At 40.4% G+C, this 250,521-nt stretch overlaps 1 protein-coding gene and 1 long non-coding RNA gene across 3 annotated transcripts; one reads left to right on the top strand and one right to left on the bottom strand.

Annotated features, from left to right (window-relative positions):
* Nucleotides 1-9,249: 9,249 nt before the first annotated feature.
* On the bottom strand, nucleotides 9,250-166,521 carry CABCOCO1 (ciliary associated calcium binding coiled-coil 1). Of its 2 annotated transcripts, XM_043981546.1 has the most exons (8): nucleotides 166,445-166,521; nucleotides 136,234-136,337; nucleotides 133,803-133,972; nucleotides 103,863-104,004; nucleotides 99,774-99,846; nucleotides 17,326-17,448; nucleotides 16,164-16,301; nucleotides 9,250-9,812 (listed from the first exon to the last, which is right to left on the bottom strand). In XM_043981546.1, the coding sequence occupies exons 1-8, from the start codon at nucleotides 166,472-166,474 to the stop codon at nucleotides 9,738-9,740; spliced, it is 855 nt and encodes a 284-aa protein (XP_043837481.1). In that variant the 5' UTR covers nucleotides 166,475-166,521; the 3' UTR covers nucleotides 9,250-9,737. The 2 variants fall into 2 exon arrangements, with proteins under 2 accessions (XP_043837481.1, XP_043837482.1); XM_043981547.1 differs by lacking the exon at nucleotides 16,164-16,301.
* LOC122739842 lies at nucleotides 25,125-89,963 on the top strand. Its single transcript, XR_006354683.1, has 4 exons — nucleotides 25,125-25,187; nucleotides 59,626-59,730; nucleotides 63,099-63,305; nucleotides 89,764-89,963. It is a non-coding gene; the product is annotated as an uncharacterized LOC122739842 (long non-coding RNA).
* Nucleotides 166,522-250,521: the final 84,000 nt, after the last annotated feature.

Below are 250,521 nucleotides of genomic sequence, written 5' to 3'. Positions count from 1 at the left end.
TCTTCCTTCCTCTCAGAATTTCATTCCTGACTGGAGTTTCTCCATCATTCCTCAGCAGCCTTCTTAACTCTAGAAATTTGCTCCTCCCCTGGCCTCTTACCTTGGAACCTGACTGTCCTTATACTTTTCATCCTGGAAATCTGTCTCCTCCTTCCCTGACTTTAGCTCCTTTAATGGGTGGTCATGTCCATTTAAGCTTTTTGGGGGCAATAACTGTCATTCTTTTTACTTATATTTGTGTTCCAGTACTTTCTCACATGCTAAGTGCTTTATAAATGCTTATTGTCTTGACTTGTTTCTAAGTAATAAGATTCTATGACATTTTGATTTTCTGAGCCAGATCAGCGGTGTTCATGGACATTGACCAACAGTGATCAACACTGACCAACAGTCATATTTATTGTTGACGTCGATCATTCAGTCTCAGTACTAACAATTAAGTCTATGTAGGTGAAAGTCTCTCTCTCTCTGTGTCTCTCTCTCTCCGTCTCCCCTAGTATGTTGATTTTGCCCAGACCAATAATCTTGTAGGTATAAAGATCTCCCCATGTAGGGGCCATTTCTTTCCCCACCTTCCAAGTTCCACCTCTGAAAGTCTTTATTGAAGATAAAGACCGAATTTGAGTTAATGTTCTCAAACAGTGAACAACTATTACCAAATTCATCTTGTTTACATCTCTGATGTCAATTATAATCATCTCTTTTAATTGAGGTCTCTCTTTTAAACAATCATTACTGGCAGCAAATAAGAGAGAATGCATCTAAGCTGTATAAGGACGTGTGAATCATTCAGTCTCACATATTCTGTCAGGGGTGCAATATTTGTGAGTATTCTCAGAGAGGAGCAGTTTGGGATGACATTGAGGTTTCAGAGAAGATATGGCTGTCTTTACAATAGAGTTACAAACAGGTCTGTAATTAATGAATTTGTAAATAGTTGCTCCCTGTTTATAGTGCTGGCTGAATTTTGGAAAATCACTATATATTTTATATATTATATATACACACAGTATGTAATATATAGAGAATATTTAGATACATATGTGTATAATAGATATTATATATATTTATATCTAGCATACACTAGGTAAATATAATATATTTCACACATATGACATATAATATATTGCACATGCTATACAGTACATACAATTTATAGTATAATATTTCACATATATTACATATAATAAATATAGTCAATATAGAGACATGCATATTGACACATATAGCATATAACACATATGTATATAAACACTATGTACCATGAACATGTGTATATTTATATGCATGTTGTTTGACCTTAATTCTCAAAGAAGACCATGACATCAGGATGATGTCATGACCTGCAATGAATTGGATTTAAGTGAGGGAGGGCTATGCAAAGTCACCAGCCTCACTCTCTCTTCCAGAGTCATATGGGTCCAGGGTTAAGATATACATCAGGACTACTGGAGATGGATTGCAGTAGGAGACCCTTGACCTTTTATCTAAGGCCTTCACAGGTTTCAAGAACAAATAAATAAATAAATGAGTGGGGGGAGGAAGGAAAGAAGGAAGGAAGGAAGGAAGGAAGGAAGGAAGGAAGGAAGGAAGGAAGGAAGGAAGGAAGAAGAGAGCAAGAAAGAGAGAAAGAACAAACAAGAGAAAGAAAGAAAGAAAGAAAGAAAGAAAGAAAGAAAGAAAGAAAGAAAGAAAGAAAGAAAGAAAGAAAGAAAGAAAGAAAGAGAAAGTAAGAAGGAGGGGAAGGCCCTCATGGTTTCTGGACAAAACAGAAGCAATTGCTATTTGCACTCACTCTGAGTCATTAAGAGGCCAAGCTATGACCAATCAGGCTTGGGCTGGGACTTATTGTTGGCCAATCTATGGGAGTCAGAGTGATTTGGGGTTAAGGTGTGGTCCTTAAAAAAATCGAGGTCACAAACCCTAAGTCATAGAGTGCTGGGTTCAAGATCAGGAACACCTGAGTTCAAATCTGGCCTCTGATGCTTACTAGCTGTGTGACCCTGGGCAAGTCACTTTAACCTTATTTTTGCCTCAGTATCCCCATCTGTAAAATAAGCTAGATAAGGAAATGGCAAAGCCCTCCAAGATCTTTGCCAAGAAAACCCCAAATGGGGTCATGAAGAGTCAGACTTGACTGAAACAACTGAACAGCCACAAATCTGATCTGGGAGGCATTGCACTTAAGTATCAACCTCAGTCATGGTTATTTAGGCAGTGGCACAGCAGACAGCATATCGGAACCAGTCGCAGGAAGACCTTGGTTCAATGATCAAGGTTTGACAATGACTGGCTGTGTGATGCTGGGCAGATCCCTTAACCTTTCTCGGTCTTCCTCATCTGTAAAAATAGGTCTAATGAGGCCACTAGGGCCAACTTCATACATGGACTATGGCATCCTAGATTTTGAACTGGAGGGAAGCTTGGAAGCCATTGAGTCTAACGCCCTCATTTCTAGAGTATTTTCTTAATGTCTCTGAGTCTGGGTTTTCTCACTGTCAAACAGGTGTAGCAATGCCTGCAGCCCCTGCCCCACAGGGCTGTTACAAGGATTAAATGAAATCATGTCTATAAAGAGCTCTGAAAACTTTAGAGGTCCATATACCTGTCAACTCTTATTATCAAAACTCGGTGATTCTAATTTGGAAAATAAATCTTGCACCACTTCTGGGAAGGCAACCACTCGGAGCTGTATTTTTCAAGCAGGTCTAGATGTCACAGTCTTGGATCCAGTCGGTGAGCTAAGGACAAGTCTATTCCTTCGTTTCAAAATTCTTGGCTGTCGCTAGCTCAATCCAAGTTCTTGCTTATCCTAATCCATCAAGTTCAATAAAGATTCAAAGGGACCTGGAAAAACTTAATGAAAAATAATAGCATTAGCTATTCCACCAGATAAGATAAGGAAGGAGGCATCCTGTGCTTTCAGATGCCTGGGAAGGAGATCAAATGTAGGTAGGAGGTTGGCAGGTGAGGTGTCCATTGCTTTCAAGAGATTAAGACTTTGTCTTCTTTCCATGAAGACCATTTAAGTCTTTTCTATATTAATGATGGAAAGCCAATAGGGAAAGAACAGAGGGCTTTTTATTCATTTTGAGGTTTATTTTGAATAGAGAGATTCGTTACTTTCCTGACCATTTTAACCATTTGGGTCTTGAATGGTGTCATGGAAAGAACACTGAGTTTGGTGTCCAAGGTTTTAGCTTGAACCCTCACCTCTTAGTTTTATGAACTGTGGGACCTGCCTTTCTTTGAACCTTGGTTTCAGGTATCAACAAAAGTAGGGATTGGCTCAAGTGTCCTTGAAGGTCAATTCACAGATTTAAATCCATAACTTGGTAAAACAGAGATAGGCAGGGATGACTGGGTCTAGTCGCAAGCTGCTGTGCGATTTTTTGCATGTTTTCTCTGGATTTGAGATTCCATGGTGATGGGAGCTCCCTGGTATGGAAAATCTTTCTGCTGATGCAGATCAGCGGCTCATTGAGAGTGGAGAGGTTGTGACTTGCATAGGGTCACACATCGTTCTAATGGCAAAGGCAAGAATCAAACCCAGTCTTCACAACTCGAATCCTGCTCTTTAGCCTGTTGCTCTGACTCTTGTTGTTGTGCTGTAGGCAGGCTGTGATCAAAATATGCTTTTTTTTTTTGCTCCTGTGATTCACCGTACAAGTAACATTCATTTGAGAACACTTAGCGATTCCTAGGGGACTCACTTCATTGTCGTGGTTTGATAACCTGGTTGTTTCCTCCAAAGATTCTCTCTTTCTTAGGGTTAGTTGTTAGGCCTTGTTAAGTCACAGAATGTTAGGTCCACACAGAAATCAATTACACCTTTTTCAATTACTACTCCTTCTCCTGTGGAATAGGCAAGTTTATAGAAAGATGCAAATTCCTTGTCTGGGAGATTGATTCTGGTGAGGGACTGGGGGAATGAAGAGAGGGCCAGAGTGGATGATGGAAGGCAATTTGCTCTTTAAAATTAAATTTGTTCATCATTCCCACTTCCTACCCAAGAACACTTTCCCAAGTCTACAAAACAGCTATATTCTGTTTTCTGAGTTTCAGTTCAATATTTGTACCTCATTCAAACATAATTCAGTTCAATTCAGGGAGTGCCTACTATGCGCTAAGCACTGGTACGCAGCTTTGCTTGTGATTTTTTCCTTATAAAACACATTAAGAATAAAAAAAACTTGTGCTTATTTTTTCCTTATAAAATATAATAAATACAAACAATTGAGTATAAATAATCAGCAACAACTAATTTTGTTCAGTCATGTCTGATTCTTCATGATCCCATCTGGGGATTTCTTGGCAAAGATCCTGGAGTGGATTGCCATTTCCTTCTCCAAATCATTTTCCAGATGAGGAAACTGAGGCAAACAGAGTAAAGTGACTTGCCCAGGGTCACACAGCTAGCAAGTGTCAGAGGCCAGATTTGAACTGAGAAAGATGATTCTTTCTCACTCCAGATCCAGAACTTCACCCATTGCACCACCCAGCTGCCCCACCAACTAATTACTACTCATAAAATATTACTCATTTTGTTTTTGTTTTTGTTTTTGTTTTTTTTTGCAGGGCAATGAAGGTCAAGTGATTTGCCCAGGGTCACACAGCTAGCAAGTGTCAAGTGTCCGAGGCTGGATTTGAATTCAGGTCTTCCTGAATTCAAGGCCAGTGTTTTATCCACTGCGCCACCTAGCTGCCCCCTATTCATTTTGTTTTAATAAGATTTACTTTGGACAGATAGCAAGTGGAAGAGCGAGTATTTTCAGTCAGGGAGGGCCCTGAAATCCAATTTTGTGTTCTTGCTACTATAACCACCTCTGGTTCACCAGTCCAGCATCTGAGAGTTCGTAGATCACCTTGCGTCATCTAGTCTAACACACAGCTTTGTAAGCATCTGTTCTACAGCCTCCTGAAAAGCCCCATCCACAGCCAAATAAGGGGTGTCCTCTATAACAAAACTCTGGTGCTCCAGTGGATCATGGATGCAGGGATTCCTTCCAGCTTACATAACTGACATTTCCAACCTTTACTTGAAGACCTCTCACAAGGGGAGATCCACTTCTTGCCAAAGTGGCCCATTTCACCTTGGGAAAACTCTTATTTAGTGTTAATGTGGTTGTGTGTGGGAGAATTTATTCCAAGCCCAGGCTAGCTGATGGCTTCAGGAAGAGGCAGAAGAAGTGTTAGCTGTGAAAGCCACCAGATTCACTCTCTCCTCCAGAGCCATCTGAGTCCAGTGGCAAGATATATAGCAGGATGACTGGAGACGGTCCCAGATGTTTAAGGCAATTGGGGTTAAGTGACTTGCCCAGGGTCACACAGCTAGGAAGTTTCTGAGGTCAGATTTGAACTCAGGTCCTTTCAACTTTAGGGCCAGTGCTCTATCCACTGCATCACCTAGCCTCTCTGTTAATGTGTTAAATAAGTGTGAAGAAGTGTCTGTACCTGTTACTCTTTTCCTACCTGTGAAGTTTTCCCCTGATATAATTAGAAGCTAGATAAAGATTGGCCACACCCCTGCTAGCCTTTAAAATGCTAGCATGACACCTGCTAGCTGTGTGACCCTGGCAAGTCACTTAACCCGCTTGCCTCCCCAAAATGCTAAGCTTGTCAGATCTGGATACAGTTGTGGAAGGAAGCAGCTTTGTGGAATGTAAGCCCTGCCCCTTTGATCCAAAGGCAGCAAGAAGAGGAGGGGGTTTCTCTTCCCTTGCTTCTCCATCTACCATGATGTTTGGTGTCCTGTTGTTGTTGCTTGTTCCTCATTTCCAAGAGGATCAATGATATCTTGATTCACATGTGAATTGGATTTGAGGAAGAGTTGTACAAAGTCATCAGCCTCACTCTGTCTCCCAGAGTCCTCCAAGTCCAGTGACAAGACAGAAATCAGGATAACTGGCAATGGCCCAAGATGCCGCGGAAGTCCTTGGCATCTTCTATGTCTGACCAGGCTATGAGTGTTCCATGGTACCTGCTTCATCTGCTTTCATGGACACATTTGGAACCAAACTGTTCTCATCCACCCATTCCACTGAGGGGAATTTTCACATTCTTGGGGCAAACATCCCCCTAACTCACTGACAGATGTGAGGTCTGTCCATTACCCATCTGTTAAGGGGGCTTCACTGGAGTGTGGTTGCTATGCATGCTACAGCTTCTTGGTGCCACAGGAGAAAGTTGGGTGAATAAGGTGGACACCAAAGGTAGATGAATAGGGGGCAGCTAGGTGGTGCAGTGGATAAAGCACTGACCCTGGATTCAGGAGGACCTGAGCTCAAATCTGGCCTCAGACACTTGACACTTACTAGCTGTATGACCCTGGGGAAGTCACTTAACCCCAATTGCCCTGAAAAAAAAGGTAGATGAATAGCCCTGAAAAGGGCTCACATCAGAGGTACTCATCCTCCCTGAACACCCCATACACTATGGTGTCTTATGATCAAGTTAATCTTCCAGTAGGAAATATCACTTTCAAAGGGAGAAGATAGAGGACAGAGAGAGACAGACAGAGAGAGAGAGAGAGACAGAGAGAGAGAGAGAGAGAGAGACAGAGACAGAGACAGAGACAGAGAGAGACAGAGAGAGAGAGACAGAGAGAGAGAGACAGAGAGAGACAGAGAGAGACAGAGAGAGAGAGACAGAGACAGAGACAGAGAGACAGAGAGAGAGACAGACAGAGACAGACAGAGACAGAGAGAGAAGACAGAGAGACAGACAGAGACAGAGACAGAGAGATAACAACAGAGACAGAGAGAGATAGAGATAGAGAGAGACATCTGGGCTGTATAGGAAGCACGTAGGTATGAACTACCTTGGCCACACTTATCTCCTGTTTACATGCTTTTCCACTGGTGAATTCCATGTATGAGGCTTCTCTTCCATGTTGTGGGAGGCTGTGTTTGAGGTTTATGTGGCACTATTTTGGAGCTACTGTTGTTACTTTGCCATCTTCGTTGATGCTTTTGCTTTGAGCTAATTGTATTTACTGGCTGATTGTTAAAATCAAAGTGAGGGCTCACAAACGGAAGTTTTAGAAGTATAGACCCACAGAGTGTCTTTGTACCTAAGAGGAGTCACCCCCTTGGGAGCCCACCCTCCAAAGTTATTGCAAACTGGGGGGGTGGCGATGGGAAGCCCTGAGGGGAGCTGAAGTTTTTCCTGAAATTGAGTGCTTTGCAGCAGTTACCTATGGCTCCTTGTCTTGCTCTTGGCAGCTAAGTCATATCATCCCCATGCTATGTGACAGTCCTTCAATTGTTCCAAGACAATTGCCATGTCACCCCTAAAGTGAAGGGGTTACTATATGATCATTGATCATGGAATGTCAGAACTGGGAGAGGCCCTTGGAGTCATCCCATTCAATGCCTCCAGAAAGTGTTTCACGAAGAAACTGAGGTAGCTTGCTCTCAAGGTCATCCAGCTAGTAAATAGTCCATCATGATGGTTATGATGCTGTAGGCTTATAAGCATGACTGTGAAGACCAGTGATTGTTCAGATCCTTGAAAGATAGCTATCTGTGCCAGATGGTGGCACTGACCCTGGATTCAGGAGGACCTGATTCAAATCCAGTCTCAGACACTTGACAATTACTAGCTGTGTGACCCTGGGCAAGTCACTTAAACCCTCATTGCCCCGCCCCAAAAATACTTAAAAAAAGAAAGATAGCTATCAATTATGCCTTAAACTCATAAGGACAAGGACACACACACTTCCCCATGGGCATCTTTGGACTTACTGCTTCACTTGCTCACTTCCCATCCATCAGGATCAACATTAGGGAACACTCACATGGCTGAATGTGTGGGTGTTCTCATGCCCACTGCCCTGTGCTTTGGAAAAGGCAATCACCTGATAACTGATGCCTATTGAATCCTAACTCTGAACCATCTATACCCCTGGTGTGCTGGTTCTATTTGACACTGTTATTGTTGGTGTCACCACTGTTACTGATGAAGACTGATCAGGTGAGGTTCTTATTGTCAAATTATAAAGGTTCTCTGACAAGGCCAGGGGGACCAGTTAGCGTAAGGAGCACAATGATTCAGCTACCCGGGAGATCACAGGGTAAAGATTGCTGCCTAAGATTCTAGATGCCAGAGCTACAATTGACAGAGGGGCCAGAAGAAAGCAGACTCAATTCAGCCTAGAACCCAGCAGAGAGAACAGAACAACAACAAAAGCCAGTTCATCTGAGGATGTCCAGTGACATCCCTAAAAGACAGAAGCAGCTCAGCGTTACATTGCAAACAGCAGTGTTAAAGGTTCTTCAGCATGATGGTCTGCTTAAGAGACTGGAACGTTCTTGGCTACACGTTTCCTAGCTGGAAGTAGTCTTGAAACATGTTCCTTCTCAAACTTGTAGGGTGGTGAGTGGGAGAGTGTATTCCTATGTGAGTGGGGGGAATCTTATGAGCTATTTGGATGACTTGTTTAATTATACCTCTTTTTTTTTGTTTTGTTTTGTTTTATCAGGGCAATAAGGGTTAGGTGACTTGCCCAGGATCACACAGCCAGTTAAGTGTCAAGTATCTGAGGCTAGATTTGAACTCAGATCCTCCTGAATCCAAGGCCAGTGCTTTATCCACTGAGCCACCTAACTGCCCCTAATTATACCTCTTTGCTCTAAGCTAACATAGCCTCTGTTTGGCTGGTAAAAGAAACATATCAGTGGGGGCTTTGGAGTTAAGACCTTGAGTAGCTACTGTCCCCCAATGTGCCCCACATGGGAGGGTGTTAGGGCCTGACACTCCATTTGCAATAACATCAATGCTTTCCTTTTAAGCACTACCCAGAGGCTGGTATTATTTGGACCACAAAGTTGCTGCTGCTGAAGCCAGGGCCCCCTTCTGGCTATCTTTCCAATTCCAGAGATATCTTAAGAGAAACCAGAGACAAAGAGCCCAATTAGGAAGGAATTCTAATCTGTAAAACCAGGGCTAATCAGCTTGCCAGAGGACTCTTTTTTCCTCGAAAATTCCATTTTAATTAAACTATTTAAATTATGTTCGACATTTCAATTATTTCATGGCACTAATGGTAATTTTCACGGCTCCACAAAGCAGAATTTGTATTTAAGACTTCTCTCATCTCTATTGAGGTTGGTCTTCAATAACCACTTACGTATTGCTTTCTCTCATGTATATATAGGTCATGTATTCTCTGGAGAGGGTAACAAGATTAGAAATAACAAACACACTGCAGAAGGAATTAAACTGCTCAGAGACGCATTATATAATTTCAGGAAATGGGCTTCACACACATGTAAGGTCTAAACAAGAAAACTCAATGGTTCAGAATGGAGGAAAAGTCCAAGTAATAGTTAGTCCTAGGGGCTCTAGTCTCCCAGTTTCAATGTGTCCATTGAAGGAGAGTCAGTGGAGATAAAATTCTTTGCTTTTTTATCTTTTTGGTTTAAAAAAGTTTCTTTATGCTGCATAATGTCAAAAACATACCTTGAAATATGCCATATTTGACATAAAATTCTGAAACTCTTACATATAAAATAGGGTTGAGTTCTACTTGGTGAGATTGATTCAGCTGTTGAGTTGGGCCAGGAAAAGCGCCAAATCAGGACTGATAAAATAAAATAAAAATAAATAGTATAAAAGGGATAGGGGCAACAGTTCTCTGCTAAACAGAGAGGATGGGGTGCTAGAGAGATGGGCGTATGTTCCGGGCTTTTAATACTCTCTCTGAAGTTCAGCCTGGCTCCCGTCCCTAGGCATCCTCAGGCCTGTTTCAGTTTCTCGATCCGTACATTGAAGGTCTCTTCCTGCATCTGCAGCTTCTCGTTTATCTCAGCCTGTGAAGACAATCAGAGAAAAATGGGGTGGTGATGGAGCTATCACTGCCTGCACATTGTCTCTGTGGCCGGGACATGCTCCAGTGCCTAAAGACAGACATTAGCCCGGCACACCTTCCTGTTTTGCAGACATTACGGTGTTTCAGCCTGGAGTGATGTGATAAAGCTTTATCACCGTCTATACCCAGTCCCAATGTAGAGTGGGTCTGCTAGCAACAGGAAGTGGTATTTGGACAACCATTTTTCATATCACCTTGGGTTGGGAGATAGGATAATTTATCTGTGTTTTCAGACGGACTTTACCAATAAACACCCAATCAGGAGAACTGCTCTGGGTTTTATTAAAGCAATCCTCCACCTACCCCCACCCTACCCCAACCCTGATGGCGATGGATTATTATTATTTTTGTCTCCAAGAAAATACATTTTCATCTGGATCCCAGAAAGTCAGGGCTACCTGGGAATGAGCTATGCCAATAAGTCTATGGTCCTCCTCGTAATTCCCACAATGAAGAATATTCCTTTTCTGCTGGGACTCCGGGAATTCTGCCACTTTTCTGCATGTGATTAGTTGGGGAAAGGTAAGTGATTGCTGACAGGTTTTAGTGGATGGTTGGGTGTGTGGTTGCTTCTGGCCCTTGGTGGTGACATACCTGTGGAGAGGAGAGCATACATATCCCCCAAACACTCCTAGCTCTAGAACATCCTTTTGTTGTTGCTTGTTTGTTTGTTTTTTGGATTTTATTTTATTGGTAGGGATATACTATTGTGGTCAGACCAATCTTCGTTTGGGAGAATTGATGAGAAAATACCTTCCTCCTCTCCTTGGAGAGGTGAGGGACCACGGGTAAGGAATATTACATACATTGTCACCTGCACTCATGCTGTAGGTTGCTTTGGCTTAATTGTTATTAATTACTACAGGGGAAGATCCACTGGGCTTGTGTGGGGAATATTGGGTAGTATATCTGGAAATGTCTGTGACATAAAAACAGGAGACAAATGCATTATTTATTATAAACAATAAAAATCAATCATTTGCCGCCCATTTATTATTAATAATAAATAATGTGGTCAGGACAGGTAAATCTATGAGTGGGAGGCATGCCCAAACCAGCTTTGTGCACCAAACATGGCTCCTCATAACAGCTTGTAGATTTCCCTCTATCTTTAAACAGAAAATAAAATAAAACCATCGATGACCTGGAAAATGCTTATAAAGCTTGGAATGTTAATATCTGCTCGGTCACTTGGGTTTTCCAGAGTCACTGATGTCTTGTAAGGCTTTTATTGGGTCAATTTCAACAGAAGGAACGCTCATGTCAGACATTGGATCTGGTTTTATAAGTTTTGCAAAGTCCTTTTGGGGTTTTTCATCCCACTACATTCTAGTTTGCCTCCAAGACAAGATTTTAAGTTTTTCTAATGATTAGATGAGATATGGATAGCCTTATTTGAATCTCAGAAAACTCTGATTTTGCCTTTGAGCCATGTCTAAATTATACTCTCCTTTCTTGGCAGTGATTAACAGAGGGGAGAAGGGAGATGAGTTGGAGAACAGAGGGAGGTTCAGGGAGTGTTGTGGACTTCAGGAGAATTGAGAATTAACCTTCCAAATTAAAATAAACCTTCTGACCTTCTGTGGAACAATTTTTTCTTTCTAAGAGATTCCCAACACCTGAGGCTGTCACCAACTATCTTTGGAGATGCACAGGGTACCCCTAGAGGTATTTATATATTAGTTGACATGGGATGTAGCTTACATGTAGTTGACAAGGGATGGGGATGAACTAAAGAATGCAGAATGTTTTGCAAACTTAAAGTACTGGCTGTTTTTGTAATTATTATTATTGATTTCAAACACTAGCTGTTTTGTAATTATTATTATTGATTTCAAATCACTTTATTTGAAAGAGTAATATCTGCCACATAACCCATAAGGCAGTTACCATGAAATTGACCCAACAATTGGAAGGGAATTTCACAACTTCCGCAAATCTTGGCCATCCCTACCCCAATCCCAGATCTGTTCAATATCCTTCCTCACATTTAATTAAGTGCTTCCATTGTCACCCACAGACCCATCTCCTTTCCACTAATGAAAGTCCTACTATCCCAGCCCATTTCAATCAATTGTCTAGTGCTCTTACCTCACTGGGAGGAGACATATTTCTTTTCTTTTCTTTTCTTTCTTTTTTTTTGTAGGGCAATGAGGGTTAAGTGACTTGCCCAGGGTCACACAGCTAGTAAGTGTCAAGTGTCTGAGACTGGATTTGAACTCAGGTCCTCCTGAATCCAGGGCCAGTGCTTTATCCACGTGCCACCTAGCTGCCCTTGAGACATATTTTCTTACACAATGTTACTTTGCCGGAACACAACTATGAACAAGTACATTGTCTGACTTGGACAAGAGGCACATGGCAATGTTGTGTGTGCTCAAGAGAGTCCACAGCTATGGGACATTCCAGAGAGGTCATATTTCTAGTCTCTGGGGTGAAGGCATCATGACATTATAGATTTAGAATGGGGAAGGACTATCTAGCCCAACCCCCTCATTTAAGTAAGTGTTCTTTCTAAGTAGGTACTATATTGTTTTGATTGGACCTTTTGAGGCAGTGCAGGCTCATTAATGCCTTCTGAGAGCATGCTGCACCCTGAGACAAAGGCCCAGTTGCCCCACCCAAGTTATGGTTCTACTCCTCCTTAACTTGTCCCATACATTTCTGAATATATTTCACAAGTAGAAATAGCTACAGCAATTGAAATCAGAGGACCTGGCTTTATCACCTACTACCCTTATGATGTTGGGCAAATTGCTTCATCCCTCTGGACCTCAGTCTCTTTATCTCTAAAATGGGAGGTTGGACTATTTGACTTCTCTAGTCATTTTAATCTATGCATGGTCTCTCTATCCCAGTCTGTTCCCAAATACATTGTCATCAGTTACTTTGGACTCCATGCTCTTCCTGACAGCACAGGTGGATTTGGACCATCGCATTCTAAGAACTATCCTGTGAGCAGTGTGGCTGGGCAGCTCTCCTCTCTTCAGAAAGAAAAAGAGAAACCTCTGTTGTACACATCTGTGAAACCTGGGATGTTTCTTTCCCAGGGACTGTGGTGAATGAGCCTGGTCGTGACACTGGTTTTTATTTCTTAACCTAGAAATGAGTAGAGCTGAAAAAACCCACAGACTCCAAATTACTGGCTTCCTTTAAGCTTTTCAAGTTTGCCTGGGCCAACAGTCAAAATGAATATGAGATTAGAGAATTGTTATTCACATTGTCTCAAAAATGGAATTTCCTTTTAAATGTGAGTTTAAAAAAAAGGTTTTCTCTATTAAGTGTGGCTTTTATTATGCATCTTGGAGCCAAAAAGAATTCCTGTGGGAAGGATCATCTAAAATTAAAGTGTGAGTCAATGAGAAAATAATTTAATTTGCTTAAAAATGATTTACACTTACATTTTCAGGACTTCATCAATTGTGTAAAGTGAGGCATCCCAATAATTAATTCTAAGACCTTTGAAAAAGAGCACTTTAAAGAATATTGCCAGTGGTGATTTCTGTGCTGCCTGGGAGAATCATTCCAATATTTTTGTTGTCGTTGGGTTACTTCAGTCATGTCTGACTCTCTGTGACCCCATTTGGGTTTTTCTTGGCAAAGATGCTGGAGTGATTGGCCATTTCCTTCTTCAGCTCTTTTTATGGATGAGGAAATGAAGGCAAACAGGGTAAAAAGTGACTTGCCCAGGGTCACACAGCTAGTAAGTTTCTGAGGCAAGAGATTTCAGCAGGCAAAACATAATGACCCAAGTTGGAACTCGACTGAGATACAAGTGCAAATGTTAACAAAACTCCATGCCACAAGAGCACCCAAACCCAGCAGTTATCTGGAATTAGATTTGGGGGGCTTGCTGGGTTTGTGGGAAAAGCTCAAGACTCACATTCAGTGACAGACCCTAGGAATTCCAGGGAAGCCATTCTCTTCTTGGAGCCTTCATTGCTCCTGCCTTCAACTGGACCGAAGGCTAGTACCACCTGTTTACTGGAGGTTGGCGAGGCCAACAAGAAGATGTATGCAAAGAGGGAGATTGGGCATCATGATATCTTAGGATCACAGATTTAGGGCTAGAAGAAACCTCAGAGGCCATTTAGACCAATCTCTGATTTTATAGATGGGGAAACTGAGGCCCAGGGAAGCTGAGACTTGCCCAAAGTCACATAGTAAGTGTTTGAGGCAGGATTTGGAGTCTGGTCTTCTGGATTCCAGGCTGAGCTTCCTATCCATTTGATCCCTGCTGTCCCTAGAAGTATTATGCCAATTGTTCATTCAGTGTTATTTTTATTGTTCTCATCATATTCAATGGGGTGCTGAAAGACACACTCTTAGGACAAGCTGCTATTCTACTTCTGTGTTTAACACTTAGCATTTAGGAAAAAGTAGAAAAATGATGGCCTTTTGTTGTTGAGTCAAACAGCTCATACTGTTATTATTATTACTACAACTACCACCATGATTGTTATTATCAGCATCATTATCTGGGTCCCACCCAGTACCCAGGACTCACTTAACATAGAAATTAGCCTGCCCCCCACAAAAGATTGCCATCCTTCACCTCTGGTCCAACGTCTTTCTCAGCTTAATTACCTTTGACCTGATTGTCCCCGAGATGGCACATCCAAGGCATGATGGCTTTGGGCCAAGGAGGCGACCCCATCTAAAAGTTAAACAGCGTCCTCATTTCCCCTTGTGGACCCGTGGGACAAAGGTATCAGGCTCCTCTTTTAAAATAAGCTGCTAAGATGTATGGCTAATTCATGCAGGATAGCCTTGGTGGAGATGTGTTTCCAATTTTGGGGGCCTCACAAACAATCCCATTACTGTCTAAGAGCACCCCCGGTGATAATTCCCGAGGATTGTGCAGAGCCTCCGAGGGCCGGGGTTATACAGAAACTATATTTAGAAGAAATTTTATCCAATTCATAGAGGAGATACATTCTGAACCCTTGGCTTCATGCAAATGCCCTCTGCCCTCCAACCTATTAACCGGTTATGATATTCGTCAGATGGCTCACAATAAAGAGCTTTGTGTAAAAACATGTTCTTCCACTATTTCTGGTAAACACTAAACACCCCTTATTAAGCTGAGGACTTTGGCTCCTTCTGCTGGCACTGACTCCCTGCGCGCTCGTGTAAATAGTGCAATAACATCTGATGATTGAGTAAGTCACAAAGGGAGCTTATGCCAGGCTGATCTCCAGCTTGTCCCAAATTAGTTGTTTGAACAGGGTGCTTTGACATACCGGCTCTCATGTTCAGACCACTAACTAACCCTCCCCCAGCACCGCACTTAGGGGTTTTCTGCACGCCCCATTTAGGAGGGCCCATGGCCCTCCTCAGCTTCCATGGCAATCTTGAATTTGGTCAGATAAGCCAGTGGACTAAATCCGTTACTTCTTTGGAGAAGGATGCAGATTCCTGCTAACCACAGGTGTGGGGGGGGGGTGCTCCATGATGTGAAGTGAGGCCACTTGTCACTTTGGAAAGTGGGAGAAATGTGAAAAGGAGCTGGGTGCTGCCCATGAGTCTGCAGCAAAGGTAACATGGGCAGTTGCCTGCCTCCCTGCTGTTCTTAAACCCAAGCCTGGTCTAAGTGTTTGTGAGCTCCCAGTGATAACTGAGAAGGAAACCGACTTACTGGGAGTGAGTTTGCTGATGCCTTCGCTTCTTTGTGGATGTCTGATGACAAACACAGAATGAGGCTGGATCCAGCTTCTTTGCTGTTTGGTGGGTTTTTTTTTCAAATGGACCTGGGATTTTATTGGTGTGGGGAGCTCCCGATGAAGACACTTCTTCTACCAACACAGGTCAGCCCTTTAACTGCCTCTTAGCCAGTTTAATGGGGACACTGAGGAGTGAAAAGACTTGACCAGGATCACTCAGCTAGAATGTATTAGATGGAGGATTTGAACCCAAGCCTTCTTGTCTCCAAGGTTGGCTCTCTATCCATTATACTAGATGACCCCTCTTGGTTCTTTGGATATGCTTAAATGATATTTGCATGGTTCATGTTTGCAATGTAAAATGGGACCCGGATTTTGCTGTGTTTTCTATCTTTCGGATTCTCTACTGTAAAGAAGTCATACCACACTTGGAACAGTCAGGGAATCTACTTTTGTAGTCTGAGTATTAGGAGATTAATCAGAGTTATGTAGAGATGATCAGCCAGAATTCCATTGCCCCCCCCCCCCCCCCGCCCCTTGCTGCATTTGTGGGGAGGGTTAGTACTCATTCAGGCTGCAGTTGGTCAACTAAGAAATAGAAATGCCCATGATGCCCCAGTTCACAGTACCTGAATACTGCTTATGACTTCATCTGTGATCTGACCCAGCACTGTCTTGACCTCTTCGATGGTGAAATTGGCCAATGGATCTACCTCTGTGGCTTCACTTTCCACTGGGGACTCCTCCGAAAGAACCTGCTCTATATCCTAGAATGTGCCAAATAAATAGCGCAGAGACCATTGCTGATGGAGCTCTCCATGACTCATCTGTAGCCCCAAAATTTTATTTGGAACGTTATTTAGAAGAAACCATGCCAACCCTAAAAAAGTCTGGGGCTTTGGAGTTACCACTGACCTTTTAATCATTAGATCCCATGAAGATAAAGGCTGAAGCTAACACAACACATATGTCTTAAGGGGGTGGGATGGGGACGGAAGCAGAGTTCACTGACAAGACTGTGGGTTCTCTGCTGACTAATGGGTGCTGGTCCTAGTCCCAATGACTTCTATCCTCAGAGGATTGAGAATTGAGTGACATTTAATGATAGCTTATTCAGCCTTCTCTATCTATCTCAGTGTTTATGGAAGAGGAAATGAAATCTGTGGGATGATCCCCTCTCTTGGGACAGCCATACCTGTTCTCGGGATGTTCTTCTGTGTTTACAATGCTGAACCCTCCCCCATCTGTGTGCCTTCCATGCTGCCACCATTTTCCAGCCCCCTCTCCTAAGAGGTTTTTCTCCAAGTGAAAGGATTCCTAGCAAGGGAGCTCTGTTGGCTCATATAACCAGTCCTCTCTTTGGTCTTGCTTGCTGTTTCTTACAAGTGGATTTCACCTCCTGCCTTTGCACTTGCTCATCTACATGACTGGAATACTCTTCCTCCTCACCTCTACTTCCAAACTTCTCTATCTCCCTTCTAAACTCAATTTAAATCTCACCTTTTGCAAGAGGACTTCCCCTCCCCCATGCTCCATTAATACCTTCCAGATTACCTTCCATATGCACTGCACTTATCTTTATGTCCATGGTTACTTTCATGCTGTCTCCTCAATTAGAATTTAAGCTCCTTGAGGACAGGGAGCCTGCCTTTGCCCTTCTTTGTATGTGTCTAACAAAGTACCCAGAGTGCAATAAGGGCTTAATAAATACTTCTTGGCTGATTGATTCTCTAGTGTAAGGAAGGCAGGGGTTAAGTGAGTGTCAGATGACAAAAATGAGCAAAGTCTTACCTCTAAGTCAAGAGTTGATGTTGGGGGTGGCACTATGAATGCCGAATAAATGTCACATGGGATGCCTTCTTCAAGGGGATCTGGGAAAGGGGAATCTGCTGACTTGACAAGTTCAATCACTTTCTGTAAGGAGAAAAAGAGGCATTATGATATGGCCTTGGATAATGGACCTTGCTTGTCTTAATTCCTCTTATGAACATCTCGCAATTTCTTGTCTGTTTTCCTTTTAATCCCATTTCCTTTGGAAAGTCTTTCCTGATGACTTTCTTCTTTTTCTAGCTCCATTTATATGTACTACCCATGGCCCTCAAAGGAGTCTGGAGTGATTATCCACACAAGAGAGATCAAGTGGATGAAAAAGGTTTCATGCCCAGATTTTGACATGCAATTGGTTGGATGCCCTGTGAAGCTCGTCCATCAGTATGGGATATTAGGTTTAGACCTGAATGGGAGAAGAGTGGGATGGCTTATTTTTAGGAAATTTCAAAGTTTCTGATGGATCCTAAGCTTATCTAGAAACAAAAGTCCATCTGTTTAATATCATTATTTTACTTGTTACTGTGTCCACTTCTCTCCATGGCACACAACTTTGAACTACATTCCATACCCCCTTATTTACTAAATGTACCTTATGGGCTAGCCTCACTGTCAATTGTCAGCTCCTCTTGGACAATGGGCGAGCCCTCACCTTCACTCCAATTGTTAGCTTTTCATGGGCCATGGGCTAGCCTCACTCTCACACTGATTGTCAGTGCCTCATGGGCAGAGGTCAGGGTTCACACTCCTATGGCTCTGACAGCATTTACTTAGCACAAAGTTAGGCAGAATACAGGAGCTGGTTAACCTTATCATAAACAAAAACTCTGTGTTATGGGTTAAGTGATCCCACCCAGCTGGCACTGACCTCCCTCCTTGGAGCTCACACCAGGGCTTGGTTTTGCAACTCTCTAAGATGCTCCTCATTTAATACTGTCTATTATGGGTGTCCTGATGGGAGTTTTATCCCCCCTCTAAGCTTCTTTAGTGCCTAAGACGTTAGTATCTCCCTCAGCACCTCTCACGTTGTTCTGAATACAGTAAGCACTTACAAATATCTGTTGAAAAAAATGAATTAATGGATACTGAACTAAATTCAATTCAACCAGTCTTTATGAGCAGCCGCTCCATGACAGGCACTGGCTGGGTCCTGGGGCTACAGAAACAAAAGTCAAGCTGCCCTCTGCCTTCAGGGAGATGAATTCTACTGGGCTTCAGCGGATGCATGTATCATCATTTGAGAAATACTTTCTTTCGTGGTGTGTCTAATGGGGGACACAGCTTACACATGACACTCTCCCTTTTGTATGTTTTATACTGTGCATAAATGATATTGGAAATTTAATAATAATGGCTAGCGTGCTAGCTGGCTTTTATAGAATGCTGTAAGCTTGGCAAAGCCTTTACAAATAGTATCTCCTTTGATCCTCACAACAACCCTGGGAGATGGGTGCTGTTATTATCTCCATTTTACAGATGAGAAAATTGAGGCAAAGAAAGGATAAGTGACTTGCCCAGGGCCACACAGCTAATAAGTGTCTGAAGCCAAATTTGACAGATACCAGTGTGCCACCCAGCCACCAGAGATTACTTAAGGTTTTGTTGAGCTCTGACAGTCATGATCTCACTTTCTTACTACAACGCCTTTGTGTGGTAAGGGCTCCAAGTATCATTATTCCCATTCTACAGATAGGGGAACTGAGGCTGAGAGAAGGTAAATGATTTGATGGGGCTCACATGGCAAGCCAGGGGCTGAGCCCAGGTGTTCCTGACTTTACGTGCATTTGTTGTTTTATCAATCAACCACAAAACTAGGAGATGTCATTTTAGGTTCATTTTTATGAGTGTGTGTGTGTGTGTGTGTGTGTGTTGATTGACTTGCCCAAGATCACAAGTCCACTTTGTGGATGAGATTAGAACTCCAGGGAAATGCTCTTTCCTCAACACCACAATATACCAACACACTTTCTTGCCAATTGTTTGTTGTTGGTATTTTCACCATCATAGAGAAAGTTGAAATGACAAATAAAAGGAAAGAATTCTTCAGAACAGGGTACTGAAAAGTACCCTGAATTTGAAATCATAGGGCCTGGGTTCAAATTCTGGTCCTGCCACTTAATCCCTGTGTAGTTAGGGACACAGATAATATTTGAAACGGTCAGTTCCTCGTCTGTAAAACAAAAGTAGTTGGGCTTGATGATGTCTAAGGTCCCTTCTGGCTGTCACTAGATGATCCTAGGTCCTCAGGTTTGGAGGCCAGGATTTGAACCCTGATCTTTTGCACTACTTGTTCCTTTTAAGGGCTGTGATCCGCACTAGACAAAGAAGCTCAAACACTGATGAGATTATCCATCCATCAAAATATAATCAATTTACCATCATCCGAGAGCAGGAGACAAAGTAGCTCTTGAAAGTTTTTTCTTTTAAATAATTATCTTATTGATGGTTTTTAGTCAGTCAGCATTTATTAAGCACCTACTATGTGCTAGGCATTGAAGTAAAAAAAAACCCAACACATCATGGTCAGATGATTACCCCAAACTTTCCTTGTAATGAAGAGGTAGAGTTCAGCTAAAAAAATACACTCATGGGCACAACTGACAATGCATGTCTGATTCTGCACCTAGAGCTCACCACCTCTTATCACCCCAAAGTCAAGATGCCTCACTGCTTTAATTGGAGTTCTGAATTCTGGCCATTTCCTCCCTTCCCCCTTTACGTTACTGCAGTCAGGGTGTATCCGATTTCTTAGCTGAGAACAAAACCCAGACTGAAATAGTTTCAAAAGAAGTTTATTAGTTATTCCTGGTTCTTCTTACTGAATGTGCCATCAGTTCATAAAAGTCTTCCCAAATTTCTCTGGATTATCCAGCCTTCATTTTTGTTTTTTCTGGGGCAATGAGGGTTAAGTGACTTGCCCAGAGTCACACAGCTAGTAAGTGTCAAGTGTTTGAAGCTGGACTTGAACTCAGGTCCTCCTGAATCCAGGGCCGATGCTTTATCCACTGCACCACCTAACTGCCCCCCCCCCCCAGCCTTCATTTCTTATGGCACAACAGTATAACTACATTCATATACCAGCTTGTTTATCGATTTCCTAAACTTTGCTTCCAGTCTTTGATCTGCACTTTTCCCAACACATTGGATAACTCCTTCCTTCCCATTTACCTACGGCAACTGGAGCCCTTCTCCCCTTTCTTGAGCTGCTATAGAAAAAGAAGTGATTGGACATCTGCTCACCTGGAAGTGCCTATGAAGTGTTTTTATAGAGTAAGCAGTCTGAGGAAAGGAGGTGTGCCTCAGATGGTGCTCTTCTATGACGAAGGCAAGCGAGAAGGGAGGGGGAAGGATAAAGAAAGAAAAATATACAATCTGGGTAAAACAAAATAGCAGCTTATTGTCTTTATTGCAGATCCTGAGGAGAAGGCAAAAGGGAATGGAAAGACAGATTCTGGGGCTTGGAGTCAGGAAGAGCTGGGTTCTGACTGATCAAAGGCAACTCATTCCTCCTCTTAGAGAGACTCACTTCCCTGGTCTGAAAAATGGGCATAATAATGCCTGTGATGCATGCTTTCATTTTGTTGCAAGGCTCAAATGAAATCATGTATGTAAGCATCAGATGCTATTATTCATTGAATGAGCCTATGCTCTTGAGTAGCGTTTCCTATCGGTAGTCCATTTTTATTTCCTGCTAGCATGAAACAGAGACAGAGACAGAGACAGAGAGACAGAGAGATAGATCAAAGATTAGTAAGAGTGGGGATGACAAAGGGAGATAATCTTCTGTGGAAGATGGGATGGAACGGGATTACTTGGGCATATAGAGGTGCTTGCTTTGACAAGAAGGGTCATCTCTTCACATAAACTTTGTGGGGTGGGGAAGGAGGGAATAGGAAGTAGTGTGGGGAAAACAGCTGGGTAATGTGAGATGACAGAAGGGAGAGGGGAGAGCCCTTGGCAAATGGCCTCAGTCTTTTTGGTGACATGTGAGGCAAAATCCATAGCTGAGTGGATGGGGGGCAGGGTGGGTTGGGGAGAAGAAGCCAAGGAAAGTTTGAGAAGAGATGAAAAGGTTTGGCAATGCCACTTGTTAAGTGGGCTAGTGATTCAATTAGGGAGATGTTAAAGGATTGCCTTGCTTCAGTGAGAGTCCAGTTAAGATTATGTAACATTAATTTGGAGTGGATCCATTTAGTACAGTTTCGTGATTTACCAGTTCCATTCAGTAGCTTGAGATTAGCAAAGACAGTGGATAATGGGAATAATGCAAGATTAAGTCTTGGTAAGATAAGTCTTGCCCATCACAACTCCTTCTATGAGTGTCTAGTGTTGCTGAAATATTAGATGATAGTAGCCTTGTATGCCAGTAGGCTCAGTATCTGTGATTTTGCCTAGGTATTTCTTATAATAACCAAGCTTCCAATACCCATATGAATAAGCAGATATAATCTTCAAGAGTTGACATGGCTGAAATATTTGTTGCCCTGTGGCCTGAGAGTGAACCTCTCTGTACTTTAGGTTGGCCCTCCATTGCCAGGCCTGTGCTTGGAGGTATCCCACGTTGGTAGGACCAGCTGGTAGCATCTGTGAGAACCCAGAGCCACTGCTGATAAGTTTTCTAGGTGCATTAGTTACATTATACTGATTTGCCATGAACCATCACAGCCACCAAATTAGGATTTCAATCACAACAACAACACAATAAAGGAAAATTTTGCCTTAATTGCAAAATGGTCTTACCATGGCGTCTTTTCATTAATACTTTACATGACATGTATTTTAAAGGCCAACAAAATATCTCCTAAGTGTTATTATGAATTGTTCTTAAAAGCTGTATTTAAAAAAACACACAACAAATTCAGAGAAAATTAGAACCAATGAATTGTGGTGAGAGACCAGAGCCAGCAAATGTGTTTAAATGAAGCTGGCTGATGCAATACTTTCCTTTCAAAAATACAATTAGGGCTTTGTACTTTTTTTTTTTTTAACAAAACCTCATGTTTTATAATATCATTGGTTCTGTAATAAAACCTATTTAAAACAGAGACGGGGAGGAGGGGGGACGAGAAGGGGGAAAGGGAGGGAGGGAAGGAGAGAGAGAGAGAGAGAGAGAGAGAGAGAGAGAGAGAGAGAGAGAGAACAAGCACATTATTAAGTTTCTTTCCCTCAATGAAAGCTTTAACTTCTTCAAGTCAGAACAGTGGAAACAAATTAAATAAAATATTTCTATAACTATTTTCATGCCCTACTCTTGAATTCTCATTGTTTTAAGAGCTTTCTCTCCAAAATATAGTTTGTCGTTCAAAGGATTTGACTCTTTTATTTTGGCATAAGGAAACCACGCCCCCCCCCCCAAAACAAAGAGAGAAAGGATATAAAACATGTTGATAAAAAAATATCCCCAACGTATGCTGGCCCGTATACTTTGCACCCTGGTTCGGTTCCCCACCCCCATCCTTCTTGGCTCTGCCCCCTTCCTACCCAACCCCACCCCCTCCAATTTACGGAGGAGAAAACAGAGGGAGGGAATTTAAGTAACTTGCCTGAGGCCTAATGCAGAGATTAAAAATCAGAAGTTCCTGATTAGGTACATCCATTTGGCCAAATGATTTGCTTTTGCCTGACTTTCAAATACCCTCTAAATATGACTTTGAATGAAAAGCAATAAAATGTGTTCCTTCCCTTCCCCCTTTTGAATTTTTGACTTGTGCATGCATGCACACAAATGGATATAATAAAAACAATCATGCTGTTTCCTGGTACTCCTAGTCCTCCCCACCACTTCTTTTTGGGTGGTGGGGCAGGGGGACTGATAATGAACAGACTGTTTTTGACCAAGGTGAATTCTTAAAAAACAAAAACAAAAAACCTCTCATAAAGAAAAGAATAGATTTATAAACAGAATAATGGACTGCTAAGTGGGCATATAATAAACAACAGCTACAGATGTGGTCAACGGAAAATTAGCTTTGCATAATATGCCCATGTAACCTCCCATTCCACCCCCCCCAGATGTTATCTGTTACTTGAAAACAAACTCTCCCCCATTAAGTTACATCAAAATCATCTGTTATGGGCACAGCTCCCTCCTGTTTTTAAGGAACGTTTGCAACCTGAGTGCTGGTTGAATTATACTATAGCATTTTAAAAAAATAGCAGTCTATCTAGCTAAAAGTTTCAGGTGTCAAATAAATGCCTCTTTGGCATATCTTAATATTCATAGTATCAAATGTCACAGCTCCAAATAGGATCGAGATGAAAACGACTATTTACTTAGGCATCATCTTAAGGCTGTAGGAATCTTTTTCTGCATTTATGTATGTAGTATGAAATGGACTTCTTTACTGAGGGGATAAATGTCAGGGTCTTTGAATTCAGCGAAGGCTAAGGTTAGGGTCAGTTTGGGCTGCCTAATGTGCCTGCGGACATTAGATGCTGCCTACTTCCTGACCTTTTTGTGCCTGAAAAGTGGAATGAAAGAATTTTTAGCCCTTCATCTTGTTTTGTTTTCCCATTTTGAGTGTCAGCATCTTCCTTGGGCATCTGTGGCATAGAATTGTTTGTCCCCACTAATCTTGCCTGGGATTACTGGGGAAATAAGGAGGTGCTGTTTGGGGGTAGTGAATGACCCAGTGAATTCTGTGATTAAGATGACTAAATGGTTGCATTATAATCCCATAAATGGTTCATCATTTTCTGAGGGGGGCGGGGGGGAGAAGCTTCTTTGGAATTACAACTTTCCGTATTTAGGGCCTGCTAAAAAGGTGAGTATTTTTGGAAGTGAGCTAAATCCGTTCGGCTGTCTATGTTTTGGGCCCATGAACAAAATATAACTGAGGCTTAAAAAGGAAATTGAGCTGGGCTTGGGAGTTTGAACGACTGAAAAATTCTTGCTCAGAGGAGACAGAGGGTTTATATATAAGAGCTCAGGAATGGAGGATAAAGGTGGAAAGGGGGAAAAAAGATGAGAAAAGAAGGTTGTGATAAAGTTTTTGTTGTTTAATCTATTCCCACCAGGTTTGGTTATCATTCTTTTTTTTTTTTTTTTTGAAAGAAAGAGTAGTGTCTCCTTGGAAACACAATTAAAGGAATTATTTATTTTGCTCTGAAAGATGCTTCCCTCCCTTCCCCTTTGCAACACTTAAAAATAATTTTAGTGAGTATATCTGTGGTACTGACTGCCCACAATATGTGAAACATCCAGTGGTACCAGCATCTGAATGCCACCTGCAATGAGTCTGTTAATGCCACATAGAGGCCATAAATTTAAAATGAAAAGAGAGGAAATGTAAAAGGCAAGGTTATCAGAACCACTTGCATAAGGCGGGACAACCCACATGCAGAGTAGTTTTCTTTGGGGTTTAGGCTATAAAATTTGTTGTGCTGAGTGTGTGCAATATTAAATTCACTGGAGACACCAGGTTTTTTACATTTCTCAACTTGAAAATTAATCTGAAACTGTAACACATTAAAAAAAAGATCCTATTGCTTAATAGGCAGTGTTTACATTTTCAAAGAGTTCAAAATGTTGCCAGGTTTCTGCTGTGTATGAAGAGAGAAGTAATAAACAGCCGACTTCTATTTTTATCTCAAGTACGATGGTGGAGTTTGGACATTTCTAACTTAATAGGCTTTGGAGACCATCAGATGCATGCGCGCACTTGCGCGCGCGCGCGCGCACACACACACACACACACACACACACACACACACACACACATCACCTGAACGAGGCACAATAACAGTGAAGAACAAGTTGAGGCAGGAAATGAAGGACACCCATATCCAGCTGAAACTGCAGAAGGAATTTATGTTGGCAGCCAAAGGTAAACCAATTTAGAATCTGGCAGGACACCTGGGTTAACACCTTTTACACTCACTCACTCACTCTCTCTCTCTCTCTCTCTCTCTCTCTCTCTCTCTCTCTCTCTCTCTCACACACACACACACACACACACACAGTATTTATTGGCCCAATCCTCTGAATTAGCAGTCTGACTTTTCCATTTCAAGTATAAGTTAGAAGACATTGTACTTCTTCCCTTTGGTTTTCAGGTTTCTCATTTTTAAAATGCAAACATCCAAGAGCGAGGGTGTCTCAAAAGTTTTAGGGCAGTTTTAAGCTATTAAAGTTTAAACTTACGTAAGGGACATAGACATGATTTCACAGATTTATTTTATTCCATTTCCCTTTCAAATTGTGGGTCCCTACATGGGTAGGCTTGGACAAAAGGGAGGGCAGATCTTAATGGCTTTGGATTAGGAAACTTTGTATGATGAATCATGGAGAAAGATCACATTTTCTCTTTAACAGAGAAAGTTTTACTGATTCGTTCTTATACCACCGAGATGTTTTCAGATAGGAGTCTCCCCCCCTCCCAAAGAACTCTTTGTAACAAAGAAAACCACCCAAGCAAAACCAGTCGACAAAATGAACTCCTCTCCAACATTTAATCGATCAATATGAATTTATTAAGTGCTACCTATGTGCTGAGCAGTTAGGTGGTACAGTGGATAGGACACTGAGTCTAGTCAGGAAGCCTGAATTCCAATGTGACCTCAGACACTAGCTGTATGACTCTGGGCAAGTCATTCAACCCTATTTGCCTCAGTTTCCTCATCTGTCAAATGAGCTAGAGAAGGAAATGGTAAACCACTCCAGCATCTTTGCCAAGAAAATACTAAATCAGGTCATGAAGAGTTGATCACAACCGAACAACAACAAATACTATATGCCAAGCACTGGCATATAGGGAAAGCATAGGCATATAGGGAAACCTGATTAGCAATTTCCCTCAAGAGCTTATATTCTCTGTGAAATCAACTTGTACACATATAAATAAATATGTAACAAATAACCAAAGTTGGAATTTGATATATACAGGGTGTCCCACAGTCTTGGGGCAGTTTTAAGATTTTTGGAAAAGCCTGTGTGTTTAATATACATCAAATTTATACATTCTCATACATATATGTGTCATATACAATCACTATATAGAGGGTATATATAATCAATAAATAAATGTGTAGTATATATATGCAATCTACATATAAATAATGTATAATTTCTATAGAAATAAGTAGTATGTATAGTTTCAATATAAATAGGATAGTCTATGTAGAATAAAAATAGTATTTATATTCTAAACATGCAGTATTTATATTAAGTGCATAATAATATATTATATATAGTCTATATTGAAATATATTTATATATAGTCTATATTGAAATATATAGTATTTACTTAAATTATATATACTATAAAATATATGAATATATATTTAAATAGTTTGTATTTAAATATAATATACATTTAATATATTTGTTGTTTGTCTTTTTTTCTTGAAGTGAACCATGACATCAGGGTGATGTCATAACTTGTAGTGAATTGGATTTAAGTGAGGGAAGGCTATGCAAAGTCACCAGCTTCACTCTCTCCTCCAGAGCCATCTGAGTCCAGTGGCAAGATATATATCAGGACAATTGGAGATGGCCCTGGATGTTTAAATTAATTTGGGTTAAGTGATTTGTCCAGGGTCACACAGCTAGTAAGTGTCTGAGGTGAGATTTGAATTCATGTCCTCCTGACTCTAGGGCCAGTGCTCTATCCACTGTGCCACCTAGCTGACCTCTCAATTAAGTATATTATAATATTTAATATATTAAAATATGCTTATAATCAATATTATATATTATAATATATAAATATATTTAAATATCATGTCTATTTAAATAGTGTGCATATATGTATACACTCCAACTTTGTGTTACTGTTTTATTTTATATTTATATATATTTACTATATACTTTATATATTTGCTATACACTATATACGCACCAAATATGTGTGTGTATATATGATACATATATATATACACATATACACAAAATACTTAAAATTCATATTCATATTTATTCATATGTTTCTTTCTACACACATGAAGAGGGGGATAATTTATACAGGGAAAGTGTGGGAGGCAATATGGATTTAAATATACATGAAGAGAATGTTTCTACTACCTACTACCTTTTATGACTAGGGAGATGAGAAGCTATGATTGTTTTCTTCATTGTAAGCTTCCTTTTGGGTCTCATAGAGTCCAAGGTGTGGAGTTATCAGGAGGGAGTCCTGTGGACATTGCAAATTTCTAGTTCTCCACCTCTCAACCAAAATGAGGGTAATGTTTCATCATCGGTGCTCTGGCTCCCAGACTGGTTCTTGTTGCTTTTAATCTGGGTGCCACAGCCTGTCAGGGTCAATGTCATTTGAGTTGCTGTGGTATTTGTGTATGATGTTTTCTTGGTTCTGCTGACTTCACTACATCTGTTTGTACCAGGTGTCACTTTCTTGTACTTTTTAGTTCACCATAAAATAAACACAAATGAAACTGGGCCATGATAAGGAATAATAGATAAGTGCTGACTTTAAGGGGGGAAAAATACAGTCGGGAAATATGCAGCCATTTTCTGAAGGATACAGTAATTCCTTGGAAAATGTTCTTTTTGCCTCTGCCTTTTGGAATTCCTAGTTTTCTTCAAGATAGCTCAAGCACCCCCTTCTTTGTGCATGAGGCCTGTCCAAGTTCCTTCTCATTCCTCCCGAGGTGACTATGTATCCATTTTGTATGTAGTAGCTACATGACTGTATATGTATATTCAGTCTCTCGGGTTAGAGGGGAAGCACCTTCAGGGCAGGGACAGTTTTACATAGGTCTTTGGATCCCTAGCTGCTAGCCAATGTCCTGGCCCACGGTAGGCACTCAATAAGTATTTATTGGTTGATTTTATTATAGAATCCAAATGGATTCTCTGAGGCTTTACCAACAGACTGTGAGTCAGAACGTAAGAGCCCAGGGCAATGGGCAGTAACCATGACCTTGGAGGAGGGGTGGAGCGGGAAAGCACCCTGGAGTGGGCAGGCAAAACCCCCAGGACACCATGAGGCTCCTCTTTTGGGGTGGCTTCCAAGAGAAAGGGTAATGGAGAACATCACAGAGGGTGGGATAGGAGTCAACTCTAGTCCTTCATTTGGTAGCTTCCTATTTTAACTAATTATCCATGCTAACTAAATGCTAAGCAGCATCCTTTCTCTGGTCCAGAATCCCTCCTACTACCCCCAGAGTTTGCTGCCCTTGGGCAAAGTCCCTGCTTCCCCATTCTTTTTTTTTCCTTTGGTGAGGCAATTGGGGTTAAGTGACTTGCCTAGGGTCACACAGCTAGTTAAGTGTCAAGTGTCTGAGGCCAGATTTGAACTCAGGTCCTCCCAACTCCAGGGCTGGTGCTCTATCCATTGTGCCACCTAGCTGCCCCCCTTCTTAATTATAGCTCTGTAGGCAATTTTTATTTTAGTTTTTACTCCTAAATGGTTGATTTAAAAAAACAACAACACTTAAGGCAAAGGAGGCTAAGAGGTATTGTCTTTAATACAAGCTCCTCTGATTGGATGTAAGAGCCTTGATGCCAGGGACTATTTTGTCTTTGTGCCCCTATGAGAGGCAATATGATACAGTGTATAGAGATCTGGCCTTGGAATTTGTAAGACCTGGGTTCAAGTCCTGCCAATGACACATACAAGCTGACAAATTATTTAACTTCTCAGTAGCCAGGCAACTCTGAGTAAATTACAGAGAAAATAACAACTGGCACTGGGAGAGGGAATTTCCTCACTCAAAAATAATGAGCTCACAGCCCATATCCCTACCCTATCTCCAGTGTTTAGAATAGTACTGGGCACATAGTAGGTGCTTAATTTACAATTATGTGGTAAGTACTTAATTTATAGCTGTTGGATTGAACTGGATCGAGAGTTAGAAAACACAGTTTTGTTGCTACTAGGTAAAGAATACTTGGAAGACTACTTAGAAAATATTGGCTGTCTTGGAAAGATCTAGTCCATCAAATTAGTAGCTTACACTCCCAATGGTGGACCAGAGAATGAAATGTAAAGTATTTCAAAGGGTTTTAAGCACAGAACTCTCAGTATGAAATGAAACCCAAATCTATGTAAATGAGCACTTATGAATATTTGAGCCTTGAGTAAATGTTCCATGGGGTTTATTTTTAGGGACTAGGAAGTCAATTATTGGTACATTATATTAGTTTAGTTTGACAAAGATTTTCTTGGTGACGTTTCTGATTTCAAGCATCATCAGGTTACTTCATTCCATGGCACCCACATATGTACCTGGATGTTTGTCAAGTAAAACTCTTTAAATGTTTGATTTTCTCCTTTTTCATGGAATCACAAAATCTCAGACTTGGAAGGCAGCTCAGGGACCATCGAATCCAACCCATGCCTGAAAAAGAATCCCCATTACAACATATCTAACAAATGCTCATATAACCTTTGCTTGCAGACTCCCCGCCCCCAGTGAGGGGGAAAGGAGGGTATTATCCCTTTCAAGGCAGCCTGTTCTACTTCAGGATAATTCGAGTGGCTAGGAACTTTTTTCCTAGCATCAAGCCCAGATTGGTCCTATTGAAACTTCCATTGACTGTTCCCAGTTCTACCCTCTGAGGAAAAAAAGAGTGAGCCTCATTTCTCTTTCAGGTGACAACCTTCTCAATACTTGACCACAATTCTCATACCCACTATAGAGTTTGTGGCTTGCCATATTGCATTGTTGACACATGTTGAGCTTGGATATCTTCTGGAGAGCCGAATTCTAGTGATGCTCTCCTCACTATTTTTTAATCTTAGCTGTTCATAAGTACATGGAATGGAACGACTTGCACAGGGAGGCCGTTTAACTCTTTGAAAAGGAGCCTCCAGGCAGAACTCTTGGGAAAGAAGACTGAAAAATCATGCTCATTCAGCACACGAGATTGGGATGGGAAAGACTTGGGTTTCCTTCCATCTCTACTCCTCTCCTGACTTGCTAATCCTTTTGGCAACTCAATTTTGCAGCATGTAATATGTGAAAGTAGTGAACCGCACATGTCATTAGCCTGACTTCAAAGTGTGGCCTCTGAAGTGCATTTCTCGCACTGTTTACATGGCAGAGAGGGGTTAACCTGCAAGGAGGGAAAGAAAGAATGGGGAAGGAAAAAAGATCCTGGCTCTAGCTACCCAGAAGCTGGTTCTGTTTACAAATAAAAACCTTTTAGTGATGAGCCTGGACATTTTTCATGTGCTAGGAGATCTTCAGAGAAGTCAAGGTAATATTATGTGTCCTTTTGGATCCCTGGTGCCTATTTTAAGGAAAGAAACATAAAAATTGTGCTGACAAATATAGGTTCTTTTAAAAAAAAAACAACCCAGGAAATTGTAAATCAGTCAGTAACCCTTAGAATCAAGGGACATCGTCGACCACTGAAATGTAGCCATTTACCTTGCTAAACCTCAATCTTAATTTTTAACGGGAGAGAGAGAGTTTGTAGAAGCCATGATGTTTACATATTGGCTATTTTATTCATCGTTTGTGTGTTTCCTTTTTCTGCAGTTAGCCCATAAATTATTACAAGGAAACTTGCTGTCACGCCTATAAATATTTTCCCTCGGTGCTGTGCGTTTTTAATATCCTCTAACTGCTTGTACAGTCAGCGTCCGCCTTGGAGTCTTTACTGGGTGGACAGGGTAGGGTTCTGGGGCTCCTCCATCAACTGTTGCCAGATTCCTCATCTGTACTGGGCCCAACAGCTCCCTCAGGAAGCAGCCAAGCCCTTCCTCCCCAGGGACTGTGCCAAGCACCTTCTCGGCCCACGCATTGTACCCATGTCATTGCTTTCAGGGACCTCCCAAGTTCACAGGGGCCTCCATTTGGCAAGATGGAGCCCAGCTGGCTGAAGGCAACTTAGTGAACTTTGAACCTATCCTGAACATAATGAAGTCCACTTGCTTATCATGGACTAAGTAGATATTTAGATAGTGACTAATAAATATCCAGAGTCTGTGGCCATCTCTGTGGCTGAACCCACTTTGAAAGCTTTTATAAGTAAGGCTTTCAGGGCCATTATCCAAAATCTACCATTCTCTCAGGATTGTGGAAAATCTCAAGTGAGGTGCAGACAGGTCTACAGTTCCCATTTTATTTACTTTATTTCCAGTCACATAGCCTCCTAGGCAATCAAACTCGCCTACTTGTTGCTCTACCCCTCATGTGATATTCCACTTCCTATTCCACACTTTCACATTCTCCTTTGCCTCCCAGAATCCCTAGCTCCATTCAAAGAATAGCTCAGGTGCTACCTCTTCTATAAAGTTTTGGGGCCTCCAAGCTGTCAGTTGGAGCGCTTTCTTGATGTTAGTTCATACTGCCTTTTACAAATCTTGTGTCTACTTATCTGTACACCTGTGGCAACAGGGTATCCTGGAAAGAGCTCTGGATTTCAAGTCGGAGCCAGGTTTCCCATAGTGGCTCCGATCTTGGGCAAGTAATGACTTCTTGGCCTTAAGTTTCTTCATCTGAACAATGAGTGCTAATTGGACTACCCAATGACTGAGGTCCCTTTCTTATATCTTATATCATTCCAGGAGAATGTGAACTCTTTGAAGGCAGGGACAGTTTGTGTGTTGTCTTTGCATGTCCAATACCTGGCACAGTGCCTTGCATATAGTAAGAGCTTAATTAGTTAATACAGGTTGAATTAAACTGGTATGAATCGTAAGGGGATTACAATTTCCTTTTGCCCAAAGTTCTTGTTTTTAAAAGTGAAAAATGTGAAGAAACATCTAAATAGTAAACACTATGTTTTGGAAAGGACATTTTAAAAAGTATATGGAAAGAAGGGGCAGCTAGGCGGTGCAGTGGAGAAAGCACCAGCCCTGGATTCAGGAGGACCTGAGTTCAAATCTGGCTTCAGACACTTGACACTTACTAGCTGTATGACCCTGGGCAAGTCACTTAACCCCCATTGCCCCCACCTATATATATATATACACACACATATATATATACATACATATATATGTATATATATGTGTGTGTGTATGTATGTATGTATGTATGTATGTGTGTGTATGTATGTATATATCCAGGTCTCTGTTTCCTCATTTGTCAAATGAAGAGTTTGGATGATAGGGTCTCAAGGGTCCCTTCTAGCTCTAAAATTCCTCATGAGGATTAAAGTGGATTTTCCCTCTTTACAAAATGACCTGGAATCCATAGGATTATAGATTTAGAGCCAGGAGGTACCTTAGAGGTGATTTATTCCACCCCCCCCATTTAGAAATGAGGGGACTAGGGCCTACAGAGGTGAAGGGATTCACCCAAGGTCACCAGGGGAGTAAATGGCATCTGTCAATCCTTTACTCTAAAAATTGTACCAGGGGCTGCCTCCTGGTAGTTATGGATTAGTATAGATGATGATGAAGACAATAATAGCTAAATTCAGATTATAAGCTCTTTGAGGACAGGGACTATCTTTTGCTTCTTTTTGTATCCCCGGTACTTAGCATAGTGACTGGCAGGTGCTTAATAATTGCAAAGTGATTCACATATTATCTCATTTGTTCCTCACAACGACCCTGTGAGGTAGGTACTATTATTTATCTATTTTACAGATGAGGAAACTGAGGTAGAGTGAGGCTAAGTGATTTGTTCAGAGCCACACAGCATGCTAGAGAGTATAATTGGTAAGATAAGAACTCAGGTTTTCTTGATTCCAAAGCTAGCACTTTCCCCACTGTGCCACACTGACTAGATTTTGCTCATAATGACCATTCCAATTTCTAGGTAGGCTTGAGGTTTGTAAACTTCATTCTTCATGCTAACCCTGTAAGGTCAGTAGTACAAGAATCATGGCAGTAGGGGACAGCTAGGTGGCGCAGTGGATAAAGCACTGGCCTTGGATTCAGGAGGACCTGAGTTCAAATCCAGCCTCAGACACTTGACACTTACTAGCTGTGTGACCCTGGGCAAGTCACTTAACCTTCATTGCCCTGCCAAAAAAAAAAAAAAAGAATCATGGCAGTCATTTGACAGCTGTAACCCTAGATAGAGACCTGAAGCACTTGCATAAGGTCCTCCTCATTGGCGGAGATGATGATGATGTCACTCTGTTCACCTGTTTGAGGCACACAAGTAGCCCCAGAGTTTTGGAGAGGAGAGAAATTCTTTTCCTTCCTACTTTGAGAGAGGATACAATCAACTCCAGGGAGAGAGAGAAAAGACTGGAAGCAGCAACATTTATGGGAAAGCTGGCTCCTTCACATCTCTCAGATTTATAGCTTGCCAAATTAGATTTTGGGGTGAGACTGGACAACCTTTCTCCCTGGATCTTAGCTTCCTCCCAGTTAAAGGACTCCAGTATCTTCTAATCTTTATAATTTCTCTTATTTCTGTTTGCTTGGATAAAGGATTTTTACTTATTTTTAACTACTTGTGGTGACCTTTTCTATTTTGTATTTGGTGGGGAGGGATCAAGCCTTCAGATATAAACCCGGAGTATACCTTCCTCTTTAAGAGAAAGAGGTCAGGAAAGCAGCTCGAACCTAAGGAAAGAAGAATCACTCCCAGACTAGCAATATTCAAGGGAGCCAATAGGTATAATCCTAGCCAGGTACCCCACACCAGAGGAGAACAGCGTCCAGATTCGCGGCCCCTTTTCCTGTTCCCTTCTAGGCAGGAATCAAAATCTCCCTCGGAGAAGGAAATAACTATAAAGGCTTCCTCATGAGCTTTGACATTATCTCTGGCACCCTACCCACTGGACAGAGGCTATCTTGGGTACCTCAAGACAAATCTCCACCATGCTTTGTCAACCCCCTCTAGGGACAAGTACAAACAGGCACTCTACTTGTATCATGTGACTTATTTATAGAGTAAGGAGTGGAAGCTTCCAGAACTTGGGTGATGGTTCTTGGTCACACAATCAGTAGGTGTTAGAAGTGGGATTCGAACCTAGGTCTTTCCAACTTCAGCTCCACCACTATATCCCCACTTCTGTGCTGACTCCCAGAGTCCCCATGATCCCCATCCCAGGATTAGGGATTAATCTAGTCTTTGCTTGGGATGGAGAAAAGGGTGGAATAAAGACTCATCCATAGGGCAGGTTACCCAGGATCAGGTTAACGTCACCACTAGTCCCTTTTCCCCTTGAAATGGAGCACCTTGATCCTCGGTCTCAGTAAGTTCAGAATTTATAGAATTTAGGTTTGGAATAGATGTTGGAAATCATCTGCTTCATTCCCATAAGAGGAATCTGAGGTTTGGAGAGACCACAAATGATAGAGCTGGACCAAGATAAGCCTGGCTTCTGGCCTTATTCTTCCATGTCTAAATTGGTGCTTGGGTCTCCTGCCTCTCACCCAGATTCTGGGCGACTGGAGCCCAGGCCTGAACCACAGCCCCCGAGGCTGGGTCTCCTGAGGCAGTCAGAACTGCTAGGCACCACACTCCTGCTTTCTGGCTCTGTGCCTGATGCTCACCGCCAGACTGATCTTTGGAGAGATAACATGAAAGCAGTTGTGTGCCTATAAAATATTATACATATATACACACACACATATGTATATACAGAATAGCTATTATATACTATATATTTATATGTATATACACACACACATATAAATATATATTATACACACCATGGTATATAGTACATTACATACACACATATACAAACAGGCATATAATAAATGTTATATATACACACATAAAGTATAATATACAACATATAATATACATATAAATATTTTATATAACACAGTAAATAGTATATACATATACACGTATGTATATACACATGTACAATATAAATATAGGCATACATGCTATATATTGTATGTAATATATTTGTATGTGTATGTGTGTATGTATATATACTTACACACATACACATACATACATACATACATACATACATACATAGAGAGAGAGGGAGAGAGAGAATGAGAAAGGAGATATTCTCAGAATGGACGACATTAGGGAGTAGCTAGGTGGTATAGTGGATAAAGCACCAGCCCTGGACTCAGGAGGACCTGAGTTCAAATCTGGACTCAGGCACTAGCTGTGTGACCCTGGGCAAGTCACTTAACCCTCATTGACCACCCCTCCCACCCCCCCAAAAGAAAAAAAAAATGGAAGACATTATCATTTGGAGGGAACCTAGAAAGGCCTTCTGTAGAAGGTGATATTTGAACTCAGCCTTAAAGGAAGCCTTGGAAACTAAGAAGTTTAGGTGAGAGGGCATGTATAGTACAAAGACTTGGATATGGGAGATGAAGTACCATGCTTGTTGAACTGCAGATAGTGCGGTGTCACAGGGTTGTAGAGTACATGGTGGCTAGTAAGGTGCAAGGAAGCTAGAAAAGTAGGAAGGGGTAAGTTTATAAAGAGCTTTAAATAACAAATAGAAAACTAAATATTTGACACTGGAGGTAATAGGGAGCCATTAGAGTTCATCTAGTATGTGTGTGGGGAAGGTGACATGTTCTAATCTGAACTTTAGGATCATCACTTTATTGACTGAATAGAGGATGGACTGGAGTGGGTGGGAAAACCAGTTCAAGGGCTACAAAAAAAAAGGAAATAATCATTGCATTTATTCACTCATTTATTTTTAAAATTCATTAAAAAATTTTTGAGTTCCAAATTCTTTCATCTATCAGCCCCCTCCCCAAATCATTGAAAAGGCAAGCAATATTATATCAATTTTATATGTGAAGTCATGCAAAATATATTTCCATATTAGCCATGTTTCCAAAAAAGCCAGAAAGATAAAGAACATGAAAAACATCTGCTTCAATGTGTACTCAGAGTTTGTCAGTTCTCTTTCTGAAAGTGAATAATATTTTTCATCATGAGTACTTTGGAATTGTTGCAAAATTGCTGTTACTATTTACAATTTTCTCTGGGTTTCACTCATTTCACTTTGAATCAGTTCATATACATCTTCCTAAGTTTTTCTGAAACCATCTCCTTCATCATTTCTTAGGGCACAATTATACTCTATCGCAATCATATACCACAACTTGTTCAGCCATTCTCCAATTCGCAGGCATTCCCTCAATTTCCAGTTCTTTGCTGCCACAAAAAGAGCTATAATAATATTTTTGTACATATAAGTCTTTTCTCTTTTCTTGATCTCTTTGGGTTACTGATATAGTACTGGTATTACTGGGTCAAAGGATATGTACATTTTTTAACCCTTTGGGCATAGTTCCAAATTATTCTCCAATGGTCTGAACAAAATGGCCAACTCTACCAATGGTGCATTGTTGTTTATAGTCATTTTTCAGTTGTGTCTGACTCTTTGTGACCCCATTTGTTTTTTTTTTCTTTTTGGTAAAGATACTGGGGTGGTTTGCCATTTCCTTCTCTAGCTCCTTTTACAGGTGAGAAAACTAAGACAAACAGGGTTAAGTGACTTTCCCAGGGTCACATAGCTAGTGTTTGAGGCTGGATTTGAACTCAGGAATATGAGTCTTTTTGACTCCAGGCCTGGCACTCTATACTTTACATCACTGAGCTGTCAACAGTTTATTTGTGTCCCTATTTTTCCATATCCTCTTCAGCATTTATCATTTTCCTTTTCTGACATCTTAGCCAATCTGATGAGTGTGAAGTGGTATCTGTTGATAGCTTTGGATTTCTTCTTTTGAAATTGTCTGTTAGGAAGAGAATTTGGAACACAGAGTTTTAAAAATCAACATTAAAATTGTTATTACATGTAATTTGGGAAAATAAATTCTAAATAAATGGGAAAAAAATCATCTGTTCATGTTCTTTGAGCATTTTTCACTTGGGGAATAACTCTTATTTTTATAAATTTAGTTCAGTTCCATATATATTTAAGAAATCATGCCATCAGAGAAATTTGCTGCAATTTTTTCTCCCAGTTACTGACTTTCCATCTAATTTTGCTGCATTGGTTTTGTTTATGCAAAACTTTAAAAATTTCATCCAATCAAAATTATCCTTTTTACCTCCCACGATCCTATCTCTTGTTTGGTCTCTTCACTCATTAATTCAACAAGCATTTATTAGGCACCTATTATGTTCCAGGGATTATGTTAATAACTGATGACATACACACATATATACACATATTTATGTATGTATATACACATATATTATATACATACACATACATACACACAACCTTTGGAATGCCACCTCCCCTCTCTAAGCCTAAATTTCTTCATCTGTCAAATGAGTTTGGAATAGATGACCTCTAAGGTTCCTTTCATTGCTTCAGGCACGAACTCACAATTCATGATCCAAAAATCTTGAATGCAGTGTTTCCATATTAGACCCATAACTAGCATCTTTTGTGCCTGGAGCACAAAACCCACTTAGGGTTCAGCCCTATGAAATTTGCCTTGAACGGAAGAAGAACAGTGAGGAATTGGGTTAAGAAGGAACACTCCAAGGGGTGTGGCTGCTAGAAGAAGAAGCCACCATTTAGCAACTTCCTATATTAACCTGTTATTAATTGCTAAGGAGTGTGTGTGTGTGTGTGTGTGTGTGTCTATGCACACTAAATTTAGTTGTTTCTATGCTTCTAAAGGCCAAGAAATGCTCTGAGTGCCCTTCCTAAATTTCATCATCCTGGAACAAAACTTAGAACACTCAACCTGTCCCTGTTGGGGTACAGATATCCTGATGGACCAAAGCATTCAGTTTTCTGTCTACCAGGTTCCCTGTTCCAAATTGCTCAAGGTAGGTGACCCATGATAAGCTGAGCCTCTTTGAATATGAATACTATCAAAACATCTGGTTTAGTGAAAATAAGAAAAGGGTCCTTGACTTAATGGGAGGAGAAAAAGGGCACAAAAAATGGGGCCTGGCTTAGTGCTTTGATGACCCAAATTGCCAGTATTGCCCAAGCCTGAAGATACCCTGGTTATTGCAAGCATAATAGTGGATTTTACTAGAATCATAATTTTCTTTGGAGGGCAGCATGCACAAAAACAATTAGCAACTTAGATCTTTATTAAGATGCATCAGGAGAAGGGTCTGGCTTTGTGACTAGATCTCTGGCGATCATCTTTCTACTCTGGGGCTGGACTGTGGCTTCCAAAATCCATTTCCATAATTTTAATTAACACATAGTTTAAAAAAGCCAAAGAAAACGTCACTCTGGGCCATTTAAATCACAAACGGAGGTGGGGAGAACAAATTTACTTTATCAGAAAATTGCTATAGACTATTTTGGTTGCTTTTTATTATTTTTACATTATAATCTTTGACATTAAATTATGAACATGCCTCTTTGAGACAGAAGCCCAAAGGATAATTTACTTCTGAAATTCCAGGGCAACTGTCATCTGAGAACTGTGCCTGTAGGAAGAAGATATTGGCCTTGTGGTTGGACTTTCTCATTGTCCACCCTGCTGCCATGATTTCTGATAAAGCCCATCATTTTCATAAAAGAAAAATGCAAGTGGATAAAGCACCGACTCTGGATACAGGAGGACCTGAGTTCAAATCCAGCCTCAGACACTTGACACTTACTAGCTGTGCGACCCTGGGCAAGTCACTTAACCCTCATTGCCTTGGGGGAAAAAAAAAAGCAGCCATGCAGAATTTCCTCATTGGAGGAACACATTATTGTGATCACAGAAGAACATGACTCTTCCACCCTCATGAAGTCCAGGCAAGGACCTTTGGTTCTGTTTTTTTTTTTTTTAATCTTCTGTTTTGTACCTTTGTCTCTGGAATGGGGAAAGGGAAAGTGCTGAGTTTATCCTGTTTGACACCATCCATTGCTAAAATAAGATAATATTTGTAAAGCACTTAGCACAGTGTCTGGCACATAGTAGGTGCTTAATTAATACCGGCTCCCTACTCTGAATCCCTCCCCCTATGGCCACATCAATCAATCCATCAACAAGCACTCATTTATTTATTCATTCATTCATGCATGCATTCATTAATTTATCTGTCTATTTATTCATCTATCCATTCATCTATATCTGTCTGTCCATTTATCCATCTTTATTTATTTGTTTATTTACTTATTAGATAATATTTTATTCCCCCCAATTACATGTAAAAACAATTTTTAACACTTTAAAAAATATTTGAGTTTCAAATTCTCTCCTTCCCCTCCCTGAGACAGCAAGCAATCTGATATAGGTTATACATGTACAATCATGTAAAACATATTTTCACATTAGTCATTTTGTGTAAGAAAATTCAAACCAGAAAGAAAAGAAAAGAAAAGAAAGAAAGAAAGAAAGAAAAAGAGAGAAAGAAAGAAAATATACTTCAGTCTATATTCAGATTATCAGTTTTTCTCTGGAGACATATTGCATTTTTCACCATGAGTCCTTTGGAATAGTCTTGGATCACTCAACAAGCATTTTATGAAGTATTTGCTATATATTAGGCACTGTGCTAAATGCTGGGGATACAAAAAATAAAAGTGAAAACAGTTCCTGACCTCAGGAAGCTTACAGTCTAACAGGGGGACAAGATATGAACTTAGACATATCTGGGGAATATAAGCCAAACTATGCTGTCACATTTTCCAGATGCGATGAGGCAAGGGGATGTTCCAATTGTACCTGTTATCTCCTTGGTATGGTCTAGGGACCCCTGTGTGACCCTCTGTGAAGGCACAGAGCTGAGAGTGTCCAGAGACTATATAGCTACAGAGCCCAGAGAAATAAAATTATGTAGCTTGTGTCAGGCAGCAAGTTAACTTAGGTTTCCTTAACACTGAAGTGGTAATCCTAGGATTGATAGTTAGAAGGGGATTTAGAGATAATTGAACCCAACCTCTTCATTTGAGAGATGCTAGAATCTCTGGCCTGGAATCAGGAAAATCCAAGTTCAAATTTCACCTTAAACACTGCCTAGCTATGGGACTTCAGGCAAGTCACTTGACCTCAGTTTTCTCATATGCAAAGTGAGGATGATAACAGCTATAGCTCTTATCTCACGGGACTGTAAGAATCCAGGGCAACAGTCCACATCAAGCACTTCACAAGCCCTAAGTGATGGGGAAACTGAGGCCCAGCACAGAAAGCAACTTGCCCAGAGTTACACCCACTCATCATGGGGCAGTGCTGGGATTCAAACCTGGCTGTTCTAGCTCCTGGCCTTGCTCTCCTGCCAGAGAAGCAACCACTTGTGGCCTGATGTGGTCGAATAATAGTTTGAGATCCTTTGTCAAATATTTTCTCTTTACACACTGCAGGACCAAATCTTAATTACACTCTGCCTTCCTTTGCCACTGCCGGTATCCGAGGGCTCCTTTGTACCTGAATTGCCAATTCTTTTCAGCAACAAATTCCTTATTAAAGAATACTCAGTGTGCTGGGCCTTGAGAAAGAAACACAATTCAGATAAGACGGGGTTCCTGTCTTTAAGAAGCTTGAAGGGGCTAATTCAATTCAATTCAATTGGCATATTATTAAGTGTTCAAGGTACCAAGCTACAGTGTGGTGAATCCCTACACACAATGAGAAATAGTCCCTGCCTTCAAGGAGCTTACTACTGGGGGTCATGCCAGATGAGAAGACCACTATCTACAAAAATGGCACAATGAGGTCATGAAGCCTGAAGAGAATAAAATGCTAGAAAATAAAGGGAATAAAGAGAGAGAGTTTGTTGGTGAGAAAGGGCTCACTGACCTCTTCCTCTTATTGAAAACACAGAAGCAAGAATTGTGGGCCCCATGACTGTCATAGGCATCTGCCTTAGTCCAAAGCAGTTACTTCCATTCCTTCCCCTCTAGTCCTCATGGCTCAAATGGTCAAATAGCTTTGAGTAGTCACAGCTTCCAACTTGTGCCGAGAATGTCGACCTCACGTTGGGCGGCAGATGCAGGACATCAACATCTGAGACTGAGGCAGATTGGTCCAGCGACTGTTGATGCACATTTATCGTGGAGATCTCAGGAAGGAGCAGGTATCCTACATCCTCTTGTCCGGTATCTCCTTCTACTATAGGTACAACCTATAAGTATAGGCCTAGAAAATGGGAGAATTTGGCCAAGGCTAACTTTGCCAAGAGCACTTATAGGTGCGGGCATCCCTGGGCAATATTGTGTAGCGAATATTACAATAAAGCAAATCACATGAATTTATTGGTTTCCCAGTGCATATAAAAGTTATCTTTACACTATGCTATAGTCTATTAAGCATGCAATAGGATTATGTCAAAAATTGTACGTAGCTTAATTAAAAATACTTTATGGCTAAAAAATGCTAGCCATCATCAGAGCCTTCTTTTTGCTGGTGGAGGGTCTTGCCTCAATGTTGAGGTTGATGAATGATCAGGGTGGTGGTTGCTGAAGGTTAGGGTGGCTGTGGCCATTTTTTTTGTGGGGCAATGAGGGTTAAGTGACTTGCCCAGGGTCACACAGCTGGTAAGTGTCAAGTGTCTGAGGCTGGATTTGAACTCAGGTCCTCCTGAATCTAGGGCTGGTGCTTTATCCAGTGTGCCACCTAGCTGCCCCATAAATTTCTTAAAATAAGACAACAATGAAATTTGCTGCACCCATTGACTCTTCTTTTCACTTAGAAGTCATTGGAAGGTTATTAGCCAGCCTGATTGCAATATTGTTGTGTCTCAGGGAATAGGGAGGTTTGAGGAGAGGGAGAGTGGAAATGGTGGGGTGGTGGAGCAGTCAGAACACACATTTATTGGTTTTATTCTCCGTCTTACATGGTCACAGTTCATGACACCACAAATCAATGACAATGCTGTTGATGAGTTGTTTTTTAGTCACGTCCACTTCTTCACAGACCCATTTGGTCTTTTCTTGGCAAAGATCCTGGAGTAGTTGGCCTTTTCCATTCCATTTTATAGATGAGGAACTGAGGCAAACAGGGTTAAGTGACTTGCCCAGGGTCCTACAGCTGATACGGATCTGAAGGCAGAACTGAAATCAGGAATATGAGTCTTTCTGACTCCAGGCCTAGAGCTCTATCCACTGTGTCAAAACCAATTACGATAGCAACAGAAAAGACCCCAGATCACAGATCACCGTAACAGGTATAATCATAATGAGAAAGTTTGAAATATTTTGATAAGTACCAAAATGTGATAGAGACTTTATGTGAGCACATGCTTTTGGAAAAAATGGTGCCAATAGACTTGCTCAACTTAGACTGCCACAAACCTTCAATTTGTTAAAAAAAAAAAAAAAGGAATATCTGTGAAGCACAATAAAGCAAAACCCAATAAAACAAGGCATGCCTGAATTGGAAATGGAATCTAGCCATTTGTTAGAGATGAGAAAAGCAGAAAGGGACAAATGTTTCAGTGTAGTTGGGCAACATGGACACTAGGCAAAGCTGATATAACACACATATCCCACTCACATTGGAATTCCATTGAGTCCAGTGTAGGGGTAATGTAGGCAGACTCAAACTCCTAGCTAGACTTCACTAACAGATTGGGCAGGAATGCTAAATCACTGGATCCTAGGTGTGTAGGTTTAGAAATAGAAGAGACATTAGGGGTCATCAGATCTGACCCTCTCATTTTCACAGGACATTGAGGATGACAGAGCTTAGCATCCCACAGCTGGTAAATGTCTAAGGCAGTATCTGACCTCGGGTCTTCTAGCCTTCTAGCCTGAATCTCTACCTACTGCTCTGCCTACCTTCCAAATCAAATATATAGTATTTAATTACAGTAGAATAGCAAGTAAATAACTGGGAAAAGCTTGTAATAGAGTAATTTTGCACTCGCTTACCATATACAACTAAGTACAAGTTTCCACAAGCCTTTTCTTTGAGCAACTCCCTAGAAGAACCTTCTGCTTGGAAGTGAGAGAAGAGTTTGGGCTTCAGTGTCACCTGTGGCTGTCTGATGGCTCATTGTCCATTGACTGACTTGCCTCAGTCCTGGAAATGCATGTCTTGCTTCTTTCTGCCATAGAGTATGATGGTCAATGTTCCCTACCCAAGTTGGAAGCTGGGACTCTTAGAAGCTACTTGTGAAGCTTCAAAGCCATTTGAACCATGCAGATTAGAGATGTGAAATTCGTGTAACTGCTTTGGACTAAGGCAGATGTATAACCTGAGTCTCCGGGGCTCCATCTTCTGGCAGCCAACTATGCTTTGATATCTCTTTGTTCTTAAAGCTCCCAGGTGTGGTCCAGGTTCCCCCTGCAGTGCTGCCCCTCTAGGTCTTGCATTTGGTTCTCTAAAAGCATTGAATCTCACCACCGTCTTGTTTCATTCTGTCACCATAATTATTATCTGATGAAACTCTGCCATCTGCTCATCGGTCTGTCGCTGCTGTCTCCATTTGCCAAAGTTCCACTTTGCTACTGCTTCTTAGGATTGTCACTTCTTTGAGGAAGCATAATTGTTGTTATTGTTGTTTTAATGAAGCCATCTCAAGATGCTTCAGGAGTTGTATTTCTATTTTAATCTGTTGTTAGTAAGCCTTAAAACTTCACTTGGCTCATTCACAAAAGGAATGCTTAGGTTGTTGTAAGTCTTGAAGGCTTTTCCTTTCAAACAGAAAGTGTCCATCACTTGCTTATTCCTAGCTGAAACAGGGAGATTGAATTTCACTCATCCCTTCTATGCCCCACATGGACAGCACCTTCCACTGAGTCTTTTGAGGCTGGAGAGAATCAGTCACCTCCTCCCATTGGCTTTTCCCCTCTCCATACTGGCTCCCGGTCTTGCAAATCATCTTGAAGTGTGCAATTGCCAATAAATGGGAAAAAAGGTATGAGGGATCATGGAAGGGAAGATACAAAAGATAGTGACCTCTCCCAAAATTCCTGTCATCATAGCGAAGTCTATGACTCCTTTATCCCAATTTAAGGGATGACTCATCCCAACATGGTGAAAAGAGCAATGAACTTGGAGGTAGGAGACATGTTTGAGTCTTAAACCTTCTGTTTATCAGCTCTGTGACCTTGGGTGTGCCTTCCTCCACCCCCACCTACTCTCACCCCTTTTTGACTCAGTTTCCTTATTTGTAAAATGAAGAGGTGAGAAAGGAAGATCTTTAAAGGCCCTTCCATACTTTTGGCCTAGTTTCAGAGTGCTTTAAAGTTCAACTCGACTCATCAAAGATTTGTTAAGCGCTTACTATTTGAAAGGTAATATACTTGCTTGTGGAAGGGAGAGAAAGTCAATAAAATTATAGTGCTTACTGTAACGATTGGAATGACGCCACCTGCTGGAGACTTACTGTAGAAATGAAGTGAAGGTCTATGAGGACAAGACCAGGAGTCTTTTCTTTGGCATCAGGAAGTGACGTTTGCTTGTGGGAGGAAGAAGGGGGGAGACTGGCGCTCCGTCTTGTGCTCTTTCCTGAGGACTCTGGTGGAGAGCGGAGCTAGAAATGCACTCTCCCTTTAATAGATAGGACTCTAGGCCTTTCTCTCTCTCTTTACCAAATTCTTATTCTCCTTAATAAATGCTTAAAAGCCTAACTCTTGCTGAAGCTTATAATTTATTGGTGACTACTCATTAGATATTTTAGACAGAATAGCTAGAATTTTAGGCCTTAACATTACTATGTGCTGGTACTTAAGAGATAGTAAATGCTTAATACATGTTTACTGACTGCCTAACTGCCAGGCATGGTTTGAAATGCCTGGAATATAAGGAAAGGTGAAAATATGATCCCCTGCTCTCAAAAGAGAGCACTATCAAATGCAGGAGAAAACATGGGACTATACGGGTATGTGCAAGATACATGGATACATACATACACACATACATACTACATACATATATTATATACATGCACATAATACATATATGCGTATGTATATAGTGGGTAAATAGTAGATATATAGTCATATATAGAGTATATATCTATATCTATATCTATATATAGTGTATACAATAGCCCTGATGTCAAGGAGCTTACAAGGTGGAGTAGGGAGAGAATTTTCCTCAGAACAACTATGTGTCTGTGATGAAAACTATTGAAATATTATTGCCTTCATTTTAATGATGTCACCTGAGGTCTAAGTGAGGGCTGCTGCCTAATAGTAAGTGGGTTGTGGCCTCACTTCAAGGGGTGTAAAACCAATGCACCAGAGGGCTGGAAGAAGGGTTACCTCCTGACCTCCCTGTCTTAGCCAATAGTGGGTCTTGTCTTCAAAGCAGCTCCCCTAATTGCCAATCCCCACCAAATTCTCCTACTCTCCTCCCTCCCTCTGGTAAGTAAGCTTGCAATCTTTCTTATGAGTCAAGTTGGCTCCTAAAGGCAGTTCTAACTGAATGTCAACTGAGCCCACAGCAGTGGTTGCATGGGGGTAGTTGGGTAGACGTGCCCCTCTCCCCCAGCCTCTAGTGCCCCATATCAGCTTGTGCTGGAGCAGTCCCTCTTTGGAAGGTAGGCTCTGCTTTGCCACAGTGACCGGTAAAAACCAGAATAGCCTCCCTGCCTTTGGGCTTGACTGGGGTAGAGGGATCAGCAAGCATGGATGGCTTGAGTCCTCCCTCTCAGGTCTTATTACATGATCTTTCCCCCCCACACCCATCCCTCTTCTAAACTTCCCTATTATTGCTGAAGGCATTGCAATCCTTCTAGTTACCTGGGTTTGCGATCTCCACATCAACTCTGATGCCTCGTTCTCCCTCATCCCACACATCCAATCGATGGCCAACTCTTATCATCTTTATTTCTATAACACCTCTCAATCTTTCACCATCTTTCCACTCAGACTAGCTCAGGACCCCTTCGCCTCTCATCTGGACTGTAGCCATCTTTCCCTAATTGGTATCTCTGCCTTCAATCTCTCCCAACACCATTTCATCCTATGCTCAGCTCCCCAAGTGCAGACGGGATCCCATCTTGCCTCTGCTCAGCAAACTCCAGGGGCTGACTGTGGATTCTGGGATCAAATAGTATATCACACTGATGGACTCCTTGTCAATTTTTATTTTTGTGTAGTGGGCCTAATGTACATGATCATCAGTACAGTAGCACAGATGCAATTTTTTTTTTTTTTGCAGGGCAATGAGGGTTAAGTGACTTGCCCAGGGTCAAACACCTAGTAAGTGTCAAGTGTCTGAGGCTAGATTTGAACTCAGGTCCTCCTGAATCCAGGGCCAGTTCTTTATCCACTGCACCACCTAGCTGTCCCCAGTGACTTTTTTTTAAAGTGAGGAAATTGGGGTTAAGTGACTTGCGCAGGGTCACACACCTAGTAATTGTTAAGTGTCTGAGGTCAGATTTGAACTCAGGTTCTCCTGAATCCAGGGCCGGTTCTTTATCCACTGCGCCACCTAGCTGCTCCCATATATGCAATTTATAAATGAGTAAATATGGACATTGGGGTTGTGTGCTCCAAACATAGTAATAATAATAGCTAACATTTATATTGTGCTTAGTATGTGCTGGGCATTGCACTAAACACTTTACAATTATCATCTCATTTACTCCTAACAACAATCCTGGGAAGTAGTTGCTATTATTGCCCTTATTTTGAGATGGGGAATTTTACAATTGTTTAAAATTTGAAAAAATTAAATTGTACAATTTAATTCGTAATGATAAAATTAAGGTGTTTTAAAAAAATTTTACATTTTACAATGGGGAAACTGAGGCAGACAAGGAGGTGAAGCAACTTGTCCAGAGTCACACAGCTAGTTAGAGTCTGAAGCTGGATTTGAACTCGGGTCTCCCTTACTCCAGGCCAGGATCTCTATTTACTTTTACCACCTAGCTGCTGAATGAATGTCTTTGAAGATCACCTAGGTTTTCTTTCAGAATGAAGGACAGCGAATGTGGCCTTTGATAATAACCATAGATAGTGTGTCTTTGCACATTTTGATATTCTAGTCTTTGTCTCTCTTTGTTCTTGTTTTGCTCATAACGATAGAAAATACTGTTCAATTCAACACGCATTTATTAAATGCCTCCTGGGTGCCAGATGAGACAAAGACAAAACCATCAGTTTCTGACCTCAAGGAAGTCACATTCTACTGGACGGATAGACCATTTAATTCAATGCAATTTAACAGGCATTTATGAACTATCTTCTGGGAATTCTGTTAGATCTGGGAGATGCAAGCACAAAACCACAGTAGTTCCCATTCTCCAGAGATGGAAGACAACACTAGTGGGGATGGCTGGCCAGGTTGGGAAGTCACCCTACAAGGTTGGTGGATTGATGGACCATTCTAGAAGCAATGGTAGCACTGGCTTGAAGAAGGATCCCAGAACAGGGAGGGAAGATGGGAGGGAAATAAATGGAACGTGTGTTCCCTTTTTGGGAGGCTGGCAGGCTGGGCTAGCAGGCACAACCTAGGACAGTGGAATCAGTCTCAGAGAGAAGCAGTGGCCACTAAATGGGCCATAAAGATACCTGCAGGCCCCATATTCACCTAGAAAACCACATGTATTTATGTTTCTTTTTTCATGAATACATGAACACATTAAAATAAGGCAGGAGCTCCATTTTCTTGTGGTTCCGGTGTTGTGGGCTCTGCAGAGAGCTCTTTTCGAGGTTGTGGGACTGGCTGGGCTCCCTTCTTCACCAGGTAGGACTCTACCCCAGAGCAGGAGTTCCAAGACTAATGGATGAAGCCTCCCTGGCGTGGTCTCTCGGGAGGTCTAATGAAGCAGAGTTCAGTAGCAAGCCATACATTAAGAAGATGGCTGAGAGGGGCAGCTAGGTGGCCCAGGGCATAGAGCACCTGCCCTGGAGTCAGGAGTACCTGAGTTCAAATCCAGCCTCAGACACTTGACACTTACTAGCTGTGTGACCCTGGGCAAGTCACTTAACCCCCATTGCCCTGCAAAAAAAAAGAAAAGAAAAGAAAAAAAAAGAGTTGAGGGAGATGACTGTAAGGTTGGGAATCTGGGTGACTGGAAGGCGATTGGTATCTATGATAGAAATCAGGAACACTAGGGAATCGTTAGAAGGGCAGCATTAAAAAGATAATAATAATGCTCTCCTTTGTCCCCCCCCATCCCCATCCCCCACTCCTCCAAAGGTCGATTTTTTCCTGGAGCAGTTTTTCTTCCGAATGATTGATTTAGTTTTGGGTAAAGGATGTTAGTTTTGTTGGAGACCCAGAAATGCCTTCCTGGATCCAATTCGTTCTTTTATCAGATCCCTTTATCCACTGGTGCCCTGCATGTGATTCCCTTCTTTTCCCCCTGGAATCCCTTCGCTGTGCTTGTTCTATCTGTGAACCTCTCCCCACCGCACCAGCATCTGTCAGATCTAATCACCTGCACAACCACCTTACAAAGATTACCTTATCAGAAAAAAAGTGTCATCCTGTGAGCTGAGGTGTGAGAACTGCAAAGTGAAAGCATGGCAGGCTCACAACTGCTGTGTTAATTTATTATAAATTATGGTTTTTGTTTGCAGAGATAAGGCTTGAGAAGTGTTTCTATTTAAATTCATTTCCTATTATTCAAACATAAATATCCAAGAGCTATGTAGACAGAGGGTTTAGGGAATGAGCCTTAAATAGGCCCTACTCGTGACAGTGAAATTTATTTCCCAGGCTATCGGGACTGGTCATGTCCCACTGTCCTGGGTGCGGGACTAGACAGCACAATTAAGACCAAACATGGGCGCCTTCGAACAGTAGATGGAAACTGCTGATTGTCTGCCCAGGAGCCGTGATTTATAGTCTGGGAATGGTGGGAATAATTGCAAAGTATGCTGAATTGCAACAAAGCTTTAATTCACAAGCCTGACGTTGGGAAGGCATAATCTGCAGATCTTGCCTCTGCCATGATGGATGGGGGCTACTTGGAACACAGGGACATGTCCATTTGAAGAGCATGCGCTCTTTTCATGTCCCCAGTAAAAAAAAAAAAAAAAAAAAAAAAAAAAACCCAAGATCCATGGTTTCTCCACCAGGCTAGTCCATGAAGGAACAGACAAATATTGATTCATTGTTGAATTATGGAAAATCTAGAACTGAGTAGGTGGTCAGTTTCCTCCAACATAAGATATCATAAACGGATCCCTCTAAATCACTGACTCTTTTTTTTTTTTTTTTTGCAGGGCAGTGAGGGTTAAGTGACTTGCCCAGGGTCAAACAGTAAGTGTCAAGTATCTGAGACCAGATTTGAACTCAGGTCCTTCTGAATTCAGGGCTGGTACTTCATCCACTGCGCCACCTAGAGGCCCCCGACACTCATTTTTTTTTAAACAGGAGTTTTAAAATATTAAAACCAAAGTGAGATTGAGTGTTCATATAATGAAAGACCAATATTAATTGAGTCAATGGACGTGTGGGCAAGGATGATGTGACCTCTCTCCTGATTTAACATAACCTAAAATCTTCAGGTTATGGGTTTAGAGATGGAAGGGGCCTCAGAGGTTATCTAGCGTCATTTCCTCCTTCAAAAGGAAAAGAAATAGAGACCTGGAGAGTTGAAATGAACATGGATCCTAGATCTTGGGCTGGAAGAGAGCTTAGAGGTTACTTAGTCCAAGGAAGAGAAGTTAAGTGACTTGCCCAAGGTCCCACAGGCAGTGGCAGAACCACGTTTAAAACCTCTGTCCTCTACCTCCAAATCCCGTGTGCTTTCTATAGCACAGAGCACCTCTCAAAGGTACCATTTTGGTATGGTTTGTCTGAGCCTGATGTCAGGGCACAGCAAATTTGGATAGTGTATTTTTTCCCAATGCATAAATAAGTCGAGGTATCTGGAAGGAAACCATCAAAACAAATTTAATTTGTAATGGAAACTCAGATTTGAACTCGGGTCTGTCTCCTCTAGCTTGGGAGTAACTTGATCTTTCCTTCTCATTCCCCTTGCGAGTCTTGGCATTTCAATCTATCACTAAGTAAAAGGAGTTGACTCCTGTTTTAAGTAAGAACTTAAGAAAAAAACACACCAAGATTAGTGGGCATGCTATTGTTTCCTGAGTTTTTTATTGCACATGTGAAGACAGACATGTACACTCATTTATTCTGTGGCACTTGGTACATCCAGTTGGTGAGCCGGTACAGGTGCAGAACCCACAAGGTCGTTTACATGGGCAGGTACCTGGAGGGGGTTGCTCATCCTGGTGGGCAGCCGGACACCTAGAGAGAGGCCTTCTTATAAAGGAAAGGGGCTGCCAGCCTGGCATCGTGAATGGGGCTCCATAAGAAGCTGAAAGCAAAGGTTCATTATCTCCCAGATAATGTTTATCAGAAATTATGAACAGTAGAAATACTGTTCCCGGTCAACGGTTATTTTTACTGAAAATGTTTACAGTTGGAGGGACAGAAATAGACCTTTAGTCACTGATTATGGAAAGCACCCTTGATTGCTAAATAGAAAAAGGCCAAATATTAATAACCACTGACATTTATAGGGTGCCTTTTTCCTCACGATGTTCCCAGTCGATAGCCCTGATTGTGCACATACGTCCACACAAACCCAAAGATGTATGAATGCAACATATATATATATATATACAACTCCATATGATACATATACATGTGATGCACAATGCAATGGGTACATACAATATGTAACATGCCAACAACATACATATATGCACGCAATACACACCTATGTGTTAGGCATGTATAATTTATAAGTATATAATAATATGTTATAAATAATACGTTTACATAAATATACTTGTACAAATACACATATGTAGAATATACAACACATATACATACACACATGTACACATACACACATGCACACACACTCACAGAATAAGAAGGTTCTTTCACTCCCACAAAGGACTCATCTAGTGCAACCTGAAGGGAAGGAACAACTGTCTTCTCTACCTAAGGGTGGGGTCTGTGGGTTGAAGGGGTTCTAGGCTCACAGCTCGCCTTGCTATATTCTCACACAATTCTGCTGTTGCTGGCATTTGATGCTGTGATCTGACGAGGGGTACTTGGTTCCTTCCAGTTTTCTTCAAGAGAGGCACAGATGGGTGACATGGAGGGAGAGAGAAGGGTGGGCACTATTGTGTGGGAAAGAAAGTAGGGTGCTCATTGACTGATGTGCAGAAGAACAAATGTGGGTACAGGAATATAATGGCACTCTATGGTGCTGTAAGAAGGGAGTGTGAGGAGTTCAGGGCAACCTGGGAAGCCTTGTGTTTATACATTATTGTGATGTAAAGAAAGCAGATACAGGAGAACTAGCTTCACAGGGCCAATTAGGCAGGGGAATGGTACAGAGAATAGAACATGAGTTCAAATCCTGCCTCATACACTTACTAGCTGTGTGACCTGGGCATGTCACTTAACTGCTGTCAGCCTCACTTTTCCTATCTGTAAAATGGGATTGATACTTCAGAAGTTTGTTGTAAGGATCCAATGAGATAACATGTCAACTACTTTACAAGTGAGAAAACATTATATAAATGCTAACAAGTACTTTGTAAAGTAGAGAGCATTATATAAATGCTAACTATTAAGATAATCAAAAAGAAAATAACACTGAAAGGCAGCTGATCTCAGATTAAAGGCAATGACCTTTAATCACTATCGGTTCCTGATTTCATTTGAGAAAATCTACTCCTCCCACCTTCTCTTGGGAGAGAGGTGGGGGACTATGGGTGCTTAGTGTGACAAATGTTGTTTTCCCTTGGAAAAAGGAGGCGTGTTGTTCATGGAAGTAGATATGTATCAAGAAATGTCTATAGACAGAAGGCAGTAAAAAAAAAAAAAAGTAAAACCAAGTAAAGAAAGAATGAGGGGCAGCTAGGTGGCATAGTGGATAAAGTACCGGTCCTGGATTCAGGAGGACCTGAGTTCAAATCCGGCCTCAGACACTTGACACTTACTAGCTGTGTGACCCTGGGCAAGTCACTTAACCCCCATTGCCCTGCAAAAAACAACAACAACAACAAAAAAAAAGAAAGAAAGAAAGAAAGAAAGAATGAATGAAGAAAGGGAATGGTGAGTATACTGGAGAGTCAGCCTTTGAGGGATGGGGGCAATTCCAGCTGTTCCACAACTTTTGGTACGTGAGGGTGAGGGCGCCAGGAAACCCAGGGGTATCAGCTGCCCAATGATCATCTTGGCTTTGAGACAAGCTTTTCCTTTCCGCGAGTCCTCTTAGAGTTGGACAGCTGCTGCTGGAGCCATTTCTGAAATATGAGATTGAGGTAGCTTGCCTGTGGCCTGCTTAATGACAATGATTAAAGAAATGTTCTGCTTGTTAAAATTTAAGCAATGTGTAAAGGACCTGGTCAGGATAATTTTTAAATGCCCGGAGGTCCACACTGTGCAATGTCCCTACTTGGAGAAGACGATGAGATCACTAAATACAGAATATTCTGAATCTGATTAAGGAAATCAGCAGAAATGGAAAAGGAAAAAAGAAGGTTATAAGGAGGGAGAGGACGAGGAGGACAAGGACAAGGGGGAGGTCTGGGGTTTCTGGGGGCCAGGAGACTGGAATCCAGGGCCTGGTTCCACCACCTCTAAGACCATAGGCAAGTCACTTCCCTTTTCTGAGGCTTGGCTTTCATAATGTAGTGGATAGAGTGGTGGACTTGGAGCCTGGAAGACCTAGATTCAAATCTGACCACATTCATGAAGTATGTGACCCTAGGCAAGTCCTGTCACCTCTCTGAGCCTTCGTTTCCCTGTCTGTAAAGAATAGAGTTAACAACCATAGCATCTCTCATTGGGCTGTTGAGAAGCTCACTGGAGATTATTTGTAAAATGCTCAGAAGTCAGTTTTTATTAGAAAACAAGACGATTGGATGAGGTGAACCTTAAGAACCTTTCCAGCTCTGACTTCCAATCATTCTACCTTTCATCAAAGAAGGTGTGTTGCTCTGTGAGCAACGTAGAATTGCAGTCGCTCAAATGAAATGTGAGATGAGCAAACTTAGAGACATCTCCACCCCCAAAGAGTCATATGGACTATTTGTGCCCAAGCTATGGTAGAAGCTTCCAAGCTTGTACTGGTCTGATCAGCCACAGTTGGACACACTATACCTTGACTCCAACATCGTGATGTCATTTTGCTCCTCTTTGAGAACAAAGACCAACAACCAGCTACTTTTCACCTTACCTTCTTTTCCAACTCTTTGTTCATCTTATCTTTTTCCCATACAAGCTTGCCCATTCTTCTGGGGTAGTTCAAAGCCCATCTCCATAAAGCCTTTCCCAGCTATTGGAGGATGCACGAATCTTCCCATTTTTCTAATTTCCTAATGGTCTTGCTTGAGGACAGAGCCCATGTCTTACACTAATTCAATACACCTCTTGAATTCTCACTGCATTATGTCCACTGGGGTGGAACCAATGACCATATGTTACATTATTATGCTTTGAATAATGTGAATTTGAATACATGCAACCACTTCATTTTTTACCCTAATTGGGACCTTGTTGCATTGTTGTGGTGCCTATTTTAGAGATTTGTTGTGAGCATCAAATGAGATAATGTATACAAAGCATTTTGCAAATTATAAAGTCTAGAAAAAAACTGATGGTGGTGGTGGGCGGTGGTAGTTGTGGTGGTAATGATGACTTTCATACTTTTGTGAAAGAACAAAGTTATGGCTAACTTTTAAAATCCCTACTAGAAGCAACAATGGATATATATTTTTTTAAAAACCCAAACCAAACCTTTAGCGTTTTCTTTTAATAATATCTAAATATATTCTATTACATCTGCTTTGCAAAATTTGGCATGCCACTTCTGAATCATCCTTCTTGCCCTTGTGGAGACTGACTTGATTAATGTAATTAAACTATTGCTTATTACTCAAGGCTCCATTTAAAAAATCAGAAGTGTGGCCTTATTACTTGACTTCCAACTGGTGGTTTTCCTAGTGTGATTCCTGAGCTGAAATATTCGCCGGCTTTGTTCCTGATACAGAAATTGTTTTAGCACATCCTTTTCCCCTGCTGTGCATATGATTAGAGAAGTAAAGGTTAACCAGTGCACTAAAAATTTTTGTAAATTTGGTCTATTTTTGTTAACAATACATTTTAGCTCCCACCTCTTCCTCCCCCCGCCACCCCAGTTTTGTAAGAGTATAGGGGACTATTATCTTTTCTCAGAAATGATTTGAGAATCTGATTGATTCAGAAAAAAAGAGTAGCCCCTCTATGTCTTTACATTTCTTGTCATGCTATTGTCTCATGGTGCCCTTCCCTTGGTTGGTGTCTATCCTGGTCGGGCATCCTGATTCAAATCTACCCGCACGAATGTCTTTTCTGTGCCCTTGGCTGGCTTTGTCCCATGCCAACAGATTGGAATCTTGGCCGACTGTGGCCGTGAGATAGGGAAGTTTTAACTCAGAGTTGTCAGTAGCACTGAGAGAGTGGAACTGAATTTAAATGCATTCATCTATGGAACAAGCATTTATCAAATGTCTACCAGGTGCCAGGCACTGTGCTAATACTGGAAATCACTCTCTGAAGTTGGGAGAGAAAAACAGGAAATAGTACCTGCCCTTGGGGGGCTTACATCATGGGGGAGAGAGAGAACAACATACCCATATATGTAAATACTGACAATTAATTCATTCAATAAACATTCTTTTGGAAGTATTGTCTTTGTTGTTCCAGGTACTGTGGCTAGGCACCAAAGATTCTGCTGTTGTTGAGTCGTTTCAGTCATGTTCAACTCTCTGTGACCCCATTTGGGGTTTTCTTGGCAAAGATACTGGAGTAGTTTGCTATTTCCTTCTCCAGCTCATTTTACAGATGAAGAAACTAAGGCAAACAGGGTTAAGTGACTTGCCCAGGATCATACAGTAAGTCATTGTCTGTGGCCAGATTTGGATTCGGTTCTTCCTGACTCTGGGGACAGCGCACTATCCACTGTGCAACCTACACATGCACTCTCAGAACATCAGTTTGGCAACTGATGGATTAGAAAACATAGAGACAAGAGTCAGAGAGACCAAGGAGGGAGGACGCTCACTGCTTGCACACTTATTTTGTCTTTCCATAAATTTATAATTGTCCTATGTGGTGCCTGGTGTGCAGTAGCCACTCAATAAGTACTTGCTGACTTGTTGCCGTGATGTGGGCAGTCCCTCCACTGATGTGCCTAGGCTCCCTTCTACGTCAGAGTAGATGGTTTTAGAGAGTTGTCGTGGCCAGGGCTAAGCCGGTGATGAACATCTCCTTCACATTGGGCTAGGTGGGTGCTCAATCCATATAGCCTTCCACAGGACCCACAGCTGATGCTATTACAGCTTGGCAGGAATGATCAGGGCTTGTGCTTGACTGAGTGATCACAAGATGTAGGGTCGCCCACACAGCACAACAAGGAGTCAAAGGAGGACCTTGTGTTTGCCTACATCATTCAGAAAGAGCTACAATCATCCCAGCAGATTTGTACAGAGTGCTTTCAGGTTGACAAAGTACATTTATTCACTTGAACCCTTCCCTGCAACCACCTTTGGAGATAGGTTATAGGCATTATTGTCCCCATTTTGTTGGTAAGGAAACTGAGGCTGAAGGTTAAGAGACTGCCCCCTGTCACACAGCTGCTAAGTGGGAGAGGGAGGTTTCAAATCCCTGTTTCCCTAAAACCAGCTGGCTTGTACAATCTCTCTCCCTCTCTCTCTCTCTCCCTCCCTCTCTCTCTCTCTCCCTCTCTCTCTCTCTCTCTCTCTCTCTCTCTCTCTCTCTCTCTCTCTCTCTCTCTCTCTCTCTCTCTCTCTCGTAGCTGGAGGCACATACTCAAAACTTAAAAAAATAATCTGTGGCTCCTCCACCCTTGGTCTTTTGCTCCTCGGCCTCTCTGTACCTTCCTTTCACTAATTTAGTTCCTCTCCCAGCTTTGATGATCGGCCCTGTTAAGGTGGTTCTGGGATCTGTACCTCCGGCCCTGACCTTGTTTCCTGGCTTCAGAAGAACCCCAGAATACAGCAGCTGGAAGAGATTTCTACTGGAGGTCTTGTAGGCCAATGTTCCATTCACATGTGAGCCAAAGGAGCATCAGAGAGGTCGGCTGACCTGTGGATGGTCACAGAGCTGGTTACCTGGCTGGGCCAGGTCTGGAATCTAGTCCCTTTGACAATCCAGACCGGCCACAAGTCTTCAGGGGCAATGCTATACTGGGCTGCCTCTCATGGTGCAGTATCTCAGACTGATGGGACAGCGAGACAAACAGGAAGACACATCGAATAGGTAAACTGAACACAGCTGTGACATACTGACTAGACTCAGCTTCATAGAATATAAGCCATGAGGGCAGAGACCATGTCTTACCCAAACTTTTTCTGTCCTACCTCAGAATCCTGATCCCAGTTGCTTACTGAATTTTTTTGAATACGCACTTAGCACAGTGCCCAGCACGTAGTAGGTGCCTAACAAATTTTTATTGAAATGAATCATTATTGAATGAAAGAGTGGGTGAATGAATGTATTGAATATACTCAAATTAGCCACTTTCTAAAAATTTCCTTATTTTTGTCACTGGTACTTCCTCGGGACATCTAGGTGGCACCACAGTGCACAGAGCACCAGGCCAGGGGTCAAGAAGACTCATCTTCCTGAGTTCAAATCTGTCTTCAGACATTGACTAGCAAATCACTTAACCCTGTTTGCTTTAGTTTCCTCATTTGTAAAATGGACTTGAGAAGAAAATGGCAAACCACTCAAAGATCTTTGCTAAGAAAACCCCAAAAGAGGTTACAAATAGTTGGACAGGACTGAAACAACTGACTAACAACAATGCATCTTGGTTGCCAGTGTTCAAGATTTGGGTCTCTTTCACTTGTCTCTATCCTTTCTCCTTCACATCCAACTCACCAAGATCTCTTTTCTTCTTGTTTGCCTCTCTCACCCATCTGCCCCCTTCCATATCCACAGACATCACTATAGATGTACCCCTTATCTCATCATACTTACATGGTTATAATATTAACAACAGCAGCAATAGTAATAACTGGAATTTTGATAGCACTTTGTAGTTTGCAAAGATTTATGTATGTTATCTCATTTGATCATCACAACAACCCCGGGATGTAGGGACTATTATTATCCTCATTTTACAGATGAGGAAACTGCGGAAAGACAGATGGAACAACTTTCCCAGGGTCCCACAGCTAGCAAATATCTGAGGCTGGCTTCACACCCAGGTCTTCTTGTCTCCGTATTCAGCACCCTGTGTACTGTGCAACCCAGCCGTGTGCCTAAACTGGTCTGTTATGATAGCTGGTCTCCTTGCTACCAGACATTCACAGCAGGGTAGTTCAAAGATGAGGTTCCAAAAAAATAGAAAACATCATGAAGATGCCTTTACTCAAATGAAGACTCTTCAGGTTGACTTTGGAATGCATTTCCTATAGTGTGTGTGATAGGATAGAGAGATGGTCTCCAGTGATGGGGGTAGATGTGGCCAGGGGCAGATGGATGGGAGAGACAGGGAAGAAAAATGGACAGAGCTTGATGAGGCAGATGTGGGTGAGAAAGAAAAGAGATGAGTGAAAGATGCCACCAAAGGGAAGGATGCTGGATATAGTTTCTAGGATGTGGAGTCAGCCAAACCTGGGATAAAATCCCCACTGTGGATACTGACCAGCTGTATGACCGTGGCAAAGCCACTGACCTCTCTGAGCCTTGATTTCCTCCTGTATAAAATGAGGTGACTAAGACCTGCACTGCCTACCTCACAAGGTTTGGTGAGGCTCAAACTCAATAATGTATACAAAGCATTTTGCAACCATTCGAACACAACATAAAGGTCAGTTACTGTTATTACCACAGGAGACAACAGCTTCATGGGCCCAAGAGTGACAGAAAGGCAGAAATGACAAAAACCTGCAGCTTTTATTTTTTATTGATTTTGAGGAGGTGTTGGCACTGGTAGAGTAAAAGTCATCCCTGATTGTGCACCTGAGATGAGATGTCACCCTCGCGTATATCAGACTCATCTCAGGCTTGATGATAGATGTGACTTTGGAAACAGCCATGATGTGCTGACATCAAACCAAGTGTAAATGGGAAGAAAGATTGATGTGTTCAATGGAGGTGTCTGCTGATGTCTAGGAAGATGGCCTGTACACGGGCCAAAGGGAGGCAATGACACGGACTTCTTCCCATGTTCTTCTTGGCACATTGCAAGCAATCTGATGGAACTCAACGAATCTTTGTTAAGTACTGCTTATGCACCAGACATGGGTTAAGTGTTATATACATGGGACAAACATGGAGCAGTCCCGCCCCTCGAGAAACTTATAGTCTACTGGGGGAAGAGAAGTAAATGCCAAGTCCACACACACATGCATGTACATATGTGTATGCATGTGCATATATGTAAAGATATGTACTACATGTGTGGTTTGTATTTACTTCCCCAGTATTTGCTTCTATATAGAACTATATATCATGTATTATATAGCTCTCTATATTATATAGATTTCTAAATTATTTAAATCTATATAAACCAATGTGGATCCATCCATCCACATACATACTTTGTAAACATGTGTACATATGTGTAAATACACACACACTAAATGTAATATAAAGTAATAGAGAAGGTACTAGTAGCTCTTTGAATCAAACATAGCCTCACCTAAGGACTGAAGAAAGCTAGGTATTACATGAGATTGCATGAGAGGCAGCTCAGTGGCTCAATGGATAGAGCCCTGGGCCTAGAGTAAGGAAGACCTGAGTTCAAACATGGCCTCAGGCACTTACTAGCCATGTGACCTTGGGAAAGTCGCTTAACCTCTATCTGCCTTAATTGAGGAAATGGTAAAGCACTCTAGTATCTTTTCCAAGAAAACCCCATGGTTAGTATGGTACACATGGCCATGAAGAGTTGGACACAACTGAAGGACTGAACAACACAAGGGATTACATGAGTCAGAGATTGTAAATAAACATGGCGAAACCACTAATGGGAGACAGACTGGCATATGCAGAAAATAAATAGCATTTGACACAACTAGAATGTGTGTGAATTCAAACAAAATAAACCCAGCACTTGTAAATGGGACCCAATTTGGGAGGCCCTGAAATACCACACTGAGGATTTAATATTATTTCCTAGAGACAATAGGGAGTTATTTTTTAGTAAGAGAGGAACATGGTCAGATACTTGTTTCAGGATCATAGTATTAATAATAGCTAGTATTTATATGGTGCTTTAAAGTTTGCAAAGCACTTTACAAAAGCAATATCATTTTATCCTCTAAACCATCCTGGGAGGTAGGTGTCATCATCACCCCCATTTTACAGATGAGAGAACTGAAGCAAACAGAGGTTAAGCAACTTGCACAGAATCACTTAGCTGGAAAGCAATGTCCATTCATCAGCTCAGTGGAGTGGGAGAAGACTCGAAGCAAGAAGACCAATCAGTTAGTTAGGTGAGGGCAGTTGACCATGAGTGGGGGGGGGCGGGTAGGGAGGGGTGATGGCCTAAACTTTGATTGTGGCTGTGTGAGTGGGGAGAAGTCTATGGATGTGAGAGATATTGTAGAGGTAGCATTAATAAGATTTTTTACTTGTTTTGACACAGGGGCTGAGAGAGATTGAAGAGTTGAGGATGACTCTTCTCTGAGGTTGTGAATCTGGGTAGATAGGAAAATGGCGGCACCATCAACAGAATTTGGGAAGTTGATAGGTAAGATAGTTTTTTGAGGAAATATACTGTGTTCCACACTGGATATGTTGAGTTTCAAATGCCTAGGGGACATACAGGGGGTGGTATTGAACAGTTAGCTGGCAATACAAGACTCAAGTTCAGGAAAGAGCTTAGAGCTATGTGGATTTGAGAGTTATCTGCAAAGCAATAGTAATTGAATCATTGGAGTTAATGAGATACTCAAAGGAGAATGCAGTGAGAAGAGGGCCCTTAACAATTAATGCTCTTCAGGGACATGCACAGCAAAGTGAAGCCAACTAATCCAGTGAGATGTAGACTACATTGGGGATTTCATGGAGTCAAAGTAGGTGGTGGAGGTACAGTCACAGGGAACATTACAGTGTAAGATAGTTCTGATGAGGCCAGCAGGCACTGAACTGGCCATGTGAAAAGTCACACATATTTAAGAATTCTGGGAATACCATGAATTGACCCCACTCTCCTCAACTCCTTGACTATTATTGGGGATTCAAAAATTTGTTGTTATTGCTGAGTCATTTCAGTCATATTCAACTATTCATGACCCCATTGAGGGGTTTCTTGGCAAAGACACTGGAGTGATTTGCCATTTCCTTCTCCAGCTCTTTTACAGATGAGGAAACTGAGGCAAACAGAGTTAAGTGACTTATCCAGGGTCACACAGTTAGTAAGTGTCTGAGGTTGGATTTGAGCTCAGGAAGATGAGCCTTCCTGACTATGCCCTGGCGCCACCTAGCTGTCCTTACATTGCCCTACTTGGTGTTGTTCATGATACTTTTGTCTCCTGATTCCATGCATTTGCCTTCACTATCTTCCATGCTTGAAAAGTTCTCCCTCCTCCCCTGTGACATCTAGCTTTTCAGGGTCCTTCAAGACTCAGTTTACATCTCACTTTTTGCAGGACAACTTTCCCAATCTCTTCTCTCTGAGATTACTTTACATTAATATTGTATATATCTTCTATTCTCTCTCTCTCTCTCACTCTTTTTCCCTCTCTCTCTCTTTCTTTCTCTCTCTCCATCTCTATGTCTCTGTCTTTCTTTGTGTGTCTGTCTCTGTTTTACTATCTCCCCTCCTTCCTTCCCTCCTTCCCATCTATCTACACAGTTATTTGTGAGTTGTTTTCCCCAACAGAATGTGAGGGCAGGGACTAAGTTTGGGCCTTTCTTTGTGTTCCCATTACCAAGCACAGTTCCTGGCACCTAATAAGCCCATAAGAAATGCTTGTGGACTGAAACTTGGACTTGGAAGAGTGAGAGTGATGAAAAGATGCATGGAGGGCTCAAGCTGGTTGTGGAATGCTATGGTTATGAGTTACAAGGGAGTAGTATAAGAGATGTGTTTTTAAAATTTTTTAAAAATTTATTTATTTTAATTATTTTTTCAATTACATGTTAAGATATTTGAGTTCCAGATTTTTCTCCCACCCTCCTTTCTCTCCCTCCTAAGACAACAAGCAATCTGATATGGGTTATACATTATAATCATGTTAAACATATTTCCACATTAATCATGTTGTGAGAGAAGAGTCAGAACAAAAGGAAACAAAATACAAGAAAGAATAAACGAGGGGCAGCTAGGCGGGACAGTGGATAGAGCACAGGCATTGGATTCAGGAGGCCCTGAGTTCAAATCCAACCTCAGACAGTTGACACTTACTAGCTGTGTGACTCTGGGCAAGTCACTTAACCCCAATTGCCTCACCAAAAAAAAAAAAAAAGAATAAATGAGAACAATAACAAAAAAGCAACAACACAAATGAAAATAGTATGCTTCAATCTGCATTCAGTCTCCAGAGTTCTTTTTCTGATTGTGGAGAGCATTTTCCACCATAAATCTTTTGGCATTGTCTTGGATCATTCTATTGCTGAGAAGAGTTAAGTCTGTCACAGCTGATCATCACACAATGTTGTTGATATTGTATACAGTGTTCTCTTGGTTCTGCTCATTTTACTCAGCATCAATTCATGTAAGTCTTTCCAGGTTTTTTCTGAAATCCATCTGCTTATCGTTTCTTACAGCTCAATAGTATTCTATGACATTCAATAGTATTCATGACATTCAAATTGTTTAGCCATTCCCCAGTTGATGGGCATCCCCTCAATTTCCAATTATTTGCTATCACAGAAAGAGTAGCTATATATATATATATATATATATATATATATATATATATATATATTTTGTAAACATGGTGCGCAAACTTTGGAGTGGATGCTACATAAATGTGAGCTATTATTGCCCCAAGAGAGAAATGATTTTTGAAGTCAGGAAAGATTTGGCATTTTATGATATTAAACATATGAACCATACAGATGCCAGCTGGTCATATTAATTAGAGCCATTAGAATGGAAGGCCCGTCTGAGTGAGAGAAAAGTCTAATTTGTGTGTCTATACACATGTCACACATACATGTAGTATTCTGTGTGTATATATATATATTTACAGAACATATATATATATTCCCTATATAAGGCTTTACTCTACTATATTAAAATACAGTTTTATTACTTTCAAGGACACAAACTAGCTGGAACTAATTACTAGCAAAAGGTTACCAAACAGAGGTTCTCCTCGGTCTGCTTTAATGAATTAGAAAATTAATTTGCCATCAACAATGTCCATTTGAATAAAAACCAGTGGACTAGGAGAACTAACTTGATTTAAAACAATCTCTCTGTAATCTTGTCTATGTTGTTAATTTACTCAATAGTCCCTTTCCCTTTGGATAGAAAAGGAAACAATTCGTATCACCCAAATCCTCAATAACACTAATTCTAAATTACTATATTTTAAATGATTAGCATGAAAATTAAAACTATACAATTCTGATTCTCTCTCTTCTCCCTCCCCAAAACATGTGTGTAAAAGGATATAAAATTTCTACAAAGTCAAAGCATCTTTAAGCTTAAAACTCCACTAATACTTCGGTGTATCTATACAATATATACAAGATGAAATTCTATATGTACACATGTAGTCATGTGTATATATAGATATGGATATAGGCGTGTACATTACGTATATGATATACACATAGGCAAGTGCACATGTATATATGCAGACACATATGCATGTGCATATGTGCGTGTATAAATTTTTTTTGGGAAAAGACTGAGTGCTTGATTTCAATGGTATAGGGTGAGGTGCCCCTTGCACCAGTGTTGATATTCATTCTCTCTCCAATGCATAAGCTTAGAGAGTTGGCTGGGGTCTTCAGAGATTGAGTGACTCACCCGGGGTTTGAACCTACAGATTGTTGCCTTTGCGATCAGCTTTCTCATCACTACACAAGGCTGTCTCATTTGTTATATCAAGTGGTCAGACTTCTATCTTTTAATTTTCATTTTTTTTTTTGTTTTCATAGGTCTCTCTGGATCCCTTTATTTTCACTCAAGGCAGGCCACATCTGCCCTAGACAAACCTCTTTTCCTGTCATATTCCGGGACCTTCTAGAAACATTCACATTCCATAAGTGACATTGGGATTGCCTGTTGACATAACTCTACATTGGGAACTGTACTGTCCAAACTCCAGTTATCTATCTCCATGCCTAGAGATCAATTAGTCCCACGTAAGTGAGAAGACCTCCCCTCCTTTGAAAACTGTCACTGAATTTGCCCTGTGCCATTCCCTTCTCTAATATGCTCCGGAGAGCTTGGCTGGCTGCCCTGGTGTGGCACCGTCAGTCAGCTGTGCTTGCTGCCCATGCCTTCGGCCCCATTTCTTCAAACTTCCCTTATATGACCTAACAAGTACTGCAACAAAGGGCTAGGGCTTTCATCACTCACTAGTCTGGCTGATTTGAGAAGCTGGGGGGGGGGAGAACTTCCTGTAAGTCTGGAGGAGGGAATTATAAAGTTTAAATGTTTGGATGTTGGAATGTTTCCAAATTAAAAAAAATACTGGCTTCAGATCTTCAAGCAATATAAACTTACAATGCAAAGTAATATAAAGTTATAATACTTTGCTTCTTAGGATAAAATTTTAGTCGTAAATGCAAAGTCAAACACTGATACTTGGATGTGTCTGCGATGATAAGAGCTAGCATTTGTATGGTGTTTCACATGTGCTATCTCATTTGATTCTCATTATACTCCTGGGAGGGAGGTGCTATTATTTTCCCCCATTTTACAGATGAAGAAACTGAAGTTGAGAAAGCTTAAAAACTTACTCAGGGTCACACACCTAGTCTACTCCTTTAACCCAGAAATTTTAACCCACACTGCTCAGTCTGTACCCCAAGAAAGTAAAAAACAAAGTTCCCACACATAATACTATATCAAGTAGCACATTTTGTGACAGCAAAAAGACCTGGAACCAAGTAGATGCCCATCAATTGGGGAATGGCTAAGAAGGTTGGGATTCATTAATGTAATGGAATAGTACAAAGGTGTAAGAAATGAGAAATATGGGGAACATATGAACTGATGCAAAGTGAAGTAAGCAAAACCAGGTGAAAAAACACATACAACATAAACAATGTATATGGAAAGAATAACAAGGACAAATTCATTTTCTAGAAACTGTAATGTTCAAGCTTGGCCACGAAGAAGAGATGAGAATATATGAGTAAAACACTGTATATACTGTTTAAATCTCTTACTTTTTCCCCTCTTTTGAGTTTTTTTTGGTGGGGCAATGAGGGTTAAGTGACTTGCCCAGGGTCACATAGCTAGTAAGTGTTAAGTGTCTTGAGGCTGGATTTGAACTCAGGTCCTCCTGAATCCAGGGCTGGTGCTTTATCCACTGCACCACCTAGCTGCCCCCCTCTTCCTCTTTAAGTGACCTTCTTCTCTACTCTTTGAGAACTATGGGTGGAGAAATTATAAGGATTGGAAGAAAAAATTAAAAGAAAAAAACCTACCACACTTCAAAACAGTAACCAAAAGGGAAATATTGTCTTCCAAATTTTAAAAATTTTCTGATGTCATTTTAGCTTTTTTCATAAAAAATTTCATTTGACATCTAACATAATTTACATTGAAATCATCAGTTATGCCAAAGGAAAAGTCTTGAAAAACATGAACCTTTTAAATCAGAAGGAGCACTAGTCTCTGCATTGCATTGAGATACAAAAGAAAAGTACTGAAGACACAGTCCTTGTCTTTCCTCAAGGATTTATATTCCAGGAGACCTGCCAGACATGTGCTAAAAAGAAATAAAAAGGGGGGCAAAGGATGTTCTCAATATGGCTTCCATGTCTTGTGGATAAACCAATGGTGACACTGTAGGAATTCAGAGGAAGGAAAGACCACCTCCACCTGTCTGTTATTATCAGGGAAGACTTCCTAGAGGAGGTGACCTTTGAGTTGGGCCTTGAAGAATGGCTGGGAACATATACACTATGTGTGTGTTTATTTTTATTTATTTATTTTTTTTTAATGGGGCAATGGGGTTAAGTGACTTGCCCAGGGTCACACAGCTAGTAAGTGTCAAGTGTCTGAGGCTGGATTTGAACTCAGGAACTCCTGAATCCAGGGCCAGTGCTTTATCCACTGTGCCACCTAGCTGCCCCAATATGTGTGTGTTTATACATATATATATTTATATTTTATATACACAATAGATAACATATATATACACACATATATACACATGTATGGATGTGTCTATAGGTATGCAGTGTACACACATATATGCTTATAAACATGTATAAGCACACTTTAGTTATACAGTACATGTATATATACACGTATGGGTGTATATATACATATATAAAAACTTATATGTATATAGGTATGCATATATGCTTATAAACATGTATAGGCACACGTTAATTATACAGTAATATATATTTACATGCATACACATACACACATATCTATACCCATGTATATGGGTAGATTAGATACATATGCATATATGTATGTATATATACACATATATGTATGTAGACAGCTCGGTGGTACAGTGGATAGACTGCAGGACTCAGAAAGACTGACATTAGACCCTAAGCAAGTAATTTAATCACTGCCTGCCTCAGTTTCCTCAACTGTAAAATGGAGATAGTGACAGCACTTATATCACAGAGCTGTTGTGAGGATCACGTGAGATCATATTTGGAAAATGCTTACCATGTGCTTGTCACATAGTAGGTGTTATAGAAATGTTTACCTTCACTATATACCCAAATATGTATACATACAGACACATATATATGTATATATAAAACATGTATGTATATATAAATACACACATTTATTTAATAACATAAAGTTTTCATTAGGTAAATATAACACTGCCTTGGCTGAACAATATAAGCCCCTTTTGACTTTTGACTTAGTGTATCTAGTGGATAGAGCACCGGGCCTGGAGTCAGGAAGATTCATCTTCCTGAGTTCAAATCTGACCTCAGACACTTAACTGGCTGTGTGAACCTTGGCAAGTCACTTAACCTCGTTTGCCTCAGTCTCCTCATCTGTAAAAGAGCTAGAGAAGGAAATAGCAAACCACAATAGCATCTTTACCAAAAAAACTCCAAATGGAGTCACAAAGAGTCAGATATGTTTGAACAATAACTATCTCCAGTACTTACCATATGAAATGCTTATTGCTGGATTCCCCCAGCCCCCATAGATTTGGTTGTACCTTTTGCCCTTTTTGAGTCACTTGAGTAAGTGGAGATGAATAAACATTATGTTTCATAGGAAAGGAGAGTTAAGAAGTACAGAAGGGATGATCTGACCCCTACCTTATGGGCACGGTATTGGATGGGATCAGGCTCCGGTGAAGTGTGTGAAAACTTTTCTCTTCCAGAAGTAATTTTGATTCTCATAACTAAGTGATAGAAGGCCACATGTGGACTTTCTTGATTTTGTTGGTCATGATTGAGCTGAGCTTTTAAGCAATAAATTAGTAGAAACATATAGGCCTCATGGGAAGACATATCAACCTCTCCTACTCCTGCCTGTCCAGACTCTTCTGCTGAGTTCTCTGTTCATTTTCTCCAGCATGAAAGCAAAACAAAAGAAACAAAAACAAAAGAAAACAAAAAAAACCCTAGAAAACCAAACAAAGCCAACCAACCAACCGAATGAATGAATGCATGAATGAATGGATAAACAAATGGAGGAATGAATGAATAAAAAAATACATAAGTAAATAGGCACTTTTAACCCAACCTCCACAGGAGGGCACTGTCGTGTGCCTCTGTTCTGGGCTGTAAGTGGAGCAAGGATCAGCTGGAAGTCTGAAGTGTTGGGACCTTTTCTTAGATTAGAAAATCAGTCTCCTCAACTCAGATGGGCAGATTTTGTTGGGAAAGAGTTAGGAGAGAAAATGCAGTCTCTCTCCAGGGACCCAATACAGGGTCCATGAATTGCCATTCCTTAATCAGTAAACCTCATTGAATGTTGGGTTTGCATATCACAAAATCTCCAAAAGGGGAAACTTACTAATAGTTTAGAATCAAAATGAAAAATCCCTGGAACTCTTTAGGGTTAGTGAGCCAGGGGGAAAAGATGGTACCCAGACTCTCAGAAAGACTTTTCTTCCACAGAGGGATGCACAAGTATAGTGTGGTAAATTCATGGAAGGAATCAAAGCATAGCCACACAAAGACATTTCCCAGACTGGCTAAATGAGGCTTAGGAGAAGGCTGTTCAAATTCACTCCTCCAGGGGTGAAAAAGGCAGAGATTTGGGCAAAATGAGGCCCCATGTCCTGATATTCAGTCACATTGAAATAGATTTGAATATTCCAGGGAACCAATATAGTCAGTATTTTACATGGAAGGTCAATCCTACCTTCATTTAAGTGAATTCATTTAAGCGGGTGGACATACAATTTATTTATTTATTTAGTCCATTCTATGCACTATCGTGCCCCTAGGTGCTTATAGTCTGACACATAGTAGGTGCCTAATAAATGCTTCTTGATGGTTCAGGGATGGATACTCAATATTGAAGTGCTGAAGGTGCACATTTTCCCAGTTTTCCTTAACAGTTTTTGACTATTCCCTCACTTTTTACCTCAAAGTCACCAACTTACTTGTGACCTTTCAGTCATATTTTGCCAACTAGGATCAGTCAACAACTCTAGGACTGTTAAATCATCTAATCTTTAGATGATATTTCTTTTCCATAGAGGTATTTGGTGTGGCATAAAGAGCCCTAGTTTGGGAGCTGGAGGACCTGGGTTCAAGCCCTGTCTTTGGACAAATCACTTCTCCGTAGCCCTCAGTTTCTTCGTCCTAGGAAATGAGATGTTTCTACTTGATGTCCTTTATAGTCTCTATCATCTCTAAATCTATGGTTGTATTATGACCGATGTATGACTATTGTATGTAAGCTATGAAGAGGGATGGCGTCTGCCCATCTGGGTTTCCTCAGTGTAGACATGACTGGAGGTGCCATGGATTGACAGCTCCCCAGTCTATCCAGCCCACTCCTCTCCCTACCTGGGCTCTTGCTTCTTCTCTTGCTATCTCCAAGAGCGTTGTCGATCTCAAATATATCTCTCTGCCCCCTCACCTGGTGGAGTCTAGGGCCAAGGGCTGGGTTGAAAAGGAAAGCTCCTATGGTCTTTTTTTTTTTTTTTTTTTAGTGAGGCAATTGGGGTTAAGTGACTTGCCCAGGGTCACACAGCTAGTAAGTGTTAAGTGTCTGAGACCGGATTTGAACTCAGGTCCTCCTGACTCCAGGGCCGGTGCTCTATCCACTGCGCCACCTAGCTGCCCCTCTATGGTCATTCTTAAAGAGGAAGGCAGCCTTTGCCTTCTGTTCACTCATTGGCTTAGGGGCTGGGGCTCTGGCACCGGTTCTGAGAGGCAGAGCTGGGCCCAGATCTCAGCATGGCTGGCTCCCTCAGGGAAATGGGCCATCCTGATGCCTCCTAGTCTCACTCAGTCCTGGGGATAAAACCTGAGTGAGACCAAGCAATGATTTATGGCGATTCCCTATTAGTGAGACAAGTACTTAATTGTACCTGGTGTCTTTCGTTCATTAAATCTTGCTCTGATTGCATATCCTGTACAAATACATCATTTATGTTCATATTAATGAATGTTTATGCCTACTTGTCTTAATGAAGAGTTGTACCACCATACTAAACACACACACAAAAAAGGGCTGGGGCGTGCTCAGGGGCCCTGAAGGCTCCATCTAGCTCAAATGTCTTCTTAGACGTGTGGTTTTGTGGCTTTTGAGTCAAACAACCTGGGTTCCAGTTCTGACTGACCTTGAGCAAATCACCTAATCTCTCTTGGCTTCCTTTTCCTCACTCTTTGCTCCTGAGTCCCAGTGCGTAGGACAGCACTCAGTGAATGCCTGATTGAGTGTTTGAGGGGGTTGGACTAGATGACTTGTATGAGGGTCCCTGAGCTCAGAACCTGCCTCAGATGCTTCCCAGCTCTAAAGTTGTGGGTAAATCGCTTAGCTCCACACTGACTCAGTTTACTCATTTGTCAAATGAAGGACAGTTGACTCAATGACTCCCGAGGTTTCTTCTAGCCATAAATCTGTATTCTATGAACAAGTAACTACAACCATATTTAAACTCTAGTAGTGTTTGAATCTAACTCTTAAAAAGATATCTTTAGCACTGTCAATATGCCATTTAATTCTTAAGGGGTAACTAGGTGGTACAGTGGATAGAGTGCTGGGCCTGGAGTCAGGAAGACCTGAATTCAAATTCAGCCTCAGAAACTTACTAGCTGGGCAAGTCACTTCACCTCTGTTTGCCTCAGTTTCCATAACTGTAAAATGAGGGTAATAACAGCACCTTCCACTTTTTTGAGGATCAAATGAGATAATATTTATTAAGTGCTTAGCACAGTGCCTGGCACAAGGGAAGCATTATGTAAATGTTTGCTATTGATAATCATCACCATCATTGTCAATCATCATCCTTGTCCTTGTCATCAGTGGGCTTGAAGGTCCAGCCCCCAAAGACCATGGATTCTCTTCCCATGGCCTCATAGTATCCAAACCCTGATTCCAGTGACCCACCATTTTCAAAGCTCTAAAATTAATATTTAAAACTCTTTCTGTAACAGATGCTAATGCAAATTATGCTTACAGGGATTGATAAAACACTTTTTCCTTCTTTCTACTAACATTCCCTAATTATACTGTGATTTAAGTAGTTTCTATATAGAGAAATGAATGTGGACTAGGAGAAAAGTAGCTGTACATTATCATTCAGAGGAAGTGCTTCAACCGTCTAATTTTTGCAGTCCATGTAGATATTTTAAAATATTACCTGTCAGATATCCCAAAAGACTTTGGTTTATTTTGTATTGAGTCATGGCAGTGATGAGACAGAGTAGAGACTGTCCCCAATCAACACAGATGAACATTATAGAAAATATAGACCAGAAATGGAATGCCAATTTAAAGGAAAAAAAAAACCAACCCATGTCTACTTTCTGTCCTCTCCAAATTATTCTCAATCCATGTGAAAATCATTTTTATAGAGCTGCTATTTGGAGCGAGCCATGGATGAAAACAGACTTTGCTAGCTCTTTTCTTTCCCTAGAGAGAAATGCTGTGAATCGGAGTTTGGTTGTACTTTCTTTGAACTCTGGGGCTCTTGGAGAAGCATTTCAATTAACTTAAAACAATTTTTAAATTTATTTCCTCAGTCTATGGAAAAAAACAGTGGAAATATTACTATTAGATAAATGATCTTTTTGAGAAATATGTGATGGCAATCTACAAGCCTTGTTAGGCAGGCTGTTTGATTCAATTCAACAATTCAACAAATATTTCCTGAGCGTCTGGGCTATCTGTAACTAGAGTCATTTGAAAGTTTAAGGTCTTTGTAAACTCAAAGGAACAGAGCTTTTCTCCCCTCCTCTTCCCCTTTCATATCTGTTGGCTTTTTCCTCCCACAGGAATTTTACGCCTGTAATTTGATAGTCTACGTGTTGGGTGCAAATAGCTTTGTTTTTCCAAGGGACCCAGAGGTTCAATCAAGATTCATTAATGTAATAATTATAATTCTACAGGAGAGGTGGTGTGGTATGGCATACATATTTTCCCACTGAAATTATCTAGTATTTACTTTGTGAAACCTTTGCATATATACTTATATGTTCATGTTGTTTCTCCCAATAAATTGTAAGCTCTTTGAAGACAGGTAGCATTTAAGATTTTTCCTTCGTATTTCCAATGTATCCTTGGCACATAGTAAGTATTTAGTCAAGGCTTGTTGATGACCTGATTGATAGAGAGCGAGTTTTGGAGGCAGGAAGACCTGGGTTTAAATGTGACACATATTTTATGTGACACTAAATCTTTCAAATATTTTAAATTACAGATGAACTGTTCATCTGAATTGGTGAAGAGAATTTCCACACCAGGAGTGTCTTACAGCAATGGGATAACAAGCTTGTACCCCTCACCACACACACATATATTTTATAAAGACTCACCTTCCTGTCTCACTGAACAAAATATCAGTCATCATAAATCTTGTGATTCATCTTGTGATTTGGGGCATCAATAACATACTGACAATGTTGGGTGTCTTGTTTGAGATGGTGGCCAGTCAGCTCCTAACACTTACTGTGACTATGGCATTCAGAACTAAATTAAATATTTGAATCTTTTTTTTTGGCCCATACCTATAAAGGTCATTTTTATGACCAAATGACTTTTTGTCATTTGTCATTTGGAAAGCATAGACATATGAACAAAGTAATTACTGTGAGTTTTTTCTTTCTATTTGGCAGTTTTGTTTGACTCTTTACAATGAATTGGAAATCAATTTTTGAGTCCTCGAAGATCAGGAGGCTAGAGGTAGAAATTAACATGCTTTGTGAAGAATGGAATCCCATCAGCCTAATCTAATTTATTTTTGTGACAGGTGACAAGGCTGGGAGAGATGGTGAAACAATAGATGTACTGTATCTTGACTTCGGAAAGACTTCTGATTTCAAATCATATTATATGTGCAAAACAAACCTGGAAAAGGGTTTTCATTCAAATTTTGTGTTTCTGATTCCTTCCCCTTTCCCCGATCCCCCCCAGGGGAACTGACCACTTCTTGGACTAAAATATAAAGACAGACTCTCTCTCTCCCAATTCTTAATCTGTAGACATGGGAGAAAATCCGACCTTTGCTGAAGGAACAAAGTATTGTTTCCTTATGAATATATTAGATTATATTCCCCCTTTAATGAAATGAGAATAATTTTACGCCAACTTGTAGGGGTTCAACAGCTCTCACAAATCCTGTAACTCTGTTTTTGGTCACTAGCTAGAGGAAGATACCGCATACATCACCTAATCCCCCCTGAGGCTCTTTTACTTGCTAAATCACCTAGGCTAATCTGTTTGGGCTATTTGTTAACTCTTTCTCTTAATCTTGGCAACCCTGCTCACCTGAGAAAACCCAGGGTATTTCCTACTTTCTCTTCAAAGTCTAACTTGATTCAGCAGCTTGTGATCATCTGCCTTCCTATTATCCTGAGGGTAAGTATCAGAGTGCTTAGCATTAAAGTATTTGCTAATTGTCTTATTGGTGTTATCTTTTCTCAACTATATTATAAACTCAAGATGATGGCAGTAGCATTCTACCCATCTTTTTTTTTTTTTTTTATTCCTCATGGCCCCTGGAAGAGTACTCAACAAGTACCTTCTATGGTCCACAGTACTGTACTAAGTGCTAAAGAGGAAAAGCAGGTTCTGATAAGTACTACTTGGGTGATTCATTCCTCTGTAAGACTAACCTCAGTCACGCTCAGAAAGGTAACTTTTTTTTTTAATATTCTGATTTTGAATTCTAATTGTGCATGCCTGGTATCGCTATAGCTACAGGCAGAGAGAATATTCATCCTGCCAAATTTAACCTGAACACCACAGATAACAATCTCAGAAATGAAAGGGGGTCTCCGGGACCAGGGGCCACTCAGTTTGGGCAAGGAAGTGATTTTGCGCATGGGGAGGTGGGAAGACAAGACTTGATAGGCGTCTTTAAGAATATGAAAAGCTACTGCAATAAGAGGGATCCGTCTTGTATTGCTTGACCCCACAGCACAGAATTGGGCACAATGCAGGGAGGTCACACAGGCAAGTTTAGGTCTGAAGGGGCTCTCCAAAAGGAAAGCAGTGGGAAGAAAGCTGGACTAGTGGCAAAGGATCTGGGTTCAAATCCCAATATTGTTGCTGTGTGACCTTGGAAAAATCATGGGACCTCTCTGGTTTAGTTTCAATATCCTTATGTGTTAAATGAAGTAGGTGGTCTCAGATCTAGACTCTAGATGACCTTTAAGCTCCTTTTCATCTTTAAATTTATGATCCCAAAGTAGGTTATAGAAGTAGTCAGTTTCCCCTCAGATCAAATGAGAGATTTGTAAAGTGCTTAGCACAGTGCCTGGTATACAGTGGATGCTTAATGAGTGTTTCTTCCCTCTTCCTCCTCCCTCCCTGACTGGAGTCTTTCAGGCAAAGGCTGCTTATTCTCTCCTTAGGTACCTTATGGTTTGGGTCCGGATTAAGTGACCCCTTTGAATCCATGATTCCAAGAAAGTAGAGAGCGACAAAAAGCAAAACAAAGAATTTCCTCAATTTTTTTGAAGCCATATTTCTTTCAAGAAGACACACTAGGAAGCAGCGATATGTATGAACCTCAAGATTGAAGGAAACGGGGTTTCTATAAATTTGAATAACTCATAAAATGGTATTTTGGTTTTCAGAAACAAGATGCGTGAAATAGACAGTCCTGGGTAACACACACAGAGAAGGCAGACCCTGTCTCGGAGCGAGGCCGCCCTTTCTCTAAAGTTCATTCATTTCCGGAGTTTGTAGTTAGGGTCTGGCTTCCCTCACTATAAAATCTCATTCTGTCAGAACTTGGAGAAGGCTTGGAGATTTCTAACTCCTTCACCACCTTGTAGATTATATTCCCATTTGCCTTCTGCTCCGGGTTCTCCTATTCTTCCCTCCCCTTCCTCTCCCCCAACTCTATTTTCCCATGTGTTTTTCTGTCCTGGACTCTGCATCCCAATGCAAAAGATTATTAGTGAATGACTGATGTTGTTGTTTTTACAATCCAATTAGAGTCATGCTTGTTTTCAGTCAAAGAAGCTAGAGTGTAAAAACATGTGAGGTCTCCATTAGTCTCATATGCTCCTAAGAGTATCCCACAAACATTGATAGACAGCTAGGTGATACTGCAGGCAGAAGCAGGAAGACCTGAGTTCCTATTCTGTCTTAGATATTTACTTAGCCTGGTACCTCTGTGTTTCTTTGAGGGTCCAATGAGATAAGGTCCACAAAGAGCTTTGAAAAATCGAAAATGTTACACTATGACAGTTATCATTATTACATTAACATTAAAAATAATAATAATTTTGGGGCAGCTAGGTGGCACAGTGGATAGAGCACCAGCTCTGGAGTCAGGAGGACCTGAGTTCAAATCCGGCCTCAGACACTTAACATTTACTGGCTGTGTGACCCTGGGCAAGTCACTTAACCCCAATTGCCTCACCAAAAAAAAAAAATCATAATTTTAATAACAAGAGAGTTGCCAAGGTGTAATGGGTAGAAAGCTGGTTTTAGAGTCAGGAAGATGTGAGTTCAAGTCTGACTGTGTGACTATAGGCAAGTGACTTCACCTCTCTGTGTCATGGGCAACTCCTCAGGACTGCAGAGAAGGTACCCATCTGGATTGGTAAGAGAACGTCCTGAGTGGGAGCCTTTTACAATGATAAATTCCTAGGTCTGGTCAAACAATGATTATAATAATACAAAGACCTGACTGATTTGTTTTTCCTTTTGAAAAGGGGAAAATAAATCAAAATATTACTTGAAAACATTTTCTTTTATGCTCAGCAATGGTAGGGACATATATTGGTAAATAAAATTGGATCAGCAGTCTGGTCAATAAAATGGATTGTAGTCCATCTATACTTGGAATCAAGCTCTGTAGACATAGTCTCAATATGATCAGTGACAACTCACTGCTATTGACATTGAGGTCATTTATTAGCTAAAAATTGAATAAAGTTTATAGAATTTCTGTTTATAGCAGCATCATGAGGAGCCTGGATAACCAGCATCTTGCAGTCCCATCTTAATCAAAGCTGAAGCTATCTTGTTAGACTCATTCGATCCAAAGTGGGGGTGGCGGGGATGTTTGGAACTGAATCAGTTAATGGCTAATCCAGTTCTAAGCTTTTGTTCCATATAAATTCAAACAATATGTGTGTTTGTTTGAAATGATCTCTGGGCAGAAGACCTCCAGCACTTGAAAGATGTATTCCCCTGGAAAAGATTCTGGGGATTTCTTCTGGCTGACTGTCCCAACTGTCTTCTGTAACAATTTGTAGGGATAAAGGGAATGAAAGCAACCATAAATCCACCCAATTCCAAGTTAACCGTTGCATGTTAAAACATTTGCAACATCTATCTATTCTGAATTTATGGAAACAAATTTCAAACCCTGAGCCTCATCCAAATTCCTAGAGCACACCAACCATAAAAGGTATACAAATCTTTTGCAAACCCATGTGGAGAAATCTGATAGTTAGGACTCTGAATTCTAACCTATGCATGTGGAAGTTCTGGCATTAGGAAAGGAAAGGGATGGTGTAATCAAGGATGAAAAGACTATCAGCCTGGGAAACAGAAGACCTTGGTTCTGTTGCCAGCGAAGCACATAAAAGGGATTTCATAATAAAATAGGGTTTTTCATAAAGATAATTCATTTCCTAAGATAAGGAAGTCAGAGGAGCATAACAATAGTAATATATATTTGTAAAGGACTAGAGAAACACTCCTGGAGCTCAAGTACATAAAAATTGAAATACTAATGCTGTTTGAGCCTGAGTAAAAAACATTTTGATAGTGACTATTGCTGAGTGCTATCCTTCACCTGTCTGGGTCCATCAGGAAAAGGGTTTCATTAAAATGGTAGGCCTGCTTGACAGATGAACATTTCCATTATGCGTGATTTCCCAATCACATCGAGGAATATTTTGGGGGGGGTTGGGGCATATTTTATTGGCAGCTCCCCAAATTGTAGTCATTTATAAGCAGGGGATCCAAATTGTTATGTCTTAAAGATATTTTCTCTAGGGCATGGAATCATAGGGTAGGAGAAATGGAGGGGACGAGTCCAGCTTTCTCACTTTGCAGAGGTAACCATAGTTTAGATGATTTCTTTTCTTGTTTCTAATAGGGCCCTAAGTTAACATCTCATGAAAAAAATACAATGGATTGTTATAAGGTTTTTAAGCTCATGACCTGTGTGAGAATCTTCATTTACTTTTCCAAAGAGTTGAATTCTTAGCTAGGTGAGATTATATATATGGGAAAATGTTCTAAGCAGATATAATATTATGTTAAATTATGGTTGTTTTAGCTAGAAATCCACAGAAGTGAAACAAGTAGCTTTAAAAAGTGGTATTCAATGTATGAAAATGGGACTCCATAAATATTTAAATCTTTGATGTCATAGCCCATTTTAGACCATCTATCGATCCATCCATCCATCCATCCATCATCCATCCATCCATCCATCCATCCATCCATCCATCCATCCATCCATCCATCCATCCATCCATCCATCCATCTATCCATCCAACTGTGGTAAAATATGAAAGTTTTTAACAGTCGGTTAGGATAACTGAAAGACGCCAGTTTTTCAAGGACCACCCTTTTGGGGAGGAGATGAACAGTCCGCCTGCTGCGCATGTCAGACTGCCTGCCGGGTACAGTCCGCCTGCTGCGCATGTCAGACTGCCTGCCGGGTTTTTGGACTTCCGGGGTGGAGAGAAGCGGAGTAGGCCTTTTTGCCTGCTTGGCGGGACTCCTGGCGGCGCAGCACAGACGGTCTCCCTCACTCCAAAGGTGGCCTTTTTTGGTTTGGTGAGTTTTTATAAGAAATATAGACTAAGCCTAGATTTAAGACGATTTCTACTGTATTTCTACTTTCCTATCCTTCTAATCAACAACACCTTATATACAATAAAGGCTCTATCTAGAAAACCAGAAGCTTCTTCCATTTACTAGTCTGGGAGATAAATTAAGGGAAAAGTTAAGTAGGGGAGATTTATGATCTAATATCCAATTTTAAATTTCACACAACTATCCATCCATCCATCCATCCATCCATCTATCCATCCAACTATCCATCCATCCATCCATCCATCCATCCATCCATCCATCCATCCATCCATCCATCCATCCATCCATCCATCCATCCATCCATCCATCTATCCATCCATCCATCCATCCATCCATCCATCCATCCATCCATCCATCCAACTATTCATCCATTTATCCACTCACCCATTCTTTTCTTTGAAAGGGAAGGTGAAGCTTAAGTCTCATCAGAACAATGGGTCCTGGTTTGGCTTGACTTCAGTTTGTATCTAGCCAATTTCTCATTCACCATAGCTTCAGTGTATCAATTAGCATGGCTTTCCTCAAATGCTTCCCAATACTTCGGTGGTTTCCCTGCTCCTCAGCTTTTTAAAGGAACAGAATGTTTCTCCTTCTTGCTCTGCTATGCTTGGGAAATCATTGTGTGGAATCTACTAACAAAAAGCCTGCTATTGCAGCTGCTCTTCTCAGAAGTGAAGGGTGTTACTCGTGGTGGTCACAAATCTTACCAAAGGCTTCCATTCTTTCTACCATCTTCCTAGAAATCTCCTTATCAATACCTTGCAGGCAGACACATGGGAAATGGAGTATTTATTCTCTTTAAATGAGTGCTTGAGCTCTGAGCTCAGGCATCCTGGGAAATGTAGTCTTTTTTCCCCTATCATTCATCCCTATTTTATGCTCTCCCAAGGTTAAAAAACATAGTCCTACAAATTGCACTGGATGATTATGCTTTGGGTACACACAACGCAGCCCGTATTAGCTCATGCCTAGGAGAGTCACATGATAATTAGCTTAGATGAATGGCCAGGCAGTATAATAACATGGAAAAGATGCTGGACGTTGGACCTAAGAAAAACAAGGGCTTGAATCCCACTTCTCAGGCTTACTAGAATGTCTAACCTTGGGTAAGTCCTTCTCTTTCTTGAGTTTTTATTTTGTCATTTGTGAAATGGGGAAATTATATCAATAGTTTATCCTTATAGCCTTGGTGTGAAGGTAAAGTGATGTATGTTAATTGTTTTTCAGACTTTGTATAAATGTCATCATTATTTTTATTATTGGGACACGCACATATATTTGATTGAATCTCATTCGAGAATTTATTGAATGTCTATTATTTACAAGGAATTAATATTGTACGCTTGCATATTGCACAGAGGCCATTAGTTACATAGCCTATAACAATAAAGGAGGGAAGGAGATAAACATTTATTAAGCACCTACTATATTTCAGGCACTGTGCTAAGAAATAGTTCCTACTCTCAAGGAGCTTGCTTTCTAACAAGGGAGACAACATGCTATCATATAAATATATAGAGTACTAACAAAATACCTACCCAATAATTTGAGGAAAGGCAGCTGGGTGGCACAATGGATAGAGCACTGGGCCTGGAGTAAGGAAGACTTATCTTCCTTGAGTTCAAATCTGGCCTCAGACATTTATTAGCTGTGTAACTCTGGACAAGCCATTTAACCCTATTTGCCTCAGTTTCCTCATTTGTAAAATGAGCTGGAGAAGGAAATGGCAAACCACTCCAGGATCTTTGCCAAAACAACCAAACAAACCCAACTGGGTCACAAAGAATCAGACGCGAATGAAACAAATGCATCACAACAACAAATTTGAGGAAGGAAGGAGTTAGTTTGTCCAAGCTTCCACTTTTTGTCAAAGGCATACTAGCTTTCTAATCTCCCAGGTTCATAACTTCTGTACCTTCCCTCTCTCTCAACCCACATCAGTGACTCAGCTGTCAAATCTAGTTGTTTGTACCTTCCACATCTCTTCTATCCAAGCTCTTCCCTGCACTCACAGCTCCAAACTTAGAGCAGTGGCATCTTTTGCCTAGATTATTTCAGCAGCACCTCCCCCCTTCATAGCACCACCCCCAACCTTGGAGCTTCCTCCATCAAATCTCTCCCCATCCCAGTGTATCCTATGCACTTCTGACAGTCATTTTTCTTCAGCACATATGTGATTCCTGTATCAACTTTAGTGGCTCCCCATTGCTTCTAGGACTAAAAGGCTTTTACAACCCTGTATCACTTGTCTCCAACTGATTTCTCTAGTCTCATTGGGCGTGACTTCCCCTTCTGCACTTAGTGATCCAGACAAATTGGCCTTTTTGCTCTCTGTTCCATCTCCCTGCCCAGGTACAGACAAGATCCATACAGAATTGATGAGAGATGACCCTAGAGGTGAAGTCTCTAGTTTCCCAAATATTCCACCTCTCCTTTGGCCACAAGCACAGAGCAAATGGAACTCAAGGCAAACGTAGTTGTGTTTTGTTCTTCCCTCCATGGTCGAGCTAGCAAACATTTCTAGGATTGTGTATTTAGCAGTCATGCAAATCCTTAAATAAGGAAGAGCTGGTTGTTGGTCCCTACTCCATGCTGATTAGTTTGTAAACCCTGCTCTGGGAGATTTGCCACTCCATATTCATTAAGTTCCCTTTGCCAGCACCGTGAGAATCATTAGGTCCCCAGGGCCAACAGAAGAACCGAGGGGCTCTGAAGGAAATCGAGGCCCCTCATCTCCTCCCACGTGAGTTTCCGGATCAGGCACGGAGCGAGCTGGCCACAGGTCACTTGGTTATTTTCTGCCCGTGGCGCCAATGGCGCTGATACGGCGAGTGTAATTCGCGAGGAAAGCTGCCCGTTCCTGTAGCCTGAATACCAATCAGGAGGTCTCTTTCTCAGCATGTCGGTTCTCTTTTGATTGACTCTTCATTTCCATGCTTTTCTGCACAACGCGCCGGGCTTGCAAATTCTCGGCCATCTGTCAAACACTCAACCGTCCTTAAGGCGGCTGCAACAATCAGACCTGAATGCTATGGAAACACCAGCATGTGGTTGAGCCTTGAAGAATTCTGGCCAACATCTTCACAAAGGGCTGGGGGTGGGGCGGGGGGAACAGAGAGACGAGAGCAAAGCAGCCCCCATAATCTACATGGTGCTGGCATCTGGCTTGTCTGGCCTCGGATTTCCCAAAGAACTGCTGGCTATGACTGCGTCCCCCCAAATCAGACCTGCCGGCCACGTGTCTGGATAACTCCTGTGCCCTTTCCAGTGCCAGCGATAGGGGCACGGCGATTCTTCATGGTGTTGAGCGTTAAGCCTCTATGAAGTCAATACAATTCAACAGGCTCCCATGTAGGACCTCCTATCTGCTGAACTATGTGCTGGATGCTCGAAGACCAAGACCAAAAAAATGAGGGCGTCCCTGCCCTTATATTCTGCTGAGGAGAAACTGCACGAGTCCAAGTAAGTACAAAGTGCAAGGAAAAGAAGTACGAGGTAATTGTGGGTGGGAAGAACACCAACGATTGGGGGAATCATTCAAGACCTCTTGTCTGAGCTATTATTTGAGCCAGACCTTGAAGGGAGCTAGGGGTTCCAAGAGGCCATGGAAAGGAGAGAGAGCATTTCAGGCATGGAGCAGTGCCTACACAGAAGCACGAAGGAAGGAGATGTACCGTGCAGGGAACAGCAAGCCGGCTAGCAAGGGACCAGTAAGGAGAATAACAGGAAATTTACAGAGAACAGCAGGCAGACCATCAAGATGGCAGCTTAGATTTATTGAGGGAATCATTTCCTCTTCTGATAACTTACGATATAATAAATCATGCTCTCGAGGACAGCACTGACTCAGGGATGTGCTGAAGCCAGCTCCAAGTGGATCACAAGAGCTGATTGTTAAATTTTCAATATGAACATTTAACCCCAGAAATTGGCAAAGGCTACCAGTTAGGACTTGATTTATTGTTATGTTGATTTTCTAGATGAGAAATTGATGGAGAAAACGGTAATTCTGCAGATTAAATTAAATTTTAAAGTGGTTTGTACAAGGTTGTTTTTTTTTTTTTTTTTTGAGAGCCAGGTGTTAAACATTTTACCAGCACATCCCTGGAATGCCCCCTCCAACTGCATGATATGTAACTGGGAGATCAGTCTGTCAATGACATGAAGATTAAAGCAGGACCAATGTGGAAAGCTCAAGGAAGGGTTTATAGCTGCAGAGTTGATTTTATGTTCATGAATCTGTTACTTCCCTCAACCTCCTGATTCACAGTGGGAAAAATGGAAAGGGTACTTTGACATTAGGCTTCTGTTCCCCTACATATAGAAGTGGAGGGTGCCTCTTTTCTTGGAAGCTTGGGGTGGGTCAGAAGACCTAGGGCCAATAATAAAAAAGGGACACCTCGGGGTGCCATGTGCCTTTTCAAACCCTCTCTACCCAACATCCTCCACTCGTAGTCCAGGCTCTTGTCTCTCCGTCTGGCCCCAAACCATACTAGCTTGGAAGGAGAGGTGTGGATTTAATTTGGTGTTTTCTTATCCATGTTGAACTCTGCCTTTCACTACTCAGTGCCAAGTCAAAAGTTTTCTGGGATGTTTCTCACTGGAGAAAATAACTGATTTTTTTTTTCTCATCAGCAAAAGTGTCAGACACTGTCAGCTGCATCCGCAACTCCCAGCACCACTGGTTTTGCAGTCTGTGCAAAGATAGTTTTTTGGTTGGGATTTGGTGGGGGTGGAGTGGGGGGGGGGATAACATCAGTTTGGGGGAGGGGAACTTCTCTCTCTCACTAGCCACTTCTCACCATTTACCAGCACCATCTTCTCCAGGCTATTAGATTCCTTGCTCCCAGAAGGGAGATGCTGAGCTTGCTGTGTCTTATTGGGAGCACAGGGGACATTTTTATGAGTTATGTAACTCATGAATAATATGATTCTTATCCTTGAGTAACAATTAAATCTTCATTTACAACAGAACCTTTTGTTTCAGGGGGGAAGAACATTGCCTAATCAGATAAACATGAAAGGCATCTCTCCAGAAGCAGCTCGACATTTTCATAATTCTATGCAAACTTTTAAAGTTAGGATAAGCAAGGAGAAGAAATAATGCTGAATAAGGACAGATAAGGGAATGGAGTGAAACAATGCCAGGCTGAGCTCCTACTTTTTAATGGAAGAAAGTAAAATAGTTATGTACTTGCTGAGGGATAGTTGATCCTCTCTCTCTTTCTTTCTCTCTCTGTCTCTCTGTCTCTGTCTCTGTCGCTCTGTCTCTCTCTGCCCTGCCCCCTCCCTCTCTTCCTTCTCCTCCCTCCCTCTCTCTGTTTTTCTCATCATTCTATATATTTATCTACCTATAGTACCTGGAACATATTAAACATTTAACAAAATATCTAAGTAAAAAGCCAACTTACTTCTTTCACTATTTTTTTTGCAGGGCAATGGGGGTTAAGTGACTTGCCCAAGGTCACACAGCTAGTAAGTGTCAAGTGTCTGAGGCCGGATTTGAACTCGGGTCCTCCTGAATCCAGGGCTGGTGCTTTATCCACTGCGCCACTTAGCCGCCCCCTCTTTCACTATTTTGATTTTGCAAATCTAAGATAACAAGAAAAGAAAATAATTGAGATGTGTTAGAAAGTGCTGGATTGTGTATGTGTGTATATGTGTATTTTCCTGAGTGCAAAGACACCCACAACATATAAAACCAACCAAACTTCTCTTGTCCACGTATAGAGCTCTGGACTGGGAATCAGGAGGTTTGGGTACAAAGCTTGATGTAGGAAGTCTCTAGCTGTGTGATTGGGGACAACTGATTTTTCCTCTGCATCTATTTCCTCGCCTATAAGATGGGCATAATAATGTTTCTATTACTACCTAACTTAAGCTTGTTAGGATGAATTTGGGTAGTACCTTAATGTGAAATGTACACATATGTACACAAACATATACACACATACACATAGTCACACATCCAGACTCTGTGTATATGTACATATATACATATACACACACATACATATGTGTGAGTGATTATTATAGCATAATACACTAAAGATCTCAGATTTTCCTTAATGTTTGTTTCCACTGCTGACATAGATTATGGATCATTTAAAACTTAGTAGATAAATCTTAAACAGGTTTCTGAGGTTCCGAGAGACTGTGACTTGCTCAAGGTCACATGGCTGTCAGAGATGAAATTTGAATCCAAATCTTCTGAACTCCAAGCCCATTGCTCTAGCCACTGTATTATGTCACTTCTTATGCATTAGGATGATGGTGATCATTCATTCATCCACTTAATATTTGTAACTTGTAGCCAGGCTATGCTCTCCTATGTGCAAGTTATTATTTACTTTGAGGACAGAGGTAAATAATATTCACAGATAAGAAGGTGTGGCTTGTGCATTTATTGAGTACCTACTATTTTCATACACAGTTTTATTTTTCCTGGCTTACAACAATGGAGTGGAAGCTTCCTGAAGACAAGGAATATACCATCTAATTGGAAAGGCACCTGACATATAAATGAAGCAGCTCAAGTGAAGAGAACACCAGCCCCAGAGTCAGGGGACATTGGTTCCAATCCAACCCTGACTGTCATGCTTACCTGGAGAAAGTCACTCTATTTGGGTTTGGATTGTCAATTTCTTTACCTGTAAAATGGGAAGGTTGTACCATTTTGCCTCCATTCACTCTTTCAGTTCTCAGTTGATGAATGAATGAATGTAAAAAGAATTAAGCATTTATTATTTGTATATCCTTGTGCTTAAGGATCCAAATGGAAGAGCTGAGACTTTCTGCTCTGAGAGAACATTCTAATATGGGGAGACCACACAGAGAGGAAGGATCAGCTGCAATTCAGATGGGAATGTCCTGTTGGCCTCAGGGTAGAGCTGTAAATCAGATGGTTCATTAAAGCCATTTCCAAGAATAAAACCATATCAGTTTCTGATGCTAAACTATTTCACGGTGCCAAGGACTTTGAAGGGAAGAACTTTCGCAGTACTGGTGACTACCGATGAGCTGGGAGATGCTCTACCTACAGGAGTAGTTTCTAAGTCACATCTGCAGAAGGGATGTTTCCTCAGATGATGGCAGTGGTGTCTGGGTTAGAAGCAGGACTGGTCGTCTGGGAGGTAATACTACTTCTGAGGGTCTTGGTCTTACCCAAGCCCATTGCTGAGGGTCAGGGGCCTGAGCTATCTCCATTGGGGTCTGAAGGGAAGTGGTGGTGGTCATTTGACTTGACTGACACATGTGGCCTCCTACCCCTCCCTAAGAATGCCTTTCTGCTTCAGCTCAGATTCTTTGCCTGCCCTGGATGATCCAAAGCTGACTTGGAAGCAAGTACATGAGTAGGCAGTGCAGGCTATAGAGATCCTTCACGCTGAGTAGAGAGAAACGAAGATTGTGAACGACATGGTGAGGGTTAGTGGTTAGTGCTAAGACCAATGGATGGAAAGATTCCGAGAAGCAGTGAGGCAGAGAGGAGGAAGGTCAGTGTCCTTGAAAACACTCCTGCCATTTTCTCAGCTGTTTTCTTGGGAAGAGAAGTGTTTGCCCTTCTCTGACAAGATTTATGCCTTTGGAGGACCATGATTTTTCCTCTACTTTGGGGAGGAGGACCAGACCAAGGTGTGATAAATTACTAAGCCATCTCCTCCTTTCTTTAAATGACAGATCCTGAGGTTGGTGAGTCGCAGGGGGCAGGGGGCCCAGGCAGAATTATTTTAACAGAGCAATTTTGAAGATATTTTCCCTGCTAACACCCAGAGTGAACAAGTCAAACTATCAATTCCCTCTTTGTAATTTTTCCTTCCAGCAGTTTACTAATAGGGTAATCCAACATTTATGGAGCCTTTTTGATATTTTAGAATAATAATAATAAAAAAATCATGTTGGGTAAGTTTCCGTTCTTTTGATAAGTACAAAGCTCAAGGGTAAACCGAAGGGAAGAAAGCTATCTTTCTAGTTTCACTTCAGTGCCTTGTTCTTTTCCAAAATGTGATCAGACATGCCAATGTGATATTTTTGCTTTTTCCTCAGAAGGGGGGAGTGTTGACATAAGGCTCATATTTTGCTTACTCAATGACACTGTAGCTTTACAGTTTGAAGAAGGAAAATAAGATTCATTTATCTATATGGTATTTTTTTTCTCCAAAGGAACCCAAAGAATGAATACTTTGTCATTAACCCCTAGAATGTGAAGCATTTGAAATGAGAGAGAAAAGAAAATGGCTCTCTCTTTTATTTTGCTTTTGCTTTGGGGATAAATGCTTGGAAAATGAACAATTCTATCTGGTTGAATCTTGCTGATTTGGGTACACTGGGGATTTTGTAGTTTTTGCCGGACTTGGGGATGACTGTAGCTGGTTATGACAGCTTGGCAAAATATGTTGCTAGGCAAAGTACACACTGCTTAAGCATCCATGTGTCACTGCACTTAATTTAAAATACATCGGGTGTATTATCATCGGATCCCACTGGGAGTTTGCTAGAGGAAACGTGCAGTTAGAGAGGAAAATTTCTGGATAAACGAAGTGTCCTGACTTAGAGACCCAGGTGCATCTTTCCCCACCCATCACCTCCTTGCAATGAAGGAAAGTTTCTAACCAGATTTCATCACATCAGATTGTTTTTCCATCCAAACATGAGGGTGTGTGTTTAGATGGGGCTAGGGTTGGTGTTGTGGTCACGTAAGACAGGAAATCAATGTCAACATGTTCTAATATTTGCTGGATGCCATTTTATCAAATTAAGAGGAATGGGAGAGAGAAAGAAAATGGGAGCGCTGTACGGCGGAGAAGACTGGCTTTCTTTTTGGAAATACTAGTGCCTGACCTGAAGCTGCTGTGGTGGATTCTACTCCTCTGTAAAATTCTTCCTCTAAGGGCAGCTAGGTGGCACAGTGGATAAAGCACTGGCCCTAGATTCAGGAGGACCTGAGTTCAAATCTGACCTCAGACACTTGACACTTGCTAGTTGTGTGACCCTGGGCAAGTCACTTAACCCTTATTTCCCTGCTGCCCTCCCCCCCACCAATTCTTCCTCTAGGGAAGTCTTGGACCTTCATTCTTGCTATTTCCTTCACACTGATGTACCAGAATGACAAATCATCCCTTTGGGTGCAGCTGGTAGTTCTGTTCTTGCCTCTGAGCCTACCTGACTGGTGGCTTTGTGGTAGCGCTTCCCCATTCATATGTGCAGAAATGCTCATGTGCTCAGCTTGGGTCTCGTTCCAATGACTCCCTACTGCCTGGAAGGTCAAATACAGGCCCTGCTGTTTGGCTTTTAAAGCCCTTCACAACCTGGCCCTTACCTATTTCCATTTCTTCAATTTCCTTATCCCTGTCAAGACTCTGCTTGAACAGCCCCTTCCTTGATTTCCCTATCCATTATTTCCTTACTCCACCAAGATTTACCTTGGATTTATTTAACATACATTTATTTATGCACACAATGCCTGCCTTGATATAACGGAAGTTCATTGAGAGCAAGAATTGCTTCATTTTTGTCTTTGTATGCCCAGCATAGACCCTAGAACACAGAAGGTGCTTAATAAATGCTTGTTGACTAATTGATTGCTACATTTAAGTTGCTTGATAGAACACTTGTTGGTACAGAGTAAAGCTATAATGAAGTCTCCAGGTGGGCTAGCTAGGGGAGCAGTGGGTTCCAATGAAGGCATGTTGTGCATTCTTATGCAAGGTGTCCCAAATAGCTTAGTGCAGTAAGACTTTTGGCACACCCTAGATATATTTATGTTCTCTCTCTCTTACTAGAATGTAAGCTCTTTGAAGGGAGGGAGTTTTTCATTTTTCCTTTGGTACAGCTAGGTCACAATTAGAGTGAATAAAGAATGCCAAGAAGTTTTTGCATGTATTTAAATTTGCATTATTCGAAGTTATAATTATGTAAAATGTGGTAATTGGTTCTAGTCCAGTGGAAATATGCTGTGTGAATTGGATGACATGACTGCTTCAGGGAAATTCCTCATTCACGTTACTTGGTACCCAACTATATTCCCATAACCTAGTATAGTGTGTTGGCACAAAGGACATGTCTAATAAATCTGTATGGTCGACTGATTGAGGAAACAGGGTAGAGTTTCTCCAAGCCCCCAGTGATTGCCTAAGTCCAAACAGAGTCTTTCAAATTACTTACATAGGTCTGAATGAGTAAGTTTCAAGTCTGGGGGGTGTGTGAAGGGATAGAGAATTAGGAGGAAGGGAACAAACATTTATTAAGTATGCCAGGCACTGTGCTAAGTGCTTTACAAATATTATCTCATTTGAGATGATATAAGATCATACCTTTTCCATCTCTAAACCACTACAGAGGAGCTAGAAATTGACAAGAAGGGAAATTAACAAAAGGGAAAGAAGATGGGCTTCTGGAGGGCTTCCACCCGGAAATTATCAGGTAACTGAAGAATCTACTCCACCTTTATTCTTGCCTTCTCTCTCCCCTGTGAAGGCATCACAAGATAGATGACTTTGGGTGGATAGACTAAAAGTGGACCAATAATAATAGCATTTTGGTGTAAAATACTTTAGTGCTTACAACGGTTTTACAAGGATTAACTCATTTTATCCTTACAATAATCCTGGAAGGTAGGTGTTATTATGAGCTTCATTTTACAGATGAGGAACTTGAAGCTCAGAGAAGTTATATTACTTACTAAAGTTATACAGCTAGTAAATGTCTGAGGAAGGATTTGAACTGAGGTCTTCCTAACTCAGCATCCGACACTCTATCTATTGTAATACCTAGCATTTTGGATACTGATAAGAGGAATGAGATCTTTGAGGGAAGGAGTAAAGCGAATATAAAAATATTGTGCTTTAAAAAAAATTCCCCTAGAGTCTAGAATGTGGGGGCTCTGGGACCCTTAGCAGATATCGCTAGGGCCCCTAGTTCCTGAAAGTTCACAGATCTGATTCTCATTGGCATCTTTGAAAGGCATTTTGATTTTAGGTTTGTATGAAGTCTTCCCAGCCAGGTAGTCCAAACTCAAGCAAGGAGTCTGGAAAGGTATAATTCCTTTCACTCTCATTTCTGTGTCTAATCTTGAGGAAACACTACAGGACCACAAGGCATGGAGACTATGTCACTTCCTGTTCCACATATAGCCACACTGGCTGCATTGGGGTTAGTCCTGAGTGAGCCTGAATCCTTATGAAGGAGGTACCAGTGGGTTACGGGGATGGGAAAGGTTCCCTGATCTCAAATTCTTTGGCTTAACAAAACCTCCACCCTCGCTCCCTAGAGATAATTTAATTTTAGTTATGGCTAATATCTAGGACTTGTCCCAGTGGAGATAACATGAAGGTACTCAATGGACACTCCAAGTCCAGTGTGACATAAGCAATTTAATGCTACACATAGAAGAAATGCTAAATAAAAAAGACCTCAACACACCTGAAAAAACTGGATTGAGCTAGAATAGCTTATTAAAATTAAAATTGTTAAAATCTACAAAGAAGCTGTTACTTAAATCTTGTAAGGATATGAAGTCATTTATAGCACTTCAAAACAGGCATTTTATATTTGGCCTTCCCTCTACATTATCCAAATTATTCTCAATATCCATTTGCCAATACAGTGGTCAATCCTGGGACATCCTCTTGTGGGTGGCCATCTTCTTCAATGAAGCTAACAATCAGTTTCACTCACTGGACCCAGGGTCTTCATACCTTTTGAACTTCTATGTTCTACTCCAGTCTTGGATAAGGTCCAAGGTCCAAAGTCCACCTTGAGAACCATGATCAATTGGCTACTTAGGAAAAGGAGGCACAAAGCAGAAAAGCCAACCAAAGGTATGGGAGCAAGCTTGCCTAGCTGAGTCCATGACCCCATGGGAGTAGTAGGTTAAGGTATTGCATAGGGGGAAAGCACAACTCATCTCCTTACTACCTTCCTCACCCCCCACAGCCTCCATGAATCTAGAAATGCAGCATACTTTCTACTCATGCAGGAGTTGAAGACAAAAAACTCAGTCTGGAAGCAATCTCTTCTTTTAATTGACGTAGCACCTTTCCTTCCTGTTACTGTCATGGACGAGGGGGTTTTCATTCATTCATATCATTCATTCATATCAGTTATTCATCAGGGTTTGCTACATCATTCTCAAGCACCAAGTCCTTGTAGTGCTGGGTTGCCATATACCTTAAAGCAACCAGGATGTTCATCATCCTGTAGAGACCCAGATGATGAGCTACCATATCCTCAGAGTGCCCACAGTTTCCCTGGGTTGGCCCTTAATGAACCATTCAGCCTCCACTACAAATAGATATATTCTTGTGTGACTGTTTATTATTAGGATTTGTATTTGAGCTAAAATTTCCCATGAAGAACTTTCCTGGTAGACAGGAAAACCAAACCAAACAGGCAAAAATGAGTCTATATTTTAACACTGCATCTGATAAATGGATACCTCAGTTTTCAAGAATAAATCTCTGTGTGTGATTTATTAGCTATACTGTGCCAAAACACATTTTGTCCAGGCCAAAAGAAATTGAGAAAACTCTAGTTCTGTTGGCAAATCCCTGTGAAGAGTTTCATTAGCACTCATGGGAAGGAATTGAAAATTAATTGAGCTGGGTTGGCGATTCTTAGAGAGCCACAGCATGGTCCTTTGAAAAGAAACGCTCGTGCCTTCTGTAGGAAGCCTGCGATGGGTCATGGGTCACTCTCAGAGTAGTGTCATTGACAGAGACCTCCCTTGTTCAGATCAGGACAGGATGGACACATGCTCCTCTCTGAGGAGACACTAAGGCCTTACACCCTCCAGAGGGATGAGTGATGACCTCTTGGGCAGCTTTGGGAAGCTATGGCCACTGACAGAGCATGCCTATAATAGGAAGAGTGTACTTTTGAGTAACAATTAGAACTTGTAGAATTTGTAAAGTGATTTAAGGCTGACAAGGCTTTACATGTTAATTCATTTGTTATGGTCCTCATGACAATCCTGGGAAGTAGTTGCTATTATCACCTCAATTTTACAGTTGAGGAAAATGAGATAGACAGTAATTAAGTGACCTTCCCAGGGTTATGCAGCTACTAAGTGTCTGAGGTCAGATTTGAACTCAGGTCTAAGTATTGTACCACTGAGTTGTTTTTATCTAGAGCTGGAAGAAAAATTATAGGTCATCTAATCCCACATCCCTTCTTTTACAGATGGGGAAACTGAGGCTAAGAGAGACAAAGCAACTTTCCCAAAGCAGCATGAGTAATAAGTGGAAGATTGGAACTCATGTCTTTGGCCTAGGAAGCCAGCATTCTTGTCACTGAAAGCTGCCACTTCCTAACTTTATCACATCAGATTGTTTTTCCATCCAGATACAATGAGTGTGTGTGATACATATGAACAACATGAAATAAACACACGAATGTCCTAAGATTTCCTTTGTTATTATTTTATCAAATTAAAATCAACAGGGTTAGGAGAAGAAACAATATGATCTGTGTGAGTAACTCATGGAAACCACGTTAGCTTCCCAGATAGAGGTTGTCCCGCAATACCCCATTTCGCCCCGTGTTCTGACTCTTCTGGGGGTTCTCTCTAGGTCCTTTAGGCCCAGGTTCCTTGCTGTTAACACCCCAATGCCTAAGGATTACAGGGGGTGACTCCTGACCTCACAAGGATGAGGAGAGGCCAGTGGGGCAGAAAACACACGATCCCCGCCCGAGTTTGTGGGAATAGCTCAGGCCGCTGGCAAACTTTTATGAAGTGATGAGTATGTGCCAGCTACTGGGCTAAGTTCTGGGGGCACAAAGAAAGACAAACATGATCCCCACTCTTAAGGAGCCCCATATTCTAATACAGCATCTAATTCAGATTCAGCATCAATTGGAGGGAATCTCAGAGGGCAAAGACCTGGCACTGGTGGAAGAGGGACTGGGAAAAGCCTTTGGCAGAAAGCAGGGGTTTGAGCTGCATCTTGAAGGAAGCCAAGGAGGTCGGAAGGGGCTGGGGGAGCATGCCAGACATGCAGGGAAATAATCCAGAGTTGGGAGAGGAGTGTCTTGTGCCAGGAATAGTGAGAGGCTGGTGTCACTGGCTCCTAGTACATGTGACGGGGCATCAGGTCTAAGAAGATTGCTAAGGTAGAAAGGGACTGGGTTCTGAAAAAAAAAAAAAAGCCAAACGTAATTTTGTATTTGATCCTAGAGGTAATAGGGAGCCACTGGAATTTCTTGAGTTGCAGAGAGATGGTATTATGCGGAGAAGAATGCCTGAGGGTCATCTAATCCCAAACCATTTATTGTACAGGTAGGAAAACTGAGGTCTGGGTGGTAAGGACAGAGCCAGAATTCAAACTCAGGTCCTCTGACTTACAGTCAATATTCTTTCTTTTGTACTGTGAGAAGTCTATACAGCAGGAGCAAACTCCTTCAGTGGAAGGCTAGCCTGAGATCTCAGGACCAGTGTCTGGGGACCTTGAGGTCCCCTGTCACTACTGGGCTCAGAGCACATTGCCTGGGTGTGGCTCTGAGAATCCTTGATGCTGAGATGCTAATGGGGGGGGCGGAGAATGGAAGCCAGAAGGGGGTATATCAGAGGGTCCGGAGTCATGGCTAAGCTAATAGATGCTTATACCTGTGGAAGAAAAACTGCTTCCGTCATATCCCATGTCTCTGACTCTAATACTCCAATGGCTCATTTATCTCCTTGATAGAGATGTCCCCCCAATGATGCAGATGATAGCTCATCAGACCTCCCCATCCTGTGTGATCTCTGGCAGGTGGGGCACCCAAGATGCCAGTCACTTTCTCTTGATGTCATGAGGCTGCCAAGGGGTAAAGACACTGACTCTATGTCTTTCCTCTGACCATCTACTTTTAAGCACACATTTCTCTATGGTTTCTTTTATTTTGATTCTTCTTTATTGTTCCTTAAATACTATGACTGACTGCTCATGCCTCACGTCAGAAAGCATCACATCATCTCCTCGTTCTGAGAGCTAGAAGCCTCAGACCCCTTCTTCTCTGACAGGAGGGGACAACGGACATAGCTTGCTTCCATTCCAATCGGCACCATCTTTCTAATCCAGTCCCTGCTCTTTTCATCCGCTGCCCAACCTAATCTCTACTCTGCCTCCCTTTTTACAACATCTGTGGTTTTGCTGATTCCATGTGAACCATAAAACCCCTTCTTTCTCTGGGAACCTGATCTATTGGTTAGATCACTGGACTATGCAAATCCCAGGCCATGAATAATGAAAGACACTCCCTGAAAAATTGTCTCTTTGATCTTAACAAAAATTTCTTGGAAAACTCAAGTAGAAATAGTAGAAAAAACACTTGCAAAACACACACAAGAAAGACACATTTCTATATAGGGAAAAATGATGAAGACGGGTCTCATTTATCTGTGCCCTCTATTAATATTTACAAGGCAATATTTCTGAATGTTCTTTGGTTAGAGATTTGTTTTATTGGTCTGGTTTGAATCTTGAATCAACAGTGAGGAAGAGGTTCGTCAGCTTTGTCAAACTTCAGGATTATGCAAGAGATGAATCTGAATCCTGTTATAGAACTCCCACACCCACAGCCCAAGCTGGGTCCTCAAAGACATGAAGAATGATTTAAGCCCCACAACATAGAATCTCTGTTGGAAAGGACCTCAGAGATTATTTAACTCAACCTCCAGCCTCAGTGAATGGGGATGGTAAGATGAAGAGGGAAGAGAGACTGGGTGTTGGTCATTGGAATGGCTTTTGGCTGCCATGTCATACTGTTGTCTCAGAGGAATCCAGCAATCCATTAAGCCCCTTAATCTTTTTTCACTGTTGATTTTTTGAACCCAAGCAAGGAGCTTTACATTCTTCCTAAATAAATTTCATCTTGTTAGATTAATGCAGGGCTCTGGGCTATAAAATTCTGTTTGGCTCCTGACTAGCTAAAAATCTGTTAAAGCTCGGCTTCCTGTCTTCTTTGCATTTGTCCAAGTCATTAATAAAGATGTTGAAGGGGGCAGCTAGGTGACGCAGTGGTTAAAGCACCAGCCCTGGATTCAGGAGGACCTGAGTTCAAATCCAGTCTCAGACACTTGACACATACTAGCTGTGTGACCCTGGGCAAGTCACTTAACCCTCAATGCCCCGGAAAAAAAAAAAGATGTTGAAGGGCATCAGGCTAAGGACAGATGCCTGAAAACCCCTCTCCATTGCTGATTTCTCTCAAAGTGAATAGGGACCCACTGATGATTTCCCTTTAGGAGTTGCTTGATCTCAAGCGAAAACACTTAGCTGTCATTTTGTGTAGCCTGCCTACTCCATCCTGTCTACTGAGATGCTACAGAACACAACACTTTTCTCCTTTTCAGCTAAATCCCTGGGACATCAGGGAAGTAGGTAGTTATTAAGGGTCCCCCTAATTTTAAGGGTTACCTTTATAGCTCTGCTCAGTTTGGAGAAACTGTTGTTGTTGTTCAGTCATTTCAGTTGTGTCCACCTCGCCATGATCCTCTTTGGGATTTTCTTGGTAAAGATACTGGAGTATCTTTGCCATTTCCTTCTGCAGCTCATTTTACAGAGGAAGGAACTGAGGCACACAGAGTTAAGGGACATGCCCAGGGTCAAACAGATTGTAAGTCTCTGAGGCTAGATTTGAACTCAGATCCTCCTAACTCCAGGCCCGGCACTTGATCTATTGTGCCACCTAGCGACCCCTATTGGTTTTCATTTATAGGATCATAGATAGGATTGTAGATTTAGATCCACAAGAGACATTTGAGGCTGTTTGGTCCAACCCTCTTATTTTACAGATGAGGGAACTGAAGTCCATAGAGGTTAGGTGACTCTCCAAAGGTTTTATTTATAAATATCACTTCGTCTGCTTCCACATCAATCGAGGCAAGAAAAGAGAAGGGAGAGGAGCAAGGAGGGGAGAAATGGAGAGAGAAGGAAGAAAAGGGAAAATGGGGAGAGTATGCATTCTTTGATAGGTAGGGCAGTACAGGAAGAACTATGTTGAAGCCCTCCCTTAGACATTTCCTAGGTGTGTGACCGTAGGCAGATCTCCACACCTTTCTGAGATTCAGCTTTCTCTCGCACAAAATGGGGATAATAACACCCGTTGCACCCACATAAAGCTCACAGGGTTATTATGGGGTCCGATTGAGCTAATGTACAACAGTCTATCTACCAAATGTCAGGTATTATTATCATGCAATTAAGTTTTATCTTCATAATGCCAAATTTCTATGTAGACTAGCACTGCAGCTGCCATCATTTCAGTTAAACAGATGTGATAAAAATGACCATCAAAATGGTGAATGACTATAACTCTGCAAGGAAATACATGGTAATTTTTAAGCAGATTTTTTAATGCATCCTTTTCTCCTACTGCGCAATTGCTGATATAAACTGCAGGGTGCCTGACTTTAAAGAAAATGGAAAAGGAACATTTTTGAGCAAAGGTTAGAGAAGAGATAGTTTTGTGAGATCATAGATTTAGGGCTGCAAGGGACCTCACAGGTCATTTAGGTCAACCCTCTCATATATTTTTGAGCAGAAAACAGACCCAGTGGGAGGTGACTTATCCAAAGTCATTCAGTAAGTAACAGGACCAGAATGAGGATCCAAGCCTCTGATAGCAGATTCAGCCCTGATTTCCACATTGTCCTTTATTTTCCAGTCCTAGGTCACTGAAGGATGTGCATATTATTCCTCCCTACCCCAGTGCTTTATGCTCCAGCCACACCAGACTCACTATTTCCCAGAAACCACACATCATCAGTGAACTCCATGTCTCTGTAAAAGCTGAGGTGGTGCAGAAAATAGGATGTTGGACTTGGGAGTCAGATGGTTACTAGATAACTCAGTGACACCAGACCTTTATATATCTTCTCTCAGCCTTGGTTTCCCCATCTGGAAAGTGGGGACAATAATGGAATCTACTTTGTAGGGTTGTTGTGAGCATCAAATGAGATAGCACAAGTAAAGTCCTTTGCAAACTTCAAAATCTTATGTAAATGCTAGGTGTTCTAATTATTCCAGGCTGACCCCCAGGTAGGGAATGTTCTCTCTTCTCACTTCAGCTTCTTAGAACCCCCATGACCTTTAAGGCTTGATATAAGTGCTCCTCCCACAAGAGGTTTTCCCTCCAGTTCTTCTTTAGGTCTTTAACAATTTTGTATTATCTTGCATATTATTTGTATTTGGATGCACAAGTTGAATCTCCCTCTGGGAGAATGCCAACTTCTTGAAAGTAGGGAATATTTCAGTTGTTTGCCTTCCTGTGTCCAGCATAATTCCTGGCACTTAGTAGTTACTTAATAAATGTTAAATTGGATTGAATTTCAACAGTTACTGAGATGGAGGGTGAGCAGTGGTTGGCAAGAGAAGCCCTTTATTTTTTGTTTTTTTGGTGAGGCAATTGGGGTTAAGTGATTTGCCTAGGGTCACACAGCTAGTAAGTACAAAGTGTCTGAGGCCGGATTTGAACTCAGGTCCTCCTGAATCCAGGGCTGGTGCTGTATCTACTGTGCCACCTAGCTGCCCCAGAAGCCCTTTTTAAACTCAAAACAAGAACATCTCAATTAATAATGGTGAGCAGGGGCAGTTAGATGGTGCAGTGGATAAATCATTGGCCCTGGATTCAGGAGGACCTGAGTTCAAATCCAGCCTCAGACACTTGACACTTACTAGCTGTGTGACCCTGGGCAAGTCACTTAACCCTCATTGCCCTGCCCCACCCAAAAAGAATGGGGAGCAATTGTCCCCTACTGTTGTTACTTAAGTGTCCCAGCATTAAGAAAATCTCTAAGTGAGGAGGTTGTATCCATTGAAGGAAAGTCTTCTATTTGGTCATTTACTCGCCAGCCCTTGCTCCTATGCCTGGGACTCATAGTCACAGAACATTACAGCTGCCAGGAACCTCCAAGGTCAAAGATCTATCCCATTTCTCAGAGAGAATGCCTTCTATGATGCACCTGAACAGTTACATTATTCAAACCTACTGCCTCCTAAGTAATCCCTTTTTTTCTTTCTTTCTTTCTTTTTTTTTTGGGGGGGGGGCAATGAGGTTAAGTGACTTGCCCAAGGTCACACAGCTAGTAAGTGTCAAGTGTCTGAGGTCAGATTTGAACTCAGGTCCTCCTGAATCCAGGGCCGGTGCTTTATCCTCTGGCCACTTAGCTGCCCAAAGCCATCCTTTTTTAACCCTGGACAGCGCTCACTGATCAGAAGTTGCCCTTGAAATCAAGCCCAAGGTTGCCCTCCCAGCATTCCAGGCTTCTCCATTTTCATAGAGAAATTGCGGACACATCAGAACATCTTTTACTGTCCCTGGGAATCTTGACCATATCCATAACCTCCCTGCCAGGAAATCTGTATCAGTGCCTTGTTGTCACTTCTGGGAAGGTGGAAGGTGTATGAGATCATCACATTATTTGCAATACTGTAGGGGACGGTGTTTTACGGTATTTTAGAACGGGACAACAATGGCAGAGGAACTAAATGGCTGATTAAGTGGAATCACAAATTCAGTGGAGTCTGTCCTGTAGGATGAGGGCAGGGCCGTCAAAGTCACATAGAAATGGGGTCACTAACCTGCAGATGGCATCCGTGTAGTCTGCATAGCAACAGTTTTCAACCATGACATCGTCTGTGTTTTTATGTATTTTGTTAACTATTGCTGATTCTTTTTTTGTTTGTTGTTTGTTTGTTTTTGGGTGGGGCAAGGAGGGTTGAATAACTTGCCCAGGGTCACACAGCTAGTAAGTGTCAGGTATGTGAGGTCGGATTTGAACTCAGATCCTCCTGAATCCAGGGCCAGCGCTTTATCCATTGCACCACCTAGCTGGCCACTGCCCAGTTATATTTTAATCTGTTTTGGGCAGCATCCGAGGGTGTTGCAGGCTGTGTGTGGCCTGTGGGCAGCGTGCTTGGCTCCCCTGAGGTAGGGGATACAAGGGGGGAAAGTCAGAACCATGGTACCTGCCCTCGAGGCATTCCTGATCTAGGTGGAGAACTGCAACTAGAACCTAGGAGCACTTAGAGAGAATGGCAGCAGACCGCCCAGCATTGCATGCTAAGTGATCTGGGGCCATGCTCCAAGGGGTTCAGAGAGAGGTGGAATCAGTAGGGGTTAGAACAGACTCAGAATGTTGCAGATGAAGCAGACATTAGGAACCAACATGTCCAGTCCCCAGAACCAGAACTAGCACGAGGTACTTTGGCTCCGGGATGCCAGTATCCATGAAGGATGTGTTTCTCCCTGGGGTGAAGGTGATTCCTATCTTTTATTCCATTTCAACCCCATGGAGACCTTGGGCAGCATAGGATTAAAAAGGGGGATGGGGATGAAAGGAATGACGAGCAGAGACAGTGCCACACTCCAGCCTGTGCTCCACCCCCATTGTTAAGTCTTTGAGAGCAGGATCTTTTCCTCCCTCCTTCCTTCCCTCCCTTAGTCTCTCAGAGATAGGAGCAGCACCCTGCATAGAGTAAATACTCATCATATACTTGTGGATGATTATAGTAGTTGGTCTATTTCCTGTCAAACAAATAATTCATCCCCACGCTTCTGTCTCCCCTTCCTCACTTGAGCTCCACCCTCTGGAGTCTGGGCTTATCATCCTTATTTAGATCTCCAGACCACTTTCATTCTTTCATCCTTGGTGATGCCCATTACCATGGCAAGCAAGTTTCTACCTCGTGTCACTTTGATCTCAGTAATTCAGAACCACCCATCTGCTTTCATCATTGTTTTTTTTGTTTCTTTTTTTTTTTTTTGCAGGGCAATGGGGGTTAAGTGACTTGCCCAGGGTCACACGGCTAGTAAGTGTCAAGTGTCTGAGGCTGGATTTGAACTCAGGTATTGCTGAATCCAAGGCTGGTGCTTTATCTACCGCACCACCTAGCTGCCCCCTTATCTATCTATCTATCTATCTATTTATTTTGGTGAGACGATTGGGGTTAAGTGACTTGCCCAGGGTCACACAGCTAGTAAGTGTCAATTGTTTGAGGCTGGATTTGAACTCAGGTTCTCCTGACTCCAGGGCCAGTGCTCTATCCACTGTGCCACCTAGCTGCCCCCACCCATCTGCTTTCTAGGTGAGAACCTACTTCTCTTGCTCCCCACACTCTCATGCCTTTTCAGCTCATCCCTGGCCCTTCCTTCTAATCTCTCTTCTAGGAATCTTCCTCCATAGCTGACCGACCCCCCACTCAGCCTGGCTTTCTTCCCCTCACATTCCTTCTGTTTTCTAATGTGGCTCTCCATACTGAAATGACCGAAGCCACTGAGTCTCCTGTTCTGCTCTTCAAGGCTGGTTGCTCTGGAGCTCACACCTCCCTCAGAAAGTCAGCAGGGTGTGGTGGCTGCCCATGACCTCTGTCAGACCCCACCCCCCCCTTAACTCAGCACCTACTGCTCCTCCTTGCAAGCTGCCTCCATGCTGTCCAGAGACTTGTTACTGTCATCTGTGGACCTCCAGCTCACTCTCCCCAGAAAGGTAAGAGGCAGATGGGGGGATAGTGGATCGCTTCCTGGACCTAGAGTCAGGAAGACTCGAGTTCAAATCCTGCTCAGACACTTACTAGTTGTGTGATCGTGACCAAGTAACAACATTTCTCTCTGTTCATCTATAAAATGAGGATAACGGTCCCCTCTCTCGGGCTTATTGTGAGCATCAGATGAGATAATATTTGTAAAACTATTTTGTAAAGCTTAACGTGCTATAGAAATGCTGGCTAGTCTTATTGAGTACCTGGCATATGGTCTTCTTCTCCCTCTTAATCACTACCCCCCTTGCACTTTTAGATGAATTTATCCCAGGAGTAAGAATTCCTAGTTATGGTCTTTTACCCCTACCCCCTCCCCTCCATTTTGCAAATAATGGGGTGATAGATTTAGAGCTGGGAGAGATCTTGGAGGTCATCTATTGCAACCTCATTTTATAGATGAGAAAATTGATGCTCAGAAAGGGAAGAGGTGGTAGTGGTGGCATGGCAATGTGGATAGGAGACTAGATTTGGAGTAAGGAAGTTTTTGTTGTCCAGTCATTTTGGTTGTGGCCAGTTCTTTGTGACCCCACCTGGGGTTTCCTTGGCAAAGATACTAGCGTATTTTGCCATTTCCTTCAGATCATTTTACAGATAAGGAAACTGAGGCAAACAGGGTTAAGTGACTCATCCAGGGTCACAAAGTATCTAAAGTCAGATTCGAACTCAGGAAGATGTCTTTCTGACTTCAGGTCCAGAACTCTGTGCACTATGGTGCCACCTAGTTACCCTGAGTAAGGAAGACCTGGGTTCAACTGTAAATTCAATTCAATCGTGTACTTGTTCTCTAAGACTAGACAGTCACTTCACATCTCTGTGCCTCAGTTTCTTCATATTTAAAGTTAGTTGGATCTGATGACCTCTAAGATTCCACCTAGGACTCAATCTCAGACCCCATAATCCTATTAAGTGATTTTTCCAAGTCATACAGGCAGTATGCGGATCTGAACTGAGGTCTTCTGCCTCTAAAGTCAGGGCTTTTTCCGTCAGATCACACTAAGGAGTTGGATTTCTTTTGGTCAAATTTAGATTGGAAGGGAGGAAATGTGAACACGAAAGGGGTCTCCCTTTTAATATAGGACTTTTTAGGGAGAGTGCCTCAGAGGTCTATAGATGCTAATAACAAGACTCTAGAGTCACAACAGCAGAGATCGGGTCTGAAAGAGCATTCAATTACATCATAAGACGATAAACTCAGAGCTGGGAGGGGCCAAAGAGGTTGTCTAGCTCACCCCAATCCCCCATTTTTCAAGAAAGGAAACAGGCCCTGATAAATACAATGATTTGCCCAAGGTTACCCAATAGCACATAAGGGGCAGAATTGGCATTTGAACCCATGCCCTCTGATTCTAAATCTAGCCCCCATCCCCCGTCCTCTCCTGGTCTTGTCTGCAGATTATGGATCAGCAACAGACCTGCTTGATCTGTTTTTTTCCAACACTGCTCCAACAAATGAACTGCACCCCATCCACAGAGCTCCCAGCCAAGAGGGCCAGCTTTCTCAGCCCAGAGCTCATCTGATACCATTATTCTTTTCCCAAACTACTAGTTGGTTATATTAATACTGGAGTAATCATGACAAGAATTTGCTCTAAGCCTTTAAAGAACCCAGATGCTAATCAGTATGCATTAAGAGATCCAGCTTAATTGGTTCCATCCAGATAAATTACTTACCTCCGTTCCTATCACAATTTCATCCCTGGGAGAGAAGAAGAGAAATTCATACAGCTTATAGTGTTGAAATAAGCTGAAATACAAAATAAATGGGGAACTGCAGTCAATTTCGTTTGTCAAGTACACATCCACAGGTAATGATTATATTAGCAGTCTGTCAAGCTGACCAAGAGAAGGATATTCAGCACTAACTGTTATGAGCCTATTCCCTCATTGTAGATAAAATTTTCCATAAAGGCTAAGACTTTCAAGGGTTTTCAAAATGACATGGTGTTTGAAAATGTGATGTAGCATTTAAAATCATGTCACTAATTTCATCTGAAAATTAAGAATCTAGAATTATTTAGGAATCATTAGATACTGTCTTTTAAGTGTGAATGGTCTGGAAGGACCCCCAAATGGTAGTACTGATGAGTGATGGCAACCCCCCACCCCATAACTTTGTTGAGTTGACCCCATCCTGAAGTCAGAAATGGAGCACTACACTGACTCTCAGAGTAAGAAGAGTCTTCAGAGGCCACCTGGGTTAATCCATATCTGAATAGCAATCCCCTCAAGGACATACACTGTAAGTGGCCATTCATTCTGTGACTTGGAATCCAACCATGACATTCTTTACTGAAGCAGGACATTCCAGTTTTGGAGAGCTTTCATCACTAGGAAGTTCTTCCTGACATCAGGCTTGAAATAGCTTCTTGCTACCTTCCACCAGAATATTCCTCCCAACTCTTCCCTCTGGGACTGAACAGAAAAAGGTCTACTTCCTCTTGCATGTGACAGTCCCGTTCACCAGAGCTAGCTATGCTGTTTTCGTGGACTCCAATCTTGTTTCATATCTCATGTGTTTTTTCCTAATTCCATTCAATTCAGTTCAGGTCATTTTAATTCAAAAAAGCATCTAATAGAGTGAAGGAACAACGTGTGAGGTGCTAGGGATGCCCTTTTGTGCAATGTCACTTACTGAGAACCAATCGGGCATCAAGGCAGTTGCTCCCCAACACACATCCAGCTTCCGAGGAGGTGCCCAAGTACAGAAAATCAGAAGTTCCATCAAGAGGCTAAACTCAGATTAAAAAAAATAGTCCTTAGCCTCAGTGAGCTTATTTTCTAAAACTGATGAGGATGAAATTCACCTGCAATTTAATGTCACTTTTTTTCTTAAAAAGATGAACTTGAATGCAGTTAAACAATTTTTCTTGAGGTATGTTGGATAAATGGAGCAGGAAAGAAAGAATGATTAATGAGTCTGTTTTGTCCCTTCTCTAAAACCTAAAAGCTGAATCTCTCTGACAACACCAAAGGTTGGGAGGGCCTTCCAAACAAATGATCCCATCGCTGGCACAATGATGACTCTCAGTGACATTCGTTGGAGGCTGGGAAGCTGCTGAAATGTTGAGTTCTAATATCCTGTTTGTGGTAATATTTGAATTTCTTTAATTCTCTTCCTGCTGGTTGGGAAAATTAATAGTCTCATAATCTCCAAAAATGCCTGAGAACAAAAAAAATCTTAGTGCTTTCTGTTTCACTCTGGTGCCTTTTGCTATTTAAGAAAATTGATTTTAATATAACTGAGAAATTAACATTTAAAATGTAGCTACTGAGCATGTATAATAATGGCTTTTGCTGAAAGTTGTAATGGATCAAAGTTTCAATGCATTTGAAATCAATGGAGAAATCCTCAGGCAGCCGGGGTTCTCAGAGTTACACTAGGAGTTTGATCTCTCGACTAACATAACCCATTTAATTTAATTCTGTTCTATTCAACACTCTATTTATTAGGGACCTACTATGTGCAAGGCCCTGGGGACATGAAGGCATAAAAAGATGCAGCTTATAATCAAAGCAAGAATGGAAGATGTAGGATGAGTAAGCAAAGAATGACAATGCACATTACAACACGATCAACACAATGGAGGAACTCAGTCTTTTTTTAAGAAACTGTGAGGGGATGGGGGATGTCTGGACTTGTTTGTGATGCATGAGTTTGCATTCACTATTTTATCATGTTAATATGTATTAGTGTGCAGTTCTTGGCTGCATCTAAATTTCCTGGAGTAAGCAAGACTCTACACAAGCTCCCATGCTTCTATACCTTAGGGTGAAAGAGGAGGAAGATTTGGCCTCTGACACTTCTTCTTGTGTAACCTTGGGCAAATCACTTACCCTCCATGGGTCTCAGTTGCTTTATCTGTAAAATGAAGGTTTGGAACACTTGGTCCTTGGGGACCCTTCCAGGTCTATGATTAAACCTGTAGGATTTCATGGGTGAGATGTCAGTGTTTATTGAACCTTCATAAATGATAGTCATGTTTGGGGTGGACTGAGAGAGCAGGGAGTCATGGGTTGAAGTTTGAGTTGGAATCAGAAAGAACTAGATTGAAATCTTCCCTCAGACATTAGTTGTGTGACTACAGGCAAGTCCTTAAACCACTCTGTGCCTCAGTTTCTTTATTTGTAAAATGGAGTGAATGGACTTGCTGGCTTCAGGTCCTAGTACAGCTGAAATACACTGCTCAGTTGGGAGGAAAGACAGTGATAAACCAGTGGACAACTTTCATGGTGGACCAGGGCCTCAGCTCTACGCTAAATCGTTCATCCTTTGTTTTTGAAGAGGACCAGTGACATCACAGGTTGACTGGAGCATGAATGGGATCGAAGTGAGACCAAGATGCACAAAGTCATCAGCTTCACTCTCTCTTTCAGAATGATTGAAATCCAGTGGCTGGACAAACATCAAGATGATTGGCGATGACCCAGGTTACAATGGCTGACCTTGGCGTCTCTGATGTCTGACCAAGCACTCAGCATGTCTACAGCACCTGCTTCAGCCACCTTCTTGGTTGTTGGAAGAAATTGTTCTCATCTGCCCATTCCACAGTGGGACATCTTCACATGCTCGGGGTAGACATCCTCCTAAGTCACCAATGGGTTTGAGGCCTCTTGGTTACTCTCAACCTAGTTTAATCCACCAGCAGAGGGTATTACCAAGGCATGGCCACTAAATGAGTATTAGTTAAAGGACCTGGTAATGCTTAGCCTGGAGGAGAGAAGGATTGGGGGACACAATTGCTATCCTCATGTTTTTGAGGGACTATCAGGTGAAGTAGGGATTATTTCTTCTGCTTGGCCAACAGAGGCAGGACTGGGAGCAAGAGGCAGAGGCACATTTCAGTTCCGTGTAAGGAAGACAAGTCAATGATTTGGGGCCTTATTTGAAGGCACTTTCTCCACTGGCACAGTTCATGGTCATTTATAACTTATAGTCTGAGAATGTTGCCTGAGGCTCATAAAGGTTAAATGGTTTGTCCATGGTCTGTTACAAAGCTCACTTAATTAGATCCCAGAGGCAGAATTTGATCTCTGCTTATCCTGGTTTTATGCCCATCACCCCATCCACTGTCTATCTCACTGAGATTAGTCTTGGCTGAAAGTGAAATGGGTTTCCATGGGAGCCTGTTAACTCTACCTCTGGATGTATTTGAGCAGGGGATGAATGGCTATTTTCTGGGTGAAAGGCAGAGGGCCTCTTCATTAGGTGGGATGAATCAATGAGGTCAAATTCAAATAGAAATGGTACCTATAGGTGCATATTGACTTAGAAAGCCACAAATTAACATTATCTCTGTTGTATTCTGTTTTTCTTTATTTTATCAAACATTTAAAAATCACATTTTAATCTGGTTCTGGCTGTACTTAGTCTTTGTGTTGTGAGTTTGGTACCTCTGGACAGCCCCTGGGGCCCCTTTAATCTCAGAGATTCTATGGAAGTATGCCTGAAACAACATGAGATATTCAAGAAGAAGTGAGGTTGGGCACTAGACCTAAAAATATCCTGGCGTATTTTAGCATAAGAGGAACTTTAGAAAATGCCATCTTACCATAATCACATTTTAGAGATGTTAAGTTAGCTGAAACTTTGCATTTCCTGACTTTTGTTTGTTAGGTGGCAGATCTATGTGATCTGGTACTATGTACAAAAATAAAAAGTTGGCATTGTCCAAAGATGCTTAAAGGCTTTCTTTTATCTCATAGACCATTTTCTGAGGCCCTTTCTTCAGGGTTGGAATAGCTTTGGTAAAGGGAGTATACCTCATCTTCAGATAATCGATGATCTCGTTGGCTTGTTGTACATTAAAGACATTCATATAGGGCTTATCTATGGTATTTGGGCCAATTTCAGCCATGGCTTCCCCCAGAAACTTTATGCTGTCTTCCAGAGATGCATGTAGGGCTGAAATGAAATTCAAAGAAATGAAAAGTAAGTGTAATTATGATGGATGTTTTCTTGGCACTCAAGACCTACTCAGAGTGCAAAAAAAAAAAGTGCTTTCAGAACTCTTTAAAATGCAGCGTTTCCAAAGACAGATAGCACAAATATTGTTGCCTAAATTCCTTCCTCGAAAGCAGTCATCAACCCTAGCAACTGAGAGTTATTTACACAAATAGTTGCACAATAATGCCTGAAGCATTTAAGCACAGTTTTGACTTTTGCTTAAAAATTTTTCTCATTCTTCTTATTTAATAATGGTATTCAAGCTTTTAAATATCAGGATGATTTCCCAGCATACCTCACTTCAGCTGAATTTTGGGGATAGTGGTGGTGGCGGCAGTGGATAGCATCTTGAATTTTAAGTTAGGAAGCCTACAGTTTAAAATCTGCTTCAGACATTTGCCCTGGGCAATTCATTTAAACTCTCAACCTCAGTTTCTTCATCTGTAAAATGAGGATTGTATTAAGGAGAGTTGTTGTGAGAATTAAATGAGGAATGGAAATTAAAACCCATAAAGTGATACTTACTCACAATTTATACCTTTTTTCCATAGCCATAGTTCCCCACCTCTTACCAAGTAAAGGGGGTCATGTTTCATAACATAATAAATACTATCATAGATTTAGACTTGGAAGAAACCTCAAAGATCATTTAGTTCAACCTCCTCCTTTTATAGTTGAGGAAACTCATAAGAGAGATGGACTTTCCCAGGGTCACATAGCTAGTGTCAGAGGTGGAATTTTAACTTTCTTCCTGACTCCAAGTCCAGGGTTCTATTCACTATTGCGTACTGCCTTTCATTTTCATTGGAAACAAGATTAGTCTTTGCAATACAGTTGAATTTGGAAGCATCTTGGTATTGTTTTGTTGACATTGTATATGGCTCACATTTATATAGCTCTTTAAAGTTTGCAGTTTGTTTAAAGCCAAGCTAAGGCAGGAACTTGCCTGAACTCTTCCAAATTCATCTCCAAATAACTACAAATAATGACTCAAAAACCAACAAAAAGATGGAGTGAAAAAATTATCCAGCCCAAGACAACCTAGAAGGTCATGAGGAAAGGTTTGTCTCACTCAGGTAAAAGGGGAGTGCAATCCAGTTTAGGTGTCATCCAAGCAAACCAGCAGTTTTCCACACCCAGCAAGCCAGTAGGAGGCCAAGAGCCTTAGTGTAGTTCAGTGTCAAGGCATTGGGGCTCTGGTGCAGCAGACCAGTGACACAGCAGGCCAGAAACACAGCATATCAGCTGTAAGACCTTCAGCCCCCACCACAGCAGTCCAGAGGTCAGGCCCCAGGCCCCAGGCCCCTGGAACAAGAAGCTTGGGATAGTGCCCTCTCTACCCCAGGAGGAGAGCCCAACTTTAAGTCATTAACTAGGCTGGAAAAATGAACAAAAAACCCCCAAAAGTATCTGATTTATAGTGTTACTGTGATGGCAGGGAAGATCAAAACACAACCTCAGAAGAGGACAGCAGTGTCAAAACACCCATTAGAAAAGCCTTAAAGAAAAATGTGAATTGGTCTCAGACCCAAAAAGAAATGGAAGAGCATAAAAAGGATTTAAAAAACAAGTAAAAGAAGCAGAAAAAAACTTGGGAAAAGAAATGGGAATGATGCAAGAGAATCATGAAAAAATAGAGAACATCTTGGTAAAGGAAGCACAAAAAAGCTAATGAGTCCACGAGACATCAAGAAACAACAAAACAAAATCAAAAGACTGAAAAAATGTGAAATATCTCATTGAAAAAACAACTGACCTAGAAAATAGATCTAGGAGAGATAATTTAAGAATTATTGGACTACCTGAAAGCCATGATCAAAAAAAGAGTCTGGACAACATATTTCAAGAAATTATCTAGGAAAACTTCCCTGATATTCTAGAACCATGGAGTAAAAAAAGAAATAGAAGTAATTCACCAATCACTTCCTGAAAGAGACCCCAAAGTGAAAACTCCAATAAATATTAATGCCAAATTCCAGAACTCTGAGGTCAATGAGAAAATGCTGCAAGCAGCCAGAAAGAAACAATTTAAATATCATGGAGCTACAGTCAGTATTACTTGTGATTTAGTAGCTTCTATATTAAAGGACTGGAGGGCTTGGGATATGATATTCTGGAAGGCAAAGGAGTTAGGGCTATAACCAAGAATCACCTATCTAGAGAAACTGAGAATAATCCTTCAGGGGGAAATGGATAGTCAATGATGGTTTTAAAGCATTCCTGATGAAAAGACCAGAGCTGAACAGAAAATTTGATTTTCAAACAGAAGATTCAAAAGAACAATAAAAAGTTAAACAAGGAAGAGAAAACATAAGGGATTTAATAAGGTTAAATTTTTACATCTCTACACAGGAAGATGATAATTTCAACTCCTAAGGATTTTTATCACTATTAGGACAGTTAGAAGGAGTATTTATAGACAGAGAATGCAGGTATAAGTTGACTTTTACGGGATGATACCTCAAAACCCTCAAAACAACATTAAGGCATAAGAAAGAGGATTACACTGGAAGAAGAGGGAAGGGAGAGATAGAATGGGGTATATTATCTCACATGAAGAGGTAGGTACAAAAGACCTATTACAGTGGAAGGAAAGACTGAAGGTGGGTTGGCATAACATGAAACCTACTCTGATCAGAGTTGGTTCAAAGAGGAAATAAAATACATGCACAGTTGGGTATAGAATTCATCTTTTCCTAAAGAGAAGTAGGAGAGGAAGGGAATAAAAGAAAAGTTGGGGGACTGATAGAAGGAAGGGCAGATTGGGGAAGGTGATGGTCAGAAACTAAACACTTGTGTGAATGGACAGGGAGAAAGAAGAGAGAGAGAAGGATAAATGGGGAAAAATAAGATGGAGGGAAATACACAGTTAGAGATCATAACTGTGAATGCAAATAGGATAAACTCACCCACAAAATGAAAGTGTATAGAGCGGATTAAGAACCAGAATCCTACAATATACTGTTTACAAGAAACACATTTGAATCAGAGAAACACACAAAGAGTAAAAGTAAGAGACTGGGCAGAATCTATTATGCTATAGCTGAAGTGAAAAAAGCAGGGGTATCAATCATGATGTCAGACAAAGTAAAAACAAAAATAGATCTTATTAAAAGAGAAGGAAACGGGGCAGCTAGGTAGTGCAGTGGATAGAGCACTGGCCCTGGAGTCAGGAGTACCTGAGTTCAAATCTGGCCTCAGACACTTAACACTTACTAGCTGTGTGACCCTGGGCAAGTCACTTAACCCCAATTGCCTCACTAAAAAACAAAAAAAACAAAAACAAAAACAAAAAAGAGAAGGAAACTACATTTTGCTAAAAGGTACCATAGACAATGAAGTAATAACAATACAAAAAACATATGCACCATATGGTAAAGGATCAAAATTTTTTAAAAAAGAAGTTAAATTAGTCACAGGAGGAAATAGACGTTAAAACTATACTAATGGGTAACCTCAACTTTCCCCTCTCAGAATTAGAGAAATGTAACAAATAACAAACAAAAAAGAAATTAAAGAGGTGAACAGAATTTCAGAAAAATTAAATACAATACTCCTTTGGTGAAAATTGAATGGCAGTACATGGCACCTACACAAAAATTGACAAAGCATTAGGGCATAAAAACCCATGATAAAATGTAGAAAGGCAGAAATATTAAAAGCATTATTTTCAGATGATAATGAAATAAAAATTATATTCAATAAAAGGCAGTGGAAAGATGGATTAAAATTTAATTGGAAATTAAATAATCTAATCCTAGAAATGTGGGTGTCAAAGAACAAATAATAGAAACAATAATTTCAACAAAGAGAATGGCAACAATGAGACAATATACTATTGGATGTAGTACTTAGGGGAAAGTTTATATCGCCAAACAGCAGTAAAATAGAGAAAGAGAAGATCAATGAATTGGGAATGCAACCAGAAAAACTAGAAAAAGAACCAGTTAACCACCCCCAATTAAATACCAAATTGGAAATACTGAAAATCAAAGGAGAGACTGATAAAACCGAAAGTAAAGTTTGCTTATTTTTCAGTACCATATCAAACTATCAAAAATTTTTTTTTAGACCAGAAAGTCATGAATATCAAGGGAATTATTGGAAAAATATGAAGGAAGGTGGCCTAGCAATGCCAGATATCAAACTGTATTATAAAGCAGTAATCATTAAAACTATTTGGTACTAAGAAATAGAGTGGTGGATCAATGGAATATATTAAGTACCCAACACATGGTAGTAAATGAAGACAGTATATATACTGTTTGATAAACCCAAAGACCCCAGCCTTTGGGGCAAGAATTCACCATTTGACAAAAACTGCCAGGTAAACTGGACAACAAAAGAACACAACCTACATATAGACTAACATCTCACACTATATATCAAAATGGGTACATAATTTTGACAAAAAATGTGACACAAAAGCAAATTAGGAGAGCAAGGAATAGAGTACCTGTTAGATCTATGGAGAAAGGAAGAATATATGACCAAATAAGGGGTAGAGAGCATTACAAAATATAAAATACATAATTTTTATTATTTTTAGTTTTAAAAGCTTTTGTACAGAAAAAATCAATGCAACTAAAATTAGAAGGAAAACAGAAAGCTGGGAAACAATCTTTATACCAAGTGTCTCTGTTAAAGGCCTCCTTTCTCAAATATATGGAGGACTCGGTCAAATTTATAATAATACTAGCCATTCCCCAATTGATAAATGGTCAAAGGATATAAACAGGCAGTTTTCAGATGAAGAAATCAAAACTATCTATAGGCATATGAAATTCTCTAAATGATTTTTTATTAGAGAAATGCAAATTAAAACAACTCTGAGATACCACCTCATACTTATTAAACTGGCTAATATGATAAGAAAGGAAAATGATAAATGTTGGAGAAGATGTGGGAAAATTTGAACATTAATGCACTGTTGGTGAAGTTGTAAACTGATCCAACCATTCTGGAGAGCAATTTGGAACTATGCCCAAAGGGCAACAAGTCTGTGCTTACCCTTTGATCCATCAATACCACTACCAGGTCTGTATCCTAAGGAGATCACAAAAAAGGGAAAAAGGGTCCAACATGTTCAAAAGTATTTATAGCAGCCCTTTTTGTAGTGGCAAAATATTGGAAATTAAGAGAATGCTCATCAATTGGGCTGGACAATCCGTAGTATATTGTTAAGGGCTAAAATTCTAGCTAGTCTGTCTAAAATATCCAATGAGTGGTCGCCGATAAATTATAAGCTTTAGCAAGAGTTAGACTTTTAAGTGTTTATTAAGGAGAATAAGAATTTGGTAAAGAGAGAGGGAAAGGCCTAGATTCCTATCTATTAAAGGGAGAGTGCATTTCTAGCTCCGCTCTCCGCCAGAGTCCAGAGGAAAGAGCCTCAGAACGAGTGCCAGTCTCTTCTTTCCTCCTCCCACTAGCCCGCATCACTTCCTGACGCCAAAGAAAAGACTCCTGGTCTTGCCCTCAAAGACCTTCGTTTCATGGGCAGAACTCTTCTACAGTAAGTCTCCAGCAGGTGGCGTCATTCCAATTGTTACAATATGAATATAATGGAATACTATTATACAATAAGAAATGATGAACAGGCCGATTTCAGAAAAAACTTTTGTGAACTAATGCAAATCAAAATAAGCAGAATGAGGAAAACATTGTACACAGTATCAGCAACATTGTGTGATGATCAACTATGAAAGACTTAGCTGTTCTTGGGAACACAATGATCCAAGATAAGTACAAAGGACTTAATGAAGGAAAATGCCATTCATAATAATGAACTGATTGACTTAATGCAGACTGAAGCATACTTTTTTCACTTGCTTCATTCTTTTTTGTTTTTTCCCTTTTGATCTGTTTCTTCTTTCACAACTGTGACTAATATGGAAATATGTTTTACATGATAGCATATGTATAACCTATGCCTACCATTTTAAGAAGAGGGTAGGGGAGAGAGGGAGGGAGAAAAATTTGGAACTCAATATCTTGTAAAAATGAATGCTAAAATTGTCTTGACATGCATTTGGGGAAAATAAAATATTTTGAAAAATCAAAAAAAATTAAAGTATAAAAACATTGAATGAATAAATAAATAAAACTAGGAGCTGGTTTTATAGGAAAGCTGATAACATAGATAAATCATTGGTTAACTTGATTTTAAAAGGAAAGAAACCAAATTATCAGTATCAAAAATGCAAAGAGTGAACTTCCCACCAAACAAAAAGGAAATTAAAACAATGATTAGGAGCCATTTTGCCCAATTATGTGCCAATAAATCTGATAATCTCAGTGAAATGGATGAATATTTACAAAAATATAAATGACTGTGATTAATAGAAAAGGAAATAGAATACTTAAATAATACCATTTTAGAAAAAGAAATTAAACGAGCCATCCATGAACAATCTAAGAAAAAAATCTCTGGAGCCAGATGGATTTATGAGTGACTTATACCAAACATTTAAAGAATGGTTAATTCCAATACTATATAAACTATTTGGAAAAATAGGTGGAGAACTACCAAATTCCTTTTATGACACAAATATGTTGCTGATATCCAAACCAGGAAGAGCCAAAACAGAGAAGGAAAACTATAGGCCAATTTCCTCAGTGAATATTGATGCAAAAATTTAAGTAAAATGCTAGCAAGGAAATTGTAGCAATACATCACAAGGACCACACATTTAAGACCAGGTGGGATTTAGGGCAGGAATGCAGGGAAGGTTCAACATTAGGAAAACTATCAGTATAATTGACCATATCAATAACAAAACCAATAGAAATCATATTATTATCTCAATAGTTGTAGAAAAAGCTTTTGACAAAATACAATAACTATTCCTATTAAAAACACTAGAGAGGACAGGAGTAAATGTAGCTTTCCTTAAAATGATAAGTAATAGCTATTAAAACCATTAGCAAGCATTATCTGTAATGGGGATAGCTAGAAGACTTCCCAATAAGATTGGGGTGATGAAATGATGCTCATTATCACCACTGTTATTCAGTATTGTACTTGAAATGCTAGCTATTGCAATAAAAGAAGAAAAAGAAATTGAAAGAATTAGAACAGGCAATGAGGAAACAAAATTATTACTGTTTGCAGATGATGTAATTGTGAATTTAGAGAATCAACTAAAAAAACCTAGTTAAAATAATTAACAACTTTAGCAAAGTTGTAGGATATAAAATAAACCCACATAAATTCTCAGCATTTCTATATATTACCAACAAAACTCAGCAGCAAAAGATAGAAAGAGAAATCTCATTTATCTTAAGTGTAAACTGTAAAATACTTGGGAGTTTACCTGCCAAGACAAATCCAGGAACTATATAAACACAGTTACAAAACACTTCAAACAAAGTCAGATCAAAACAATTGGAAAAATATCAACTGATTATGGGTAGGCTGAGCCAATATAATAAGAATAACAATTCCACCCAAGTTAATTTACTTATTCAGTGTCATATCAATGAAACTACCAAAAGTTATTTTGTAGAGCTAGAAAAAAATCTTAAAATTCTTCTGGAAAAACAAAAGTTCAAGAATATCAAGGGAATTAATGAAAAAATTTGAAGGAAAATGGCCCAGCCATAATTGATCTCAAACTATATTATAAAGTGGTAATCATAAAAAAGTATGTGATACTGGCTGAGACATAGAGTGGTGAATCAGTGAAATGGATTAAGTACAAAAAACTTATTAGTAAATGTCCATAGTATATCTGTTGTCTGATAAATCCAAAGACACAATTGTAGGGACAAGAACTCAATATTTGACAAAAACTTTTGGGAAAACTGGAAAACAGTATGACCGAAACCAGGTACAGACCAACATCTCACATTATATATACCAAGGCCAAAATAGGTACATGATTTTGACATAAAATGTGATACCATAAACAAATTAGGAAATCAAAGAATAGTTTACCTGTCAGATAAATGGAGAAGAGAAGAGCTTAATAACCAAACAAGTGACAGAGAGAATTATGAGATGTAAAATGGATAATTTTGATTATGTTAAATTAAAAAAGGTTTTGAAGAAACAAAACCAATGCAACCAAAATTAGAAGGAAAGGAGAAAGCTGGGAAACAGTTTTGTAGCAAGTGTCTCTGATAAAGGCTTCATTTCTCAAATGTATAGAGAATGGAGTCAAATTTACAAAAATAGAAGTCATTCCTCAATTGATAAATGGTCAAAAGATGTGAACAGGGAGTGTGCAGATGAAGAAATCAAAGCTATCTATAGTCATATGAAAAAATACTCTAAATCATTACTCTGAGGTACCACCTCATCCCTATCAGGTTGGCTAATATGACAGAAAAGGAAAATTATATATGTTGGAGGGGATGTGGGAAAACTGGGACATGAGCATACTGTTGCTGGAATTGGGAACTGATCCAAACATTCTGGAGAACCATTTGGAACTATGCTAAAAGGGCTATAAAACCCTTTGACTCAGCAATACCACCACTAGGTGTATATTGCAAAGAGATTTTTTTTTTAAAGGGAAAAGAATCTATTTGTACAACTATAGTCCATTTTGTAGTGGCTAAGAATTGGAAATTGTTGGGATGTTGTTAATGACTGAACAAGTTGTAATAAATGATTCTGATAGAGTACTATTGTGCTATAAGAAATGATGAGCAGGATGATTTCAGAAAAACCTGGAAAGACATACAAACTGATGCAAAGCAAAGTGAGCAGAAGCAGGAGAATAATGTACATGGTAAGAGCAAAATTGTACAATGATCAATTGTGAATGACATAGATATTCTCAGCAATATAATGATCCAAGATAATTCTGAAGGATTTATGATGAAAAAATGCTATGCATCTTCAGAGAAAGAACTCATAGAGTCAATGCAGATTGAAGCATGCTATTTTTCACTTTATTTTTTCATTTCTTTTGTTCTGTTCCTTCTTTCACAACATGACTCATATGGAACCATGTTTTGCATGATTGCACATGTATATCCTATACCAAACTGCTTACTGTCTCAAGGAGAGGGAGCAGGGTGAGGGGAAAGAGGGAAAGAATTTGAAATTCAAAATAAAAAAAAATGAATGTTTAAAAATGTCTTTAAATGTAATTGGGAATGAAATAAAACATTAAAAATAAAGTTTGCAAAGAACTTTATAAATATTATGTTATTTGATCATCCCAATAACCTGAGGAGGTAAGTGTTATTTTATCACCCCCATTTTACAGATGAAGAAACTGAGGCAGACAAGGGTTAACAGACTTGCCAAAGAATCACAGCTAAAATATGTATAAGGTAGGATTTGAAGTCAGGTCTTCCTGTCTTAAGCTCTCTTTTCACTGTAGTGCCATCTTGGCTTCTACTCTCTTTGTGCTGCATTGGTTTTCATGAGTCTTCCTGTGTTCTGCATTTCTCAAATGAAGTATTTCTTATGGTACAATAATATTCCATTATATTCATATTCTCTCAATCTCTCTCTCTCTCTCTCTCTCTAATTTGGTTGCCCATTCTCCAGTCACTGGGAACCCACCTACTTTGTTTCTAATATTAAAACAACAATCAAAAAATAAACTACTATCAGGAATGTTGCTATAGGCATTTTACTACATACAAGCCCTTTCTCTTTGCCACTGGCCTCTTTTGGGAGGGTTGATACAATACTTGGATCTAGTTGTCAATGAATGTGAGCATTTTAGTGACTTTTCTTGTAAGACTCCATGTTGTTTTCCAAAATGACTGGCTCAATGAACAGCTCCAATAGGAGTTTTAGTGTGCCTGTCTTTCCATAGTCCCTCCAACACTGGCTATTTTTAAAATCACTTAATTCCTTTCCAATTTATTAGGTATGTTATGAAAGTATAGAGTTGTTTAATTTGCATTTCTCTTATGAACAATTTCTACTTTTAAAAGAAAAAAGCAATAAAAAGCACATCTTCAAAATGCTCCAGAGATGGGGGGGCGGGGCCTTGAATTTAGACTATATTGGTAAATGATAATTTAATGAATTCCTAATATATTGAATTGAAGATTACATAGATAGGATGGTGGTAGATGTATTGGCTCAGTTGGTTAGACAAGTCCCTAGGTAGGAGGTTCAAACTCTGAAATGGTTTCCAGGAGAATATATATTTGTCAAGGGCAAAAATGGTTTCATTTTGAGGCCTTATATCCCTAGAGTCCAGAACACATTAGAAACTTAATAAATGTTTATTGATAGATTGACAGAGTACCTCCTTCCACCATGACTACACCCATTGTAAGACTATCCCTTGTGATGCCTTTGATGCCTCTCCTCCTCCCACTCCCAATTGCCCTCATTTGCCCTGAGGTTCAGTTTTGGGTCCTTAGAATGCTGGGTTTTGAGCCTGGATAACTGATAAGATGGTGGTGCTCATTAATGGAAATACCATGGTTAGGAGAAGAAGCCAGTTTGGATGTACAGATGATCAATTCTGTGCGGGACATGTTGGGTTTTTAAGACTGCCAACCCATATTGTCTTACTCTATGACTATCACTACAAAAACAAACCAAAGGCCATTTACTGAACAAAGGAGAGTCTATTACATTATAGCTAAACTAAAACATTATGTTCTTTGACATTTGAAAGACAATCTAACTGTAAAGGTGTCATGTCCAAAACCTTCAATTCACCTTTTCACAAAGATGGCATTGTTACAACTCTCCTCATCACCATTTCAGTTAGAAAATGGAAAGCAGGAGAGATATACTGAACTTACTTATCCTGGAGTATGGGGTATATAATGGATATGGCACTTATATAAATAAAAACTCGGGGAAAGAAAAAGTAGAAAATTAGCAAGGCAGAAAAATAGAAAGGTAAAGACAATAGGACCAATTCTGTACACGTCAATTTGGGTTACTTTCTGACTTGCAGGATTTAGAAAGAAGAGTGATATTGGACAAAAACATGAAAGCCCTGATTATGATTTTGGAAACCATTTCTTATCACCTTGAATCAAATAGATCTGTTTTTCCTCTTCTGCGTGTGGCATACCCACTGAATTCTTGCTGGATAAATCCAGCCTCCTCTATTTTATTAAAAATAACTGAGGTCTGATTCTTTTCACATTTCCATCTCCACATTTAATTCCATTTGATGTCAGTGGGAGTTCTCAGTGAAATGAAAAACCCTGTTGGACAGGAGCAGTTCATAAAACTGTTGATTGAGAAGTTGGAAAAGGGCTACTTGGTGATTGAAATTAGGGATACTGGAAAACAGAAAAAATGTCCATTGGTGATGAAGAAGAGATAATGGATGGACAGCCTGAGTGGTTCTGGGCTACTGGATGAAGATGAGGAAAACCCCTTCTTCCCCCTTCCCCCCTCCCCCCGCCAAATGCAATGGTGGTTTTGTTTTTGATGGAGGATTTATTAGGGGAAAATGCTAAGAACTCTACAGGATGACAGGGTGGGGAGGCACTGCAATCTACAGTAGTGGAGGGAGTGCTCTCACTGGGAAAGTCATGGATCCATCAGAATGAGCAGAAAAGAGTAAGGTATACCATTTAAAATGGAAATTTGAGATCTATTTAGCTGAAGGCAAAGCAGTTTTAAAGAGCCTTATTACATCATATTGAGAAGACAGCCTTCATGTCAGACAGACCCGGGTTCCAGGCCTGCCTCTGACTATGGGTGAGTCACAGAGCATTTCAGAGCCCTAGGAATGCTCCAAGATTCTAAATTGCTGAGGATTTGTGACTTCTAAAAGTGGAGGGAGTTTCTCCATGAAGAGTTCCTGATAAAATCTAAGGCCTTAAGCAATATCCACGTATGTCTGTGTGAATATGTGTGTATATATAGACATACACAGAAAAGCCTGTACATATACACACATCTATAATATGCATCTCCAGTACTTCACAGGTCTATGATTTTGCTCTTCTGGGAAATCCTTTCACTGTTGTCGATTGCACTTCTTCTGTTATATACAAACTGAAAGTTGCTGGGGCTGAAAAACCCATCATTCCACTTTCAGATGAGCATCTCCACCCGGAGAAGGGCTAATTCTCTCATTGATCATGTGACTCATCCCTTGGCCCATACTCAAAGCCTGCCCAGTGTGGAAGAATCCACCTAAGTCTGCTCTCTGTTGGCAGTAACAAGAGCTGACCTCTGAGCCCTTTATGGTTTGCAAAGTGCTTTTTAGTTGGTAAAGCACTTTGGAACCCTGTGGGGTTAATATTAGAGCACTATCATTCCCATTTTTACAGATGAAGAAACTGAGGCTGAGAGAAGATAAGCATCTCAATGGGGCTCACACAGCTACTAGGTGCCAGAGGTGAGATCCAAACCCATGTCCCTCATGAGTACAAGACTGTCAGACATTTCATATGAGTTTTCACGTCACATTTGCAACGTCCGCATTAAACACGTATGAGAAAGAGCAAGGATTCTGGGGTTAGAAGACTTGGGTTCAATTCTCTCTCTGATGCTTACTAGCTGTATAGCCTCGGTCAGTCACACACATTGGGGTTCAGTTTCTCCACCTACAAAATGGGGGTGAGGGCAAAATCACTGTGTGGCTTGGGAAAGTCATAGAGACCCTCTTTGGGTCTCAGATTCCTTTTCTATAAAATGAGGGCTTGGAGCCTCTGAGGCTCCTCCCAGCTCTAGCCCCATGATCCTTCCCACTATAAAAGATTAAGGTTTTTATGTAGCAAAAGCAATGTTTTGGATAGAAGATTTATCCTAGGAATTTAGGATAATTTAAAATCCAAAATCCTCAATCTGGCATTTAAAGCCTTCCACAATCTGGCTTCCATCTACTTTCCCAGACTTATTTCTTGTTAGTCTCCTTCATTCCCATTTTTTCTAGTCCAGTTTCACTTTTTAGCTATTCCCCTAACACAAAATTCCAACCTCCGCACCTTTGCACTGGTGGTCCCCTATGGCTAGGATGGTCTCACTCCTCACTTCTACCCCCAGAGAATCCCTCATTTCCTTCAAACCCAGCTCCATGAAGCCCTTCCTGATCTCTCCAGTTATTGACTCTCTCTGCCTTGAAATGATTGTGTCTTGTTCTCTGTATGTGTTGGATTTATTCATTCGCACACATGTTGTACCTCCTCCCCCACCTTTGTAGGAAGGAAGCCCCTTAGGACAAGGCATGGTTTCATTTTGTAGCTATCTTGGCAAATAGTAGACATTTAATGAACATTAGTTCGGTTAGTTTGAAAGCAGCCACGTTACAGCTTTCAAATCTAGAGCACTCATCGCTTCAGAGCTGGAAGGAGCCTTAGAGGCCGTCTGGTCTAAGCCTTCATTTTACAGACAAGGAAACTGAGCCTCATGTTCTGTGACTCGCTCCAGGTCACACAGGTGGGAACTGGCAGGGATGGTATTCATCCCCAGGTTGGTGGGATCAAACGCCTTCAATAGATACCACTCGCCTTGTAACTGAGGATTGGTTCAGCAACATGAACAGTTGATATAAGTCAGTGGAGTTGGGCAGGGACAAAGGGATCTTCCTTTCTACTTGAAGAAAGTGGGGCTATCGGTGGCCAAGACCTAGATATATCAGCTCTAACACTTGAATGGGGCTCCAATAACTGCTCTTCCCTGACTCCTTCCCCCTAGTGCCTTAGGTCAGCTCAAATCTGGATTTGGCTGGGTTGCAATAAAGAGAGATCAGTGGAAGGGTCCAGAAGATATTTGCAGCATATGATGCCTGGGTATTCTCTCTGTTCCTTTGGGACTACATGGATGGCTCAGTGCTTTGGTACCTGCTTAGATGGATCTGTGACCTTATTCATGTATCTCTTCCCCCCCCCCCCCCCGCCAAATATCTTCTTTTTCTTTGGAGGAGTCTCAGGAACACATGGATGAACAGCAGAGAAGATGGGCAGCCATGAATGGGTTGTGCAATTACAGGTGCAGACAACAGTCTTGTAGTTGGGAGGACCTGGTTCAAATGATGCTTTTAGCACTACGTGATGATGGGTGAGTCACTTTCCTCTCTGAGCTATAGACTAGTCTTGAAGACTACTTTATAGACAAATTGAAATGCTCATTTTGTGTGTGTTTTCTTCTTTTATGTATATGTTTATATGTACACATATATACATACACATACATATATACACATATCTATCTATATCTATGTCTCTGTCTGTCTCTATCTCTATCTCTGTCCCTATCTCTCTTCCCTCCAATAGAATGTAAAATTTTTGAGGGTCTGTTTTGTTTTTGTATCCCCAGCATCAACACAGTGCTTAGCACATTTATGTTTGTTTGGCTATGTTTTTCACTCTTCTATTCGCTAATTCATTTGATTATTTTATCCATTTATTTGGTCTGTACCTGTGATTCATCGGAGGAAGGACCTCCCCACAGAGGAAATTCTCTCCACCAATGCAGGTCACCAGTAACTGTTCTGAAGTTTATAGTCTTTGTTGTGGGTCTACTGAAAAGTTAATTGGCTTGCCCAGGGGTCACACAGCTAGCATGTGACAAAGGCAGGACTTTACCAAGGTCATCCTTACTCCAAAACTGACTCTCTAATCACTAATACGATACTTCCTGCTATACAGTAGGTACTTAATATTTGTTGAACTGAATGGCCTTGAAGGCAGTTCTCATACTTAGAATTCCCACATTGATCAAAATCTTTGGTCCCTGGTGTAGAGATGTACCGTAATAACTACATTGTATCTCTTCTCCACTGATGGTGCTCTCAAGTCTGCTGCTGCTGTGGGTCTGCACCCTACGCACACATGATTTCAATAGCCCATGTTTTCCCCTGAATCCTACATCACCTTCCTTCTTGGAGGAGCTGACTAAGAGTGCATTCTTTCCTGGTGACTCTAGCTGTCTTGAGATTGAGGGGTTTGAGTATTTTTTGCCAGAGAGGAAAAAAAAAATTGGATACTCTCTTCCCCCGCCCCCGCTCTGGATTAGCTATGCATTCATCCTTTTTACTCTCCCGTGGTTTTATGAGCAGCTAAATGGATTTTGCTCAAGTCTTCAAAAATCAACTTTGAACTGAGGCCAGTGATATAAAGTTTCAGCCTAGGAAGAATAATTCTGAGTCAGTTCTAAGCAAAGCAAAGAGAGTTAAAAATGGAAACGCCTTATCCACTTTAGCTCAAATGTTTGTGCAGAAGAAAGAAAGGGTGAAAGGCAGAGGGGCCACATACACACGCTGAGCTTTTGATGTGAAGCTTAGAGGTTAGACAGTTGTTCCTAAACTGCCTAATGACTCACCCATCTGCATTCTAATGCTTTTCATCAAACTTTCACTTATTCCAGCCTATATCCCAGAGAAAGTAAGTCTATTGAGAGCAGGGACTTCCCCACCCCCATATCTGTGTTCCTCAGGACACCTTGCACACAATAGGTGCCTAATGCTTGTTGTTTCTGTTGGATTCAGCTATTTCCCTCAGCAAGCTACACCTCTCCCCTCCCCTCCCCAGTGCAGAAGTATGGAGCACACTAATTTTCCCAATCCCTTTAATCAGCCTCAGTAGCTACAGCTACATCCTCCCCCAGAACTTCATGACCTAAGAAAGGGTAGCAAGGCTCCAGAACATGGTATGTTGAGAGGGAAGGGGGTAGAGCACAGCCTTTCTGAAACTCCTCTGAGAAGCAGCATGGGGTAGGGGGTTCAAATCCTACCTCTAAGACTCACTAGCTGGGTGACTATGTCTATCTGAACCTCAGCTTCCCCTCAAAAACAACCTGGGATAATTATACCAATAGAATTTACCTCCCACAGTTGTCTTGAGGTTCAGAAAAGATAATATGTGTAACGTGCTTGTAGAACATTAAAGTAATATATCAATTAAAGACAGTGGCACCTCCACCTGTGTGGCTTTGAGCAAGTAGTTTTCCTTTTCTGGTCCTCAGTTTTACCATCTGATAAATTGGGTAGGGCTAGTTGATCTATAAAGTCCCTTCTACTTAATAATACCAATATCAATATTATTATTAATAATAACAATATCTATCATTTCTAAAGCACTACTATATGTCAGGTACTGTACTTAGCACTTTAAGAATATTATCTCATTGGGGGGCAGCTATGTGGTGCAGTGGATAAAGCACCAGCCCTGGATTCAGGAGGACCTGAGTTCAAATCTGGCCTCAGACACTTGACACTTACTAGCTGTGAGACCCTGGGCAAGTCACTTAAACCCTCATTGCCCCCCCCCAAATATTATCTAATTTGACCCTCACAATAACTATGGGAGGTAGGTCCTATTATTATGCTCATTTTACACTTAAGGAAACTGAGGCTAATAATAATCATGACTAACATTTATATGGTGCTTATTATGTGCCAGGCCTAGTGCTGTATTTTACAATCATAATCATGTTTGATCCGTATAACAACACTGTAAGGTAGGTATAATTATTATCTTCATTTTGCAGATGAAGAAACTGATACAGAGTTAAGTGACTTGCCCAAGGTCATACAGCTACTAAGTATCTAAGGTGAGACTTCAATTCAGGTATTCCTGACTCCAGGCCCAGCACTCTATCCATAGTACCACCTAATAGCCTATGATGTATGTCCTATCACCACTTAAAGTGCTATATAAAAATGAGCTGTTTTTGAGATTGTTTTTATGATTCCTCAGGGCCTATGGGTATCTCAGTCCATAGTAGATGAGACAGAAGTTTCAATGATCAGGTAAGGGAATAAAATCAATCAATCAACAATCCTTGGTTGAGTACCTACTATGTGTCTGGCATCGTGCTAGGTGCTGGGGATAGAAATGACCGTGGTTGCCATGGTGACATGGAACAGGCCAGAGGGACAATACCATTTGATTGAAAGCCACCAGAATATAAGCAAAGACACATGCTGGAGTTAGTGGGAGTGTAGGGTGGAAACACAGATTAGATGTCTAGAAATTAGAGGTGGCGCTGACCTGTATCCTAATGTCCCAGTCAGTGTGGAGTGAGAGTAGGGGATGGACAGGGAACTCAGAATCGAAATAATCCTTTTTTTTTTTTTTTTTTTTTTTGGTGAGGCAATTGGGGTTAAGTGACTTGCCCAGGGTCACACAACTGGTAAGTGTCAAGTGTCTAAGGCCAAATTTGAACTCAGGTCCTCCTGAATCCAGGGCTGGTGCTCTATCCACTGCGCCACCTAGCTGCCCATTCAGAATCTAAATAAAAAGAATCACGTCTGCCCAATTTGGAATGGCAGAGTCTGTCATTCTATCTAATGTTCCAGGATTTCCATCCACTTGAATTCTGTTGTTCATTTAATCAAGATCATTCCCAGCTAGATTTCATTGGCAATTCACTCAATTTGCCCCCCCCTTCCTTCTCTCTCTCCTCTTTCTCCTTCTCTCTGCCTATCTCTGTCTCTTCTTTCTCTTTGTCTCTCTGTCTCTGTCTCCCTCTCTATCTCTCTGCCTCTCTCTTTCTGTCTCTTTCTATCTCTCTGTCTCTCTCTTTCTGTTTCTCTCTGTCTATGTCTCTCTCTCCCCAATTTGCTTACATTATTCTGTTCCAAAATTGGTCGAAACCAAGAGAGGTGTTGCTCGATGTGTGGAGAGAGAAAATGCCATTTGCTCTTGGGGAGATAAGACAAGTGGTGCATTGATAATAACGTTCAACCCTGAACAGCCTCTTTGTTGTCACATCACATTATACGTCTCTAACTCAAAAGCAAGACTCATGATGCCTCAGGAAGGATTTCTGGTGTTGCTAATTTTATATATGTTCAATTTTTCTCAGCATTCCATGACCTGTTTCTTGATAGCCATTTTTTTTTAAAGCAAGGCTTCATTACTTCCTAATTTGTTCTTATTACATAAATGAATTCAATACTGTAGTCCCATGAACTATTGTTAATTTCATGGTTTCTGTTCTCCTCCCTATTGGCTGGTCAGTTTCCTTCTGAGGATCCTCATTGCCCCTAGAATATCCTTAGGAAACTAATTTCCATTCTACTTAATCCATTTTGTTAGTATTCGTTTTCATTCTTTGCCTTCCCTTTTCAGTGACGTCAAGGAAGAGACTTCACAGAAGCACAGAATCCCAGAGTTGGAAGAGACCACATTCCAATCAGTACTTGACCTAGAATTCTTTCCACACCATTCCTGTTGAGTGGCCATTCAGACTACATTTGAAGACCTTCAGGAACAGGGAAATCATTCTCTTCCCAGGTAGCACATTTTGCTTTTAGACAATTTTAATTTTTTTTTTTTTACATCAAGGCAAAAATCTGCCTCTCTGCATCTTTTTTTCCTATTGATCCTTCTCCTCTGTGGGGCCAAGCCAGCTTCCCATTTCCTCACTAGGGAAATTCGAGATCCTTGCCATTTAGTTGGATGATGGAGTTAGAAGAAGAAGCCTTCTCCCAGATAATCTATTTACCCTTCCATATTTGCCCCCCTCCCCGCCCCATTAAACCGTGAGGTCCTGATAAGCAAGAACTCTCGTTAGCCTTTCTTTGTATCTTTAGTGCTTTGCTCAGACACTGGCAAAGAAAAGACACTTAAAATTGATTGTCGAATGACTGACCACATGTCAATCCTTTAAATACTGGTTGTTGATTAAATAGTTTGATGATTATATTTGAGGGGCAAGTAGGTGGGGCAGTAGACAGAGCACTGGGCCTTGAGTCAGGAGGACCTGAGTTCTAATCTAGGCTCAGATACTTACTATATGTGTGACTATGGGCAAGTCATTAATTCCTGTTTGCTTCAGTTTCCTCATCTGTAAAATGAGCTGGAGAAGGAAATGGGAAAACACTCCAGTATCTTTGCCAAGAAAACCCCAAATGGGGTTACAAATAGTAGGACACAACTGAAATGACTGAACAGGAAAAAGACTATCTGTATCCCTATATGTTTTTTCTTTTTTAAAATTTGAATATCTCCAGTTTATTCAACTGAGCCTAATATAGCATAGTCTTCAGTCTCCTCACCATCCTTCTCCTTTCCCTTCTCCTTCTTCCCCTTTCCTCCTCTTCCTTTTCCTCCCTTTCCTCTCTTCCTATTGCCCCTTCTCTGTCTTTCTCTATCTGTCTCTGTCTCTTTGTCTTTCTGCTGGGACTCACTCAGGAAGTCCACAAGACCTTGTAGGAAGATAGGAGCAGTTAACCCTGGTAATGGATAAACTCAGAAAGGGTTAACCATTGTCATCCTTTCAGAAAAAAATTCTGCCTTCTCTGTACAGGATTAGTATTGAATATTCTAATTTCACTCTTTAGAAGTCACTTTTGGTACATAAAGTATATCTATGTGTGTATCCATATGCACATATGTAAACTTATGTGTGTATATTCACACATATGTCTAGGGTGATCTAAGGACTTCTTTTTGTCAGTCCATGTTTGTGATAGTTGCCGTTTACCATGTCTCTGTCTCTGTCCCTGTGTCTCCATCTTTCTAGCTCTGCTTCTCTGTGCCTCTGAGGCAGCTAAGTGGTATAGTAGATAGAGTTCCACATTGTACACTCAAGAAAACCTGAATTCAAATATAGCTTCAGACACTCATTGGTTATGTGACCCTGGGCAAGTAATTTAAATTTTGTATCAATTTTCTCTGGAGAATCAAATTAGATAATATTTTTAAAGTGCTTAGCTTAGTATCTGCACATAGTAGGTGCATAATAAATGCTTATTCCCTTCTGTTTCATTCTGTCTTTCTATTCGTCTTTCCTACATTTTTTTGGCAGGGCAATGAGGGTTAAGTGACTTGCCCAGGGTCACACAGCTAGTAAGTGTCAAGTGTCTAAGGCTGGATTTGAACTCAGGTCCTCCTGAATCCAGGGCCAGTGCTTTATCCACTGTGCCACCTAGCTGCCTCCCCACATATGTATTTAATGGGACCCAACCCACCAGGATTTCTACTGACCACTGACAAAAACAACAACAACAACAAACAACACCCCCCGCCAAAAAAAACCCTAGGAAGAAATATTATTACCTTAATAACTATAAGTATTCTTGTCTTATAAAAAGATCAGTGGAAGAATGTGAAGATACTCTCTTTGGAAGTATTTTTAGACAGGTAATTGATAGAGAAAATGGGACAGACTTGTTATAGCTGTGCCTTATTAATGTTTTTCTTAGAATGTGCCAACTAGAAACAAACACAACACTACAGGTGTGGTCTTATCAGGGAAAGTCAAATGGAACCATCACCTGGCCTCTTATATATCTTTCAGCCTTTGATTTAAAAATTCCCTTTACCTACATAATCTACTTGTTGGCCTAAATTTTGCAGGTTACATTTGCTTAAGCATTTATTAGGTGTGAGTCACATGTAAACAGCCAGACTGGTCACTGAAAGCTGGTCCTTGTCTTTAGAAGACTGTTGAGTAGGAGAAGTGACAGGAACAAAAGTAAAAATGGAATTAGGGTGCTAGGCAGGCTGAGATTCATGCTACACAATAAAACAGGAGGAGTGGATAAGAGAGGTGCAGAAGTGGTCAAAAGATATGGACAAACAATTTTCAAAAGAATTGCAAACTCTTAACGACTGTATGAAAGAATATTTCAAATCAGTAATAATAAAAGAAATGCAAATCAAAACACCTCTGTGGCTTCACCTCACACCTTGCAAATTGGTAAAGACAACCAAAAAATGGCAATTGTCAATGTTGGAGGGTTTGGGAATGATAAGCACATTAATACATCATTGATAGAATTGTAAAACAGCACAACCATTTTGGAAATCAATTTGAAATTTGGCAAAGTATATCAATTGTCTACATCCTCTGACCCAGAGATTCTATGACTAGTCTTGTATCCCAAGGAGGGCATTGATAAGAAGAAAATTCCCATATACACCAAAAGACTTCCAGCAGTCGTGTGTGTGTGTGTGTGTGTGTGTGTGTGTGTGTGTGTGTGTGTGTGTGTGTATGATAGCAAAGAACTGGAAACAAAGTGGATGCCCATCAATTGGGGAATGGATAAACAAACTGTGGTATGACAATATAATAGACTATTATTGTACTGTAAGAAATGGTGAATGTGATAATATAGAGAAGTATGAAAAGGTCTATCCGAACTGATGCAAAAGGATGTAAGCAGAGCCAAGGAAACACTATGCACAGTAGCTACAACAATGTAAAAAAAAAGAATAACACACCCAAATAAATAAAAAAATGAAATTTAAAAAATGAATGTGTAAAAATACAAAGAAGAAGAATGACCCGAAGGAAGAGATATGAGAGAATACCTCCCACCACTACATCCCTTTTTAGAGGCGGGAGGCCCACAAGTTTTGTAGATTGCACCTATTTCTAGACTTTTCCTATATATTTATCAGTTATTTTGATTGTTCCCTCTTTTTTGTCTCTAAAAATACTATTTGTCACATGGGATGGACTCTGGAAAGGGGAGAGGGAGGAATACTGGGGAAATTATATTGATATAATAAAGCAAGAAATTCAATTTAACTTTCAAAAAATAAATAGAGGTACAAACCCAGTCCTTCAAGAGTACTGAAAAAGATCAGATTCCAAACTGGAAGGACCTTAAATGTCATCTTGTTCACCCCCTCAGATAAGAAACTGAGACTCAGTAAGTGGCAATGACTTGCCTAAGGTCTCACAGTTAATAATTGGCAGAACCATCCTTTTTTTCACACTACCATATAATCTCATTTATGATCTGAAGGGGAAGGAAATTCAAAGGTATCATTGAGAATCTGGTATTTGATGTGGTTCTTGAAGGAGCTATGGGATTTCAGGAGGCAATGATACAGAAAGACCCATCAGGCACAAAGGACACAGTCTACAGGTCTTAGAGTGTTCTCTTGTTTTTACTACAAGGAGCGTTGATTTATTTATAAATAGAATTGAAATAGGGATGGATAGACAAAACACAGGGAACTAGACATTGCCACAGTGATGAGAACCCAGTGGAGAACTGAGGCAATCATCTGCATAGACAAACCAAAAGGCCACTTTCCCCTGAAGTCTAGACCTAACTTATACAAGTAGGTTCTTCTTTGAAACTTCTAAACACCCCCACCCCTTGTCACTGTAGATTTGACCTCCTACTTGCAGAAAAGCTAAGGTCTGAGGTCACAATCTTCTTTGTCTAGACATTGGGCTTTTTTAGTTAACACATAGATTTCCTATCAATCTTTATTTTAATGACAGACAAATGGCATTTGTGCTCCTGAAAGGCCTGAAGTACTACTGGGCTTACATCTCTTGTCTGTCTAATGTCTGACTTACTCAGGCCGCTAAAGCAAGTGCTTAGTATAATTTATACTAAAGTGAACATAACACAGTCGAATGGTCCCTTATTACTGGAAGGAAAAAAATCAATGATTTTAAATCTATGAATTTCACCTTCTGACATCTCTTTTAGAAACTAACTATTTGGTTAAAGACAAGTTAATGTGCACAGATACTGGTGGCTTTTTACTGGAAAGATACATTTCTTGATTTAACCTTGGCACTAAATTACTTTCAAGGGCTGTCATGTAAGGTAAAACACAAAACACAAGCTGTATTTTTCATAAAAAAGGGATTTTATGCAAATTCAATACCTGGCACATGGTAAGCACTTAATAAATGTTTATTGGCTAAAAAATATTTAATTTAACAAGAATTTGTTAAGCTCCTCCCGCATACAAGCCACTGTGCTGGGCTCCAGGGATTCAGTTTATTTCAGTTCATTTCTGCTCAATGTTAGGAGCAGTTATTAAGTGCCTATTATATGCTAGGTGCTATGTAGGGGTTTCTATTTTATTCCATTTAATTCAGCAAACATTTGCTAAATGCTTACTGTGTTCCAGGCACTATGCTGGGCATGTGCCAAAAACACCCAGCCCACCAAAGGGGTCCCTGCCCATGAAGATTTTATGTTTTTTCTGGGGGTGGTGGAGACAATATGTAGACAAAGAAGTAATTACAAAAATGTTTACAAATTAGCTACAAAGTAATTTTAAGGTGTAAGGGAAGACAACAATCATGGGAGGGGGTCATCAGGGTGCAGAGAGAAACTTGAGTCAGGTGTTGCCCTTGGGGAGCTCACACCATCTTATATTTACCGTGTCCCATCACCTCGCTAGGTCATAACTACTGGCATTTTTGTCCCCATTTGGTAGATGAGGAAACTGATGTTAAGAAGAAGGTAATTTGCACAAGGAGCATAGGTTGGAGCCAGGATTTCAACCCAGGTTGACACCCATTCCAAGTCATTCCCCAGGATACAGGACTACCTTGCTCTGTGATGCGTTTTCATCACAACAGCTGTGAGGGAGGCAGTACAAACATTGCCCTTGTCTCATTGCCATGTGGTTTTTGTTAGTGGATTCTGAAACCATGTCAGGTGTGGGATCTGCTTCCAATGACTCATCATGCCAAGGCAGGGATGGGGTTGGATCCTTAGCTGAGAATGAGGAAATATCTGTAATTTTGATTGGCCTCAGGTATCCTCGTGTTTGTCAGCGATGGAACTTAGCTCCAGGATGAGAAGTGGGTGTAGGGGGAGAAGCTGTGTGGGGAGAATCATGGTGTTCCACACTTAAAAAGACCCATGGAACTATGCCCCAAAGGTTATAGAACTGTGCATACCCTTTGATCCAGCAATACCGCTGCCAGGTTTATATCCCAAAGACATCCCCCAAAAGAGAAAAAGACCTCTTTGTAAATATATATATATATATATATAGTAGCTCTTTTTGCATTGAATGCTCATCAATTGGAGAATGGCTAAACAAGCTGTGGTATATGATGGTGATGGAATACTATTGTGCTATAAGAAATGACAAGCAGGATGATTTCAGAAAGGACTGGAAAAACTTGTATGAACTGACGCATAGAGAAGTGAGCAGGACCAAGAGAACATTGAGCATAGAGACAGCAATATTGTTTGATGAAAAATTGTGAATGGCTTAACTCTTCTCACCAATACGATGACCCAAGACAATTCCAAAGGACTAATGATGATATCCACCTCCAAAGAAAGAACTGATATTGATGGAACACAGTCTGAAGCATGACATTTTCACTTCCTTTCATTTTTATTTTAAGTTTTCTTGTATAAAATTACTATATGGTAATGTTTAACATAATTGCACATGTATAACCCATATCTGATTGCTTACCGCTTTGGGGAGGGGGGAGGGAGGGAAGGAGGGATAAAATTTGGAACTCAAAACTATAAATAAAAATGTTTATTATCATTATTTTTTTTAAAAGCCCCATGGACCTCTGGACCTACATCCCAATGCACAGGGCTCCCTTGTCAGAAATGCAAAGAATTATTGCATGATAGGAATGACCTGACTGGTAAGACCACTCAAAACAAAGAAATTGAGGTGCCCATGGTGGGAGCAGGTTTTTTGTGGGGGAGGATATCTCCCCAAATGGCTGAAATAGACACCCAGGCTGGAAATCCAGGGTGATATCTTGATGCTAATGTAAGAGACCACCTTGGTGGGATGATTCAGCAAGCATTTATTAAAGCATGCACTATGGGCTAGGCACTGGGCATACAAATACAAAGAATGAAATCATGATCCCTGCTCTCAAGGACTTTACATTTGATTTGAGGAGAATACACACACACACACACACACACACACACACACACACACACACACACACGGAAATATGCATTTGTAGGATGAGTATATGTATGGAAATTCTAAAATATAAAGTAGTTTAATTTAAGACAGAGGGAGAGGGGCACTAGTTGTGGAGGAGTTAAGGAAAGCCTTCAGGTAAAAAAAGTTGGGTCTGGAAGGAAGAGAGGGATAGGCAGGAAGAAATCTTTCCAGGGTCTGGAGCTGGTGCCTGGGTGAGGGAATTGGTGGAAAGACCAGACTGGACTGGGGCATCTGTTTGGGGAAGACCTTTCTTTGGCCCTGGATGCCTATAACTGAATTACATCAGAATCCCAAGGTTGGGTTGGTCTCCCATGCTCAAGTCTCTCCCGACTCCAATCTAGCTTCACTCTGCTATCAAAATGATTTTCCTAAATTTCAGGTCTAACTATATTGTAATAACAGATAAAACACAAACACCTCTATTTGGTTTTCATTCTGCTCTGTACCCCTTCCTAGTCTTATTGTACTTACTTTCTTCCTTCCACATACTCAAATCCAGTGACCCAGGCCCATTTGCTGTTCCTCAATCTCCCAAGTGTTTTTAAAGGCTGCCCCCAATTCCTGGAACTCTCTCTCTCATCTCCTCCTCACAACTTCCTTGGATTCTTTCATGTGTTAGATAAAGTCCCATCTTCCCCAGTCCTCCTGATTTTCAGTTTATCCTATCTATAGTATATTGGTACATAGTTATTTGCACGTTGTCTGTAAACTCTTTGAGATAAGGGCATCCATCATCATCGCCATTGTCATCATCACCACCCACCACCACCACCATCATCATCATGCTTTTCTTTGTATCCCTAGCACTTAACACAGTGCCTGACACATAGTAGGTATTAAATGAATGTAGTTGACTGACAAAATCTGTTTTTTTTAGAAGGAATTCTCAAAATTCACAGCAAGAAACCAAGATTGGGTTGTTTTCAAAGGCAAGAATGCCAATGAAAACTGGGCAGGATGAAGCTAAGAGTGGGCCAAGAATCATGTCATTGGTGCTTTGGGCCAGGAGAGTCTGGTAAAAACCTTTGGTATTTGTGAAAAAGTTACCTGTTCCTAACTGAGAAGAAGTCTTTGCAACATGTATCTCTGACAAAAGTCTCTTATTTGTGATATATGAGGAACTGGTTGAAATTTATCTAAGAGCCAAAAAAATAAATGGCCAAAGGATAAGCAGGAATTTTTTAAAGGAAGAAATCTAAGCTATCAATAATCACATTAAAATGTTCTAAATAAGTAATAATTAGAGAAATACAAATTAAAGCAACTTTGAAGTTTTACCTGTAGGGGCCAAATTTAATATGTAGAGAGTTAATTGGGTGGCTCGCCGTAATATTGGGGTTCAGAAAATGAGGGACCTCTAGGTCTAATACTTCGTCCTCTCCGAACTGCCTTTTTAGATATTTCTCCCAGGCCAATAAAAAAGGAGTTTAACAGCCAGTCCAGACTGGCAAATATTACACAAGAGGAAAATGACAAATATTGGAGAGCAGGCCCTTAGGTCATTGGTGGAATCGTGAATTGCTCCTGACATTCTGAAAAGCAATTTGGATCCATAGTCAGTTACCAAACTGTGCATACCTTTTGGCCCAGCTATGCCGCGACTAGGCCTATATCCCAAATAAGTCAAAGAAAAAAAAAGATAATATTAAAAAATTAGGGTAGCCCCAGAATTGGAAACTAAGGGGGTGTCTTCCTATTGGGGAATAGATAAATTGTGGTCTTGTTGTTTGTTGTGATTCTCAGAGGACCATGACATTGAGCTGACGTCATGACTTGCACTGAATTGTTTTTAAGTGAGGGAGGGCTGTGCAAGGTCATCAACCTCCTTTTCTCTTCCAGAGCCATGTGGGTCAAGTGGCAAGATATAGATCAAGATGACTGGACATGGCCCCAGATTTTCAAGGCAATTGGGGTCAAGTGACTTGCCCAGGGTCACACAGTTAGTGAGTGTCTGAGGTGAGGTTTTTTGTTTGTTTGTTTGTTTTGTTTTTTTGGGTTTTTTTTTTTGCAGGGCAATGAAGGTTAAGTGACTTTCCCAGGGTCACACAGCTAGTAAGTGTCAAGTGTCTGAGATTAGATTTGAACTTGGGTCGACCTGAATTCAGGGCCAGTGCTTTATCCACTGCGTCACCTAGCTGCTCCCTTTTTAGTCACTTTTGATCCCACTTCTCCTTCAATCCTGAAGGAGTTCAATATCTGTATCTGGATACTAATCTTTAAATCTCTGAATGGCTCCCCAACGTTTCCTCCTTGACTTTAACCTCTGGCCTATTTCACTCATCCAAACTCCTCCAAATCACCCACATTATTTTCTATGCCTTCTTATTCATTTCAATTTCTGCTCCCACAACCTATTCCCATGGACAGAAGTTAAATGATCTTCCCTAATACCTGCTTTTCTTAGGAACAGTTGGGGCAGTCTGTCTGAAGTTATAGAGTTCACAATTCAAATTGACTCAATTAAATTCAGTAAGAATTTATTAAACACCTATTGTTGTTGTTGTTTTTTGGTGAGGCAATTGGGGTTAAGTGACTTGCCCAGGGTTACACAGCTAGTAAGTGTCAAGTGTCTGAGGCCAGATTTGAACTCAGGTCCTCCTGAATCCAGGGCCTGTGCTTTATCCACTGCACCACCTAGTTGCCCCACACCTATTGTTTTTAAGGCATGTGTCAGAGGCTGAAGATACAATGATGAAAAATGTCTTAGTTCCCATTCTTGAGGAGCTTCTGCTATTATAGGAAGGATAAGTCATTTAACCCTCATTGCGCTGCAAAAACCCCCAACAACAACAACAACAAAAAAAACCCAGCTCACCTCAGACACTAGCTGTGTGACCCTGGACAAGTCACTTCACGTCAATCGCCTTAAACATCCAAGGCTATCTCCAATTGTCCTGACCTATATCTTTTTTTTTTTCTTTTCTTTTGGTGGGGTGATGAGGATTAAGTGAATTGCCCAGGGTCACATAGCTAGTAAGTGTCAAGTGTGTGATGCTGGATTTGAACTCAGGTCCTCCTGAATCAGGGCTGGTGCTTTATCCACTCTGCCACCTAGTGGCCATGAGGTGAGATTTGAACTCAGGTCCTCCAAACTTCGGAGCCAGTGTTCTATCCGCTGCACCACCCAAGCTTTCCCTTAAATCACGGTCTATAGATGTAATGGAATATTATTGTGTCTTAAGAAATAATGAAATGTGTGTGTGTGTGTGTGTAGGGGGGGATAATAAAAGAAAACCACAAAGTTTTTAAAATGGATATTAAAATTGTTTTCACATGCAATTGGGGAAAAATAAAATTCTAAATAAATCGGGGGAAAAAGAAATAATGAAATGGAAAATTTTAGAGGTAAAAGGGGAGAGGCCTTTAGGAGTGGACACAGCAGGAAATAAACAGTACTAGGAGGACAATTTCTACAATAATAATAGCATTATAGAAGAGAAGAAACCCTTTGAAAGACTTTCTGACTCTGACCATTGAAATGATAAATTATGCGTCCAAAAGAATGCATCGGAAGTACACCATTCATGTCCTGACAGACACACATATTTTTGGACTTGGCTAAAGTGGGAATCTGTTTTGGGGTGTGTGTGTGTGTGTGTGTGTGTGTGTGTGTGTGTGTGTGTGTGTGTGCGCGCGCGTGAGCGCGTGTTCAGTTGGAAAGTAATGAGAAGCACTGCTAATATAAAATGAAAGAAGGAAAAAAAAACTGTTAATGTTTTATATGTTACTATACTCTGTGGCCTATTATTGTTCTCTCCACATAGTGCTTTGCAGAAAATCTCTCTTTAATATAACTATGTCTTTTTGGGGAAGCAGAAAGAAAGGGGTGGAGCAAGGGAAAGAAGTCTTCTTCTGACTCCTTCCTGCAGGGGGTCTGGTGGGGGTATCTAGGAATGCTAGGGATTAGAGGGTCATAGATTGAAAGATTAGAGGTCAACGAATTCAGTCCCCTCCTTTTCAAGGAAAAGGAAAAGGAAAAGGAAAAGGAAAAGGAAAAGGAAAATGAGGCTCAAAGAAGAATCACGGGATGATACATTTAGAACAAGAAAGGACCTTAGAGATCATAGAGTCTACTCCTGATGAAGAAACTGAAGTGAAGTGACTTGCCCAGGGCCACTCTGCTATGGGATATCAGAGGAAGGATTTGAACTCACATCTTCTTAACTCCAAGAACGTCACTTGGAGCATTCAGAGCACTTGCAGGGGATAGAACTCCAGGGGGTGGCACCTGCTGAGTCTTTGGTGCAAAAGCAAGGCAGAGAAAGTGGACGGGATAGAAAAAGGTGGTTGTCCTCTGTCTCAGGCCTTAGTGGCAGTGATGCCCCAGGTTCTATAAGCAGGAGAAATGTTAAGAATATTTTCTTCTAACTGAGCTAGCAGGACCTGGGGAGTTCATTGAGTCCATTTCTCTTCCTCAGACCAGTTTTGCCCTTAAAAGGGAGATGAGTGTCTGCCCTACTGTAAAAATATCTTCAGGAAAGATGATTCTAAAACGCTTTCAGTTGTTCATTGCATCAAGAGGCTCTGCAAAATTTCTTCTTCCACAAGCCTCCCCAGGCCAGGCCATTTCACAGGGACCCTCAGAGGACCCAGGCAGAAGAACCCAGCATCTTTTATCCTGAGGTACACCAGTAACCCTTCCAAATAACACTTAGAAGAGAAGACCTCAAATACAGAAATAAAACAGGCAACTCTGAACTATCCAACAGGTTGGGGATAGAGAGGAACCCAGCTTTTTATATGAAATTAAGTGATATGAAGATGACGTTTCCCTGTTAAGCTTTATTCAGAGGCTTTTTTTTGGGGGGGGGCAATGAGAGTTAAGTGACTTGCCCAGGGTCACACAGCTAGTAAATGTCAGATGTCTGAGGCTGAATTTGAACCCAGGCACTCCTGAATCCAGGGTGAATGCTTCATCCATTGTATCAGCTAGCTGCCCTTCAGAGGCTTTAATAGATAGATAGATAGATAGATAGATAGATAGATAGATAGATAGATAGATAGATAGATAGATAGATATAGATATAGATATTTTTTTTTACTCCTTGAGAGAGAGGAACCACATTTTGGACTTGACTACACCCAGAGGGAAAATGATATCATTCTCATGAAAGGATTTCAGTAAAATGAGGAAGGACTGCTTAAGAACAATGAATTCTGAAGATGGGCCAATGTTCAGCTCCTGTGAGAAAGGGGGTGGGTCTACTCACTCTCGAGGTTGTGAAGCAACTTTTCTAGCAAAGCCATAAATTTGGACAGTTGGGGAACGGTGAAGTTCTTGCCTTTGGCCCACCAGAATCCAGATGTGTAATAATCAAGCAGAATAGCTTCCTTTAGAGAAGTAGGAAGTTCCTGGAAGTTCAAGAACTCTTCCAGTTTTCTGTAGCCAAAAGAGAATCACAGAAATTAAACCTAGCCCTAGGAAAATCAAACTGTTTTCTCTAAGAGGTGTTTGTGGAGGATGGGCCCTGCAGGGTTTAGATAGCATGGTAATGGTCCCAGACAGGGAGATTTATCTGCCATTGCTACCTTCAACACTCCCTGTTCTAGGCTAAAGAATTAGGAAGTCTCAAGAAAATTCCAATCAAAATGGGGAGAAGAGAGCAAATTTTCAAATACTCCTTATATAAAGAGATGGGTAAGTAAGTCAATTCATGACTACTTTTGTGTGGATGTGTGATTTATTTGTTTATTTATTTATATATTTAATTTATTTATTTGCGGGGTAATGAGGGTTAAGTGACTTCCCCAGGGTCACACAGCTAGTAAGTGTCAAGTGTCTGAGGTCACATTTGAACTCAGGTCCGCCTGAATCCAGGGCCGGTGCTTTATCCACTGCGCCACCTAGCTGCCCCCTATGGATGTGTGATTTAAACAAAGGCAGTATAGTATGGTGGAGAGGATGCTGGATTTGGAATTGGAAGACCTGGGTTTGAATCCCTTCTGCCCCTTCCTACTTGAGTAACCTTGGAAAAGTCGCTTCACTTCTATGGCTTCAGTTTTCTCCTCCATTAAATGATCAGATTAGATTAGATGCCTTCTCAAGCCCCTTCTAGCATCCCATATAGGATCCTCTGTATGAACCAGCTAATAATCCTCAGCCTTTTTGAGGGCAAAGACCAGCAGTATACAGCAAGCACTTAGCAAATGTTTGTTGATAAATGATCGTGAGATAATTAGGATGGAGACCCAGTCTTTGCTTCAGGACAAGAAATTAAGAAGATACCAACAGCATCATTTTCTACCCTGCTGTCTCTGCCTCTACTTCCCCAATAGGGAAAGTGGTTGTGGTCTCATCCCAGGGGGCACCTTTTCCCTTGCCTACTCCAACCCTCAAGGCAAAAGTAATACACACGGAGCAGCTAGGTGGCGCAGTGGATAAAGCACTGGCCCTGGATTCAGGAGGACCTGAGTTCAAATTTTACCTGAGACACTTGATACTTACTAGCTGTGTGACCCTGGGCAAGTCACTTAAACCTCATTGCCCCACCAAAAAAAAAAAAAAGTAATACACACCCATTTCAGGGGCCCTCCTACATCCTTTAACAGCTTAGAAACCTTGTGGTTATCTAGAATGTGTTTCTTCTGCCCAAGGCTTACATCATATGTGAATCTACATGACACTCCCCACACCCCCTCAAACCCTCCCACATACCCATATAGCTGCCACTTGCCCTAGGTGCAGAAACTACTAGTTATCATTAGAACAAGGGGCCCTTTTAAACATCAAAATAATTTCACAGCTCCTCACATGATTGTGGTTGTACAATTAGCATTCCTTGATTGAAAAAACAATGCAAGATTAGATTGATTGGACTCCTTTCAAGCTTGGGAACTACTAACTCTAGCCCAAGGAATGCAAAGCCTTGAAGAAAAATGCCTGAAACAATTGGTGAGATAGTTTGTATTTTTCTAAGGGACCACATTCTTCCCCAGAAGTGAAGACATGGGTAGCCTGTCTCAGACACAAGTTTCATTGTCTCGGGACTGCGGCCAACTTTCATCAGTGTCTCCTTCCTTTCACAGTGTGACCAGCTCAGTTTAGTTCCGTATTTCATAGACTCAGATGCTTTTAGAGATGAAGGGAATTTAGGGACCTAGTCCCAGTCTCCTCGTTTCGCAGAGGAAGAAATTGAATAGAAATGAAACACTTGGAGAAGGGCTGATTTAAACTTTTCGAATATCCAGCACCTGGCATAGGGCCTTGTATAAAGAAATTGCTTAATAAATATTTGTCGAATTGAGTGGCAGTGGGAGATCCTGGACCCTGGGCCAGGTTTCTTGACTTTAGATCCAGGGCTGTTCCCATGACCAGATTCCTTTCCTTTATGCAACTCTATAGAATAGCAGAGATGCTCTAGGGCTCACCTTTCCCTCAGGAACACCAGCAGAAAGTATAGTTGTGGTCAATTCCATCTCAGTGGATTCCAGGGATGTTAAAAAAGTAAATTGCAAAAAACTCCCTACAAGTTTTTAAGTCTTTGTGGCAAAAAGCTTCATGTAACATTTAATTTGTTTTTACTTCCTCATGGGGGCAAGGACATTGAGGTATCTGAATTGAACTGGGTAATTACTTTAGACAGCCTTAAAACTATGGTCATTTTGTTCTCTCCTTTGGAGTTCTACTGTTAGAATACTCACTTTTGAACCCCATGTATGTTTTCATTGATTAAATCGCTGATTTGGAGATCTGAGAGGAAATCTGAAGTCAGGATCTTTGGAGAGTCTGTCTTGTCTGAATTTTTCTATAAGAAGATAATAGTGAAGATTATTTCAGTCCCCTTTGGGCCCAGAGCCTATGCTACTACCAACTATTGCATAGATCTAACCCATATATGCCCATATTGAGCTAGCGTTCCTTGGTTTGCATCTATCCCTTCAGTAAGGAAATACAAAAACAACTTCTCCAAAATGGTGACTTTTAAAAATGCTAATTGGAACAAGAATCCCCTTAATTAGCCCTGGATTTATGTGACACCTCTCTTGTGAACACTTCAGTATGGGATAAAGGATCAGAAACTAAGAATTAGAACAACCCTTCTTCTGTGACCCTGTGCCTGACCATCCATATGGCTTTGAGCAAATTATTGACTGTCCCCCCAACACCCCCCTGCTCCCATCTTCATTTTGTTTACTAGTAATCTTAAAAAGATGTTGCTTTTTTTCTGTGACATTCGTGTACCCTTCTCCTCCACCCTAAGTACTTCAGGCACCCTTAGTTTGAGTATTGCCTTTTGTTAGCTGACTGGAAGCCAGCATGACATTACATTAATTTTCCAAAAAGAGAGTGCAATACCTGAGAAATCCACAAGGTAATGCTCTCCTTGAGCCATGGTGAGTTTCTGTGGTTTAAGTACAGCCCAATATTCCAAAAGGGCTGCATTATTTCTGTTGGCCATCAGATGGCACACAACTGCAAACACACAGACTGTTCCCCGCCCGTCCGCCCGCCCCCCCCCCCCATCAGAAGCCCATGCTTTGCCAATGCTCAGTAGTTTGTGCAAACCACACTTGACAGGGTTTCAAATCAGTCTGGGGGGCAAAATGAGATATTTCTGAAAATATTAAAACTTGAAATCTACCACCTATAATTATCTCATGAGTTCCCACCCTGTCTGGGCTTCCTTCTTTTAATTCTTTCTCTATAATAACTAGAGTCAGAGAGTTAATATGGTATTATTGCATATTTTATTGTGCATTAATCAACTAATCAGTAAGCACTTATTAGTCAACTACTATGTGTCAAGAAGTATGATAGATAATGACTATGCAAATATAAAAAAAGATATTACTGTCTTCAAGGAACTTATGTTCTAATGGGAGAATACACATACAGATTTTTGTTATTTTTCAGTCATTTTACAGTTGTGTTCAACTCTTTGTGACCTTATTTGAGGTTTTCTTGGCAAAGATATTAAAATGGTTTGCCATTTCCTTCTCCAGCTCATTTTACAGATAAGTAAATAAAACACCCACAGATATACATAAAACAAATACAAGGTGATTTGCTTGGGGAGGGAGAGACATAATTAGGGAACCAAGAATGACATCTTGAAGGAGGAGCTGAGTTTTGGCTACCCTTGTCAAAGATAAAGAAAGAACCTAGTATCGCATACTGAAAATATTGCAAAATGAAGTATAAAGGAAATAGATTGAACATCCCAATGTGGAGGGACCCATGTGTAGCTGTCTCCTAAACCTTCTCCCAATTGCCTTCCCAGATATTCCAAGATAACTTAGGGACACCCATCCCTTTGCATCTGCCCTTCATGGAAAATGATTAAGGTTACATCTTTACCCTGATTATGGGTCAAGGGCTAGAAAAAAGGAAACATAGGGAGAATGGGGAGGGAAGTAATTTTCTTCCAGTTTACAATCCCATCAGTATGTACAAAAGTTCCTGACCCTCATCTCTGTTTCAGAATCAGCATCTTTTCTGCTCTGCTGATCTCTAGTGTGAGTCACTCTTTCATATGACTCTTCCCACTTGTGTGTGGCACCACAGCCACTGGGCAACACTGGTCATGGTCTCTGTGCTGCTCCATGTAGTCCTGGTCAGAGGTCACTTGTGCCTCTGGCAGTGGCCAGCTGCTGCAGCCCCAGATGCTCTCATCCCCTTACATGGGAACTTAAAAAATCAAGTCCAAGGTCAGCAGCCCCAACCTGAATTGAATTCTGAATATTCTAGTGTATGGATTATGCCCTCTTTTTTCCTCTAGCACCATACTCCTTCTCATTATCCATCAGAGTTCCCCAAGCTGGGCCAGCCAGATGGCAAAGTGGATAGAGCACTGGCCCTGGAGTCAGGAGGACCTGAGTTCAAACCTGGCCTCAGACACTTGACACTTACTAGCTGTGTGACCCTGGGTAAGTCACTTAACCCCAATTGCCTCACAAAACCCCCCCCAAAAAAACAAAAACAGAGTTCCCCAAGCTCCTGGTGAAGGGAAGAAGGATGATTGCCCTTTTTTATTCCAGGATCATCTAGTGCCACTTTGCCAATTTATCCTTTTAATCATCACCCTGAGCCCAGAAGTATACAGTTCAAAGGGCTAATAGCGGGGCGGCTAGGTGGCACAGTGGATAAAGCACCGGCCCTGGACTCAGGAGTTCCTGAGTTCAAATCCGGCCTCAGACACTTGACACTTACTAGCTGTGTGACCTTGGGCAAGTCACTTAACCCCAATTGCCCTGCAAAAAAACCAAAAACAAAACAAAAAAAACAAAAAATCAAAGGGCTAATAGCTAGAATGACATGCAATTTTTTGGTGCTGTATAGCTTGTTTGCATGTTGTCTTCCCCATCAGACTGTAAGTTTCTTGTGGGTAGGGACTGTCTTTTACTTCCTTTTGCAACCCTCATAGCTTAGTGTGGTGCTTGGACCACAGTAAGCATTTAATTAATGCTTTTTTTTTTTTTTTTTTTTTTTTTTTGCGGGGCAATGGGGGTTAAGTGACTTTCCCAGGGTCACACAGCTAGTAAGTGTCAAGTGTCTGAGGTCGGATTTGAACCCAGGTACTCCTGAATCCAGGGCCGGTGCTTTATCCACTGCGCCACCTAGCTGCCTAATTAATGCTTTTTTTAAAAAAATTAAAAATGTAATTTAATTTCATATTTCATTTCATTTATTTACTTTTTGTGGGACAATGAGTGTTAAATGACTTGCCCAGGGTCGCAGAGCTAGTAAGTGTCAAGTATCTGAGGCCAAGTTTGAACTCAGGTCCTCCTGAATCCAGGGCCGGTGCTTTATCGATTGCGCCACCTACCTGCCCCTTCACTTAATTAATGTTAACTGATTGATTGAAGTCAGGGATGTGTTTGACACTACAATACACATAAACTTACTCTGATCAATTTTTGGGGCGGGTAGGGGGATCAGAGACATGATCTAGACCACAGAATCATAACTTTAGAACTAGAGAATATCTTGGAGCTCATGTAGTTTAACTCCTTCATTTTATAGATGAGGAAACTGAGTGCCAGAGAGGTCAGGTGATTTGCCCAAAGTCATAGAGGAATAAATGACAGAGCAGGTGCTTTCTCCACTGAACTGTCTTGGCCCTATGATGTCATCATCTGGGGAAGTTTGGGTGTGGAAATTCTCTCCAATGAAGTAGCTTAGATATTAGTAGCAGACATGAATGTAACACTTAAAGTGCTTTATAAACATGACTTAATTTGAGCCTATAATAATTTTGGAATGTAAATACTGTAGGCATTGATAGCCATTAATAAATGGAAGGGGAAATGGAAGATCAGAGTGGATAACTACTTGTCCAGGGTCACACAGCAAATAAGTGACTGAGACAGGATTCCAGCTCAGCTCTTCCTGACTCCAAGTGCTGGGCTCTATCTATTTTGCCACCTAGTGGCACCCATTATTGATGCTACTATGGCAAAGACTGGGCCGTTAGGTGGCGCTATAGTGCATATTGTGCTGGGCCTGGAGTCAGGAAGACTCATTTTCCTGAGTTCAAATCTGGCCTCAGACACTTAATAGCTGTGTGATCCTGGGCAAGTCATTTCACCATGTTTGCCTCACTTTCCTTATCTTTAAAATGAGCTGGAGAAAGAAATGTCAAACTACCCCAGTATCTCTGCCAAGAAAACCCCAAATGGCAGTCACAGAGAGTGGGACATAGCTGAAAAATGACTGAACAACAACAATATAGCATTAACTATGTATTAGAAGAGCAGTCCCTGTTGAAACATGATTGTTTCCTTGAAATTTACCTTTGGGGAAGCTTTTCCCCCTCTAATTTATTTTAAAAAGGAAAATAGCATTAAGATAATTTGACTAATGTTCTTATTAGAAGGGGAAATTTCTTCCTTTTCTTCTACAGAAAGTCCCAACCCATCTTGATTCTAGTGCCTTCCCTCTCTTAATTATTTCCTATTTATCCTGTATATGTCTTACTTTGCATATATTTGAGTGTTATCTCCCCCATTACATTGTGAGTTCCTTGAGGGCAGAGACTGTCTCTTGCCTCCCTTTTTATCCCCAGTACTTGGCACATAGTAGGTGTTTCTAAATGTTTATTGACTGACTTCACTGTAAAAATCAGATGAATTAGAAAAGAGCCAAATTCATGATGGTGCTTTAGAACCACCCCTGAGCCTCTCTTTGTGAAATGCCCTTGCTGATTGGGGTGGTGACATATGAGCCATGGTAGGCTATTTGTTGTTGTTGAGTTGTTTTCCATTGTGTCCAACTCTTTGTACACCCATTCGGGGTTTTCTTGGCAGAGATAATAGAGTGGTTTGCCATTTACTTCTTCAGCTCATTTTATGGATGAGGAAACTGAGGCAAACAGTGACTTGCTGTTGAGTGACTTGCTCAGGTTCACACAGCTAGTAAGTGGCTGAGTCCAGATTTGGACTCAAGGTCTTCCTGACTCCAGACCCTGCATAGAGCAACATGGCACCACCTAGCTAGGCTGTAGCTTATTGTTTTTCACCACCTTGTTGGTCTTGGATTGTTCATCCAACAGCAGGACCCACTAGAGTCTAATATCCCAAGATGGGTCATTCACAGAAACCTGCTGCATTTGAAATATGCCTCAAGTAGAGATTCCAAATGTAGATCCAAGCCACAGAATGTGGAAAGTGGACTATAATACTCAGAATGAGATATACTTCCTCTTGGCATTACTGTTAATTGTGTGTGTGTGTGTGTGTGTGTGTGTGTGTGTGTGTGTGTGGCGGGGGGGGGATTGAGTTTAGAAATGGCATGAAAGAAAAGAGGAAAAATGAAAGCCTTATTAAAATTGTGGATATTATTTTTCATTTGACTTTTGGTGACATGAAACCAACACCTTTGACTCAGCTTGGTTTAACATGTAATGCTCTTATAGTCCAAATTATAATAAGAAAAAGAACTTTTCTTTAACAAAAGTTAAATGGAATGAGAAATGATGCTGATTTTCTATTATTTTGTAACATTTCATGCTCTAATGATGGAATTCAATTTTCAGTTTGTTTTAGGAGGCATCTCCGTGCAATAGAAAAAGAATGCTGGATTTGGGTGTGGGCTTGAGACACTTATTGTCTTTGTGATTTGGGGCAAGTAACTCCCTTAGTCTTGGATCTCAATGTCCTAGTCTTTAAAACCAGAGTAGGATTTGACCTGGATAACCCCTAAGGCCCCTTGCTGCTCTAATCCATGATCCCATGATCCTATACTCCCATGAGAGGAGTGGGAATCATACTTCTGCCTCTTAACTGTGTGATGTAAAGCAAATTACTTTCCCTCTCTGGGCTCTGGTTTCTTCATCTCCAGTGAGTGGAGGTGGGAAGAATTGACTGAGATCACAATGAAAATCCTTCATATCTCTAAATCTGTGCTCCTACAATTTCTTTCTCTGTTTTGTTCCTATTGAATCATCATCACTTCCTATCTTCCTACCGGATCACTTACAAGTGCAGTGAAATCTCTCATGTGCCATTCTTTGATAAAGTCAGAAATAAACATAATTTTGTTGCTGTAAAAAAGCCACAGTTGTAGGACTATTTCTCATGATGGTGATGTGCTATCAGATATCAAAGACCACACATAGAAATAGTAGGAATATAACCTATAATTTAGAGATCAAGAAATACCCAAATAATTAGCTGTGTGACCCCGGGCAAGTCACTTAACTACTGTTTGCTTTAGTATCCTCATCTACAAAATGGGGATAATGATTTCACCTACCTCCCAGGGTTGTTGTGAGGATCAAATGAGATAATAATTGTTAAGCGCTTAGCATAACTGCTGGTACATGGTAAGCACTATACAAATATAATTCTTATTAACAAATTAACTCTTATTATTATAGAGGCATAGAGGTGCCACAGTGGATAAATCAGCAGGTCTAGACTCAGGAGGATCTGAGTTCAAATCCAGCCTCAGACACTCAGATGTGTGACCCTGGTCAAGTCACCTAGCTTCTGTTTTGCCTCAGTTTCCTCATCTGTAAAATGGGGATAATAATAGCACTTACCTCCTAGAGTTGTTGTGAGGATCAAATGAGATAATATTTTTTAAAAAACAGCACAGTGCCTAGCACATAGAAGGCACTATATAAATGTTAGTTATTATTATTTTATTTTTTATCAAGACCTGGAACAATCAAGTGCCTCCCAAATAAGATCTATAATTAATTAAGTGAATTTGGTTAATATTCCACACAGGATATTGTATATACTGCAGTACGTAGCTATATGGAGAGCCAATGAGACTGATCCATTTATCCGTATATAGCAAGAATGAATGAGCTTATTAAAAGTATGCCCCCATGTGGGGCAGCTAGGTGGCGCAGTGGATAAAGCACCAGCCCTGGATTCAGGAATACCTGAGTTCAAATCTGGCCTCAGACACTTGACACTTTCTAGCTGTGTGACCCTGGGCAAGTCACTTAACCCCCACTGCCCCGCAAAAAAAAAAAAAAAAGTATGCCCCCAGAGCTACCCTGGATACTTCCTGAGAATCCAAGGACAAAACGTCTCATTGCTTGAGCCTTTGGAGATGAGGCACTTGATGGTCATCAGACTATGAGCTCTTTGAGATCAGGGCTCTGTCTTTCCTCGTATTCCAGCACTTAGCATGAACTTAGTACATAGTTGGTGCTTAATAAATGCTTATTAGTCCAGTTATGTACTGGCCCAGCAATGATAGGACTTTTGGAGTCTTTATAATAATGGGATAGACCCCCAAGTGGTCATCCTCCATGACCCCTCCATGGGGTCAATCCAATAAAAGTGGAAAGAGGGCAGAGCTATGCATTAGATAAAAAGAAGAGGCTTTTGGTTGGAGGCCTCTTTGACTATAGCTCTCTGTGTGACAAGGTATTAGTTCATTGAAGGATGGAGAAAGAGAGCCCTTCTTTCTTCTTACATAATGGTGGTGGGAGCCAGATGTGGACCAGGGATTCAACCAACCTGGCCACCCCCATCCTCTTTTATGGGTTTTCTTCCTTTAGCCTCAACTTTGTGAGCTTCAAAAGATTTGCAAGGCCTTTGAAGGCTGGAGAGAAGTAATAGCATCTAATGGAGATATTGGGGGTTGCAGCAGCAGCAGCAGAAGTGTTGGGCTGGTACCAAGGGAAAGATCTGCCTGGGAAGGGGAGCATCAGAAAGAAGATTGCATTGGGCATTTGATCAGACTATACTCATAAAGGCAAAATAAAAGATAGCTAATAGATAGCATTGAAAAAATAAATATATCCCAATGAAGATTGAGTATAAGCCTCCCAAATGATTATAATAGGAGTGATAAGTTACTGCATTTTGTTCTAATCACTTTGTAACACACACTTTCATTTTTTTATGTTTAGCATTCTATTTTTTTTCTTGGGTGAGGCAATTGGGGTTAAGTGACTTGCCTGGGGTCACACAGCCAGTAAGTGTTAAGTGTCTGAGGCCAGATTTGAACTCAGGTCCTCCTGACTCCAGGACTGGTGCTCTATCCACTGTGCCACCTAGCTGCCCCAACATTCTATTTTTGAGTAGGAATAAATGTATCATATCTGGTTCATTTTTGGTGCAATGAATGGCTTTTTTTTTTAGTTACTCCCTCCCATCTCCCTTCCCTTCTGGAGGGCAAACCTTAGACTAGAGCCAGAGATAATGTTATAGAAATGTACAACTTTCCTCATGGAATGGAGGTAGGGGTGATGATCTAATGAATGTGAGAACTAAGATGAATATTCCTACTGGGAAGTTGGGCTTCTCCCAGAACTGGCAACCAAAATGGCAAGTAAATGAGAAGTCTTGGCACAGGTTGACGGTCTCCATGGCCTCCCATGGGATATGCCTACTTGACCATTATGTTGGATGTATATCTTGGACAGATGATGCTAATGGAAAATGTGCTGGGCCCTTTGACACATTCTAGCTGTGTGATCCTGAGCAAGTCAGCCTAGCATAGTAGGAAAAAATGGTTTGAACTCAGAAGACCTGGGTTCAAATCCCGCCACAAGTATTTATTGGTTCTCTGACTCCAGACAGGTCACTGAATCTTTCTCTCTTTCATTTTGCTCATCTGTAAAATGAGATGGTTATATTCGATGACCTTTGATGATTTTCTAGATCTAAATGTATAATCATATGGTCCTATGATAATTATCTTCACCTTTCTAGGCCTTGGTTTTCTCATCCCTTACAGTTCTAAACCTCTGATTTTAAGTCCCTTAATGTCTCAGGCCCCTGGACATCTCTTCTAAGATATTACATTGTAGAGTAGGTGCTGATATGCTTTGGTGGAAGGAGTGTCCTAACAAGAAATTCCCTAAACCAATAAAATCACAGGACCAGACCTAACCCCACCTCCCCCCAGAAAAAAACCCAAAACATTAATGCTTTTTTGAATTTCCGTTCCAAGTGTGGCATTGTTTCTGGGATTAATGATATTTCAAACATCTGGTCTCTAACAGTAAAATATTATGAAGAAATATTCCCCTAAATCAGCCTGAACATGAAATGATGCCTTTGGAGATATTGTAGCACATACAATTAAAATGAAAACAAGCCCAAGCATATCCAATGGCATAATTAATTCACAGATGTAGAAGGCAGAATTCCAATGTCAGAAAGCACAAAGCTGATGCCATGTAAGCCAAGGAAAGGCTAGATGAAATCATTGATCCACAGAGGAAATATTACAAATGGCATAAAATCCAAACGACAAATTAATTGAAGGCAAATGTTGGGGAAATGAATGAATGAATGAAAAAAGCATTTACTTATATTAAATGCTCACTATGTACTGAGCACTATACTGAGCTCTAGGGATACAAAATTTAGAAATGAGACAATTCCTGTTCACAAGAGGTAACATTCTAATTGTAGAGAGCCCGGTGGCCCAGTGGGTTGAGCATTGGATCTATAATTAGGAAGTTTCTGTTGAGTCCTCTCAGTCCAATGTTCAAATCTCACTTCAGATTTTTCCTGGCTATGTGACCACAGGCAAATCACTTAACCTCTATTTGCCTCAGTCTTGTCAATTGTGAAATGGGGATAATAATAAAGACTACCTCACAGAGTTGTGGTGGTGTTCAAATAAGCTATAATTTGTAAAGTGCTTAGCACAGTGCCCAGCACATAGTAGGCACTCAATGTTTATTCCCTCCTCCCAATAGGGAGAGCCTGCACACATTGGGAACTTTAGCCAGGAAGAGCACTTTGGTAGAAGTTGAGTGAGGCCATCAATTAAGAGATCCCCAGTGAACCCATCATTCCAGGAACAATGACAGAGTCAATTTGATCAAGGCTCCAGACCTGATGGTGGGGTGGGGCAAGAAGGGGTGAGAAGACTGCCAGGTTTGGGGGCCTAATACGGCTACAGCCTGAAGGAGTGGGCCAGTTGAGACCTTTCTCAATGAGGACGAAGGAAAATAATTGTACAGAAAACTGTAACAAAAAAACTGCTTTGGAGAAAATCTCTTTGGGGACGAGGTCTCCACTTGTACCTCATAAATGTATGCTTTCCCAAGATTGCTTTTGCTGAATCAGTTTCTTAGTTTGGTGGAGAAAACCACCCTCCTTCTGCTGATCCAAATCATACAATATCAAATGGGTGGGACCTTTGATTCTGAAAAGAGAGGCTTTGGGAGATATTTACTGTACTACCCTGTTTGAGGAAATTCACTACTTTGCTTGTCTAGTTTAATACAGGCTCTGTTTCTAGGGTTTCATCCCTAGGAGTAAACTACCTTTACTAAAAAAGTAAAAGGCCATAAGGAGTGGTAAACTGCCTTCTGGGATGGTCTGCTTAGCAGGTTGTAGATTTTTAGAACTCTAAGGAGTCTTAGAGATCAGCCCTCAAAACTCCTTTGTTTTATAGTTAAGGAAGAGAAAAACTGGTAAGCAATAAATAAACATTTATTAGGCACCTACTATGTGCTATGTTCTAAGAACTGGGATGCAAAAGGGGCAAAGGACAGTACCTGCCCTCAATGAACTTACAATGCAATGGGGGAAACAACATGAATACAAATATATACAAACAAGTTATATACAGGAGAAATAGGAAGTAATGAACAGAGAGGAGGCACTAGAATTTAGAAGGTTTGGGGAAGGCTTCCTGTAGGAGGTGGGATTTTGGTTGGGACTTAAAGGAAGTCAGGGAAGTCAGTAGTGAGAGAACATTCTAGAATTGGGGGACATCCAGAGAGAATGCCCAGAGCCTAGAAATGGAGGCTCTTGTATGTGGAATAACCAGGAAGCCAATGTCACTCCCTGCTCAGGAGGCTTCAGAAGCTCCCTACTTCTAGGATAAAGTGCACATTTCTCTGGCATTTAAAGTCCTTCATAATTTGGCTACCACCTATCTTTCCAGACTGACTTCCCATTTCTCTCTTCTAGGCCCTCTTCATTTTGGGCAAAATGGCCTACTTGCTCCTCATGTTTTCCCCCCTTATTCCCCTGGCCCTGCCCCCTCCCAATTCCCAGGAGAGAGAGAGAGAGAGAGAGAGAGAGAGAGAGAGAGAGAGAGAGAGAGAGTTTTCCCATAACTACTATGACATACTTTCCTATTAAGCTTAATATTTCCTAAACTCCTCATCTATTTCCTCCCTCTGTCCAGGTAGTCTATAGTATACAGTAGCATATATTTCTCCTTTTATTGACTTTCACCCAAATGCTTTCCACGATACTTCCTCTTTCTGGCTCCTGAATATCCTCACTTGAATATACCTTCTTACTATACAAGGCAATTCTCTTGTTCCCCTTTCCTTATACTGTTTCTCTTGAAATAGGGATGTCCATCTAAAGCCATAGTCAAATTATGGATTCATTCCACCAAGTCTCAGTAGTAGTTGTGAGACCAAATTTTCCTTGTTTGTTGCCTAAACTTTGGAAGGTTCTGTATAGTCATACACAGTTAAGGACTTTATTACTATCTCCTTTCCCGGACTTTTTCTACTACAAATATTTATTTATCTAAACTGCCATTCTTCCATCTTTGTATGCCATCTAATTTGGGTGTTATATAGACATAGATGGTATCTCCCTCTTTCATTGTTTTTAGTTTATAGTCTTTCATTAAATTTTCAGGAAACCACACAAGTACACTGTTACTAGTTTTTGTTACTTCTGCTTCATCTCTGGTGAGGAATCTATCAAACCTAGGTTTTATACCATCATCTAGAAGTCCAACTGCTATTCTCAGATGCCAACTATTTAATCAGTTGTTCTTCCTCATCCCTTGCTTTACTGGCAAACAGTGAGGAAAACACAACCTATATCCCTTTAGGTTGTCAGTTTCTTGTCAAAGATGGCAACCATCATTGGTGATATTTTTAGATTCCATTTGGAAACACCATTTGTACCTTTGTGAATCACTAGAATGTGGAAGACTTTTATGTATTACATTCTTTACCATGAGAAGACAAAAAGAAAAACAAAAACTTTCCCTTGTCATTATCAGGTTGACAAGTAGCTGCCTCAATATCACTGAATATTGAAATCCCAATTCCTAAATCTCTTTCATTTTCTGACCCTTATTGCATTGTCTCTGCCCTGATCACATCTGTGACCCTTTCTTTGGATGACAAGCAGCTATTTCCTTAGATCATCCAGCTCCTGCTTCAAGAAGAGCCTCACATTTGTTTCCAACAAATATATAACTACCTCTTTCTTTCCCTTTCTCTTCCTCTTCTTCCCTCCTCTTCCCTCTGCACTACACTCACTCTCCAACATCCTGACAAGGGTCAACACTCCTCCACTGTAGGTCTCTTTCCTTTGCCCACTGAAGCATCACTCCTTTAGGAACACTTCACTGTCCCTCAAGTGTAGAAAGCTATACTTTGAATCCCTTCAACTTCTCATCTGGGAGGGAGATTAGCTTATGTTAAGAATATTGAGAGCAATAAAAACATCATATACTCTATACAAGTCACTATACAATTTCACCTACTTCCCTCACCAGTAGAAACTTGAATTCTTGTCCATTTTCTAAACTACTTAAGAGTATGTATGCCTAATTCATAAACACTTTCTTAAGTTCCTTATGGCCAATTGTCACTTGTTAATAACTCAACAACCCTATTTATTTCCCCTTTTTTTAAAAAAAAAAACAATCCACATCCTTACTTCACCTCCCTTTGTATCAACCTCTTTTTTATTTTACCAGTTTGTCTCATCCACAGATCCCATCTACCAATCTGATTTATCTTCCAATTGTCCAAAATACCTTTTTTTACTTCCTTTTCCTTTTCCTTTTCTTCCTGAGTCTTTTTCTTCAGGTCCTACTCCCTAATCCTCCTTGGTCTTCTTTAATCCTTTTGTATTTTCTTTAATCACTTTTTTTTTTTTTTTGCAGGGCAATGAGGGTTAAGTGACTTTCCTAGGATCACACAGCTAGTAAGTGTCAAGTGTCTGAGGTCAGATTTGAACTCAGGACTGCCTTAATTCAGGGCTGGTGCTTTATCCACTGAGCCATATAGCGGCCCCCTCTTTAGTCACTTTTGATCCCACTTCTCCCTCAACCCTGAGGGAGAATCTAGTTCAATATCTGTATCTGGAGACTAATCTTTAAATCTCTGAATTGCTCCCCAATTTTTCCTCCTCGACTTTAACCTCTGACCTATGTCACTCATCCAAACCTCTTCAAATCACCCACATTATTTTCTATGCCTTCTAATTCATCTTAATTTCTGCTCCCACAACCTATTCCCATGGACAAAAGTTAAATGATCTTCCCTAATACCTGTTTTTCTTAAGAACAGTTGGGGCAGTCTGTCCTCAATTAGAGAGTTCACAATTAAAATTGACTAAACTAAATTCAGTAAGAATTTATTAAACACCTATTGTTTGGGGGCAGCTAGATGGTGCAGTGGATAAAGCACTGGCCCTGTATTCAGGAGGACCTGAGTTCAAATCCAACCTCAGACACTTAACATTTACTAGCTGTGTGACCCTGGGCAAGTGACTTAACCCCAATTGCCTCACCAAAAATGAATAAATAAATAAATGAACACCTATTGTTTTTCAAGGCATGTGTCAGAGGCTGGAGATACAATGATGATAAATGTCTTAGTCCCCATTCTTCAGGAGCTTCTCATATGATAGGAAGGATAAGACACATACAAAGCAAGTACGGCAAAGGCTGGATTGATAAGGTCAAAGGAAAAATGCAGACAATGAGCTACAATAAGGTCTCGGAAGGGATATGCCATTTATAGTTGGGTTCAGGGAAGGCTAATGGAAGAGATGGCACCTGAATATGGATGTTGAAGGAAGAGAAAGATTTGAACAGGCAGAATTATGGAGCTAGTACATTTAAAACACAGGGGTGATGCAGATGTAAGAGCTGGGAGCAATCTGGATGAATCCAGAGTTCTAATAGTTCAGTTGGACTAAAATACAGAGTGTGAAAGAGAGTAACATATTTGTTTATTTGAAATATTCTTCTATTTTTAAATTTTGAGTTCCAGATTCTTGCCCTCATTCCTACCCTTCCTCCACCCACTGAGAAGGCAAACAATATGATATCAATTATACATATTAAATCATGCAAAACATAATTCCATATTATCCATATCTTCACCAAAAAGAAAAAAAGAAAAAGGAAGTGAGAAAATCCTACTTCAATTTGCACTCAGAGTTCGTTAGTTCTCTCTTTGGCATTTTTCATTATGGGTCCTTTGGAATTATCTTGGATCAGTGTATTGATCAGAGTAGCCAAATCTTTTGCTGTTACTGTACACGATGATCTCTCAGTTCTTTTCATTTCTCTTTACATCAGTTCATATATGTCTTGCTATGTGTTTTTTTCTGAAACCACCCCACTTATCATATCTTATAGTACAATAGTATTCCATCATAATTATATACCACAACTTGCTTGGTCATTCTCTGATTGATGAGCATCCCTTCATTTTTTTGATTTTTTGCCACCACAAAAAGACCTGTTATAGATATTTTTGTACACATAGGTCTTTTTCCTTTTTCTTTTTGGGTGTATAGACCTAGTAGTGGTATTGTTGGATCAAAGGGTATGCCCTTTGGGCATAGTTCCAGATCATTCTACAGTTCACTATTCTATCAACAATTCATTAATCTACTCATTTTCCCTCATCGTCTGCAGCATTTGTCATTTCTGATAGGTGTGAGATGGTACCTCAGAGTTGTTTTAGTTTGCCATTATCTAATCAATAGTGATTTAGAACATTTTTATAAGACTATAAATAACTTTGTTTTATTCTTCTGAAAACTGCCTATTCATATCCTTTGACCATTTATCAACTGGGGAATGGCTCTTATTTGTACAAATTTGACTCAGTTCCCTATATTATTTAAGAAATGAGGCCTTTATTGCACAAACTTGCTATATATTTTTGATATTACTTCATTATCTATGCAAAATATAATTTTCCTAATTAACTCTTTTAATCAGGTTTTTTTTTTGAAATCAGGAATGCTATACCTGTCTTTTTATTTCAGCTGAAGGATAATAGGTTTAGCTCCAGTCCTTTATCTTAACTCTATATATGTTTTTGTTTGTTTCAAGTGTATATCTTGTACACAGCATATTATTGGGTTCTGGTTTCTAATCCATTCTGCTAAATGCTTTCATTTTATGGGTGAACTCATCCCATTCACATTCATAGTTCTTATTATTATCTGTGCATTTCCCTCCATCTTCTTTTCTTCTGTTTTTCCTTTTCTTTCTTTTTTTATTCTGTCCCTCTTCGAAAGTCTGTTTTGCTTCTGACCACTGCTTCCCTCAATCTACTTTCTCTTTTATCATTCCCCCCAAGTATTTCTTATCCTCTTTCTCTCCTATTTCCCTATTGGGTAAGATAGATTTCTATACCCAACTGAATATATGTATGTATATGTATATACATACATACACACATAATATACATGTATATGTATGTATGTATGTATGTATATATATATCTTCCCTCTTTGAATTAATTCCAATAAAAGTGAGGTTCAACCAATGCCCATCCCCCCTTCCATTTCCCTATCTGCCATCATAACTCATGTATACCACTTTTATGTGAAAAAATTTTCCTCATTCTACCTCTCCCTGCTCCTTCTACTGCATGTCTTTTTTTCTCTCTCTTTCTTTTTTTTTATTTTGAGATTACCCTGGCATAATTGATTCATATCCATGCCTTCTGTCTATGTGGAATCCAGCTAACTGCTCTAATAATGATAAAATTCTTAGGAGTTATATGTATTATCTTTCTATATGGGAATTTAAGTAAACAATTTAAGTGTATCGAATCCTTTGTGATTACTCTTTCCTGCTTATGCTTTTATGCTTCTCTTGAGTCTTTTGTTTCAATATCAAGTTTTCTATTCAGTTCTGGTCTTTTCATCAGGAATGCTTGGAAGTCCTCTATTTTGTTAAATATATATATGTATGTATGTATATATACACACATAAAATACACACGTGTATGTATGTATGTATGTATGTATGTATGTATGTATGTATGTATGTATGTATATTTCCCCTGAAGGATTATACTTAGTTTTACTGAGTAGGTTATTCAGTTATTCTTGACTGAAATCCTAGCTTATTTGCATTCTGGAATATCATATTCCAAGCCCTCTGTTCCTTTAACATGGAGGCTTATACATGTTATGTGATCCTGACTGTGGCTCCATGATATTTGATATTTTTTTCTTGCTTGTTTGCAATATTTTTTCCTTGAACTGGGACCTCTGAAGTGTGGCTATGATATTCTTTGGAGTTTTCATTTTGGGATCTCTTTCAGGAGGTGATTGGTGGAGTCTTTCCATTTCTATTTTCCCCTCTGGATTTAAGGTATTGGGGGTATTTTTCCTTTATAATTTCTTGAACTATGATATCTAGGCTTTTAAAAAACATATCACATAGTACAATAATTCTTCAATTATCTCTCCTTGATCTATTTTTCCTTGGTCAGTTTTATTTTCTGATGAGATATTTGATGTTTTCTTCTATTTTTTCTTTCTTTTGGCTTTGTATCTTGATGTGTTATGGATTCATTAGCTCCCACTTCCCTAATTTTAATTTTTTAGGATTTTTATTTTCTTCAGTAAGCTTTTGTACCTTCTTTCCCATTTGGCCTATTCTCTTTTTTAAAAAGTTCTTTTCTTCAGTGAATTTTTGTGCCTTTTTTTATCATTAGCCAACTCTGTTTTTAAAAGTATTTTTTCAATAATTTTGTGCTATAAAAATCTGTTAATTATCTCTTCATAATTTTCTTGCATCATTCTTATTTCCTCCTACCCCTAATTCTTCCTCTACCACTCTTATCTCTTTCTTTAACTCTTCTAGGAATTCTTGTTGAGTTAGGTCCTGGTTTGCATTTTCTTTCAGGTTTTGCTTGTAGTAGTTTTAGCATTGTTGTCTTTTTTTAAGTTTACATCTTGGTATTCCCTGCCACTGTAGTAGTTTTTTATGTCCAAGTTCTTCTTCTTTTTGGGGGGTTGTTTGCTCATTTTACTAAAGTTGGGCATTAAAAAAAAAAAGAAAGTTGGGCTCTGCTCACCTGGAGATGGGGAGACAATGGGCCATGATTCAGGCTTTTCCATGCTTCTATTTTTAGAGATAGTTCTGGGGATCTTTCAGTTTTCAATGTTTTGAAGGTGCTGTGATCCTGGGAGAGATGTGATCACTTCTCACCTGGTCTGTACTCTGGTCTTTACCCAGGAAGGACCCTGCTCCCCTGCAGACATGAGTGCTTGCACTCCTCTTGGCTCTGGAACTGTGATCAAGTCCCTCTCTCCTCTGTGACCGATCACAAGCATTCCTTTCTGCCCTGAAATTGAGACCCAGCTGACTCCCAAAGTTGTGTTAGGTGAGAAAATGTCTCCCTTTGATCTTTTGTTGGCTCTGTTGCTAACAAATTTAATTTCAGGAGTAATTTTAAAGTTGTTTGGAGGAGAACACTGGGAGAGATCAGCTGGGTCCTGCTCTGTACTTGGCCATCTGTTTTGAATCTTTTCCAGCGGAGGGGTGATTACCTTTGACTAGCATACAGCTCCCTGTGTTATGCCTTTCCTGGTGTTTCTGATCAGAGGGTCATTTCTTTACCATACTTTCCCCCCTCCCTCCAAGGTCGCCATCTTCACTCCAGACTTGGCTAGCCTGACATGTATGGTCTTGGTGCCTGGCCTCCTGGTTGGTCAGTCTCTGACCAGGAGGGCCTTCATGAGGGGCCCCAGCAATGCTCACTTCATTCTCAGTTCAGCTCACTTTCAGGATGACTTCTCTTCCTCATTTATATGAGTACCATACTGGCTCCTTCTATTTCCCAGATCCCCTTTATATTTTGTCTTCCATATTAGAATATACACTCTTGGAAAATAGGGACCAGATTATTTTCTTGTCATTTCATCTCCAGTGCTTAGCACAGTACCAGGTATGTATAAAGTACTCAATTCTCTACCCCCCTCCCCCAACCTCTCTCTCTCTCTCTCTCTCCCATCCATATATCTATCATCCATGGATCTATAATCCTTTTGAAAAAGAATCTATAAGGTAATATTTACTTTGGTGAAAAAATGCCTTTCGTAATCAACAAACAATAAACTCATATTCTCTGCATCTTTCAGTTAATTATGAAATGCTAGGGGGTGGTTCATTGTTGAATACCACTTGTCAAAGTCTGTTGTCTGTTAATGCCATCATCAAGAATGTCCTTGATTCATGCATAAAAGTTTTATTCAGCTCTCGGAGCCACACAGAGGAGATGACCTCTCCTAGGTATGGCTGAGATGCCAACCTCCCAGCCCATCATTAGAGAGTTTCTCTTGTGTTTCATAACTGCCCTTCCAAAGGCAGAATGACTACAAACTTGGGCCCTTTTAAATCTGCCTCCTCAGGTTACGAGTTTTACATAGTGACCCCTCAGGTTAAACATGTAGAGATGATTAGCATAAACATTTTGTATAGGTGGTTAGTTATTCACGTTCATTTGTTCACATTTTTCCATTATTAATAAAATCCAATTTTTCCCACATCTTCAGTACCTTTCCGTTTGGAGATATTCTCATTTAGAATATGGATATTTTAGGATCATTATAATTGTGTGGCTTCAAGTTAACCCTCTGCTCTGTATGCTTGGTCTAGTCTAGCTTGTTTTTCTTTTCTTTATTCTTTTTCATACCATTTCTACCTTCCCTATAATCCATGTTCCTGGATTGAGGAAACAGTCATAACAAATAAAATAAATAACGAATAAAATAAAAGATGTGTGTTTACACATCTTTCCCATTTTCCTGCTTTTTATTGTTCTTCCATTTTCATGTCAGTGCCTTTGGGATGAAGTGAGTTAAACCTTTGTTAAAAATAAATCTGATGCCATTGCTATTGCCCACTCCCTATCTTTGATTGTCAGTTTGTTTAAATCACTCAGGATTGAGTTGTTTCAATTTACACCATATTCTATTCTGATTATTTTTCTTTCTTCATGTTTTTTACTAATTCTGATCTTAGCTCTGACAAGTTCAACAGTCTGACTATACACAGACAATTGATTCTTGAATAACTTTCATATCAATAACAAATCTTTTCCTGTCTGCTAAAATAGAATCCATTCCAAATTAATTTTGTGATGTTATTCTGTGCTTGCCATGTCTAGCAACAACTGATTTTTTTCCTGAAAAACTGCTCATAAAATAAAATCATGAGACGTCTGTATAATCTGAAAGTCAATCAATCAGTCAGTCAGTCAGTCAGTCAGTAAGCATTTAAGTTCTAGTCACTGAGGGTGCAAGTACAAAGAATAAAACAACCTACTCTTCAGATGACATTCTTATGGGTATGACAACAGACACATATAAAAATAAATACAACATAAAGGGAAAGTGAATAAATACAAAATAGGTAAGTATAATATCATTTTGGAGGAAAGACCTAAAAATGAGGGCAATCAATAATGACTCCATGCAGAACATGGGACTTGAACTTCATGTTAAAAGAGAGGGATTCTATAAAGGGAAGGTGGGGAGGGAATGCATGTCAAGCATGGAAAGGTCATTGCAAAAGCTCTGAGGTGGGAGATGGATTTTGGGTGTGAGCAACAGAACAAAGGCCCATTTGGATGCATTGCAGAGTGCTAGAAAGGGGAGTAATATCCAGTGAAGCAGCAATGATAAGTTGGGGCCAGGTTGTAATGGGTTTTAAAAACTAAACAGAGGAGCTAATATTTTATCTTAGAGGCAATAGGGGGCCAGCAGAGTTGATTGATTAGTGGGATCGTGGGCAGGATATGTGCCAAAAATGAAAATTTCTTTGGCAGCAGAGTGTAGGAGACAGTAGTGGGGAGAAAGCAGTTAGGAAGGTATTGCAATAATTAGTGGGGTGGGGGAGTGATGGAAGCCAGATAAGTAAGCTGTGTGATGGGAGAGAAAGGAAGTAGTCGGAGGAGAAATGAACGTTTTTGGTTTTCGACATCTCTCAATTATTTTTCCTGAATCATGCTTTCCCATAAATGTTGCCCCACCTTCACCTTTTCCAATCTTTGCATTGTAGATTGTATGCTAACTTAATTTGGAATGCCTATCAAGTCCTTCAAAGAATTTCTCTACCCCTCCATCCTCAGCAATCCATGAAGGCTACAATTGTTTTCATTGTGATCATTTCTGTAGATGTTTATTTTGTTTATTTATTTATTTATTTGTTTATCTATCTGTCTACCTATCTATTTATTTATTTTGCAGGGCAATGAGGGTTCTGTGACTTGCCCAGGGTCACACAGCTAGTAAGTGTCAAGGGTTTGAGGCTGGATTTGAACTCAGGTCCTCCTGGATCCGGGGCCAGGGTTTTATCCACTGTGCCCCTGTAGATGTTTGTTAACACTGTTACATGATGGTCAACTATCCCATGAAATGGTGCTATGATAAAACACATTATGCCAGCTTCAAGGGCACAAGAGATGGCATACTTATTTCAGGAAACAGCTCATAGACCAATTTAGCTAGAAAATAAGGAATGTATAAGGGGTTAATATAAAATAAGTCTGGAAAGATAGATTGGAGGCAGATTGTGGAGGGCTTTATAATAATGAGTTTCAATTTTATCCCATAGGATAAGATGTACACCTAAATGCTATTCTCCTTCAAGACCAGAGTCAAATACTTGATCACTCCAAACTATGTAGCCATCTCCCTCCTTGGAGGATTTCTTCAGGGGATGTAGGGAAGGAAAAGGGGAGTGAACAGATTGTGAAATTCTAAACTCTGCTCTCAGATCTACCTCCTTCTGATCTGCTGAAAAAAAGGGCATGGGTTATATTTTTATGTTCTTTACATTTCCCACCTTGAGGCAAAACCCTACTGGTTTTGAGCTGGCATCTTGTCTCCTAGCACCCAAAACTGTGATAAGCACATAGTACATTCTCAATAAAGAATTGTTGAGTTTAACTGAATTGAAATGAGAACATACTAATAATTCTGTTTATGACATTCAGAGCCCAAAATAGCCCAAGCAGCCTTTCTTTACTCTGTCCTTTAAGTACTTCCATCTCTCCCTCCAGAGGGGAGGAGACAGTGGAAAATGCTTGATGAATCAGCTGGGGACTGTTTGCCACACCTCCCTAAGAACTCACTCCCATTTGGGGAAACAGGTAGAAAAATGACATCCTCTCCAATTCTTTTCCTGCTCACTATCATACTGTCTAAAGAGCATTAATATATGCTCATAGCCAGAAATTGTACCAATGCCCTGAAGGTCTAAAGCTTTAAATGTTAATAATAGTAATAATGATAATTTTAAATGATCATAATAATTATTATAATATCTGAGACTTTAAATGTGCAAAATGCTTTACATACCATATCTTGTGAGGCTCAAAACAATCTTATAAAGTAGAAAATGGAAGACCGTAGAAGAAAAATGGAGGAACGTTAGCTTCTCATGAGTAAATTGAACCTTTATAATAAAAATGAAAATATTATACAATATTATCTAATACCATCTAATAATGGGCAGCTAGGTGGTGCAGTGGATGGAGCACTGGGATTAAAGTCAGGAAGATCTGAGTTAAATCTGGCCCCAGACATTTATTAGCTGGTGATCCTGGGAAAATCACTCAACCCCTATTGCCTTAAACATCTGGGGCCATTTCCAGCCATCCTGATATATGTCTTACCACTGGAATCAGATGGCTCAGGAGAGAGTGAGGTTGGTGACCTTATACAGTCCTCCCTCACTTAAATCCAGTTTAGTGCAAGTCATGACATCATCCTGATGACATGGTCCACTTTGGAAATGAAGGAGAAACAACCTTTTCATGTAGAGGATCAAGGAAGAAATTATCTTCTGGACCTATGGATAGAGAGGTTATTCAGTTGTGTCTGACTCTTCATGACCCCATTTGTGGTTTTCTTGGTAGAGATATTGGAGTGCCTTGCCATTTCCTTCTCCAGCTCATTTTACAGCTAAGAAACTGAGGCAAACAGGATTTTAAGTGACTTACCCAGGATCACACAGCCAATGAGTATCTGAGACCAGATTTGAACTCAGGAAAATGAGTTTTCTTGACTTCAAACCCAGAGCTCTTTGCACTATGGCACCACCTAGCAGCCCTGGATGAAGAAAAGTTCACCACAAAACAGGATCACAGAAGTTTAGATGGACAATTTTGATTGCACAAAATTAAAAAAAAGTTTTTGCATAAATAAATCTAATGTAGTAAAAATGAGAAGGAAACAAGTAACTGGGAAAATATTTACAAGTGTCTGATAAAAGTCTCATTTCCAAGAAATAGATGGAACGGATTCAACTGTGTAAGACTAAAAGTCACTCTTCCACAGACACATGACCAAAGAATACCAATGGGCAATTTTCAAAAGAAGTCTGAGCTATCAACAACTGTATGAAAAAAACCACACTCCAAATCTCTACGTGAGAAAAATGCAAATGAAAACAATTCTGTTATTTCACCCCACATCTATCATACTGGCAAAGATTATAAAAGAGGAAAATGACAAAAAGTGAAAGGCTTATGGGAAAAGTGGCACACTATTGGTAGAGCCATGTATTATTGGTCCAGAAATTTTGGATATCATTTTGTAGCTATGCCCAGAAATGATTAAAATATGCATACCCTTTTCTCTAGCTATCCTACCAGTGGATCTATACTCCAAGAGAATTAAGGAAAGAAGAAAATGATCTATCTACATATATAAAAATATTTATAGTAGCTCTTTCCATGGTAGCCAAAATTAGAGCTTAAGGGGGTGCCCTCCTACTCAGAAATGGCTATACAAATTGTGATATATGCATGGAATGCAATATTATTGTGCCATAAGAAATAATGAAATGGGCAATATCAGGAAACTTGGAAAACCTTCAGTTTCCTCACCTTTAAACAAGGAGGATGGACTAGCATTGCCTCTTAGAATCCTTCGAACTCCAACTCTGTGATCCAATGCTCTATGAATGTCATGCATTTCATTGTAAACTCTGCTATACACTATTCATAATATAAGCCATACAGGATGACATGTTGAGTAAACATTATTGGGGAGAAAACAATTAGAGAATAATTATTTATTTTACTAGATGCTCTAACATTTTAAAATCAGATTCATTTTTACATGTCTATTTTGAAAATGACAATAAATAAAACCTATGTAGTCAAGAATAGAAGGAATACAGAAAATTGAGAAAAAAACTTCACAGTCTCAGATAAGATGTGTTGAATTGGGATATTGTGGTGTAGGAAATGATGAGCTTATTGACTTGGAAAAACATGGAAAGACTTAGACTTATGAAGGAAGATGTTATCCACTTTCAGGGAAACAGATGACAAATAAAAGTAAGTATAGTATGCTCTTACATATATATGTGTATGAGTGTACATGTGTATATATGTGTATGTTTGTAGATTTCTATGTATATATATATATGTATGTATGTATGTGGTTTTTCTCTTTCTAACTCTATCTCTCTATTTCTCTATCTATCTGTATTTAATGGTAGCCTTCATTAGGGTGAGGGGGAAAGGGAGGGAGAAAATAAAGTAAAAAGTGCACAGCAGAGAACAAAAGAAAATCTACCAGGAAGAAAAGGGCAGCTTTGAAAATGATGTAAAGTATTTATTGTACAGGTTTTCTTGAAATGGGAATTTATCATTTTATATTGAATCCTTTCTTATGTTCTGCTGTGTATATGGAAATTTTTTTCTTTTCTCATTTTGTTTTTAAGCTTAAAATACATTTTAAAATTTACAAAAAAAAAAAAGAAAATGAATATTTCCCATATGTTGTTTTTAGAAACATCAAGAAATGAATTAGGGGACTAGGAAGGGAAGTGAGGAGAGAAGGGAAGGGAAGACACGTTTTCAAGGGCCTATTATATTCCAGGCACTATGCTAAGCATTTTACAAATATTATTTCAATTGACCAAAATGAATGAGCCCCAAGATGACTTTGGTTGAGGATTAACCATGGAATTCTATGTATTAACTTGTAAGCATAACGGTAGCTAGGTGGCACAGTAGATAGCATGCTTTACCTAGAGTAAGGAAGACCTGAGATTAAATCCTGGCTCTGATACTACTGGCTGTGACTTTGGGCAAGTCACTTAACCTCTGTCTGTCTCAGTTACTTCCTGTGCAAAATAAAACTAATAATAGCATCTACTTCTATAGATACATATAGAAAATACCTCCATGACCATCTTGTCTAACCCCCTCATTTTACTGATGGTTCTTGAGATCCCTTTGAGTTCCAAGTCTATGATCCTATTAATCTTATTTTAGGAAGACTACTTTGTGAGGTAGGTACTATAGTCATTGCTATTCCCATTTTAGAGATGAGCTAACTGAGGATCATTGAGGTGACATTATTTGTTTGTAGTCACAGAGCTATCAGCTGCTGGAGGTGGGTTATGAACCTCCTATCTCTGATGTCAGAAATTTCCCCTATATATCACTACATATCTTATATATTCTTCTCTACATACCACTATATATCTTCCCTATATTTCTCTATATATCTTATATATTCTTCCCTACATATCATTATATATCTTCCCCATATATCACTGCCTCCCTAAAAATCACTACAGACTTAGCACTACATAGGCATAAGAATGTAGCCAAAGGAAAGAAGAATGATGGACATATACACTCACATAAATTCAGTGTCATGTATGTGTGCACATACAATTTGATAGGCAGTACATTAAATGACACCATGCATGACTAGAAGGATTTTCTAATTGGCCAAGGGCTAACTCTCATTTGAGCTTCACTAAAAGTACTCTGGGGCAGGTAGGTGGTTCCACAGTGCCAAGAGTACCAGGTCTAGTCAGGAAAACTCATCTTCCTGAGTTTAAATCTGACCTCAGACACTAGCTGTGTGACCCTGGGAAAGTCACTTGACCTTGTTTGCCTCAGTTTCTTATCTGTAAAAATGAGCTGTAGAATTGAACAGCAAACCACTCCAGTATCTCTGCAAAGAAAACCACAAACTTTGAGTCACGAAGAGTCAGACACCTCAACCGCATGAGTACTTTAGATCTAGAAGCTGTTAGGTCTAGAATTGGAAGGTCATTCAACCCAGCCCCCTCACATTGTGCAGAGGAGGGAACACTGGTCCAGAGAAATGAGATCATTTGCCCAAGGTCACAGGGTGGGAAGAATTGCTGTTCCAAGAGGTCATACTGCTGGTGAGTTTCAGAGGTAAGATTTATTTTTTTGAATATAAGGTTCTTGAGGGCAGGCACTACATATATTTTTTTGTTTTGTTTTGTTTTTTTGGGGGGGCAGTGGGGGTTAAGTGACTTGCCCAAGGTCACACAGCTAGTAAGTGTCAAGTGTTTGAGGCTGGATTTGAACTCAGGTCCTCCTGACTCCAGGGCTGGTGCTTTATCCACTGTGCCACCTAGCCGCCCCCGGGAGGTAAGATTTTTAACCCAGGTCTTCTTAGTCCCAAGGCTAGCAATTCTTTCTCTGGGACTGTCTCTCAACCGGGTGATTTTCCATGCTTCTTGTTGACATAGCAAATATGGAAGAGAATTCACAACATCAAACTTTCCAAGTTTCTGCTGAGACACCTGAGAGATCATTGGGAGAGACTAAGGATAACAGGGTATCTTAGGCAATGTAAACCAATGTTAACCCATTATTATGGTCGATAATAAAATTGAGCCCTTGAAAAACACTTTAACATTTGCAAAGCACTTGACATATGTCATTTTGTTTGACACTCAAAACAACCCTGGGAGTTATTTATTATGACCTTGGGCAAGTCACTTAACTTCTGTCTGCCTCAGTTTCCTCATATATAAAATGGGGAAAATAGTAGCACCTACCTCCCAGGGTTGTTGTGAAGCTCAACTGAGATAATAATTGTAAAGTTAACAATGAAGTTACATTTAAATAACTAACTCAAGGTCACCCAGCTAGGAAGTGGCAAAATTAGGTCTTAAATCCAACACTTCCTGGGCTCTGATCACCCTGCCTCACATGGAGAGCCCCTTGTGAGCCTTCAGGTACCATATGATTACCAGCTGTTGCCATTCATTATCAGACAGACCTTTTAAGCAATGGATCTAAAGGTTGATGTCTCCCGAGAAAGAGGCCATTTTCCATTTTCCTAAGGAATGAGTCAAACTAATGAGCTCATTACTGTCCTTAGATTCTCCTTTCTAGTGATGGAGAGATGCCAGTCACAGATCCAGACAGTGCTGGACCTTCCACCTGGCATGAAACCAAGGATTCCATTGGTACTGTTGTTAGTGGCAATGCCTGGCACATAGTTAAGTGCCACTTAAATGTTTAGCATTATTGTTTATTATTATTTCTATCTTACAGATGAAGAAGCCAAAGTAGGGGAAAGTTAAGTGACCTCCACAGGGTCATACAACTGGTAAGTATCTGGGCTTGGATTTGAACTCAGGTCTTTTCTGACTCTAAGCCCAGCTTCATGCCTCTTAGCTGCCTAAATAAATACACAAGTAAAGTGTGTTTTAATGTATCCATACTTTTAAAAGCACATTGGAGAGCTAGTATGTTCTGGCTTGGATTGAAGCCTGGGTTTCTGGAACTCTGGGGTAACTGCCAACTTTGCCAGTGACCTGCAAGGTGGCTCTCCATAAGGCCTCTAATGACTTGTTCTCTTAGTTTCTTCATTTGTAATATGCAGATAGTGCTTATCTCCTACCCAGGAATGTTGTTTGGATGAACTAAGTTACAAAGTGCTTGGTTACAAAGTTTTGTTGCTAAAATTACTTCTTCCATGTCAGTCCTTTAAAAACAGAAAGGGCTGGGGGTGGGTGGGGGGAATTTGTGGTCTCACTTCTGTGCTTTCTGATTTGGGGGTGGGGTGAGGGTAATACATGGAATAAAAGACATGCCCTTCTTTCGGAATATCCCATACCTGGGTTTGTTTGCCCTTGTTCTATTCAAGCTTATTTCCAAGCCATCTGTGACTTAGCCACACTGTATATTTAGACAAAGTGCAAAGCAGAAATATTGATGTGCTCAGCAGCGAAGGGCAGAGATTCATGTTACCCCCTGAGTGGCCATAGGCAGGGCACAAGCATCAGCATGGATTATCTGATGCAGAAAAAGAAAGAACTCCCCTTTCTATCAGGCTCTAAGGTTTGGGAAGCATGATCAGTTAATAATAATAATCCACATTTCTAGTACTGGTGCTGCTGCTGCTCCACAGGGAACCCTTTGTTTCTCCCCTTCTTCACCCTACGCCCCTTCAACTTCCTTTTATCATCTCTCATTAGAATGTAAGCTCCTTGAGGTCAGGGTCTATCTTTCTGCTTACATCTGTATGCCTAGCACTTAGCACAGTGCCTGGCATTATAGTAGGCATTTAATAAATGCTTGATGATACTAGCTCTGTGACCTTGGAAAAATAGTTTCACTTCTAAGTGCTCCAGGCAACTCCCTGATACTTACTAAGTCATAGCGTTGCCAACTGTATTAATGGGGATCTCTCCTCCTCTCTGGGAAATTACAATACTGCTTCAGACACTAGTTGTGTGACACAGGGCAAATCATTTAACTCCTCTCAGCCTCAATAGGGACAATAGCACCTACCTCATAGGATTGTTGTGAGGACCCAATGAGATAGTATGTGTAAAGCACTGAGCACAGTGCCTGGCACATTGTAGGCACTTAATCCTTATTCCTTTCTCTTCCCCTTTCCTTTGTTATCCTCATCACAGTAAGATTTGTCACTTATATTGTGCTTTAGTGTCTGCAAAACATTTGACTAATGAATTATCTGCATTGAACCTTAAAATAAGCCTATATGGTAGTTTATCCTAGGCGTTATTATTCCTATTTTATTGATGGAGGAACTGATTCTGGGAGATTAAGACATTTGCCCCAGGGTCTCAGACGATCTTGATACCAACTAGCTGTTTGAATTTGAGCAAATTATTTAACCTGTCAGAGGATGGATGTGTCATTGGAGAGCTATCCCTGACATCTGGTTACTGGGTAGGTCATTTCCATGGTTCCTTCCTCTAAATCCTAGGACCTCTCAAGTAAGTTAAATTCACTGACCCCATTGGCTTGAATAGCAGATGTTTTGTTCCCTTTAAAAACATCAATTTCTTTTTTTTTAAAATAAAAGTATTTTATTATTTTCCTAAAAGCATCAATTTCAAAGTCACCCCCTTTCAGTTTAAAAATCGAATATCTCAGGGGCAGCCAGGTGGCACAGTGGATAAAGCACTGGCCCTGGATTCAGGAGGACCTGAGTTGAAATCCGGCCTTAGACACTTGACACTTAGTAGTTGTGTGACCCTGGGCAAGTTGCTTAACGTTCATTCCCCTGCCTCCCCCCCGCAAAGGAATATATTTTTTTATCTAAACTGAAGTTTGAGAATTATTATGTAGTAAGTAGAGAACTGTCCTCTGGGTTACAAGGAACTGGATTCAAGTCCTTCCCGTGATACCAACTGGCTCTGTGACCCTGGAAAGTGTAAGGTAAGTTCCCAGTGCCCTGGGCAGCTCTTTATGAAAGTAAGTTGCATGGTCAAATAGGGTAGATTGATGAAGCATGTATAATGTAATACAATGTAATACAAAACAACACAGCACAGCAAAACAAAACACAACGTAATATAATGAACATAGTAAGAGCTTAAGAAATGCCTGCTGATGGCAAATTAGAGAAAGTTCTTAGATGAGTCCTCCCAACATTGCCTACGAATAACTTTAAAATAATGCCTTAAATAGAATTCTGGAGTGGCAGAGTAAATAAAAGGTCAGAGTGATGCGCTAGATAGAGTCCAAGGCCTAGAATCATCTTCCTGGGTTCAAATCTGGCCTCAGACACTTACTAGCTGTGTGACCCTGGGCACATCACTTCACCCTGTTTGCCTTGCTTTCCTCATCTGTCAAATGAGCTGGAGAAAGAAATGGCAAACCACTCCAGGAAAACTTCAAACAGGGCCAAACAGTTGGACATAACTGAAAATGATTGAACAATAACAGTAGCAAGACATTTTTACAGCTCAAAAAAACAAAGGAAAAGTTATTTTGCCCAATTACATGCTACTGAAACTGACAATCTAAGTGAAATGGATGAATATTTATAAAAATATTAACTGTCCAGATTAACAGGAGAGGAAAAAATACTTAAATAACCCTATCTTGGAAAAAGAAATCAAACAAGTCATAAATGAAGTGCCTAAGAAAAAAAATCTCCAGGACCAGATGGATTCCCAAGTGAACTTTATCAAACATTTAAGGAACAATTAATCTCACTACTATATAAAAATATTTGAAAAATAGGTAACGAAGGAGTTCTACCAAATTCCTTTAATGATACAAATATGGTTTTGATACCTAAACTAGGGAGAGCAAAAAGAGAAAGACGACGATAGATTGGTTTTCTTAATTTCCTTACTGATGCAAAATTTTTAAATAAAATACTGGCAAGATTACAGAAATGTATCACCATGACCAATTTGGATTTATACCAGGATGGTTCAATATTAAAAAACACTATCAGCATAATTGACCATATCAATAACAAAAACAACAAAAATGATATGATTTTATCAGTAAATACAGAAAAACCTTGGACAAAATACAACACCCATTCTTATTAAAACACTAGCAAGCATAGGGATCAATGGAGCCTTTCTTCAAATGATAAGCAGTATCTATCTAAAACCAAAGCAGGCATTGTCTGGAATGGAGATAAACTTGAAGCCTTCCCGGTGAGATCATGTGAGAAGCAAGGATATCCATTGTCACCAGTATTATTCAATAGCGTACTAGAAATATTAACTTTAACAATAAAAGAACAAAAAGAAACTGAAGGAATTAGAATACTTAATGGGGAAACAAAACTCTCACTCCTTGCAGATGATATGATGGTATACTTACAGAATCCTAGAGCATCAACTAAAAAAACTATTCAAAATAATTAACAATTTCAGCAAAGTTGCATGATATAAAATAAACCCTCATAAGTTATCATTTCTCTATTTATTATATTTCTGATATTTACCGCGACTTTGGGCAAGTCAAAATTATAGATCTAGAGCTTGAAGGGATCTTAGAGGACATCCAGTCAGTCTCTCCCCTCATTTTATAGAGAGGGGAACTAAGGCCTGGCTAATTTGGAGGGAGGATTTGAACCTGTCTTCCTAAATCTAAGCCCAGCACTCTGTCCAGACTCAGTATCACTCCCCTGTTCTATAAAGTGAGGTCACTGGACTGGATGCTAAGTTCTTTCCCAGCTCTTAAACCTTGGGGAACTCAGAGTTCACAGTTCCTCTTCCTCATCTGGAAACCTTAGCCTTCCCCCTTAGGTCCCCCATACCCTCCTTGTCCTTGCTGCAGGCCCAAAGTCTTGGGAAACATGATCCCTCCAGGGATCCCCGCGGGAGTGAGACCTGGTAGTGAGGGAAAAGAGTGAAGGAGTTAGCCCCTACCTGGATCCGGGATGTGGAGGCACTCGCCATGCTCACACTCCCAGGAGAAGCGTCCTAATGTTGCCATGGGAACCGGGCAGCGGGAGGGGGCGGAGCTGGGGGCGGGTCTGGAGTAGGCTCACTTCTGCGGTAGCCGGGTTGGGGTTGGCGAAGGAGGAGGGAGCTGGAGAGAGACTTTCGGGGAAAAGGTTACTTCACTCATCCAGGCCTCAGTTTCCTTTTCTGTAAAGTAAAGGGGTTGAAATAGGCGGCCTGCGAGGTCTCCTTAGCTCTGTGAGGCTCTCGGAGGTTCAGAGCAGGCCTCCTGCCCTCCCTGGTCCCGCTAGTGCTGGAGCGGTCCACTGAGTTTCCCTTCCAACTTCGGGACGCTCATGTCGCCTGTACCATCGCTCTTGCCAAGCCCGCAGGCTCCAATGGCCCACCGCTTCCCCAGCCCTCCGAGGACAAACAGCTGGGCACCAGCCTCCGGATTACAGGCTGATGTGCCCGCATGTCATGCACAGTCACTGGGCAGCCCTCACTTGGGACCTGAGTTACGCACCCCACCCCCACCCCATACCTGCACCTTCTCTCCGAAAGCTTGTTCTTCCATTCTTGGTATTTCTGTGCCACTTCATTGAGCTCTCCGTAAATTCTCCACATCCATCTTTCCTGGGGAAGCCCAGAGTAAGACTGAGTACTCTATTCAGACCTGGCCAGAGCTAAGGGGGATGAAGGGAGGCCGGGAAGGGCTAGGGAGGAGGGATCTGCGCCAGAGAGGGTACTTCCTAGGACTCCCAGTATCCCTGAAATGCGTGGCATTTGTGGATCCGTGTTGGGCTGAGGTCATTTGAGTTTATGGGGGTGAGCAAAGGCAGCCTTTGTCCAGGGAGGAAGGACACAGGCCCGCTGGCCTGGAGGCCGCACCTGAGCTGTCCGAAAGGAAGCTAATTGTCATCTCCCATATATTGGGCAGGCGGTGCCAGCGGGAGAAGAAAAGTCTCCACAGTGGAAGGGCTTTGGCCACCTGGGAGGTTAGTGGAGTTGTTCTGCTGAATCCGTTTGTAAGATGCCTACCTTTCCCAGACACGCGTAGAACTTGAAAGCTGAATTCATTTTTCAAAAGACTCGGAGTTCCCGCAGAGCACAGGTCACAGATAGCTCCTCCACTCCCAGGCCACAAATGTGCATTGGTATTTGTGCAAAAACAAAAACAAAAACAAAAACAAAAATGTGCAAATCCAACTAGAGGCTAACTTTACTACCCTTTCTTCTCTTTCCATTCCAGCCAAATAGGCCTGCTTCCTGGAATCCATCTCCAGTCTCTTGGCCTTTTCCTCAGGTTGTGACCATACCTGACATGCCCTCTCTCTCACCCCTACCTTTTAGCATCCCTGGTTTCCCTCAAAGCTCAACTCACCACCTCCTACATGAAGCCTTTCCTGATTCCCCTAAGGCCTCCTCCCCAATATTACTTCCTACTTTCTTTGTTTTTATTTTGTATTTATTTAATTCTACACATTACCCCCTTCCCCCCCCCCCCAAAAAGAGAAAAGAATGTAAGTTTTTTGGGGGCAGGAACATTTTTTAAAAAACTTTTGTCTTTGCATTGCTAGCAGCCAGCCCAGGGCCAGGCACATAGTAGATGCTCAATAAATGTTTATTGATTTATAGGCTATGGAGCTACAACTAACCCTTGAATTCATTTAATGGGATCTTGGATCTCCTTATTTCACAAATGAGGAAATTGAGACGCAGGCAGGTGACATGCCTCCCCAAGCAGTGCACAAGCAGCAGGACCCAAAGCTAGCATTTGAACTCAGCTCAAAGAATCATTGATTTAGAGTTGAAAGGGTCCTCAAAGTTGATTCTTCATTTTACAGATCAGGAAACTGCGGCACAGAGAGAGGAAGTGACTTGATCAAGGTCCCAAAAGGTATGAAATAAGGGGCAGCTAGGTGGTGTAGTGGATAGAGCACAGGCCCTGGAGTCAGGCGTACCTGAGTTCAAATGTAGCCTCAGACACTTAACACTAGCTGTGTGACCCTGGGCAAGTCACTTAACCCCAAATGCCTCACTAAAAAAAAAAAAAAGAAAAAGAAAAAAGAAAAGAAACAAAATGTATGAAATAGCAGAGCCAGGATTTGATCCCAAGTCTCTTGACTTCAAATACCCTGGCATTTCCACGGCTCAAGCCTCTTCCTACTGTATCTCCTCTACTCTCAGTACTGGAACCTGCACTTTTGGAAAGCTATGGGACTGATGGGACTATCGAATCCTATTCTTGGGAAATTACTATTTTAAAAATGAAGGTCAGTGAAATTTAACCAGCTTCAATAGTGTACCTTTAAAAAGGTTCAGAAAATAACTCATTGGAGCCAGATTTAGACAAGCGCTGGATAATTTTATGATGAACGTTTATGAGCTGGCACACAATATAAAGGCGATGAAATCTCATACCCTGAGATTTGAGAAATCATTTCTATTCTACTTTTTGGAAGCCCTGAAATAGGTGCTCAAGGACAGCTTGATGGGGTGGCATGGTGGAGGGAGCAGTGCGTGTGGCATCAGGAGCTTCATGTGGGATTCTTGGCTCTTCCTTTTTAGGCCTTCATGACCTCTGGCCAGCCGTTCCCTTCTCTGGGTCTTAAATCTTCTTGTTTTTAAAAAGTGGGGGTAGTGCAGGTTCAGTGATCTCTAAGATTCCTTCCAGCTTTATATCTGTGACCCCGTAGTTAAGATGAAAAACAGTAAGTCAAATATATCACGAGGCAAAGGAATGATGTTGATGTCTCAAGAGGTTAATTGACTTGCTTGTAGTCAGATATCGTTCAGTTGTTTCAGTCATGTCCAATTTGTGACCCCATTTGGGGTTTTCTTGGCAAAGATACAGGAGTGGTTTGCCATTTCTTTCTCCAGCTTATTTTAACAGATGAGGAAACTGAGGCAAACAGGGTGAAGTGACTTGCCCAAGGTCACATAGCTAATAAGTATCTGAGGCTGGATTTTTTTTTCTTTTTCAGGGCAATGAGGGTTAAGTGACTTGCCCAGGGTCACACAGTGTCAACTGTCTGAGGCCAGATTTGAACTCAGGTCCTCCTGAATCCAGGGCCAGTGCTTTTTCACTGTGCCACCTAGCTGCCCCCTTGAGGCTGGATTTTAACTCAGATTTTCTTTTTTCTTTTCTTTTTTTTTTTTACAGGGCAGTGGGGGTTAAGTGACTTGCCCAAGGTCACACAGATAGTAAGTGTCAAGTGTCTGAGGCCGGATTTGAACTCAGGAACTCCTGAATCCAGGGCTGGTGCTTTATCCACTGCGCCACCTAGCCGCCCCCCCCAAACTCAGATTTTCTTGACTCTATCCCCTGCACTACCTAGCTGCCCTCGCAGTCATGAAGATAATAAGTACGAGTTGAGATTCAGAAGAGCTGGGATGACCTTGGGATCGAGTTGAACTTTCTCATTTTATAGATAAGGAAAATGAGGGCCAGAGAAATCACCTGACTTGCTTAAGGCAACACATATAGAAAATGTCAGAGACAGAATTTAGACCCATGTTTTCCTCTTATTTTTCTGATGCCAGGTGGACTGTTCTACTTATTCTACTGCGTGGCCTCAATTATGGAGGTTGTCTGGTCCAAGCTCTTCCATTTCACAGGTTCCCCTATTTATGGACTGGATTAGAATGGGGCTTAAGCCTGCTGGGTAACCTACAAGACCAGTTTCCTTTAGTGAGTGTAGAGCAGTCAAGCTGATCATCTCTGGGATACTCACTGTAGGATGCTTGCTGTTATTCTTCCTGGATATGATACCACAAATTCTGGCAATAAAATACCTGGAAAAACAGCCACAACAACCTTCCAAATTTCCATGTGTTATGTAAAGTGCTGGGATTATTTATGGCTTTTGGTGTTAGAAATGACAAAAATTACATAAGATGGGCTACCAAATATGGAGGACCTGAATCCTACGGTGTTTCTAAGTAGCCATGATCTTACTGATGTGGAGTAATCTCTTCACTGGTTCAGATTACGACCCCTGCCACATCTTTCTATTTTCTGCAATATTTGTTCACATTCTCCCACAAATCTTTTATGTAGTGTCCCTGTCTTCCCAAATTACGGAGGCCTTCTTATAAGTCTTTTTGGGTTTTGTGAGGACTGGTGGAGTGTTTGGACTGTCCATTTGTTATTATGGTCCACCCAGTTGTGTGCTGGTAAATGTTTAACAACCAGCTCTCCAGAAAAAAAACAAAAACGTATGCACAGCATGCTCAAGTTTAATCTGCCTTTACGACATTTTTCTCCATCACTTTTTTAAGTCTAGAAATAAACAAAACAATAAATCAAGCCATAATTTGTAGTGTTTGCAGACAGTCAAGGTGTAAATACTTACATTGAAAATTTAACAATCATCTCTTGAAAGCCACAAGAGTTGACTCCAGCACATCCCTCTTGTCCACTTTCCTGATTCTACATTTCCTCATTCATATCCCTCACACTCCTTCTTGAATGTGTCATCTTCAGAAACACACAGTCTCTTTTCATTGATTGTTATGTTACCCACAATGTAAATTCCTCAGTCATTTGGCACAGAAGAGTATAACTTACTTTTGATACAGTAGAGATTCTCTGCCAGTGGTTCAGGAGGTGAGCTCATCAGTGAGAGTTTCCAAAATTCTAGAGGAGGGAGTCTTTGAGAGACAAAATTCAGAGTGAGGGGAATTTACAAATCATAGAAAGTAATTCTTAAAATTTTCCTTTTGTAATTTGATGAGATGTTAAGTAGGCTCCCTCTAGCTCCCAAACCTAGTTGTATGCAGAGCTCCTCCCTTAGCTCCAGGCATACAGGAAGTGCTTGATAAATGCTTGCTGATTGATTCTCTTCAGGATGCTGAGGGATCTGTGTGGCTGTTTATATGGGTACTTTTTTCAACAGTAGAGATCATGATTTCTCCAGGATTGACCATTCTAGTGACCCTTGCCTGTATTCTTTTTGTTCCTATAGAACTTTATTTTACAAACTACATGTAAAAACAAATTTTGACATTGATTTTTAAAAATTTTGCATTCTAACTTCTCTTCCTCCCTCTCTCCCCTATCCCTGTCAAGAACTCAAGCAATTCAATATAAGTTATACATGAGTAGTCATGCAAACATCTCCATATTATCCATGTTGTGAAAGAAGACAAAAACAACTTCAGATTAAGGAACTATCAAAAAAATTATGCTTCAATCTGTTTTCAGACACCATCAGTTCTTTCTCTGCAGATGGATTGCAATTTTCATAAGTCTTTCAGAGTTATATTGCATCACTGCATTCCTGAAAATAACCAAGTCCTTCACAGCAGATCATCTTTCTATTGCTGTTATTTTATATACAGTACATTTCACTCTGCTTCAGTTCATGTACTCTTTCCAGGTTTTTCTGATAGAATTCCTGTTCATCATATTATTTTGTTTTGTTTCCTATAAAGTAACTAAGAAAAAAGAATTATGTTTCAATCTATATTCAAATATCATCAATTTTCTCTCTGTAGATGGATTGCATTTTTCATAAGACCTTTGGAGTTGTCTTAGATAATTGCATTGCTGAAAATAACCAAGTCATTCACAGCAGATCATCTCACAATAATACTGTTCTTTTGTATACAGTAGATTTCACTTTGCATCAGCTCATGCAGGTCCTTCCAGGTCTTTCTGATAGTATCTTGCTCCTCATTTTTTTTTAATAGTAAGCTACAATTATGTAGAACTATAAAGAGAGATTTCCTTACAATGAACCCATGAGGTTGATTATTGCAGCAATAGTAATAGATAACTTTTATATAGTACCTTAAACTTGACAAAGAATTTTCTTCACAATAGCCCAGCAAAGTAAGTACCATACATTTTGCCATTATCATTAATCAATCATTAATCAGTCATCATAACTGTTTCCCTCCATCCTATTCCCTTCCCATGATATTTACTCTACTTTCTATCTTCTTTTACCCTATTTCCTATTCAGTTCAGGTCTTTTCATCATGAATACCTGAAAGTCCTCTTTTTCATTGAAGTCCCGTTTATTTCCCTGAAAGTTTACACACAGTTTTGCTGGGTAGGTGATTCTTGGTTGTAAACTGTGTATTTTAAAATTCTAAATGTCGGTTCTAATCTGTCCCCTCAGCTTTGGGGGGAAACTGGCTAAAATCACTGATAAATGAGTTTAGGCTTTTTAAGGGTTTATTAAAAGATATAAGATAGTAAAGAGTGAGAAAGATTGAGAACAGATTTCTTATAGCATGGAAATCCTAGCTTTCCTACCAGCCCACTTAATGTCCTGCCACCAAGCCAATGTCTCCAACCAAAAGAGCCAATCAAACCTCCTTCAGCATCCACTTCCTACTTTGTGTTCTCCTCCCAGAAATGGGAGGTTCTTCAAACTGATTGGCTAGGGTCATTAAAATCCATTGGTTCACTGGAATTGAAGGTGGTCTCAAGTTCAAAGTTTTAGTTTCTAAGAACAATACCCTCTTAAGGGCCAGCCAGATGTGCTTACAATCTAGTTAACTGGAAGTAGGCTAATCAGCAGTCAATCACTCTCACTTAATTCACTCAGTTTAGATTAATCTCCAGGTGGGCCTTTGAGTATCTGCTAAATCCCCTTAGCTACCAAATTCCATTATCTTGACACAAAACCCTATTCCTTTGCCCTCTGGAAAATCATATTCCATGCCCTCCAGTGCTTTAATGCAGAAGCTGCTAGATCCTGTGCTATCCTTACTGTGGCTCCACATTGCTTCTTTCTGGCTGTGTGCAACATTTTCAACTTGACCTGGGAGCTCTAGAATTTGTCTATAATATTCCTGGAAGTTTTCCTTTTGGGATCTCTTTCAGGAGGTGATCAGTGGATTCTTTCAATTTCTATTTTACCTTCTGTTTCTAGGATAGCAGGGCAATTTTCCCTGACAATCTCTTGGAAGATGATGTCTAAGCTCTTATTTTGATCATGGTTTTCAGGTAGACCAATAATTTTCAAATTATCTCTCCTGGATCTATTTTCCAGGTCAGCAGTTTTCCCAAGAAGATATTTCAAATTGCCCTCTATTTTTAAAGTCATTTTGATTTGCTTTGTTGTGTCTTGGTTTCTCATAAAATCACTGGCTTCCATTTGTTTATTCCTAATTCTTAGACAATTATTTTTGTCAGAGAGCTTTTGTATTTCCTTTTCCATTTGGCTTTTCAAGCTGTTGATTTTTTCTCATGACTTTCCTGTATCACCCTCATTTCTCTTTCCATTTTTTCCTCTACCTCTCTAATTTTATCTTCAAAGTCCTTTTTGAGTACCTCTATGGACTGTGATGTTTAAAATATAAATTGTGGTCACCTTAAATTAGAAGCTTCAGCACCAGTCTTTGGGCATTAAACATTTATTAAAGCATACAGGTATTAACATATAGTTCAGAAAGTTAAGAGTTCCAGCCTGGTTGGGTTCTTCCTCAAGTCCTCCTCCACGAGCCTGCTTTAATCAGGAACTCACCAGCAAGCTGATTGTGGAAGCTTTTTATACATCTGGAACAGAGGTGGTCCTTACACACTGCTTCAAGCTGATTGGTTGGTGTCATCCAAATCCATTGGCTTTGAAGGTGTTCTCAAATTGAGTTCACAGTCTAGCTTCTGAGAACAATACCTTCTTAAGGGCTAGCCAGGTGTGATTACAATCCAGTTAACTTGAAGTAGGCTAATCAGCAGTCAATCACTCTCACTTGACTCAATCAGTCTAGATTAATCTCCAGGTGGGTCTTTGAGTATCTGCTAAATCCCGTTATTTCATCACAGGCCTGATATCAATTCATATTTTCCTTGGAAGCTTTAGATGTAGGGGTCCTGATGTTGCTATCTTCTTCTGAGGGTGCCCTTCAATCTTCCTTGTCACTAAAGAAGTTTTCTATGGTTTGTAACTTTCTCTGCCTGCTCATCTTGCCTGTCTTTTACTTGACTTTTAACTCCTTCTTAGTGTGGGGTCCTGCTTCCAGGTTATACTGTCCCAAACTTCAAGGGGTCCCAGGTGTTATAATTGAATGAGGGGCAGTTTCTTCACTCACCTGGCCTTTTCTCTGGTCAGTAGATAACCCCAGGCCAATTTGCTAATTAATCAGGCAGCAAAACTTTGTGTGCTGTGGTTGTTAGCTCCAATAAGCGTGCACCCCTCCCCCACCTGGGCTGCCAGTGCTCAAGGTTTCTTCCTGGTTCCCCGCTGGGGTAGGACATCCAAATCTCCCCTTAGCTCCTGCATACACCCTGTAGACTCCCCCCTGAACAGCCATTCAGTCCTCTCACCAGACCATGAGCTTATTTCCAGAAGACACTGGTGCTGCAGCTGATTCATAGGCTCAGGGGTAAGTTTCTCTGGTGCAGCCTGCCTGGGGCTGGATATGTGTCAGCACAATGGTGGGACTGGACCCACTTAAAGCCCTTCTCTGGTTACACATCTCTCTGAGGTGGCACAGTGGATAAGGCACTGGCCTGAAGTCAGGAAGACCTGAGCTTGCTTGGCCTCAGATACTTGCTGTGTAACCCTGGGTAGGTCACTTAACCCTTTTTGCCTCAATTTCCTGATCTGTAAAAGGAGCTGGAGAAGGAAATGTCAAACTAGTCCTGAATCTTTGCTACCTCCCCCCCACCCCACCCCATGATCTCATGAAGAGCTGAACATTACTGAAAAAAAAAGAAAACAACTGTACAACAATAAACAATGTGTTATTGCTTACTCATGCCCATCATATACCTTTCCATTATTTGTTGAATGACCTACAATTCTAATTCTTTGAAGGCTGTGATATTCACCACCATAGAGAATGTTGATGCTACAAAGATGAACCTTGAGAAGTTGGGGAAGGGGGGGGGCTTATGAAAAACATCATACATTTCCCCAAATACAATCCTGTTCCCTTTTTCCTCTTCCTTTTCCATTATGAGCTCAGTTCACCGTCCATCTATCATATCTGCCCAAGATACAAGTTTTGATGGACCAGAACCATGGTTGTCCATCTAAATACACATTACAGTTTAAATTTTCTCCTTTCATTTGCTGGTCACTGTGTGGAAAGTCAGGCTTAAAATCCTCTTCAGTGATGATGGATTTCATTTAGGACACTGTGCCACATTTGAGAGGCATTGTGCTAGAATGGCTGGCCTTAACTTCTGTATACCTCAGTTTCCTCACCTGAAAATGGGGATACGAATAGCACCTATCTCCCAGGGATGTTGTGAGGATAAAATGATAAGATTTGTAAACCACTCAGTGTAATGCCTGGCACATATCAAGGGCTTAATAAATGCTTATTTCCTTTCTACTATGTCAAATGCTTATTCATGAGTTTATTCCCAGATGGGTTTCATAGATCTGGGGAAGTAGGCATATGGATCAGTGGTGATGGATACTTTGTAAGTCACCTTCATCTACAACCCAAATGACTAACATTCTTTCCACTCCCAGTTTTGTGCAGCATAAACACCACTGGACCTTGGGAAGTACTGCTCTATAATAAATAGGAAATGAGTTAATCTCTTAGGCTGCAACATATCTGCCCCACTGTGCGGGATTATCAGCTGACAGCCATGTCTTCTGGTTTTCTAGCACCTGGTTTGCATTTGCTCAGGACAACCATGATAGACGGAAATTGATGTGAAAGTCACTGTTTTCAATATCACAATTGATCAACATTTATTAAGCACCTACTATGTGCTGGGTACTATGATAAGTGCTGAGTATGCAGAGAAAAGCAAAAACAGCCCCTGACCTTGATGATCCTGTATTCTAGTGGGGAGACAGAATGCTAATAAAAAACCAGTTACAAAATATATACAATACAAATGGAAGGTAATACTAGGGAGGATGGCACTAGTAGCTGGGGGTGGGATGAGGGAACCAGGTTGCGTTGTGAATTGAGTCTTACAGGAAGCCAGAGATTCCAAGAGGCAGAGGTAAAGAGGAAGAGTAGGCCAGGCATGAGAAGCAACCAGTGGGAAATAGAATGTTATATGCAAGGAATAGCAAGAGACCATCATACAGTTAATCCTTCCACAGTAATCTGGAAAATCCATGTAAAACTTTGGCCCTCCCTTTGTACTGGAGAAGAAGTTTGAATTATGGTATTAAGAAATAAAATATATATTTTATGCATTTCTGAGTTTCTAAACCTTTTCTTTCTCATCTGCTGGCCTTTGTGTGTGGTTTGCTGCTTCCACAAAGCTTCCAAAAATACCTATTTAATTTCTGATGTCCACCTGCGATATATCTAAACCATTATGAAGAAAGTCATGATGTGGAAGGGATAACTGTAGTTGGAGAAGAGACTGAATGGAAGGAAGTGATATGTAAGGAGACTGGAAAGGTAGGAAGGGGTAAGAATGTGAAGAGTTGTTTTTTTTTTTAATTTAAATTTGTGCGTGTGTGAAGAGCTTTAAATGTCAAAAGATTTTGGATTTAATCCTTCAGGTAACAGATGACATGGTCAGGTCTGTGCTTTAGGAAAAATCAGTTTCGTGGCTGTGTGGAGAGTGGATTGTAATGGGGAGAGACATGATACAGGGACACCAATTAGGAAGTAATTATAATAGTCCATATGAGAGGTGATTGAGGGGTTGAATATGGGTAGTGGCTGTGTGAATGGAGAGAAGGGATCATACAGGAGAGATAGTGTAAGGGTTTGACAACTGATTGAATATGTGAGAGTGAAGAGAAGATGTGAATCTGGATTCCATTACTTTTAAAAGGAAGTCTGAAAAAGAAGGTGCTATTGTACCTATGAGTCATTTGGCAAGACACTGATTAGATGCTATGTTTTAATTTGGCCTTTCTTAAAGTTTTTCTTAAAAAAGTCTTTATTTAAAACCACAAGCCTGAAATCCCATTTATTCATGCATGTGTAGAGTGCTAGGACAAGGTTTTTGAGCCTGTTGTCAGTAATCATTGTACCATCTTCCCAGGGTTAGTGTCCTGCCCTTCCTTATTTTATCATCACCACCCAATTCCTTTTTACTATCATGTAATCTTGCCTCTACCCCCCACCAAACTACTGAAGTTACTTTCTTTAAGGTCATCCGTTCCTTCCATCTGGCTAAATTGAAAAGTTCCGTCTTTGTTTTCCTTGACCAATCTGTGGTATTTGGCAATGTTGACTTCCCCTCCCCTCCCTCCCCTCTCCTCCCCCTTTTTTGAAACCCCATCCTTCTTGGCTCCTGTGATACCATATTATCCATGTGCCTTTTTTGTTTGTTGGTTTGTTTGTGATCATATAGCTTAAAAAGTATTATTTATTTGGTAGTTCATTTTCCCTAATTATATCTAAAAATAATCTTTAATATTTATTTTTAATTTTTTGAGTTCCAAATTCTCTCTCTTCTTCCTTGTTCCCTTACTGAGAAGACAAGCAATTTAATATAGCTTATATATGTGTTCTCTATGTATCTTAATGCTCTTTGAGTGAGGTTCAGGATGGCAAGGTATAGTACTGGGAAGAAGAGCATGATATAAAACAGAACACAACACAAGACAGGAGTTAGCATAGGGGGGAAAACAGCAAAGTAGCTTTATTGAGGGGAAATTGCCAATTATCATTTATTAAGCACCTACTATGTGCCAGGCACTGTGCTAAATGCTGGGGATACAAGGAAAGGCAAAAACAAAACAAAACAAAATGCCTGCCTCCAAGGGGCTCACATTCTAATGGGGGGAGACAACATGCGAACAACTATGGGGGGAATAGGGGGAAGGCACTCACACGTAAAGGGACTGGAGAAGGCTTTTTTTTGTAGAAGGTTGGATTTTAGCTGGGATCTGTAAGAAGTCAAGAAAGCCAGGATGTGGAGTTGAGGAGGAAGAGAATTTCAAGTATGTGGTTCAGCCCAGAGTCTAGAGATAGAGTATCTTGTAGCATCTGTGGATCACAGAGTATAGGAAGAGGACTGAATTATATTCATAATAAAGAGAGAAGATGGACATGGGTTAAGTCCCTCATGATATTCCTTGTGGAAAGGGATGGTGCTAAGCTCCTCAAAGTGTCAGTGTAGCCCAAGGGTAAAGCATCTGATATGCCACCCGCACTCCACTTATTCTCTCTCATTTTTTTTTTTGTGGGGCAATGGGGGTTAAGTGACTTGCCCAGGGTCACACAGCTAGTATGTGTCAAGTGTCTGAGAACGGATTTGAACTCAGGTACTCCTGAATCCAGGGCCAGTGCTTTATCCACTGCACCACCTAGCTGCCCCCATACTTATTCTCTCTCAAGAATGGCTCACTCATTTCAAATGGAGATTGTCAGATCCTGGATCAGGGAGGTTTGGCAAAGGAGTGATCATATTCTAAGGGGTAATGAGAGAGACAGAGAGAGAGAAAAAGAGATAGGGAGAGAAAGAGAGACAGAAAGACAGAGACAGACAGGGAGATGGAGACAAAGAAAGACAGAGAGACACAGAGAGACAGAGACAGAGACAGAAAGAGAGAAAGAGAGGGACAGAGACAGACAGAAAGACAGAGACACACAGAGAGACAGAGAGAGACAGACAGAGACAAAGACAGAGACACACAGAGAGACAGAAATAGAGACAGAGAGAGAGACAGGGACAGAGACAGAGAGACTCCCATAACCTGCCCGTATTGCTCCTGAGCTCCTATCACGTGTATCCCATTTACAGAAAATCAGTCTCAAAGGCAGCATTGACTCAAACACAAAACATTTATTAAACAATAATATAAATGTAAGAAAAACCATAACATTTGCTCAATATAAAGAAAAATGAGAATAATAAAAATATAATACTCTGTCCCTAAACCTAAGTCAAAAATCTCACAGCAATGCAAGTTTCAGTGTCTGTTGGAGAAAATGGGAACCCACTTCTCTTTGATTCTGAAGCAACACCAAGCTCTTTTAGCACAGAACCTTTTTGGCAGAGTGCTAAGAAAGAGTTAAAATATTTTAACAACAACAACAAAACCAAATCAGAATTGCTTTTTTTTTTTTCAGGTGAATAAGCAGTCCTAAGCTTTCTGTCTATAGCATTCCAGATCTCAGTACTAAATAGTAATACAGCCAGCCCTTCCCAGCCAGTTTTTCACAGAGCAGGATTCTTTAATGTCTAACCAGTTCCAGCAAACTTTCTTCTCCAATCAGTATAGCTTACAGCAAAACAACTCTGAAAGCTGTCTCTCCCCTGCTTAATGCAGAGTAAGACTTAATACTGCCTCCCCTTCATTCTTTCATTCTTAAGCTGTACAAGATAGTAAAGAACAACATAAACACCCTTGAGAATTTTTCCTTCTCTCAAACTGTTGTTGTTGACAAAAAGCAATGAGCTTTTCTCCACCCAATCAGCTCTCAACAAAACAATCCCTCTCCTCCAATCACCATATCTCCCAGCAAATGTCTCCTTTTACAATCTATGATCTGGCTTCCGTAAGAAGCTTCTCTTACTGCTTTCTATGTCATCTGTTCCCACCTTCTTCTGGCTGCTCCCATTTTCAGCTTGGAGAGTCACAAAATGACTTTTCTGGCACAAAGGATGGCATTCTTGGGTTAATAACACATCTCTTCCTTATGATGGGAAACTAAAATATCTACTTTTATGTCATGTATGAATGACTCTTGAGTCCTCTCATCACATAACCCCCAATTGTTTAATTTAGTGTTTCCCAGATTTAACTTCCAAAGTTTTAAAATGGAAATGAGCAAATTGGTTGGTAGAACATTATGCATTATAGTCATCTCTTCCCTTGGTCAGGGTTTTTTCCCCTCTGGTCCTGTTGGAATCATCTAGGACTTCTCATCTAGGACCTTTATCTGCTGGGCTCTGCTTCTTCTTAAGCTGATTGGACCAGTGTTCCATGCACAAAATAATCTTTCTATTTTTTGCTCTGTTTACTGACCAAAATGTCCATAGAACAAAGAAACACTACTTTTTGCCTGCATAGAACTCTATCGTTTAGAGTTTTTACACTGAGTGCCCTTCATAGATGAAATCGTAGGACCATACTAAACAATAAAAATAAAAATAAACATGATAATTCTCTCTGATTGAGTTCTCCAATGATCACAGACAGCCAACTAGACCATCTATTGCTGTTTTTCCATCCCTTCCTTTGTTCTTGTTGGCTAATGGATAGAGCTTGGCAGGGGCCATTAGTGTACCAGGCTTATATATATTCTGTAATCAGTCTAGGGAGCTTTTTCGCTCTTGAATTCTGAGGCTGAAATACAAGCCACGCTGTGCCAGCAGATGTTTGTAAAGAGTTGCAAGAAAGACTTCAGAGCCCTACTTTGTCCAAAAGGATTAGGCACTTGCCTATATATGGGGAAGTTGGGGTGAGGAGGTAAGTTCAAGAAAGCTTAACCAGTTGAGGGAACACACACACACACTATTGATATCTATCAGTCCCCTCTGTGAAACAGCCACGTATCCATTTGGAATGCTTACCATTCACTCCAAGTTCCACATTAAGGACACGTTTTCAGAGCTGTTTGTTAGTGTTGGTGGTTGAGTTTGGATAGACCTCCAGAGAGTTTTAATTAGTGTTATTTTTAACAGCTCAGATAACTTGAATCCTGGAAAGAAGGGTTTTCAAAATCTTCTCTTTCCACGTGGCTTATCACTCTGGCTCCAAAACACTCAGCAATACCGGGCTATAAAAATAATTAATTCTTGACAACATGAGGATAAACATAACAAATGTCAGGCCTTGGCCTAGCAAATCGTCAATATCTATTGACATTCCTTCTTATGGCGTCCATTAACGCCACACCATATTTATTAAGTCTGCCTTCATTACAATGCTCCATTAACTTGGTAATTCCATTCTAATTCCACGGGAATTTTCACAGCTAGATTTAGTTTGAGTTTTGTATTCATATTTTGTGCACATGCCCAGAGGTCCTTGGGCAGTGAGCACATTTTAAATAAATCAAATAAATAATGAATGAAGAAATCTGGCTTATGAATAGGAGTGAGATTCAAACATGATTTTCACAGGATCGCAGGATTTCAGAGTTGGAAGGCACCTCAATGGCCATCTTGGCTGACTCATGTCTGAATCTGAATGTATAATCCACTAGATGGGCAGTAATTTAGATTTGGCTTGAAAACATCTAATGAAGAAAACCCCACCCCAATCAAGGCAGTAACCCATTTGACTTTGGGACAGCTAGAGTGTGTAATAAGGTTCCCGCTTCTCCCCCCAGGAAATAAAGTTTAAATTGGCTTCTCTGAACATTCTCCTCCTCCTCCACCATATTTGGTCTCCAGCATCCATTCCTCCTCTAGTGGCATCCCCTTCTAATGCCTGAAGACAGCTTTCTTGTTTCTGCCACATCTCTCCCTTCCCATGCCCATTTCCTTTTCCTGTTTCTGATGAGTCATCAATTCACAATCCTTCACCAAAATGGCTGACCTCCTTGGCAGTCCCTCCATCTCCTCTGATTCTAGGTCCTCTGACTCCAAAGTCAGTGATGGCTCCTTTGGGCTAGCCATCTTTTCCTCTTATAAGTCAGAGTAGGTTGCAGTCTGGGTTGTTGGAGGGAGTCCCTAGCCTGCCAATCTCCAAGGCTGATAAGGTCACATATAGTCCTTCATAAATTTGCTTATTTGAGAGTCATTGACTAGAATAAATTATTTTACTAATTCCAGCAAGGCAGCATGGCTTAGCGGATGGAAAGCTGGCCTTGGAAAGGCCAGGCTTGAAGTTCAGCCTCTGACATAAGTTGGCTGTGTTACCTTGGGCAAGTGTTTAATTTCTCAATGTCCCAGACAACATTTGAAGATTCTTAGTTACAGAGCAGTTTGGGACCCGAATAGAAGAGAAAGTTCCCTCACTAGCAGTGTCTGACACAGATGAAATCATAAGTCTGTACCAAAAACAATCATAAAGACATTTATACCTCTCATAAAAGGATGGAAATGAATTCAGAAAAATCCATCAATACTGTGCACGTCCTAAAGTATCTCACTAAGGGTCTGTCTTTTGTATCATTATAAACACAATTCAATAAGGAGGATTTGTGAAAACATTCAGGTCTAGGGGAAGCATTTGGAGGTGAGGGAAGGGGACTCAATGTAATGTGAAATCGAAGAAGGGAATTATGAAGACCATGGTCTGGGGAGGGTAGCACCAGATTGCGAGAACAGCTTTTTATATTGCCAGTTTATTAAGGATCACAGATTGGGAACTAGGAGCAGCCCCAGAGGTCATCTACTCAAAGCCTTTATTGTACTTGAGGGCCAGAGAGATTTGGTGGGCTTGCTTGCCCAAGATCACACTGTCAATGCAGAGTTGGTGTTCCAAGTTAGGTCCTCAGACTCCAAATTCGAGGATCTTTCATTTAATTTCATTCCATTACACTACCACCCTCCTTCCCATATCCCTATAAGGCTCTTCTATGCATACTGCTTTCTCCCTCAACCCCCACAGGGATGATGTAAGATCACTTCCTCTCTGAACATCTCTGCCCTTCTGCATCATTGCTACCCACTGCCCATCCCTCATCCCAATTATTGTTTTCCCTAGATGAAAATATGCCTAGTTCTGGCTGCAATATATTTTCAAGCTAATGCATATGAGATCTGTGATATATGTATAAGTCACTGAAGAAATGTGCATACTATCTAGGACATATATCATGTACATGCATGTCTGTGTGTATATGTATATAAACAAACACAAAACCTATATCAACCTTTATGCTCTTAATCAAGTAATTCATTTTTTTTCTTGCTTTCAGTAAAAACCCTAAACACAGAGGACCTGAGTTCAAAACCCGACTGAGTTGCCTCTTTGTCCTTGGTCAAGTCATTTCAATTCCAATTTCCTCACCTGTAAAAGGATAGCTTTGGATTAGATTAGGGATTCTGGTGACCTATCAACTCACACTGAGAATATATTTTTAAAAAATGTAAAACATTCATAATTAAAGGAAATGTTAAATTTCAGTTAGAGGTTATTGAATATAACTGTATTTTTTTGCCATACAAGTTCACAATCCTCCCTCCCCCTAAATCAATCAGAAGACTCCATGTTGAGAACCCCAGAGTTAGTTAATATTGAAACCTCTTCCATTTCTAAATTCTCTCATTCTATGAGACTTTGACCCTATGACATCAAAGGCATCTTTAAAACCTGGGGAACAAACGAGTAAACACAGGCATCATTCATCACTTTCTCAAGCTTTTCTAACCTATTTTGAGCTTTGAATGATAAAAAGGCCACCTTTTAAGTAAATTATGTCTAGATCTTAAGTCTCAACACAACCTCTACTACTTTTTGTCAATGAAAGCTGTGGCGACAGCTGTCACCATGCACAGAACATCCCATCTACCTGTGTGGGAGGTGGGGTTCACCCTCTGCACAGGCCTTCTGGTGATGACTCAAGGATCACTTGCCAGGAATGAAGTAGAGAGGATTCCCAACCTGGCAAGCATGGGATGCCTTGCCTCTTAGGTCTTTTCCAACTTGTGTGTTCTAGATTCCCTTGATTCATGCCAGAATCCTGTGCCTCCAATAAACAGCGATCCCTCATGCCAGGTTCACAGTCAGTGACACAGGAGAAAGAATTACTTCTCATTCTCCCACAAGCTTTCCAGAGCCTCCTCCCCTCCAGTCCTGGACACATTGTCTGTTGCCAGCAGGTGTGTTGTATGTACCTGATTTCTCCCACAGAATGCTCACGTCTTCCTCCTCTTCCGTCTTAGAGGGAACAAACGATATGATTGGGAATCCTTTGAGTGTGCTTTGTCCTTAATCCAGGGCCTTCACAGAGAGTCAATGAAAACGCAAACTAATTTGGGAAGGGGGTGTTTGGATGAGCTGGCGGAGCCTCTTACACTGTTCTTTTACAATGAGAAGGACAATTTAGGGAATAATACCCACCAGCTGCATGGTGATTGTCCCTGGGGCCCACCTAGCCTGAATGGTGAACAGTAAGATGAAGCAAAAAGATGCTTTCTGTTTGGTGATAGCTCAGGCTGCAGAGAAAGCTCTCGAGCTCTCTTGCCCCCTCCCCCAACTGTCACCTACCTCCCCTGCCAAGTGAATGGGAGGCTGACAAATGGCTCTTGTGAGATCACTGCATGAGATCATCCCTTAGCGCACTTCTCTCAGTGTTTCCATCATCTCCAGGATCATTTCCGACACCTCGCTGATTGATCAGGGCTAATGAACTTGTCCCTTTACTCCACTTCATGGTGGCCTGGAGTTCATTTCTGCATAAATCATAAGAGCATAAATCCTGGGATTGTAAGAGCATAGGCTTCAAGCTAGAAGAAGCCTCCGAGGACATCCGGGCCAACACTCATTCTACAAACATGGAAACTATGGTCTAGGGCTGAAGAGGCTTGTCCAGATTTACACAGGTAGGCTCACAAGAGCCTAGATTTAGACTGGAAAGGGACCTTAGGGATCATTATTCCTACCTCTCCATGTTACAGATGAGGAACCAAGGCCCAGAGAGGATAGTGGACTTGCCCAGGGTCCCTCAGGTAGGAAGAAACATTGGAATGTAGATTTGGAATTAGAAAGGACCTGAGAGATCATTTAAGCCACCCACCTAATTTAAATGGGCAGAGAGGTGGCTCAGTGCCTAGGGCAACTGGGCTGGGAGTCCAGAAGATCTGGGTTCAAATCCAGCCTCAGACACTTACTAGCTGTATGACCTTTGGAAAAACACTTAACCTCACTTTGCCTCAATTTCCTGATCTGTAAAATAAGCTGGAGAAGAAAATGGCAAACCACTCTAGTATCTGCCAAGAAAACCCCACATGCAGTCATGTAGACTCAGACATGACTGAAATGCAGAACTTCATTTAAATATGAGACCCTCAAGTTTTGAGAACTTAAATGACTTGTCCAATGTGTCACAGGCGACCCAAGATTACTCAAGCAGTGAGTAACAGAGCCCAGGTCCTCAGACCCTAAGTCTTGGAACTCCTTCTATGAGCCAAATTGTGGGAATGTACTAAACCATCTCAAAAGGGGGGGGGGCAGGGCGCGGAAATGAGGTAAGCCCATTTCTACTTGAAAGTGAAGCCCAGGGGGCAGCTAGGTGGCACAGTGGATAAAGCATCGGCCCTGGATTCAGGAGTACCTGAGTTCAAATCCGGCCTCAGACACTTGACACTTACTAGCTGTGTGACCCTGGGCAAGTCACTTAACCTCCATTGCCCTGCAAAAACAAAAACAAAAACAAAAACAAAGAAAGTGAAGCCCAAATATCATGGTCAAGATAACTCATTAAGGACATGAATTATTGAAGAGATAAACAAACAAATAAATAAATGAATCAATCAATAAATATGCATGCATGTATGTATACACACATATATACATACATACATATATATGAATCCAAATTCATATTCTACGCATATCAATCAACTGAAGAGATCAGGGCTATTTTTCTTCAATATAAATGATTACGAAAAGTGAGAGAGGCATTCTTATGTAAGCCCTTCAGGATGGTCAGTAAGATAGAACTTTGGGAACTGGAGGTTCTTAGAAAAGGAAAGAATTGAGACTCTCTTGGAGGTACTCCTTCCCAAGGCAGGCCAAGGAAAAGTAGGTTTATGAGATCAAATGTGTTTTTTTTCCTTTGCCTAGGTCTTTTTCCAACATTTCAGGAGAAGTTCAGAGCTCTGAATTTTCCTTAGAGACCTGCCATTTGACCCTAAGAAGTCACTTAACTTTGCAGATGCATCTGGGAAGAATTGTAACCCACTTTAGAAACCATGTGGATACTGAGAGATGGAAACCCCAGCACTTGCCCTGTGCTCATAGATGATGATCCCTCCCCAATAAGCACCATTATATTTTGATACAAAGTACAACTTGACGTTGTCGTTGTTATTATTATAGTAACACTGTGTGTTGGCATGGGCAGACTCACGAATCAATTTCCCATTTGTCTTCTTTTCAATAATGTGGTTTTCATGGTAACATTTTATTTTGGTTTCAATGCTGGTCAGCATCTTTTTAAAAATCCAGTTAAAAATCGGCATTTGTGTTCCAATTTCAAAGGGGCAAATCAGCAGGGATAAGTTATTTCACGGGCTGAAGAAGAATCTTCAAAACCATATAAATAAAAGGAATCAAGAATGAACTTTGAATAAAAGATCCATAAATGAGTCTGGAAGCCTCATTTACACTGTAATGCACACACCAGCATGATGTCATTATCAATTAGCTGGAGTATTTTCTCCCAGCCATCTATGTGGTGTATGGAGTAATTTAGTTTATGGTTATGATTACAGCATGCATGTTTGGGTAGGCAGAAATGCCCACCGAAAGGAGTGGTGGAGGAAAGACATTTATGATTGCAGTGAATCAGCCCCACTTTATTCAATGCAATTTATTGATATGAGGGAGGGCATGGGACTCTGATCATCTAGGTTTGTTGAGGAGAATACACTGGTGGGGGGGAAAGCACCTAGTTTTGAGTGTGTTAGTAAAGCTCTGAGAAGAGACTGGATTTAAGTTTGGGAGAGCTGCCTTAGAATCCTGTCATAGATATTTACTAGCTGGCTAATCCTAGGGGCAGTAAGGAGGGACTGGAGCTGGAATCACGAAGAGGAGAATTCAAATCTACCCTCAGACCTCACTAGCTCTATGATCCCGGGCAAGTCCCTCAAATTCTGTCTGCCTCAGCTTCCTGAATTGTAAAATGAAAATGATAATAAGCACCTACCTTATAGGGTTGTTGTAACATAAAATGAGATCACATTTGTAAAATATTTTATAAACCTCAGAGTCCTATGTACATGCTAGCTATTACTATAATAATTATGTATAGCATTATAATTATATAGTATATACATAATTATAATATCATAATTACTACTTATAATAATTATTGATATTACTATAAAAGGCTTTCTGGGTCGCAATTTCTCCCTCTACAAAATGAGAATGTTGAACTCAATGATCTCTAAGCACCATTCTCATTCTAAATCTAGGAATCTGTGATCTTATGGAATAAATGTCAGTTGAACAAATAATAGCTGTTTCACTCTGGGCCCCTGGCAGCTTCCTAAATTGCAGACAAGTTGCTAATTTGCATTGGTGAAAGGCATTTCCACAATAGGAGCACCATAATAATGAAATCACATGTTTGGATTGTTTTTAATTTACTGTTAAATTAACTGATCATGTGCATTAAAATAGTCTACAATTAACATATTGGCTTTTCCCCCCTTTTTTGTTTCTTTTTTCCCCCTTTGCCTTCTGCTTTTGAATGTAGGAGCTCATCCAGATCATTAGAGGATTTTTCATTTATGAGGTCTCCGCTTGTTACTAGAGGAGCACAAATAATTATGATCACAGTAAAACTGTAGGCAATGAAGAAGAAGACAAATGGTAACAGATAACACATTATTATTGAATTAGAAATGCTTTCAAGCTTACTAATGATATTAACAAAAATCTTGTTTGTTACCTTGGAAAAACACATTTTTTAAAAAAAGAAGGATGATGACAACCATCCTTAGATTTGACTTTATGACAGCTGTCTCCATGGGTTAGGCTGCTGCTTCCATGGACAGCAGCAAATGCAATGACAACACTAATCATCACAATAGCTAGCATTCATAAAAGGTGTTTGTAAAACCATTGACTTACATTATCTCACTTGATCCTCACAACAGCCCTGCAAGCTAAGTGCTATTATTATCTCCATTTTGCACATGAGAAATTTGAGGATAAGAGGATCGGTTGTATATCTATTAAGTACCTAAGACAAGATTTGAACTCAGGTCTTCCCAGTTTCAAATCTAGCGTGTTCTCCATTGTGCCACCAAGATGCCTAGAATAATAGCTAATATTTAATCTAGAATTTTAAAGTTTTGCAAAGTACACTTGGTAAGTTATCTTATTTGGTCACCATCACAAAGAAATACCCAGCCTTTGGATGGTTTAAAGGAATTGTGGCTCTGTGTTTGGGGGTGCAGCAGGCTGGCAGTAAAGGTGCATTTTTATTCTTACCGTGGAGGGACTCCACTTATTAAATCATTTTCTTTAAGCTGTAGGCTGGGAGTGTCAAGTAGGACACGGTTATGGAGGCCATCAGTGTGTCACTTTGTCCACTGCATGTGAGGCAATGGGTTCTGTGTTTTCTGTAGGACAATTCTGTTAAGAACCCTACTCATCCTTTGGATAGAATTTCCCCATTGGGTTGAAAATATTAAGTCAGCATTTCCTTTGGTGCAGTAGGGATGCAGTGTGACATGTGGGTTTTTTTAAAAAAATTTATTTATGTGAGGCAATTGGGGTTAAGTGACTTGCCCAGGGTCACAGCTAGTAAGTGTTAAGTGTCTGAGGCCGGATTTGAACTCAGGTCCTCCTGACTCCAGGGCCAGTGCTCTATCCACTGCACCACCTAGCTGCCCCTGACATGTGGGGTTTTTTAAGTTAGGCTTGGGCTAAGGAAGACCTGAGTTTAAAACCTGGTTAGGCTACTTGCTACTCCTGCAACCTAAACCAGGAAACGAGCATATCACCCTCAGTTTTTTTCACTGTAAAATGAGGGGGCTGTGCTGAATAATGTCTAAGCTCCTTTCCCACTTCTGAAAAGTACTAGCTGTGTGACCCTGGGAAGGTCATTTCCCTCCCTGGGCCTCAGTTTCCTTCTCTGTAAAGAAGATGGCTTAGTGGACATTCCAGTTCCCTTCCCATAGATTGGTGATCAATGCACCAGTGATGTGGGATTGTTATCTAGTCTGAGAAGTTCTCTAAGACTGAAGATTGGGACACTAATACACAGTTACTCCTCTTAAACTTGTGGAAAAAGATAAACATAGATAATGACAACAACAATAATAACAAAACAATAAACATTTATATAATGTTCACTATGTGTCAGTCCCTGTGCTAAGCTCTTTACACTTATCATCTCATTTAATCTTTTTTTTTTTTTTTTTGTGAGGCAATTGGGGTTAAGTGACTTGCCCAAGGTCACACAGCTAGTAAGTGTCAAGTGTCTGAGACTGGATTTGAACTCAGGTACTCCTGACTCCAGGGCCGGTGCTCTATTCACTGTACCACCTAGCTGCCCCATCTCATTTAATCTTCACAATGACCCTAGGAGGTAAGTGTTATTATACCCCCATTTTACAGATGAGGAAACTGAGGCAAACAGAGGTTAAGTAACTTGCCAGGCTAGACACGCAGCTTGGAAGTGTTTGAGGCCAGGAAAGCTATATGGCAAAGTGTATGGAGTGCCAGCTCTGGAGTCATGAGGACCTGAGTTCAAGCCAGTCGCAGACACCAGCGATGTGACCCTGGGCAAGTCAATTAACCCTGTTTGCCTTGGTTTCCTCATCTGTAAAATGAGCTGGAGAAGGAAATGGCAAACCACGTCAGTATCTCTGCCAAGAGAACCTTGTATCCTGAAGTGTTGGACATGACTGAAAAATGACTCAACAACAGCAAAAATTTCCTGCCTCTGGGTTCTGAGCTTTGTCTACTATATGACTTAGATGATGGTGAGTGACATTTAGATATCTCCTTAAACCTCATAGGAGCCACACAATAATCTGGTCAGGGAGGTAATGCAGGTATTATTATCCACACTTTATAGCCAAGGAAACTGAGGCAGAGAGAAGGTAAGTGACTTGCCCAGGGTTACACAGCTAGTAAATGTCTGAAGCTGGATTTGAACTCAGGTGTTCTTGACTCCAGGACTAGTGCCCTATCTACTGAATAACTAGCTACCCCTTATGTGCATCAATATATGTATATAGACACACAAGTATATATGTATATATCACACATATATGTGATATACACACATACATGTACATTATACATTTACATACATGTCTATTAGATATACTTACACACATATGTATATGTATGCTCGCAATTTCTTTGTCATATTGTCTTTCTGTTACATCACTATGATTTATTTTGTCAGGTCAAGGGTGAAACTCACTGTTGTTCAGGAGTATGCTGAAACCAACTTTAACTGACTTGTGAGAGCCAGTTATTAAATTTTTAGTGAGCACTTAAACTTTGGAAATCAGGAAATGCTACAAATCAGGACTTGATTTATTGTTTCATTGTTTATTGATTATCTACACTTAAGAAAATGATGGAGAAAATGTTAATACTGCAAGTTAAACTGAAAAGTGTCTCATGATAGATCTCTTTCCCTCGGAGAGTCTGGTTGTTAAACGTTTAACAACCCCCTGGGTATTATAGAAAAAATGTTATGTTCTTGGAGCCAAGTGAGGCCTGATTCAAGTTTAGTTTCCAACTTTTCCTAGCTGTGTCATGGTAGGCAAATCATTTAATATTTCTGTGCCTCAATTTCCTCATCCACAAAATGGGGAATAATAATGTCTGCTGTAATTGCCTTATAGGCCCATAGGGAGTTTGAAACAAGATTATATTTGGAGCATGCTTAACAAAACAAACCAACCCTTAAGTGTAAGTAAACGAACGTCGAGTATTACTACACTAAAAAGCCCCATTGAATTTGGCACCTCTCCTATGGGAACATTCTCTCCAATAGTGCGAATCACATCTGGCCTGCCCATCTTGTCCATATCCTCCCATCAATCACCGGAGGGAATCCACCTGTGACAATCTGAGGGGATACTAGTGCACCATGATGACTGTCCTCGGATCATCCCCTCCTCAACCATTGCATATCTAGTCCAACCCCAACATTTTACAGATGAGGGAACTGAGGCTCAGGCAGATCAAGTCACATAGGGAGCAAGTGGAACCACTGAGATATGAAGCTCACATCTTGTGCTGCTTCCATATATGACATTGCTTCCTCTGTCCTGCCTCCCTGTTCTATCTGCAGTGTTTTTTCTCATTACAGAGTCAATCAGGGCAATTTCCCTGGAACAGCTGCCTTGGACCCAGAGCTGCTGAGTCAGTCTGAAAAACGCTACTCTGACAAAACAGCACCCTACGACCCAACATGCATTTTCTTCACAATTTCCTATTTTCAAAGATACATTTGTAATCCAAAATCTATTGGCAGAAACAACCCCAGGGGTAGGAAGAAATAACACTCTTATAGACACACGTCACCCCAAATAATTTTATAGCCATTGATTAGAAAATCATAACAAGATGAAGGAGACACATGAGGAAAAATATCTGTTACATTTCCTGGGCAGAGTCATCTTTTTTCCCCCTCAGTATATTTTCCCACAAAATCATTTGTCCTGGGATCAAAAATAGGCGAATGCTGGCTCAGTTCTCTTTTGAGGAGATTCAAGAAAGCTGTGCTCCATTATTTGTTGCTTGTAACAGCTTTTTTAAGCTCTAAATTTGAAGGCTCAAAAATCTAATATTACCCGGGAGGCTGTAGACTCTTCTTCACTGACATGGCTGAAATATAGGCTAAGGAGCAGAGGATTTGGGAGATGGAAGGGAATTTAGCTCTTTTGCCTCTCCTGGCTCAGAGGTGCTAAGATTCTTTGAATTAGTCTAATCCCCTTAGGTAGAGATGAGGAAACTGAGCCCCAGCTAAGTTGTGAGGCAGCTAGATAAGTTAATAGATAGTTTCCTGGACTCTGAGTCAGGAAATCGCAGCTTCCTGGGCAAGTCATTTTACCTCTCAGACTCAGTTTCCTCATTTGTAAAATGGGAATAAAAGTAGCACCTACCTCACAAAGTTGTGCTGGTTAAATTAATTGAGATGATATATAAAGCATTTTTGCCCACTTTAGAGCATCATATTAATATTAGCTAATATTATTGTGCCTTCTTCAGAATTACTTTGCTAGCAGTGAGAGAACCCTCAGTGCAACTTATGTCTTCTGACTCCTGCCTAAGCCAATGTTGTTTCCAATTTATCTTCATGAAGGTCTGATCCTGAGTAATCTCTCAAAATCCCATCCAATATGGTGGCCCAATCCAATGTAATCTCCCTAAAAACAGAGACTTTAGACGCTTATTTTTGGGGGTGGGGAAAGGATAGTGTTGGTCTTTATCATTTAATAACTTTATGACCTTGGGCAAGTCACTTAAAATCTCTAGGTTTCAGTTTCCTCATGTATAAAATGAAGGGAGGGGCAGCTAGGTGGCTCAGTGGATAGAGCACGGGCCCTGGATTCAGGAGGACCTGAGTTCAAATCCGACCTCAGACACTTAACACTTACTAGCTGGGTGACCTTGGGCAAGTCACTTAACCCCAATTGCCTCAAAAATAAATTGAAGGGGCTCGATTAGATATTTCTAAAGTTCTTTTTGTTTCTAAATCTGTGATTTTGTGATCTCTCACCTATCATAGTGTCTGGCATATAGTAGGTGCTTAATGAATGCTTGCTGTATTGAATTAAATGGTTTTTCCATTTGTGGTGTTTTACAATTTCCTTATCTTTTCCCCTTAAACCTACCCTTCCTCCAAACTTCTCTCCCCAGCCCTCTCCCAAGTTCATTGTTAACGCTTCTCATTCCATACCCCATATGCCAAATCTTGATTGTACCCCTATTGTTTCTTTTGATTGTCTAGATCTCTATTCCTGTAAATGAATCTAAAAATTGTTTTACCAAGCTCAGCAAAGTCTCCCCTTATAGTTTGATTGGTATAATATTTAGTCTGTAAATTATTGAGCTAATACCATTATTTTTAATTACACTGATGTATGGGTACAGATATCTATCTCAACTCTTATGGCAACAAGGGCTAGCCATGGACACTGACTGTCCCTTCAATCATTTAAGCCATTCTTTATTGCTTTAAGGAAAGTTTTATAATTGTATCTACACAGATGTTGAATGAGTCTTGGTAGACTGACTCCCACATAGTGTATGCATTTTAAAATTGTTTTGAGTGGGACTTTCCTTTATATTATTTGCTGTTGGGTTTTGTTTTTATTACATAGAAATGCTATTGATTTGGGGAGGGTGTAATTTTAAAAAATCATTCAGTTTTCTCAAAGCTATTAGTTATCTCTATTTCTTTGCTATTTCTCTAGAATATTCTAATTAAACCACCCTGTTATTGGCAAATAGAGATTGTTTTGGTTTTTTTGCCTGTCTTTATGCCTTTAATTTTCTCTTGTAAGTATTAATGTAGCACCTGCTCCAGGTTTATTCTTCCAAACCCAACTTGTTCCAGCAGGTCAGGTGCCAAAGGTGGATATGGTAAAACCCCTCAGGTATCCGAAGGTAGCCCTAAGGGGTTTTGGGGGTGTCTTTCTAGTACAGGGGTTCTCAACCTTTTTTTTTGGCAGGCCAATGAGGGTTAAGTGACGTGCCCAGGGTCACACAGCTAGTAGTGTCTAAGGCTGAATTTAAACTCGGGTCCTCCTGAATCCAGGGTCGGTTCTTTACCCACTGTGCCACCTAACTGCCCCTCTCAAACTTTTTAGTTTTAGGCTCCTTTGTCAATCTGGTGAAGGCTATGGACTCCTCAGAATTATATTTTTAAATGTGTACAATAAAGAGAAGTATAAAATCCCAATTATATTGAAATATAGTTATAAAATTAAAAATAAATAAGTTCATTTGCCCCAGGTTAAGAATTCCTATTAAGAGTGCTATTGTTCACAAGCCCCAATTCCTGTGCTTCCCCACCATTATTATCAGTAGATATCAGTACTTATATAGATGTAATAAGCTTTTAGAAATGGATGTTTACTATGTGGTATAGTTGGCATTAAGCAACCCTTAATAAGTTTGTGGCACACTCTTCCACATGTACAGAAAAGACAAAGAAAAAGTCTTAAGTTTAAAGCATATGCGGAAAAGGCGGTAACTCATAGCCACTGAGAGTCCTTCTGCTTAGTCCTCAAATATTTCTTTTAGGTATAGGTCCCATTTCTACTGGGCTTCTTATAGAACCTTGAACCTGACTTTCCTCAGTGTGTCCAGATTGTCCTCAGCTCTCAGTGCAGACACTGCTGATAGTTGCTAAGAGACCAATGAAAAAGTCCAAATCCTCTGGGCTGCTTATGTTCATGATATCCTTTTCCAGACAATAGGTGTGTGTAGGGGTTGGGGGGGGGGGTGGGGAAGAGGCCAAGAACAAGGCCAAGGCTGATGTGCCCTCTACCTCTTCCTCTAACCCACCCTTCTCCCCCTAAGTGATTCCTTCTTAGGGGCTTGGCAAGAGTCTCTCCTTTCTACTAGGAGACATATTTATATTTCTGATTTCAACTGGTTTATTAGTTTTATTTTATCCCCACAGGATGTGACTATCTCTCAACCAGTCAAAACAGACTTTCTGTATAAACTCCCTCCAGTCCATTGAAATTGATGCAGGTGGGGGGGCTAGGTGGTGCAGTGGATAAAGCACCAGCCCTGGATTCAGGAGTTCCTGAATTCAAATCTGACCTCAGACACTTGACACTTACTGGCTGTGTGACTCTGGGCAAGTCACTTAACCCCCATTGCCCCGAAAAAAAAAAAAAAGAAATTGATGCAGGACTTTTCACACTTAAAGCCCATTTTTGGTCCTCTTCCAGAATGAAGGATGAACAACAACAAAAAAGCTCATGATTAATTGAACAGAGGTATCCAAGCCTTGTTCTTATCTGGTTAAGCTATCCAAGTGTATCACCTTGTTACATAATTAAGTGGAATAGAATAATTGTGAAAGTTGACCAACAACACCCACATTACAGTAGTATTTCTTAGAACTCCATTGTATAGCAGCAAAATGTATCCATACTTGTTTTATCCCTGGATTTACTGTGAAAGCTTCTAGTGCTTTGTAAGAACTATTTTTAATTTTGTTGGTACAATAACTGGCACATACTAAGTGTTTAATATATCCCTGTTGCATTGTTTCTTGGACATCAGTTTTGTCTTTCTAACCAGAGAATGTAAGCCAATTGAAGATGCAAACTCTTTCTTTCTTTCTTTCTTTCTTTCTTTTTATGGTGAAGCAATTGGGCTTAAGTGACTTGCCCAGGGTCACACAGCTAGTAAGTATCAAGGGTCTGAGACCGGATTTGAATTCAGGTCCTCCTGAATCCAGGGTTGGTGCTCTATCCATTGCGCCACCTAGCTGCCCCTGTTTCATTTTTGTGGTTGTGTTTCCACAGTGTAGCATAATTCCTGATATACAGTAAGTGTTTAGTAAATACTTATTGATTGATTAGTTGTAGAATTCTTGTAAACTTGGATTAAGTATCTCTTGAATCTCCCATAGGGTCAAGAACAGTTTCAAGTACATAGGTTTGTCAGTCCAATGTCAGGACTGGCAGACAAACAGGCTGAAAAATATGCTCCATTATTGAACAGATATCATGGCAATCTTTACAGGCCTTTTCTTTGTTCTTTTTTTCCCCGAAGGACTACTCAGTATATTTTGGAGATAAAATTTGCAAAATCCTTCAATTGAATTTCTTGCCTGGGTTGATAGAAAAAGATAATGAGGTGCAGTGTTAAGAGTACTGCAATCAGAAAACCTGGCTTAAGTTCTTGATTTTTTCCCCTTACTAACTTCTTTGAGTCTTAGCTTCTTCATCTGTAAAATGGGGGAAATAATCTTTGTACTACCTCTATCACAGAATTTCTGTGAGAAAAGCATTTGTTAAATTTAAAGCTCCATCAAAATGAATGCTGATATTAATGTCTCTACCCATTGGCACTCCATTGCCAGGGAGAAATGCTTTCTACCAAAAGTTTTTGATGGTTTGTGAGGTTGGGAGTTTACTGGTCCATGATATTTGGTTTTTTTTTTTTTTCAAATTTGCTTCTTTTTAGTTGTGTAGTCAATAATCTTCAAAAGATTTTATTAACAAAGACAACATTTTATGCCAACTTTAGAATCCCTTTAAAGGCATTTATTTTTATTTTACTTTAAATTTTTAATTTTGAAATTAACATTTTAAATTTATTTAAAAATTGGCCCCACTCTCAGGTTCGTGGATACCCTGAGGGATTTGTGGGAGTCTTTTCTGTACTGCCATGGACTCTAGCCTCCACCATCTGTTTTTCTTTATTATCTCAGTATATTAGTTCCAATTAACTAACATCAATTGGTTTTTACAAAGAGATAAATGTATATAGCAAGAACCTCAACAGCATAATCCTTCTTTATATGATAATGATCATAACAATAACAATAGATAACATTTTTATAGTGCCTACTGTGTAGTAAGCATCATGCTAAACATTGGGCAATTTTTATCTCTTTTGAGCTTCACAACAATCCTGGGAACTAGGTGCTATTATTATCACCCCTATTCTATAGATGAGGAAACTGAGGCAAACTGGGGTTAAGTGACTTGCTTAGGGTAATACAGCTGGTAAGTATCTGAAGCTGGATTTGAATTCAGGTTTTCCTGACTCCAAGGTATATTGCCTTGATGTCTTGGTGGCAGCGGTTGTGTGGCAGAAATTAAGTTCCTATCTATCTTAGCTCAGTTTTTATAAAGCATCACTTGTGGTAAATTCACACCCATATGTGATGTGGCCATGGTAGGATGGGGTTCCAAACATCATTCTCAAGATCTATACTTGCTCCTTTGGGGTCTCAGTGTTAGGTTGGCACAAAACCTGGCCTGGATTCTGACTTCTGGATCCCTGTGGGTTGTTCTTCTGGCCAAATTGAAACTCCCCTCCCTGTACCAAGGATAGAAAAAGATGGATTAGGACAAGGACAGAGGCCCATTTCTCTGGGACCTTTTGGCCTCTGAGAGGAAGATAGTCTCATGCCTTTTGTGGTACTTTTTTTTTTTTTGGCAGGGCAATGGGGGTTAAGTGACTTACCCAGGGTCACACAGCTAGTAAGTGTCAAGTGTCTGAGGCTGGATTTGAACTCAGGTCCTCCTGAATCCAGGGCCGGTGTTCTATCCACTGTGACACCTAGCTGCCTATGGTACACTTTCTTACTGAGCATCATGAGTAAAGGCGTCACCATCCTCCTCCAGATAAGATATAGTCAAAGCTGACTCATTCCTTTTTTGGAGATTTCTATAGTTCTGGCTATGCAATCAATGAAAAAGGGGCACTTCCCAACCACTATGGTTAGTGAACCATGACCAGTTATGGAATGGCCATGCAAGTATGACTATCTCTTCAAGACACCTCCCTTACATATCATCTCAATTATCCAGAAAGCAGTGTCCATGTGGTGTAATGCTGTCTCAAGAAGTCCAGGGAGGTGACAGACCCCCATTTTTTATGGATGCTTTTTGTGTCTATATCATTGTCCCTTTCAGATATGCCTACTTCATCCTCCCATCTCAAACTAATAAGCCTTGTATTAGAGAAAAAACAATTGAAGAAGAGATAATGACTTGGACTACGTATGACAACATATACAACATTCCATTCCTACAGTCACCCACTTTTCTATGGAAAGGAGGAAAGTATTTTCTCTTCTCTGTGGCCAAGACTAGTCTTTTTGATTTCCCATCTTTGGGCATTATTTTAGTGTTCTTGTCATTGACATTATCTAGTTATATATAATGATATCTTAGTTTAGACTACTTCATTCTGTATGAGTTTATATATCTTCGCAAGTTGTTTCATTTTTCCGAATTTCTCATATTCATTTTTTTTTCATAGGGAGCAATACTGTTCAACTGTCTTTATACGCCACAGTTGGTTTAGCCATTTCCAAGTAGAGAGATACTTACTTTTCAGTTTTTCACTATCATATCAGTGCTGCTATGAATAGTTGGCATATTTTTGTTTCTGATCTCTTTGGGGTATATTACTAGTAATGGGGGTCCCTTTAGCTCTAAACAAACCAACCGTTATTGCTAATTAAAAATATTAGGACCATTGATTTAGAGTTGGAAAAAAAATCATGTGGTCATATGGTCTAATGTTCTTCATTCATAGATAGAGAAATCGAGGCTCATGGTGGGTCAGTCACTTGCCTAAGGCTGGACAGTGAGTAAAGGAGAGAGCCAGGTTTTGAATTCAGGTACTCTTACTTCCATGCAAGTATACCAGGTTACTGAGGACTCATCATGCATGTTCTGTCTATCCGAAAATAGATAATTTCACCTCATTTACTCAATAAGTCAATCACTCAACAAGCATGTATTGACTATCTCCCATGTGCCTGACCCAAGATTGAATCCATAGAAGATGGACATTGAAGACTCAGGGGATTGTCTAGTGTTTGCATTCCTTGTTTGCACTGGTGTGTGTTCTCATGTTACCTGTTTTCTTTGAAAGAAAAGTTGGTTGTGGTGGGGCCTGGGGCTGGGGGAGAGGGTGTGAGAAATACTGCAGGCTGAGGGATGGAAAAAGTGCTCAATCAGGCAATTCTTATAATTCCCAAGTTAACCATAAGCTCCCTTGGGGAAGGGGTCATTTATTATTCATTTTTTAATGTCTCCTAGTACTTGGTACTATGAAATTTACCACATAGGAGGTCATCAAATATTTGTTCAATGAATAAACAAAGGAATGAATGATTTGGGTAATCAAAAGATAATTGTTTTTTATTGTTAGTAAATAATGACTCAAGCTTTGAGGGGCAGCATGACATAGGGAATAGAGGGCCAGCCTTGGAGTTAGGAAGACTTGAGTTCAAATCTGACCTCAGATATTTCCTAGCTGTGTGACCCTGAATAACTCTCTTAACCTCTGTTTATCTCAGTTTCCTCATCTAGAAAATGGGAATAATAATAGCACTTACCACCCAGGGTTGTTATGAAGGTCAAATGAGGTAATGTTTGTAATGCACTTAGCACAGTATAGGTATTACATAAATGCTTATCCTTCTTTTCCTTTTGCTTCTGCATGCCTCATTCTGCACCAACAGCCCACCATCTCTCTCCTGCAAAGCTGGTGTCATGCTTGAGCAATTTTCAGCCATGATTGGTCACTGTATTAATCATATCTTTGAATCCTTTTAGAATTTTTTCCTTTTGCATTGCCATGGTCACAATTGACTATTTATTGTCCTAATTCTTCCTACTTCGTTCTGTATCTGTTCACAGAAGTTTTCCCAGATTTCTCTGAATTCTTTCTATTTGTCATTTCTTATGGAGCAAAAAAATATTCCATTAACTTCATATTCCACAATGTGTTCTGACATTCCTGACTAGTCAGCAGCCACACAGCAGGACCTGGGTCCAGAAAAGTAAAAATGACTTGTAAACAGTCATTGAATGAGTGAGTGGCCCTGCTGACTCCCAGTTCCTTCTTCCATTTGCAAATCCTTCATTCTTCACACCTCCCACACCTCTCTGCTACCTATACCATTAATGATCTGTGATTTTAAGTTGTATTGATTAATGTGTCCTGGACCTTCTTGCATTGATTGCTGTCGGTTAAATCTTCTTTTCATCCCATTTATTATCCCTTAAGTGAGTGCTAGTTGAGACAGACAGCACTTTGTGGTCAATATCCAAGAAAATCTCTGCTCTTAATATTGACACCTAATGTTGAGTAGTTGACTTAATTTGGGATCCCTGAACTCATCTAGGAAATAAAAGTATGCCTTCCCAATGTTATAGCTGTGCTCAGAAGATGTTAATACAGCCCTGTAAGTACCTGGATGTCAATCAGAGCATAGCTTAGGTAGTTTCGATGCTGTGCCAAACATCTTTGGGAAGGCAGTGGAGCAATGGAAAGCACACTGGACCCAGGATAGACTTTCATTCAGATATTTGCCACAAACCCTCTCAGCTCTGTGACCAGAACCACAGCAAGGGGTGGAAGGAGGGGAGGGGTGACTGAGACCAGCTTCTAGGAAACTGGAATCTGTAAAGTACCCAAAGTGGAAAATTATGATTTTAAAAGGCTATGCAATTTAAAAATTGGTTTCAATGTATATTTGGATGGTATTTTCCTTCCTTTAGAACCTTAGTTTTATATTTAGCAAAAGTGTTCAATTCACTTCAACATAACAACATTTAAGAGTTGGAAGGGACATCGATGGTGACCTAGTCCAATCTGTACCATAACTTTCCTTATCTATAAAATGGGGATGATATTATAAGTGGTATCTACTTCACAGGATTATACCAAACTTCAAATAAAATGTTGAATGTAGAACACATTTCAGCTCTTAATGTAGTGTACAAATGCGAGGTACTACCATTTATTATTACATGTTATGCGATGTCAATTATCTACATACTAGATTGTAAGCTCCAGGAGGGCTGGGACTAGTTCCTTTTAAACTTTGAACCTCTTCTAGAACCTGGAACAAATAATTTGCTCAGAGCAGACACTTAATAAAAGGGATTTTTTTGTTTGTTTTTTTAGTGAATAAACCCTATAGCCTTAACAATTAACTCTTTCCACTTTTATGTTGATGTTTTGAATCTTATAGACTCAGGAAAATGGAACTTGATATTTAAATCTAATCAATAATCTACCTCTCAGTTCAATTGTGGGAAATGTCTTTCCCCTGCACAAGGAAGGCAGAGTGATTGAAGCTTTGCCTCATGACACCAAATTTCTGTCATTCTGTCATTCTTTCAGCAGCACAAAAAGGACTGCACTTGGTTAATAAGAAAAAGGACTGCCAGGGTATTAGGGTCTCCAGTCTTGGGAGTCTTCTGTTTTGCTCCCTTCTTTCACCCTCCATCCTTAGTGGTGAATTCCTGAGGTACCTCTTCCCAAATGGAATTGATTTGAGGGCATACTTTGTAAAACTTACACTGGGTCCTAAGACTACTAGTTATGGATCTGCATCAAGGTAACTCGTGAACACTCCAGTTTTTCTGCAACTTAAATGGATTCTTCTGTGTCCAAAGCTCCAGAACTATGCTGAGCCAGCAGCCCAATTCCAGCAGAGACTGCAGGGATCTTATGTAACAACTTAATTAAAATAACTCCACTCTGTGTTTCCATAAAGTGAGTAAAGGCTATTACATTATTTCGGGTGTTTCAAAGATGATTCTCTTAATGTTAATTAGAATATGCAAATAAGCTTAAATACCTGTCTTCGTTCTTTTTGTTGTGTTTTTTAAAAACTAATTCTTGCTTGTTAATAATTGTAGCTAAATATTTTCTCTCAAGTAAATGACAAATTAGAGTCAGAGTCCAAACCCAATACTTCATGTAGAATGTTGCTTTTATTTTACTTTTTTAGGCTTACTTTAATTTTGTTTTGACTTTTACAGTCTATAATAAACTGAATATCTTTCTAAACACCAGCCTTCTTGCCAGAATTACTATGTGCTAGATCAAAATCTCTTTGTGAAAATAGGACAAATCTCAACTTTTTTGGGGAAGAGGTGGGTACGCTATGTGGGAAATATGGAATCATCGGTAAATATTCTTACACTTACTATGATTCAGATATGGAAAAGGGCCCAGAACAGATTTGGATTATTTTTACAGTCTTTGGAATTAGCTCAGTAATGGTTTGTAAAATTATGATTTCATACTGATTATTAGAGATTTCACGTAGTAGAGACTCCAAATCCCATGAGGAAAACTGCTTTGTGTGAGAGAGGGGAGGAGAATATGGCAACAATTTTATAAAAGGAAAAAACAAACAGACATTTATTTTGTGTTGTAAAAATGAGAATGAAGCAGTTTCCAATTTGGAATGGAACACTAGTCTCCCAAGAATTGAAAATAAGTATCACTCAGAGGGCAATGGAGAGGCCCAAGAGGGATGTGAGCAAGATGCCAACGCATTACAAATAAGGAATAACAAAGGAAATGTCTCAAGGATGTAATCAAAGAAACGCAGCAGAAAAAAAGAAGATAAGCCAATCTTGTGAAGAGAGCAAGAGATAGATAGATAGATAGATAGATAGATAGATAGATAGATAGATAGATGGATGAATAATCATCTAGTCAGATAGACAGTCAGACACATACAGAGAAAGATAGGCAGATGATAGAGATAGAACATTTATTAAATGATTGCCACATGCCATCCAGTATACCAAGAACAGTGGTACAAATATAAGCAAGCAGGACGATACCTGCCTTCAAGGAATTTATATTCTAAATGAGAAAAGACAACACATAAAGAGGAGCCAAGGAACTGGAAAGTATACATGGAAGGGGGGCGGGGCACACATGCAGTAGCATGGCTAGAAATGTCTTGGAAGTGAAATGGAGTCTTGGACTCAAGCAAAAAAAAAAAAAAAGCCAAAATTGCTTTATTGAAGACTAGGCAGGATAGAACCAGATGTGGAGTCCTATTCTCAGATGGGGAGGGAGCGTAAATGATGGCCTGAATAGAGATGAGTACAGACTGAATGGATGAGTAGCCCTCATGCTCCATTTGCATCCTGGCTATATCAAAGGGACTTGAGGAAAGATACCAGCACATTGGGTGGACTCATTGAGGAGAATTTGTTGGAGGACATGGGGAAGAGTGGCATAGGTTGGGCCCTTGGGTGAACTGCATCACTGTAGGGAACAACCAAATCACTCAGATCATCTATCCATTGCAGATTTGAAATATTTGAACTGAGAAGAATGGAAACAAAACAAGTATGGAACACTAGAGAAGGAGGAAGCCGTGTAAATGCATGCTACTTATGTAAAATGTATGTCCACGGGAGGCAGCTAGGTGGCGCAGTGGATAAAGCACCGGCCCTGGATTCAGGAGGAACTGAGTTCAAATTCGACCTCAGACACTTGACACACTTACTAGCTGTGTGACCCTGGGCAAGTCACTTAACCCTCATTGCCCTGCAAAAAACCAAAAACCAAAACAAATTCCCAATAAAATGTATGTCCACATTGTTTGTTTAAATGTGGCTTTAATGATAGGCATCTCTGGAATATTGGCTACCTCTTTCCAAGAGAGACTTTGATTCTTATCTGGAAGAGAGGAGAAGAAGGGAGCTATGAGGCTGGCCAGTCTGTTTTCCTCTAAGAGAAGATAGCAGATTAGAATTATATGAATTGCATTCATTTACTTCCCCCCACCCAATATTTCTTTTTTAGGGGCATTCTTCTTCTTCTTCTTCTTCTTCTTCTTCTTCTTCTTCTTCTTCTTCTATTCCTTAGAGTGAGGGGGCAACCAAGTTTACATCTACAGACTTGGTTCCTTCCTAACAAATTCTTATACCCAAAAGACCATCACAAATAGTGAATGAGAATCAACTTATTTATCCAAGCATATATCAAAAAGAGATGAAATCTGAAACATCATCTATATTAGAATATATTTTAACTGAAAGAGAGACTTCAATTTCATCTCAGGAGAATTCTCTGAAGTAGCTAGGGAGGCAAGCTGGAAATCAGGCACAAATTGAGATGCCAATTTCCCTTATTTGTTTGCAGGATAATTTTTTTTTCTATTTCCTCAAGTTTGGAATCATGTATCTGGAAGATAGTCTAGAATCGTATGTCTTTCTCAGCAAGAGTGCAAAATGTCTCTCTTTTTCTAAGCTCTTCCACCAATTCCACCAACTATACCCCTCAGTCACACAGGATCACTTGGTCATTCTCTCTGCCAATAAGAAGAGTCTGTACATAATGTTCCATGCTTGAACCTCAGGCTACAGAAACTAGTCTCTGGTGCTTACTAACTGTTTGACCATGGGCAAATAAGCTTGATGAGCCTAATTAAATTCAATACAATGAACATGGATTAAGCACCTACAAGGGTATGTACCAGGCACAGGAATAGATACTGATGATGCAAAAATATCCCTTTGAGCAAGGAGTTTGCATTCTTTTGAAGGAATACAATTCGACCACAGTAAACAAATATAAGTTATATACCAAATAAATACAAAATAATATCAGAGAAAGAAAATCTGGATTCAGATTATTGATGGACCTTAATTGCCAAACCAATGAGTTTAGCATTAAAAAAAGGTTATAGGGAGCCACTGAAGCTTATATTTATTTATTTTTTTGTGGGGTAATGAGTGTTAAGTGACTTGCCCAAGGTCACACAGCTAGTAGGTATCAAGTGCCTGAGGTCGGATTTGAACCCAGGTCCTCCTGAATCCAGGGCCAGTGCTTTATCCACTGCACCACCTAGCTGCCCCCCACTGAAGCTTATTAATAAGAGAAGTAACATAAGTAGACCTAGGTTCCCTTATCAGTAAAATGGAGATAATAGCATCTTCCTCACAAGGTTGCTGTGGGGATCCATGAAATAATATACCTAAAGTACTTTGCCAACTTTAACATATTATATTCAATATATACATATTATAACATTATTATTATTATTAAGACCATGTGTATTCCGAAGATAAGGATGAAGTTCATAAATAATTCCTTTCTCAAGACAAAACAAAACTCAAGTCTGACAGATTCCAAAGTACTTGAAGAGGAAACAAAATTCTTGCTTCTAATTTCCCCAAATGTGGAAATGACCATGCATTGACCTATTGTTGTTCTCTGATACCTCATCTTGGCATGGAGGTGACTCACGCTTCTCAAAGGCTCTGCCAAAAAGTTCTGTTATGTCCTACCAAGCTAGAAAAGCTTTGAGTATGGCTTGGGGTGTGTCTACAGTTTCATGACCAGCCCGGGTCCAAGTGACTCAGGCCCAGTTATGCTTCTTGGTGATAAATGTTGTCTGTCCCAGAAACTCAGGAGGGCCATTTGCTAAAGTTTTGACGTGAGGTTGTGAAGTAGAAACCTACCCATGCCAACATAACAGCTATTTGAACTAGATGAAGATATGGGAACCATATTATCTTGCTTCCCATTGGTCCTATTCTTTTCTTTTCTTTTCTTTCCTCCCTTCCTTCTTTCCTTCCTTCTTTCTTTCTTCTTGATCTTTTTCGTCTTATTCTTCTTGTTGTTCTTGTTCTTGTTCTACTTTTCCTTATTCTCCTTCTCTTTTACCTCTTCCTCCTTCTTCTTTTTCTCCTTCTCCTTCCCCCTCTCTTCTTCTTCTTCCTTCTCCTCCTCTTTGTTTTCTCCTCCTCCCCTCCTTCTTAAATTATCACAAGGTTTCTATTTCTTGTTTTTCATTTCTCATTAGATTCTTCGAGTGTTCAGGACCAAAATAAAGGTGCCACTCTTCTATACTGGTATATTTTACAAGGGGAGAAAGGCTAGAACTCACAGAAACCTGTCTTCTAGGTCAGTTGTGAAGATTAATGAGTTAATATTAGAAAGTGCTATAGGGCAGCTATTCGCTTACCTAAAACAGCATAAAATTTTTATTTTGCCTTTTATGCTTCCTGAAAATCCCCTCAGTCTGCCACTAGGCTTTCAATGATGCGTGTAAAGAATTTAGGACATGATGATGAATCTTACTCAAGGGCAATCTAGATAGTGTTGGAACTTATGCCATGTTGTAGATATTAGGCAGAATTCAGTCAATGTGATGTGGTGAGTTCAGACAGCCTGAAAATCTTCAGATAAAAGAGCTTATGCCTTGCACATGCTTATGACTTTGAATAGAAATTCTAATAACAAAAATGAAATTATGCTTACGATTAATCTTATTTTGGTGAGAGGTGAGCCTGGAGTTTAGAAGCCTGTGACAGTGGATTGCAAACTTGGATACACTGAATCATCCCAGAAAGGCTTTGAAGGTGGTGGTGGCAACAGAGTCTATCTACTGTCTGGGAAGCAGCCCATTAAAGAGTAGGGCTCTCTCAACTCTGTTACCTCCTCTCTGAGAACTATGGGAGCCAGGGCATCTCTCCAGCATTTCCAGTCTCAAGGTGGAAGCACCATAACTATGAAGGAGAACGTGATAGTCTGAATGGTTGGCTCTTCTGGTTGAAGAGGATAAGGGTAAGGGCTAGTGCCACCATCTGGTGGTGGAATAAGAACAGAAAGGCTTATCACTGGGAGCTTGATAGCTAATGTATATATAGTAGATTCCTACAGTGTGCAAGGAACCACAGTAAACACTTTTTACAAATATTTTATTTGAACCTCACAACAATCCTGTGAGGTAGGCATGATGCTGACGATGATGATGATCATCCCCCTTTTACAGATGAAGAAATGGAGGCACAAAGAGGTTGTGACCTGCCCAGGGTCATGCAAATAGGAAGTGTCTGAAGTATATGATCAAGCTACCTGCTTAGCTTGGTCATAAGATTACAAAAAGTTTTGACGATTGCAGAAAGTAATATGCCTTTATATAGGACAGCTAATATGTGTCTAAGGCCAGATGTGAACACAGGTCTTCCTGACTCTAGACCCAGTGCTTTATTCATAGCACCACCAGGTGCTTATGCCAACTCATTTGTATATAAACATAGTGTCTTCTATTTGTTAAGCCTATATTTTTTCTTGTTTTAAAGTGTGGAAAAAGCATAAGTGTCAAAAAGTAAGATTTTTATCATTACTGGAAGAGAACTCTCCTAGTTTGTGGGAGTTGGGAAGAACTGGTGGATATATATACTGATGTAACACATTCTCTCTTTAAAGATGAATTCAGACTCATTAAAACACTCTAAAGCCGAGAACAGAAACCAAGTAAAGTAATACAATAGTCAATAGCTCAAATACACCCAGATTCATGAGACACAATATATTTAGATTGAGTATATGCTTAGACTGAGTAGCAGAAAAATGATAACATGAATTTATTGTCTGAATTATGATGAACAACACACTATAGAGTGGAAAAATAGGCTGGCCAGAAACAGTGAAATAATTTTTTAAAAAAAGCTAACATTGGGGTCAACTAGGTGGCACAGTGAATAAAGCACTGGCCTTGTATTTAGGGGTACCTCAGTTCAAATCTGGCCTCAGACACTTGACACTTATTAGCTGTGTGACCCTGGGCAAGTCACTTAACCCTCATTACCCTGAAAAAAAAAGCTAATATATATGAATAGCAGTTTGTTAGTTAAAAAGTGCACATTTCTATTTCTTTCAAAACTTGATCTATATGTTGTCTTTTCTAGCTTTATAACCAGAAAGAAAATCGGTTATAGAGAAATTTTAAAATTATATAATTTGTTTTATAGAGAGCAAAAATTGAGACTATTAGGTTAGATCCTACCATTTAAAAAGTTACCAATAGTTGATATTTCCACAATTGGATTACAGGGCTGATGATCTTTGCCAAAGAATACAATAGCCCTTGCCAATAATCCCCATCCAGGCTTCCAGCCTCTTTCCCACTCAAAAGCCGACTGAAGGAAGCATATAAAATCAAATAAATCTTAGGCTTTGTAGCTAGTACTTAGGCTAACTTATCATGGCACAATGCAAGGGACTTTGAGTCTGGTGATTGAGTCCCAGCTCTGGTCCTTCTGTTCCTAACCTTATCACTCTAGATAAGATATTTCCCCTATCTGGATCTCAGTCTCCACATCTGTAAAATGACAGACCAGGAAAGCTGACTGAACATTCCATTATTCTGTAATTAAACTGCAGTTACAGAGGAAAAGAAAGAAGATAGAGTTCACTTGTTTGTGGTAGGCAGTAATGCTCTGGGGATCGAATGTTCCTGGGTGACTTTAACCATGCCCTGGTGTTTATGGGTTCCTGTATTATATGTGTTTTTGCAGTGCTTTTAATGACACCAAGCACTTGTGATCACTTTGGAAGTCTTGTATTTTATATTATCCTGTAAACTGATAGAGCTCTTGCTTATAAGAATATCTGACAGCTTGAGATGTTGTCTCTATCCCAAGATCAGAACATGCTATATTCTTGAAACCACCTCTCCTACCCTTTCTTATTCACAGAATTACAGACTCAAAATCCAGTGTCAGAAAGGGCCTCAGAGACTATCATGTCAAATTCACCCCTAGATGAAACTTTTCTACAACATACCTGACAAGCCGTCACCTCACCTTTGCTGAAAGACCTCTAGTGACATAGAACTAACTTGTGGAGAGCTCTGGTTGATAGGAATATTTTCCTTATCTTAAGCCAAAATTGAATCTCTTCAGCTTTCACACATTGGTCACAGTCTTGCCATCTGGGATCAAGGAGAACAAATCTAGCCTCTCTTCTACATGACATTCAAGAATTCAATTCAATAAAGATTTATTAAGAACCTGCTATGTGCCAGGCACTGTGCTAAGTACTGGGGAGAGAAAAAGAGGCAGAAGACAGTTGCTGCCTTCAAGGAGCTTACCATCTGATAGAAGAGACAACATGCCAATGAATGTATACAGAGTAAGCGATATACAGCATAAATAGGAAATAATTAAGAGGAAAGCACTGGCATTAAAAGGGGGAGGGGTTAGGGAAGACTTCCTGTAGAAGGTGGGATTTTACTTGGGACTTACAGGACATCAGTTTGGTCAGTGGTTAGAAGAGAAGGAAGAGCATTCCTTGCATAGGGGCAGCCAGAGAAAATACCTGGAGCTGAGGTTGCTGAGTCTTGTTCATGGAACAACCAGAAAGCCAGTGTCACTGGATCAAAGTGTAGATGTTGGGGAGTAAGGTGTAAGAAGGCAGGGAAGGAAGGAGGGGATGGGGCTACGCAGGGCTTTGGATGCCGAACAGCATTTTGCATTTGATCCTGGAGGGACTAGGGAGCCATTAGAATTTACTGAGTGGTGGGGTAAGGGTGTGGGGTTGACATGATCGGACCTATGTTTTAGAAAACTCACTTTAGTGGCTTAATGGAGGATGAATTGTAGTGGGGAGAGGCTGGAGGTAGCAGACCCAACTCCCCCAGCAACTATTACTGGTCCAGGTGTGAGGTGGTGAGGGCTTGCACCAGGGTGGGGGCAGTGTCTGAGGAGTGAAAGTGATGCTGCAAAGATGAAGCCAACAAGAAATGTTACAAAGATATAATTGACCAGAGCTGTGGCAAAAGTGAAATTGGCAGGTCTTGGCACCATACTGGATGGGGGTGGTGGGGTGAGAGATAGTGAAGAGTGCCAGATGACTCCTAGTTTGTGAACCTGAGGGATTGAGAGGATGGTTGTGCTGTCTACAGTGATAGGGAAGGGAAGAAGGGGGAAGTTTTAGGGGGAAAGATAATGAGCTCAGTTCTGGATGTATTGAATTTAAGATGTCTACTGGAATCCAGTTTAAGAAGTCTGAAAGGATTATTCTGGCTTAATTTAGTCTTTTCTTTCCCAGGCTGAATACCCCCATTTCCTTCAACTAATCCGTATACACTAGGATCTGGAGGTGTTTGGGATCTTCCTTGTTCTCTTCTAGAATATCTCTATTCTAGTAATGTTCTTCATCACACTTGGTGTCCAGAATCTAATATGGCATTCCAGCTGTGGTTTGAAGAGTGTAGAGAATAGCTCCCTCACCTCAGACATACCACCTTTCTTATAGAACCCTGAGAATACAGGAGCTTCCTTGGCTTCAGAGCTCACTATGGAAGTATACTAAAACCTCCAGTCTTCTCAGATGAGCTTCCATGCCTTCCCCATCTTGGACCTCATATTTTGAACCCAAGTGTAAGACTTTATGTTTGTGCCTATTAAATAATTTCATTTTACTTGATTTTTTTTTTTTGCTATCAGGGATCATTGATTGCATATAAAGTCAGATGGCCTGGGTTCAAGTTCCAACTGTCATTTACTATCTATGGGGCTCTGATTCTCAGTCTCCTCATCTATAGAATGGGAGAGATGGCTTAGATAAGCACCAAAACTTCTTTCAGCCCTGCATCTATGGTCTTCTGCTCTGTGGCCCTCCAATCTGGGAAATCAGAAGTCACAGGGCCTTGGCCTCTGAAACCTAGCCATTGGGTATAAGTTAAAGAGCTGATATCTGGTGACAGAGATCAGAAGTGAGGGCAGAATAGGAGGGAGGAATCAAAGAATAACTCTAGGTCTTGCCCCCAAATTTCAATCCACTAGAAGTGACAGAAACATTACAGGAATCATGAGAAACCCTGGGGATTGATGATTGATCAGTTCAAATTCCCCTTGTGAATTCAGATGTGTAATGATAGCCGCAGTCACAGAGGAAAGGTCTCTCACCTTCCTTCTCCCTCTCAGAAAGTCTCTATGGCCATCAATCACTTGCACGACTGCCCAGCTTGAGGCAGAGGCTGAAAGTCCCTGGAGAGGCTCTGAAGTGCTGTGAGCTCATGGGAAGTCCCCTGGGTCACAAGAGGGAAGCCAAGAAATCCAAAGTCAGACATTGGTTGGCTCCTGCAATCTCTTAGGCAGATCGGGAGGTGGGTAATATAGCAGAAAGAGCCCTGATGGATGCTGGAGTCAGAGGAGCTGGGTTCAAATTCCACCTCTGATGCTTATTCCCTTGGTAACCTCATACAAGCCACTTCACGTCCCTGGTCCTCAGTTTCTTTATCTGAAAAATGAATGGCGTTGGACTCAATGGTTTCTGACTGAGCTTCTAGCAATAGTCCTATAAAAGCATCTTTGAAGCATGATTGGTGGCCTGCTGAGACGTCTCTGAAGGCAAATTCCTGCCCCAGCACCTGCAAAACCTTACACGCTCTTAGGGACTTTGATTTTTGAATACCGCTATACAAATGTAAATGATGATTATGGAAGACCACTACACAAATATAAATGATGTCACAAGTACAAGTGACACAGGTCCATTAATACCTTTGCTCCGGTGGACAGAGTAGGCAAAATGAAGACTAATGAATCTTCCATCTTTAAATGTGCACAATCCAAAGACTTCTATACTCAGTGAAGTGTTTGAGAGAGAAGTTAAAAACATAATTTTAATAAATCCTTTTGTTCCATAAACATTCCTTGTAAAACAAAAATCAGTCAAACTGAACTGTCTGCCACTGTATGTAACATTCCACACTCATCTTTCCTTTTCCCTCCTGCAGTTATTTTAAATGGAAATTCTCTTTCTATTTCTTGATGCTAGACTTTGTTGTTACTATATAGAAAGGCTGAATTGCGTGGTTTTATTTCATATCCTACAAATTTGTTGAGATTGATAATTCCTTCAACTAGTTTTTTTAGTTGATTCTCTAGTATTCTCTATGTATAGCATGATATCATCTTCACAGAGTGATGGTTTGGATTCTTCATTGTCTATTTTTATTCCTTCGATTTCTTTTCCTTGTCTTATTGCTATATCTCTAGGATAATGTTATATCTCTAGTATAATGTTATATTTCTAGTATATTGAATAATAGTTGTGATAATGAATGTCCTTGCCTCACCCCTGATCTTACTGGGAAGGTTTCAAGTTTATTCTGATTAGAGATAGTACCTTTTCTTTTTTTCTTTTTTTAGTGAGGCAATTGGGGTTAAGTGACTTGCCCAGGGTCACACAGCTAGTAACTGTTAAGTGTCTGAGGCCAGATTTGAACTCAGGTACTCCTGAATCCAGGGCCAGTGCTCTATCCACTGCGCCATCTAGCTGCCCCAATAATACCTTTTCTTAACTTTAGATAAATACTACATACAATTTTAAGAAAATTTCCATTGATTCTTAGGCATTCCAATGTATTTTAATAGAAATGGGTGGTATAATTTGAAAGAAAGCTTTTTTTCTGCATCTATTGATATAATCATATGATTTTTAGTGTTTTTATTTATTGTTGTTATTGTTACTTCTACTGTTTCTACTACTACTACTACTACTAGTAGTTTGATATTGTCAATTATGCCTATGGTTTTCCTAATATTGATTTTTTTTTTTTGTGGGGCAATGAGGGTTAAGTGATTTGCCCAGGGTCACACAGCTAGTAAGTGTCAAGTGTATGAGGTTTTCCTAATATTGAAACAGTCATATATTCTTGGTATAACTGTTACCTGGTCATAGTGTAGGATCTTTGTAATATGTTACTATAATCTCCTTACATTATTTTATTTAATTTATTGCATTAATATTCATTAAGGAATTTGTTTCATAGCTTTCTTTCTCTGTTTTTGCTCTCTTGAGTTTAGGTATTAAAACCATATTTGTGTCATAAAAGTAAAAAAAAGAGAATATGGAAAAATATTAGTTATTAAGTAGTTGAGGAAAGTTCCGTATGAGAGTGGGAGGCTAGAAATAACCTCTCCCTAAAGGTTTTAGAGCAGATTCTGTACATTTTGGGCATTTGGGGCCTCCTTGGCACTCTACGGATCCACTCGCAGAATCATGCTTATTGCCTGTATTCATAATGGGAGGAAATCATACATTTCAGCTGGAGATTAATGAAAAAAGATGTATTTTTTCCATCCAAGTTCCTGGAGGCTTTGAAATCTAGTCCTAGGCCCTGGTCTATGGGATCCCATGAAGGGCCTTTGTTTTAGAGCAAATTTGTCCATCCTCACATTTTCCTAGAGCACTTAGGTGCATTTTTTTTTTACTTTGGCTCCAACCATATTCAAAGTCATATTACAGTTAGTTGTTGACATAGTGTATAGCCCTTGATATTCTGTATGCTTGATGAAGACAAAGATCATGGTGGGGGTTTTTTTGTTTTCTTTTCTCAGGGCCTGGTGCATAGTAGGCACTAAATAAGCCCTACTATGTGCCGGGCATTGTGGTAAGGCTGGGGACACAGAGAAAGGCAATTAATAGTCCTTGGTCTCAAGGAACTCACAACCTAACAGGGGAGATGAAATGTAAACAACTCTGTACATCCTAGATATACACAGAATAAAATGGAAATAAGAGAGTCTTGGCCATGTTGACTTTCCTATGTCTACATGTGGTTCAAGACATCTAAGGGACAATTGGAGATATAAGATTAGAGGTCAGGAGATAGATTCAGCTAATCAATATATCTTTAATCGAATTGAATGAAATTAGCCTACTTGAGGAAAAATGAACATCCCTGGGTATGACTTTGAGCCCATCTTGGGTCCAGAGGCAGGAGAATGTGGACCAGGCCAGAAGTGGGTTGGCTTCATTGTGTTAAGTAGTCAATTACCATATCCTCCTCACAAAAGGAGTCTTCTGTCTCATCCTGTCATGGAGGTCACCTCCGTAGTTCTTAAAGGCTGATTTGGCATCACACAAGTTTTGGGAAGACTCAGCAAACTGGAAAAGTAATACATAACAGCCTGGTCCAAGTTGCTATGTATGTGTCTCTTGTGTTATGCTGTGTTTTCCTAAGACAGGCCTGGCTAAGTGCAGGGAAGCCAATCTTGAGATTTCCAAGATTTCTGGTCATCAGGTAATGGTCATTTTTGGCCACTGCCACCCCTCTGAGATTGGAGCCATTGTTCTTTCTGCTCTACTGAGTCCCTGGATCCGAACTATTGAAATGATTGGAATGACGCCACCTGCTGGAGACTTACTGTAGGAAAGCTCCAACATGAGGAGAGGACCTCTGAGGGCAGGACCATGCGTCTTTTCTTTGGCGTCAGGAAGTGACGTTTGCTGGTGGGAGGAAGAAGGGGGAGGCTGGCAAGCTGGCTCACCCTCTTTCGTGTGGACTCTGGCAGAGAGTGGAGCTAGGAATGCTCTCTCCCTTTAATAGATAGATGAATCAGGCCTTTCTCTCTCTCTTTACTAAATTCTTATTCTCCTTAATAAATGCTTAAAAGTCTAACTCTTGCTAAAGCTTGTAATTTATTGGCGACCACTCATTAGATATTTTAGACAGTATAGCTAGAATTCTAGCCCTTACACTATAAATACATAAAGGATGGCATGGGATGGTACACTCTGAGTTTCCACATCATTATAGTACTACTTAATACATGCTGGTTGAGTGACTGATTAAGCTACTCTTAGGGTTTCTCCTTCTGCCTCGAGGCAAGATTGCACATAAACTCTCTCTGACAACGGGGCATCAGTGCTATACATTACCATCCTTTAGGAAGTGATTAGGCACTGTTAGCAATGATAGGCACTTATTTCTTTCACTTGAATGAGAGAAGTTCCATGCACCAAGCCTGCTAAATGTTTTGTCCTCCATCCACCATTGTAAAGGGCAAGAAAAAGAGGTTAATAGACAGGAACAGGAATTTCCCAGATTTATACTATATATAGCTCATGACTTAATTAATGTCAGCAGCATCTCTCTTCCTCCATTATTCACCCCTCCCTCCCACGTCTTTGGAAAAGGTACATCAGAATTCGTAAAAAGGTTGGTATGCATTGTCAACTTGGGGCAGGACAGAAACCATCAGAAAGGATTACTTTTTTTAAAAAAAATTGAAATAGGAAGGATATTCTTGTACTGGAAAACCAATATTTTCATTTTGGAAAGTACTTTCCCTTTCCCTATTTAAGAAATCTTCTGGAAAAACCTGAAAGGAAACAAAGAAAAACTGCTTGAGAAATCTACATGAGGACTATAAAAAGTATAAATGAGAACAAAGAGTATGGAAAAATAAATTCAGATGAAATGAAATGACCAATCTTGGTCCTGAATAACAGATGATAAAACACTCCTCCCCTCTTGGTAGAAGAGTGGGGGACTAGTGGTGTGGAATGTGATATGCTCTATCAGCTGAGTTTGCGGCTGTTTTTTTGGTACCAATGAAAGGTTCTACTTAGACACAGGAATTGTGGCAAAGGAAGGAAGGAAAAAAAACCCCCTAAACCAAACCAAACCAAACAAACAAACAAAAACAAACAAACCCAGAAACTTAAAAAAAAAAAAAAGGGCAGCTGAGCCTTTATTCCTACATTTGGTGCTCTCCCTTCTGCTCTTGGCCAGAGTTGACCAATCCAGTCACTCATTTGAATGAAGCCAAAATGTGACATCTTTCCAATTTTCAAAAGCAAGCCACACCTACCCAACTCATGATAGCCTTGGCACGTCCCTGCTAATCTTCAATTTGAGCCTCCTAATCAGGGATTATTGCTTGCCATTTCTTACAGAGGATTTATAAGAGTTTTCTCCTCTGGAAGCTCTGCACTCACACCAATTTTCAGGCCAATTTGATACTCTTAGGGAACCAAATGCCATATTGTCCATTTTTACCATTTTCCTTATTTGTCTTTATTTCTCCAATATTCCCCAAATTCTTTAAGGTCTTTTTTTCTCCTGAGGTAATTGAGGTTAAGTGACTCACCAAGGGTCACACAGTTAGTAAGTGTCACATATCTGAGGAGGGATTTGAACTCAGGTCCTCCTGCCTCTAGGGTCAGTGTCCTATCCACTATACCACCTAGCTGCTCCTTTTTTAGGTCTTTCCATTTTCCTTCAGTCATCTTCCCTCCATTTCAGTTTCCTTAGTGTGTGCTTCCCAGTAATTCATAGACTCATAAGATAATATTATTAGTGATAGACAAGACACTAGAGACTACCTTATTAAGCCCTGTTATTTTACAAATGAGGAAACTGAGGCAAAGTAATTTAGGAGGATAAATTTGTGAGCTAAAAGAGATTAAATTACATTAAAACCCATAGTCAGGATTTGAACCCAGGTCACACAGGTAATAAATCAGCTGTTTGTATCAGCATGCCAGTGGTTGGTTTGGGGACAGGGTGGGACTTTGGATGGCCTAGATGAAAACATGTCTAGAGAATCAATCACAGGTAGTTTCATTTTCAGGCCCAGGGATTAGCAGTGTAGATATTAATATCTTTATAATTTTTTTTTGTCGGGACAATGAGGGTTAAATGACTTGCCCAGGGTCACACAGCTAATAAGTGTCAAGTGTCTGAGGCTGGATTTGAGCTCAGGTCCTCCTGAATCCAGGGCCGGTGTTCTATCCACTGCGTCACCTAGCTGCCCCAAATGACATCTTTAAAAAGAAAACATGATTTCCCCCTTTGAGATGAATTGGGTAGATTCTCTACACATCTTTGGTGCTGAGATTGGGAGTGATCCCTAAACTCCCTCACTTTATAAATGAGTCATAAATCCAGAATTGGAAGGATGGCTTAAAGATCATAGAATCTGATTCTTTCATTTTAAAGATTAGTAAACTGAGGCTCACAGCAGGTAAATTAATTGACAAGGTCAAATGCATCATAAGTGACAGGCAACATTTGAACTCAGATCTGCTGATTTCTAAACCAAAACTCCTTCTGCCAATCTGTATTTCTCTTGTGGCTGGGATTCTCTGGTCCTTTTTTGACTTTCTCCATGGAATAGTTGGTTGGTTGTTATCCTTTGATCTTGAAAAGGACCTTAATGACATCACTATGTTAGCGACAATGTCCAGTGTATCTGACTGACCAGACTGATAAGAGCTCATGGAATAGTTAACAGCTAAGTGAAAATAGAAACCTTGCCGATGAGTGAGGCCCACAGACAATTGATCAAAATATATGACCCTTGGGTCTGGCCTGAAATCAAACATCCAAAAAAACCCCAAAACAACCTATTGGCATAGCATTTGTAGCCTGTTGGAAAGCAGGAAGTGTTAGAAATCTTATTTGAAGGCTTAGTCTCATGAGATTTCTATCCCACTTTAGCATATCCTAATGTTAGCTGTATTTAGAGAAACAAGGAAAGTTGGCCTCAGAAGTGGTCCCAAAAAACCCCTATGACTCATACACAAAGTGCTTTGCAAGCTTTAAAATGTTATATAAATGTGAGTTATTATTAATATTTTTTTCACTCCTGCTTAGAATCTAAATTTGTTTGAATTGAGGGCAGCCAAAAAAAATCGTGCCTACTCTGATGACAACTTAAGACAAAGTATGGGGTACAGGATAGAGTGCCAAGCCCAGAGTTCCACCTCCAATGTGTCTGTGTGATCCTTGGTAAATCATCTAATTTCTTTGAACCTCAGTTTACTCTTGGGTGGAATTGGGATAATAATGCCTGTGGCACTTACCTCACAAGGCTGTCAGTCATGAGGCTCAAAGGAAATAATGTTATGTAAATGGTTTTGTAAACCTTAAAGTGCTCTATAAATATACACTATTATTATTGTAACTCATGGCCCAGGGACCCCAAACCCCTGTGGGCTCATACAGACTGAATTCAGTCCTGGGAGCTGACTCAAGAAGGTAATTTTCTCTTTTGGCTCAGTTTGTTCCCATCCAAAGCTTACTCTGGGAAATCTCCAAATACAATATAGCTCAGGCATAGCTTGTCTAAACTTCCCTAAATGTGGGTAACAAAGTGTCTGAGTTCCCATATTAACATTCAAGGTAACAATATGGGTGGATAATAGCCTTAGTTTCACTGTATTGATGATGTAGAAGATACAAAGAATTTTCAGAAGTCTATAAACACACCCAAAACATATAAGGTAATCATAGAAATTCTCCTCAAAAGGATTTGAAATGATTGTTGCCACTGGGGGCAACCCTTTGCCAGTTTTCTTGAGCCCAGTCTCCCAACATTTGGAGTGCCCCAGCAGATTCAATTTTTCTTGGAAGGCAAATTTACTTTAGGGTTGTTGGGAAGGCAATCCCTTTCCATCAGAAATATGATGGATAAATTACTTATGCACTAGTGGGGGATGGTAAAGCACAGAACCCTTGCTTCCTTAAGTCCCAAGTCCCCTTCATTCTTCCTCTGGTTTTAGTGGCCAGGTGGACCGCACTCTCTTTTCTTTAAGAGGCAGTCTTCTCTTTCCATGAGGTCAAATCCCTGAACTCTCAAACTTAGGAACTATTGAACACAGAGTGGCTTGTTTGGGAGTTGGAAATCCCCAAGGCTGATGCTACACAAGAAAACTCTCTTCTTTTGTCTAGAAGGCTAGATTCTAGATTCTGGGGTCCGACCACATGAGAACTCCTTTCAGATTCCAAAGTTCTTGAACGTGGGGTTATCTATGTGGCAAACCCCAAAGCTGGTGCTGCCTAGGAAATGTTCCTTCTCTAGCCAGTGGGCAAGATTCCAGGAACAGGCTGCCCAGGAAATCAAATCTGTCATACCACCTGGGAGATTAATGTTTGGGAACATTATTCATGAACTCCCATTTTAGGCAACATGGACTTAAATATGGTTACTTCTGCCATGTGTTTCTGCAAATCCTCCACCATGGTCCTGGATCTTACCAAATCTTGGACTGGAAACATCCATGTTCAAGAACCCTCTTCTCAGGATGGATTGCCAAGCGCTTGCTTTTTTTTTTTTTTTTTTTTTTTTAGTGAGGCAGTTGGGGTTAAGTGACTTGCCCAAGGTCACACAGCCAGTAAGTGTTAAGTATCTGAGGCCGGATTTGAACTCAGGTCCTCCTGACTCCAGGGCCGGTGCTCTATCCACTGCACCATCTAGCTGCCCTCAAGCACCACCATCAACTATTCCTCATCCCAACTCTCTGCCCCAGAGGCAACCTAGAAGAAAAGTAGAAAAGCAGAGCTGAAGAGAGGAGCCCATTATTCTCTTTTATAGTCCACCACAGAAAGGTCATTCAACACACAAGAATCTCATTCCAACCAATGACAGTGGAGGAAATCCAAGTTATTGAAAAACAGTGAGGAACTGTTAATTATCCTCTTAACCAAGTCTTAATGCACATTTCCATATCTTTACAAAAGAAGAGATATGATTAAATTGATTGGGTTAGACTCCAATTAACCCCCTCTTTCATATTATTATTATTCAGAAGTGATTTCTTTGCATGAATCATACAATCTTAGAATCAAAAATTTAGAGCTGAATGTAACCATGAGTCTTTAGGGATGAAAATTAATGAATGATAAACAAAAGAAGAATTTATTTAGTGTGCCAAGTAATGAGCTAAAACACAATCAATACAAATAGAAAAGTGAGACAGTCATTGTTTTCAGGAAGCTTACATTCTAAAAGGGGAGAAGGCTTTGGACAAAGTTTAATGTGACTTCTGAATTCTTTGATCAAAGATCCTTTTTTAAAAATTTTTTATTTTTAAAAAATATTTCCCATATAAATATTTTATTATTTTCTAATTACATGTAGAGATAGTTTTCAACATTTGTTTTTATGAGATTTCTTGTTTCAAATTTTTCTCCCTCCATCTGCTCCCTCTCCCTGCCCCAAGACAGCAAGTTATCTTATATAGGTTATATATTAGTGCAATGATCCTTAAATTATCTTTACTTGATCTGTTTCCCAAGTTAATTGTTTTTATATGAAATACTTTATATTTTCTTCTATTTTTTTAGTCTTTTAACTTTGTTTTAAGTTGTTTCATGAGGTTATTGGAATCTATTTCGTTCATTCTAATTTTTCAGGGTATTGATTACTTGGTCAAGGTTTGCTACCTCTTATGCAAAGCTCTTAATTCCCTTTCCAGTTCTTTCTTCCATAGCTCTCATCTCTCTTTCAATGTTTTCCTTCTAATTCTACCATTTTATTTATTTAAAAAATAAACTTTTAAATTTCTTGCTCTTTTATAGGAATTCTGGTTAAATTTGTGCCCAAGCTGCATTTTTCTTTGAGGTTTTGTTTATAGATGACTTGGAGTCATTCTCTTCTCCATTTGTATCTTGAGTGTCCCCTCCACCATTATAGCTCATTATAGTGGGGCTCTTTTATGTGTACTCCTTCTTCCAGCATACTTCCCGACTTCAGATTTGATGTTAGGGCTGAGGTCTGCCACACTTCCATAGGGAAGGACTGGGCTGTTCCTATTACCTTCTTAGCATATCAAGTATTATATCATTCTAAGTCTCAGCAACATTCTGGGTACCTTTAAGCTTTCAGTCATCCTAAAGTGTTCTGATCCAGGGAAAAGTCTGATTACTCCCCCTCCCCCAATCTGACCTCTGCAAGTTCCTGACCTGGTTTTAGGTCTAAGCAATATTAGATTACTGCTGGACTCAGCTATTATCATTCAGCTGCTAACCTCTGCTGATTTAATGTGACAGAACTGCAGGCTTCCCTTTGGTCTGGGAAGCTGCCTTGTCTATTCTTCTGCAGGCTTCAGACCAGCCTGAAGTTGAAACTGAGACTCTGCATCTCCCTACTGCTACTTGATTTGAACTTGTTTCTCTCTTAGTACCCAGTCTGGGACCTGTGACTGTCCTTACCTGTGAATACCACCCCAAGGTGTTGTTACCCTCCTCAGTTCTCCCTGGATCTGTGACCTGTAAGCAAAGCCTCTAAGAAAAAAGCAGCTTGGGCACAAATTCAACTAGAATTCCCATAAGAGAAAGAGCAACTGAGTAGTGGATGACCAAGTTGCCATTTGGCATCTGTTTCCTTCTCAGAGCCCAGGTATAGGTAGAGGATGTCCACTTGACCTGGTACACAGTCTCCTCTTTGCACCTTAGTGCTCCTCAGCACACTCCTGGCTAGACCCCTGCCCTACTCTCCACAGATATGTTTCCTTCTATTGACCTGGGCTGAAAAAATGACTCACTGTGACTTTTCCCTGGATTTCTCCATAAAGAATTGGTTTGATGCATTTACTAGATCTTTCTGGAGTTGCCATGGGGAGCATGCTCTACTTCTGACTGTTGCACTGTCTTGGCCACGACTCCATCAAAATACTTTAAAAAAATTCTTCGGCCTCAGATTAAGAACAATTTAAAAAATTTAAACAATCTTTTTTCATTTTGCAGGTGAAGAAACTGAGTCCCAGAGGGTTGAATTGACTAGGCTAAGGTTATAAAGCTGACAAAGTTGAAATTGACACCCAGTTCGCTGGATTCCCAACCCATCTTTTTGGTCACTGCACCACAGTGCTAGGCTCCATGACTTCATCTTAGTGATGCTAGAACCCAAACATGAATCACTGGCTGCTGCTAAAAAAAGAAACATGGAGGCATCCATTTCAAATCTATCTTCTCGATGTTTTGCTTTTGACTTCTTTCTCATTGGCATTTTTTTCTTTGCCTCCCAGCTTTGCAACTTGAGTATGAGATGCCTCTGGAAACAAAGGCAAATAAGTGGGAGTGGGAGCTTCCCTGCAGAATCCTGAGCATGGTCTTTGTGCTGTCCACAGCAACAGCTGTGTCTGATTTCTCATCTACAGGAAGGTCAGCCACAGAAAAGGGCCGGGGATGCTGCATTCAGTAGTATGTCTTTGTTCTCTCTGCAGCCTCAGAGAAGGGACTGCTCAGAGACGGTGGGCTGTGCTTAGCTGGATGCTGCTCAAGATCAGTGGTTCAGGTATTAATTGCTGATGACTTAGAAAGCATTTTTCCCTCTTTAAAAAAAAACCAATTCAGCTTTCATTAAAGATCTTAAATCAATAGATTTTTACAAGAATTTGAATGACTTAACTTTCAACTCTAGGAGGTGAGAGCTTTAATCTATGGCTTCACAAATATTATTCTTTGCAGGGGTAAGAGGAGTGTTGATTTTTTTAAAAAAATGATATAGTGGGGGCAGCTAGGTGCTGCAGTGGATAAAGCACTGGCCTTGGATTCAGTAGGACCTGAGTTCAAATCTGGCCTCAGACACATGACACTTACTAGCTGTGTGACCCTGGGCAAGTCACTTAACCCTCATTGCCCTGCAAAAAAACAACCAACCAACCAAACAAACAAAAAAATCACTAACAAAAACAAACAAAAAAGATATAGTAAAACAAAATAAAACAAAACCCCACACTGATTTTGGAGTCATTGGACTTGGGTTCAAATCTTGGCTTTGCCTTTTATTAGTGGTGTGACCTTAGGCAATCACTTGAATTCCCTGGGTCTCAGTTTCCTCACCTGTAAAACTGAAGTATTGAACGAGATGACCTCTGGGATCCAGTTCAGCTTTAGGTCTTTGAGCCTATGCCCATATATAATCAAAACATGAAAAAGACCTATTATTCTTGCCAAGAGGTAGATCTCCAAGCGAGAACACTAGGGAAGACCTTGAACCTTCTTATGACTTCTTTTTATCAGCACATTTATCCTTCTCCACTAATACTCTACCTGGACTTCTTCCTCAATGATTAGCCCTTGCCTACCCCCTCCTACTTTGCCCATTGAAGTGAGAGTGAACCCTCTGGTTGCTAAAGGAAAATCTCCCCTCCTCTACCTCAATTGTTCACTTCCTTATTCCCATCCAGCTCAACCTTGTGGCCATCTCTTCCAATATGCTCCTCTTAATGTCATGATGTCCCTGGCTATCCTTTCTAGTTATGGTTGCGCTTTCCCTCATATCTGTCCACCCCATTGGGTAGGGACGTCAGAATGCTCCTTGTTCTGAACTCTTCCTTGACCATTACAAAGCAAGTTCTCCTCCTTTGAACTTCCTAATATCTGCATTTATCATCCCATTTAGATCCTGGTGGCTTATATATGGATTCCCAGAACATTTTCCTTCCTTCTTTAATGAGTTCAGTGTATAATGCACAGTTCTTCTCTCTTCCCTGTCTTCTTTCCTCTTACATATTGAGATTGAGAAGGGAGGAGATTATAACTAGAGGAATAATGATGGCTTAAAGAAAGTGCTTCAGGGTGGAGTGATTTCAGTTCATATACATTGATTCTTCAAATACCATAAATTCCTAGTTATACATTCTACTCAATTTCTAATGACCTTCTTTACTCCTCCAATGCCTTAGTCCTCCACCTTAGCTATACACAAAGATGGTTATACCCTTGATATTGCTGTCATCCACATGTGTTCTACTTTTGTGTTCAAGAATTATTCAATTTGGGGGATAGCTAGGTGGTACAGTGGATAAAGCACTGGCCCTGGACCTGAGTTCAAATCCAGCCTCAGACACTTGACACTTACTAGCTGTGTGACCCTGGGCAAGTCACTTAACCCTCATTGTCCTGCAACATATATATATATATATGTACACACACATACATATTCAATTCATTTATCATATCAAAAACATAGTCTCCTATATTCCATATTCCTTTATGTCTTATGCTTTCAAACATTCTTCATTCTTTTCATGACCTACAGTTCCTCTATAGCTCCCTCCCTCTGTGTCTCTGTCTCTGTCTGTCTTTCATCTTCAATTTCTCCCTATCTACTGGTTCCTCCTTTTCTGCCTACAGATATGTTCATATCTTCCTCATTCTCAAAACCTCTCGTGATATCCTCCTATCCCTGCTAGTTACTGTCCTCTACCTCTCCTGCCTTTCTTAGTCAATGTTCTTGAAGAAGCTGCTACCACTCAGTGCTTCTATTCCCTAGCCTGAAATGCTCTTTTAAACATTTGCAGTCTGGTTAACAATCTTATTATTCAACCAGACCTGTGCTCTCCAAAGTTACTAATGATCTCTTAATTGCCAAATCTGACGGGCTTGTCTCAATCCTCATCCTTCTGGATGTCCCGGTAGCATTTGATAAGTTAACCATGTTCTCCTGCACAGTCTTTCCTCTCTGCATTTTCACAACTCATCTCTCAGTTATCCTCCTAATTGTCTTTTTTCTCAGTTTCTTTTCCTGGGTCTTTATCCATGGCATGCCAATTTACTTCAAGAGTCCTGCAAGGTTCTGTCCTGAGACTTTTTCCTCTTTTCACTCGATAATCTCATCAGGTCCATTGAACTCCATTATCATCTCTATGAAGATGACTCTCTTACCTATTTACTCCTCCCTAATGTCTTTTCTCCTTCCACTTTCTTATAACTGGATGCCCTATGGGTATCTCAAGTTCAGTACATCCAAAATAGAATTCATTATCTTTCCCCAAATTTTTTTGCTTTTTGAAATTTGCTATTACTGTTGAGCCATAAGATTATGGCTAGTCTCCCAGGTTTGTTATTCTCTCTTTTGTTCATCTTTCACATCCACTGAGTTGCCAAATCTTGGCATTTCTTTCTTTATAACAGCTAACTAATATTGCCCCTTCTCTTCATTCATGGTTAGTGATTGTCCTTCGTACTCCAAGAGGACTGAAGTGACATCACTACCTTAGGGTCAATGTGTGCCTGACTGTAGCTGATCAGACAAATATGAGCTCATTAGGTTCTACCACAGGTTGGGCACAAATAGTCTATATGAAAAATTAGAAGAGAGATGTCTCTAAATGTTTCTTTTGAGCTATTGCAATTCTGCTTTGCCCATAAAGCACAATGCCTTCTATGATGCAGGCCTGCCATGCTGGGTGGTCCTGTGCTAGTGTCTTTCATGTCACACAATCCATTCCAAAGTTCTTCAGAAAGACCTTGAGAGTATCTCTCAGTGGCATGCATTGTCAGAGCTAGCTCAGTGATTGGGAGGCTCTGAGGGAAAGTATGGTTTAGAAGAAGTATGGGGGGGGCAGGTAGGCAGCACAGTAGCTAGAGCACCGGCCCTGAGTTCAAATCTGGCCTCAGAGCCTTAGCTGTGTGACCCTGGGCAAGTCACTTAACCTCAATTGCCTCACCAAAAAAAAAAGTATTAGTCTGTGTACCAAACTGAAGATCTTCAGAACCATTGTACTGACTTCATTGTTGTATGTTGGTGAAACCTGGACAGTCTACCAGCATCATGCCAGTAAATTGAATCACTTCCATTTGAATTGTCTTAGGACGATTGTTAAGATCACCTGGCATGATAAGGTACCAGACACTGAGGTCCTTTCTTCAGCTAACTGCTAGGCATTCAAACTCTACTGCAGAGAGCTCAACTCTGATGGGCTGGTCAGGTTGTTCAAACATTATACATATATTTGCCTAAAAGACTATTTTACAGAGAACTCACACAAAGCAAGTGCTCACATAGAGGGCAGAAGAAGCAATAAAAGCACACTTTCCACTCATACCATTCTAGGTTAAGCCCTCAACACTTCTCATCTCTACCATTGCAATAGATTTCTAATTGAGTTCCCTGTATCAGGTCTCCTGCCTCTCCAATCCATCCTTTAGATAGCTGTCACTTATTTTCTTAAAAAGTAGGGTTGACCATGACATCCCCTTACTCATTGAGTCCCAGTGGCTCTTTCAGTACCTGAGTTAAAAAACACTGATTAAATGGCTACTATGTATCAGGCACTGTGCTAAAGGCTGGAAATACAAAGAAAACAAAACAAACCCATGGCCCCTGCCTTCAAGGAACTCATATTCTAATGGGGGAGACAACATGTAAATAACTCCATATATACAAGACAGAAAGGTGGAAGGAAATCCACTCACTCTACAATTTCCCCATGCCAACCTTATTTGGACTTCTTCACACTTGAAGCTCAGTGGAGAAAAAGCAGACCCTCCATTTGGTAGCTTTCTATTTTATCTAACTTTTCTAGAAAAGTAGGTGCTCATGTCTGTTATTTTCATTTGTGGGAGGCAGTCAGGCAGTTCAGTTGATGAAGTTCTGTGACTGAAGTCAGTAAGACCTGAATTAAAATCTGGCCTCAGATACTTAATAGCTGTGTGACCCTGGGCACGTCACTTAACCTAAACTGTGAAATGGGAATAATAATGGCACCTTCCTTGAAGAGCCATTGTAAGGATCAAATGAGATAATATCTACAAAATGCTTAGCACAGTGCCTGGCACATAGTAGGTACTCATTAAATGATTATTCCCTTCCCCTTTCCCCCTTTTATTAAAGTACTTTGCATGATCAGATCACTCATTTCCTGTGATTCTATTCAGCCTTGAATACCAATTTGTTTTTTTCCTAAGGATGACAGATATTCTACCCAATGAATACATCTTAACACATAACTCATTTGTTCAAGAAACTGCATTGTCTTCCTATTACCCATAAGAACAAATACACACCCCTTAATTAGGCATTAAAGGTCTTTAACTAGTACCCTGCAGCCTTCCTTTTCAGTCTTTTTTTAACTCCCTTTTCTCCCTCCATTGTGCAATCTGTGTTAGTCAAACTGGTCTAGTGACTTGTTCCCTAAACTTGGCATTTTTTTTTTCATGCCTCCACATATTTCTCCTGGCTGCCCCCAGACCCAGAATGCACTTCTTCCTCCTCTCCTTTCAAAATCCTCTTCTTTCAGCCAAGGTGTCACGTCCTTTGTGAAGTTTTCCCAAATTCAGAGAACTATAGGATTATAGACTTAGGGCTGGAAGGGACTTTAGAGGCCAGCTCCGCCTACCTCCTTATTTTACCTGTGAGGAAACAGGCTCCTCAATGCAATTTGGCCAAGGAAAGGCAAAATTCAAACCCAGTTATTCAAATTTAGCACTTCATCTCTCTCCATCCCACAACTGAAAATATTCTCTACCCCCTTTGGAATTTTCTAGAGTCCTTTGTTTTGAATCTCTCCTTTGTCCCCATTATATTCTCCTTGCTATGTGTAAAGTTCTATCTCACCAGTAGATTGGAAACTCCCTGAAGGCAGGGGCAAGGGTGTTTTTATTCATCATATCCCTAGAACCTAGGGAGTGCTTAATAAATATTTGTTGCCTTGAATTAGATGATTTAAGGATGGTCTTTCATTTGGGTCTAGCTAAGTATCTTCTATCGTGTTCTGCATAAACTTCAATTCAATTGGATGATAATTATTGAACACCTACTATGTGCCCAGTACTGTGCTAGGTAAACACAGAAGATACTACACAGTTCCTGGCCTCAAGGATCTTCCATTCCACCTGTTGCTTCACATTATTTCTACTCCTGTGATGTAATAATACATGTAACAACAGATCCAGAGCATCCTTTGTAAAAGGTTCAAAGGTGATTATAAACAATGCCACGGGGTGGGGGATTCCAAAATACCAGATCCCTCTGTACACCCCAATTTAGCTTTCACCGTATCTTTCTAGTTTTGTCTGTCCTTTAATGAAAGATGTAATGTAAGCCTGCACAAACCCTCAAATCTATAATTAAGACCTGCATCTGACAAATTTATTTTTCCTACTGACAAATAAATGTCACTTTTAAAGGAATATTACATAGAGAATGATATGGGGAGAAAAAAACAGACAAGAGGGCAAAACAGTTTCCTGGTTTTTGTTTTTTTTTTAGTGGCACAATACAGAGGGTTTTTTGCTAAGTGCTTACAATGACTGCTCTGTCGACTTGGCATGTAGATCAAAAGACTGACAGATTTAATTCATGTTTCTGCTCTGTACAAACAATGACATGGACTAGCCAACCTGGGCAGCTTTCAGCAAGTAATTGAGGGTAGTGCAAACACAGCCTTTCAGAGATCCATGGCACATTATGGGATATAGCAAGGCTCTCTAGCAGTGCATGTGGGGCATGATGGGTGGTTCCGATGAGACCCCTCCTTGGTTGCCTTGAAATGAAGACCAAATGACAGAATTGACTTTGGGTCCACCCACATTGACAGATGCGCTGTCCATTCACTGACCTTGTTGGACAAAGAGGCATTAGCTCAGGCCAATGGGATGGAATCATTTGAAGTCAATGACAAAAATCAGTGCTTGTGTAAGCTGTGATTGCCGGCAGAATCTTTGGCTCTAGAATAAGCACATTGCCTGCAAAGGAGTGTTATAAATCACATCTGCAAATGTACAAAGAGTGACTATACAGGCTTCTGGTATGACACATTCCATGTCACCAGCTTTTCTTGGAACAAACTCTCATATTCCTCCCTCTCCCCCCACCCCCTAGTAATTTTTGTACTTGGATTTAAAAAAAAAATTGCATGGTGCCAGCAATTTGGTTTTTTAAATACAATAGTCTTTTGAAAAGTACTGAAGAAAATGAATAGAAAATCACCAGCATCATAGCAAATTATCCCAGGTCAACACATAATGCCTTCATTTCCCAGATGTCTCAATTCAGCAGCTACTCGGGGGTATTATTCGAGAAGGATACCGAGAAAGATTCCCAGTTTAAGAAGGCATTTTCTGTTGGGTACTCCTGTTGGCTGCATCTGGGTGTGTGTGGATCCTCCATGCCAAGACTCCAGAAGTAAGGCTCTAAAACAATAGAGTAGGAAGCATCCCTTTGACTCAGATGAGTCAAATGAATATTTTGTTCAAAATTCTGGTCTTGCTTTTGGAGAGAGAGAGATTTCTTATAGGACTGACTAAGCATAAGTCTCCTTGTAATTATGCTATAATTCAATTCAATTAAGCAAGCATTTATTTAGTGCTCATTATTTGCCAGGTCCTATGCTTGCTTGGCATGGGGCGACAAAGATAAAAATGAACCAGTGTCTTTCCTCAAGAAGAACCCTGGGGGTGGGGTTGTGATGGTGGTGGCGGTACATGTACCATATACATAGATATGTAACGCAAAACATAAGACTATCAATCCACAAGCATTTGCTAAGCAAATGCTGTGTACCGGACACTATACTAGGTTCATTGGTCGGGGAATAAATACAAGGTCATTTTCCCTCTAGGAGGAGGGAGAGAACACTAAACATGGATAACTCATTAAAGGCTTCCCCATAGAGGACAGCCCCTGTGTTCAATCTCAAAGTAAAACAAAGCACCAATCCAAGGAGGTGAGGAGGGACAACACTGCAGGCACAGAGGACAGTCTGTACAAACTCAAACAGCATGAGGTGGGAATGCCAAGTTTGTGGAACAGTCCAGTTGACCAGTTGGACTGGAACAGAGAGTGACTGGAGGAGAATCATATAGAATGGATCTAGAAAAGTAGGTTGGAGCTGGTGTGTGTGTGTGTATACATATGCATATATGTTATATATGTGTACGTGTATATTATATACACAATACAAATATACATACATGCATAGATATACATGCATGTATACATACACGTACCTATACAGATGCACATCTATCCATCCATCCATCCATCCATCCATACGGAGTCATATAATGGTGGATGTTATATGCCACACTGAAGACTTTGTATTTTTTTATAGAAAGGGTTGGGAGTCACTGATGATCTTGAGTAAGAGATCAGCAGAGTTAAATCCATAGGGATATGGACTTGACTTGTGATTTCACTGGCATAGGGAGCTCAGGGGGAGGAAATTCCCTTTACCAGTATAGGTCATCACCTCTCAAAATTATTGTCAGACTTAGAGAAGTTAAGGGACTTTCCCAGGCATCCTTAGCCAAAATATGTGTCATCAGTGAGATTCGAATCCAGGCCTTCCTGATTTTGAGGCTAATTCTTTTTGCATCAGACTACTTTCATTGTTTTGGCAGCTCTGTGGAGGTTGTAGCTGAATGGGAAGACACTGGAAGCAGGGAGTCCAGCTAATAATTTAGGTGAGATACGATAAGGACCAGATCCAGTTTGGTGACTCTTTGTCATAGAAGGGAGCATATGCAAGATGTGCCAGAAGTTGAACTGATAAGACTTGGCAACTGTCTGGATATGAAGAGTGGGGTGAAGAATAGGAAGAAGAGTGAATGATTGAAAAACTGGATGACTGGAAGGATGCTAGTGACCTCAAGAAAATAAAAATAAGGAATTTTCTTCTGTTAGTTTGATTCCCCAAAATTTTCAAAGACTCAAATTTAAATTTTGGAAAATGTCTTAAATATAGGTCACATATGTATCATGGGATAGTGGAAAAAGAAGTAACCATAAAGGCAGGAAAAACTGGCTTCAGATCCTGTCTCTGACACATAAAACCTTATAGATCAGTTTGCACCCCTCCCCCATCCCCCAGTGGAGAGTTTAAAATCAAAGAAAAGCGAGGCCAGATCCTGAAGAAAATGAAACATCTCTGCACTTGGTGGCATTGAAGGCTGGATCTGGACTTGGACTTGTCTCATGTTTCCTCTGGTGGTTTGTACCTGCCTCAATAGGTGGAAGTGCTCCTTTCTACAGTTTCCAGGGAGTTGGTGGAACCCCACTTCTTATGAGTTTGCTGTATTTTAATAACTACTAGTCATGTGACTGTGGCACACTAGAGTTGGCTTTTATGGAAACAGACACACATGCTTGAATGCTGCATACAACTGATTTTTACTCTACATAGACTCAACAAAAAACAAAAAACAATAAGAACGCAATGCACAGTAATTTAAGGGGCAGCTAGATGGCGCAGTGGATAGAGCACCGGCCCTGGAGTCAGGAGGTCCTGAGTTCAAATCTGACCTCAGACACTTAACACTTACTAGTGTGTGACCCTAGGCAAGTCATTTAACCCCAATTGCCTCACAAAAAAACCATTAAAAAAAAAGTCATACCAAGAAGCTATGTTCTATTAAACCATTAAAGCACTGTCCCATTGAACTCCAGACATAGGATCGAGCTAGAGCCAGAAGCTCTAGAACAGGAATTATTTTACTTTGTCTAGACCCTCCCTGCCACACCTCTTTGAGCAGGCAAACTTGAGTCTTGACTCTTAAGATGAAGAAGCAGAAACTCTGGAGGAATTTTCTATATGGTACTCAGCATAGACTTGGGATCTAAGTGGATACCAAATCTCAGGTCAGCATCAGGGATAGAACTTGGTACTTATCTGTCTAACCACTTCTAGGAACCTCCGACATCTTCTACACAGAAGTTACCCAGTCTGGAGCAGGGTGAGTGGACTGGACATCCAGTTCTTGCAAGAAGAACTTTATCAGCTTGACTAACAACAACCTTTTCTGTAGCTATGTTACGCCACTTAGTCTTCAGTCAAAAGCCCAGCGAGTCCTCATAGAAGAGATCTTTAATATTATAGCTCTAGCTAGAAGGAAGGGGCAACTGTAGAATGAAGACATACAGCCCTTCCCTGGAGGTTGCGAATCACAGGCAGGAGGACCACTCCCTGTATACTTGCAGAGGGAATTGTTTATCAGGTATGGGTTGAACCACCTGGCCTCCGAGGTCCCTTCCAACTCAGATTCAGTGATGCTTTTTGGAATTGTGGGAAGGATAGTAAATCTCAAAGAGCAATAGAGATGTGAGTTATTAGATATTGACTGGAATTAGTTTTATATCTGGCTCATTAAAGAGGGGAATGTGATGTTTTATTCCTTTTCTGATAGAGACTTGTTGCTCGCAATGGTATTATTGCTAACAGCTGACATTTATGTAGTTCTCTAAAATCGGTAAAATGTTTGTGATCCCATTCAAAGTTTATTGGTGCTTGCAATGGTTAATTTCATAGGTATGTTTACTACGCTTACAAATTCTAGTTATTGGCAGGTTCCAGAGTAGTAATAGAGAGGGACATGAACAATATAGTCATCTTTCTTTCTTTGATCTCTTTAGAGAAAAGACACACCAGAGAGGTTTAAAGGTCAATGGATATGAGAAGGTTAATGATTTTAGGGTCATAGTTTCAAATTGTTTTCCGTAGTGTTGGGACCAATTCATAGCTCCACCAACCATGAATATACTCTTCCCCCTTTTTTCCATCTTTGCCAGTTTTATGAGTTTTTACATTTTCAGTAATGAATGCCTGACTCTTTATGGTCCCTTTTGGGGTTTTCTTGACCAAGATATTTGAGTGGTTTGCCATCTCCAGCTCATTTTACACATGAAGAGACTGAGGTAAAAAGGGTTAAGTGACTTGCCCAGCGTTACACAGCTAGTAAGAATCTGAGGCTAGATTTGAACTCAGGTTGTCCTGACTCCAGGCCCAGTACTTTCTCCACTGAACCACCTACTTGCCCAATTTTATGGGTATAAGGTGGAATCTCAGAGTTTCTTTAATTTGGGTTTTTACAATAATTAGTGTTTTGAAGCATTTTTTTCACTTGGCTGTTGATAGTTTATGGCTTCTTTGGGGTTCTGCCAGGTCATATATTTTGACCATTTATCAAGTGGTAAATGGTTCATTAGTTTTTATAAATTTCTTGGAAATTAGACTTCTATGAGAAAGTCTCGCTGCAAATATTTTACCCTTTAACTCTTTTCATTTTAATTTTAGCTACATTCATTTTCATTGCGCAAAAATTATCCAATTTTATGTGATCACAATTGTTCTTTGTATCTTCTGTGATCCTCTCTATCTCTTGGTTGGTTATGAACTCTTCCCCTGTTCCTAGATCTGAAAGGAAATTTCTTTTTTGTTCCTCTATTTTTTTTTAATGATGTGACTTTTTAGAGTTAAACTTGTACCTATTTGTACCTATGGAGTTACATTTTTTATACCATGGGAGGTGTTGGTCTAAAACTATTCTGCTAGATTGTTTTCCAATTTTCCCAACAGTTTGTTATGGAATAGTGAGTCTTTACCCTTGGATGTGGGATCTTTGGATTGATATAATGCTAGGATACTAGGTTCTCTTGGTTATGTTCATTATGTACTTATTCTGTTTTGATAAACCTAGCTATTTTTTAACCAGTACCAAATAGTTTCAAGGAATATTTCTTTGTAAAATAAGACCAGCACTACTAGGTCTGCTTTCCTTTCTCTTCTTTCCTCCACATTACTTCACTTGTGGTTCTTGACCTTAAGTTCCTCCAGATACATTTAATTATTTTTCTACTTCTATAAAGTAATATTTTTGTAGTTTGGCATGACACTGTGTAAATAAATTAGTTAAAATAGGATTATAATTTTTATTAAATTTTCTTAGCCTACCTATAATCAATTAATATTTCTCCAATTGTTTAGGTCTATCTTTATTGTATAAATAGTAATTTATTGTTGTATTCTTATAGTTTTTGTGTTTTGGTAGGTAGATTTACAAGTATTTTGTATATTCTGTGGTTACATTAACTGAAATTTCTCTTTCTATATCTTCCTTTGGGGGGGTTGTTGGTATTATGTAGAAATTCAGATGAATGATGTGGATTTATTTTATATTCTGCAGCTTTGTTGAAATTAATAATTATTAAAATGAATCTTAGTTAATTCTCTCTCCTTTTTTCTTCTTCCTCTTCTTTTCTCCTTCATTCTTTCTCTTCTTTTTATACTTCTTCCTTCTTTTCTCTTTTGTTCTCCTTCTTCATCTTCCTCTCTTCTTCCTTCTCATTCTCCTCCCTGTCCTTTTTCATCACCATCACCATCACCATCACCATCACCATCACCATCACCATCACCATCACCATCACCATCACCATCACCATCTTCTTCTTCTTCTTCTTCTTCTTCTTCTTCTTCTTCTTCTTCTTCTTCTTCTTCTTCTTCTTCTTCTTCTTCTTCTTCTTCTCCTCCTCCTCCTCCTCCTCCTCGTTCTTCTTGTTCTTGTTCTCATTCTTCTTGTTCTTGTTCTTCTTTTTCCTCTTTCCCTTCATCTTCCCCTTCTCTTCCTCCTCTTTTTTTATTGCTGTCTCATCTTTCATTTTGTTAGCCTTTCTCCTCCTACCACTCTCTGATATAATTTTATAATATGTCATGGTCTCAACTCTACATTTACCCAAATCAGCCTAGAATAAGTATTAATTGTAATCCAATGCCATCCTTTTTTATAAGATTTGTTGTTTGCCTTATATGATCTAAATTATTTTTAAGGATTCTCTTTTTATTACATAAGAATAAATTTGATTAGATTTATATGTTCATAGCTGAGTTAATATTTCCCCTATTAATCCTGGTGCTTCACAGTTTAATTTATACTAGGTTTATATATTTGGTACAGAGTTGACATTTCACATTCCCTATGGTTCCAGTAAATTTGTCTATTCCTTGATCAAAATTGCATATTAATATTTTGGGGAGGAATAGGTTCAGTTTTGCAAGTAATCTATGGCCATGGCCTAGTGCTCTCAGTAGTCTTGGTTTCCAAAAGGTTTGATGTGTGACATACTTAAAAGCTGGTGGAAAGATGTGGCTTTCCCTCTTCTAGCATGACTGGTTACTATTGGCTCCCATCATTAGGCCCATACACAAAGGTTTTCTAGCTTGGCTGGATATTCCAGAGCTTGTACTTCCCTGGTCTAGACTTCATAGCATAGAGTTGACTGTGGTTTCATTGATGACGAACAGAGTGTCTGGAAAATGTTGGAATAAAACACTAAATTGGATTAGCTTTATAGAGGTATGGCAAAATAGCAAGTATTCAAATATTTATAGTTAATGCACAACTAAGGCAACACAAAGAAGATTTTGAATTTCAGAAATGCAAGAATTAATGATGTAGAAGCAGCTAGGTGGTATATTGGACAGAGTCCTGGACTTGAAGTCAGGAAAACCTGAGTTCAAATTCTGCTTCTGACACTGTTACCCTGGGTGAGTCTCATAATCTTTGTCTATCTCACTATATTCGTCTGCAAAACAGGGATAATAATAGTATCTACTGTTCAAGGTTGTTTTGAAATTCAGATGAAATAAAAAATGTAAAGTGAATTGCAAAGATTAAGGGAATAAACAAACAAATAAATGCTAGTTATCACCTTCACCACCACCACCATCATCGCCACAACTACCATGATCATCCTCACCATCATCACTACCACCATTGTTGTGATTGTCGTCACTGTCACCATCATCAAAATGACCAAATGACCATATCCATTAATAAGAACAGTTAAAAGTTTGACTTTGCTGGCATTTGATCTGTCTCACTATAAAGGTATTTAATAAAGGCTTATTGACTGGCTGACCTTAGGAAAGATGGAAGAGATGTGGAAGATGGTACTAAACACCTGATAGAACAAACTCTTCAAATTCTTGCCTATGCAGAATTCAATCAGTCTCTCTCTTAAAAAAATAAATTGCAATAACAGCGTCTGGAAGCAAACAAAACATAAATCATCACTTTGGCAACAAACCAGCCCAGCAGGGAACAAAGCAGAGAAAGATTTTCTCTGCTGGTAGAATAATCTTCGAACCTGAGATGGCTTTCCGTTGCTCCACAGACAGAATGGGGTTGAGCGTTATTCCTAAACACTGTGCAATAGCCCTTGAGGTGAGGGGTTCATTATAAATCAGAATGGTGCAAAGGAGAAGAAAAGAGCCCCCTCTAGACAGATGTGCCAATTAGCAAGAAACCCATTTTCAAATTATTATGTTTTCAAATAAATTCTGACATGCAATTTCAGAATAGTGGATAATAATATTCTAGGAGCCCAAGTAGAAACAGGAAGTAAATCCTGGCAGAGCTGAATGTCCCCAGCCTAATATTGATATTTTATTCCATTTCCAAGGAAGGGGGTGAACAGAGGGGTTTTCTAAAAGGGTCTTTAACTTGAGGGTTCTGTGTTCCTCCTTCCTCCCTCAAGCAAATGGAAACAGGCTAAGTAAAAACAAAGTGCCATAATTACCGAAGCAGATAGTTTAACCAGAGATTAAATGGATCTATAAGGACCCTAATGTTCTTCAGTATTAAATGCAGCTGGAAAGTCTTACAAGCTTAATTTTACCTCTGGTATATGGTAGACATCATTACCAATTTCCAACAATCTTTCCTCTTTACATATTGTGGGTTTATACTCCTGTTTTCTTCTGAAGTCTACGCATCTTATATGATAGGTACAAGTATAGGACCGTGACCTTGACAGAGAATAACTTTCCCCTCCTCCTAAATTCTTACAAGCTAGATTCCAACAGAGAAATGAAAGCAGAGATTTTGTTCTTTCTCAAATGCTGATAGCACAGTATTTCAATCCTTTGTGATTCCATTCATGTGGGGTTTTGTCTTTGCTTATTTGTTTCAGTCCTTTCCAACTCTCCAGGACCCCATTTGGGGTTTTCTTGGCATGGATACTGGAGCCATTTGCCATTTCTTTCTCCAGCTCATTTTACAGATAAAGAAACTGAGGCAAACAGGGTGAAATGACTTAGCCAGGGTGACACAGCTAGTAAGCATCTGAGGCTGGGGATTTGAACTCATGAAGATGAACTTCCCTGTCTTCTGCCCCTGCACTCTGTCCAATGTGCCACCTAACCGCCTTAATGTGGGTGCAACCTCCAAAAGATGCAGATTGTATCCCATTCATGTAGAGACATAACTAAGGTAAGGTGAGTCATTAGGGTTTGGTCCCACAGTTCTAAAATGAGGGCATGCAAGAGTTGTCTATGAGAATAGAAACAACAGGTTTTAGCACCATTAGCCGAAATAATTAGTGAAAATAAGATCCTAACAGATAGTAGTTTGTAGTGAGGGAATTCTCCATCCTGACCAACCTTCTTGATTTGAATGCCTTTCTTCTGTTAATTATCTCCTACTTGTCCTAGGCACTGCTTCTGTGTGTGTGTGTGTGTGTGTGTGTGTGTGTGTGTGTGTGTGTGTGTGTGTGTGTGTGTGTGTGTGTGTACAAACAGGCACACATATACTTACTATCTTCCCTATTAGATTTTGAGCTCCCTGAGGGCAAGGACTGTCTTTTGTTTTTCTTCTTCTCCCTCTGACCTTAGCACAGTGACAGGCATATATAGTGGGTACTTAATAAATGCTTATTTATCGACTGATCTGCTAACTCTCCCCGGGATTCCTTCTGTACTACCTGGCTGCCAAAGTCCCTTCCAGTTCCCAAGTTTCCTGATTTAATGAACTACCTCTTGCTCCTCATGCTATTTATGGTATAAGCCCCAGCCACAAAAAAGTCCTGCTTCTAGTTCTTCATCCATGTCTCTTTAACCTATGGGATTTTGTCTTTGTCTCCTCATAAATCTAGCATGCAGGGTGTAAAAGAAAGCTGACTTAAATTCTTCCTTGATGGAGAGAATCACAAATAAGCAGCTTTGAAAAATGAATGCTAAATTTAAATTTTAAAGAAATTTAGGTTTAAAAAGAAAAATAAAACAAGCTTGACTTAATATTCACGGTTTCATGTGGAATACTCTTTTCTTGCCCTATTTAGGTACATGGAAATGTTTGTTTTATTTAGCATCAACTTCAGAATTTAAAAAAAAACATTGTAAAAAAACCGAAGTTAATAGATGGTTCAGGATAGGGCATCTTAAACTTTTCCCATTCACAACCCTGGGTATATATGTATATGACTGTTGCCAACTTTTTGGCAACCCCTACATTCAGTTATGTGACACCATATGGGGTTGTGAGCTCAAGTTTAAGAAGCTTTGGTTTAGAACACTAGGCAAAAGAGAAGAAGCATTTATAGAGTGTTTACTATGTACCTGAAATCCTGATCCTTCAATCCTTTATGAATATTATTTAATTTAATCTCACATTAGCTCATGATGGCAATCCTGCTATTTCCCCCACTTTACAGTTGAGAAAACTGAGGCAGACAGAAGTTAAATGACTGCCCAGGGTCACATAGCTAGTAAGTGTCTGAGGTTGGATTTGAACTCAGAGAGAGGAGTCTTCCTGACTCTAGGCCCTGAGCTCTATCCACTGAGTCACTCAGTTGCCCAAATTATTATTATTGTAATTATAACACTTAAATGACAGGGTTGTTGTGAGGCTCAAATGAGGTAGCAAACATGAAATGTTTTGCAAATCCTTAAGCTCTATATAAATGCTAGCTATTGCTATCATTATTATTATCAGTAAACGAGAAAATTGTTCTGCGGATGGATGGTAAATATATTTGCTCACGGCCCCACAGTTAGTCAGTGCTGGGGTTAGAATATGAACCCAGAGCTCCTGGTTCAGGGATTTAAAGGAGGAAACAAGACCCTCATGTATTCAGGAAGGACCATAAAGATGTGACCACTGCTGGACCTGAGTCTGGCCTCTTGGGCAGTTGGTGGCCCTGAGGAAAGGAGGCCAATGGTCAGCCTTTATGATATGATTCAAGAATGGAGGGAAAAAATGCTCATGATTTTCCTTATTTTTGGAGAAGAAATACAAGAGTTAGTCAGGAGAGACATTTTCCCAGATTGGGGTCCAGGGCTATAAATCAGAACTATGTAAGGGCTTGTTTTCCTAAACTTATTTCATGCTCTTCAAATTGCATTCAAGTCATTGTCTTCTTTTGCTACCTCTGGAGTCTGGTGTTTCTTATTCGGAATTAGCCTTTTGGGAGCTATAGCCACAGATGGAATATTGGACTATTGAGCCATCATATTGTAGGAGAGAATCAGTGTTCCACTCCCCAGCTTCCCCAGTTTCCTGGGATTCCCCTACCAGCTGCTTGTACCTAGAATCAATGCAGATGCTGATTCCATGATCAAAATCTAGGGGGTGGACTGGCTCACTGGCTCTTTCCCAGTCTCTCTCTTAGAAGTTATACAACCATCACCCAATGGTCCAGAGGAAGCTGCAGGGCCTGGGAGGAGTCAAGATAATAGAGAAAGACCAGGAGAGAAAAAAAAAAGGCTTTTGAGGGGATATGAGAGAAATTAATATTATACTATTATATTAATAACTAATCATTGATCATGATTCATCCCTTTCCCTTCATTTTCTATGTTAAGGTCAGTGGGTCTCTGAAGGCATGACTGATTGTAGAGATTGCTCCTAGCCCTCAAGGCACATGTTCCTTAACTAGGTTGGGCAGGACCCCACCCAACTGGAAGGCCTAATTTCTGTTTAGAAGATAAACAGAGGGGCAGCTAGGTGGAGCAGTGGATAGAGCACCGGCCCTAGAGTCAGGAGGACCTGAGTTCAAATCCAGCCTCAGACACTTAACAATTACTAGCTGTGTGACCCTGGGCAAGTCACTTAACCCCAACTGCCTCACCAAAAAAAAAAAAAAAAGAAGATGATAAACAGAATTTGGTCTGGCTGAGCCCTTCCCCTTGAGAGAAGGAACCTCTGTCCTTGATCCCCATTATTAGAGTTTAGGGTGACCCAGCTCTTGAAAGAGAAAACTAGCCAGAGAGGTAGGGATGGAAGTGGCTTCCCCTGCTCACATGCCTTGAGGCTTTCATTATTAAGCCAGGTTCTCAGCTGGAGGAGCTGAAGACTCTTAGCCGGCCTCCTCCCTCATTCAGTGTCCACCAATTAGGGCTGATTTTCACTAGTCAGGGCAAGTCCATTTCAGAATGCATTTAAGGTATATCAGCATCAACCTTGGAGTCTGTGGTTTACCTGGAGAAACCATTGACCATCAATTTATTGATTGCTGGGTCACCTAATTAATAAATTGATTATGAATTATCTGGAAACTCTGTCTCTCAGAATTTATGGTAGAACACGCTGAGAAGGGGTAGTGCTAGGGGGGAGAATAACTCAGTACCCTCACTACCTTGACCATGACAGACCTCACTGCAAGTAAGCAAGACTGCCTCAGCAAAATGTAAGCTCTTTGCTGGTGGTAACTGGGCTTGATTTTGTCTTCTGAGGGCCTAGTGCAGTTGTTTTGTTTTGTTTTGTGTGTGGGACAATGAGGGTTAAATGACTTGCCCAAGGTCACACAGCTAGTTAGTGTCAAGTGTCTGAGGCCGGATTTGAACTCGGGTCCTCCTAAATTCAGGGCTGGTGCTTTATCCACTTTGACACCTAGCTCTGCCCCCCCCCCTCCACCGTGCAGTTCTTTGCACAGAGTATGTACTTGATAAATGCTAATTGAATAGGAGGGCTGGAGGCAGGGGCATGCTAGTAAATGTTTAACAACAAGCTCTCTGGGGGAAAAAAAAAAGTTCCCATGACACATTTTTAAGTTTAATTTGCATTATTAACATTTTCTCTATCACTTCTCTAGGTTACATACTAACCTTACAGGGTTGTTGTGGGGTTTCCAGTGGGATAAAGAAATTAGAGCAAGAGTCAGCACTTTCTAAGGAAAGATTCCTGAGACAAATACAAGAATGAACCATTTGGAACACTTGATGGCAAATAACAAATAAACCCCTCCAAAATAGGAGAGAGACTGTGATAAAGAGAATGGCAGAGTTAGTGGAGATAATGTTCTTTTCTTCATGAAATTATTTTGTCTGACTTTGGCATGGATGTATCTAAGAACTCCTAAATGTATGTAAAAGGCAGAACATTCATTTTTGTATTGCCAGCAGCTGGAAAGGTATCTTGGATACAACAGGCACTTAATAATTGCCTACTGGATTAAATTGAGGGTTGAATCTTCCTGACACTTCCTGACACAAGTTTCCTGGTTGATTGTGGTGGAGAGTCAATGGTACACGCTCTGCACCCCCCCCCCAATAGAAGATATGAACTTAGAGCACAGGGGCTATTTTGGTTCTGCCTTTGTAGCCTCAGAACCTCTCTCAGAGCCTCAGAACTCTGCACAAAGTAGACAGTTGCTGAAAAGTGAATTAATGATGGCAAAGGACTATATGAATGTGGATTATCATTCTAATTGTTCTTTGTAGAGGGATTTTTATTTTGATTATGACTGACCTTGACTTCCAAGATGCTGGTGAGATATCCTCTTCATTTTTATTCAATGAGTATTTACTACATCTCCTGTGTGCCTAGTCCTGTGCTAATCTCTGCCAAGAGCCTAAAAGTTTAAGCCAGGATTTGAGTGTCTCTTGGAGAGATCTGTCAGTATGCATTAAGCAATTAAAGACAAGACAATTCTAGGACAATAGAGGGCATTATGCAATAAAATAAGTGATGTCCAATTGAGTGCTGTAATCACAGGATCCCATAGTCTAGAGTTGGAAAGAATCTTAGCAATCATCTCCTCCAACCTTCTCATTAAAAATATCGATCTCTTTCATTTTATTTCCCCTTCCTCTGCCAAGAATTCCTCATCCCTCTCCTGGTCAGGAAAGTCAATACCAAAGGAGTAAAGAGAGAGAGAAAAAAAAGTGATTTCAGCAAAACAAACCAACGTATCAACTAAATATGACATATAGGCAGTATTCCATCCCCATAGTCACCCACCTCTGCAACGGGCCAGGATTAATGGCTATAATTCCAAAGAGGCAAGTTTTTGAATCCTCCCATTTTACAGATGAAAAAAAATGAGGCCTAAAGAGGGGAAGTGACTTGCCTAATGCCATTCAGGTAATAAGTTACAGAACAGACTGAACCAGTCCTATGGGTGATTGGGAGGGAGAAAGGTCAGTATTGGCTAAAATAATGAAGATGGGCACCCTTTCTGGAGGAGGAATCACAAATCCCTTCTGTCCTCTGACGTTTAAAATGTTCTCCTCTGTGTATGTGTGTGTATTTGTGCGTGTCTCCCTGTCTCTGTCTCTCTCCTTGTCTCTGTGTGTGTTTCTCTGTCTTTGTCTCTCTGTGTCTTGTCTCACAGTGTGTCTCTGTCTCTCTGTCTTTGTCTCTCTGACTCTCTGTCTGTCTCTGTCTTTATGTCTCTCTGTCTCTCTCTCAGATTACTTGATAGACAGGACACCTTAAGAGACAAACAATATCTACCACTTAGATGTGGCATGGTTTCTTGAAAGCTTGTTAGGAAAAAAAAGTGATGCACTACAGTTTCCGGTTTTAAAGAACTAACTTGAAATGATGGCCAATATCCCTCAGTGAAAAGTCTGACCCAGATCCAGCTGGATGGCATCAGGAAGTAGTCACAGAAAGATCTCACCACAGCCAGACTCCAAGTAGGAAGAGGAAAACCACTCAGAAATTTAGGTAACATTAGAAGAAGCCTCAGTCAAGATCAAAGAGGGTTAACCCTACTCTGTGCAAGGTGCTCTTTGGGGGTATAATTAGTATTTGATAGTTCCATTTGGCTCAGAGAGACTTTTAGATGAGAACATTCTTCTTCCTCCATCATCTATATTCCAATTCAAGAACTTCCCTCAACAGGAAAGGGAAATCAGCTGTTTCATGAGTGTCCCTAGAGAACAGGAAACATGGACTAGTTTCCGTTGGAGCCTCTAATCTTGCCCCATCCTGGCTGGAGTTTTTGGGTGCCATCAATTACTCCCCCTCCCTTTCATGGTTTGCTGCCCCCATTGTCAACCTTGCGAGAGTTGTGCCTTGCATTATCAGGACCCAACAGTCTTGTGTGGGAAAACAAGCACAAAGTGTAGAATGATTTCCTTTATCAACTTCTGTAAACAGAGCTTGGAATTCCAGCCACTGGGGGGAAGTTTAGACAGGGAAGCAGGGCGCACTTGCTAGGATGACGGGCTGAAGATTGGATGTTTGAAAGGGGAAACATGGAGATTAGCAGATCACCCTAATAGGGAGCTGCAAGGGATTCTGTCAACCGGAGAGTCACATTTATTCCACAACTTGGTTATTAATAGTACTGTGAGGGTATATAATTAGAAACCTGTTTAGAATGTTAAATAAAAGAAAAGATGAAGACAGGCTCATTTGGAGAAGCACTTGTCCCACACACTCCAGGCAAATGTACAGAATGCACGTCCGATGTTTTAATGAGAGACGGCGTGACACCTTGCAGAGAATTCTGGGCTTGGGAACTGCAGGATTTGGGTTCAAACTCCCCCCACCTCCCTCTGCTACTCATTTCCTATATGACGTTGGGCTAATCATAGATTCTGAGGCTTAGAACTATCAGATAAGTATTGGACTGGGAGTCGGGAAGAGCTGAATTCCAATTCTGTCTCAGTTGCTCACCAGTTGTGTGACCATGGGGAGGTCATTGACTATCTTTGAGCCAAACCTTCCTTTTCTCATCAATGAGGTAGTTGGATTCAATGACCTTTTAGCTCTAGTGATCCTTTGACCTTAGACGTCATCCAGGTCAACCTCATTTTACAGAAGAGGACACAGGGATGTGGAGGAGAAATGACTTGCCCAACGTCATAAGGGTATGAAGGTTAGAATTAGAACATTCACCCTCTGATCCTCCTATGTAGGCTCTTGTCCTCTCTGTGCCTCAGCTTCCTCTTCTACAAAATGAAGTAGTTTGTCTAAATGACCTCTGGTGTCCCTCCTGTCCCTAAACCAATGATTCTATGACCCTGCTTTCTTTCTGTATGACCTTAGGTAAATCACTTCTGTCTGTGCCTCAGCTTCCTCACCTACAAATGCTATAAACCAGCTCTAGAGTTATTTTTTCCATATAAATATTTTATTATTTTCCAGTTACATTTAGAGATAGTTTTCAACATTTGTTTTCCTAATATTTCTAGTTTCAAATTTGTCTCCCTCCCTCCTCCCCAAAACAGCAAGTAATCTGATATAGGTTATATATGTACAATCAAATTAAACATATTTCTGCATGAGTCATCTTATAAGAGAAGAATCAGAGCAAAAAGGAAAAACCTCAAAAAAGAAAAACAACAACAAAAACAATAGAAATAGTATGGTTCTATCTGCATCCAGATTCAACAGTTTGGTTTTTTTTTCTGGATTTGAAAAGCATTTTCCATCATGAGTCCTTTGGAACTATCTTGGACCATTGTATTGCTGAGAAGAATCAAGTCTATCACAGTTGATCCAACACACAATGTTGTTGATACTGTGTACAATGTTCTGGTTCTGCTCATCTCACTCATCATCAGTTCATGTAAGTCCTTCCAGGTTTCTCTGAAATCCGCCTGCTCATTGTTTCTCACAGCACAATAGAATTCCATTACATTCATATACCACAACTTGTTCAGCCATCCCCCAATTGATGGGCAGCCCCTCAATTTCCAATTCCTTCCCACCACAAAAAGAGCAGCTAGAAATATTTTTGTACATGTGGGTCCTTTTCCCTTTTTTATGATTAGAGTTATTATTTTGTTGATTATCTAGACCAGAGATAGCAAATACTTGATGTTTGGTTGAATGGTCCTCATTTCTATTTGAATTTGACAGTGCTGGTTTAGAATAAAGAAAGTGATAGAGAAATTATTGAGTTATTTTTAGTCATGTGTGAATCTTTGTGACCCCATTTGGGGTTTTCTTGGCAGTGATCCTGGAATGGTTTGCCTTTTCCTTCTCCATCTTATTTTACAGATGAAGAAACTGAGGCAAACCGGGATAAGTGACTTGTCCAGGGTCACATGGCTAGTAGGTGTCTGAGGCCAGATTTGAACTTAGGTCTTCCTAACTTTGGGCCCAGTGCTCTGTGCACTTTGGCACCATGAGATGGTTTATATGCAACTTTGTGCGACACTGGGCAAATCACTTAATCTCTTAGAGTGTTTGGCAAATTTCAAAGATATTAAATTGCAGAAGAAGATATACTTGTAGAACATCCCTGTATTAATTAAATCACCCTATCCCTAACCCACGATCATGGAATGAGAGCAAGAAGAGACCTTAGCCCCAATCTTCATTGGACAGATGAGCAAACTGAGACACAGAGAAAAATCACTTACCTAAAGTCTCACAGAAAGAGAGTCATAGAATCATTGGTTTAGGGCTAGGAGGGACAGCAGAAATCATTTGAGGAAACTACTTCATTTTGCAGATTGAGCCTCAATGACTGGGTCTTATTCTGGGTCTTCTCCTGAATTTCTGCTGCATCTTGGATTTTACCACTAGGGCTCCAGGATGAATTGTGAAATCCATTTCAGATGTTTAGAAGGATACTGGCTTGAGTGGGCACTGATTGGGGCTCACCTATAAAGGTGGTTTAAAAATTTAAGTTATTAGTTTAACACTAATCAACAAATACAAAACATTTCAATATACAAAAGGGAACAAAAAAGATAATTCTCTCCATGAGCCTGTGATTTTCTACGCACAGTTTGTTTAAAGGTGCATATTAGGGGGCAGCTAGGTGGCACAGTGGATAAAGCACCGGCCCTGGATTCAGAAGTACCTGAGTTCAAATCTGGCCTCAGACACTTGACACTTACTAGCTGTGTGATCCTGGGCAAGTCACTTAACCCCCATTGCCCTGAAAAAAAAGGTGCATATTAAATGTAACAAAGGCAAGAACAAAATTATTCTATTTGCATCCCCCTCTAAGCTTCAATGGGGTCTTCATGGGCAATAGAGGCTCTTTTTCAACCTTTACCTTTCTACTATTCTTTGTGAGAGATCCTGAGTATTCAGAAAGTGGGTGGGGAATGGGGGTTTCCCTCCAACTTCCCCAGACATTGGTAGAAATTGTGCATAAGAGCACATACTAGTCATATATGAACCAAATAATGTCTTTCTCTAAGCCCTGCCCTTTAGTTAAAATGAAGAAGAGGATGGGAACTTCCTTGGTGGCATATTACCAGAATCTCATTACCTGTCTAGGGACAAGCCAGATTCAGGGCTTGTACCTTTAGCAGCACTGAAGTCTGAAATCAAGCCAGCAAAGGAGAATTGCTAGGTAGTGCAATCCCAGAATCTGTCTAGAGAAGAAAGAAGTCCTGGGTACCACTTACCTTGCGTATAGGCATGGGATTAATTCTAAATTAAGAATTCAGCAATCCGACCTTTTCTCCAGGGATGGGAACATTGTTGAGCAGGGAAATTCCTGGAGAAAGAGGAGAGTCTCACAAACATGGCTCCTAGCACTGGATGGAACAATGGTCAGGGTATCACTGAAGTGTCAGTCTATTCAATCATGTCCAAATCTTTGTGACCCTATAGACCATATCGTAAATGGGGTTTTCTTACAAAGGATATTGGATTAAATTGCCATTTCCTTCTCCAGCTCATTTTATAGATGAGGAAACAGACCAACAGGGTGAAGTGACTTGGCCAGGGTCACCCAGCTAATAAGTGTCTGAGGTCTTCTTGACTCCAGGCCAAGAGATCTATCCACTGAGCCATCTAAGCTTCCTCTCAAAAGTGCCAACCACCCAGCAATCCCATGGTGTATTTCCCTTCTGGGAGGAGTTTAAACCATAGGGTTGTGCTATGAGTACCAGATGGAGTAGGGAGGATACCATGTAAGAAAGTGGGAGCCACGAGATATGGAGAATTTGTGGATTGTGTACGGGAGATTATGAGTCTCCTGATGGGGTATCTGATTCTGTTTATGAGCTCTCATGAGTCCTTTGCTTTTTTCTACATCATTAGTGGAGTGAAATAAAGGCTGTCATATAAGATAAATGCCTTTGTTACCTGGAGTACTTGTATGGGATCTGAGAATGGATTTGTGGAGGTCTAGACAGGAGCTATTTTCAGGCTCCCAGCTCTGGGGCAAGCAATGTATAACAAAGAGAGGGCAATCCCTTGGGTTTGCAGCCAAGATCTGTCCTAGCTGATGTGAGCACAAAGCTGTGGGTGTAGGAAAAGCTACCCTGGTTTTTCTCCTAGCTGGTGTCTGCACTTTCCTTACAAATCTGAGTTCAAATTCCACTTCTGACACAGTATCTGTGCAACCAAAGACAAGACATTTAAGATCTCTGACACTCAGCTGTCTCACTTGTTAGATGGGGGAAATCACATCTGTTGTGACAGCAGCTATAAGCCTTCAGCGAGTTAGTGTTTGTGAGTATTGTGTAACTTCAAAGTGTTAAAGAAATAATCCCTTATTATTATTGCTCATCAGGTCATAGTACTAGAACTAGAAGAGATCTCAAAGGTCATTTGGTCCAAACCCTTCATTTTACAGTAAACAGAGACCCAGCCAGCTAGGTGGCGCTGCAGTGGATAAAGCACCGGTCCTGGATTCAGGAGGACCTGAGTTCAAATCCAGCCCCAGACACTTGACACTTACTAGCTGTGTGACCCTGGGTAAGTCACTTAACCCTCATTGCCCCACAAAAAAACCCCAAACCCAAACCAAAACAATCAAACAATCAAACAGAGACCCGGCAAACTTAAGTGATTTAGCCAAGGTCATATAGCTAGTAAGTAATAGGTTGAACATGAAGAACTGTGATCTGGAAAAAATGCACCTAGATACATGAGTCAAGGAATTGCCAGAGGTCAGATCTGAACCCTTGCTCTTTGAGTCTAGAGCTGGTGCCTTTCAGTTATATGGTCATTTCCTCCTTCTTCCTCTTGTTCCTCCTCCCCCTCCTCCTCCCCGTTTATTCTGAAGGGGTTTAAAACCATACATGGCCTGCCTAGAAATATCTTTCAGGCACATACATGATGGGTTTTAATACTGCCAAATTAAAACATGCACGCACACACACAGACGTGCACACACACAAACCTACCCTCAGCTATTTTAAGAACTACTCATTCTAGGGCAATGAAAATGCCCCTTATCTATCTTGGAGACATTTTGTGGTCTTTTACACCATATTTTGTTTTTAGTGGGAATGTTTAGATAAAAATGTTGAAGAATCTGATAAATACATGGGTTTCTCAGCTTAGAAGTAAATATTTAAATAAGATAATAAAGATATCAATGTGGCTTAACATTCTTTAGAGAGGACTGGTAGCTAGGCCTGGGTATGCATGTCCTTTCGAGAGATCTTTGGAAAAGTTTAAATTCCCTAGTGGTGCTAAGGCCTAGAATGGATCATAAAGTCAATTAGACTGTCTTAAAGGCTTAGACTAATGAGACATTTGAACTTCATTTTTTTTGTCAGTTTCCATTACGTGTGTGTGACCACGCGCACTTCACCTCTTGCTGAATACTTTACAAAGTCATTCCCATGCAGTGGTTCATAGCAGCTGCTTTTCTCTTGTGGGCCATTTTTGTCTTGTTTTGTCTTAAATGATTCCTTTCTTCACATTTCTGATGTGAGTCAGTATAACTGAATGTCGTTTGGGTTTCCTGTCTCCCGTCCGGGTTTTAACGATCTCATCCAGATGCTACTTTTGTTCCACATTGGTCCTTCAGGGAAGGTAGAGGTTCTCACTGTTCTTACTATACCCAAAGCTCTCTTAGCTTTTCTCCCAGCTCCTCCAACAATCTACATCCATTTCACCCTGGTATCCTGTTCAGTCATAAACTTATATTTGATCTGGACACTGGGAACACCTCTCCATCTTGTACCTTGGTGCATTGCAAAGTGTAGTGGTGGAAATACAACCCAGACCTGGGAGACTAGTCCTGACTTCACCACTAAATTGCAGGACTTTGCAAGATTCAATGAATATCTCTAGGTCTCCCTTCTCTCATTTCTAAAAATAAAGATAATCCTACATAGGATTGAGCATTCAAAGGAATCTCATGGATCATCCAGACCAATTCTTTTATTTTACAGATGAGAAAAGTGAGTCACAGTCAGAGCTATAACTTGGGTAGGGCCAAGGGGGCTTTTCCCCAAGGGAAAACATTTAGCAGATACTGGCAATACTTGTTCTGAGCATCTAATCAGCAAGCACAATTAATTTTTTTTTTTTAATGAGGCAATTGGGGTTAAGTGACTTGCCCAGGGTCACACAGCTAGTTAAGTGTTAAGTGTCTGAGGCTGTATTTGAACTCAGGTACTCCTGACTCCAGGGCTGGTGCTCTATCCACTGAGCCACCTAGCTGCCCCCACAATTCATTTTTAAAGGCCTAATTTCACTCTCTCCACTCCTTCCATTGCTCCATGCCCGGAATGTTATCCCTAGCAGCAGGCACATGGTGTACCTATATCTCTTTAGATCCCACACAGTAGAATCCTGACTCTGCCTTTCCACAGGGCCTTGTATCTTGAGGTTGATCACCATTTTCTAAGCTCTACCTTCTTGTCTGACACTCAGCAGAATGTGTCTGCCACAGACATCTGAATTGCTGGTATGGCCATGTCAAGGCTGGTTAAAGTAACTTGCTCATCAAAGACATGGCGGCCAATCTAATATCTGAGTGGGCTTTGAGATGCCTTCCAGTATGGCACTAACGTATCTTTGGATAAATATATTTTTTGTGCTTAGAATCATAAGTTCAGGGGCAGCTAGGTAATACAGTGGATAAAGCACCGGCCCTGGATTCAGGAGGATCTGAATTCAAATCCAGTCTCAGACACTTGACACTAACTAGCTGTGTGACCCTGGGCAAGTAACTTGACCCTCATTGCCACCCCCCCCCCAAAAAAAAGGAATCATAAGTTCAGAACTCTTTTCTAAGTTTGGGATCGTCTTGTCCAAACCCATCACTCTACAAAAGAGGAAACAGAGACTCTTATACAAGTTCACGGGGGTAGGAAGAAGTAGAGATAGTATTTGAACCTTGGTCTTCTTATTCCAAATCTAGCAACCCATCCACCTCATGGAACAGAGTGCTGCACTTAGAGATGGGAAGAGATGGGTTGAAATCCTACCTTTGACATTTGACAGTTCCGAACCTTGGCAAGATATTTCGTTTATATAAATATCTATTCCATTTCATAGACATTTATTAAGGGCCTACTATATGCCAGGCACTGTGCTAAGCACTGGAGATTAAAAAAAGACAAAAGACAGTCCCTTCCCTCAGAAGATTTACAATCTAATGGGGAAGCAACATGTAAACAAATATATGAGGTAAACTATAGACAGGATAAATAGGAAACAATTAACAGAAGGAAGGCATTGGGGAGGGCTTTCTGTAGAAAGCAGAATTTTTCTTGGGACTTTTAGGAAGCCAGGGAGGTCAGTAGTCAGAACAGAGGAGGGCGAGTATTGTAGGCATGGGGGACAGCCAGAGAATATGCCCATGTTTGAGAGATCAAATGTCTTACTAGTGGACCAGCTAGGAGGCTGTTGTCACTGGATTAAAGAATAAATGGGAGTAAGGTGTAGGAAGGTCATCGAATGCCAAATAGAGCATTTTGTGTTTGATCCTGGAGGCCATCGGGAGCTACTGGAGTTTATTGAGTAGGGAGGTGACATGATCAGACCTGTGCTTTAGGAAAATCCTTTTAGCGGCTAAATGGTGGATGGATCGTAATGGGGAAAGATGAGGCGGGATGACCCATCAGCAACTATGTCAATAGTCCAGGCATGAGGTGATGAGGGCCTGTATCAGAATAGTATCTGTTTCTTCATCTATATACTGGGGATAATGCTACCTATTAGTCAATTGAGAAGCATTTATTAAGTACCTACTATATACCAATCACTATGAATACAAAAATAGGTGGCTGGGGATGGTGGATAGAGCAAAGATCTTATAGTCTAGAAGTTATTGCTGTACAGTCATTTTTCATTCATGTCTGACTCTTCATGACCCCATTTGGGATTTTCTTGGCAGAGATTCCGAACGGTGTGGCCATTTCCTTCTCTAGCTTATTTTACAGATGGTGAAATGGAGCCAAACAGGGTGAAGTGACTTGCCCAGGGTCACATACCTGGGAAGTATCTGAGACCAGAGTTCAAATCCTAACTCTGACACTTACTAGCTGTGTAACCCTGGGCAAGTGACATCCCCTTCTTGGTCTCAGTTTCCTTATCTTTAAAATGGGGATGATAGTAGCACCTCCCAGTGTTCTTGTGAGGATCAAAGGAGTTAATATTTATAAGGTGTTTGGCACAGTGCCCGTCACATAGTAGGTGTGATAGAAACACTAGCTATTCACTTTTAGTTTTTTATTAGATGACTTCTGAAGTCCATTCCAGCTCTAAAACTGGAATTCCACGACCCCTATGCATTTCTACTTCCTGTAAGCTATGATTATTCTTTGTTTTATTCCACTTGAGTGACTCCATTGGTTCAAGGAGCTCTTAGGATGGAACATCCTTGCCCATCGCAGACCAGGAACTGCTTTAAGAACTCCATAGAGCATTGAGAGGTGAAGTAACTTGCACAAGGTCTTGAGGATAGCATGCTTCAGGGGTGGCTCCTGAACCAAGGTCTGTGAAACTCTGGGGTCAGCTCTTTCTCCCCTAGACCTCATTGTCTGCCTCTGAGGCAGGATCCCTACCCATGAGGCTATGTTGTCACTTACTTGCAAATTCTAAGAACTTTACAAATATTTGGTCATTTGGATTGAACCAATTTATATTTTCTTCCTTTAAGAAAACCAAACTAACCCCAAGCCCCTGAGGAGCTGGTTCTTGGAAGCAGAGAAAACGGGGGAGAAGCTGTGTCTTTCTGCTGAGCCACCCAAGAAAGGGGGACCAGGCATCTAAGCAAAGGCACATACATACATACATACATCATCATCATGATGACCATCACCACCGTCACCATAATCATTACTTTCTTCATTACCACCACCATCATCATTTTTATCATAAAAATAGTAACTAGAATCTATAGAGGACTTTAAGATTTGAAAGTGTTATCCAATCTGGGCTTCATAATAACCCTGTGAGGTGGGTGTCATTATCTCCTATGAGTCTGTGAAAGACACAGACCCCAAACAAGAAAATAATCTCCCATGCCTACTCTCTTTGAATTGCATTTTAGAAATAGGCAAGGAAAAATTCATTTAAGCTAGATTATCTGATGA

This window comes from Dromiciops gliroides, chromosome 2 (genome assembly GCF_019393635.1).
Source record: "Dromiciops gliroides isolate mDroGli1 chromosome 2, mDroGli1.pri, whole genome shotgun sequence".
NCBI lineage: Eukaryota > Metazoa > Chordata > Mammalia > Microbiotheria > Microbiotheriidae > Dromiciops > Dromiciops gliroides.
The sequence above is the reverse complement of the archived record's forward strand: the minus strand, read 5'-3'. Positions and strand labels throughout refer to the sequence as shown.

What these genes read in the sequence shown, in the direction of transcription:
- CABCOCO1 (XM_043981546.1), bottom strand. Translation starts at nt 166,474, where the DNA reads ATGGCGAGTGCCTCCACATCCCGGATCCAG. An exon ending in AACATACATGGGGTTCAAAA is followed by an intron (nt 133,973 to 136,233) that starts GTGAGTATTCTA and finishes TTTTGGCTACAG; the next exon opens with AAAACTGGAAGAGTTCTTGA. An exon ending in CATCAACTCTTGACTTAGAG is followed by an intron (nt 16,302 to 17,325) that starts GTAAGACTTTGC and finishes GGCACATTCTAG; the next exon opens with GATATAGAGCAGGTTCTTTC.